Source organism: Impatiens glandulifera, chromosome 8 (genome assembly GCF_907164915.1).
Source record: "Impatiens glandulifera chromosome 8, dImpGla2.1, whole genome shotgun sequence".
NCBI classification, from domain to species: Eukaryota; Viridiplantae; Streptophyta; class Magnoliopsida; order Ericales; family Balsaminaceae; genus Impatiens; species Impatiens glandulifera.
In genome coordinates this window covers 9,424,820-9,713,177 of record NC_061869.1, presented here as the reverse complement: position 1 = coordinate 9,713,177, position 288,358 = coordinate 9,424,820, and the positions used below count along the sequence as shown (strand labels likewise).

Here is a 288,358-nt window from a genome sequence, read left to right as displayed (position 1 = left end):
TTATTACATAGTATCTTGCAAAAAATAATTTATTTCAAAAAAATTTCATAATTAAATTGTAGATATTACTCTTAAAATTATAATAACAAAATTAAGAATCAACTAAAATTAGATTAAAAACTTTTGGAGTGAAATTTGATGTTTACCATAATAATAATAATAATAATTGTTATTATTTTTAATTTTATAGTTTATATCATATTTATTAATATCAGAATGGTTCATAAGGGATTAGTTAGAACTCATATTTATTTATTTTTAATTCCTTTTTATTTTGTTTATTATCTAATAAAATAGTTAAAAGAGTTACAATAAAAAAGTATTGACCAAGGAGATAGGTAGGTTCAATAATAATATGATAGCCATTATTAATGAGTATTGAAACTTGTTTATATAAACACCTATCATGTGAAAAATTTGAAACCCTAATCATGGTATATTTCGACCCACCAGCCAGGACCTACCCTTTAGGACAGCTTAATATATAAAAAAAAATGAAAAACAAATTATCTCACTAGTCTCCTCTTTCCTGACATGTCAGATAAAAGCATTTAAAGTTCTTACGCATGTCGATGTCGGATATAATTTAAAAATTACAAATATATTGATTCTGCATTTTTACCAATTTTCTATGCAGTGAAGATGACAAAAGTATATATTTTTTGGTTGCATGTTCACAAATGTTCTGAACGGTTGATTATGTAGGGACTAGGAGGAGTAATTAAAGTGAATTTGAATTTACTTTAATTTAGAAAATGATAGAAGAGAAAACATGGAACTAGATATAATTAGGTATGTTTATCCAAAAAAAAAAAAAATTACGAATTTGAGTTTATTTTAATGTCTCGTAAAAAAAACGTGTAAGTCAATATTAATTATTTAATATGTATGTTCAACTATTTTTTTAGTCGTTGATAGACTGAGGGATGATTTATGGGGATTTGAGATATTTTAATTTAAAAATTACAGTTTGAAGAGTTGGAAGAGAAAATGTGTCAGTGATATATTGACCAATTTTTTGAACCGTTGATGTATTGTAGGATGATTTATATCGATTTGAGTTTATTTGAATTTAAAAATGTCAGGTAAAAAAGAAAACGTTATATGTTCAACCATTTTCTGAGTAGTTTATGTATTGAGAGATGTTCAACCATTTTTGTAGTCGTTATATGCTAAGGGATGATTTATGGGGATTTGAGTTATTTTAATTTACATATGACAGGTGGAAGAGAAAATGTGTCAGTCGATATATTGACCAAATTTTTGAACCGTTGATGTACTGTAGGATGGTTTATGTGGATTTGAGTTTATTTGAATTTAAAATTGTCAGGTAAAAGAGAAAACATTATATGTTCAACCATTTTCTGAGTCGTTGATGTACTGATAGATGTTCAACCATTTTCTGAGCCGTTGATGTACTGAGAGATGTTCAACCATTTTTTTAGTCGTTGATATGTTAATGGATGATTTATGGGGATTTGAGTTATTTTAATTTACAAATGACAGGTGAGAGAGAAAATGTGTAAGTTGATTATTGACCAATTTTTTGAACCGTTGATGTACTGTAGGATGGTTTATGTGGATTTGAGTTTATTTGAATTTAAAAATGTCAGGTAAAAGAGAAAACGTTATATGCTCAACCATTTTCTGAGCCGTTGATGTACTGAGAGATGTTCAACCATTTTTTTAGCCGTTGATGTACTGAGAGTTAATTTATGTGGATTCGAGATAATTTAATTTACAGATGACAGGTTGTACATATTAATTATGTATCTTCACCAATTTTCTGAGCCGTTGATGTAGTGAGGATAAATGTTTTATAAAATTGAAATATTTTTATGGAAAAAGATGTAAGAGTAATAAGAATTTAAATATAATATGTCTATTTAAACTATTTTGTTAAATAATATAAAAGTTGATATAGGATTCCATGATTAATGTGGATTTGAGTTTATTTTAATTTAAAAATGATGGTAGAAGAAAATACGTATAATAAGATATAATTAGGTATGTTTTTCAATTTTTTGAGTTGTTTATGTACTGAATGATGATGTATGTGATTTTGTTTACTTCAATTTAAAAATGTTATGTAAAAAAAGGTGTAAATCGATAATAATTATATATGCTCAACAATGTTTTGAGTCGTTGATGTACTGAGCAATGATTTATGTGGATTTGAGTTACTTTAATTTGTAATTACAGTGATACAGATAGAAAAGTAAATGTGTAAATCGATATAATTAGGTATGCCGACCAGTTTTTTGAACCATTGATGTATCGTAGGATGATTTATGTTGTATCGTAGGATGATTTATGTGAATTTGAGTTTATTTTAATTTTAAAATGTTAAGTAAAAGAGAAAATGTGTAAGTAGATATTAATTATGTATGTTCAGCAATTTTCTCAGCCGTTGATGTACCTAGGAAAGATTTATGTGGATTTGAGTTACTGATGACAGCTAGTCCATATTAATTATGTAGGTTCACAAATTTTCAGAACCGTAGATGTAGTGATGAATAGTTTATATGGATACGAGTTATTTTGTTTTAGCGTTAATAACAAGAATATGTGCATCCAAACTCCACTATAGAAAACATTGATGGTTATAAATTTAAAATGTTTTTATGGAAAAAATATAAGAGTAATAAGAAATTAAATATAATACCTCTATTTAAATTATTTTTGTTAAATAATATAATAAACATATTTACAAACAATGAAATTGAAGTGTAATTAAGTTTTTAAAAAAAATATAAATTGAAATAAGATATATTTACAAAAATCAAGTTTTTAAACATTCAAATAAAAAAAAGTGATTCAAACTGAGATCCAATTTCATAATTTAGGTATCTCAAGACAATGCCATATTTTATAAATTAAAAAACACAAATTTTCATATAATTAATATTACTCATCAAATGATTTGTAATAAAGTAGATTGTACTTGTTTGTGGGTACTTTATATTAGAATTATATATTAATAAGTTCCATACAAATACAACTATAAGAAACTTTAAAATTATTTTATTATATTAAAAGTTATTTTAATTAAAATAATTTACAATATTAATAAGACAATAATGTATATTATTATATAATCTCTAATATTTTTGTTTTAATAATGTATATTTTAAAAAGTTTATTTAAATATATATATAATTTTGACATATGACGGCCGTGCAAATGTGAGATGTTATTTGATTGGCCCGTTTATGGAACCTGTGAGGGGACATTCATTAGTCTTCTTGAACAATACAATACAATATATAAATAAATAATTAATTAATTAATTAAATATAAATACAGGCTTTTATTGTTCAACAAACATCTAACATTATTTCCATATAAAATACTCATTTATTTATAATTTTATCTATTTATAATTTAAACTCTGAAGATATCTTATTTGAAATAGTATATTTTAATATATTATTTGTGTATAATTTGATTTTTTTATTAATCTATAATTTTCAATAGATAAAGTTCTCTATACACTTTTTTTTTTTTATCGATTTTTATTTAGAATTAATTATTTTATTATATTATTATTAATTTGATATAGTCAATTTTAAATTGTCATTTATGTATTAATATTTTGAATTAATATTGGAGACATATGTTTGGCATAATCTAAATGAAAATTAAAATTAAGATGACAATAATTTGAAATAATCAATCTTAAATATATTATTTATTTATTTATAATTCATAATATTTCAGATAGTTTAAAATAATATTCAGACATTTTTGTCAGTAGAATTACCCTAAGTTAAGATTAAATTAATTGAAATAGCCAATTTTAAACATCTCATATATATATATATATATATATATATATATATATATATATATATATATATATATATATATATATATATATATATATATATATATATATATATATATATATATATATATATATATATATAATTATATTTATTTGTATTTCTCAAGAAAGATATTATTGCGGTCCTACTTTAAAATGATATCGAAATAATAATATTGTCCGACATTTTTGTCAGTATAAAATGAGTGTTTCAGAAAGAAATACCTTAAATTAAGATGACGTTAAATTTTAAAATAGTCACTCTTAAATATATCATTTATATATAATTTTATTTATTTGTATTTATTAGATTAAAATGATATTGAAATAATAATATTATCCGACATTTTGTCAATATAAACTGAGTGAAGAAATGTCCTAAATTCAAAAATACCTTAAATTAAAATGACATTCAATTTTGAAATAGTCAATCTTAAATATATTATTTATATCTATAAAAAAAAGTATTTGTATTTACTATGTTAAAATACCTTAAAATAAGATAATGATAATTTAAAATAGTCAATTTTAAATATATAATTTATTTAAATTTTTATAATTTTCAATGTTCGAAATATATACGATTGGGCACATGGGTTATAATGTTATTTAAATATAATTCTATTTATTTATATTTTATATATTATTCAAAATAGATGTTTAATAAATATCTTAAATTAAAAAGACATCAATTTAAAATAAACTAATTCTAAATAACTCATTTATATATAATTAAATTTATCTATAATTCTCAATGTAATTAGTATACTATTAATTCCCGCCTAAACCTAGGTTAAATGGATATTCAAATAATAGATTTGTAAGAATAAACTGTATCTTCCAAACAGTACCCTAAGTTCAAATGACATTAATTTGAAATATATCATTTACATATAATTTTTTTTATTTATGTATTATCGAAATAATATATTTGTCAGTAGTATCTTTTTTAAAATAATAAAATTTAAAAAAAAAAAAAAAAAAAAGAGAGAAGTTTTTGTCTTTATAAATTCGAACAATTTCCAGACATGAAAATGAAACAAACCCTTCTTTAACTCTCGGCTGTCATAAGTAGTATCTTTTAACCCTCTTCCTCCTCCTCCTCCACCGCCACCGCTCTACCGCCGGCGTTTCCATCTCTCCACCGCCGGAGAAATCTGCAACAATCAAGTTTAGAAGGTAATTAACTTAAACTTCTCCATATCGTTCGATTTTGAATTAGGAATGTGTAGTTTCTTTCATTAATCATGTTTTCCCTAATCTGATATAATTAGTAGTTCTGTCCCTGTAAGCATGCATTGCATAGGAAACTAATCAATGTCTTTTCCTTTCCTTTCCTTTCCTGCAGAAGATTCATTTGGTTTTTTTGCATTTGATCTTAAAAAGGTACTTTAATTACTCTCTTAAATTACATTTCATTTCATTGATGTGGGTTATCTTTAATCTTCATATATCTCTAATGGGTAATGAGTAGTACTCTTTAATCTTAACTATTCGAAATGAATGCATTGTTCTTACTTATTTCTTTGGTATAGAAAGATTACCCTTAAAACTGTTTTGATCGCCTACTTTATAATAAAATACATTTCATTGATGTGATTAATTACTTATAATCTTCATACTGATGGGTAGTTAGTTGGGTACTGTTTTGATTTGTTCCCTTTTATGAACATAGAGATTTTCATAATGGATTGCAATAAGGACGAAGCTCATAGAGCTAAGGAAATCGCAGAAAGAATGTTTTCAGAAAGTGACTTGACGGGTGCGAGGAGATTTGCTAAGAAAGCAAATTCTCTTTTCCCGGATCTGGACGGGGTTCAGAGTTTGATTTCGATTCTGGATGTTTATCTTTGTGCCGAAAGAAAAGTAAACGGGGAAACGGATTGGTATGGAATACTGGGTGTTGATCCAAGAGCAGACCATGACACGATTAAGAAGAAATATAAGAATATGGTTCTAATACTTCATCCAGATAAGAACAAGAGGGTCGAGGCTAATCATGCTTTCGGTTACATTCGTGAATCCTGGAAGATCTTATCTGATGAAAAAAGTCGTGAATCTTATGATCGTAAGAGGAGGGGAACAAATCAACAACAAGAGGTTCTGGTACCATCAAATGGACCTGATAATGGATTCTCTGATGTCAAAGTCACGATTGCTAATCAACGCAGAGCAGGAGGGTCCGACTTTACTCCTACGTTTTGGACTGTATGCGACCATTGCAAGAAAAAGATTGAATATTTTAGAATCTATGTCAACCGTAACATTCGATGCAGTAATTGTAGACAACTTTTTCTCGCAATTGAAACTGCAGAGCCTCTTGATCCTTCGGAAGTGGTGGGCATCAAGAATGAACATTCTGGTCATCAATATCAAGAATTCACTCCTATTGTTGTTCAAGGTGATTCCAAATTTCAATGGAATCCGCCATCTTCTTCTGAACCAGCTGCTGCTGATATTGTTGCAACATCTGATGAAGCTGCAGCAGCAGCAGTTATCATTCATAAAGATGATGAACATGAGGTTAATGAGGAGGAATTTACTTTGCCAAATCCAAAAAGAAGAAAGGGAGAAGATGAGGCTGAATGAATAAACTTTTAGGTTTGAAACATTTCTTTCTTTGTTTCTTTGTTTGTTTGTTTGTTGTTGTTAGGATTGAATTCGAATTCTGTTTTGTTGTTTTGTTAAGAACTAGTTTGATCATTGGATTTTGGTTATGGGTTTTTTCTCTTAAAAAAATTGTTTGATTCAGTTTTCTAAAAGATCAGTTTTTTATTATTTCAATTCAAAAATAATTTTTAATAATTAAATAAAGAATAATTTTGGTATTTTAATTGATAAAAATGTGATTAAATGGATAAATTAATGATTGAGTTTTAGATACAAATCCCTTACAAAATTTAATAACCCATAAATCAAACAAGGCATAAATGTCAAATTTGTAATCTAAATTTGTCTCAATTTTTCTAAGATTCAAATGATTTAAGAAAGTTAGTATTTTCCGCATTAGGGTTTTTTTTGTTTATGCTAATATGAAATCAATATTTTTTTATTTCATCTTTGTAATCTCTAATCTATACTTAAATATTAAGTTGGATTTGTTACTTCAAAACTAATATTATATTTAAAACAATAATTATGAAATAAAATAAATTGACACAATAATAAGTAAATTACTTAATAGATGGAGTAATAGGATTAAATGTCAATCATCATTTTTTTTTTATAAATAGTTTATAGTATATATGTATTTATAATATTATATTATATATATATTTAATTTATTTATAAAAAAAATATTTCTCATATAATTGAAATTTAATCTAAATTTTATAATTTGTTCAAACCTAAAAATTAAACTATAATTCAATATTTTTTTATTAAACTAAAATTTGAAATATAATATTAATTCCAATTCAATTTTTTTACTCCAAACATATTTTAAAGGTTAATGGCTTAGCGAACTCAATCTAAAATTATTTGTTTCTTTTTCTTTAAATTTTTATTATTTAATATTTTAATTAAAAAATATCCCTTTTAAATATTTATTCTCTTTTTTTAATTTTTTATTATTAAATTGTCTCAATATTTTAATTATATATATAATTAACTTATAAATGTATATCTTAAAATTTATATATAACTAAATATATTTTAATATATTAAATATTATTTTATTATTTTAAAATTACATATATTATCATGTTTTATAATAGCGTGATTTGTATTTTTTTTTCATTAATTATGCACTGAATCTGATTACTTATATTATTTTTTAAAAATTAAGTAGAGTAATTTTTATTGATAAAAAGTGTGAATAGATGGAAGAAGTAATTGTTGAGTTTAGGTAAAATCCCTTAAAAAAACCAAAGATCAAACAAGGCCTAAATGTCTAAATTTATATGAAATTATGAATAGTATTTGGTTAATATTTGAAATTTTATAAAATAAGTGAATTATAATTCAATTTTTTTAATCATTCACATTCACATTCAAATTCAAATTCTTTCTCTTCCCCTTCTATTAAATTAGGGGATAAATGACAAATTTAGAACTCTAGTATAAATGTTTTGTACAAGATTTTTATCATTTAAAGAACTCAAGTTACATGTATTGTTATATTTAAAACTCTCTTTTAACTATGTTAAATTACAAGTTAAATATGTTAAATAAATTACCATATCATTTTATTTATTTATTTATTTAATTAATATAATTTTAATTCATATAACTATCTCCTCATCTTCCTCCGTTGATTTACTGATGAATCATTTATGTGAATTTGAAATACTTTTAATGTACAAACGACAGATAAAAGAGAAAATAGGTAAGTCAATATTAATTATGTAAGTTTACAGTCAATTTTTTGAACCATTGATGTACTGATAAATCATTCATGTGGATGCGAGTTATTTTGTTTTATTCATAGTTAATAACAAGAATAAGTGTATCCAATTCAACTAGCATTTAGCTTGTGCATTTGCACGATGCTTAATGTAAAAAACTATGAAAAAAAATTACGTATAATATTTTTAATTTTATTTTTAATCGTTTTAAGTTTATGGGTGGGTTAACCCACAATCCGACCCAAGTATCCATTTACTCAACATCATTATATATATATATATATATATATATATATATATATATATATATATATTAGTTAGTTAAAAAATTGAATTTATATTAATGTTAAAACGTCCCGCGTTCATCAAATTTGGTGTTGAATTTAAAATATAAAGTCTTAGTAGCCTAGTTGGTAAAAGGTTGTACTTGTTTTTGTTAGGTTGCAAGTTCGAAACATACCTCTAGCATTTTTTATTTTATTCCATTTTAAATTTAAGGCGGGTCAACCAACAATCCGACCCAAGTATCCAAATTAACCACAACTCTCGACCCGACAATCCGGACACTTTAAAAAGTAAACATCATTATATATATATATATATATATATATATATATATATAGATTAATTAGTTAAAAAGTTGAACTTATATTAATATTAAAACGTCCCGCGTTTATCAAATTTGGTGTTGAATTTAAAATATAAAGTCTTTGTAGCCTAATTGGTTAAAGAGTTGTACTTGTTTTGTTAGATGCAAGTTCGAAACATACCTCTAGCATTTTTTTATTTTTAACCGTTTTAAATTTAAAGGCGGGTCAACCCACAATCCGACCCAAGTATCCAAATTAACCACAACTCTCGACCCGGCAATCCGGATACTTTAAAAATTAAGCATCATTATATATAGATTAGTTAGTTAAAAAATTGAACTATATTAATATTAAAACGTCCCGCGTTTATAAAATTTGGTGTTGAATTTAAAATATAAAGTCTTTGTAACCTTGTTGGTTAAAAAGTTGTACTTGTTTTGTTAGGTTGCAAGTTCAAAACATAACTCTAGCATTTTTAATTTTATTTTTAACCGTTTTAAATTTTAAGGCAGGTCAACCCACAATCCGACCCAAGTACCCAAATTAACCACAGTTCTCGACCCGGCAATCCGGACACTTTAAAAATTAAGCATCATTATATATATATATATATAGATTAGTTAGTTAAAAAGTTTAACTTATATTAATATTAAAAGGTCCCGCGTTTATCAAATTTGGTGTTGAATTTAAAATATAAAGTCTTTGTAGCCTAGTTGGTTAAAGAGTTATTTTTGTTTTGTTAGGTTGCAAGTTCGAAACATACCTCTAGCATTTTTAATTTTATTTTTAACCGTTTTAAATTTAAAGGCGGGTAAACCCACAATCCGACCCAAGTATCCAAATTAACCACAGCTTTCGACCCGGTGATCCGGACACTTTAAAAATTAAGCATCATTATATATATATATATATATATATATATATATATATAGATTAGTTAGTTAAAAAATTGAATTTATATTAATGTTAAAACGTCCCGCGTTCATCAAATTTGGTGTTGAATTTAAAATATAAAGTCTTTGTAACCTAGTTGGTTAAAAAGTTGTACTTGTTTTGTTAGGTTGCAAGTTCAAAACATAACTCTAGCATTTTTAATTTTATTTTTAACCGTTTTAAATTTTAAGGCAGGTCAACCCACAATCCGACCCAAGTACCCAAATTAACCACAGTTCTCGACCCGGCAATCCGGACACTTTAAAAATTAAGCATCATTATATATATATAGAGATTAGTTAGTTAAAAAGTTTAACTTATATTAATATTAAAACGTCCCGCGTTTATCAAATTTGGTGTTGAATTTAAAATATAAAGTCTTTGTAGCCTAGTTGGTTAAAGAGTTATTTTTGTTTTGTTAGGTTGCAAGTTCGAAACATACCTCTAGCATTTTTAATTTTATTTTTAACCGTTTTAAATTTAAAGGCGGGTAAACCCACAATCCGACCCAAGTATCCAAATTAACCACAGCTCTCGACCCGGTGATCCGGACACTTTAAAAATTAAGCATCATTATATATATATATATATATAAATTAGTTAGTTAAAAAAATTGAATTTATATTAATGTTAAAACGTCACGCGTTCATCAAATTTGGTGTTGAATTTAAAATATAAAGTTTTAGTAGCCTAGTTGGTAAAAGGTTGTACTTGTTTTTGTTAGGTTGCAAGTTCGAAACATACCTCTAGCATTTTTTATTTTATTTCATTTTAAATTTAAGGCGGGTCAACCCACAATCCGACCCAAGTATCCAAATTAACCACAACTCTCGACCCGACAATCCGGACACTTTAAAAATTAAACATCATTATATATATATATAGATTAATTAGTTAAAAAGTTGAACTTATATTAATATTAAAACGTCCTACGTTTATCAAATTTGGTGTTGAATTTAAAATATAAAGTCTTAGTAGCTTAATTGGTTAAAGAGTTGTACTTGTTTTGTTAGATGCAAGTTCGAAACATACCTCTAGCATTTTTTTTTATTTTTAACCGTTTTAAATTTAAAGGCGGGTCAACCCACAATCCGACCCAAGTATCCAAATTAACCACAGCTCTCGACCCGGCAATCCGGACACTTTAAAAATTAAGCATCGTTATATATAGATTAGTTAGTTAAAAAATTGAACTTATATTAATATTAAAACGTCCCGCGTTTATAAAATTTGGTGTTGAATTTAAAATATAAATTCTTTGTAGCCTAATTGGTTAAAGAGTTGCACTTGTTTTGTTAGGTTGCAAGTTCGAAACATACCTCTAGAATTTATTTATTTTTAACCGTTTTAAATTTAAAGGCGGGTCAACCCACAATCCGACCCAAGTATCCAAATTAACCACAGCTCTCGACCCGGCAATCCGGACACTTTAAAAATTAAGCATCATTATATATAGATTAGTTAGTTAAAAAATTGAACTTATATTAATAATAAAACGTCCCGCGTTTATAAAATTTGGTGTTGAATTTAAAATATAAAGTCTTTGTAACCTAGTTGGTTAAAGAGTTGTACTTGTTTTGTTAGGTTGCAAGTTCAAAACATAACTCTAGCATTTTTAATTTTATTTTTAACCGTTTTAAATTTTAAGGCAGGTCAACCCGCAATCCGACCCAAGTACCCAAATTAACCACAGCTCTCGACCTGGCAATCCGGACACTTTAAAAATTAAGCATCATTATATATATATATAGATTAGTTAGTTAAAAAGTTTAACTTATATTAATATTAAAACGTCCCGCGTTTATCAAATTTGGTGTTGAATTTAAAATATAAAGTCTTTGTGGCCTAGTTGGTTAAAGAGTTGTTCTTGTTTTGTTAGGTTGCAAGTTCGAAACATACCTCTAGCATTTTTAATTTTATTTTTAACCGTTTTAAATTTAAAGGCTGGTAAACCCACAATCCGACCCAAGTATCCAAATTAACCACAGCTCTCGACCCGGTGATCCGAACACTTTAAAAATTAAGCATCATTATATATATATATATATAGATTGTAGAAAACATTTATGATTATAAAATTGAAATTTTTTATGAGAAAAAATGTAAAAATAATAAAAATTTGAATAAAATACCTTTATTTAAATTATTTTATTAAATAATATAATGAACATATTTACAAACACATGAAATTAGAGTACAACTGATTTTAAGTTTAGGGTGAAATTTTTTATTAAAATTATTAATATATATAATTAAGGTATATTCTATAATTCATATAATCTAAATCAATATTGAAATAAGATATTTGAAAACAAATTAAAATAAATTGATTGAAATCTAAATCAAAATTGAAATAAGATATTTCATAATTGAGGTGATTTAAGACAATGCCATATTTTATAAATAAATAAAAAAACACAAATTTTCATATATTACTCATCAAATGATTTGTTATAAAGTAGATCATACTTGTTTGTGGGTACTTTATATATAACTTTATTTATTTATAAGTTATAGTCTTAAAAGATATCATATTTGAAATAGTCCAATTTAATATATTATTTGTATATAATTTTATTTATTTATCTATTTATAATTTTCAATAGATAAAATTCTCTACACATTTTTTTTATCGGCTTTTATTTACAATTTATAATTAATTTTTATTGTTATTATTAATTTGATGTTTGACACGTAGCATAACTTAAACTGACATTTATTTGTAATAGTCAATTTTAAATTATCTTTTATATATTTATAATTTGAATTAATATTTGACTAATATGCTTCACAGTTAAAATTAAAATTAAATTAAAATGATAATAATTTGAAATAGTCAATTTGAAATATATCATTTATTTATTTATAATTCATAATATTTCAGATAGATATAGTTTAAAATAAAATTGTCAAATATTTTTGTCAGCATAAACTGAGTGTTCGAGATAGAAGCGTGACCTACCCTAAATTAAGATGAAATTAATTGAAATAGCCAATTTTAAATATCATTTATATATAATTTGTTTTTCTCAAGAAAGATATGATGGGGGCACCTTCCTTAAAATGATATCGAAATAATAATATTGTCAGACATTTTTGTCAATATAAACTGAGTGTTCCAGAAAGAAATACTCTAAATTAAAAAATATCATAAATTAAATTTTGAAATAGTCAATCTTAATTATATCATTTATATATAATTTTATTTATTTGTATTATTAGGTTAAAATTATATCGAAATAATAATATAGTCCAATATTTTTTCAGTATAAAAATGAGTGTTTCAAACATAAGTATCACAAATTAAAATGATGTTAATTAGAAATAATCAATCTTACATGTATCATATATATATATATATATATATAATTTTTAATGTTCGAGATATATACGATTTGGGCATATATATGTTAAAATGTTATCAAAAAAATAAAATTGTCACACATTTTTTTAATTTTAATTTTTTATATAAACTTGAGTGTTGAGACATAAAAAACCGTGGCTTGCTCTAAGTTAATATAATATAAATTTCATATAGTCAATTTTAAATATATTATTTATATATAATTTTATTTATTCAAAATAGATGTTTAATAAGTATGTTAAATTAAAAAGACATCCATTTAAAATAACTCATTCTAAATATATCATTTAAATATAATTAAATTTATCTATAATTCTCAATGCTGGTGTTCCTTATAGATTCGATTCCCGCCTAACTAGATTAAATAGATATTCAAATAATATAATTGTAAAACCTTTTTGTTTGAATAAACTGAATCTTCCAAACAGTACCTAAGTTCAAATGACATTAATTTGAAATAATCAATTTGAAATATATCATTTATATATAATTTTTTATTTATTATCGAAATAATAAATTTGTCAGTATCTTTTTTACAAATATTTTTTTTTTCAAAATAATAAAATTAAAAAAATTGAACTTTTTGTCTTTAAAAAAAAAAAATTTTAGTCTATTACTTTGCTAAGTCTACTGCATTACATTTCTCTACTCTCTTAGGAGTAGTCTCGTCTTAAATTGAGATAAAGAACTGAAATAGAATTTAGCAATAGTTAAACATATTTTTTTCTCTTTTTAAGAGTCGCCGCTTAATTAGCTTCTTGAGAAATTAAGAAAAAAAATTAGAAATTCTTTTGGGCTCGGTGCTTGGTTACGTGTCGAAAAAGACCTTTCGGCATTATGGCCTACATGCCCGTCCGAAAGGACAGTCTCTACAACGAAACAAATTTGGCCAAGTTACACAAATTTTGTTGAATTTAAATAAATAACATAATCTCGTTCATTTCCCTGCCTATGCCCTAGCCTATGATCTAAAGGAGACATACTATTTTTAATTCTAACATGCATCTAGACTAAAACATTAAGTAAGTAAAATAGGTTTAGCAAAGATACTTGTAGGTGACACAATATGGACCAAAAATCGATAAATTATTCAGGTCAAAAATTGCTTAAACCTGCAACGTGTCTTAAAAAAAATGTTAGTACATCAAAAATTCAAAATAATTCAAAAAATCATCATAGAATTTTCCTCATATTTCGGACACCTTATATAGTCAATCTGACGCTTATATGATCAAAATAGAGCAGAATAATATCATATAATCGAATCTAAGAAGATGCTTTCATTGTGAATTAGTAAGAATGAATATGTCAATTTAATTAAAAATATAAGTTACACATAAATATAGGAATGAGTATTATGTGGATTAATCTAAAATCCAATCTAATATGAATTCGAAATACTAATTCGGATTAGATTGAAATCGAATCAGATTTAGTTCAGATAATTAAGATTATCAAAATTATCACAACTATCTAACAAAAATATATATTTTTCAATTTGTTTTTTTTTTAATTATATTTTATCTCAATAAAATATATTTTTTATTTATATCTTATCTTTTATTTTTTTAGATTCAAATTATAAATAAACAAATTAATTTTAATATTAAAAATTTAATATTTTTTATAATTAAACATATTAAACATTAAATAATATAGTAAAATAAATAATTATATTTTCTCAAGAGGTGATTATTTGACGTACTACTTTCGACCGGATCCAAATTACAAAATTGAATTAAATTTGGATTGAGTTTGATTCAGATTGGATTTGAATAATCCAATTAATTTAAAATTAATATTAGATAATTAAAGTTGATATTTATAAATATATAAATATTTTTTAATTTGGATTGTCCAAACCATATTTTATCTAATTCGTATTCCATCTGTATTAATTAGTAAAATAGTTTGAATTACAGATTGGATAAATTTAATTTGAATTTAATACGAATTAGACAAAATAAATTAATTTTACACATTTGTTCACCTTTACGAAAGTAGGGTTGGATCCAACTATTTCATCAAATTGCTAATTTGTAATTAGAACTCAATGCACATTTAGAAATAATCATCTCGTCATCATTATTGTTAGAATATGAGAGAATGAGAGAAATTGTATTAGAATAATATATTGAATTACATAAGTTATCTATATTATATAGAAATTATATTAATCTTATAAAGAAATTAATATAATATAATATAATATAATATAATATAATGATATAATATAATATCCTAATGATAATATCACAATTTATATAATATTATGATAATCTCTTACATATATTTTATCTTATATTCTAACCATTATGAAACTCTAATAACTCACATTATTGTTCATAAAATTCATATACTAATCCTAATTCACAAGCATAGCTTTTCATAACATTACAAATGCATTGGATTTAATTTCTAATGCATAATTCTTATTTGAATCATTATATGGAAATGGCTAGCATAATGCCAAAGATGACTAAACGATTTCAATTGAATACATGCAATCATTCAATCACATAAGAGGAACTACAATGACAACCCAATGCTAACATTTTAAAAGAAAAGACCACACAAACTTTTATAAATTCGATCTTTATCATTTGACATTATTTTCCCTTTATTTTTTTAGAAATCCTCACAAATGTTAAATAACTATCTATGATTGATTTTTAAATTTATCAATAGAACATATAATACCATAACGAGGTAATTGTTCTTAGTAGAAACTATTAATCAAACTTTCGGCTACATCTTCAATCGGCCAATTTATCACACAATTCAATTGCACACGAGAGTACATGTGATAATTGGAAAATATGAACAATCAGATAGAAGACGATTAAGAGATAATTGAAACGATCAGTAAAATATGAAGTTGAATTTGAAATTCAGTTTCGTGACTTACAACTGTTTAGACGAAGCTTACAAGGACTCAATGTATATTCTTGCAACTAAAATACAATGAGGACGCTTAATTGAAACTCTTTCTTCTCCGACGAGATACCTCTGGTCACAATGGTGTATCCTCCCTAGATCGATCAAATAGCTAGGATTTCTTTCCAAGGTTCTCTCTGTAACCCCCGATAATTTCCCCTCTCTCATTTATCTATTTCTTTTTTTTAAAATGAGTGATTAGAGGAGGGAATTTGGGAGAGAATGAGGTATCACCACATCATTGACTGGAAAAGCAAAGAAAAAAACGAGAAAAAAAATTTGTTATTTTTTTTTATTGAATCATCTATTGGCTAATGTAATTTCTCTCAAATTTCCTCTAAAAATCATTTCTCTTTCTTAAATACTCTAGCAAACTCAAAACCACCCTTTTATCTTTTCCAAAAACTAAAATAATCCTTCAGATTTTCCTTCTTTTCCAATCAGAACATCTACTCTTAGACCGGATTCAACCTGCCAAAAAAAAATTAAATAAAGCAGTTATCTATTATATTTATTTGTTATTTATCTTTTAATTTATTATTATTTTTTATTATTATCACGTCGATTTATTTTATTTATTCGGGACATTTATTTATTTTCTCTAGTTATAAATTAGTGTCTACAACCCCATTAAAACAGTAATTAAAATTATTTTCAAACAAAGCCCGTACAAGTAGTTGGGCCTTAAAGAATAAATTACGATTATATATATCTAACCTTAAAATTACACCTATTATTTTCTCTCTTTTATTTTTTATTTTTTATTTTTTATTTTTTATTATTTAATTATTTAATATTTTAATTAAAATTACCAACTTAAAAAATTTGTTCTCTTTTTTTCAGCTTTTTATTATTAAAATATTTTAATTATATATTTAATTAAATTTAAAATGTATATCTTTTTTAAATTATAAAAATATTATATATATATATATATAACAAACTAATATATATTCAATATATATATTAATCGTAATAAAAATATATTATTTAAAAAATAAAATAAATTTTTTTAAAAGTTTAATTTCTTCTCTCTAAATCAAATTAACAAAAGCCTATTGAAGTAAACTCATTTGATGTTGGTTTTTTTAGATAAAAGTTCATTAAAAAAAATCTAATTTGATATAATTTAGTGTGGAAATAATTATTTAAGTATATGTATTACTTAATTTCTTTAATTTCTTTAATAATAAAATTATAAAAATATTTAAACAAGGGTGTAATTTCACTAATTTGATATTTTATTTAATAAATTATAATCATTTGATTGATAAATAAAAAGTACATATTCAAATTTTGGGTAAAATCTTCAAATAACCTCTAAAGAAGTCCTAAATTATAATTTTATTAGAATTGAATATAGTGTAATTTTAAAATCCTCAATTTTATCCTTGAATTGTAATTCTAAAATTTATTTTTTCAATATTTTTTTAAACAAAATTATTTATTATTTTATCATTTAAAACATAATTAACGTTTTCAATTGATATTTATTTTTTGAATTTAGTATGTTAAAATAAATAAATCAATATCTTTTCTAATCTTTTAATTTGCTAAGTTATCATGTTAAATTTATATATTTTTGCATAAAAAAGAAATTATTTCAATTTTTTCCAATAATTAAATTGTAATATTTATTTGATTAATTAGGTAATAATGACTAAATTAAAGTCAATTAGGATCCAGTGTTAGGTCTCTCATTTAAAAGTAATTATAACTTCGTTTTTAAATTGTTGCAATCCTAATTCAAAATTTTATTTCATAATATTTTGTATAAAAATGAAATTATTTTTATTTATTTCGATAATTAAATTGTGATATTTATTTGATTAATTATGTCATAATGACTAAATTAAAGTCAATTATGATCTAGGTATGTGTTAGTTTAAAAGTAATTATAACTTCGTTTTGATCCTAAATTTTTATTTTAATTTCGAAATTTATTACATAGTATTTTGCATAAAATAATTTATTTCAAATTTTTTTTATAATTAAATTGTAGATATTGCTCTTAAAATTATAATAACAAAATTAAGAATCAACTAAAATTAGATTAAAAACTTTTGGAGTGAAATTTGATGTTTACCATAATAATAATAATAATTGTTATTATTTTTAATTTTATAGTTTATATCATATTTATTAATATCATAATGGTTCATAAGGGATTAGTTAGAACTCATATTTATTTATTTTTAATTCCTTTTTATTTTGTTTATTATCTAATAAAATAGTTAAAAGAGTTACAATAAAAAAAGTATTGACCAAGGAGATAGGTAGGTTCAATAATAATATGATAGCCATTATTAATGAGTATTGAAACTTGTTTATATAAACACCTATCATGTGAAAAATTTGAAACCCTAATCATGGTATATTTCGACCCACCAGCCAGGACCTACCCTTTAGGACAGCTTAATATATAAAAAAAAATGAAAAACAAATTATCTCACTAGTCTCCTCTTTCCTGACATGTCAGATAAAAGCATTTAAAGTTCTTACGCATGTCGATGTCGGATATAATTTAAAAATTACAAATATATTGATTCTGCATTTTTACCAATTTTCTATGCAGTGAAGATGACAAAAGTATATATTTTTTGGTTGCATGTTCACAAATGTTCTGAACGGTTGATTATGTAGGGACTAGGAGGAGTAATTAAAGTGAATTTGAATTTACTTTAATTTAGAAAATGATAGAAGAGAAAACATGGAACTAGATATAATTAGGTATGTTTATCACAAAAAAAAAAAAATTACGGATTTGAGTTTATTTTAATGTCTCGTAAAAAAAACGTGTAAGTCAATATTAATTATGTATGTTCAACTATTTTTTTAGTCGTTGATATACTGAGGGATGATTTATGGGGATTTGAGATATTTTAATTTAAAAATGACAGTTGGAAGAGTTGGAAGAGAAAATGTGTCAGTGATATATTGACCAATTTTTTGAACCGTTGATGTATTGTAGGATGATTTATATCGATTTGAGTTTATTTGAATTTAAAAATGTCAGGTAAAAAAGAAAACGTTATATGTTCAACCATTTTCTGAGTAGTTTATGTATTGAGAGATGTTCAACCATTTTTGTAGTCGTTATATGCTAAGGGATGATTTATGGGGATTTGAGTTATTTTAATTTACATATGACAGGTGGAAGAGAAAATGTGTCAGTCGATATATTGACCAAATTTTTGAACCGTTGATGTACTGTAGGATGGTTTATGTGGATTTGAGTTTATTTGAATTTAAAATTGTCAGGTAAAAGAGAAAACATTATGTGTTCAACCATTTTCTGAGTTTGATGTACTGAGAGATGTTCAACTATTTTCTGAGTCGTTGATGTACTGATAGATGTTCAACCATTTTCTGAGCCGTTGATGTACTGAGAGATGTTCAACCATTTTTTTTGTCGTTGATATGTTAATGGATGATTTATGGGGATTTGAGTTATTTTAATTTACAAATGACAGGTGAGAGAGAAAATGTGTAAGTTGATTATTGACCAATTTTTTGAACCGTTGATGTACTGTAGGATGGTTTATGTGGATTTGAGTTTATTTGAATTTAAAAATGTCAGGTAAAAGAGAAAACGTTATATGCTCAACCATTTTCTGAGCCGTTGATGTACTGAGAGATGTTCAACCATTTTTTTAGCCGTTGATGTATTGAGAGTTAATTTATGTGGATTCGAGATAATTTAATTTACAGATGACAGGTTGTACATATTAATTATGTATCTTCACCAATTTTCTGAGCCGTTGATGTAGTGAGGATAAATGTTTTATAAAATTGAAATATTTTTATGGAAAAAGATGTAAGAGTAATAAGAATTTAAATATAATATGTCTATTTAAACTATTTTGTTAAATAATATAAAAGTTGATATAGGATTCCATGATTAACGTGGATTTGAGTTTATTTTAATTTAAAAATGATGGTAGAAGAAAATACGTATAATAAGATATAATTAGGTATGTTTTTCAATTTTTTGAGTTGTTTATGTACTGAATGATGATGTATGTGATTTTGTTTACTTCAATTTAAAAATGTTATGTAAAAAAAGGTGTAAATCGATAATAATTATATATGCTCAACAATGTTTTGAGTCGTTGATGTACTGAGCAATGATTTATGTGGATTTGAGTTACTTTAATTTGTAATTACAGTGATACAGATAGAAAAGTAAATGTGTAAATCGATATAATTAGGTATGCCGACCAGTTTTTTGAACCATTGATGTATCGTAGGATGATTTATGTGAATTTGAGTTTATTTTAATTTTAAAATGTTAAGTAAAAGAGAAAATGTGTAAGTAGATATTAATTATGTATGTTCAGCAATTTTCTCAGCCGTTGATGTACCTAGGGAAGATTTATGTGGATTTGAGTTACTGATGACAGCTAGTCCATATTAATTATGTAGGTTCACAAATTTTCAGAACCGTAGATGTAGTGATGAATAGTTTATATGGATACGAGTTATTTTGTTTTAGCGTTAATAACAAGAATATGTGCATCCAAACTCCACCATAGAAAACATTGATGGTTATAAATTTAAAATGTTTTTATGGAAAAAATATAAGAGTAATAAGAAATTAAATATAATACCTCTATTTAAATTATTTTTGTTAAATAATATAATAAACATATTTACAAACAATGAAATTGAAGTGTAATTAAGTTTTTAAAAAAAATATAAATTGAAATAAGATATATTTACAAAAATCAAGTTTTTAAACATTCAAATAAAAAAAAGTGATTCAAACTGAGATCCAATTTCATAATTTAGGTATCTCAAGACAATGCCATATTTTATAAATTAAAAAACACAAATTTTCATATAATTAATATTACTCATCAAATGATTTGTAATAAAGTAGATTGTACTTGTTTGTGGGTACTTTATATTAGAATTATATATTAATAAGTTCCATACAAATATAACTATAAGAAACTTTAAAATTATTTTATTATATTAAAAGTTATTTTAATTAAAATAATTTACAATATTAATAAGACAATAATGTATATTATTATATAATCTCTAATATTTTTGTTTTAATAATGTATATTTTAAAAAGTTTATTTAAATATATATATAATTTTGACATAAGACGGCCGTGCAAATGTGAGATGTTATTTGATTGGCCCGTTTATGGAACCTGTGAGGGGACATTCATTAGTCTTCTTGAACAATACAATATATAAATATATAAATAAATAATTAATTAATTAATTAAATATAAATACAGGCTTTTATTGTTCAACAAACATCTAACATTATTTCCATATAAAATACTCATTTATTTATAATTTTATCTATTTATAATTTAAACTCTGAAGATATCTTATTTGAAATAGTTTATTTTAATATATTATTTGTGTATAATTTGATTTTTTTATTTATCTATAATTTTCAATAGATAAAGTTCTCTATACACTTTTTTTTTATCGATTTTTATTTAGAATTAATTATTTTATTATATTATTATTAATTTGATATAGTCAATTTTAAATTGTCATTTATGTATTAATATTTTGAATTAATATTGGAGACATATGTTTGGCATAATCTAAATGAAAATTAAAATTAAGATGACAATAATTTGAAATAATCAATCTTAAATATATTATTTATTTATTTATAATTCATAATATTTCAGATAGTTTAAAATAATATTCAGACATTTTTGTCAGTAGAATTACCCTAAGTTAAGATTAAATTAATTGAAATAGCCAATTTTAAACATCTCATATATATATATATAATTATATTTATTTGTATTTCTCAAGAAATATATTATTGCGGCCCTACTTTAAAATGATATCGAAATAATAATATTGTCCGACATTTTTGTCAGTATAAACTGAGTGTTTCAGAAAGAAATACCTTAAATTAAGATGACGTTAAATTTTAAAATAGTCAATCTTAAATATATCATTTATATATAATTTTATTTATTTGTATTTATTAGATTAAAATGATATTGAAATAATAATATTATCCGTCATTTTGTCAATATAAACTAAGCGAAGAAATGCCCTAAATTCAAAAATACCTTAAATTAAAATGACGTTCAATTTTGAAATAGTCAATCTTAAATATATTATTTATATATATAAAAAAAAGTATTTCTATTTACTATGTTAAAATACCTTAAAATATGATAATGATAATTCAAAATAGTCAATTTTAAATATATAATTTATTTAAATTTTTATAATTTTCAATGTTATACGATTGGACACATAGTTTATAATGTTATTTAAATATAATTCTATTTATTTATATTTTATATATTATTCAAAATAGATGTTTAATAAGTATCTTAAATTAAAAAGACATTAATTTAAAATAAACTAATTCATTCTAAATAACTCATTTATCTATAATTCTCAATGTTAGTATACTATTCCCGCCTAAGTTAGGTTAAATGTATATTCAAATAACAGATTTGTAAGACCTTTTTGTCTGAATAAACTGTATCTTCCAAACAGTACCTAGGTTCAAATAATCAATTTGAAATATATCATTTACATATAATTTTTTTTATTTATGTATTATCGAAATAATATATTTGTCAGTATCTTTTTTACAATAATAAAAAAAAAAGAGAAGTTTTTGTCTTTATAAATTCGAGCAATTTCCAGACATGAAAATGAAACAAACCCTTCTTTAACTCTCGGCTGTCATAAGTAGTATCTTTTAACCCTCTTCCTCCTCCTCCTCCTCCTCCTCCACCGCCACCGCTCTACCGCCGGCGTTTCCATCTCTCCACCGCCGGAGAAATCTGCAACAATCAAGTTTAGAAGGTAATTAACTTAAACTTCTCCATATCGTTCGATTTTGAATTAGGAATGTGTAGTTTCTTTCATTAATCATGTTTTCCCTAATCTGATATAATTAGTAGTTCTGTCCCTGTAAGCATGCATTGCATAGGAAACTAATCAATGTCTTTTCCTTTCCTTTCCTTTCCTGCAGAAGATTCATTTGGTTTTTTTGCATTTGATCTTAAAAGGTACTTTAATTACTCTCTTAAATTACATTTCATTTCATTTCATTTCATTGATGTGGGTTATCTTTAATCTTCATATATCTCTAATGGGTAGTTAGTTGGGTACTGTTTTGATTTGTTCCCTTTTATGAACATAGAGATTTTCATAATGGATTGCAATAAGGACGAAGCTCATAGAGCTAAGGAAATCGCAGAAAGAATGTTTTCAGAAAGTGACTTGACGGGTGCGAGGAGATTTGCTAAGAAAGCAAATTCTCTTTTCCCGGATCTGGACGGGGTTCAGAGTTTGATTTCGATTCTGGATGTTTATCTTTGTGCCGAAAGAAAAGTAAACGGGGAAACGGATTGGTATGGAATACTGGGTGTTGATCCAAGAGCAGACCATGACACGATTAAGAGAAAATATAAGAATATGGTTCTAATACTTCATCCAGATAAGAACAAGAGGGTCGAGGCTAATCATGCTTTCGGTTACATTCGTGAATCCTGGAAGATCTTATCTGATGAAAAAAGTCGTGAATCTTATGATCGTAAGAGGAGGGGAACAAATCAACAACAAGAGGTTCTGGTACCATCAAATGGACCTGATAATGGATTCTCTGATGTCAAAGTCACGATTGCTAATCAACGCAGAGCAGGAAGCTCCGACTTTACTCCTACGTTTTGGACTGTATGCGACCATTGCAAGAAAAAGATTGAATATTTTAGAATCTATGTCAACCGTAACATTCGATGCAGTAATTGTAGACAACTTTTTCTCGCAATTGAAACTGCAGAGCCTCTTGATCCTTCGGAAGCGGTGGACATCAAGAATGAACATTCTGGTCATCAATATCAAGAATTCACTCCTATTGTTGTTCAAGGTGATTCCAAATTTCAATGGAATCCGTCTTCTTCTTCTGAACCAGCTGCTGCTGATATTGTTGCAACATCTGATGAAGCTGCAGCAGCAGTTATCATTCATAAAGATGATGAACATGAGGTTAATGAGGAGGAATTTACTTTGCCAAATCCAAAAAGAAGAAAGGGAGAAGAAGAAGAGGCTGAATGAATAAACTTTTAGGTTTGAAACATTTCTTTGTTTGTTTGTTTGTTTGTTTGTTGTTGAGGATTGAATTCGATTTTCTGTTTTGTTGTTTTGTTAAGAACTAGTTTGATCGTTGGATTTTGGTTATGGGTTTTTTTTTTCTTAAAAAAAGTTGTTTGATTCAATTTTCTAAAAGATCAGTTTTTTATTATTTAATTACAAAAATAATTTTTAATAATTAAATAAAGAATAATTTTGGTATTTTAATTGATAAAAATGTGATTAAATGGATGAATTAATGATTGTGTTTTAGATACAATTCCATTAAAAAATTCAATAACCCATAAATCAAAAAAGGCATAAATGTCAAATTTGTAATCTAAATTTATATAAAATTATGAATAGTATTTAGTTAATATTTGAAATTTTATAAAATAAGTGAATTATAATTCAATTTTTTTAATCATTCACATCCTTTACTTTATTCTTTCTCTTCCCCTTCTATATTAAATAAGTTCATACTCTCTCTTTCTCAAATTCTCTTTGCTATTTATATTTTTCCAATAGCTTCCTCCATTAATACGTTAATTAAAAAAAAATACTGTTAACCTCCTTGGTTTTCTAAATTCCGAGAATATGGTTTTGGGAAGTTAACGTTTTATTTTTTGTCTCAATTTTTCTAAGATTTGATATAATGATTTAAGAAAGTTAGTATTTTCCGCATTAGGGTTTTTTTTTTATGCTCATATGAAATTAATATTTTTTTATTTCATCTTCGTAATCTCTAATCTATACTTAAATATTAAGTTGGGTTTGTTACTTCAAAACTAATATTATATTTAAAATAATAATTATGAAATAAAATAAATTGACACAATAATAAGAAAATTACTTAATAGATGGAGTAATAGGATTAAATGTCAATCATAAATTTTTTTATAAATAGTTTATAGTATATATGTATTTATAATATTATATTATATATATATTTAATTTATTTATAAAAAAAATATTTCTCATATAATTGAAATTTAATCAAAATTTTATAATTTGTTCAAACATAAAAATTAAACTATAATTCAATGTTTTTTATTAAACTAAAATTTGAATTATAATATTAATTCCAATTCAATTTTATTACTTCAAACATATTTTAACCGTTAATGGCTTAGTGAACTCAATCTAAAATTATTTGTTTCTTTTTCTTTAAATTTTTATTATTTAATATTTTAATTAAAAAATATCCCTTTTAAATATTTATTCTCTTTTTTTATTATTATTATTAAATTGTCTCAATATTTTAATTATATATATAATTAACTTAAAAATGTATATCTTAAAAAATTTATATATATATAAACTAAATATATTTTAATATATTAAATATTATTTTATTATTTTAAAATTATATATATTATCATGTTTTTTAATAGCGTGATTTGTATTTTTCCATTAATTTTGCAGTAAATCTGATTGCTTATTAAATTATAGTGTTGTAGTTTAGTAATCAAATTTATTATTTAAAAAAAGTAATTATATTATTTAAAATAAAAAGGATGAAATATAAAAAAGAAAATATTTAATGAAAATAAATTATAATGTAAAAAAAAGTTGATAAATAAAATAATAAAAAATATTTAAATTAAAAAATACATATTTACTAATTGTGTTAATTTTAAAGTTAGTGTAAGATGTATTCTTATTTATTTAATAGTAAGTATAAAAAAATAATATGAGAATTTGTGAAAAAGTTAAAAAAAAAAATACTAATTACCTATTTTTAAAATTATATATATTTATTATAGATTTAAATTTATTATGTTTGTTATTAATACATTTATATATTTTTAAAATTAATAATAATAGAGAAATTAAGAGAATAAATCAAGTTTTTTATTAATATTAAAAACTTTCATCTCTCATCGACATTCTTTTAAATCACTATTAACTTTACATAGAGGCTAACTTCCTTATTCCCAATAAAACTTAAACGGTAATATTTTATTTATTATTATTATTTTTTTTTTTTAAGAAACTTTTTTTTATAACAAGGTTCCTTTACCCGCGGTTTTGACCCATGGACTCTTTTTATGTTTAAAATTCACCTTGAAATCTAATATAAATTTAGTCAATGTTTATGAATTTAAAAACAAATTTTTAGGTTTTTAAAAAAAAATCCAAATCCGAACAAGTAGTTAGTATAGTTAAATAAAATTGGGTGAAAAAGCCTAATATTTTGGGTCTAAATATGCATAGGAGTTTTTGGCACAAAATAATTTCTAATTAGTAATGCAAAATTTAAAGAATTGAGTGGAAAGAATAAAATGATGAAGATGAGAAATGGATAAAACAAATGCATTAGGCTCGACAAATTTGAAAAATAAAAAATTAGGTTACGTGAACGTTTTGAAAAAATATATTAGATAAATAAATTTGTCGTATTAAAAATAATGAGAAAACGACAAATGAGATATGGAAATTAATGAGACTCGAAAACATCCAAAGTTTTATGAATGTTAGCTATGATTTAAAATTGGAAATATAAGAAACACTTGGAGGTGATACTGATTATTTATGTTTACCAATTTTAGACGAGGAGCCTTTCAGTTTTTTACTAGATGTCAGTTATAATAAAGAACAGGTGTGAAAGAAGCATATGTAAGTTGATATTCATTCTCCATTTCACAATTTTCTGAGTTTTTGATGTAATAAAGAAAATTTTATTTGAATGTTAGTTAATTAGTTATAATTTAAAAATAAGAGGTAAAAGAAAAACGTGTTAATTTATAATGATTAAACATATTCACCATCCGAAAAGTCCAATTAGGATGTTCAATATTTGGTCTGAAACAAATATTTGACAGAATTCGAATTTCATTTTTGGTTTTCAAATTAAAATTGACACCAATTCAAATTTAAATAAGTTATTCGGTTTGTTTTTTGAGTTGGGATTTCACCTCAAAATCAAACTAAAAATTGAATTCATTTTTTATTATTTATTTCTACTTATAAAATTTATTAGATATAACTAAATAATTATACATTAAATTAGGTAGCATATAACCTCTTGTAATCTCTAAAACACTAATCGTTTTCTCTAATCACCACCATCGAGCCTTCATTTATCTCTCATTTTTTTTTGGAAAAATCACTTTAAGATTCTAATTCATTTATCTAGCTGTCCACTCTTTAGTCTTAAACCAATTTTTAATTCTTTCTCGTCGAAAACACTCACTATCGTCACTAACACCTCTTCACCGCCAAATCTGGTAATCCTCAACACCTCTTACTTGTAAATCTATAATGATTTTGCATTTTCCCCTAAGTAATCCAATGCATAATAGATCCCTCTTTCAAAAATATATTCTTTTTTTCTTTCTCCCTCTCTCCTATCAACCTTTTAAGAGATAATACAAAATGTTAAACATGAAAAATAGATATATAAAAAAAAAATGGACGAGGCTAGATGAATTTGTATAATAAAATTTTAGTTCATGTGAACATTTTGAAAAAAATTATCAGATGAATAAGTTATTTGTATTAAAAAAATGAGAAAAAGACAATAATGTGAGAAAATCAATGATAGACTTGAAAACATTCAAAGTTCTCGTGAATGCTAGCTATAATTTAAAAATGAGAAACGTGGAAGTCACAATTTTAGACAAGTAAGCATTTCAAATGACAGGTAAGAAAGAAACGTGTAAGTGGATATTGATTAGAAAAATTTATGTGTATGTGAGTTAATTTTAATTTAAAAATAAGAAGTTAAAAGGGAAATTTATTATGATTTTAAATGTTCACCCCTTGAATAAATAATCAATACATAATGGAGCCCTCTTTTAAAAGAAGTTAATTTTTATCTCCTATAGTTCAAAAATAAAAAATAGGTTGGGGCAGCCTAATTATCTGGGTCAGTCCTATTCGAGATCAACCATGTTTTGAATTAGTCATGTAATTACATGAATAAGTTATTTGTATTAAACATAATAAATAAAATGAAAAATAAGGTAAGAAAATCATTGATAGACTCAAAATTAAAACAATTAAATTTTCTATGGAAAATGACAATAGACGATAAACATGAAAGTCGGTAATGTTTATCCATGTTCATCAATTTTGGATAGAAAAACATTCAAAATCCTTATGAATGTCTAGCTATAATTTAAAAACGACAAATTCTGTGAGAATGAGTTTATTTTAATTTTAAAATAAGAGGTAAAAGAGAAACGACAAAAACAACGTGTAAGTCTTTATCGGGAGTGGGACCAACCAAATTTTGATAAAGACAGGGAGCGGTGGAGACAAATCTCGATTCAGCGATACAATTAAATGAATAAGTTATTCGCATTAAAAATAATAAGAAAAAGACAAATAAAGTAAGAAAATCATTGATAAACTCGAAAACATTCAAATTTGTTATATAGGTTAACTATAATTTAAGTCTCCATAATTCACCTATTTTCAGAGTCGATGATGTAGTAAAAAAAATTGATGTTAAAGTGAGTTTATTTTAATTTAAAAATAATATGTAAAAGAGAAACTACAAACGATTGAAACGTGTAATTATGCATGTACACCTATTTTGTGAGCCGTTGATGCCAGTGAAGGGTGATTTATTGGGATGTGAGTTATTTTGTTTGTTTTTCTTGGAACTGACAAAAAAAAAATAATAAAATAATAAAAAAAAATGTACCAAAGATTTTATTATTGGATAAAAATGTAAAAGTGATTTACTTTGAATTTAAATATAATACTTTAACGTAAATTGTTTTATGAAATAATAGTTATTTAAAAAAAAAAAAAATCAAATCTTCATATACTACTCATCAAATGAGTCATAATTATGTGTGGGTTGGTAGTAGGTACTATGTATTATCATTTTCACTATTGGGAATTTTATATTAAATCCCTACAAGTACAACTATTATACTAAAATAATTTATAATATCAATAAGTCAATAATAATATAATAAATTAAATATTATTATAATCTCTAATATTTTTGTTTTAATAATGTATATTATAAAAATTTATTTAAATATATATAATTTTGACCTATGATGGCCATGCAAATGTGAGATATTATTTGATTGGCCATGCATATTGCCGTTTATGTATCCTATGAGGAGACATGCATTAGTCTTGAACAATACAAAATTTAAATAATTAAATATATATATACAGGCTTTTATTGTTCAACTGACATCTAACATTAATTTCATTATAAAATAGTCATTTATTTATAATTTAAAGTTAAGATATATATCTTATTTTAAATAGTTCATTTTAATATATTATATGTATATTATTTTATTTATTTATTTATCTATAATTTTCAATATTTAATATAGATAAAACTCATTATATACTTTTTTTTATCGGTAAAATTTTTATATATAATTTATAATTTTATTATTAATAATAATTTAATGTTTGACACGTATCCTAACTTAAACTGACATGTGTTTTTAATAGTTAATTTTAAATTATTTTTTATATATATTTTTATTTATTTATAATTTGAATTAATATTTATATGCTCCACGTAGTCTAAACTAAAATTAAATTAAAATGATAATTATTTGAAATAGTCAATATTAAATATATCATTTATTTATTTATAATTCATAATATTCGGGATATATACTAATGCTCAGACATTTTTGTCAGTATAAACTGATATTCCAGATAGAAGTGTTAACACGAGTCAATTCGGGATAGTTCTCAAGATAGATACAATTGCGGGATAGTTCTCAAGATAGATACAATTGCGGCGTTGAAATAGTCAAATTTTAATATATAATTTTTATTTATTTGTATTTCTCAAGATAAATACAATTGTGGTGACTAGGTTTAAGGATATTGTCGGCCATTAAGTTTAAAGATATTGTCCGACATTTTTGTCAGAGTGTTTCAGAATGAAATACCCTAGACGTCAATTTGATTATTTGTATTTCCCAATATTGATACGATTGCGGCGCATAGGTTAAAATGATATTGTTCGACAATTTTGTCAGAGTGTTTCAGAAATCCCCAAAATTAAGATGACGTCAATTTGAAATATATAATTATAAATTTTATTAATTTGTATTTCCCAATATTGATACGAGGGCGGCGCCTAGGTTAAAATTTGAGATAGGAGCGTCTAACCCTAAATTAAGAGAGGTAAATTTGAAATAGTCAATATTAAATATATATTTTTTATTTATTTATAAATTTTCAATATTCTAGAAAGTTCCTTTCTTAAGTTAAAATGATATTAAAATATATATTTTTTTGTTTTTATATAATAAAATTGTAAATAGACCTATTTTTTCATTATAAATTCCAACATTTTACAGACACTAAGTACACAAAAAAGAATTAGAACAAACCCTCCTCCTCCCCCTTCACTTCATATTTTTCTTGAGCCCTCCTCCTCCACGGCTAACGCTCCACCGCCGGCGCTTTCACCGAGAAAAAAGAGCCGTTTTCTTCTCCGGCCTTCTCCGATCAACGTTTGACGCTCTACAAGCAAGTTTCGAAGCTTTCCCGTGGCAATTTTGCACTCTTTTTGATACAGACAGATCCGTTTCTGCAAACGAACTTCATCTAGAAGGTAACTTAAACTTATCCTCTTGTTCGATTTTGAAGAAATGGGTAGTTTCAATCCTGTCTTTTTAGAATGTTGAAGTTATCGAGCATAAGAAGGATTAGTTTCTGATCTGATAAGCTCTACTTATTTATCTAAGCATGCATAAGCAGCTCTGTGTTTTAATGACTTTTAGTGATGATATCTTCTTAAATGGTGCTGTTTTCACGATAGATAAGGTGTAAAACAAGACTAATCTATTCATATATTAGTCTTTTTTTGATTATATACACTTACTTACCATCTCCTAATCTTGGATCTTGTATTCATAGCTAAATAGAAGCTTACATTTGTGAGAAAATGACCACTTGGGTATAATCGATTTCTTAGCTTCTATGCATGTTATCTTACACCTTGTAACTCATTTGTTTTATGTTTGTTACAATTTTAATCTGTCAGATTCATTTGGTATAAAAAGATACACTTGAAATCTGTTTTGCATTTGATTTGAAAGGTATTTTATAAAAATACTCACTTAGATTAGATTTCATTGATATGGTTACCATTAATCTTGACAAATCTCCAATGGGTACTCTTTTGATTTGTTTCCTTTTCTATGAATCTAGAGCGTTAACATGGAGTGTAACAAAGACGAAGCCAGTCGGGCAAAGGAGATTGCAGAAAATAAATTTCAAGCGATGGATTTAGTTGGTGCTAAAAGATTTGCTTTAAAAGCAAAATCTCTTTACCCGAATCTCGCCGGGATTGAGAAGATGGTGTCGACTCTGGATGTTTATATTTCTGCAGAAAGGAAAATAAACGGGGTAACAGATTGGTATGGAGTATTGGGTGTTGATCCAAGTGCAGACCTTGTTACATTGAAGAAGCATTATAGGATGATGGCTCTGATGCTTCATCCGGACAAGAACAACACAATTGGGGCTGATGGAGCTTTTAAGCTCATTTCTGCATCCTGGAATGTTTTATCCGATAAAGACAGTCGGTCATCATATGACCTCAAGAGGGGAACAACTCTACAGAAGTATCCGATACCATCAAAAGTTCCAACAAATGGATTCAGCCCCCAAAAGAATGTTCCAACAACTGCACAAAGGACCCCTAAAGCTAATAGTCCGAAGACTGCACAAAGGACCCCGCAAGAAAATATCCCCAAGAAGACTACACAAAGGACCCCTAAAAAGAGTGTTCCTAAGGCACCACAAACATCAAGGAAGAGAAAGTACAACAATGTTGTCCCTCCAGCTCCAGCCCCAGCCCCAGCCCCAGCCCCAGCCCCAGCCCCAGCCCCAGCCCCAGCTCCAGTTCCAGATCCAGATCCAGCTCCAGCTCCAGCTCCAGCTCGGCATCCACGTCCTCCACCTCCATCATCTCTAAAGAAGATAAGTTCGTTTTGGACCCTCTGTCGGAGCTGCAAGACCATGCATCAGTACACTCTAAATTACCGGAACTATTACATTCCATGTATTATTTGTCAACAATTATTTCCGGCAATTGAAATTACAGCACCCCCTAATCATCATCGAGGATACATTTGTACCCTTCGAGGTAAATCGAACCAAGAACAGGTTCCGGTTTCTGGACCAGCAGCTGGTGGAAGTTCGACATCTTTCGAGACTGGTTCGACATCTAAGGAGGCTGCCAATGGGTATGAAGAAATGAAAAGAGAATCAAGTATGCCGCCACCCAAAACAAGAAAATTCAGCTTATTTGGTGTTAAAATTATTGACAATTAGTTGTTATTGTGGTTGTTGTTGTTTATTTTTCTTTAATTTTGTACTATTAAATTATTTGAACCTTTTTAATTTAAAACTATCCCTTTTCAATATTTGTTTGTTCTCTCTTTTCAATTTTATTAAAATGTTTTCAAAACCTTCTATGTGATTGTGTTTGTGTTTGGAATTATCATAATGATTAAATATAAGTCAAATACTATATGATATGTGTTTTTCAGAATTGAATAAGCAAAAAGTGACCAAGTAGAGTTGTAGGTATCATGAATAGGGTTAGGGTTAGTTCATAGAATGGGGATTCAAATGCAAAAAAAGAAAAAGAAAATTGTAAGGAATTTTTTCATTGGACCTATATATATAGTGGGTGGGTGGCTATATGCTGTAGATAGCTGGCTGGCATGACCTTGTAACCGAGCATGCTAATGGAGACATCTGGTTTGGCCAATCAGGCTTTTAATGACACAATAGACCTGACGAGCATTGAAACTTGTCTAGCCACCTGTTTGAAAAAAAAAGGATTTACTTCTAGGGTTAGCAACGGTTACATTTCGGGACTATGGTTGGGCTAACTCGAGCCTAGGGTAAACCCAACAAACTCATGGGTGAGGTAGCTAGTTAGGGTAGACCCATCATCACTTGGATAGTCCAATGCAAAATGTAACAATTTCAATTTTAAGAGTTTAATAATTTCAATTTTATGATTTTATATCATTTTATAATAAAAATAAATAATTTATATTTATAAATAATTATTATTTATTTAAATTAATTAATTAGTTTTATAATATAATATTTTTATAGTGCTATTTATTTATTATTATTTTTTAATTAATTTTATATTTAAATATATAAAATTTAAAAATAGTTAAAGAATAAAATAGATAATTATATATATAAATAATAATAAAATATATAACTAATATTTTTCGAATTAAATTTTTACAATTCGAAAAAACTCTCGATTTTACGAGTTACAACTGAACAATAATTTTAAGTTAATTATCGATTTTGACTATCTTTTTCTCTATACAAATTTTTTTCTCTCCTCTTCTCCCATTCTTTTCTTTCTCTTCCTTTCCTCTCTTTTTAGGTAGCTTTAAAAAAAATTTGGCCTAACCAACCTAATATTCCAGGAACGGTTTCCCAAAGTAACCTTGTTTGGCGTTCACTTTCCCAAACTAACCTAGTTTGTTCATTCATTCCCAAACTAACCTAGTTTACTATTCAAACTCAGTTTTATTTATTTATTTTATTTTTTTACATTTAAAATTTATTATATATAAAGTTTATATTTTAATATATATTTTAAATTATTATTTATATAAACTAAATTATTTATATTTTGATATATAATTTAAATATAATTATTTTTTATAAATTTGATTATTTGTATTTTAATATATATATATTTACATTTCAATTATTATTTATATAGTGTAATAAATATTAAATAATTTTAATAAATAATTGTTGGATACTAATAAATTTAAAATATTTTAACCATAACAATATAATAATTAAATATTCACGTTTTTAAATTTATCAATTATTTATTAAATATAATAAAAAGATTACCATATTTCTAGGGTTAAAATATTAATTAAAAATGTTATTATATTTAATAAATAATTGATAAATTTAAAAACGTTTTTATGAATATATAATTATTATATTATTATAGTTAAAATATTTTAAATTTATTAGTATTTATCAATTATTTATTATAATGTTAAAGGGAATATTTATTATATATATAGATAATAATTAAAATGTAAATATATATATATATTAAAATATAAATAATCAAATTTATAAAAAATAATCAAATTTAAATTATATATCAAAATATAAATAATTAAATTTATAAAAATAATAATTTAAAATATATATCAAAATATAAATAATTTAATTTATAAAAATAATAATTTAAATTATATATTAAAATATAAATAATTTAGTTTTCTATATAATGAATTTTAAATGTAAAAAGAAATAAATAAATAAATAAAATTGAGTTTGAATAGTAAACTAGGTTAGTTTGGGAATGAATGAACAAACTAGGTTAGTTTGGGAAAGTGAACGCCAAACAAGGTTAATTTGGGAAACTGTTCAATATTCCAGGTCCACCCTATTCAGAATCATCTAAGCATGGAAGAGGGTATGAAGGGGAAAGATAAATTTCTTGGTAGTGATGCAATATTTAAGAGATTAATGGAAGAGTACAAAATGAAGAAGATGTTTAAAATCAGAAATGGATTAAACAAATACACAAAATCAATTCATTTGTATAATAAAAAATGATTTCACGTGAGCGTGAACGCTACGAAAAAGTATAATTGAGAAATAAATATTGAGAAAAAGATAGACAATATGAAAAAATCAATGACAAATTTAAAATATTCAACGAAAAATGACGAGTAAATGAGACTTTCGAAAGTCAATATTGATTAACTATGTTTACTAATTTTAGATAAGGGTTCAAAATTCTTAAGAATATGAGTTAGAATAAAAAAAATATGAGGTAGAAGAAAAACGTGTAAGTCAAGGTAGAAGAGAAACGTATAAATCAATACTAATTTGGTATGCTCATCAATTTTCTTTATCAAATTAATTTGTACAATGCAAAATTTTGTCACGTGAATTATTAGGAATAGTACCTTAGATGAATTAGTTATTCGCATCAAACATATAGAAAAGTAATCAATGGTAAATATGGAATCATTTAAAGTTTTTGACGAATATGAACTATAATTAATTATAAATAATTGATAAAGACAAACGACAATTCAAAATTATTATATACGTAATTAGTTATAATTTCAAAATGTCAAATTTAAATGAAACATGTAAGAAGTTATTATGTATGTAAGTTAAAATAATATGTATGTCAATATTAATTTTTCATGTTCATCAATTTTCTGAGCAAGATGAATTTGTACAATTAAAAATTTAGTCACGTAAACGTTTAGGTTAGGAAAAGTATATTAGATGAATAAGATATTCGCATCAAACATATATAGAAGAAAAAAGGCGAGAAAATCAATAATAAACAAGGAAGCATTTAAAGTTTTGACAAATATGAACTATAATTTAAAAATAAAGGTAAAAATATGAAAACATTCAAAGTTATTATGTATGTAAGTTATAATTTCAAAATAAAGAGAGACATGTAAGAAGTTATTATATATGCAAGTTAAACAATTTCAAAATTTAATATTAAAGAAAAATGTGTAAGTCATATTAATTTTCTATGTACATCAATTTTCTGAGTTAGATAAATTTGTACAACAAAATATTTGATCACGTGAGCGCTTACAAAAAAAGTACATTAGAGGAATAAGTTACTTGCATCAAATATATAGAGAAAAAATGGTAAGAAAATCAATGATTTCTAGAGAAATATTTAAAGTTTTGATAAACGTGAACTAAAAAGATAAAAGACAAAGAAACATTCAAAATTTGTATGTAGGTTATAATTTCAAAATGTCAAATTAAAAAGAGATATGTATGTAAGAAGTTATTATGTATGTAAGTTAAATAATTTTAAAATGTCAAACTAAATAAACATGTAAGTTAGTATTAATTTTTCATGTTCATTAAGTTTTTAAGTCAGATTATTTGTATGAAAATTTTGGTCACGTGAATGCTTAAGAAATGTATACTAGATGAATAAGTTACTCGCTTCAAACACAGAAAAAACTAAAACAAAATGAGAAAATTGACGATAAACAAGGAATCATTTAAAATATGAAAATATATGAATTATAATTTAAAAATAAAAAGATAAACATGTATATTAAAGAGAAATGTGTAAGTGAGTGTTAATTTTCCATGTTCATAAATTTGTACAATGAAAAATTTAGTGAACTTTTAAAAAAAGTACATTAGATGAATAGTTACTAGCATCAAACATATAAAAAGAAAAAAAATGTGAAAAAATCAATAATAAGAAGGAAAAGCATTATACATTTTAAAAGATATGAACTATAATTTAAAAATAACAGACAATGACATAAAATTATTCAAAGTTATTATTTATGCAAGTTATAATTTCAAATGTCAAATTAAAAAGAGATTAAGAAATAATATGTAAGTTGAATAATTTCAAAATGTTTGATTAAAGATAAACAAGCAAGTTAATAATAATTTTAAATGATCATCAATTTTATGGTCAAATGAATTTGTATAATGAAAAATTTAGTCATGTGTGAAGGTTAAAAAAAAGTAAATTAGACGAATCATAGAAAAAATACATCAGATGAAAAAGTTATTCGCATCGAATAATCTATAGAGAAAAAGACAAATAAAATAATAATTAATAATATTATAAGAAAATTAATGATAAACAGGGACCATTCAAAGTTTTGACAAATGTAAATTGTAATTTAAAAATCTCATATAAAGACATGGAAGCATCCAAAGTTATTAACTTGCAGGAAGTATCCAAAGTTATTAACAATGTTTCAAAATGTCAAATTAAAAATAATCTATGTAAAAAGTTATTAATTATGTAAACTATAAGAAAAATACTATTATACAATCTGATTAGATTAGAGCTCGTTTGATGAAAGAGTTTTGAAATAAAATCTAGTTTTTATCTCAAAATCTAAACATCTTATCAATCATCAAATCAAAATAATTTTATCATTTAAATATCAAAACTACCCTCTAATTTTATGTTCTCTCCAAACCATCATTCTCTCACTTACACCATATCCTCTAAAATCAAAGGGTAAATTAGTCTTAAAATTTTAAAAACCAATTTTTTCTTAGTTTGTACGCAATAAGAATTTTTAGAGTAAAACCCAAATAAAACCAAAAAAACTCTTTCTTCTATCTTTCTCTTTTTCCTTCCAATTTTTTTTTTTCTAAGTATTGAATCTCCCCAAATTACTTCTCTTTATCCATTCTCAATTTTAAAATATCAGAATAAAAATAAAAATGCCTGTCAAGATTCTTCATAATCATCAATTTCCTAAGCGGTTGATATATAGAAAGATGTGGAACTGGGTTTTTTTGTTTTTTGTTTACTTAGTAATGACAATAATAAATGTACCAATATTCAATTGTAGAAAATGTATCCGTTATAAATTTGTTTTTTATATTGAAAAAAAAAATGTAAAAGTAATTTACTTGGAATTTAATTATAATACCTTTATTTAAATATTTTTATTAAATAATAATTATTTATAAAAAAATATTTTTTCATAGTAAACCATACCGTACTTGTGTGTGGGTACTGGGTATTACAATTTCCACCTCTGGAATTTTATCTTAATATATAAGATTCATACTAGTACAGCTATTAGATTGAGAATCTTAAATAAAACTTTAAAAAATACAATTTTTATTATTGTCAAATTTAATTTAATTAAAATATCATTAAGACAATAATATATATATAAAATTTTAACAATTGACGGTCATGATTTTATTTTAACATAGGAGAGGACATGCATATGTATTGAACATTGCAAAATATAATGTTAAAATGACATCTAAAATTACATCCATATATAAAATAGTCATTCCTAAATATATTATTTGTATAATTTTATTTATAATTTAAAGTTTTAGAGATAGATGAGTAACTTAGTTTAAATTAAAATGAAATCTATTTGAAATAGTACCTTCTAATTAAATATATTATTTATATATAATTTTATTTATTTATTTATTTATTATTCAGAGTTCAAGATAAATGTGTGACAATTCCTAATGTTAAAATAATATGGAAATAATGAAATTCTCTATGCACCTTCTTCATTGTATACTTTTTTTTTTTTTGATAAGTTATCATTTATTAATAATTTTATATATTTATAAGTTAATGTTTGAAATAGTTAATATTAAATAATATATATATATATATATATATATAATTTGATGTAACATTTAAAATAATGTTAAATAATTAGCTAAATGAAAATGATATATATTTGAATTAGTAAATCTTAAATACATCATTTTATTTATTTATAATTCTTAATGTTTTAGATCAATTCGATTACTGTTGGGTCTACTGCCCATATGTTAAAGTTGATATCAATTAAATTCGATTACTGTTGGGTCTACTGTCCATATGTTAAAGTTGATATCAATTTGAAATATATAATTTTATTTATTTATAATTCTCAATATTTAAAAAAAAAAAATACAAATTCTAAGGATAACAATTAGAAGACTCTATAAAAATAGATCAGTAGCATTCATATATTTTAAAAAAATAAATAGAAAAATTACACCTTACATTTTCACGTGTCATCCGTTTTCATTAAGAAACATTATCCCCATTCCTTTGACGATGAAAATGAGGTTGTATTGAAAATGATGATGAGTATTGTTGTTTCTCATTTTTATAGTACAAGGCCGTTCCAATTTGATATAAAAAATTGTTTTTAAGAATTCCAGGACTTTTACCTTTATTATTTTCAACTTGAAATTATTTGTTCTTGTCTTTCTTATCTTCGACTTCAAACTCCATATTAGTTTTAGAATCTTATTTATCGGCTTTATTTTTTTTGGGGGGGAAACAGCTTAGTGCCATTTCATTAAAAAAAACCCAAAAGAGGGAAAAAAAAAATACAAAAGTTTAAGATCAGATCTAGACAATTTCTAGATTTGACAATGAAACAATAATTGAATTACAGACAATAACAATAATCAATTAGCGCCTACAGCGTTTTTACTTTTATTCTACTTGTGATATTCTCAAACGAAATATCCCATATATGACAGAGTTTTCTATTCTCTTCATCCTTTCGATTCCTCTCCAGGATTGAATGAGTGCATTTCCATCTGAAGTTATATCTCTCCAAATATCTTCAGCGGTTCTACTTCTTCCACCGTGAGTTCTTGAATTTCTTTCTTTCCAGATATTGTAGATTACTGCTCCAAAGTAGCATTTCAACATACTTACATAGAAGGATCTTTCTTTTGCTTTATTCTTCATCCACTCTTGGATTTCTTCCCATATTCTTGGAAAGTTGATGATGTTCATTTTGCAGCATACATCCTCCAGATTTGTATTACAAAAGAGCATTCCCCAAATAAATGGTTTATGCTTTCCTTAACTCCCGAACATAGGACACAGTTGATATCATGAATGTTTATATATTTTCGAATTCTGTCTTTTGTTGTCAACCTTTTCCTGTATACCAGCCAGAGAATAAATTGGTGACGAGGAATAATCTTTGGAGACCATACCACATTATGTCAATCTACCTCCTGTCCTCTTGTTCTAACCATTTCCCATGCCTTTCCTGTAATAAACTTCTCATTGCTTTCTGTTTTCCAGTTTATTTCATCATTATTTTTATTGAGTTGCTTCTGCCTCATTAGGTTTAGGATTCTATCACCTTCTGGAATACGCCTCAAAAGTGAATCACATCTACCTTCATATACGTCTCTAAATGAGTACTTGATGTATTCTTTTCTAACTCTGTTTCCTTGCATTTCTTTTTTGAATATAATGGGAATATTATCCAGCCAAGGATCATGCCAGAATAGTACCCCTCTTCCATTTCCAATTGTGGTTTTCACCATTTGAAAGGCATCTTTTCTTGTTTTTAGGATTTTCTTCAATAACCATGCCATTCTTTCGTTGATGCTTAGTTTTATCGGCTTTAGAATTCCCTATTATAACTTTGAAATTTTGGGTATCTTCCTGTTGAGTTTCCTTAACAACAACTTGAAGTTCATCTTTCATTTACATCCAGATCCTTCGCATTATAACTAATATTATTTTCCTCTTCACTTTGATTCCCTTCACTTTTTTTCCTTCACTACTTTCCTTTTTCCCAAAATTTTCTTACATTCTTCTACAATTTGATCTTTGAGTTTAGCCTCTTCTGTTTATTTCTTTTTCTTTTCTACTTCCTAGTTTTTCTGGTTTCTTTACTCTTCCTCTTTAGCTTTATCACATTTATTGTGCAAGAAAGTGTTACAAAAATCATATTTCTTTGATTTACATTCATAAAAGACATCCATGACATCATGCTTTCCTTTTCTTTCTTTTCAACAACTGTCATTTTCATTGGTAGAACACTCCTATGATGTACTTCAATGCTAATTCTAGCAAAAGTTAAGTGACATTCTCCTTTAGTTATTCGGTCCATATATAATGGTTTTCCAATTATACTTATAAAATGACTAATTATTTCAGCATTGTACATGTGGACTGCAATTATCCAGATCTTAAACTAAATATGAGCCATTTCCTTTGATCTGCTATATAAATTCACCTCTTTTGACCACTTTTCCAGCTTCATGCAATTTGATCCTATGTAAGTATGCCTTTTTTCCATGATTTTTAAGATTTGAGCCATTTTTTAACTGCAGAAAGTAGATGTCATGTATGTTTGAAGAAATTTTTTCAAGCCTTTTCTCCCCACGGTTTATTTAGAGCCTCTTTGGTTGGGAATGATACTCTGTTTTCCCAATGAAGTTTCCAACCACCACAAACTCCTAGTATTTAATACATTTCCCTTATACTTTAGAAGTAGTTTAAACTCAAAAGGAGAGTTGAGTACCTCTACCTTTGTTTAGATATCCCTAAGTAGACTTTTCTTTTATATGTCATTTCAAACTTCTTCTACTGTCTTGCATTCCAATGCCGTCGATGGACAACGATTGATAAGATAAATTGTAGTGTTAACCGCCTCACCCTAAAACCGCTTCTGTAGACTAGCCTCAAACAACATACACCGGACACGCTTAAGTAACGTTCTATTCATTCGCTCAGCCAAGCCATTTTGTTGCGGTGTCTGTCAAACGTTTTTTTTTCGAACCATCCCTTCTTCCTTGATGAACTAATCAAACTCCTCGCCTAGGTACTTTAACCCATTATCTGTTCGGAGCTTTTTAACCTTCTTTTCAGTCTGAGTCTTCACCATATTCTTCCACTCCTTGAATTTAGAAAATGCCTCATCCTTGTGTTTCAAGATGTATACCAAAACCTTGCGCGAACAATCATCAATGAAAGTGATAAAATACTGGACCTCCACCTGGAGTTGCAGTCCTTGCTGCCCCCCATAAGTCTGAGTGAACATAACTGAGCGTCTTCTGTGTCACCTCAACTGATCGCCCAAACTTTACCCTTGTAGATTTACCGTATATGCAGTTCTCGTAAAACTTCAAATCATCAAGTCTCTCTTTCCCAAAATAGCATTTTTTATTCAACTCCTTCAAACCCCTCTCACTCACATCCCCAATCTTTTATGTCATAGCCTTGTGGACGATACATCTCGAGGATCAACCATTGCCGCTATATCACTAACTAAGGTGCTACCTTGAAAGACGTAAAGACTCTTCTCTCGCACATCCCTCATTACCACTAGCGACCCCTTTGTGATCCTCAATACGTTCTTCTCGTCTTTTCATGCAAAACCAAGTTGGTCTAGTAAGCCAAGAGAGATTAAATTCCTCCGAAGATTCGGGATGTGTCGTAGTTTTGTCAATACCCTCTCAATTCCATCATGCGTCTTCAAACACACTGTTTTGATCCCCATCATCCTACAAGACTAGTTGTTACATAACAAAACTTTGTCCACCGAAGTCTTCTTATAGGTCTCGAACCAACTCTCGTTAGGTGTCATATGGAACGAACACCTAAAATCCATAATTCAACGCTTGTCGGACTGATTAGTGGAGACAACGAGAACATCCGCACTATCGTATCCATTCTCGACCTCTTGAACAACCGCTGGACAATCTCGTTTAAAATGCCCCTCATTGTCACAATTTTAACACTTAGTAGATTTCTTATCGAGAGACTTCGAACGCCTCTTCTTCTTGTTTTTATTGTCTCTTTTTTTATTCTCCCTCGAACCAAGAGTCCATCTCCACTCACATTTCTCTTCATTTTTCTTCTTTTGATCATTCGATCTCAACGCACTAATTACACCATCGATAGTAAGCTCCTCCCTCCCATGCCCGAGTTTATCTACGAACGTCTCATACGACTTCTATAAAGAATTCAAAAGAATTAGCGAATTATCCTCATCCTTGTACTTCTCCCCAATATTTTCTAAATCAAGGAGAATCTTGACATAATCGTCGAGATGCGTTTGCAAATCTTTCTCCTCAGTCATTATAAATTTAAAGAATCTCTACTTGATGTAGATACGAGACAACAATGTCTTAGTCATATACAGAGATTCCAATTGAATCCACACGTCTGGTGTCGTCGTGGCACTAGCAACCTCTCACAGTACCTTTTCACTAAGACTACGAATCAATGTGTTGTAGGCCTTTTCCAACACCTCCACCTTTTTTTTCTGCGTAAATCGAGGTTGGTAATTTCGATTCTCTCTTGAGTGCTTTAACGACTCCCATGTTTCCTAGGTGTTCCCTCATCTTCATATTTCATAACCCAAAATCCTTCGTCCCATCGAACTTCTCGATATCCACCGTAGAAGTCGACCCCATCTCAAGTCAAAGAAATCGAACCACGACTGCCTTAAACCAACCTGACTTTGATACCAATTTGTTGTGAAAACTATCACCCAAAAAATGAAAAAAAGAAATATAGTAATCGTAATGGATGTAAAACAATAACGTAAAAACAAAGAATAAACAGAATAACGACACAAGAGTTTTACCTAGGTTCGGACCAACAATGTTCTATGTCCTGCTTTCGGAGAATCAATTCAATAGAGTTATAATTATAAATTCTAACTTTCGCATGTTCTAAGTTTTAGTCTCACCACACTCTACAACTCGTTTATAATGTAAATATATATAGGCTTTTAGAATTTATAATTAGAAAAGAATCCTTCCCTCTCTCTATATCTCTATATATATATTCTTTCCCTTTTAGAATATATCATTCTTTATATATGGATTTTTTTCTTTATTTTGTATTTATTATTGAGACACACTAAATTGGGTCTCAAAATACTAGGCCCAATTTTACCTTGAAATAATAAAATGATTGGATTCTTGAATTAGAAAAAGTATGACATCTAAGTTGATATCAAAATAATAAAATTATTAGACCTTTTTGTTATAAAATAATTGTTGAAGTAAAAAAAGTGTGACACTTAGTCTAAATTAAAATGATATATATTTAAAATAGTCAATCTTAAATATATCATTTTATTTATTTATAATTTTCCATGTTCAATATAGATATTGTTTCTCATAGGTTAAGTTGATATCGAAATAATAAAATTGTCAGATTTTTTTTTTCTGTATAAAATGATTGTTGAATCAGAAAAAGTGTGACACTTAACCTAAACTAAAACGATATATATTTGAAATAATCAATCTTAAATATATCATTTTATTTATTTATAATTTTCAATATTTCAAGAGAGATTGTTGTGCATATGTTAAGTTGATATCGAAATAATAAAATTATCAGACCTTTTTGTCTGTATAAAATGATGCACTTAATCTATATTAAAATGATATATATTTGAAATAGTCAATTTAAATAGACTATTTTATTTATTTATAATTCTCAATGTTCAAGATAGATAGAATTGATGCACTTATGTTAAGTTGATATTTAAAGAGATAAAATAATTTTTGAGTAGAATAAATGTGACACTTAACCTATATTAAAATGATATATATTTAAAATAGTCAATTTAAATAGATTATTTTATTTATTTATAATTGCCCATATGTTAAGTTGATATCGAAATAATAAAATTGTTGGAGATAAAATAATTGTTGAGTACGAAGAAATGTGCCACTTAACTTAAATTAAAATGATATATATTTAAAATAGTAAATTTAAATATATTATTTTATTTATTTATAATTCTCTATGTTCATTTTATTTATTTATAATTATCAATGTTCAATATAGATACGATTGTTGCCCATAGGTTAAGTTGATATCGAAATAATAAAATTGTCATACTTTTTGTCTGTATAAAATGATTGTTGAGTCAGAAGAATTGAGACACTAAACTTATATTTAAAATGATATATATTTGAAATAGTCAATTTAAATAGATCATTTTATTTATTTATAATTCTCAATGTTCATTTTATTTATTTATAATTATCAATGTTCAAGATATACGATTGATGCCCATATGTTAAGTTGATATCGAAATAATAAAATTGTCAGAGATAAAAATGATTGTTGAGTCAAGAAGAAATTAATGATATATATTTGAAATAGTCAATTTAAATATATTATTTTATTTTTTTTATAAATCTCAATATTCATTTTATTTATTATAATTATTAATGTTCGAGATAGATACGATTGCTTGCTGATTGCTGCAGTTAAGTTCATATCGAAATAATAAAATTGTCAGACGTTTTTGTCTGTATAAAATGATTGTTGAGTAAGAAGAATTGAGACACTGAACTTATATTTAAAATGATATATATTTAAAATAGTCAATTTAAATAGATTATTTTATTTATTTATAATTGCCCATAATAAAAGTGTTGGAGATAAAATGATTGTTGAGTACGAAGAAATGTGCCACTTAACTTAAATTAAAATGATATATATTTAAAATAGTAAATTTAAATATATTATTTTATTTATTTATAATTCTCTATGTTCATTTTATTTATTTATAATTATCAATGTTCAATATAGATACGATTGTTGCCCATAGGTTAAGTTGATATCGAAATAATAAAATTGTCATACTTTTTGTCTGTATAAAATGATTGTTGAGTCAGAAGAATTGGGACACTTAACTTATATTTAAAATGATATATATTTGAAATAGTCAATTTAAATAGATCATTTTATTTATTTATAATTCTCAATGTTCATTTTATTTATTCATAATTCTCAATGTTCAAGATATACAATTGCTGCCCATATGTTAAGTTGATATCGAAATAATAAAATTTATTAGAGATAAAAATGATTGTTGAGTCAAAAAGAAATTAATGATATATATTTGAAATAGTCAATTTAAATATATTATTTTATTTTTTTATAAATCTCAATATTCATTTTATTTATTATAATTATCAATGTTCGAGATATATACGATTGATGATTGCTGAAGTTAAGTTCATATCGAAATAATAAAATTGTCAGACCTTTTTGTCTGTATAAAATGATTGTTGAGTAAGAAGAATTGGGACACTGAACTTATATTTAAAATGATATATATTTGAAATAGTCAATTTAAATAGATCATTTTATTTATTTATAATTCTCAATGTTCATTTTATTTATTTATAATTCTCAATGTTCAAGATGGATACGATTGCTGCCCATATGTTAAGTTGATATCGAAATAATAAAATTGTGAGAGATAAAAATGATTGTTGAGTAGAAGAAATGTGACACTTAATGATATATATTTGAAATAGTCAATTTAAATATATTATTTTATTTTTTTATAATTCTCAATATTCATTTAATTTATTATAATTATCAATGTTCAAGATAGATACGATTGCTGCAGTTAAGTTGATATCGAAATAATAAAATTGTCAGACCTTTTTGTCTGTATAAAATGATTATTGAGTCAGAAAATTTTGAGACACTTAACTTATATTTAAAATGATATATATTTGAAATAGTCAATTTAAATAGATCATTTTGTTTATTTATAATTCTCAATGTTCATTTTATTTATTTATAATTCTCAATGTTCAAGATATACTATTGCTGCCCATATGTTAAGTTGATATCGAAATAATAAAATTGTCATAAAAATGATTGTTGAGTCAAGAAGAAATTAATGATATATATTTGAAATAGTCAATTTAAATATATTATTTTATTTTATTTTTATAAATCTCAATATTCATTTTATTTATTATAATTATCAATGTTCAAGATAGATACGATTACTATTGCTGCAGTTAAGTTTATATCGAAATAATAAAATTGTCAGACATTTTTGTCTGTATAAAATGATTATTGAGTAAGAAGAATTGGGACACTAACTTATATTTAAAATGATATATATTTGAAATAGTCAATTTAAATAGATCATTTTATTTATTTATAATTCTCAATGTTCATTTTATGTATTTATAATTCTCAATGTTCAAGATAGATACGATTGCTGCCCATATGTTAAGTTGATATCGAAATAATAAAATTGTGAGAGATAAAAATGATTGTTGAGTAGAAGAAATGTGACACTTAATGATATATATTTGAAATAGTCAATTTAAATATATTATTTTTTTTTTTATAATTCTCAATATTCATTTTATTTATTATAATTATCAATGTTCAAGATAGATACGATTGCTGCAGATATCGAAATAATAAAATTGTCAGACTTTTTTGTCTGTATAAAATGATTATTGAGTCAGAAGAATTGAGACACTTAACTTATATTTAAAATGATATATATTTGAAATAGTCAATTTAAATAGATCATTTTATTTATTTATAATTGTCAATGTTCATTTTATTTATTTATAATTCTCAATGTTCAAGATAGATACGATTACTGCCCATATGTTAAGTTGATATCGAAATAATAAAATTGTGAGAGATAAAAATGATTGTTGAGTAGAAGAAATGTGACACTTAATGATATATATTTGAAATAGTCAATTTAAATATATTTTTTTTTTTTTTTTATAATTCTCAATATTCATTTTATTTATTATAATTATCAATGTTCAAGATAGATACGATTGCTTCAGTTAAGTTGATATCGAAATAATAAAATTGTCAGACTTTTTTGTCTGTATAAAATGATTATTGAGTTAGAAGAATTGAGACACTTAACTTATATTTAAAATGATATATATTTGAAATAGTCAATTTAAATAGATCATTTTATTTATTTATAATTCTCAATGTTCATTTTATTTATTTATAATTCTCAATGTTCAAGATATACTATTGCTGCCCATATGTTAAGTTGATATCGAAATAATAAAATTGTCAGAGATAAAAATGATTGTTGAGTCAAGAAGAAATTAATGATATATATTTGAAATAGTCAATTTAAATATATTATTTTTTTTTTTTTTATAAATCTCAATATTCATTTTATTTATTATAATTATCAATGTTCGAGATAGATACGATTGCTGATTGCTGCAGTTAAGTTCATATCGAAATAATAAAATTGTCAGACCTTTTTGTCTGTATAAAATGATTGTTGAGTAAGAAGAATTGGGACACTGAACTTATATTTAAAATGATATATATTTGAAATAGTCAATTTAAATAAATCATTTTATTTATTTATAATTCTCCATGTTCATTTTATTTATTTATAATTCTCAATGTTCAAGATAGATACGATTGCTGCCCATATGTTAAGTTGATATCCGAAATAATAAAATTGTGAGAGATAAAAATGATTGTTGAGTAGAAGAAATGTGACACTTAATGATATATATTTGTAATAGTCAATTTAAATATATTATTTTATTTTTTTTATAAATCTCAATATTCATTTTATTTATTATAATTATCAATGTTCGAGATAGATACGATTGCTGATTGCTGCAGTTAAGTTCATATAGAAATAATAAAATTGTCAGACCTTTTTGTCTGTATAAAATGATTGTTGAGTAAGAAGAATTGGGACACTGAACTTATTTTTAAAATGATATATATTTGAAATAGTCAATTTAAATAGATCATTTTATTTATTTATAATTCTCAATGTTCATTTTATTTATTTATAATTCTCAATGTTCAAGATAGATACGATTGCTGCCCATATGTTAAGTTGATATCGAAATAATAAAATTGTGAGAGATAAAAATGATTGTTGAGTAGAAGAAATGTGACACTTAATGATATATATTTGAAATAGTCAATTTAAATATATTATTTTATTTTTTTATAATTCTCAATATTCATTTTATTTATTATAATTATCAATGTTCAAGATAGATACGATTGCTGCAGTTAAGTTGATATCGAAATAATAAAATTGTCAGACCTTTTTGTCTTTATAAAATAATTATTGAGTCAGAAGAATTGAGACACTTAACTTATATTTAAAATGATATATATTTGAAATAGTCAATTTAAATAGATCATTTTATTTATTTATAATTCTCAATGTTCATTTTATTTATTTATAATTCTCAATGTTCAAGATAGATACGATTGTTGCCCATAGATATCGATATAATAAAATTGTCAGAGATAAAAATGATTGTTGAGTCAGAAGAAATTAATGATATATATTTGAAATAGTCAATTTAAATATATTATTTTATTTTTTTTATAATGCTCAATATTCATTTTATTTATTATAATTATCAATGTTCGAGATAGATACGATTGCTCCAATAGGTTAAGTTGATATCGAAATAATAAAATTGTCAGACCTTTTTGTCTGTATAAAATGATTGTTGAGTCAGAAGAATTAGGACACTTAATGATATATATTTAAAATAGTCAATTTAAATATATATATTTTTTTTATAATTCTCAATATTTATTTTATTTATTTTATTTATTATAATTATCAATGTTCAAGATAGATACGATTGTTGTCATAGGTTAAGTTGATATCGAAATAATAAAATTGTCAGACCTTTTTGTCTGTATAGATTGTTGAGTTAGTAGAAGTGGAACAACTAACTATATTTAAAATGATATATATTTGAAATAATCAATTTAAATAAATTATTTTATTTATTTATAATTCTCAATGTTTATTTTATTTATTTATATTCTCAATGTTTAAGATAGATACGATTGCTGCTCATATGTTAAGTTGATATCGAAATAATAAAATTGTTAGACCTTTTTGTTTATATAAAATGATTATTGAGTCAGAAGAAATGTGATACTTAACCTATATTAAAATGATATATATTTGCAATAATCAATTTAAATATATTATTTTATTTTTTTTATAATTCTCAATATTCATTTTATTTATTATAATTATCAATGTTCGAGGTGGATACGATTGCTGCCCATAGGTTAAGTTGATATCGAAATAATAAAATTGTCAGACCTTTTTGTCGGTATAAAATGATTGTTGAGTCAGAAGAATTGGGACACTTAATGATATATATTTGGAATAGTTAATTTAAATATATTATTTTATTTTTTTATAATTCTCAATATTCATTTTATTTATTATAATTATCAATGTTCGAGGTAGATACGATTGCTGCCCATAGGTTAAGTTGATATCGAAATAATAAAATTGTCAGACATTTTTCTCTGTATAAAATGATTGTTGAGTCAGAAATGGAACAACTAACTTATATTTTAAAATAATCAATTTAAATAAATTATTTTATTTATGTTCATTTTATTTATTTATATTCTCAATTTTAAGATAGATACGATTGCTGCTCATATGTTAAGTTGATATCGAAATACCATAGGTTAAGTGGATATCGAAATAATAAAATTGTCAGACCTTTTTGTTTATATAAAATGATTATTGAGTAAGAAGAAATGTAATACTTAACCTATATTAAAATGATATATAATTGAAATAGTCAATTTAAATATATTATTTTATTTATTTATAATTCATTTAAATATATTATTTTATTTATTTATAATTCATTTAAACATATTATTTTATTTATTTATAATTCTCAATGTTCATTTTATTTATTATAATTATCAATGTGACACTTAATCTAAATTAAAATGATATATATTTGAAATAGTCAATCTTAAATATATTATTTTATTTATTTATAAATTTTAATAGTTGGGCTTATAAATGAGTGTTTGAGTTAACCTAAATTAAATGACGACATCAATTTAAAATCATCAATCTTAAATATATTAATTATATATAATTTTATTTAATTGTAAATTTTAGTGTTCAAAATAAATTAGATTCACACCTAGATTAAAATAATAAAATAATTTATTTTAATACAATTTTATACAAATATTAAAATTATAAATTGACCCTTTTTTTTTGTTTGTATAAATTTCAACCATTTGTAGACATCAAATAAGTCTGTAAAAAAATTTAGAACAAACCCTCCTCTATATTCTTAACTCTGCGTCATATGTACCTTTAGCCCTCTTCTCCACGGCCACCGCTCCATCGCCGGCGCTTTCACCGATCAAGAGGGCCAATTTCTTCTCCGGCCTTCTCTGACGTGCTGATCAACGTTCGACGCCCTATTCTCCGGACAACTCTACTAGCAAGTTTAGAAGCTTGCCGGTGCCAAATTTGCAATCTTTCTGATTGCAGGCAGATCCATTTCCGTAACAAAACTTCATCTAGAAGGTAACTTAAACTTACCCACCTGGTCGATTTTGAAGAAATGTGTAGTTTCATTCCTTCTTTGATAAAATGTTGAAGGTATCGAGCATAAGTAGACCAAGTTGCTGTGTTTTAGCACGATAGTTATATGGGTTGAAGCCCTCTTTCAAAATTTCTAATCTGATAAGCTCTACTCGTCCTTTAAACATGCATAGGAAGCTCTGTATTAGATTCTCAGGTCACAATTTTCATTACTTTTATCTAATGGAATACTGATATCTTCTTAAATGGTGTTATTGTCATGATAGATAAGGTGTAAAACAAGACTAATCTATTCATTTATAGCCCTTTTCATTACATGTATGTATTTGAACATATCCTAATACTTGGATCTTGCCTTCATAGCTAAATAGAAGCTTGTATTTGTTAGGCCACTTGGGTATAATCATGTCTTAGCTGATGCATGCTACTTTTATATGGCTGAAAGATAAGTTGTTCATCTAGCGTTATGTAGGATTAGATTAGCCTCTTCTCTCTGTCAAAATAAATGAAATTCTCGCGAATCTATTAATATAATTAACCATGAAAGGAGATTCTTGGATTTTGTTGATCCTGCTAAACTTGAGTTTCTTTTTCAATAGGCTAATTTAGCAGCTTTTTCTTCATTTTCTTGTGGATTCAAGGGAATGACTGTTTGGGTATTAATATCCTCTTTAGCTTTTAATCTTTACCATCTTTTCATCTTTTAAACAGGTTGAACATTGTAACTCCTCAGTCTTCGTTTTAATTATCTTAACCTTGTCAAACAACTTCCCCTTAAACAATTTTTCTTGTGGAGTAAAATTCTATCTCAACCAAATTCTATGTACCATTTTGATCGCATCTTTCATGTTCCCTTCTATAGGTAAAATTAGTGTGAGTCATCTGAACTTCCACTGCCTATTTATTAACAAAAGAGAAAAAGGGCTTTGAATAGTTGCAGGGTATCAAGCAACTATTCGAAATGAATGCGTTGTTCTTATGTCCTTATTCGGATTGTTAATTATGACAAATTTGTTTACCTTTGTTAAATAATCAATGTCTTTCCTGCAGATTCATTTGGTATAAAAAGTTTGTCCTGAAATCTGTTTTGCACTTGATCTTAAAGGTACTTTATAAAAACACTCTCTTAAATTACATTTAATTAGTTATCAGTTATTAGCATTAATCTTGATATATCTCCGATGTGAACTCTTTTGATTTGTTTCCTTTTTTATGAATCTAGAGAGTGCAAAATGGAATGCAATCGAGATGAGGCAACTAGAGCCAAGGAAATTGCAGAAAAGAAATTTGCAGCTAAGGATATAACTGGTGCAAAGAAATTTGCTATGAAAGCGAATGCACTTTTCCCGGAGCTTGAAGGACTTCAGAAGATGGTATCTACTCTCGATGTTTATATTTCTGCAGAAAGAAAAATAAACGGGGAAACAGATTGGTATGCAGTACTCGATGTTGATCCAAAAGCAGACGATGAAACTGTGAGGAAACATTATAGGAAGCTGGCTCTCATGCTTCATCCGGACAAGAATAAGTCTATCGGGGCCGAAGGAGCATTTAAACTTATTTCTGAATCCTGGAGTATGTTGTCGGATAAAGCCAGACGTTCACTATACGACCACAAGAGGAGGACTAGAATAACTCCAACAAAAGTTCCATCATCAAATGTGCAGAAAAATGGATTCCCTGATATAAGTGTTCCCAAGACTCATAACAGCAAGGGAAACTCAAACAATGTCCCTCCTTCATCATCTCCAAAGGAAAAAAGTTCTTTTTGGACTGTCTGTCAGCGCTGCAAGATGCAGTATGAATATCTTAGAATCTACCTTAACCACAATCTTCTATGTCCTAAATGTCAACAACCTTTTATCGCAATAGAAACTCCAGCTCCCTCTAAACGTTCAAAAGTGCACAACCAAAATAAACACTCTTATCATCAAGGATCCACTTCTACGGTTGGAGGTGAATCAAATACTGGAACAAACTTCCAATGGGTTCCTTTTACTGGACCAGCTCCTGGCGCTTCGACATCCGCAGAGGCTGCTGCATCTATGGTTCATAACGCTTATGAACAAGTTAAGAGACAGCGTAAAGAGGCACAAGCAGCTAAAAGAAAGAAGAGTCAATCCAAGTTGCCGACTGCGAAAAGAAGAAAGGGAGCAGAGGCTGCAGGAGCTGGTACATCTGGTGTTAAAAAAGGAATTTCGGAACTGTCTAATGTTGAATGCCAAAGCCTGTTGATGGAGAAAGGAAAGAAATTAATTAAAAAAAAGTTAAAGGACATGACCCAAGCTAAGACCTCTGAATCTGTGGAGAAGATGAGCAAGAAAAGGGATGACGTTAAAGGTAAAAGGAAAGTTCTTGAGAAGAAAGAGCCACGGGAAGAGATAACAATGGAAATTTCTGATCCAGATTTTTACTTTTTCGACAAAGACCGAGTAGAAAAGTGCTTCATGGAGAACCAGGTCTGGGCTGTTTATGGTGATGATGATTATATGCCCCGTCACTATGCGATGATTAACAGTGTGATCTCATTGAATCCATTCAAGGTGAATCTCACTTGGCTTAAGCCCAATTTGAACAATGAAAAGAGTATATGGCACTTTGCAACTTCGGGTTTAAGAAAGACTTGTGGAGATTTTAGACTCGGTAAGTTTGAAGATTATAGTGCCCTCAATTCTTTCTCACATAAGGTTAGCTCGACAAAGAGTGATGAAGATGAAAGGATTATTCAAATATTTCCGCGAAAAGGGGATATTTGGGCTACTTATAGAAACTGGTCTCCTCAATGGAACGATATGACATCAACCGAGGTAATCAAGACATTCGACGTGGTAGAGTTGCTTGAAGACTACAATGATAATATTGGTGTGATTGTTATTCCATTGGTTAAAGTTGCTGGTTTCAAGACAGTTTTTCGTCGTCATTTGGACCCTGACAAAGAAATTGTGATACCAAAGGAAGAAATGGCTCGATTATCTCATCAGGTACCTGCACACTTGCTTAATAGTCATGATGCCCCTTTCGTTTTCAGAGGCTGCTGGGAGCTTGACCCGGCTGGGACACCTTTACAGCTTCAGACAATTATCGGTAAAGTTGAAGAACTTAATGTGGAGAATGAAGAATGAAAGACGAGAAAAATAACCCTACTTTTGCCTAATTAGGGTAGTTCATGCTGTATCCGAAGTAAAATGTTGACTGTGAAATGTTGTTTAGGTATCTGAAGAAAAACCCTTGTCCAAAATAAAGGATTGGGTAATGAATAGGTTGGGGCTGAAAACCCTGATAAACAACTATACATAAATGACCTTTCTTTCTTAGCAAAAAAGAAAAAATAGGTAAGTGAGATTCAGTCAGTCAGTCATATTTGTTTTTTGTCAAATGGATGGTTTATAACTGCAGGTCAGTTAAAGAAGAAGACATTTTAAGATTTCTTACCTATTGTTTTTCTTTCATGTTTGATTGATTAATTCACCTATTATTTATCTTATAGTTTATTTACAGTTTGATATTTTTATACTTCAAATTTCCTATATAAATGTTAAAATTCTCAAATTCGTTTCCTCCTCGAATGGAACTACGAAAATCGCCTACAGGTAGAATTTGTTTGAGCAATCTTTACATTAGTTGCCTCTTAATGAAGAAGAGCAGAGTTTTGCAATGAATAAGCTGTTGTTATTATCCTTCTTTGGATGGTAAATATGCCAAATTTATTTTATCTTTGTTACAGTAATTAATAATGTCTTTTATGCAGATAATTTAGTATAAATAATTGCCCTGAAATTTGGTAAGCTCTTTAAGGTACTTGTTCATAAATAAAATCATGCATGTTATGATTAAATTAGGGTTTTAATATAAGTAATTGGTTATGAGTAGGTCTTGTATTAATGGGATCCTGCTGCAGCAATCTTTCTTTCAACAATTTTTTTTATAAATTTATTTGTCATTGTTAAAATTAATAAATGTAATTTGTGATTTGGGATGCTCATCCCCAGATTTAGATGAAAAAAAAAGTTTATTTTTATATTTTACCCAATTATCCTAACTTAATTATAAATAAATTCTATTTTTTTTTTCAATAATTTACTTTTAACAAAAAAAAAAAAGTAACCCTAAGCTTTAATAAGATAAGAGATTTATTTTAAAAACTCTAATGAGTTGCTTTGCTTTGGTGATGGGTCTGTCCAAGCCCAAGGCTTAACTGGGCTTACCCAAAGTAGGCCCATCAACCCAAAAATTCTATCAATTAATTATACATATATAAATTATTTATTAAGTGATGTAATAAGATAAAATGATACAACTCGAAATTGTTTTTATTTTGTTGTTTTCCCTAATACCATACTTTTTTAGTTGTACCAAGTAATGACAACTTAAATTTATTATAATTTCTTTAACATAGAAAAATAAAAATGGTTAAAGCCTTATAATTCACACTAAATTTTAATGTTACAAAATGTCTAAGATGAGGGTGGAAAGATAATTAGATAAATTAATATTTGATTTGTGTACAATAAAATATTTAAATTGAATTCTATAATTTTAAGACAAAATTTATATTTAAAAATTTAAGTTTATATCAATATTCTTATTTTTATCTAAACGATATTGATATGACAATTATAGTGACATATTTAAGTTAATTATTTGTGTTAACTTATTTAAAAATATTATTGTTTATTTTATTATGTGAACTCATTTATAGATTATAATATATGATAATTATTAATTTATATATTATGTTTTAATATGATTTTTGAAATATCATAATAAGTTTGGCATAATTTTGGTTTTGATTGTATATTATTAATTTATTTTTATCTTAATTATAGTTTTATTATTTGTTTAAGTATCTTAATTTTAAATAACTTAGTTATACTGAATTAACTTTACATTATTAAAATTAAAGTATGATATTCAAATTTGAAATTTGGAACATTATTTTTAGTTTAATATTAATATTATGTGTGGAAATCAAACTTTGTACAACTGATAATAGTTTAGTATATTATATTTAGAGTCTTATACTCAAATTTTATATACATTTTTTCTATATTAAAATTAAATGATTATTTGTTATTGATTTTATAAGTTATTACATATTTATCTATTACTTATCTCAATTTTTATATTATCAAATCAAGCATTGTGTAGATTTTTGTGAAAATATTATTATTTTTACTGTGGGACTTTTGGTTGAATGGAAATCAAGCATACACTACTCTAATTGATTGGAATTGATCAATTCTATCCTAATGTTATAAACGTTATAAACCAAAAGGGTTGAAACATTCATTTCAGTAAATAAATAGCCAACTATATAAATTTCGTATATAAGCAAATTTGTTGTTTGATGTACTTTTATCTTCGACCGGGCCGAGACTTTTTGGTTCATCGTGCTATTGCTCTAGGTAGGGGTGAGCATTGAGTGGTTTAATCCGAAATTCAATCCAATCCGATTCCTAAATACTGATTCAGATTGGATATTTCAAATTGGACTGAGATCGGATCGGATTGAATTAAATCGGATTAGATTAGGATTATCCAAATTATCCAAATTATCTAAATAAAAATATATTTTTTAATTAATTTTCTTTAAATTAAATTTCATCTCAATATAATATATATTTTACTTATCATCACCAACGATATTTATTTTAATTTTAATTTTTTTTATTATTTTTTCAGATTCAAATTTAATAATAATAAAAAATTTTGAATTTAAAAAAAAAATTAAAAAAAAGTTAAAAAATAAATAAAATTGTTGACTAATTTCAAGCTGATATATATAAATATTTTTTAGTTTGGATTATCCAAACCATTTTCAATCAAATCCGTATTAATTAGTAAAATTGTTTGGATTAAGGATTAGATAAACTTAGTTTGGATTTAATACGGATCGGACAAAACGGATTAGTTTTACCCATTTGCTCATCCCTAGTTCTAGGTTGTAATTGGACAATTTTATTTCATTTCAGCGAAATAAATTGACCTAAAGTTGTTCAGATTTTTGTTCAGATTTTTTTTTTAAATACTGTTATTTGTCAAGGTTGTTTGGTTGACGGATTTGAAAATGAAATATAGAAATAACAAACTTTTGGTTAATGAGTTTGAGAATAATTTTTTTAAAATATTTAGTTTTTTTAAATATAAAAAATGTTAGCATAGTGTATGATAATGAAAACTAAAAATTTAGACAAACATTTTCACCTTTTACTAGTTGCTCGGACCGACACTGTCTATAGTCTATACCCAAACTTGGTATTTATGATTTATCATATTTGTATTTTTAAATTTTAACAAATCAAACATCAACATATATAGCTTAATCATAAATAAGTTCAACATATCAATTAACAACAATATTAGAATGGTTAAACTCATTTTCATTCAAGTAAATAAACCAAACTCCCCTACTGTAATAATAAGGTTAGTAATCTTGAAAATTTCTACTTAGGATTTTAGACAGAGTGTTTACATAGAAAATCAACACAGATAATTGTTGATATTTTTGTTTTATTCTCACTTAAACATAAAACCTTAGCTTTACATTCATTCTATGCATTAACCTTGAATGAGAGCATTGCAATAAGTGTACAATGACCCTCAAACTATATTCCATACTCAATTTAATGCACTAAACTAAATGTGCTAACAATTAACTCTTATTATCTAGAGACACATTTATAGACATAGCTTGTTGCAGGCTTGCAGCCAAAGATAAATACCTATATATCTCTCTTAATAATATTTTTTTTTTATAATTGAACTAAAATAAAGACAAATAATGTAGGAAGCTAGAATCACAACCAACCGAAATGACTACATTCTAAAAAGTTTAAAAAATTTCAAACTAAAATCAATGATTTGGTTGTGCATTTCGATGTACAAACCGATCGAATCAAACCAAAATCAACGGTTTGATTGTACATTTCGATGTAAAACCCGATCAAATCAACAGAATCACATTTTTTTATCATTCTTTACATGGTAGTAACCTATGAGCTCTTTACTAACTCCTCATCTGGACTGAGGCTTGGAGATTGCGAAAAAAAACCCAATCCGGAAAGAGACAATGCACAGTTTTGTCAAACAATATAACATGTGGCCTATACCAAAAACAAGGGAGGTAAAAGGTTTTTGCAACTAAAGTGAGGATACCAACTAATACAAGTCATAAATTAACATTTTCCAAATCCACTATATGGAAACAGTCAAATAAAGCAAGAAATTTGACATTGGGATTTAAAGATATTGAAACAGGACATGGAAACATACTAGCATTTCAACCTGGTGCAAATTCTACATAAGTTTTCCATCAAAAAACACTTTAATCTTATGGAGTAAATTTCATCAGTTCAGTTGCTGCTAGGCAATACTACATTTCTTATATAATTGTTCTATCTAAAAGATATCCAGTTTCATAATATTGCACAAACAAGAAGAGAAAGAAAAACATACATTAGCCTTAGCCCTTGGTTTCTGGATTCACCGCCTTTTCCCAACAGAACCGTTATGAAGTTCAAGCAACCTATCGAGATTCGTCAATACCCAACTCTCATCCTTCTGAGCATACAACCTCTGATTAATCGAATCAACATATATACTAATATTCCCATAACCATATATCTGATTCCCATCGTGCATCCTCCCCGGTTTCAGCTTAAACAACAAACCATGATGCTGTGCATGGGCTTCCACAACTTCCTTCAACGACATCTCAACTCCATTACCGTTGTCCATTTCAACTCTCTGTAATAATTCTGCCTGTCTTTCCTCTTTCGCACGATTATTATTATAACTGAGGTTATCTCTCATAACCGGCTGAACAACTTCCATACCTTCGATTGAACGATCGATCATGTTCAATCCGACGGTGAATTGATATCGAATGTTCTCATGCGATTGTAGTTCCACCGGTATGAGACCTTTCCAACCTATGTACCATTGATGAACCTCCTGTAAATTAGGTTTCGAACTTAACCAATGATATAGAACTTGTAGCCATTTCGAAAAGAAGAACCTCTCCAGCAAATCGACCATCAGATGAACAGGGATCGCGGAAACCCACGAAACGACCCAATAGAAATGATCGAGTTTCTGATTCGCCGGGTTTATTTGAAATTCTTGAAGTGCGATCTGCAGTTTCGGGACAATGAATCGACGCATCATATTCTCCCAGTTGGCGGAATCGAACACTGATTTCCACGGGGATAAGATCGTGTAGGCGGAGGCGTCGCTCGGATGCCAAGCATCAAGAACCATGCTTAGTTTCATCCTTATCATGTGGTATAAACCGTCCAATTTCGATCCGAGGAATGTCAGCCATGGATGAACCCAAACGTGGATTGGAACGGTTTCGCGACGCGGGTCCCATGAATCAACAGCTGCAGATAGTTTCGGCATGACGATGCTGTGCAATACATTTTGAATAATCGAAGAAGGCAATAACTTTTCCCACGTCTCCATTAGTCTAAGCATTGGCTCGGGATCTCTTGGTTCCCATGTGTTTATGCCCGATATTCTTATAGCGGGCAAAACTACTTGTTCAATTAGATTTGTATAAGGCGTAGCCACATCAAATATGTCGTTACTTTCCTCGCCTTGTAACACATTTTTCCATAGTTGTGCCAATTCGAGCCCGTGCAGAGGGTTTCTAAGTGGATCCCATCCTTGAAATACTCGAATGAACAGGGGAAGAGCGAAATTGCAAGCTATAGATGATAAGTTACAGAGCTTATAATCTTCTGGGTATTTTCTCCTTAGGTCGATAAAATGATTTGCTAGCGAATTTAGGGTTAGAGTTCCTAATGAATTCTGTTCTTCGATGTAGTTTATAACACTTTCGATCTCCTCCATGTTGTTTAGTTGTTGTTTCTGATGAGTAGACTCCTGTTCGAGCCTTGATTTCTCCTTCTGCAAACTGATAGCTGTTTCTCTCTCGTTCCTCAAATCTCTGTCGATTTTAAGTATATCGAGTTCAGCTAATTCAACTATCAATCTTAGATTGTGTTGAAGTTCGGGCATTGGCACATCATTCTCTCTTGCTTTTTCTTCTGCGTTTAGATTGTCAAAATTGGTCAAAACTCTTACTTGTGGTCCTCGCATGTCGATCACCTTTTGAAGGACCTCAAATCCTTGATCTTCCTTCTTTGCTAATAACTCGTCTGCTGTAATGTAAGAATCCTTCTTCTTCTTCTTTCCTTTAATCCACTGTTTCTCTCTTGTCCTCTTCACCTCTATCTGTGCTTGACCGACGGTTTGTTCCTCTAATTGAGGCAATGTAGGTGCGACCTCTTTGTAATCGTTGAATCCCATTCCCATATTCTTAGGTCTTAACTTAGCTTCAATTGGAGCTACAATTCCCTGCTCGTTCTTCCCAAGTCCACCTCCCTTATACCCCATTTTCTCCAACAGTTTCATTCCAATTCCTTTTGTATATTTCTCAAATCCTCCAACATCCTTCGTTATTCCCACATCTGATTTTCTCACTACGTTGGTTTCCTTCTTCTCAATCCTCTCCTTTTCCCTTCTCTGCACACCTTCCTTTATCCTTCTCCCGAATTCAGTTGGAAGAAAACTATAATCATCCTCACCATCATCACCGCTATAAGCTACATTCTTTAATTCTTTAACACTATCCTTAACCTTTGAATTGTTGTACCCCAAACCAGATGCTCCAGATCCCAATCCAGGCCTACCATTATCTTCAGAAAACATGTCATCAATAGCTTCCTTTGAATTCTGATCAATTTCTTTGTCAGGCATCACAGTACCTAAGGTCATGAGAATGAATAAGAGAATGCAAAAACTAGACCTAGAAAATGTTTTCTAAAGTCATTGATTATATTATTAGGTTAAGGGTTTCAACAATGTACCTGTGGAGATGAAACTGACGGGTTTAGTGAGGTCAGCTTTGCGGCCGTCGCGATCCTTTCTACGTTTTCGTGAGGATGAATCATCATCGTCAGAGTCGGAATAATCAGCAAAAACACCGTATAGAACATCTTCTTTGGTTTGTTTCTGCTTATCTTTGCGTTTTCGGTAGTAAAATTCGCCGCCTATCCATTCGCCTCCGTCGTAGTCGTTTTCCACGCCAAATCTATCCATATCCTGGTACTCGTTATCGTTCATCTCGTCCTCTGCTTTCTTTTTCAATCAAAAGCAAAATCACGAAATAAGAATCATAATAATAACATGAACTAAGAAGATCCTTTCGTGAAAGAGAATCCATACCTGAAAATTCTTCGGTTTGACAATCGTCGTCCCTTCTTCGCTATCTTCCTTGTTCTAGATTCGTCCCCTTTCTCTTGTAGGTCGATTTGCTTCCAGAAACGGTCGGGTCGGGTCGGGCCGGTCCTGATTCGGGTCACTTAGTCCTGGTTGGTATGAATTATTTGATTAACTCATTCTATCCTACTCTGAATTATCTCTTCAAAATATCAAATTAATTAATTTATAAAAATATTAAAATATTTTTTTCATTAAATAGTAATATTTTTTTTATTTTTTACCAAAATTAATCAACTTTTCATAATATAATACAAAACCAAATTATTAAATATAAAATAATATTTTAATAATTTATCTGAACCAAATTTCAAATAATTTATTTTTTATCAAATAATATAAAAAAAGGTTAAATGAGCTTTACACAACACATGCGGGCAATTCATTTACCATCCCCGCCCAGTTTTTATTTCGATTTTTTTTTTAATACAATTCCGTTCCGTTTGATTTCGGAAAATCCAGCGAGGCACATTTATAATATATTTAAGAAAAAACTAAAAATATATGGGAAGAATGCCAATTTTACACACAAAGTTGTAAGAAGGTGTCAAATTTACTTATTAAGTATCAAAATTCCATTTATATGTATGAACTTGTCAAAAAGTGTCAAATATATTTAAAATAACAGAAATGTTAGATGGCGTTAAAATTTTTGTCACATGTAATATTCATATATTTTTTGTTTTTTTAAATTGACATTACTTTAATTATTTTTTATTCAAACAAAACATTAAAATCTTTTTTTATTTATTTTCTCTTTCTTTACCCTCACAACTTACCATTTTCTTTAAATATTTCTCTCTTCATTTCTCCATCTATGAGTAATTTTATTATTAATAATAATATTTAATTGATTAATTATAAAAATTGTTCTAAAAAGTAACTAGTTATTAAGACTTCGCCATAACACTAGCAATTTAGGATTCAACCAATGAATGTTTCAACCAATGATGATGATAGTGTAAGGTTTAATTGAGAAAGACTTGGATTTGGGGGTTACGTTTTAACAGGGTGAGTATTATGAAAACTAAAATTAAAACAAGTCGGTTTAGGGAGATTTTACCTTGATTCGACATTGTCCGCTAATGGCGACAATGATTTAGGGTTCGACTACTGAAGATTTTGGCCACAACATTTATGATTTAGGAATCGACCAACAAAAACTTTCACCAACGATGATGACTATTTAAAGTTCAGTTAGGGAGCACTTGGAGGTTAGAAGAAGGTAAAAATCCAAAAGAACTTGAGTTAATCAAAGAGAGAAAAGTTAGAAAAAAAATGGAGAGTTATGGAGGGACGAGAGAGAAAATAAAAATAAGTTTTGTTTAAATTAAAAAATAATGGAAAAATAATTAAAATAATGTCAATTTAAAAAAATAAAAAAATATATGGATATTACATGTGGCAAAAATTTTAACACCGTTTAACATTTCTGTTATTTTAAATATATTTGACACTTTTTGACAAATTCATATATATAAATAGAATTTTGATACTTAATAAGTAAATTTGACACCTTCCTACAACTTAGTGTGTAAAATTGACATTCTTCCCAAAAATATATACAATAGAATTATATAAACAAGTTTAAATGAGTTTTGCACCACACAAATTTAAGCAATATAAACACTTGGCCTCGTGACCAGGATGGAGGCGTCGATTCATTTACCGTCTCCGTCCCATTTTTATTTCGGAATTTTTTTTAATACGATCACCGCCCTTTTTGGTTTCGAAAAATCCCTGCGGGACACCTTTTATAAAATAATTTAAAAAAATAAAAAAATATACAATAGAATTATATAAATGGGTTTTTTAATATAATATATATGGTAATATATTGAAATTTTATATTATTATAAAAAAATAAACTTACCATTTTTATAAAATATAATGAATAGATTAATAAATTAATATATTAGTGATTTTATATATTTAAAAATGTTTTATAGTGTTCGGGACATAATTGTGGTGAAATCGGAGCGGGAGACACAAATATATTTCCCGTCCATCTCCGTTCGGTTTCGAAGAAAAATCATCCCAAACAAGACAATTTAATTCGATTACCACATGGTGGTTTCAAATTGTCATCTTTATGCTTGAATATTGAGAAAACATCGAAGTTGGATGTTTTTATCTAACCTCATGTCCCTTTTCGATTGATGGACATGAAGCTAACTTTGGTTGATAACCGTATGTTCATTTCATTGAGATAACTTAGATAGAAATCCTTTTTCGAGTGATGTACATGAACTTGAGCTAACTTTGGTTGATAATCGTATGTTCATTTCATTGAGATAACTTAGATAGAAATGAATTTAAAAGTTCCACAAATATAATTTTTTTTTTCTTTTTTCTATTTTCCATGTTTGTAAATAAATGAGCCTAGCTCAATGTTTGTTGCTTTTTGTCCAGTATAGCTAGGTTGGGCAAAATGCCAGGTTTTGGGGGAAAGAAAAATAGGTATATCGATTGACTTGAATTTGGCCGGTCCGATACCTGATCCATATTCGTTTTTCTTTTAAATCGTTTTTCTTTTAAATATTTTTTATCCGATTAATATTTATTTTAATTTTTAAAATATTTTTTCTACCCATTAAATGTAATTTTTTAATTTAAAATAAATTATCATTTAAAATTATATACCTTAAAATCAACCAACAAATAAAATGACCAATTATATATAAAATAGATATAACAATTAATTTTTATTAAATCATCAACTCATACAAATTTAAGTAAATTAAAAAATTTAACAGGCTAAAAAGGATTATATATAAAAATTAGCTTAATATCTAAAATATAAGCTAAAAAGGAATATACATTTCAAAATTTGCTAGAGAAATTAACCATTGAGCTCGACCAAATGAAAAATTCACGACAAATTCATTTAACAAATAATTATATAAATACTCAAAAATATATAAAATTCCTTAAAATTTAATTATTTCTTTCTCTACTCACAAATAATCATTATATAAATTTAAAATACATTTTCTCAAAAAATATCAATATAGAAATTTTCATTATTCAATCCTTTCTTAAAGGTCATTAATATAGGTAAAAAATCAAAAATAATTAACTAAAATCATTTACGAATTCTTATTTTAAATGATAAAATTATACAAAAATCTTCACCGCAGTCTAAGGCGTCCATGAATGTGTTTAATTTGGAGGTTCACATACACATTAATAATAATAATAAAAAAATAATAATAAGAATATTTTTAAAATATTATTATAATAACCAACTTTTTGCACATAAGAGCCTCCACCATATCCACATTAAACTTACTCGGAATGAGGATCAACAATTCTACCACTCTAAAACAACGGTTAACATTAGAATTGTAAAAAAAAAAGTCTATTGTAATTGCTCGTAACATGAGATGTTTAAAGTTAATATTCATGGTTGTTTGGAGCAAATTTTCTTTTAATTAGCTTAGATTTCATTTGTGTTCTAATATATTCTCTCCGCTCTTACAAAAGCAAGTAAAGTCTGCAAGAAAGATAATACTCATCTACCAGATAATATTTGTGTTATTTGTGATCACTGCGACATTTGAAATATTTATTAAATAAATAATAAAAAAATTGACGCACTTCATTTAGTTATTTTTCATTCATTTGGGTAAAAACATACAAAATAATATTGGACCAACTTCAATTTCCTACTCTAATCCAAAATACAATAAACAACCATCAAAATATGTGTAATACATAAAAATTTGTTAAACTTTAACATTAGTAAAATTGTCATATATCTTAAAAAAACATATATTGAATGTTGAATATTTTGATAAAGAGAATAACTTAGTCGTTTAAAAAAAATAGTTATAGTTTTCACATATTTCTTAAAAAATATCTCACTCATCGTTTGACTCGTGTTTGTGTTAATTATTCCGTAAATATCATCAACATGAAAAATCAACTCATATTGCAAAATAATTTTTAAAATAAAAAATTTGAATCTCATAAAGTCGGACAATATAAAGACAATTTATTATTTATGGCATTTCAAGTGTCCTAACATTATCTTCAAATTCTTCGATCCTTCTAGACGAAGTCAATCAATACACAACAATATCACATTTTCTCAATTGATGACTTAATGACATTTAATCTGTCTTTCACAATTAAGTTCAAAATATACACAACATCATATATAAACATATTCATCGTAAGCAACATAAGCACAACATCTTGAACTATTACATCATTTTTAGAGCAATTGTCAACGTTGACAATTTGAAATTCATATTCCTATTATAACAATATATTCATTAATCCATAGTCAAAGTTTTGCTTTTATGTGGACATGATACCATAAACTCTTTGAGCAAAACTTTGGTAATGTGTTAACAAATACATTGTTAGAATGAAATCTGACAAATTGTCAACTATCACCATTAAAAATTACTTTATAAATGATGTAATGATTAAAGATGTGGTGCGTAAATTGCACAAAAGTTATTTATTATCTAACGATTAATATGTTCATATGCAATGTTATGCACATATTTTGAACTTGATTGTGAAAGACGGGTTAAATGTTATTAAGTCGTCAATTGAGAAAGTACATGATAGTATCGAGTATTGGTCAACTTCGTCTAGAAGAATTGAGAAATTTAAAGATCATTTAAGGACATTGAAATGTTCCTGAGTAATAAATTGTCTCTAGATTGACTAACTCGATGAAATTCATTTTTTTTCATTCTAAAATTGGTTTACAATATAAGTTGATTTTTCATCGATGTTCTATTCAGAATAATCAATAAAACACGAGTCAAACGATAATGAGTGAGATTTTATCCAAAAAATATGTGAAATGCTAAAACTATTTTCAATGCGTCTAAATTATTTTTTTCAACAAAATGTTCCACGTCCAATATATGTTTTGCTAAAATATGTAGATTAAATTGATTTTCGATACTTGGATAGTGTCCCAATCAAAAGATTCAAGACATAACAATTTTAATGATGACAATGTTAGACAAATTTTGGTTTGATACACATATTTTAGTTGTTGATGCTTGTATTTTGGATATGAGTACTAAACTGAAGTTGATTTAATATTGGTTTATCATTTGTTGAATGAATATACAAATGATATTTCCAATGACCACAAATATTCTCTGGTTAAGTCCTTTCTATTCGGTAGACTTTACCAACTTTTGTGAGAGCAACAAACTATATTTCAAAGCTATAAATGATTTTTTTTCATTAATTTTAACATAAGTTGCATCTGATAATGTTTACAAAATGAAATGTTTTCATTTACACTTCATAGACTTACATCCATGAAAAAAATTTGTCCAAAGTTTTTTTTTTTCTAAAATACTCACATTGTCATTTTCAGAAAAGGATAAGTTCTACACTCTAATTCCTCTAGCTAAGATATTTTTCCTTAAGGTTAAGTAAAGATGGTATTTAGAAGAAAAAAAACACTGTTAAAATCAAGCTCTTAAAGTTTTAAGAACTCTTCCAGAATGAAAGGAAAAAATATATAGACCCACTTATGGAAGGCCATGTATATATTAAACACTAACCAAAGTTATAAAATCATGTCAATTTCTATTTTTTTGTGACAGCCTAGATGCTAGATGCCAGAGGAGATCAAACATTTGTGAAAACCCTACACAAATAAGTATTGATCATACCATCTATCTATTCCAACATTCACCTATACAGTTTTCTGATTTGTCTGCAATAAAATCAATGAGAGAAAGATCATTTTTCTCCTTATCTTTTGTGATTAATTGCAAACGGAAGAGGATAAGAAGATATTGAACAAAGGATTAGACTTCATTGGAACCGACAACTACACAAGCTACTATACTATATCAAAGACTGCATATATTTACAGTTTACTATATATACTTTTGATTATAGACTAAAGTCACCTGGCTAAAGGTTTACCCACAAGGAATGAAGAAAATGGTGAAAGATAGATATAATCCATCAATGAATGAGACCCTTTAATTGACACCTTTTAGATTAAATGAAGATACTGTATATACAATACAATGAAGATGCTTATGTTCGAATATCGATCAGTAAATTATGAATAAGGAAGGAGATGAGACAATTTAGATCTTTTTCTCAAATAATCTTTATCTTTATTGTAATGTTTGTGATGGTCACTCAACTAAGGTCTGAAAAAGGGAACTAATGTAATATAACTTGATCAAGATAACTTCTCATTTTTCTTCAAGGCAGTAAAGATCATCTGGTCTTAAAGTAAGGGTTGTTTGAACTTAGGAATCATCAATCAAAATGTCACAATATAATTAGATTAAACATATAAATGGTTTTATTTTTTTTTTACTAAATTTAGTTTCCAAACATAAAATGGGTTATCTTAGTGAATCATGATAATGATTTTAGTGTTGTTGTGGTTTTTCGTTTGAACCGACATAAGAAAGCAGTCATGACAAGCCGCAAGACTAGTTATAATGCTCAATGTAATACTTTCATGACAAAAGATTGAACCCTTCAGACAATTTTCTCTTCCACATCCTCCTATTTCTCGACTATTCTCTTTTTATGGGCAGGTAATTGTGTAACTGTCATAATCCTTATTTGAAAAGCCATCTATTTCGATTTCTGAAGGTTAGTGAAACAATGTCCCTTATGTGTAGAGTAATAACTATAGGTTCCAATTGAGTTCCACTCAAAAAGTATGAATTAGCCCTAAATTTATCATAAAACATGATTTTCCTAAAGGCTAGTCAGGAATCCACAAATTCAGCAAATGAAAGACACTAATAATTTTCTTAATCAGCCTAGCATTTTATGAGTTCCATTTAACATCAAGATTCAACTTTAAGACAAAGAAAAACTAATGCAACAAATTAGCTTACTTTGAGGGTAAATTGCATCCTGCAGATCAGCCACAGACCCACAGTAGTCTGTGAAATATAAGGAAGCAAGTCAATCAAACATAGAAAGTGACAAAATGATGAAAGGCAGTTGAGAATGCAAAAATGAGTGTACCGAATCAGCGAAAAGGAACGCATTTTGTGCGCAGGGAGGAGGACGGCCAAAATCTGAGACAGAGAGAAGGAGATTGACATTTTGTACCCAATTAGGTTTATTTATTGGGTACCTGAACAGCAGTTCCGACCCCATCTCGCCTTGGACCCGAAACTCACAATAACTACCCAAACCGTCGAGCCACACTGCCATCCTATGTATAGTCCTTATTGTGGACTTGAGATGGATTGAAGAAAATAATAACTTGGTTCAACACTTCCATGACTTGAGATGGATTTTGATTTATGTAATTGTCTTGAACAGAAAGTTTTTCAAATAACCCTTCTCCCCTTATGTTCAGAAGTTCATGTCTGAATGAAAGAGACAATACACAGTTTTATCAAACAATATTGCATCATTTTGCCCACATAAAACATATGTGGGCTATACCAAAAACAACAAGGCAGGGAAAAGGTTTTTGCAACTAAATTGAGAATACCAACTAATAGAAGTCACAAAATAACATTTCCAAATCCACTCATATATATGGAAACAGTCAAATAAAGCAAGAAATTTGACATTGGGAAAGAAAAAATCATTCAAATATATTGAAGCCTTAAAGGAGACAAGTTTGATCACAAGCCATGAAAACATATTAGCATTCCAACCAGGTGCAAATTCTACATAGGTTTTCCATCAAAATGCACTCTAATCTTATGAAGCAAATTTCATCAGTTCAGCTGCTGCTAGGCATTACTACATTTCTTATATAATTGTTCTATCTAAAAGATATCCAGTTTCATAATATTGCACAAACAAGAAGAGAAAGGAAAACATACATTAGCCTTAGCCCTTAGCCTTTGGTTTCTGGATTCACTGCTTTTTCCCAACAGAACTGTTATGAAGTTCAAGCAACCTATCGAGATTCGTCAAAACCCAACTCTCATCCTTCCGAGCATACAGTCTCTGGTTGATTGAATCAATGTATATACTAATATTCCCATAACCATATATCTGATTCCCATCATGCATCCTCCCCTGTTTCAGCTTAAACAACAAACCATGATGCTGTGCATGAGCTTCTACCACTTCCTTCAACGTCATCTCAACTCCATTACAGTTATCCATTTCAACTCTCTGTAATAATTCCGCCTGTCTTTCCTCTCTCATAACCGGCTGAACAACTTCCATACCCTCGATTGAACGATCGATCATATTCAATCCGATAGTGAATTGATATCGAATGTTCTCGTGCGATTGTAGTTCCGCCGGTATGAGACCTTTCCAACCTATATACCATCGATGAACCTCCTGTAAATTAGGATTCAAACTTAACCAATGATATAGAACTTGTAACCATTTTGAAAAGAAGAACCTCTCCAGCAAATCGACCATCAGATGAACAGGGATTGCAGAAACCCACAAAACGACCCAATAGAATTGATCGAGTTTCTGATTCGCCGGGTTTATTTCAAATTCTTGAAGCACGATCTGCAGTTTCGGGACGATGAATCGACGCAACAGATTCTCCCAAGCTGGCGGAATCGAACACCGATTTCCAAGGGGATAAGTTAGTATAGGCGGAGGCGTCGCTCGGATGCCAATCATCCAGAACCATGCTTAGTTTCATCCTTATCATGTGGTATAAACTGTTCAATTTCGATCCGAGGAATGTCAGCCATGGATGAACCCAAACGTGGATTGGAACAGTTTCGCGACGTGGGTCCAACGAATCAACAGCTGCTGATAGTTTCGGCATGACGATGCTGTCCAATATATGTTGAATAACCGAAAAAGACAATAACTTTTCCCATGTCTCCATTAGTCTAAGCATTGGCTCGGGATCTCTTGGTTCCCATGTGTTTATACCCGATATTCTTATAGCAGACAAAACCACTTGTTCAAAAATATTGCTACTTTCCTCGTCTTGTAACACATTTTTCCATAGTTGTGCCAATTCGAACCCATGAAGAGGGTTTCTAAGTGGATCCCACCCTTGAAATACTCGAATGAACAGGGGAAGAGCGAAATCACAAGCTATGGATGATAAGTTACAGAGCTTATAATCTTCTGGGTATTTTCTCCTTAGGTCGTTAAAATGATTTGCTAGCGAATTTAGTGTTAGAATTCCTAATGAATTCTGTTCTTCTATATAGCTTAATACACTTTCGATCTCCTCCATGTTGTTTAGATGTAGTTTCTGATGAGTAAACTCGTGTTCGAGCCTCGATTTCTCCTTCTTCAAGCTGATAGCCGTTTCCTTATCGTTCCTCAAATCACTGTCGATTTTTAGAATATCGAGTTCAGCTAATTCAACTATCAACCTTAGATTGTGTTGCAGTTCAGGCATTGGCACATTTACTTGTGGCCCACGCATGTCGATTACCTTTTGAAGGACCTCAAATCCTTGATCTTCCTTCTTTGCTAATAACTCGTCTGCTGTAATGTAAAAGTCCTTCTTCTTCCTCTTTCCCTTAATCCATTGTTTATCACTTGTCATCTTCACCTCTAACTGAGGCAATACAGGTGCGAATTCTTTGTAATTATTGAAACCCATTCCCATATTCTTAGGTCTTAACTTAGCTTCAATTGGAGCTACAATTCCCTGCTCGTTCTTCCCAAGTCCACCTCCCTTATACCCCATTTTCTCCAACAGTTTCATTCCAATTCCTTTTGTATATTTCTCAAATCCTCCAACATCCTTCGTTGTTCTTATATCTGATTTTCTAACTAAGGGTTTCAGCAATGTACCTGTGGAGATGAAACTGACGGGGTTAGTGAGGTCATCTTTCCGTCCGTCGCGATCCTTTCTACGTTTTCGTGAGGATGAATCATCATCGGCAGAGTCGGAATAGTCTGCAATTACATCGTATAGATTCTCATCTTCTTTGGTTTGTTTGTAGTGGTTGTTATCGTTCATCTCGTAGATTTCTTTTTCAATCTGTAGACAATCAAAAGCAAAATCGCGAAATAAGAATCATAATAATCACATCAACTAACAAGATACTTTTTTGAAGAACAGAAAGAGAATCTTCGTCCTTTCTTCTTCTGAATCTTCGTCCCTTCTTCTTCGGTATCTTCCTTTTCCCCTTTCTCCTCTTGTAGGTGTATTTGCTTCTAGAAGAAGGTCGGCCGGTCGTTATTAGACCTCTATTTTTATATCCCATTTTATATTCTTCTCAATTATCCTTTTAATAATCAATTTATCAACTTTAAAAAAATATTTAAAATACATTTCTTTAAAAAATTTAAAATTAATATCGGATCAAGTAAACCGATGAGAGAGAGTGCCGATCAAGTAAACCTCCAGTGTGAGAGAGAGTGCCGATCAAGTATAATTGATTTGAAATAATAATATATATTTTAATTAAAAATATTATTTTATTAACGTTATTAAATATAATAATAAATGAATGTCATACATATGATATGATATTTGTTCTTTCATATTTCATCGTTAATAAAAAAATATTATTTCATATTTTACATTTATTATTTTTTATTTTTAGTCCTATAAATAGGATAGGTATGGTATGTTGTATCATTCGATGAATAATAAGAATCTCTCTCCCTTGACTCTCTCTTATTCTTTGTATTATTCGTTTATATATAACACGTTATCAGCACGAGTCTTTCGTTTTCGAAGCAAAGGTCAATGCTCCCTCCTCGTCTGTGGTAGCCAAATTTCGCACCTCATTTGTAAAAACCAAATCGATCAAGGTTGACAAAAGTTATCTTCGAAACCTTTCAAACTAATTTATTTTATCACAAATTTCATGTCGAACCTCACGAAATTGGAGTTCACGGCTCTTGACATCACCGGAAAGAATTACCCTTCATTGATTAAGATGTTGAAATTCATTTTACCTCCAATGGTCTTGGAAATACTATCAAAGATGAACACATCACATCTGACCATGATAAGGCCAAAACAATGATTTTCCTTTGTCGTCATCTTCACGAAGGTTTAAAAATTGAGTATTTCACACTGTGAAAGATTCATTGGTCCTATGGAACAATCTGAAAGAAATGTACGATCATTTGAAAACGATCATTCTTCCAAAAGCTCAATTTGAGAAGTATTCTAAATTGATATCATGTCTATTATTGGTCGAACAAAATAATGAGCTTTTGATGAAATATCATGAGGCCCGTCCAACTAGATCGACTTCATTCCCTGAAGTGAATGTGACATCATATAATTATAGAGTGCAACATCGTGGTCGTGGCCATAGTCATTTTTCAGGTCATTCCCGCATAAATGGTCGTGGACGTGGTGGTGGTCATATGATAAAAGGGAAAACAATAAAGAAATACATTATAATAAAATGGATCAAATCAATAAGACTATGAAAAACAAATGCTATCGTTGCGGTATGAATAGTCATAGGTCGCGTACTTGTTGTACACCAAAATATTTTATCGATCTTTATCAAGCATCGCTAAAGGAAAAGGGTCCATCGAGACCGACTTTATTTTCAATGATGAAAAAATGATAATGGAGACCAACTTGGCTTTGGCTTCGGCTTCCGGTGATGATAAAATAACTTTTGGTCTCAATGATTTCTCAGTTTGATGTAGCCGACTTTCTTGTCGAGAATAAAAATTAGAATGAAATCATTGGATATTTGTGTTTCTTTTATAATGTTTAATACAATTTTCTATCTATATATATATATATATAATAATAAATAAAACTTATATTTTATCAAGACTATATTTAGTTTGATGTTGCGTTTGAATTATTATTATCAGTTCATGTATCGTTTATTATTAATATTTATTTTATTTAATGAAGAAAATGAAGATTCTTGGAAGCGAATACTTGATGAATGAAAAATGCAGTTGTCTTGTATACAGTGCATCAACACATATTATTTTAAAAAGTAAGAGATTTTTTACTTTCTTGGTGATGAATGAGACATGCGTGAATACAATATCGGATAGTTCAAAATTGTTGAAGGCTCCGAAAAAGTAATATTATATTACCTAGAGGAACAATATTTGTGTTGATAATGCTTTATATTCGTCCAAGTCTCAAGGAAACTTGTTGAGTTTTAAAGATATCCGCAGAAATGGATATCACATTGAGACATCAAATGAAAGTAATAAAGAATATGTATATATCACAAGTATTATCTCGGGTAAAAAATTACCCGCAATTTCTTCTGGATTATATCTCACAAACATAAGTGTTGACGAAGTACATGTGGTTACAAATTAGAAGTTTGTTAATTAAAATAATTTTATTATGATACCAAGAATAATTAATCATTCAGGTGGCTGAAAAACTAAAAGATTTTTCTACCCAATGAATTTTGGGTAGTGCGTTCATTTTCTTCATTAAATAAAATAAATATTAAATATCAACCCTAAAATCAGGGTTGAACCCTTAAAATTGCTTGAAAAAATACAAGGTGATATATATGAGCATATTCACCCACCATGTGGACCATTCAGATATTTTATGGTATTAATTAATGCATCCACAAGATGGTCACATGTGTGTTTATTATCAACTCGTAATCAAGCATTTGCAAGATTACTTGCTCAAATTATCAAATTACGAGCTCACTTCCTAGACTATTTAATTAAATTTATTCGTCTTGATAATGCTAGAGAATTCACCTCCCAAGCTTTTAATAATTATTGTATGTCAATTGGGATAAATATTGAACATCCAGTATCACATGTTCACACACAAAATGACCTTACAGAGTCATTGATAAAACTTCTTCAATTAATTGCAAGACCATTGCTTATGAAAACGAAACTTCCAATACAAGTTTGGGGATATGGTATTTTACATGCGGCGACAAATTATAACGAGGTCTCCCCTTTAGAAATGGTTTATGGTCGGGAACCAAATATTTTTCATCTAAGAATTTTCGGATGTGTAGTATATGTGCTAAAAAGGAGATTGGGGATATATGTTGGATATGAATCACCGTCTATAATTAAATTTCTTGAGCCATTGACGGATGATTTATTCACGGCACGATTTGCCGACTGTTATTTCGATGAAATGATATTTCCAACATTAAAAGGGGAAAATAAGCAGTTGGAAAAGAAAATAATCTGGCATGAGTTATCATTAGCTCATTATGATCCTCGTACAAAACAATTTAAACTTGAAGTTCAGAAAATTATTCGCTTGCAAAATTTAGCAAATCAATTGCCAGATGCTTTTACTGACCCTAAGAAAGTTACCAAGTCCTATATTCCAACTCTAAATGCTCCAATTAGGATTGATGTCCCTGAAGGACAACCCATTACTGTTAACGAGCCTAAAATGTAAGTGCAGCGTGGTAGACTAGTCGGTTCCAAAGATAAAAATTCTCGAAAAAGAAAAGAAGCTCAAATTGAGGAAACAATTACTCTAAAAGAGTACACAGTCATCGAAAAAATGATTCCGGATGAATCACAAGTACCTGAAAATGAAGAGATCTCTATAAACTATGTTTTGACTGAAAAAAGATGGAATCGAGACGAAATTGACATCAATGAAAATTTTTCATATGCTATAGCATGCGATATTGTTAATGAAGATGAGATCTTCAACCAAAGTCTGTTGAATAATGCAGACTGAGAAATGATTAGCCGAAATGGAAAGATGCGATTGAAGCTGAATTAAAATCGCTCGCAAAACACAAAGTTTTTGGACCTATCGTCTGTACTTCTGAATGTATTAAACCGATTGGTTATAAATGGGTATTTATAAGAAAAAGAAATGAGAAAAATGAAATTATCAAATATAAAGCACGACTTGTAGCCTAGGGATTCTCGCAAAGACCTGGTATTGATTATGAGAAGACATATTCTCCTGTGGTAGGTGCAACAATATTTAGATATTTGATAAGTTTTTAATACACGAGAAATTGTAGGTGAGATTATTGGATGTTGTTACGGCATATTTATATGGCTCCCTTGAGAACAACATATACATGAAACTCCCAGAAAGATTTAAAATGCCTGAAGCATGTAGTTCAGATCGTCAAGACCTTTACTCAGTTAAATTATCCAGATCTCTATATGGATTGAAACAATCTGGACGTATGTGGTATAAACGTCTTTGTGAATATTTGTTAAAGAATGGATTTCAAAATGATCCAATATGTTCATGTGTATTTATCATGAGATCTGGATCACAATTTCTAATAATTGTAATTTATGTGGACGATCTGAATATTATTGGAACAACATATGAACTATCTGAAACAATTGATTATCTCAAGAAAGAATTTGAGATGAAAGATCTCGAGAAAACAAAGTTATGTATTGGCTTGCAACTTCATCATTTAGAGAATGTAATTTTTGTCCATCAATCTTCTTATACATCAAAAAAACTAAAAAGATTTTTTATGGATAAAGCACATCTCTTGAGTAGTCCAATAATCGTGAGATCGCTTGATGTGAATTAAGACTCATTTCGACCTCGTATAAGTGATGAAGAATTAATTGGTCCTGAAGTACCATATCTTAGTGCTATTGGAGCGTTAATGTATCTAGTTAGTCATATTAGAACCGGTATATCATTTGTAGTAAATTTACTAGCGAGATATAGTTCTTCACCGATAAAGAGACACTGGAATGGAGTTAAACATATTTTTCGGTACTTTCAAGGAACTATGGACATGGGATTATATTATCTATATGTATGTGAAGCTGAATTGATTGGGTACGCAGATGTATGGTATTTATCTGATCCTTATAATGGTAGGTCTCAAACGGGTTATGTATTCACATATGGTGGTACAGCTATATCATGGAGATTTATGAAACAAACAATTATCGCTACATCTACCAATCATTCACGGATCATAGCTATTCATGAAGCAAGTCGAGAATGTGTGTGGTTGAAATCAATTATGCATCACATTCGAGAATCATGTGGTTTATTAGTAAATAAGAATTCTTCAACAATTTTATACGAGGATAATGCTGCTTGTAATGCACAATTATAGGAATGATATATTAAAGGCGATAGAACGAAACATATATATCATCAAAATTCTTTTTCACTCATGATCTCTAGAAGAAAGGTGATATTGATGTTTCATCAAATTCGTTCATCAGATAATCTAGCAGATCTATTTACAAAGGCATTGCCTACTACGACCTTTGAAAAGTTAGTGTATAAAATTGGCACGCAGAGATTCAAAAGTATAAAGTGATGTTACAAAGAGATTCAACTAAGCATACTGTACTCTTTTTCCCTTTACCATTGTTGTATCCCACTTTTTAATTAGGAGAGTATTATAAATATAATAATAAATGGATATCATTATGTATGACTTTTGATCTTTCATATTTCATCATTAATAAATACTATCAGCAATAAAATGTGGATACTAACCCTAAGTTTCTGAATTTGAGTGCGATAAGTTCTGCGTCTAAGTTTCTGGATTCGAGCCCCCGTCAGGCGCAGAACTAGTAAGTTTCGCGCCTAGTTAAATGGTTAAGTGTGTTTGTTGGTTACATACTTAATCCGTTATTTATTTATTTTTATAATAGTTGTGTATTATTTATTATTCTTTAATGGTTAGAGTGGATGAATAAATAAATAAAAAAAAGATAATAATCTAAAAATAAAAATATATATTAAAAAATAATAAAATATGCCGTTTAAGACTTAATTTTTTTTTTCTTTGGATAAATATGAACTTCGTGAATATAAACAAACATATTTTTATATTATGAATATATTTAAGAAATTACACATACTCAAAAGACAAATTTAATGAATAACGTGTTTTTATAATTTATTTAATTTTATAAAAATTCAATCCATGATATTACACTATTATTTTAACTATAAATTTTAAATATAAAAATTATTTTTATAATTAAATCAATTAAAAACTTAAATAACTTAATTTTTTTTATCAAACATTTTTTTTTACAAAATAAGAAAAAAACCCTCAAATATCTGAGATATTTGATCCAAGTGCTTTTTATTTATTTTTTTAATTTGTTTACCCTAAATATCAAAGTGCTTTTTATTTATTTATTTTACCCTAGAATCCAAGATTACTTCATAATACATCATTATACATCATTTTTTCATTTCTCTCTCCAAATTAAGGTCATGTATTTTTTATTTTGAATCAAAATCAGGTTAAATTGGGTTTGTCAACATGAAACTTACCCCTACAATGATTTTTACCACAGCCATACTGAGCTACCTTGATTTCTCTCCATATTAAGATATTTTGTTTTTACCACATCCATGGGTGTGATTTTTTTTCATCCAAGTAATTACAGCAATTTCAGGAGATTTAAGCTTAGTCTAATGGAGATAACAATATAGATGATTAAATTTTGAGAAAGATATTTCTATCACTTTTCTTAATCATTAATATCTGATTTAACAACTAAATAAGTAAACACAATTTTATTATTAAACCAGTAACATTTCATAGAAGTGGAAAACAAAAAAAAAAACAAGTGATGAAACTGGCATACACTTTATACAAACATAGATAGATAATGAATGATCTAATCATTCATCTAATTACAACATTATGCATATTTCATCAAACTTGTGCATATCGCAGATATTTCTTATTAGAAGGAAGATCAACAGTTTGAAACCCTTGTGGAAACATCTTCCTAGCATCTTCATCAGTAACACTAGGAGCTATAACCACTTTCTCACCTGGATTCCAATTAACCGGTGTAGCCACCTTATTATTATACTTTCTAGCCTTCTGTAAAGACTCAACCACCCTCAAAACCTCATCCATGTTCCTACCAGTTGTAGCTGGATACAAGAAACTCAGTTTTATCTTCTTATCTGGTCCAATTATATGAAGAGCACGAGATGGCATGTTATTTCCTTTACCATCTTTCTCATCTGGATCAACCATGTTAAGTTGTTTGATTATTTCTCTTTTTGAATCACCTATGATTGGATAATCAACTTTATGTCCTCCATTGTTTGATTCTATGTCTTTGATCCATTCCATATGGGATGTTAAGTCATCACAGGATAGACCTAGAAGTTTTACTCCCTTTTCAATGAATTGTTTGGAGTATTTGGCCATCATTCCTAGTTCGGTTGTGCAAACTGGGGTGAAATCACCTGTTATAAATTCATGATCAGTTAATGTTTATTGAGAAAAAATGTCAGTAATTAGTTGGTTAATTACCTGGGTGAGAAAAGAGAAGGATCCAATTTTCTCCGATGAAGTCATGGATCTTGAATTTGCCTTTGGTTGTTTCTACTTCCAAGTTGGGTATGATATCACCGATTGTTAGTCCAGGCATGTTTGATTTTTTAAGTGATTGATCAAGAACAAAGATGAAGATATGATGATACTTTGATATTGTTGGTGTTATATATATGTGAATTCATTAATGGAGGTTTACATGTGTAATGGTGCATGAAGAGAACGTAAGTAGTTACGTGGAATGACAGGATTCCAACACATGCCACGTTTATGTTTTCTCCACATGACTAGACCTAGGCATGACAGATCATGCATGAATCTTGATGTTGTGGCAAACAGTAAACATAGACAGCTGGTTATTCATGATTTCTTTTATAACAAACGTATGTAAGTAAAAGACTAGTCATAATCACAGGACATGTTTGAAAATGCGAAGTTGAACTACATTTTTTTTAAACTAAGGGAGAACTAGTATGATAATATACCGTCATAACCTCATTTAAACTCAAAGCGCTTCCTAGGTTCGAGTCCGTTCGGAAGCAAGTTCTACGTCGGTTAAATAGTTAAGTGTGATTGTGGGTTATATACTTAATCTATTTTTATATAATATATCCCTAATTAGAGTGTATTTCAAAATATTATTTTATCTAAATTAAAGAATAGGAGAAGGAAGATACAAGGCTAAGAAATTCAGAATTAAAGGTTGGGAATGAAGAGGTAACAAAGAAACTTGAACTAGAAGTAAGAATCAATACCGAAGAGGAAAGGGAAAGTGAGTGAAGGAAATGAAAAAAACAAAGAAGAGACAGAGGTTTTAAGTTGTGGAAAGGGAAAACGTGGAAGAAATCAAGAAAGGGGAAGTGAGTGAAGGAAATGAAAAAAACAAAGAAAAGGCAGCTGAATCGAGAAAATGTACAATACATCAGTAACTCTAAAAATATGCTCTCATATGAATTATATATATGTTGTATATATATTATTACAATTTTTTACTTTAACATTTTTTCGAGTTATTTTTAATTATATATTTACCATAAGAAACAAATATTTATAGTACACTCTATATTGTCCTAATTTCAATGTTTAAAAACTTATAAATATAAACATTTTGTTTATCCTCTTTAAGTAACATTATCTCTTAATTTGATGATAATAATTTAAATATTGTGATAGAGAATTGTTATCATACTATATATAGGATTTTTTTTATTCTTTTTTATGAATAAAATTTAGTTAAAAAAATTAAGTAAACATCTATATTTAAATATAGTTTGATTTAAATTGACAAAATTTGTTTTAAATTGTTTAAAAATAATTTATAATCTCATTTTATATATTTTTTTTTCATTTATAACTCTTAAAGTCTTAACCATAGTTAATTATTCAAATTATAGTTGAAAACATTCTATGAGTTTTCTCAATTATAAAACATTATTATTAATAGCAACTGAATACATATAAAAAGAAAAAAATGAAAAAAGACATTGACCAATTGGCCTATACAAAATAATGAACCATAACCATGTTCTTTTTGCATTCATGCATACTCATCTTCTTTATTATGTCAAACTCTTGATCACACATGAAACACACTCCTTTAGATAGATCTTACTCCGAGTTCTTGTTGGCAATGGCTTGTGCAAGAGAAACAACTACGTTAGCAGTCAATGGCTTGATGTAGCAGTTGTCGAGGCCAGCCTCCATGAATGATTGTTGTTCCGAATCTCTATCGCGAGAAGTCATTCCCACTATCATGTTGTTTACTCCCATAGCCCTAAGCTCCCTTGTTGCCTATTGTTCAATTTAATTTTTCATAAATAAAAGAATTGAGTATACTTAAGAGATTCTTCAATGTGATTTTTCCTATAATATTGATCTTTTTCCCACTCATATCATGAGATGGTTAATAAAGAAGTTGTTCAACTATATTTAAAATGATAAACACTCAAATTTATTGTACAAAATACTTGTGTAAATATCTTCAAAAGGCATTGTTTAATAGATGCAATTTTATGCTAAAATCTAGCAATTAAAAAAAAATCACATTTTACTATAAGAATAGAACATAAGAAATATCTAGAGAAATAGGAAGAGAAAACTAACCTCGGGTCCATCCATAACAGGCATTTCCTTGTCCATGAGAACTAGATGAAACCACGAACCGGAGCGATACAAATTGATAGCCTCTTGTCCATTTTCAACCGCAGTAGTCTCAAATCCATGCTTTTTGAAGAACATAGTGTGTATTCTTCGCAGAATCGCGTCATCATCTACGATAAGCACAGACAACTTAGGAGCATTGTCCCCCTTCATACCATTGCCCATAAGATCCTTTGAGCTAGAGCTACCCATTTTACAGGCCATATCTGCTTTGCTTATCCTGAAATTTCATTAAGGGAGATAGATCATTCATTAAGTTGATATAATTTTCATTCATTATAAGCATTAAATGATACACATCTAAATGTTGCACATCATGAGATTTTCTTCTTATTCATGGTTTCTAAGGTATATTTGAAATTTATTCAAGACTTAGTATTTTTTACATCTAATCAAAATAGCAAGAGAAAGGTATCTATTTTAGAGTTATATGCATAATATAATCTATTTACATTCGCATTAATAACTCGACATTAAAGTAAACTCTTATAATTCAACACTCATTAGTATGGTAGAATTTCAGTTCTTAATCAACATATCTGACCGAAGAGTTTGATGAGAGTATAAATTAAAATTTGTTTGTATTTGAAAGTATTTCACATCTTTTAAAAGTAAGTTAAACAAAATATTGTATAGAAATCAAATTTCCGAGTTTAAATCAAAAGGTTTGGACAACAATATTGAAACAAATTTAACTAATAAAACACTTGAGCTGCATTTTGTAGATATATCAAAAGATTCAAAAACTTCTATACCTGTTAATAATCTTTAGGAAAGGAATGGAGTGAGTGTTTCTGTTTTTCAACACGACGATATATAAGCACCGAATTTTTAACGTAAGATCTAGAAAACATAGTAACCATGACAAAGAGAAAGAGATAGAATGAGATTTTCATGGGTAAAGTCAGATCATGGAGAGATGAGGATGCTTTCATTTGGAAAGGGGGAGATGGTTAGAAGTTGTTCTCAAAGAATTAATGTAAAAGTTGATAATTTCACCCAAAAACATTTCTACTCTATCTTAAGCTATATCAGCCTCTAACACAGCTCATCATGTAGTGTTTTATTTATTTTTTCTAAGAAATTTTATGCAACATTTATTTAAAAAGTGAAAGAATGGATTTAGATATGGTGTTTGATCGATGCTTGGCTGGCACACAATATGGTGTTTGATCGATGCTTAACTGTCGCATCTAACACGAAAAAGATACATTAGATTTTGTTTAACATCGATCATTCAAGATTTTTCTATTTAAAACAATTTAACTTGGTGAAATCAATAAGGAAATTTGATTAACTCCCTCAATACATTTTTTTTATGGATTAACTATCTCCTTTCAAAACATATAATTATTGATGGCTTACTGAATCCACTTGGTGGATTTGCAATTTCTACAAAAGGGATTTTATTTTATTTTTATGTAGAAAATTAATTAGATCTAAAAAGTTTATCGTCTTTTCGAAAAAGAATACGTTAAATGTGTATGATCGTTATCTTTTCCGGAAACAGATTTAACCTTATCGTAAGTGTCAAAAAGATATTTTTCATTAATTTTATTTCAGGGTAGATTGTAATTTGAAATTATCTCTTTTTTTTTGGAATATCTATTGTTGTATGAGATTTATTATAAATTTTCAAAAATTATTTCTTAGTTATTTTATAATTAAGATTAGTTGTGATTGATTAATTCATGAGGGTTAGATCCATGTTACTTCAAGAGAGCTTAATTGATATTATTTGTTTTATTTTATGCAAACAAATATTATTCGCAAGTGTAAAAATAGAAATATTTAATACAAGTACAGGGAATAGATCTTTTATGGCAGGGTTTATATTGAATGTAATTTGAATTTGAATTAGAATTAGAGTAAATTTTAGATTGAAATTGGGATGTTAGTTTTAAATTTGGTAGACTGTTAGAATTTCAATAAAATTAGAATTAACATAAATTGTAATTCTCAATAATTATTTTTTCTATTTTTTTTTAAATAAAAATATCATATTGTTTTATCATTTACAATTATTGATCTAATAATTTTTTTTGAATTTATGAATTTAAAATATGAAAAATAATTAAAAAATTAACTTTTCGAATTATAATATATATATATATATATTTTTTAATTTAGAATATTTAAAAAAAAATGTCCAATGTATATTAAAATGATAAAAAATCGTTTAAACACAACTAAAAAACGTTACTCAATAGGTATCGATCTCTTAAGTCTTCGAGAAGAATGATTAAATCCCCGACCGACTCAACCGACTTTCCGAAACGAATCTCATAAAGTGTCATAATAATATCATTATGAATTATACGCATCGAATGAATACGTTAATTAAAATTTCGACGATTTCTCTCAAACTAGATAGTCCATCAAAAAATAATTGGGATGATAACCTAAATATGTAGGCATGTCATATCACCCAATGAATCTCAATAATACTGCACAAAAAACTTCGGATACTAGTCACCTCTCGACAATGTAAAAATAAAGAGGATTGATAGAGAAAGAGAATGGAGGAGAGAATGATGTGTCACTATATCACTGATTGGAAAAATGATAAAAGGTGAAGAGAGAAAGAAAAGAGATAAATTTTGTTATTTTTCTGTCAATCAGATTACACCACGTCATTCCCTCCCCAATTCCCTATTGAAAAATAAGCATTTGTCACAAATAAAACTCAAGTATGAGACAACTCTCCCTAATGTGTAATCTCTTTTTATACCTAGTCGGCTAGAGAAACCACTAGACCGATGATTAAGCATATCCTTAATTGTGACATTTTTACATACCAATATAGGTTCACGGAAGACCACCATTTTTGAATCACAACACATTTGTCATCCTCGTCCTACTTTTTTCGAAATAGAATATGAGAAAAAGATGTATGCCTTATTAAGATTAACTCGAAACCTAAACATGCACCGCATAACCATAAAATATATTGAAAGTGTTTAAAATTTATGTATGTAGCATAAAAATTGCAGAGCGTGTCATCAACGAAAAACAAATGTGATATGACAAATTGATTTCTTCTTAACCCACAACTCACTCCACGAATGAGTCTCGAGTTTTTGGCGAAAACCAATATTTTTTAGAAAGCTTCCATAATAATGACAAACATGAAATGAGAGGGTGAATCACTTTGTCTAATCCCTCGAGAGCTCTCGAAAAATGCCTGAGAACTCTCATTAACAATGACAAAAAACTTAACCGTCGAAAATAATATATAATCCAACCAATTCATTTCGCATTCATTCTCATTTTGTCTATTATTCTAGGAAGTTAAAATATCGAACCGATATTTTGTTTTATTTATTTAGGAAGGCAACATGTCGAACCAATATATATTTTTTTTAATTAGTAAATTAGTATGGTGAACCGGTATTTTTTTCTTAATGATAATCGACATTTAGACAATAATTATTGACATTTGACATATTTTAATAGATTGTGTCAAATCAATATCTTAATAATATAGATAATATATTTTTAAATTATTATATATTTTTTCAAATATAAGAATTATAATTAAATTATAATTTTATCATTTTTCTAAATATATTAATTAAATTGTAAAATCCCAATTAGACTGAAATTGAAATTAGAATATTAATATCAATGTCAATTCGAATTCTACTTAGTACTTAGTGTTTTTTATTAAACTAAAATTTATTTAAAATAAATTTATTGAATTATTAAAACAAAAAAATGATGTGCATTCAAGCTAAAAGTATTAAGACTTAGTTTTCTAGGTAACCTTTTTATACTTTAGATTTCCTAATAGTTTTTTTCTAAATAATTTTCAAATACAATAATAAACTCTTTAAAACTAAAATAACATCAGTTACTTATCATTTACAACTAAAAATAATATGGTTAAAACTAAAAAAAAATGTGGCTCTAAACAGAAGAAGAAAACAAAAAAAGGTAATTTAATATTTTTTAACAAATGTGCAATGATTTAAATGATAATCATTTAATTATAACAACAAAAATAATACAAAAATAGAGTGTTCACCTTACACAAAACACATCCGAAATACAACGAGAAACCATTTGAGAGCAACAATAAAAAAATAACCCAAAAATATTCACTAACGAACAGACATAACATAAAATCTAGCGTTAACGAGATTGCAAATCCGTAAAAGATCAATGAATTTATTGTCCATCTCTACCAGTTTTTTAGAAAAAAATTCTTCTATCATCGTAATAATAACGTTGTGAAGTAAATGCATCGGTCGAACTTGATCGTTAAACGTCATACAGTTCATTTGTAGCCAAATAATTCACTAGAAAATAATTGGAAAATGAACCGATTGATTCACTCCAACCAAGTTTGCGGTTTCAATTTCAAACACCTCAACAACCAACTATTAATTTTTGCAATTTTTTTAAAGAAAAATAGGTTAAAGACTTTTTTTGTTCCTCTCAGTTCCACTCTTATTGAGATAAGGAGTCATTTGATATTGAGAAATCTCTTACATAATTATCATATTTTGTATATAATTTATTTTTAGGTGAATAATACATTAAATTGATGCTTAATTTGGTTCATTTTTCACACCATATGAAAAAGTCTCTTTTCAAATATTTTAGAAGCATCAAATTACATTGCTATGGTCAAAATATGAAGATGAGAATAAGGATTATACCCAACTAGTTAATGATTTTGATAGATTTACTGTGTTTACTCACCTTGAAAAATCAAGCTAATGTGTTACTTCATCAAGCAAATAACCAAGTTGTGTCTTGTAAAACCATATTTTTGTCACAAAAGTTTAATTTGATTATATATATTTTTTTAAATAAATTTTACTAAATATCCAATTAGTACAACTCAAAATGAGATCTGAAAAGGGTAAGAAATAAATTACAAAACATTTGAAAATTTCTTCAATAACAAAATGTCTCAAATGATTGAAAATCAGTATAAACATACAAGAGCAAAAATTGAATTCAATTAACTTACAAAATAGGATGAAATTATAGCAAGTTACCTATGAGATCCAAATTGAAAGCATATAAGTTTCCTAACCAAAAATAATTTAAACCAAATCTATCTATCCTGTGAGGGGTCTAATTTTGCAACCAGCAATAGAGTTCAAAACCCATGAATTGCTTACCACAATGGATCCAGTAGAATTTGCAATGGCTTCTGCATCTGTCTTTCTTCTGTTAAATATCATGTTTTTCTTTATAGGATTGCACTTTTCAGGAAGCTCAAGGCTGTAAACAATGAATGTTGATGAAAAACTAGTAGAACTCGAAATGGGCTTCCTTTGCAAAACCACACCTCCAGCTGCAGCAACAAGATCTTGAAGATACCCTTTGTAAGATGTTGTGTATTCTCCAGCCAAGAAGAACTTGCATCCCTCAAATGGCTTTGATTGCTGCAAAAGGAAAAATGAAAGTGATAAATCTTCCTTTTCTTTTCTAAAGAAGGCTATAGCACAAAGCTGCACAAAACTAAGAGGCTAAGAGTGAAAGATAATCCCTTAGCTGTTAGGATAACAAATCCAAGTAAGTTTTCTTTTAATTATAAACAGCTTAGATTCCTGATAGTAAGCTGTTATGCCAGGTCATATATACGAGAAGAGAACCTAGGAAGTAAAGAAAGAAATCTACTGAAATTTGATGATTCAAAATAGAATGTAGAAGTAAGAGTTGGTTTAAGAGACCAAAAGGTCACAGGTTCGATTTCATCTGAAAACGCTTTAAGTTTAAGCGGGAAACCATTGTTGTAGGGTGTTATGCTAACTCTCCTTTAATTCCAAATAAAATATAGAGCGTAGAAGCAGAGCTTGAACAACCTCACAAATTTAACATTATGCTAAAAATAGGGATTGGATCATGATCAGATGTTATTCACTGACTCATGGTGTTAGCAATGTAGCTAATTAGGCTTGTTTGAAGGATGGAAGAAGAATATTACATTGGTTGAGACTCGCAATCTTCCAAGTTGAGGACCATCCTTGATTCCATGAACATCACAGTTAATTTCATAAAGATGTTCATCAACAGGTTGCATTGCTTCCAAACAAGCTTTAATCCCTGAAAATACCACAAGATTGCCAAGAACAGGTAAAGTCAAAGCCTAAAGATTAAGAATAATAAGTCCTCAAACAAGAAGGAAAAAAGCACACTAACATTCTGCTTTTAAAATCCACTTTCCCTCCAAAATACCCATCAAAATTTTGAGTGTCCTTTTGCAAGCTCCATTTTCATCAGCAGATGCAATGATATGGGTAACAGTGGGATCCCAATTCTTCATTATTTGTATGCCTGATATCCTCTCAAACTCAGAAACAAGTTGCTGCATTTTCAGGGATAAACTTAGTTAACCAATGAAAATTTTCATTTGCTATTTCAGAAAAATGAGGCTCAGAGAATCAAATGCTCACTTTATCCACATTGGTTAAAGCTGAACTACAGATAACGTATCTCTTAGATGATCCCCAATGCCAATTACTGTCACTATTCTCAACCACAGGTTCTTGATGACGAACTTCACATATTCTGCAAAAAAATAAAATATATTTACCATCATAAATGAAGCTTTGAAGGGAAAAACTTTATATGAATATTTTTGTATAAATCTTAGACTAAACCTTATTGGTGTTTATTGCTGACATTAAAAGGGATTTGGAGCTTGTTTGATGTGTTTTTCTTAAATGAATTTTGGAAGGAAAAACAATCTTAGTTTGAAAAAAAAAAAGTGGATTATTTGGGTCAAATGTTGATTGAATTAATTTAACTGATAAAGTGATTGATGATGGGACAAAGGGTTATTTGTACCTTCATCAAACAAGGCCCCAGGGTGATTTCATAAGGCCAGCAAATTAACTCACAATTAAAATAATCAACTTTTAAGCAAGCAAGAAGAAAATCATGAAAATCTACTAATAAAGTCATTAAGATGTGTTAAAAAAGGAAAGTAGCAAATATCCAAGAAAATCAAACTAGTTTAGTACTACAAGTCTACTAAAGTACCTTTTGGGAGTACTTTTGCTTATTTTCTTTACTTGAGAGTCAGATAATTCACAGGGAAGTTTGGCAGAGGCATGAAGAGGACAAAGCATCACAAAGTTATTCTGTGAGAACAGCAGCAAAATCAGAAGAAAACAAAATTAATAATAACAATAATAAAAATCTCAAAATTTCATGTTCCAAATTAAGTGCAACTGATATTACTTACACTATCCCATCGACATTGCGTGGTCAGTTTTGCACAAGGAACATGAAAGCTCTTGCGACAACTCTTGTCATAACAACCAAGAGCAGCTCCTCGAATACCACAGAAAGAACATTTGATTCTTCGGCTCCTAGCTAATTCAGCCACTAAATTAATAGCTTTATCATCCTCAAAGTAGACATTTGGGGCCCTGCAATATTCATTAAGTAGTCAAACTTGTCACTTAAACAAGAGAATAAATAAACCAGATAGAATATTCAAAGTTCCAACATCCATTAATAAATAATAAAATGTGTTTCAAGAAAAGAAATGGAGTCCACAAACAATTCACAGTTGCAACTTTTCCAACCATTGTAATCAACAGACATGTCACTGTGATCTAACAATCAGGGAAATAGTTCATATGTGATTCACATGATATTTGAAGGAATAAAAAATAATGATTCTCAATTTTGACACTGGTTCTTACCATTCTGTGCAGTTTCTGTGTGCATGTATGGCTTTTGATCCACTATTATGGTCTACATCAACAGGCTTCCCGTCTAAGTAATGAACCATCACTCCTGAAAACTGCAATTCATTTTCATTCTAAGAAATCAAGAATGTGATGAAAAACGTAGAAAGAAAAACATTGTTGAATGTAAAGAAGTATTTACCTCAGTCTCCTCAGCAGAATGACAAAAACCACACTCAACTTTGGGTGGAACATTGTCACATTTAAGTATAGCAGCTGTATTAGATATGTTGGTGGCAATCTCCTTGTCTGATGAATTTTGCAGAACTTTTATTTCAGTATCATTTTGCACTTTTCCCATAGTTTGGTTTAATTTTGCAGAATTGTCAGCATCAGTTAGAGCATCTTTAGCCAACCCCACTTTTGGGTTACTACAGTCAGAAGTCCTGCGTTTTTTTGAACATCTTGAACCATGACCATGTTCTGGATGGGTCGCATTACCTTCAATATTTTCTGAGACAAGAACCAAAAATCTTGTATTCATGAAGTATAAAGGAACAAACATTGAATATAAATTAAATAGTAAATACTACTCATAATGAACCTACCTGAGTTTTTCATCAACAAATTCTTCTTTTTTGATATCCTGGTGAAATTTTCAGGCAAAGTAGAGTTCTCTGTTGTGTTTTGATTCCCACCTAATGAAAGCAGTCAATCAAGTGAATACTTCCACATGATATTAAGATTTTTGAACATTTAGAAGAAAAACAGTTTTCTTGGTTTTAAATTCCTTACCATTGATGTCACACTCGAAGCTGTTTCTCATGCATGTCCTTTCCTTCAAATGGATAGAACTACCCTTGTTATTATCACTATGAAGAGGATTTTCAGTTTTATCTGATAAATCAACATGAACTTCAAAACCTTGAACCTTTGTCCCCTTCACTTGCTTCTTGGAAGGTCTTCCACGTCTCCCCTTCCCACTCTTAGAAGATTCAATAGCTTCATTGATCCTATTTTTAGTTCCAGTTCTTTGGGTTGATAGAGTGGGTACACTTATCTTCTCATTTTCTTTTTCAACAGAAGTAGCCAATGTCTGAGAGGATGATTTGATCTGAAAGTAACTCAATAATTAGTAAGACAGTTAGCAAGAAGAAACAGATATGAAGATTTTAGGGAGACCAAATTGGACTTTTATTGATTTGATATATTTAACTATATTCTAGTATACAAACACACCTGTGTTTTCAGTGGACTGGAACCCAGTTCAGGTGAACAAGGTCTTTGTGTCCATTCAAACATCTCACTGTCTACATAATTTTCATTATTTACTTCACAATCAGCTTCATCCTGCATGAAATGTAAATAAACAGTTGATTAGCAAAGTTCAAACTTTCTTCAAGAGAATAAAATAATGAGATTAGAAGATTCTGAAAAGAAGTGTTTCAATATGATATAATTTACCTGTAGAGCCAAATCATCAGGAACGTCGTCATCTGAGTCCTTAATATCACTGAAACAAGGGGCACATGGTGGTGTTCCAAAGATGGTATCATCATCTGTCTGTTGAGTTAACTTTTCAACATCCTCTTCTTCTCTCAACCAAAAAAATGGTGCTAATCCTGTTTCTCCCTCGCCATCAAGGACAGACTTTCCCCTCAATCCATTAGAACTTTCAGCTACCACCTTGGGAGTTTCTGGAATATGATGTTTTGTAACCTGAATTCTTTTCTTGGTGGGAAATGATGGTCTATTCATTAAAGATTTTGAAATTTTTGGACTAGCACTCATAGACCATTTAGCACTTTTTCCTTTTGCTTTCCTTTGTTTTATTGGTTCAGTCTGGCAACTTTTCCCATTCTGTGGTTCTTGTTCTGTAGTAAGAAAATTTGACAAACTGGTCAAATAACAACCATACCCAAATGAAAGGGAAATTAACCTTATAAAACCAGACTAGTGAACATACCCAACTCTTTGGAGGAAGGCGCAATTTGTGTGCTGAATATGTTAACTCCAGAAGAAACTTCCATGCTCTTGTAAATGCTGACCAGGGTATCCATATGAGGAGCAGGACGAATCTCTGCATCAGAAAACACTTAGATGCATGCCTGCTAAACTAATTGTGTTCTTGATATCAATCTCTTTCATCCTCGCAATCTACTTTCTTCTTTCTTTAGGTTCTTTAACAGTATTTGAAGCTGATTTCTTTAGGTTCTTTAACATTATAAGAACAAACTAAATGGAAACTATGAATATACCTCTGCGATGAAATGGGAGTTTACAGATTGGACAATCTGAAGCTGATTTCATGGATTTCTGAATACATGTACTACAAAATTGGTAAAAGTAATATAGATTCAGTCTTTCTTCATTACCCATGAAAGAATCAGAAAAATGGAGACTTTAATTGAAGAACTTACTTGCAAAAGACATGGTTGCATACAAGTGAAACAGACGACGTCAAGAGACTTAAACTGAAAACAAAGAAGATCAAAAAAGAGAATGTCAAATTCATATAATGGTATTGATAAATTCAAGATTTTGAGAGATTACCAGATAGGGCATTTCAGTTCTCTGCCCATTTTCTCCAAGTTTGAGAAATCTTCCATCTTTACACTGCGTTTTCGATTCTTTTTGCTGGGTACAAAGAAAATGGATAGTTTAGAGAGAGAGTGAAAGAGTAAAAAGAGATGGGTAGGGTTTGAAATAGGAGTGAGAGTAGAAGAAAAGGGCGGCAAACATTTTCATCAGCTTTGAAAATTTTAATGGAGTTTCGCGGGAAGAAGACGAAGTTTTTTTTTGTTTTTTTTGAAAAATCATGTTTTAAAACAAAAAAAATGTTTTATTTGTTATAAAAAAATCTTTTTAACATTATAATTTAGATTTGGTTTTAAATATTAAAAAATATTTTTTTTTATAATATGTATTTGTATCTAGATTCTAGGTGAATATTTTATTAATTTTTGTATAAAAAATATTTTTTAAAATTATAATCCAGTTTGTCTAAATTATTAAATTTTTACTAGCATAACAAATATAATAATTTAAATTATGGGTCAATAATAAAATTTAATTTCACAGGCTCTTTGTATTCTCAATGTCATTTTTTCCTCATTTTTACTTTCTATGTTGATTATGTTCATATTGTAGACAAGTTACCTTTATTGTAATTTTAATAAAGATTTTTCCTTACAAATGGAGAAAAAATCACTTATAGTTACATTATTAGTAAGAATAAAATGGGATTTACTTTACCTTCACAATAAAGTGCATTGATATATAAAAAATAATATATATATTTTATAAATACAAATTATTTTAATTAACAAAGAAATATGTTATACGGTAACTTATTTAAAAATGAAAAATGATACCGGAAACGAACGTATAACGAAAACAAAGACATAAATCTGACTTTTACCTATGTCACGTCGAATTCGTGGTCTTACCTCTTCCGTTGTTCCATTCGTTATTCGTATTATTTATCTTTAAAAAAATATTCAAACGAACTTGTAAATATTATATTTACAATTAAGAAAAATATATTGTGATATTTATTTGTGAGATTGACAATTAAGGAAAATATATTGTCCATATTAATGAACTTGTAAATTATGTTCATATTTGTACAAACGAATCATGAATTCGGACAACAGAGTTTTAAGTCATCGATAAATTGAAAAAATATCTCAACCTTAAAATAAATTTAATATTCTTCAACAAAAAAAAAGATTGTTGATAAACAATAAGTTATTTGAAGTTTGTTTAAAATAAATTACTAAAATATTATTTTTATTCAAAATTTAATTGTACCAATGTAATATAAAGAGAGTTTTTGTAAAAGCTTTTAAAAAACTCAAAATAACCAATATCAAATGAGCTCTTAAGGGGCAATAAACAAGAAACTGTATATCAACCTTACATTAATTCAATAATGCACAATGTGACAAATCAAATCTTCTAAACATATAACAATTTACACCAATATATGGCTTAACAAAGCCAATAAATGTTTGCCCCGATATCTGAATCTAGATCTAGAAATGCTCGAGAAGAAGACAACTACTTCACCGCAACATAACTATCTTTCGCAAGCATGAATGGGCAAATTACCTCGAGGAAAAAGGAAGTCAAACTTGTACAATATAGTTAAACCGGGCAGAATTTTTCCGGGGTCATCTAAAGTTGCAACAATGGGGCAGCCCCTTTGAAAGGTTGTCCCACAAACAAATCATCTGTCTAGGGGATTGATAATGGGCAGTATAGTAATCTTCCATGCATCCATATTGACAGAACTTCCAATTATGCGAGTATTGAACCGGTCTTGTAGTATTGAACTGCTCAACCCACATTCCCACGCTTACATCCTCCATCTTGAATAGCTGCAGCCGCGAGAAAACAAAAAATACAAAAAAAATGTATGTTTATTAATGGAGGAGTCCTAAGAATAACTGATCAGAGAATTGTTTGTGTTAGGACAGGACAAACAAACCCTTAATTGTGTTTTCGTGTGTTGAGAAACAATATACTTGGCGATATCACTTGAAATAATATACCCCGGCCCATTTGCATAAGGAGGATAAACTTCTTCTGGCCACTCCTGTAATTAGTAGTTTGAAAAAAATAATTAAAAGATTTGGAACTTGTTTTGATTTTGAGACAGGTTGATTCCAAACAAGGCCGTACCTCATATGTCACTGCCCATTTCCCATACCGAAGTGGTCTATGCTGGAGATTGAGATTGCCCATATAAAGGGGTCGTATGGGAGAAACCCCATCAATTTCTTTCAAGACAGTATCAACCCTCACAAAGGTGTCGTCGTCACATTTCATGATGTATGCAGCAGTTACATTTTGAACCTAGAAACCACATGTTTCTTTAAAATTAGTATAATGCGAGAAGAAAAAGATGAGGAAAAAGCAACGTACTTACCCCATACTCGCAGATTGCAACAGTTTTAAGAACTACCAGTTCGTAGCGATCCATAAATGGCAAGATCACAATGTCTCCAAAATAATCAGCCTCTTTTTTCAGAACTGCATTCACCTCTTTTCTTGGACTCTGTAAGTCAATCACCCTAGGGAATAAGCATTTTCGAAAACATAACTCATAGTTGCAGAATGTTTTCCATTTTGAGAAAGACCTAGAGCTAGATTGATCTTGGGTTATTTGAAAAAAAATGGGCTTTGAATTCAAAATCTTGTTGGTTGAAAAAATGGATTAGTTGAGTTAAATTACTAAAATACTCTTTTATATTGTACAAATTAAGTGATCTGAAAGGAGATTATTTGGAAATAATCCAAATAACCCAAGATCAAACAAGCCCACCTTCAAATCAACTCAAGGAAACAAATTAAGATTAGTTTGGTTATCAGAAAATCTTCCATTCTAAGGTTTAAGACAAAGAAGACGAGTTTATGTTTCATATCACTTTCTCCATTCTTTGCAAAAAATAATGAGGAGTTCTTACCAATGCAACAAAGAAACGAACTACTACATTTGAGGACTTGATAACCGAGGCCTGCATCCAAGTTTTTCTAACAGTCATTCTCTCAGCAAAGTGATTCGTTGCAGAAATGATTCCAACGAAAAGTCTAATGGGAATTTTGGGCAAAGGATCGGCTTTCCATTGTTCAGACATTTCTAACACCCTTTGGACTGAGAAGCTAGAATGAGATGTTGGCAAAGAAGTGGCATGAACTGAATGAATATCCACATCACCTTTAATAGCTAATCCAGTTGCATCCTCAAGGGTAAACCCCTGAATCAATTTCGAAAATAGAATCATAATACAATCCATGATGATGAGCGTTAAAAAGAGAAAAGAAAAATCGAAGAATCATGAGGTTATATACATACATACAAACATACCGTTCTATATGGAAATGAACTGACATGCCGACCCCCAATATTAATGTGGAAACCATCCATGCCTGCACGGATCGTGAGGACAAAAAGTCTTCCTTCTGACAAAGGATACGACCATGTCACTTCAGGCCTCTGTGCACGCCCAATAAACCTCTTTAACCACGATGATGTTGTTTTTGACTCTCTTGAATCAGAATTATCACTGTTCATCCATTTTTCACATCTCATATACCCATCAACTGTACAAAGCAACAAAAAGATGATTTTATTTTATTAACCAGCAGCAAACAGAGACATACAAAAGGGAATACATGAAGGGGTAAAGGAAAAAACAAGGGAGTACCCCAAAAACCTAGATACTTGAGCATGAAAATCAGTTACAAATGAAATTTGGAAACAAAACGGCATACAATACTACTTGTAATAGATAGAACTGGCATAAGCATAGATGAGATGATAGAAGAATGGGCGTGAGAGAGGCTCAGAAGAACGTTTCCAAAGGCCTAGATGATAAGAGAACCTGAATTATTCAAGTTCATTCGATAACAATTCAACATATTCAAAGCAATTACATCCTACTATTAAAATTGAGAATACATAACTATTTTAACTACTAACATAACTACTTTTAACCACCTATAAACTATTGAGTCGAAGAGCATTGTTACTTTTTTCCTTGCAGTTTTAACCACCTCTCGAAAAAAGTTCATTTTGCTTTCTAAACTTGCATTAATGTTTGATTTAGCTTCCTCAACTTATAAAAAATGCTCAAACTACATATTGCTGTCACTTTTCTGTTAACTTCTTAATATGCAATTTAGGAAGAGAATGATATTTAAACCAAAGATCGGGAAGCATGAAATATTGTGTAGAGATCATTTACGAACTTAACGGATTTAACAAAAGAAATGACAACATGCACTAATTTGAGCAATTTCTAAGAGTTCATAACGAACATTTAATGCATGTTTAGAAAACGAACTTATTTCTTCGCATCTTTATCAGCCAAATGATGTATCAAAGCAAATGAGCAAGCTTTTAGTAAAAATATTACATACAAAGGAAATTTTAGTCATTAAACCTAAATAATTCACATTTTCATCAAACAAGATACTTTTTTTTTGTTCAAAAAATTAAAACTTACAATAGCACTTGCTAGTTTTGAAGTTCAATCGATATAGATACTTCACATGTATTATCATGATTACAAACAGTTGTCAAGCTTGCATATAAATACCTAGAAAAATAATACATATTCTAAAACATATTGACAATGAGAAGCAAAATTTGGAAAATAACATCATTACCAAGCATGTCATCTTCAGTTTTAGATGGTAAACCGTCGCACCTTTGAGCTGTACCCCACTGCATCCTATAACAGGTGTTGTGCTCAATGACAGATCGGTTGCTCCAATCACCTCTAATTCGAGGATTCAGATGAAGAATCTTTGGCGGATCTTCCCCAACCACTGATTTCAAACCTTGCAATTCAACCATAAATTGTGAAACCGGGACCATACCATTCATATTACTTCTTATCCTTTTCATCTGAGGCACATACTCATCGTGAGCATAATGAGGTGTTCCCACAATTGTAATGGAAGAACCCGCAGAAAGACCACAAGGAAGGAACATAATAAGATCTCCCTGCTGTGATTCTTCAACACTCATAGATACCCATGATGGACATGATTCAGGCTTCCCTTCAGGTATAATAGCCTTTTGGCTTATATTTCTTCCATTAATTGTATCCACTTCTTCCCATGCCTTCAAACCTAAAGCCCAGGCCTCATCAGCCATTCGATCAAATACAGATTGACCGTTCGTCCTGTTCCATCTCCTCATTATCTCACCCGTGATTCTCCCATAGTTAAATTGAATAGGTTTCGCCTGTGGCGTCGACGGTGCTGCTTGGTTGATCGTATCTTTGTAAACAGAAACATGGGGTTTTCTCAAATCATCATGTCTGGGATTCTCATCAAACCTCTCACGAGTAACCAAATATGTATCATCACCACTCAGCGTGGTAGCAATCTCGAGAAAACGAGGGAACTTGAAGGAGATGAAAAGCAAGTAAAACACAGCAATACCCAACAAAATTGAAGGCAATTTCAGCCTCCTTAAACTAGAAATATCAGATTTTGGCCTCTTCATCCTCTGAGAACTCCCACCCAGATGCACTAATTTAGTCAAGTTTCGTTAAAGCAACAGAAGAAAAAAGAAACACCCGATTTCAACAAATCGAAACGCCCGATTTGAACAAATTCAATCGACAATAAATGTTCTGGACTGAAGTCCGAAATCATTAGATATCGTCGTCCATAATGACGTCTCTTATCAACGGTTAATAAACAATGTATGAAATTAGTCAAGAATAAGAAACTGAAGAAGAGAAAACCTAGTTCATAAACTCGTTGGGTTCAATAGAGTTACTCCGATGGCATCGATGAAATCTTAAAAGCAACAAATCTTGGTACCCAGAAGAGAAATGTTTGCGGCTGCAAGGAAACATGAAATCAATCCGTCAATGGGAAAGAAACGAAGAATACCTTCTTCTGGGCAGCGAATTCAAGCTTTAATCTTTAACCCAAAAGCAGCGAAAAAAGAAAGATGAAGAAATGACTTGTCTTGACTGTTAAGCCGTAAGCGGGAAGTAGAAGAAGTTGCTCTTACTCGTGCTTGACCACAATCTTCAATTAGGCTTGTTTGGTTCGAAATCCTTTTTCTTAAATGTTTTTCTTTTCCATACCTCCAATTACTTTTTTTTTTTACATTTGGAGGGTGTCTTTTTTTTTTTTTTTTTAATTTAACATTTTGTTTAGACAAATCGTTTCATTTCAAATTTTTATATTTAGAATAATAGTCTTCGCGGTTAATGGGTAGTTTGTTGTTCATACTCTTTTATTACTCTTTTATCGTATTTCTCAAGTATATGTTTGTCCAGTAAAGGAGATTAAATTATTGAATCTGAAATTATTTTTTATTTTTTTAATAAAGAGTCACTAAAATAATTTTTTTGGTTATGGGGTATAATTTTTTTTATATTGTTATATTGATTTGTTTGACTTACTCTACTTAATCATTCAATTACATATATTTTGAGGCATCTTAATTATAAGATTTTCAATCATTTTCATTAAAATTTTAATTATTACAAATATGTCATATTATTTAACATATATTATGATTTAGTTGTTTTGATTTTGTTTATATTAATTTAAGAGATCTCTTAATTTAATTTTAATATTTATTTTTTTATTTGAATGAATGAAACTATTTTTTTTTTAATGAATAAATAAATAACAAATGTCATGACTTTTTAAATTAAAAAAAAATATATATATAGAGTTCATTTATTCCTAACTTATTAAATTAAATTTCAACTTTTATTAATATTTATAAAAAGACAATTTAATAATTTATTAAATTAAATATAATTCAAGTAGCTAGTTGAGAGATTTACTATCTCTATTCTTATTTGCCTAATAATATTAATTTTCATCATGAAAATAATATTAAATTAAAAAATATAATTTAATTTGTTTTGTAAATTAATTTGGATGGAATTTAAATAATTTAAATAATAATAATTATTAAACTAATTTAATTTAAATAAATAATTTTATAGATTGATAAGTGAAACAGACGTCTAACCCCTCCTTAATTACTTTGCCATCTGTAATAACAATAGTGGCGTTGTTTTGATATTTGATAATCAAAAATAAATTATTAATTTATGATTGGATGAAACAAAAAAAACTGAAAAACTGACCAATTATATTATTTGTTTCTTCCCCCTAACCAGCCAATCTTCTCCTTAAATTTAAATAATTTATTAATTTTTAATATATTTTATATTAATTAAATTATCAACTAAAATACTAATATATATATATATATATATTTTTAATATTTTATTATTTATTAAAAAAATTACCAATAATACTTTTTCAATTAAACAGAACAAAATTGAAATAAATGTATTTTTTCCCAATTAAATATTAATATTATATTTTTTTGATCAAATGTAATTTATTTGTTTTTTTGGGAAAAGAATAGTGCAATTTCTTTTCCAATATTTATTAAGCTATGTTTGATTATGATATAATTGAGATTATAGTTTAGTTCTATGGTTTGTTAGAATTTCAAACACTCAAAATAAAGAATTAGAATTTATGTACTTTTTTAATTTCCAATTCTCCCATTTTTACAATTTCTTGATATTTTAATATAAGTTATGTAGAGAGTATCTTAAATTTTAGCATTTTATGTATATTTTTATTTATTAAAAATGTTAATATATAAGAGTTAATTATTGTTTGTTAACAATATAATCAATGTGTAATATAATATATATTTAATAAACTCATATACATTGAATTGTAGCTTGTGCATTTGTCTAACATTAATCAACAAGCAAAATAATTATAAAAATATTTAAAAAAAGTATCTCTTTACTAAGTAAGTAAATAAATAAATTTGTTCAATACTAACACATTATAAAAATTAAAACATCTACTTTTAAACATTCAAATAACCATTAAGCACGTAATACCAAGAAAACCCCAAGACATTAGCACTCAAATTCAAAAAAATAAAATAAAAATACAAATATGCCCAACCCACTATTTGACAAATCAAAGTTAAACATTTTAATTTCATTAGTTTAAATGATCATTAAATAAACAATAAAATTAAAATCGGATTCTTCAATTTTAATTTTGCTTTCATTTCAAAACTAAATGAGGCCACCTTGTTTGACATCATTAATTATTTTATCAATCAAAATCACTCCCATCATCATTAATTAAAATATTAATTACACTTCTTTATTATTTGTAACATTTATAAAAGGAAAGAATGCCAATTTTACACACCAAGTTAAAGGAATGTGTCAAATTTACTTATTAAGTATCAAAATTCCATTTATATGTATGAACTTGTCAACGAGTGCCAAATATATTTAAAATAACAGAAATGTTAAACGACGTTAAAATTTTTGCCACATGTAATATCCACATATTTTTTATTTTTTTAAATTGACATTACTTTAATTATTTTTTATTCCAACAAAACATTAAAATTTTTTCTTATTTATTTTTTCTCTCTCTTTACCCTCACAACTTACCATTTTCTTTAAATATTTCTCTCTTCATTTCTCCATCTATGAGTAATTTTATTATTAATAAGAATATTTAATTGATTAATTATAAAATTTTTTATAAAAAGTAACGAGTTACTAAGACTTCGCCACAACGCTGACAATTTAGGATTCGACCAACAAAGACTTCACCACAACATTGACAATTTAGGATTCGATCAATGAATGTTTCAACCAATGACGATGATAGTTTAAGGTTTAACTGAGAAAGACTTGGATTTGGGGGTTATGTTTGGGAGCTAGTAAAGTTTAACAGGGTGAGTATTATGAAAACTAAAATTAAAACATGTCGGTTAAGAGAGATTTTACCTTGATTCGGCATTGTCCGCTAATGACGACAATGATTTAGGGTTCGACTAATGAAGATTTTGGCCACAACGTCTATGATTTAGGAATTGGCCAACAAAAACTTCCACCAACGACAATGAATGTTTAAAGTTCAGTTATAGAGCACTTGGAGGTTAGAAGAAGGTAAAAATCAGAAAGAACTTGGGTTAATCAAAGAGAGAAAAGTTAGAAAAAAATGGAGAGTTGTGGAGGGATGAGAAAGAAGGTAAAAATAAGTTTTGTTTGAATGAAAAATAATTAAAAGTAATGTTAATTTAAAAAATAAAATAGGTGTATATTAAATGTGGCCAATTTTTGGACGCGGTTTAATATTCCTGTTATTTTAAACATATTTGACATTTTTTGACAAGTTGATACATATAAATTGAATTTTGATACTTAATAAATAAATTTGACACATTCTTATAATTTGATGTGTAAAATTAACATTCTTCCCATTTATAAGATGTTGTGTTCTCCAAATAATTATGATAACCCTCTTTACACATTTTGTTCTTTCTTCTTTAAATAACTAATCTCCAAATAACCATACATAAAACAAGGCCTAAATATATAGCTTAAAATACAATTCTTTGTTCCAATAATAGAGCACTCTTTCAAGTCAATATTGTCTTTTTGTTTTCTTCTTTGTAGGACCGTGTTTCTTTAAATAAAATTTGTGATTTTATGTTCAAGGGTTCTTGAATTTTCTTATATTTTTTTACATTGCATAAAACTTATTTTATATTTATTACTAGAAAATACACCTTTTCCACACTAATTACGGAGCCCACATTTAGTTAAATTGCATATTCGTAAAAGTTGTATATAATTTATTTGTTTATTTTTTGTAAATAGTTTAGGTATAAAATCTTAAACCATACAAAAATTTTTAAACATAAATTCTTACCCCTTTAAGGTCTTATAAAACTTATTGAAAAATTTCTATACTTCCCTGCCGTTGTACCCAGGCCCGAGAATTATGGCCCAATCAATAAAGAATAGTATGTATATATATTACTCATAATTTTAAAAATTAAAAAATACGTATAAATTTAAATTTACTGTATAAAAATATTCTTAATATATTATAAAAAAATATTTATACAATTGAGAGAAAACTATATTAATTAATTAAATAACTAACAGTAATATTTTTGGAAAATTTGGGTCCTTACAAATGGAACGTGGCGATAGTTTTGTACTCGACATGAAATCAAGATATGAACTGAAGACAAAAAATTAAGTTATGGTTATGTATTTTTTTTTGTTACCTACTTAACTTGATTAATAAACATGTTAAAATTGGGTCAACCTAAAATGATTCAAACTAGACCCGATAATAGATTTATCAGTTTCATTTGTTGATTTTTGTGTTATTATTTTCTACTCACTCACTCATTTTTTTTTGTAAAATTTTTTATAAACGGATTTGTGATTTAACTTTATTTCTTTTTTGTCTTGATGTCATTTTAATTTAAAACAAAGAGATATATATGAATTAATTATATCGGGTTTAGTTCGAGTTGCGTTAGATAATCAGGCTGGTTCGGGTTAATCACAAATAAACAATTAGGTTCGGGTTAGAGATTTTGACCAAAATTAATAAATAGGTCATGTTCAAATTCATATCGCTCAAACACATTAGCTTGTTTGATATTTGAGTTTTTAGGTTTTTGGAAAGACTGTTTCTGTAAACTTATATCACTCTATTTATTTATTAAAATATTAAAATTATCTTTTATTAAAAAATAAACAGAGAAGAAAATATATATATATATATATATATATATATATATATATATATATATATAATATGTGTTTTGGTACCCCAAAACTGTTTTTATTTCTATAAAAGAAACCAAAAAAAACCACTTTCTCAAAAGAAGAGCTAGTTATTTGCTTATCTAGTTTTTATGGTAGTGCTTATTTTCTTTGTATCTTTAAGGCATGTATTTTGCTAGACAATTTTATATGGACTTTACACTAATTCATCATATATAATTATGTAGAATTCATTTCTTAAAAAAAACATTTGTTTGAGACAAGTGACTGGCTACTATTAAACATTAATTACATAGTCTCTTCAATAACTAATAAATTAAGCCATCATCAAACCACTACTCAAAAGATGTAGCTACTAGTGGTTTTCAAAAGTAGAAGCTTGACTAGCCGAAAATTGAAATGATGTTTGAATATCCTTGAAGCGATAGGAGCTAGACTTGATGTTGGAGGTCGAAGTAGGGGAGAATGCTGATTTCAATTTTAGGCTAGACTTGATGTTGGAGGTTGAAGTAAGGGATAAGGGTGATTTCAATTTTAGGCCATTGGTAAATTGAGACAAAGTATCAAATGTTTTCATATCTATGTCTTCTTCATGGATGGTGTCTAACATTTTTGGTGCTCTGTATCTCATGACAGCTACAAACTGAGGTGGTGCAACCTCCATAGCAAATCTTGCCAACCGAGAGTTCGCCATTTCTTTTGTGTTCAATGATGACGGTGAAGAGGAGATGAAGTTCATGATATGAATAGAAGTGGATGAATATATATATGAAAAATAGGATTGGGAAGAGATAAAATGGGCAATGGCAATGGATGATTTGATGGTCTTAATCAAGTGTTTTGACATCATTTTTAGCTTTAGTGTCAACCTTACCCTTTTAGAATTAATTTCACATTTTAAATTTTAGTGCAACCTTTCCTTTTGGAATTAATTGCATTTTAATTTATTAAATTTACACATTTATATGGTCCCTCGTGCCCATGCGATAAGCGGACCAATCGCAAAGGAAGCAAATATGGCTAAATCATTTAAAGTTACCCAATTCACACGACAATTTAAATTGGTGAGAAAGACATGGTGATTGGCAAAATATTAAATGTCTTTAATGTCGTATCAAACCAAATTAATAGATCATTTGTTGGTATCGAAAGCATCTCATTTTACGCTTTTATAGGTTGTCAAATTTAAAATTCCACCTATGTGTGTAAATAACTTATACACTTTCTCGAGGAATATGATTTCAGATATTGTATTGTCACTATTTAGTCAGTAATAGTCATATATATTATGAAATTAATAAGAAGGATCAAATTACAATAATATTGTATTGTCTCTATTTCAATAATACTTTAATAACTATCAAATTAATAAGGATGAGAAACAAATCTCATTGTTAGCCCAATATTAATACTGGTTGGCTTTGTATTGAGGGTAAGGAGATCATATCTCATAATCTTATTGATTATTGCAGAGCTATTTGAATATGGTTAGATTAAGCATTTAGACAGAAGTTGTTCATAATCTTTTCACTATCTTGTGTACTATTTGACTCGATTAAAGCACCAGGTCTTTTAATAACAAACCTTGTTTCACAAGGTTAATCATAAGTTTTAATTTTTGTGACTTAGACCTAGCTAGTTACCATATAAATATTTGATTTCTTCAAATGATCACTTGCACGGCGAACTTTATTGAGTACATTAGACTCAATACATGTATTTTTGGATACGATTGTAAATGCTTTTTTAGCCTTGTTTTTTGAGAGATTCGAAAGTGTTTAGTAAGAGGCTGAAATTTGAGTTTCGAGTTAGCATGATCTTCGAGTTGTGGAGAAGCGTCCAATAGTTGCCTAAGCACGTAAAGAAGCTTAACCGACTTGTGGTACCCTTTTGGAGTTTACTCTTCGCCCACATATATTTCAATACTTCTCTCGTTCATTTTTATAGACTATATATTATATAACCTATACACTTGACATAAGAACATATTGTTATGAGCCTAGATGCATGAGTATGTTTAGATTATATTCAATACTTTTATCTCGTTATTTTTTTATGCACTATTATATAACCTAGACACATAGCATAAGAATATGCTTATACACATTTATTAGGATTTGATTGCTACAATATAATCTTTTGGGTCAGCATGAATAAACACACTTATTGTTATAAGTGATGTCGTGTCTCATGAAAGTAATGTACTGAAGTGCTTTGCAAAATTCCTATAGAGAGATGGATCTGTAAATCCGAGCTTCGGTTTAGTATCAACTGGAGTTAGTGACGGCATAACTGAACGATATATTGTCAATTTCATTCTATCGGTTAATCGATTTTACCGGTTCCAATTAACTAATTTTTTATCAATTAAATGGTTCAATTTTCAGTTAAAACTATTTTTCAAGTAAATTAGTAATAATTTAATTATATATTTGTATTTTATAATTTATATTAGTTATTTTTTTAAATATAAGATATATTATAATATTAAATAATTTATACATATTAGTTATTTTTAAATTTGAAATTATAATTTGTATAGAATTATTTTTAGAAAATAAATTATAATTTATATAAAATTATAAAAAAATAAATTAAAAAACAACCGAAATAGTTTCATTCAAATGTGTATTTTTTTTTTTAATATTACAATAATTTCAAATTATAAATTATAATTATGATAAAAATATGATAAAATTCCTTAAAAACTTGTATTACAGGATTAAACCGGTTAACTGACCGGAACCAGTAAAACAAGAACCGATAAAACCAATACTAATACTCGTCGATTAACCGATTTGTAAAATAAATAATAAAATCGAACTTAACCAAAACCGATTAACCGACCCGTTGAACACCCTTAATCATGATCAACAATCTCTAAGGCATAAGCACAATGATACTTCTTTTGTGACAAAAATAAACCATCCACATGATACCCAAACAAATAGTTTAGTCTTAGAAAATTCCAAGTTAAAAAGGATTATAATAACTTTACTAATTTATTATGAAGACATAGCCTATATAATGTCATCCACACGTACAAATGTACAATATAGAAGATAAGCTACAGATGCATCTTTTCCATAAACATACATTTATTTGAGCCAAGTTACTGGCTACTATTAAATATAGATTACATAGTGTCTTAAATAACTAAATTTAAAAAAGTCATGATCAAACCACTACTCAAAAAGATATATATAGCTACTAATAGTTTTCAAAAGCAGAAGCTTTACTTGCCGAAAATTGAAATGATGTTTGAATATCCTTGAAGCGATAGGAGCTAGACTTGATGTTGGAGGTCGAAGTAGAAGAGAATGGTAATTTTAATTTAAGGCTAGACTTGATGTTGGAAGTTGAAGTAAGGGATAAAGGTGATTTCAATTTAAGGCCATTGGTGGATTGAGACAAAGCATCAAATGTTTTCATATCTATGTCTTCTTCATGGATGGTGTCTAACATTTTCGGTGCTCTGTGTCTCATGACAGCTGCAAACTTAGGTGGTGCAACCTCCATAGAAAATTTTGCCAACCGAGAGCTCGCCATTTCTTTTGTGTTCAATGATGATGGTGAAGAGGAGATGAAGTTGATGATATGAATAGAAGTGGATGAATATATATATAGGAAAAATAGGATTGGGAACAGATAAAATGGGCAATGGAAATGGCAATGGATGAGTTGATGGTCTTAATCAAGTAGTTGTTACATCATTTTTAGCTTTTAGTGCCAACCTTACCTTTTAGAATTAATTTCACATTTTAAAATTTAGTGCCAACCCTTTCTTTTGAAATTAATTGCATTTTAATTCATTAAATTTACACATTTATATGGTCCACCCACGTGCCATGCGTTAAGGCGGACCAATTGTAAATGAAGCATATATAGTTACCCAACACACACGGCAATCTAGATTTGTGAGCAAGACATGACGATTTGTAAAATGTTAAATTTTCTTCAATGTCGTATCAAACCAGATAAGTATACATTTCTTGGTATCGAAAACATCTCGTTTTACACTTTTAAAGGTTGTCAAATTTTAAAGTTCCACATATTTATGTGGATAACTTGTACACTTTTTCAAGGAATATGATGCCTGTACTGTCTCTATTTAGTGACTAATAATAGTATATATTATGGAAATGAAGATTTAATTGACTTCATATATTAATGAACTCATCATCCAAATTGAATTAATTATAAAGTAATGAACTAGTGCCTTTAAAATTTGGCTATAATTTTTCAAAATATAAGCTATTAAAAGATATATTGTATATTTACCTGGCTATATAAGTAACAAAAGGGATTGAACTTATGGAATTAGAACCCACTAATATAATTGATTCTCATTAAAACATGTAATTGAAGTAGCAAGCTAGTAAAAGTATTTTTTTTTTATCTATTCATAGTGGTATATATTTTAATAACAATTAAATTAATAAGAAGAATGAGAATCAAATTTCATTGTTAATCCATTATTAATACTTGATGGATTTGTATTGAGGGTAAGGAGATCATATATCATCATCTTATTGATTATTGCAGAGCTATTTTAATATGGTTCCATCAAGCATTTAGACAAGAGTGGTTCATAATCATTTCCTTTCTCGTGTACTATTTGACTCGACTAAAACACTAGGTCTTCTAATAACAAACCTTGTTTCTCAAGGTTAATCATAAGTTGTATTTTTTGTGACTTAGACATAATTACCTTATAAATATTTAATTTCTTCACATGACTTTCACAGTGATCCTTGATTATTACATTAGACTCAATAGGTGTACGTTTTTTTGATACACTTGTAAATGTTTTTTTCTTGAGCCTCTGAAATTTGAATTCGAGCTAGGACGATCTCTGAGTTGTGGAGAAGCGTCCAACAGTTGACTAAGTACATAAAGAAGTATATTTAATACTTGTCTCGTTCCTTTTTATGCACTATTATATAACTTAGTCACATGGAATAAGAACATATTGTTATAGCCTAAACACATGAGTATGTTTGGATTATCGCCTGACGCATTTATTAGGACTTGATACTTAACTCTTTCCTTTTTATGCACTATTATATAACCTTGACACATGGCATAAGAACATATATTGTTTGGATTATCCTTAGACGTATTTATTAGATCGATTGCTAGAATATATTAATGAATGCATGTGCACATATTTCGGGTAACACATGAATAAACACATTTTTTGCACAAAATCAATGATTGTAGGGTCTTGTAAAATTAAGATACTGAAGTGCATGTGAGTCATATACAAATGGAGTGCTAGATATAGTATCGAGTTTCGGTTTCATATCAACAGGATCGAGTTAGTGACGGTTTACAGGAACACATGCCAACACGATCAACAATCTTTGTTGCATACTATTTGTGACAAAAATAAACCTTCGGCATGATGATAAGTTGATAACTAACATGGATACCCAAAAAATATCTTAGTCTGCCCAAGTCTTTCATATCAATTTCGAGTTAAAAAGGATAATAATAACTTTACTAATTTAATCTGAAGACAACTAAGGCGTTTCAGGTTATTTAAATAACCTAGAGGGTGGAAATAATGATTATGAGTGATGATTTTAAGAAAATAATAATGTTTTTTTTTTTAAAAAGACTTAAAGGGTATTCATATATATAAATAAAATAAATAATAATAATTTAAAATAGAGGTTATTTTAGTATTTTGGTTAATGAATTGATTGATTTGATAGATAAGAGAGAGTGATGTGATAATTGATTTTGTTGGGTTATTTGAAAAACCTGAATAAGAACAAGGCCTAATATGATGTAATCCATTTACATTAGAAGATAACTCGATAAGTCACAGATGTACCTTTTTGATAAACATACATTTGTTTGAGCCAAGTAAGTCATTGCCTACTATTAAACATAGATTACATAGTGTCTTCAATAGCTAATATTTAAAAAAGCCATGATCAAACAACTACTCAAAATATATATAGTTACTAGTGGTTTTCGAAAGCAGAAGCTTTACTTGCCGAAAAATGAAATGATGTTTGAATATCCTTGAAGGGATAGGAGCTAGACTTCATGTTGGAGGTCAATGTAGGGGAGAATGGTGATTTCAATTTTAGGCTAGACTTGATGTTGGAGGTTGAAGTAAGGGATAAGGGTGATTTCAATTTTAGGCCATTGGTGGATTGCGACAAAGCATCAAATGTTTTCATATCTATGTCTTCTTCATGGATGGTGTCTAACATTTTTGGTGCTCTGTATCTCATGACAGCTACAAATGAGGTGGTGCAACCTCCATAGCAAATCTCGCCAACCGAGAGTTCTCCATTTCTTTTGTGTTCAATGATGATGGTGAAGAAGAGATGAAGTTTATGATATGAATAGAAGTGGAAGAATATACATATATGAAAAATAGTATTGGGAACAAATAAAATGGGCAGTGACAATGGATGATTTAATGGTCTTAATCAAGTGTTTTACATCATTTTTAGCTTTAGTACATGTCAACCTTACCTTTTAGATTTAATTTCACGTTTCAAATTTTAATGCCAACCCTTCCTTTTGAAATTAATTGCATTTTAATTCATTAAATTTACATATTTATATAGTCCCCTCGTGCCTATGCGAGGATCAATTGCAAAGGAAACAAATATGGCTAAATCATAAATAGTTACCCAATTCACACGACAATCTAAATTTGTGAGAAAAGACATGACGATCTGCAAAATATTAGATGTCTTTGATGTCGTATCAAACCAATAAGTAGACATTTGTTGGTATCGAAAGTTTCTCGTTTTACGCTTTTATAGGTTATCAAATTTTAAAGTTCCACATGTGTGGATAACTTATATACTTTCTCGAGGAATATGATTCCAGATATTGTATTGTCTCTATTTAGCGAGTAATAGTAATATATATTATGAAAATGAAGATTTAATTGACTTTTCATATAGTAATGAACACATCATCTAAATTTTGAATTAATTGGAAAGTATAGTGCCTTACAAATTTAGCTATAAATTTTCATAATATATATATGCTATTATAAGATAATATTGTATACTTACCTGGCTATAAAAGTAACAAAAATAAATTGAACTTAAAGAATTTAGAACCCTCTAATATAATTGATTCTCATTAAAAACGTGTAATTAAAGTAGCTAGCTAGTAGAAGTATTTTTTTTAACTATCCATTGTGGTGTATATTTTAATAACTAACAAATTAATAAGAAGGATTAGAATCAAAATTGTTAGCCCATTATTAATACTTGTTGGTATTGAGGGTAAAGAGACCATATCTCATAATCTTATTGATTATTAATTGCTGAGCTATTTGAATATGATTAGATTAAACATTTAGACAAGAGTGGTTCATAATCCTTTCACTTTCTTGTGTACTATTTGACTCGATTAAAGCACCATGTCTTTTAATAACAAACCTTGTTTCACAAGGTTAATCATAAGTTTTAATTATTGTGACTTACACATAGTTACCTTTATAAATATTTGATTTCTTTAAATGACTTGCACGATGAACCTTGTTGAGTACATTAGACTCAATTGGTGTATTTTTTGATACGCTTGTAAAATGCTTTTTTTATTTAGCCTTGTTTTTTGAGAGAATCGAAAGGGGTTAACAAGAGCCTGAAATTTGAGTTTCGAATTAGGATGATCTCCGAGTTGTGGAGATGCATCCAGTAGTTGCCTAAGCGCATAAGGAAGCTTAACCGACTTGTGGTACCCTTCTGGAGTTTGCTTTTGCCCACATATATTTCAATACTTATTTCGTTCATTTTTATAGACTATTATATAACTTATACACGTGACATAAGAACATATGGTTAGCCCACAGAAATGAGTATAATCAAAACCGGTAAAACTGATTATAATGTCGGTCGGTTAACCAATTTGTAATACAAATGACAAAATCGGACTTAATCAGAACCGGTTAACCGACCCGTTGAACACCACTAAACACGAACAACAATCTCTGTTACATATTTCTTTTTGACAAAAATAAACGACGATACCCAAAAAAATCGTTTATTCTGCCTATGTCCTTCCTAGCAAATTACGAGCTAAAAAAGGATAATAATAACTTTACGAATTTAATTTGAAGACACAATCAATATGATGTCATCATGTATAATAGAAGATAAGCCACATAGCTACATTTTCAATAAACATACATTTCTTTGATTGAGCCAAGTCACTAGCTACTATTAAACATAGATTACATAGTGTCTTCAATAACTAATATTTAAAAAAGCCATGATCAAACCACTACTCAAAAAGTGATATATATCTACTAGTGGTTTTCAAAAGCAGAAGCTTTACTTGCGGAAAATCGAAATGATGTTTGAATATCCTTGAAGCGATATGAGCTAGACTGGATGTTGGAGGTCGAAGTAGGGAAGAATGGTGAATTCAATTTTAGGCTAGACTTGATGTTGGAGGTTGAAGTAAGGGATAAGGGTGATTTCAATTTTAGGCCATTGGTGGATTGAGACAAAGCATCAAATGTTTTCATATCTATGTCTTCTTCATGGATGGTGTCTAGCATTTTTGGTGCTCTGTATTTCATGACAGCTACAAACTGAGGTGGTGCAACCTCCATAGAAAATCTTGCCAATCGAGAGCTCGCCATTTTTTTGTGTGTTCAATGATGATGGTGGAGAGGAGATGAAGTTGATGATATGAATATAAGTGGAGGAATATGTATATATAGGAAAATTGGGATTGGGAACAGATAAAATTGGCAATGAGCCAATGGCAATGGATGAGTTGATGGTCTTAATCAAGTGGTTGTTACATCATTTTTAGCTTTTAGTGTCAACCTTACCTAGAATTAATTTCACATTTTAAATTTTAGTGCCAACCATTTCTTTAGGAAGTAATTGCATTTTAATTCATTAAATTTACATATTTATATGGTCCATCCTGCCCATGAGATAAGGCAGGCCAATTTTAAAGGAAGCAAATATGGCTAAATCATGTATAGTTACCCAATTCACACGACAATCTAATTTTGTGAGCAATTAGACATGGATCTTCAAAATATTAAATGTCTTCAATGTCGTATCAAACCAAGTAAGTAGACATTTGTTGGTATCGAAAACATCTCGTTTTACACTTTTATAGGTTGTCAAATTTTAAAATTCCACATATGTGGATAATTTGTACACTTTCTCGAGGAATATGATGTTAGATAATGTATTGTCTTTTTTTTAGAGACTAATAGTAATATATATTATGAAAATGAAGATTTAAATTACTTCATATAGTAATGACCAATATAGTAATGAACACATCATCTAAATTTTGAATTAATTATAAAGTATATATAGTGCCTTTAAAATTTCACAATATATGCTATTATAAGATATATTGTATGCTTACCTGGCTATAAAAGTAACAAAAAAGATTGAACTTATAGAATTTAGAACTCACTAATATATTTGATTCTCATTAAAAACATGTAATTAAAGTAGGTAGCTAGTAGTATTTTTTTTTTTATCTATCCATAGTGGTATGTATTTTTATAACTATCAAATTAATAAGAAGAATGAGAATCAAATCTCATTGTTAGCCCATTATTAATACTTGATGGCTTTGTATTGAGGGTAAGGAGACCATATCTCATAATCTTATTGATTATTGCAGAGCTATTTTAATATGGTTCCATCAAGCATTTTAGACAAGAGTGGTTCATAATCCTTTCCCGTTCTTGTGTACTATTTGACTCGACTAAAATGCTAGGTCTAATAACAAACCTTGTTTCTCAAGGTTAATCATAAGTTTTAATTTTTGTGACTTCCACAACGAACCTTGTTGAGTACATTAGACTTAATAGGTGTGTTTTTTGATACGTTTATAAATGTTTTTTTTCATGAGCCTTATTTTTTTAGAGAAACGAAAGGGTTAGTGAGAGGCTGAAATTTGAGTTTCGAGTTAGGACGATCTCTGAGTTATGGAGAAGCGTCCAATAGTTGCTTCTTCGCCCACATGTATATTCTGTACCTATCTCATTCCTTTTTATGCACTATTATATAACTTAGACACATGCCATAGAAACATATTGTTATGAGCCTAGACACATGAGTATGTTTGTATTATCGTTAGACACATTTATTAGGACTTGATTGTTATATATTATATTAATACTTGTTTTTTTTATGCACTATTATATAAACTAGACAAATGGCATAAGAACATATTATTAACACATTTATTAGGACGGATTGTTAGAATATAGTAATGCATGAATGTGCGCATATTCCGAGTCATGCATGAATAAACACACTTGTTGCACAAAATAAGTGATGTCGGGTCTCGTAAAAATAAGATACTGAAGTGCCCGTGCAAGGCTCCTATAAGATGGATATACAAATGGAATGCTAGATGTAGCACTGAGTTTCGATTTAATATCAAAATGAGTTAGTGACAGTTTACAGGAACAGATGCCAGTACGATCAACAATCTCTACTACATACTTTATTGTGACAAAAATAAACCATCGGCATGATGTAACGGGGACACTCAAAAAATATCATAGTTTGCCCAAGTTTTTTTATATCAATTTCCGAGTTAAAAAGGAAAATAATAACTTTACGAATCCACAGATGTACCTTTTCGATAAACATGCATTTATTTGAGCTAAGTCACTTGCTACCATTAAACATTGATTACATAGTGTGATCTTCAATAATTAATATTTAAAAAAGCCATAATCAACCCACTACTCAAAAGATGTATAGCTACTAGTGGTTTTCAAAAGCAGAAGCTTTACTTGCCGAAAAATGAAATGACTTTTGAATATCCTTGAAGCGATAGGAGCTAGACTTCGAATTCATGTTGGAGGTCGAAGTAGGGGAGAATGGTGATTTCAATTTTAGGCTAGACTTGATGTTGGAGGTTGAAGTAAGGGATGAGGGTGATTTCAATTTTAGGCCATTGGTGGATTGAGACAAAGCATCAAATGTTTTCATATCTATGTCTTCTTCATGGATGGTGTCTAACATTTTTGGTGCTCTGTATCTCATGACAGCTACAAACTGAGGTGGTGCAACCTCCATAGCAAATCTTGCCAACCGAGAGTTCGCCATTTCTTTTGTGTTCAATGATGATGGTGAAGAGGAGATGAAGTTTATGATATGAATAGAAGTGGATGAATATATATATAGGAAAAATAGGATTGGGAACAGATAAAATGGGCAATGGCAATGGATGATTTGATGGTCTTAATCAAGTGTTTTGACATCATTTTTAGCTTTAGTGTCAACCTTACCCTTTTAGAATTAATTTCACATTTTAAATTTTAGTGCAACCCTTCCTTTTGGAATTAATTGCACTTTAATTTATTAAATTTACACATTTATATGGTCCCCTCGTGCCCATGCGATAAGCAGACCAATCGCAACATATGGCTAAATCATTTAAAGTTACCCAATTCACACGACAATTTAAATTGGTGAGAAAGACACGATCATTGGCAAAATGTTAAATGTCTTTGATGTCATATCAAACCAAATAAATAGATCATTTGTTGGTATCGAAAGCATCTCATTTTACGCTTTTATAGGTTGTCAAAATTTAAAATTCCATGTATGTGTATAAATAACTTATACACTTTTTCGAGGAATATGATTTCAGATATTGTATTGTCTCTATATAGTGAGTAATAGTAATATATTATGAAAATGAAGATTTAAATATTGACTCAATCTAGTAATGATCAGATCATATAAATTTTGAATTAATTATAAAGTATAGTGCCTTTAAAATTTAGCTATAAATTTTCATAATACATGTTATTAATTAATAAGATATATTATCCTTACCTGGCTATATATGTAACAAAAAAAATAGAACTTAAAAGAATTTAGTTACCAATAATATAACCGATTCTCATGAAAAACATGTAATTAAAGTAGCTAGCTAGTAGAAGTATTTTTTATCTATCCATTGTGGTGTATATTTTAATAACATCAAATTAATAAGAAGGATAAGAATCAAATCTCATTGTTAGCTCATTATTAATACTTGTTGATTATTGCTGTGCTATTTGAATTTGGTTAGATTAAGAATTTAGACAAGAGTGGTTCATAATCCTTTCACTTTCTTGTGTACTATTTGACTCGATTATAACACCAAGTCTTTTAATAACAAACCTTGTTTCTCAAGGTTAATCATAAGTTTTAATTTTTGTGACTTAGACATTGTTACCTTATAAATATTTGATTTCTTCAAATGACTTTCATGACGAACCTTTTTTGAGTACATTAGACTCGAGATGTATTTTTGGATACACATGTAAATGCTTTTTTTAGCCTTGTTTTTTTAGAGAATCGGTTAGTAAGAGGCTGAAATTTGAGTATCGTGTTAGGCCGATCTCCGAGTTGTGGAGAAGCGTTCAATAGTTTCCTAAGCGCATAAAGAAGCTTAAGTAACTTGTGGTACCCTTTTGGAGTTTGCTATTCGCCCACATATATTTCAATACTTATCTCGTTCATTTTCATAGACTATTATATAACATATATTGAGTTTGGGGTTCATATTTTATTAGAGTTTATATATTATAATGAATTTTAAGTCTTGAGTATTAGTTTTGTCTTTTGGGTTTTGATGTACTCTTATAAATAGAGACATTGTAACATAGGTTACTCGGACCATTATTCCATGGAAAATTAATAGAATTAACGACTCCCCGAGGATGTAGGCATTATTGGTCGAACCTCGTTATATCTTGTGTTCCTTATTATTTTTTACCACTATATCTCTATATCTTCTTTTATCGTGTGTTTAAAGATTAAATTTTTTCTCAATACTGTACACATGACATAAGAACATGTTGTTATGAACCTAGATGCAGAGTATGTTTGCATTATCTTTAGACGTATTTATTAAGATTTGATTGTTATAATATATTATATTCAATACTTATCACATTCTTTTTTATGCACTTTTATATAACCTAGACACCTGCATAAGAACAGATTGCTTTGAGCTTTGACGCATGAATATGTTTGGATTCTGACGCATTTATTAGAATTTTATTGCTAGAATATAATCTTTCGGGTCATGCATGAATAAACACACTTGTTGCACATCATAAGTGATATCGTTTCTCGTAAAAGTAAGATCATGAAGTGCTCCTGCAAAGTTCCTATAAAGAGACGGATCTGTAAATGGAGTGCTCGATATAGCACTTTAGTATCAACAAAAGTTAGTGACGGTTTGCATGAAGATATGCCAACATGATTATGATTGTGCAAAAACCAGAAAAATTGATAACCGAACCGAACCGATAGATTACCAGTTTCATTTTACTGGTTTATTAGTTATCCGACTCTAGCAGTTCCAGTTAACCTTTTTTTACAAGTTAAATGGTTTAATTTTAATTTAAGTCTCTTGATGTTGGAAGTTGAAGTAAAGGATAAGGGTGATTTCAATTTTAGGCCATTGGTGGATTGAGACAAAGCATCAAATGTTTTCATATCTATGTCTTCTTCATGAATGGTGTCTAGCATTTTCGGTTCTCTGTATCTCATGAAAGCTACAAACTGAGGTGGTGCAACCTCCATAGCAATTAGCAAATCTTGCCAACTGAGAGCTCGCCATTTTTTTGTGTGTTCAATGATGATGGCTGAGAGGAGATGAAGTCGATGATATGAATAAAAGTGGAGGAATATATCTATAGGAAAATTAGGATTGGGAACAGATAAAATGGGCCAATGGCAATGGATGAGTTGATAGTCTTAATCAGGTGGTTGTTACATCATTTTTATCTTTTAGTGCCAACCTTACCTTTTAGAATTAATTTCACATTTTAAACTTTACTGTCAATCCTTTCTTTTGAAATTAATAGCATTTCAATTCATTAAGTTTACACATTTTATGGTCCACCCACTTGCCCATGCAGTCCAATCGCAAAGAAAACAAATATGACTAAATCATATAGTTACCAAATTCACACGACAATTTAAATTTGTGATCAAGACACGACGATCTGCAAAATATTAGACATTTATTGGTATCAAAAGTATCTTGTTTTACGCTTTTATAGGAATTTGCCAAATTTTCAAGTTCAGTATGTGTAGATAACTTGTATGATGCAAAATATTGTAGTTTAGTGAGTAATAGTTATATTATGAAGATTAAAATTTTTTAATGTAGGAATGAACACATCATCTAAATTTTGAATTAATTATAAAATAGTGCCTTAATTTGTAATTTAGCTATAAATTTTCATAATATATGCTATTATGAATATTGTATACTTATCTGGCTATACAAGTAACAAAAACATTGAAATTAAAAGAAATTAGAACCTAGTAATATAATTGATTCTCAATAAAAACATGTGATTAAATAGCTAGTAGAAGTATTTTTTTATTTATCCATAGTGGTAAATATTTTAATAACCATAAAATTAATAAGAAGAATTAGAATCAAATCTCATTGTTAGTCCACTATTTATAGCATGATGGTGAACCGTTATGGCCTTCCGCTTAAACTTAAAACGCTTTTAGATGTAATTAAATTCGTGACTTTTTAGTCTCTTAATTGCCGACTCTTACATTGGACTACCTTGGTTGATTATTGAAAGGCTATTTGAATATGGTTCCTTCAAGCATTTAGACAAGAGTGGTTCATAATCCTTTCACTTTCTGGTGTACTATTTAACTCGGAGAGAAAATTACTCGTTTTATTGAGTATGACTGAAACGTGAGGTCTTCTAATAAAAAAGCATAGTTTCACAAGGTTAATCATAAGTTTTAATTTTTGTGACTTAGACATAATTAGTATATTAGACATAATAGGTGTTTTTGGATACGCTTGTAAATGTTGATTCTTTTTCTTGAGCCTTATTTTTTTTTTGGAGAATTGAAAGAGGGTTAGATAGAGGCCAGAGCAAAAGTCGCAACTAACAAAGACAAAAAGCTCCGACTGAAATTTAAGTTTGTTGAGTTATGGAGCCTACACTTATAATAAACTCTACATTGTTAATTAGAGTTTATTGGGTTTTTTTTTTTGGTTTTGGGCTTGGGCCTGACCAAAGTTATTTAGGTTTATTACCTGAATGTTACCCTATAAATATGTGATTATTAAGGATTAAATTGAGAAAGACAGAATTCTAGAGAGATAAAGTGTGAGGTAAAAACTCTGTATTCCTTCTTCTTCTTCATAGTAAATCTGGTGGTGGCTGAAGTGGATGTAGCTCAATTTGAGTGAACCACTATAAATCTGTGTGTTCTTGTGTTCTTCTTTCTTGTGTTTTTACAGATTGTTTTCAAGCTGGTAGGATTTGGGAGATACAAATTCTAACAAAGTTTCGAGCTAGGACGATCTCCGAGTTGTGGAGAAGCATCCAATAGTTTCCTAAGCGCATAAGGAAGCTTAACCGACTAGTGGTACCCTTTTATAGTTAATTTGTTCTTCGCGCACGAGTATATTCAATATTTATCTCGTCCATTATTCAATATATAACCTAGACAAATGTCATGAGAATAGATTGTTATGAGCCTATATGAGCCTAGACGTACCAGTAAATTCAGATTATCCTAAACGCATTTATTAGAATTGATGAATAAACAAGGATGTTGGTTTCTTTGCCTAGAATATTCTTTTTGGATGATTGTCCCACATCGGAAGATGATGGGAGTTGGGGAAGTTTCTTAGTGTATAAAAGAAACTCTCCCCTCTTTGGTTTATTGCACCCAATATTTGTTAGTTCTCTTTTAAACTATTCTGAGTATCTGTAATCCGTGTTAACGATTATAGTGAAATATTTTTCAGTGGCTCTGCCCGTGGATTAGTCAGCAATTTTGCTGGATACCACGTTAAATCGGGTGTCGTTTTCATTCTGTCTTTTACTATTATTATCATTGTTCTTGCATCCGTTATAACAAACTAGTATCAGAGCAGGGTTGTTCAGATCCGCTCAGGCAAGAACGATGGTTAAATGTAAAAGTTTTGAAAGACGACAAGTTTACTGGGAGGAATAGTTTCAGTTTATGGCAGATCAAGGTCCGGGCATTGTTGAAACAACACGGCCTATGGGCTCCCTTGATGAAGCCTGCACCTGTCCCGCCACCTGCTGATATGAAGTCTTTGGAAGAAAAGGCACACTCAACATTGGTCTTGGCTTTGGCAGACGATATCATTACTGAGGTGGCTGAGGAGGAAACCGCTGCTGGTTTGTGATTTAAGCTGGAGACTTTATAGATGAAGAAGAGCTTAACCAACAAGTTTCTTTTGAAGCAACGTCTGTTCAGTCTGCGTATGCAAGAAGGTACACCTCTTAGAGACCATCTAGATCAATTAAATGCAATATTATTAGATCTGCGTAATATTGATATTAAGATAGATGATGAGGATGCTGCCTTGATTCTGTTAGTTTGTTTACCAATATCATATGAAAACTTTAGGGAGTCTTTCATTAGTGGTAAAGATTAATTGGTTTTAGAAGGATATAGGATCTGGTCCCCTTCTGAAAGGAGGGTTATTCTGAGTAGGAATGTTGTCTTTGATGAAAATTTCATTCTTAACCCAACTGTGAAGTTCACCATTCCGGTAGATTGTGGTGTCGAGAAACAGGTGGAGCAAGAAATGACTGAGGCTAGTTGTGAAGTAGAGGAGAGTTTTTCTTAACCACTTTCAGTGGTAGATTTTCCAGTTGCTCCATCATCATCTGTAGAACATCAAAATCTAGCTCTTAATCGCCCTAGAAGAGCTAATTTTGGTGTACCTCCTTCAATGTATGGCTATGAGGACATGGTTGCCTATGCTTTACAGGTTGCAGAGGAAGTGGATCCTCATGAGCCATCCACCTACAAGGAAACTGTTACGGGTACTGAGTCTGCCCAATGGCTTGCTACCATGGGAGATGAGATGGCGTCACTTCAAAAGAATCAGACTTGGGAATTAGCTAGAATACCACTAGGGAGAAAGGTTGTCACTTGTAAATGGTTGTTCAAGAAAAAGAAAGGGTTGTCACCAGCTGAGGGGGTCAAGTATAAAGCCAGGTTAGTTGTTAGAGGGTTCAGTCAGAAAGAGGGAGTGGACTATAATGAGATATTCTCACCAGTAGTCAGACATACTTCCATCAGGGTGCTACTTGCTATAGTTGCACATCAGGACCTGAAACTCGAACAGCTAGACGTGAAGACAGCTTTCTTACATGGAGAGTTGGAATAAGAGATATACATGACTCAGTCAGATGGTTTTCAAGAACCTGGAAAAGAGGAATATGTTTGCAAGTTGAAGAAGTCCTTATATAGACTGAAACAGTCACCGAGGCAGTGGTATAAGCGGTTCGATAGCTACATGTTTAAGATTGGCTATTCAAGGAGTCCGTATGACAATTGTGTCTACTACAACAAGCTTAAAGATGGTTCCTTCATCTATTTGGTATTGTATGTAGATGATATGTTTCTAGCTGCTGAAAAGAAGTCTGACATTCAAAAGTTGAAGGGACTACTCAGTATAGAATTCGAAATGAAGGATTTAGGTGCTGCTAAGAAAAGTCTGGGAATGGAGATCTACAGAGATAGAAGTCATAAGAAGTTATTCTTGTCACAGAAGGGGTATATTCAGAAAGTTCTATCAATGTTTGAAATGGCTATTGCTAAGCCCATTGATACTCCCAGTGCTTCAAATGCACATTTGTCTGTAGCATTTGCACATAAATCATCTCAGGAAAAAGAATACATGTCACATGTTCCTTATGCTAGTGCAGTGGGAAGCTTGATGTATGCTATGGTCTGCACTAGACTGAATCTTGCACATGATGTTAGTGTTGTCAGTAGGTTCATGGGAGACCCTGGTAAGGAACACTGGCAAGCAGTGAAGAGGATTTTCCGCTATCTCAGGGGTACATCTGATATTGGTCTCAGTTATGGTGGTGATAGTCAGTGTCTAGTATCTGGTTACTCAAATTCTGACTATGCTGGAGATGTAGACAGTAGAAGATCGATGACCGGTTATGTATTCACGCTTGGTGGTTCTGTTGTGAGTTAGAAGGCTACACTGCAGCCGACAGTAACCTTGTCTACTACAGAGGCAGAATATATGGCCTTGACAGAAGCTGCTAAGGAGGGAATCTGGTTGAAAGGATTGGTTATTGAGTTGGGTCTACATCACGATCAGGCTTCAATGTACTGCGACAGTCTGAGTGCAATATGCTTAACCAAGGATCAAGTTCACCATGAAAGAACAAAACACATTGATGCGAGGTACCATTTTCTGAGAAGTGAGAAGAGGATCAAGGTAAACAAAGTGGGGACTGCAGACAATCCAGCTGATATGTTTACCAAGCCGGTTCCGCAGAGCAAGTTTCAACACTGTTTGAACTTGCTCAATGTTAGAAGTTGTTGATTGCCCTTGAAGGGGCAAGGCCTGAGGCAGAGCAGGTTACATCTGAGCATTCAATGTAATGCATCTGTTTTGTTTATCTGGGCATTCAGTGTAATGCATCTGTTTTGTTTATCTGGGCATTCAGTGTAATGCATCTGTTTTGTTTATCTGGGCATTCAGTGTAATGCATCTGTTTTGTTTATCTGGGCATTCACTGTAATGCATCTGTTCTGTTTATCTGGGCATTCAGTGTAATGCATCTGGCACATCTGGTATTTAAAGTACATCTGGTGCATCTGACTATCTGGGAAAATATTCAAGTCAAGGTGGAGATTTGTTGGTTTCTTTGCCTAGAATATTCTTTTTGGATGATTGTCCCACATCGGAAGATGATGGGAGTTGGGGAAGTTTCTTAGTGTATAAAAGAAACTCTCCCCTCTTTGGTTTATTGCACCCAATATTTGTTAGTTCTCTTTTGAACTATTCTGAGTATCTGTAATCCGTGTTAACGATTATAGTGAAATATTTTTCAGTGGCTCTGCCCGTGGATTAGTCAGCAATTTTGCTGGATACCACGTTAAATCGGGTGTCGTTTTCATTCTGTCTTTTACTATTATTATCATTGTTCTTGCATCCGTTATAACAAAGGAGTAATAATATTATTTTTTTGAAAATGTTTAAAGTAGAAACCGTAATTTGACGGGCAATTGAGACATAACATTGATGTCATTTCTCACGTGTAACCGAGTACCGAACCAAGAACGTAACCTTTTGAGAGCGTTTTTACACGCCATATTTTCTTTCTTTCTTTCTCACGGAGAGAAATTAGTGGCGATTCAAAAAGTCAAAACTAATCTTAGTCGATAATTTTAAATTCACTCTAGTCAAAGCCTACCATTTTGGTACCTTATCTCAATTCGAGATTTGAGAGAAATGTGCGTTATGAGATGTCGATTATCGGGTTTAAAACGTTATAAAAATTAAGTCAATTTTTTCTGGACTTTACACCAACCATCGTTATTTTTTAAATATTTCACAATTATTTAAAAGAAACAACTTAGTACTTGCAAAATTCATTCAACAAGTTCAAGATGCACTCCATCACTAGTGTTTTTATATCTCTCTCAAGATAGTGAGGATGATAAGACTCCAAAAACAAGTATAACCGGAGTTGGGGAATTGGGTTTACTCGATTATTATTTATTGAGGTGTTGATTTAAATAAAATAATGTTCTGAAATAATTTTAAATAATAAATTTAATAATATTTATTCGTTCAAATTCAACTTCACCCTAGCTTCTATAATATAATTTTTTTCTTCTTTCAAAACTCTATATTTTGTCTATTATAATAAGAAAGAAACATATATCAAAAGTTTCGATTTCAGTTTTTTTTAGTGTGTTTGAATAAGACTAGTTTTACTTCATGAATTATTACTCAAATTAGAAAAAAGAAGAATATGTTTTAGATAAGAAATGAAATGATGGGAACACTTATTCCAAGCCAAAATATAAGATGATGTTTATGCCTCTAGGAATTATCAACCATACCATCATATATAATTATTTATGTAGGATACATTTATTTTAAAAAATAAAATACATGGTTACAAAATCTTAAGCAATCAAGCTCAGCCAACACACTAGCCACTATCAATTATCAAACATAGATTACATCAATTAAACAAATGACTATATATACTTATCAAGAACTAGTTACTAGCTAGCGGTTTTCAAAATCGTTACTTGACGAAAATTAAAACGACGTTGTTTGAATCTCTTTGAAGCGATGGTAGCTAGACTTGGTATTGGAAGTTGAAGTAGTAGTGGAGAAATGAGATGAAAACGGTGATTTAAACCTTAGGCCATTGGTGGATTGACACAAAGTATCGGAAGTTCCCATTTCCCTGTCTTCTTCGTGAATGGTGTCTAGCATTTTCGGTGCTCGATATCTCATGACGGCCACAACCTGAGGCGGTGCAACTTCCATAGCAAATCTTGCCAACCGAGAACTTGCCATTTGAGTGATGATGAAAATTAAAGGAGATGAAGAAGTTGTTGATGATATGAATAACAATATTGTAAACATATATATAGGAAGAATAAGCCTTGAATGGATAAAATAAGCAATGGCAATAGATGAGTTGATTGTCCCAATCAGGTGGTTGTTACTTGTTACATCACTTTTAGCTTTTATTGCCAACCTTTCCTTTATGAATTAATTATATTTATATGGTCCACCCATGTGCGGGGCGGGTGAACCAATCGCGATGGCTAATACTAAGTTACCCAAATCACACGACGATGGCTTGTGAGTACGATAAGACCTACAAAATGAACTTTTGAAATTAGTAGACATTTGTTTGCATCTAAAGTCTTTCTTTTTGCGCTTTTATAATGGATCTGTCAAATTCTTATTCTTGCGCATTTAAGTGTTGATTATGGTGTCAAATGTTACTGTCTATGTTTCTAATGAGGAAATATTATAAAAATAATGATTTAATTTACTGGCTTATTATCTAAATTTGAAATAACATCTTCGTAAATTATTAAATCAACTAGCTAATTTGACGTGAGTCCCTGCTCGAATAAATTCTTCTATGTGTTCTTCAAATATGTCATAATTTGTTTACTTAATTATCATTAGTGTCATTAGGTAACATTTAGTGTCATTAATTTTTGATCTAATAAATTTTATGAATGAATTTTGTCTGAGTAACTCTTAATTGTTGGTGAAATTTTCTTTTATGAGAAAAATGAACATTTTAGTTTAAAACAAGGTGAATCATTATTTATTATTATTTTTGTAGTTTAGCATGTATTGATTCTGTGTCTATCATTTCTAATCAACAAAGTAAATATACTTGTTTGATTTATAATTATATCTCATTCAACAAATAAATATATATGAGATGACTCTGTTTTAATAAGAACATTTTCGAATTTGATCATCAATTTTCTACTAAAGAAGATTTGTATATTTGTATTGTTATTAATTTGAATATTAGTGTGATTATTCTAACTTTTAAAATAATATATTTAGTTTCATTTAGGTAAGATACCATATCTCTTGTAATTCTCAAACTTAAATTTAGCCTTATTCTAATTAATTATTTGAATAATCCTCAAAATAATAATAATTTTAAAAAATAAATCTACATAGCTCATAATATTTTCTTTCATATTACCATTAATCAAATCATTCAAATCAACATCTAAAAATATTAAAATAATATATCAACATCCTTTAAAAAAATTCAAGTATTTTTATCTGAAAAATCTCAAAATTAATTCACATTTTTGTAACCTCAACATATATAAACAAAATTATTTAAAATTCTTCAAATAATTCAAAAAAAAATCGACCCTCTTTAGAGCAAATCCTTAAACAATCACAAACATGTTTTAATTTTAAAATTTGTTGAAATCCTATGATTTTTTATTTGATTGCTTAAATTCTTTAAAAATTATTTGGAATATCAATTTTCAGGCGTCATTCCTTATCATGGGTTACTTTTATTTTAAAAGAAAATTAATAATTAAAAACATTATTATTATTATTAATGATTATGTAAAATGCAACAACAAATAAGGTAAATAACATCCCCTGTTTTATTTTTCTTGTTAAAAATAAAATCCGTAGTTCAAACTGAAAAAACCTCCTTAGGCCTTGTTTGAAAATCCATTTTTTCTTAAAAGATAGATGTATCTATCTTTTTATAGACCTGGTTTTAATTCAACCAGCAAGGTAGATCTATGTAGGGCCATCCTAAAAAACATTTATTTTCCGATATAAATTTGATATTAACCCTTAATTTCTTAAAAAAATTAATTTAATACATTAATTTTTTTTTATCTAATTTAAAAAAACAACAAAACTTAACTTTATCCATTCTTGTTTTATCCATAATTTTCTCGTTATTTCTTAAGTCCACCACCAAATTATTTTCAAGCCTACCCCAACTTGGATTCTTCGATATCCCTGCAATTAGCTCCGAACAATCTCCGAATAAGAAACAGATACAATGAAGCTCCAAGATGGTTTATGCATAGTGAAAGCTTTCTCTTGAGTTTTCTTATCAAGTTATACTTTTGGAAATTTATGTTAGTTCTCTTAATCTTGACTTTAGTAATTATATATGAGGTGGAAAATGAGAAGAACTCACTATTTATGTATTTTTTGTTTCTCTGAAGTGATTGGTATTATCATAAGGAAAGCCTTGATCAAAGATTTGTCAGCTGTATATCATGCAGATTGCAGAAGAATGTCTTTCAATCTGTCAAGAACTTTTGGAAATTCAGAGAGAAATCAAAGGAATCTTTTGTTTGATCTTATTAGAGATCATGAGTACTGTTTTAACATATTCTGCTCATGTATAGTTCAAACATAAAGAAAATATGGTTGGTTTGATCTGCTCATGTTATAACAGATGTATGATTTTTGTTTTCTTGGGAGTTAGTATTGAGCTATGAATGGATCTTTGCTCTCAACTTTGAGAGACAATCTTTTAAACTACTTAAGTTGTTAATTGTGTTTAGGGGCTTGTTTGATCTTTGATTTATTTCAAAATAAACTGATCTGTTTTTTATTTTTAATGAAAAAGTGAATTATTTGGTCATATGAACAAATTTTATAGTATTTAATATTTTAAATGTTATAAAAATAAAATAAATGTATTCTAGTTGATAGATTAATATAAAAGGAGTGATGGATAGTGAGAATCCAGATAAATTAATCTTTCATCAATCTATAAGTTTCTTCACTAAATTATCAATTAAAATATCAAATTATCTATGTTTATCGTAAAAGTAGATTATTTCGATAAAGCGATCCAAATATTCTTACTTTTAAATATTTTAAAATGTTATGAAAAAAATATTGGTATTTTAGCAAATGACATGATTGTTTGGATTGAAATAAATAATGTTTGATGGGGATCCCAAATAACCCATCATCAAACAAGTTCTAAGGTATTTTGGTTATTTGATAACCCTACATCAAACAAGCCCTAGCAGTCCTATTTTTATTTTTGATAATGTATTTGGTTTGAAAGCTTGATAATGCATTTCCCCATTTATGCAAATCTCAATTTGTTGCATATGCTTATTAACAATTTTATTATTTGGGGGTAGAACTTGGAGAGTATCCTGGCTAGAACTTTGAAATGCATCGATTAAAGCTCAAAATTTCATAGATAAGGTTATATTGGGGGAAATTTGACGAAATGACCTAAAAGAGTCTTAAATGAGCGGTTGACCAGCATAAATTTAATTGTGCAAATAACCACTTCAAAATATTCTGACGAAATTACTTCGTCGCGTAATACGGAGGGCAGGATCGTCACGCGAAGGGAAAGCCTGTGAAATTACGCGAAGGGCACAATTATTCTGGACTTTTTACAGTCTCTTCCTTCACGAGGTGATCCTATCCTTTGCGTTACGCGACAGGATAATTTCATCAAAATATTTTAAAGTGGTCATTTGCACAATTAAATTTATGCGCCGGTCATCAACGCAATTAAGAGAATTTCTATGATCATTTCGTCAAATTTCCCTTATATTTGTGTATAATTTTTATTCTTTTCGCGGTTTAGTCTCTTTTTTTTCGTTTTTACTTATAGTAAATGGTTGCTTTTAGGGAGAGTTTTAATAATATAATTGATGAAAACATGTGAATTATTGTTAGTTATTTAAAAACAATCTCAACTAATCCAACAAAAACCAGGTCTATGTGAAGACATAAAGCAGTCAAAAGGGATCACAAGACCGGTCAAGAAGCATGCCAATGATTAAATCAAAATCTCTTATAAAACGTTTCATAGGAAAAAAAAATCACCTTTTAAAATTTATATTATATTATAATTAAAAAATGTAAAAACAAAAAATTAATAAATATGTGACTGAACTTTTTTAAATATTAAATATGTGAAAAGTTGTAATAATTGTCTATAAAAAAATTATTCTAATAACACTTTATTTAATATTATTTTTTCACAACAAATAATTAATCATAATATTAGCTTGTTTGATGTTGGGTTATTAAAAAATAAATGACCATATGACCTATATATATTAAATCAAATTTTTTAAATGAATGAAACCAAATATGATGGAAAACTAAGTCATAATCTTTGTTTTTTTTTCTTAAATTTTTTATTTTAATTTTAGAATTAAGCATTTTTCCACTACAAACCCTTAAATTTGGTTGAATTGTGCGTTTTGTTTCTTGTTTATTCAACTATATATTTTGTTTAACTTATCTTTTATTTTTTCTTACTTCTAAACTAAGTTATGACAATTCTATTTGTGACTATATTTTTGTACAGACATGTTCAGTTTTTATTATATTTTCTAACATTAATACACAAAAAAAAAAAATCAATGAAACATTTTAATTTTTAAAAATATATTAAAGTATTTTCTTACTTTTTATTTCCTTTTAGTATGTAATTGTGCACAATTAACAACAATTTAATTTGAGTTCAATTTACTCGAAAAAAAAAACACACCAAACAAGCTTATATTATTAATTTGAGGTGGCAGTTAGTTGTTGCATATGAGAAAATCATTTGGTCAAAAAGTACCATATGTCACGTATCATTTTGCCAATATTAATTCGTTATTCCCCACGTCACGTTAATAATAATTATGATAATGGATTTTTTTTTTCATTTTCATTTTCTTTTAAATTTAAAATAAAATACAATTTTATATATTTAACTATGTTCAACTTCAAATTCAAATTAAAAAGAGATTAAGCTAATGTTCACTTATATATTATTACTATATATCTTGTAGACTATAATTTTGTTCCAATACATTATATTTTTATATTTTCAAATGAAAGATCATATTTTAAAAGTAGTTCAAACTTGCAAAAACTAATCAAACAATTAGATGGGTTGAAAGAAACAAAATTTTCACTCTATTTAATATAATTTTGTCAAAATTAATTAGCATATATATTACTTCACTCAAAATATGACCACCACTGTTTCGTATAGTTAACTTTTTATTTTTTATTTTAGAAAGTTGTAATTAAACAACTTTTATATCTTATTTAGTTCGATAATCTTATAGTATTAACTAGGAGTGAAAGCGAACTGAATAGTCTCACAAGTTTCTCGGGATGACTATTGTATATTTGATTTGAGTTTAAAATTATCGAATTCAGCCGAATTCGAATATATTCGATAATATTTCAAGTCGAACTCAAACCCAAAATATTTTGTTCGATTGTTCACGAGCATAATTTTTAATTTTTATTATGTTACACATTATATTATATATATATATATATATATATTCAAGATTCGAACAATTCAAATTAAACTCGAGCCAATATTTTTTTAATTTTCGAGCTTCAAATCGAATTTGAATAACGTTTATATTTTTCAACATCGAACTCAAATATCATTTTTTTTTCTATTTTGCACCTCTAGTATTAACACCCTACCCTAGCTATAATATGGTTTTCTTGAAATGAGTTTTTAATTCCTATGAAAATGGTAGAAATATATACGCCCATGCATGATTACTTTATATATATATATATATATATATATATATATATATATATATATATATATATATATATATATATATATATATATATAAAAGTGATCTATTAATTAATAAACTAATTTATATATAATACCAATTTAATATTAAGATGCATTAATAATAATAATAATAATACCAATAATATCAAGCCTTTCCTTCTTGGTTCACTAAAACATAAAAAGTAAATAAAAAACATGTTATGTCAACCAAGTTATAATACCGGCCGGCGTAACATATTCTCCGTCCGCCGGCGAGACTAATAATAGTTATTCAGAGCCATAAACCACCGGCTTCCTTAAGGAGTGGAACTAGGGTTCCGTTAATGTGACAAGTCATAACAGCTTCAATTCCTCCGAGAAACTTTCCTCCGACGAATACCGCCGGAACAGTCTGCTGTCCATCGCCTGAGAGTCGTCGGAGAACTGCATGCATCTCCAGGCCGGCTTCTCCGTGGCGGTCTAGTTCGACCACTGTGGGACCCACTCCCAGACCTAACAAGAGCTGTTTGACGACGTGGCACATACAGCAGCCGCTGATGACGAAGATCACGACGGCGTTTCCGGCAGCCAGGTGTCGGAGCCTCTCGAGTACCGAACCCATCTGCTGATCGTTGATGATCCGGGTTACTTGTGGTTTATTATGAGTAGGGTTTAGTATTTGCATGTTCATCATCGATCTTCTTGGTTTTTCTTTCACTTTCAAGACTGGTTTTTTTAGAGAGTGAGAGAGAGAAAGTGATGTCTTATGTTTTCAGGTTGAGTTTTTAAGGAGGAGGGTTTATGCTTTATATAGGGAGGATTGGAAGTGGACCATATATTTTCATAAAATAAAATAAAATAAAAAATACCCACAAAATCATGACATATATATATATTTTTATGAAAAGTAAAGCATGTCTTGTATATATATTTGAAATCTTCATTTTGTTATTTTCTACTATTGTTGGGAAGAAAAATCAATATAATATAAATAATAGTTTTGAGTTGAAACTTGATGAGTTATTATACTAATTCTCCTTATTCAATATATATATATATATATATATATATATATATATATATATATATATATATATATATTGGACTACCTTGGTGAGGTTATTTTTTTTATATATATATAATGTTATAAGTTATAAATGTGGGTGATGTTTTCATTTTATTTGGTTGTAACTCAAAATAACTCTTTCATCAATGAATTTGTGAAATATGTAGCCTAAAATTAAATATTTCATGGTTTTTTAAATGGATAATTTTTTTAAACTTAACTATACATAATGTATATATCAAACAAAAAAAATAAATTCAACTCAATTAATTTGTCCAATATCTAGCCTAAAATTAACTTGTAAGGTAGCAAGTTCAATTATATATATATATTTTGAATTGGATGAATTTTTAAAAATCAACTATACTTTTTGTATAGTTGAGTTTTAAACATATATATATAAGTGAGCTACTTTAAAATAATTCAAATAACTCTAGAGCTAGTTGGATGTTGGATTTTATAAAACAATATCTTTTATCATATGATATTTTTCTCAAACGTAAATTATCAAATTTATCAACTAAAATACTAATACATTATTTTTATAAATTTAAATACAAAAATATATTATATTAATTCAAATAATTTACAAAACTCAAATAAATATATATATTTTTTTAAACCCAATAATAACCCCAAACAATCTAACATGAAACAAGCTGATCAAACAAGGCAATAAGTCTATATATGGCTAATGGCATTAAATTGATAGTATATTTTTTTCACTAATTCTAAGTTCTAATTAACCTATTCATTCCATCATGCATGTAGTACATATACTAATTACCTAAAAAAATGAGAAAAAATAAATACATATAATTAATTAGATAAAGCCAAGTTGAAAAGACAATATTCGACAGTGTTCTCCTAGCCGTATTTCAAATGCATAAAAAAGGAAATTCATAAAAAGGTGTTACAAATTAACCATTTTTTTTTGTTATAATGAGAAAGAATCAGGGTTTCAGGTTTAGGAGGTGGCTCATGGTCGGGTCATTCTGTACGATCATGCTTTCATCAGCTATATATATAATAATATTATATAATATATGCATGCATCTTTAAAGAAAAAAAGACCTATATATGGCCGGGCATGCTTTCATTCTTTACATGCTTTATACTTATAATACTTTATAAGCAATACATGATACTTATCTCTATTTTAAATATATACAAACATTCAAATTCTAGATAATTCTAAAAATAATCTTTCAATTACTCGCATGTGATTGCACACAACAATTCACAAGGCTTCTTGTAAACCATATATATATTATCCCATTTGATTATTATTCTTGAACTTTCTATTTATAGATTTGGATATCAAGTTTCTTGTTCTTGTATTTCTTTAACTAGCTAGGGGTGAGCAAAAAAATAAGTTTACTTCAATCCCAACCCAAACATGAACTAAATAGCTAGTTTGAATAGAATATTTTAGTTTGGATGGTTTCGGAACGGAATTATTTTTCTTGTCTCATTCTCCTCGATCGCATATATATTTCATGAATGTGTCTTCCCTCTCTCGAAATTTGAGTCGGTCTCCCGGAATGTTAATACATATTAAAATCATAATAATACTGAGAATTGAGTTCGTTCACACCATAAAATTGGAGATGTTTGTTTAAAAAGAAAGAAAAAAAAAATGGTCTAAGAGTAATCTTCTGATTTTTGAATTAAATGAAACTCAAATAAAAAAAATAATTAAAAAACAATATGTAGCTTAGTGTTTTTTTCTTAAATCACTTTCTCTACTAGCTACTAGCTAGCTATATAGGTCAAGAGTTGGAATAATTTGTTGAATTATATCTTGTTTTTTCTTCCCTTTTTCAAGTTTTAGTTTGAAAAATAATTATAAAAGAAAGATGAACTTTGTTATAAAAAATAATAATTTAAAAATAATGAGGTATCAAACAAGCACAAAAAATAAAACCCTAGGTAAAGAGGGAGAGAGAGGGTAAGACCTGAAAAGAGAAAGAAGGACGGTGGAGACGACACGTAGGTCTGAATACTGATGGATCAGACAGACATTGCCTCAGAGAAGTACTTTTAAGGCGTGAGCATCGTACGGCTATTTCAACGGCCGTTTAACAGAGGTCGTGAGAAACCGACAACCCGACAACCAACGGCTACCACGCCGACGGCTGACGGTCGGGCTGTTCAGAGTAATTCATCACTCTCTTATGTTTCTTTTAATTGCTTATTCATGACCTAACGAAGAAGAAAGAAGATAAAACAGTTCAAATATATTTATAACTTTTTTATTATTAATAATTTAATATTACTTTTATTTGTTTTTAAATATTTGTTTTATTATGATTTTTATAACAAATTTAAGTTTTTAAGTTTTTTTTTCTTCTTTGAACTATGGACTGGAAATGAGGTGACTATGCTAAACTCATCCTAATCAATTAGGGTTAGGGTTAGAGTGAAGAATTAACAAGATTACTCAAGTGATGGTCATGGTTGTGCAGATATACAATTTCATATTAGGTAGTCAAGAATCAAGATATCAGGGTTGGATAACCTTGGGAGACCTTATTCAATTTTTAAATTTATTTAGTTATTATTTTTTATAGAACTTTTTGAAAATAGTATAGAAATATATAATTTTTTTAACATTATAATTAATAAAAGTAATTTAACTTTATACCCTTTCTAGTTTCATTGTGACTTCCTTTATATATTTGTGTTCATGTTGATTTATTCCTTATTTGTTTGTCTTTGTTTGAGTACTTGTTTGTCCAAATTTGGTTTATTGTCCATGTTTGTTCTGGTTTGTTTTTGAGTTATGTTCCTTATGATATAAAATATCTTGTTCTAGCAAAAAATAATAATTAATTACATCTTACAAAAAGTTGTCTAGATTGTTCTTTTATAAATAACAATTGTTTTGATAACCCTAATGCATGTGTTAATTTCCAGCATATATTTAGAATAGAAATGAGATTCAATGGATTTAATGCAATAATGTAGTCACCATATCATAACTAATGTCCTTAATTAATACAACAAACAAGTTAGAAAAAGAAAAAAAAAATGTAAGAATTATTAAAGTTGGTACATTAAAGAAAACAAAAACTTTTTAGGCTATCACCAACCTTTCTTGCCACTGCCTAGATAAATAATGAAGAAAATGAATTATCCGTTGGAAGCAAATCCTCAATGGCCTTTGGAAACAAATCATCCAACACGAATTCGATACTGTCACACCATCCTCAACCCTATCCCAACACCGCTCAAAGAAATTTTGGTTCCTTGCTACGAGTATTGTCGCTGATTGAACGTACATCGATGCCACGTGTTTCACTAGCTCATTCTTGATGGAGATTGTCGACGAGTTAATGAAGCTGTTGCGATCATGGGCCATCAAGCCAAGCTGACTCCTTCTTGGTGAATTATTCATAATGTCCTTCAAGCTTGTGTAAGCAGGATCATCAATATAATCAGATTCCTCTAAAAGTGATGATCGACTTCTAGTTAGGTCGGTTTTTCTAAAGTTTAGAGAACCTATCTTTTCAAGTCTGTGGGTGCTTGTCCCCATGTTGGAACAATCTTGTTTATTCTAAATTGATAGCATTTACGTGTAGATAAACTCGACTCAATTGATAGTTTGGCGCAATTAATTAGAGACTAGAAAAAAAAAATTAGGGTTGTCATTGTGGATGCAAATTTTAACCAGTAATTTAATTTTTCTTGATGTTATTTTGTTGGTTTTGCTTCTTAAAGATAGGGAGAAAATGTCAATGCCTAACTAGGAGTTTCAATGTTCTATGGCCATCCTTAGATGAAGGATATTGAGTGGACATGCTAAGAATCAATAGTAGAAACATCCAAAATTTTGCTTATGTTATATATATGTGCCTATTTTGGTGGTTGATAAAAGTTTGAGATTCATTTTCTTTGCCCTCTATTTATTTTTCATTAAAAAAATATAACATAGTCATCAAATATTAATACTAATATTATTTTAACTAAAATTTTAAAGTCTTTTCAGCCCAACATAAAATAAATTAATTCATCTATATAGTTATCTATTATTTGACGGTGCATAAAATGATAACATAAAGAGACTCAATCTTAAAGATCTCAACGAAGAATCACCGACCGAATTGAGTGAGAGCACTCGCGATGACCTTCAAGGTCATTGGTAATTAATGGAGGTTGCTATAATATCATGAATGATAAAAAAAGAACACAACATACTTTTGTTAAGAATATTATATATGTTTCTACTTTTTGTCTTTCTTCCCAAAACTCTCTTACTTAATTTTTTCTTAACTTATTTCAAGGTTATTCTAGAACTTAGCATCCATAACTTTAACCTAATTATCTCTGGTTAATGATCTCTACTTCATTATCTACTTTATGAACTTCGACTTCAAGTCCTCTATTAAAATTAATATTGTGTAACCTCCACCATATTATTAGAAAATCTTAATAATCAATTACATTACTTTCTTATCTTTTATTTTAAATCAATTATGAGCGATGCAAGATTTTCAGATATTTTCTAGCATAAATATTAATTCTTTGTAATTCAAGTCTAATCATCAAAACAATAATAAAATATTATTCTTTCTCAAAGTCTCTCTTCAAAATATTTTAACACCCTCAAAGTGAAAGAAAAAACTACTCATTATCAAATTTGATTTGGTTTCATTTCAAATTATTGATTTATAATTTACGTCTACGAAGTTTTCATATATATATATATATATATATAGATAGATAAACTCAAACTTTCCCAACACTTAGTCTGTAATTAGAGATTTCATGATTGAGAAGACAATGACAAGTAATTTCTATTCTAATATGTTGAATTGTTTTTTTTAATCATTATCTATGAAGGTTTGGAGGAAAATAAATGCAATACAATACAATACTTTATAGTTAGAAAAACAGAAAATAAGATTTGGAACTTATTCACAATTGGAGAAGGGTCAATATCTTCAACAATTGGATCATTTGTCATTAGTGGGTATTGATGTCAATCTTATCACCCCCAAGTTACACTGCATACAAAATAATGTTCTTTGAGTTTTTTCCTTTTTTTTTACCACATCTCATTGTTTGAAAAATTGCTGTCATCTTTGATTAAATCTTTCTTTATTTTACTCATGTAGAAGCAATTATTTGTTTTCTTTTTTTGGACTTATTTATATTAGTCATTTCCTAAATAAATAAATAAAGTTTTCATATATCACAACTTTTGATTTGGGGATTCTGGAATCTGGATTACATTTTTTTCATTTGTTTTCTAGTTATTTGTTATTGGGTAGCCCAATCCCAATGGACAGATTCAAGAAGGCTCTAGGGTTCTCTTTTGGGCCTTGCCCACCTGTGAAATAGTTTTCTTTAATATTTATATATAAGTTTGTTTGGCAGGGAAAAAGCAGCCCATGTTCAAATCTGGCAACCATACAAGCCTTTCTAAATAAATAGAACATGGACTGAATCTGATTTTTTTTTCTTTCTAAATTTAGAGTTTCAATATTTTTTTAAAAAGCAATCAGATTTAGAGTTGAATCTGAAAAAAAAAATTAATTATTGTTTGATCTTCAGTTTTTTTATAATTTCTATGGTTTTAAAAGAAAATTCTTTATTTGATAATAAAAATAGGTTATTTGAGATTTTTATAAGATGAAATAGTAAATATTTTTGTATTTTAAATTTAAATTTAATAAAATTAAATAAAAATATTTTGATATTTTAGTGAATAAATTAAATAATTTGATAATTAAAAATAGTGTAATATTATAAAAAAATTATTTTTATTTTTAAATTCAAAAAAACCTAAAAAAATGAAATATCAAATGTGCTCCAAGAAGGTAGGATAAGTGTCACGGCCCATGGGTATGGGATGCACATGGCAAACCCACAAGGTGCATTTTTCAGAATATTTCAGGTTTTGTGATCATTTTTGGAACTTTCTAGAATCCTCTAGGAGTTCTTGGGTTTTGTTTGGTCATGGAACTCTCTAGACTTCTTTAGGAGTTCCCTTTTTGTAAGTGAGGTCATTGAACTCTCTAAAATTCTCTAAGAGTTTCTCTTTTTGAAAGTAGAGTTATAGAACTTTATAGAATTCTCTATAAGTTCCTTTTTGTATGTAAGGTAGGAGAACCCTCTAAAATTCTAGAGAAGTTCTCAAGTATATGTGTTTCTAGAATTCTCTAGAAGTCTCTAGGAATTTTTATGTCTAGATTAGTAATCGAAAAGTCTAGAAATCTCTAGGACAAGGAAGATGTAGAAGTATCTTCTCACTTGTATATAAACAAGTCTTGGCCATAAACTAACATACTCAACAAATGTTCAAAAACACTCCATACTTATAATACCTCACTCTTTTAAGTAATAAACAAGATATTCTCCAAGCTCTTTCTCTCTCAAATTATTCCATATTTTTGCATCTTTTAAGAGGCTGACTAGCTAGGATTGAAGCAATCTAGACTAGTGTCGCACGGGACGAGGTGATATTCGGCGACCGAGTTTCTGTCCGTGACAGTAAGACTATATATAGACCAGCATAGAACTTTATTTTTTTTCTTGGAGTACGACTAATTACCGCAGATTAAGTTCATATCCCACGAACACAATTAACAAATTAACCAAGCGATTGTAATTTATCGTGTGACGAGCTTGAACCAAAGACCTAAAAGACCATGAATATTACTATTTAAAAACGTTAATGGTAACTTTTCCCTCAATTGAACGTGTTTTAATAAGTGTGAATTGAATTGTAACCCTTTAATCTCATCTAAAAGATCATGTACCTATTTCAATCATAAACATTATTAGTTGATATAAAAATATTAAACAACTTCTAAATCAAAATTGGGAAAAGAAAACTATAAATACTTTTTAACTAATAAGTTTGAAGAAATATTGCATTGTATTTAAAGAAGAACAATTTTGTCTCTTCTTCATGGAGGTCCTGCAAAGCTGATCTTGGCATGTCGATATCAACTGAGAAAGCAAACTTATGGCTTAGAACTTAAGATAGAGAATCCGAAACCAAGACTAAGTCCCATCAACATTCTTCAAAATAAAAAAGTTAACATTGTTTCACCAATTTTTGAATTTCTGATATCTCTGTTTATGAGTAGTAACAGTTGCTCTTTCCATTCTCTTCCTCTTCTTCGCATGCCATCTCTACTTTCTCTTTCACTGTCTCTTTCCCTGGCTCACTCACAAAAACAACAAGTAAGAATCCAAGATTTCTCATTTCTCTAACTTCCTCACTTCATTTCATCTCTGTAATGGCTTCTCTGTTTCTTCTCATTCTAGGACTTCTTCTCACAACCTCGGATGGTTTCGAAGAAGTAGAACCACCATTAATGGAGATGGAACAACAAGAGCTTTCTGGGCTTTACGAAGTATTAAACTCTCTCCTAGATGATCAAGATTGGGCTCAAATGCATCCACAGCCATGTTCAGAAACTCCATGGCCAGGACTTCAATGTGAGGTTGGACAAGAAAACCTACCACTCTTCCATGTCACTAAAATCCACATTGGACTTGATATTACAAACCCACCATGTAAACCATTTGCCAAGATTCCAACAAAAGCTCTACTCAAATTACCATATCTGAAAACCCTATCAATCTTTAACTGTTTCATTTCACCAGTCTATTTACCTTCATCTCTTTTCACTTCATCTTCTTCCTTGGAACACTTAACCCTCAAATCAAATCCAGGCCTTCAAGGGACAATCCCACCAACATTGGGTCAAATCACCAGTTTAAGAGTTCTATCTCTTTCACAAAACGGTTTACAAGGTCAAATCCCAAAAGAGCTAAATGGGTTAGTCAGTTTGGAGCAGCTAGACTTGAGTTACAATAACCTCACCGGTCAAATCCCTCAACATCTTCAAGGGTTGAGAAATTTGCTCATTTTGGACCTCAGCTACAATTTCTTTAAAGGGAAGATCCCTTCTTTTCTGGGTCAGATTCCTTTTCTTCAAAAGATTGATCTGAGTTACAACATGCTTGAAGGGATCATACCTAAAAGTTTAGGGAAACTAAAAAGGTTAGTCCTTCTTGATCTAAGTCATAATCTTATAAATGGTCCAATCCCGGAAGCCCTTTCAGGTTTAGAGGAATTAGAATGTCTTATGATTGAAGGAAACCCAATTCAAACTGAACTGCCCATTTTCATAACTGCCTTAAACAAGCTTACTGTGATTAGATTCTCAGGCTGTGAACTATTTGGACCAATACCCACTAAATCTTGGTCAAATTTGAAAAATTTGAAATCTTTGTATTTAGATGGAAACAATCTAAATGGAACAATCCCTTCAGAATTAGGGACAATGCCGAATTTGTGTCAAATGAATTTGAGCCAAAACAGGCTGAGTGGGGAGGTGATTTTGAAAGAAGAATTCATAAATAGGATTGGAAATAGGCTGGATGTGTCTGGAAATGATGGGTTATGTATAAAGAAAAGTGTTTCGATTTCAATTTCCATATCTTTAGAAATTCCATATTGTGTGGAGACAAATGCAGAGGTATTAAAGAATAAAGGGAATAATGGGTCTGGTTCATTGGTTGATCAAACAGGGGAGGATTCCAGCACTTTGAAGAAGACTCCTTCTTCTTCATCATCTAGGGTTTACCATCTTCATCAGAATCTCATTATTAGTCTTACTACTTTTCTCTTCATTTCTGTCATGTTCTTAGTAGTATGATTCTCTCATTCTGTTAAGTTTGATTATGTAAAATGAAATTGTGTTACTTTTATAAGAGCTGGTTGGATGTTGGGTTATTTGGGTTTCTTTTATTAGATTATTTGAGTTTTAAATAGATTATTTTCCTATAATATTATTATATATTTATTTTTTTAATTAAAATTTTATAAAAATATATAATATTTTATTAATAAATTTAATGATTAAATGATTAAAAAATGTAATAAATAAGTTTTTGATTAAAAAAAACATCAAATTATCTTAGTTGAAAATATTAATTAAAAGTTTACAAATTTAATTATTATAATATATATGTATATTAAAAGAAAAATAATTTATCTAATTTAAATTTTATAAAAATAAAATAAGAATGTTTTAATATTTAATTAATAAATTAAATAATTGATATTTTTTAGAAATAAGATATAATAAAAACAAAATTCTAATATAAACTCTAAATTTCAGCTTTTAGAAATGATTTTCAGACAGCAGTTAGAACAGTAGCTTTTTACAGTTTGTCATACAAAGATTCTTTTTCATATTTTTAGGGTTCGTTTGATTTGTGAGTATTTGACTTCAAAGTAGTAATAGAGATAAAAACAAATTAGATAAAAAAAAAAGAGTAATTATTTTTAATTGGTTAAATTATTATAATAATCTTATAAAATAAAGTGAATATATTTTAATATTTTAATTAATAAAATTAATGATTTAATTGTTACGAATAAAAGTGATATAATAGGGAGTGAATATTAAAAAAATAAAATAAAATCCAAAATAAATATATTAAATGAACATGTACATGGTTTTAAATTTTTCTTAGAGTTTGTTTTTTTAAAATTATTATTATATTATAATTATTTTAATATTAAATCATATAATTTATCTATTAAAATATTTTAATTTTAAATATAAAGTGACATTTAGTATTTTCTTATAAAAATCTCAAGTAACTCATTTTTTTATTAAAAGTTTTTTTTTTTTAAAAAAACTCATAAGATTAAAAAATATACAAGATCAAACAAGTTCTAAGTTTTTAATAGAATCCATTAAATCATGAACATAAGATAATTCCAAAGCTAATATTTATATAAAATTAATTTATCTTTCAAAATTAAAATATATTTTTGACTTTTAATCATAAAAATTAGTCTTTATAATTAAAACAAATTCATTCTCTCCTATTAAATTTTTAATCGATTTAGAAAGTGACACCTCATTCCCTATATATTCCTGTCAACTTTTTTCTCGTTCCCTATCATTACTCGATATTTAATAAGCCGTTTGAAGTGAGTAGGTTTAAAAAAAATTCTAAATTTTTTAATTTAGTATTTTAAAATTTATAATGAATAAAATAAGCTGCTTTGATATTTAAAATGACCATTTAATGTATGAAGTGATTACTAACAGAGTTATTTGGATTTAAAATAATCCAAATACCCAAAACATAAAAGACTAAAATCAATTTTATTTGATTTATTTACACAAAGATACCAAGTTCTTTATTAAAATAGTTTCCTTTTAATTATGATTGAATCAACTTTTATTATTATTATTTAAAAAGCACAACTATTAATAAAATAAGAATCAAGGAATCATCTCAAGTATATTCCCAATTTTGTGGTTGTTATGATAATAATTATTGATGGAAAAAAGTTGACTAAGTAAAAATTTGTCTAACAAAGTAAAAAATATAGATTTAATTTTTTACTCACAAAAATAAAAACAATAAAAATCTTAAATTGAGTTAGAACGTCAAACGGTAGGAAACGTATTAGGTTCTATTAAAAAAAAACAAAAAATTTGGCATTACATCAACAATTTGAAAAAAGTGTAATTTTTCAACCCAATGAGATTAATGGGACACATTAAACTCACTCAGAAACTAATTAAAACAACTCTTAAAGAATCAAAAACATTAAATATTCATGATTGAATTATCATTAAATATTGATTGAACATTAAAACAAAAAAAATAAGACTCAATGCAATGCCTAGAACACAACAATCATTTTTTTAATTATTAAAAATAAGCTAAAATGAAGTAAATTTGGGTAATAATTTCGGTTGAAATTTTAAACTAATTTCATTAATTAAATAAAAATTTGAATAAATAAATTAAATATAATTTAATCTAAATAAATATAAATTTATATCAAATTCAAATGTAATTTTTTTTTTGAAATTTAATGCTAATGGATAAAATCGAATGTCAATGGATAAAATCGAATGCCAAGAGTCTTAAAATGTCATGAAAAGTCTAGGAATGACAGCAGTTAAATGAATTATAACCGTTGGATTGATAAATGAATTTATTGTAATGGTTTAATTTCTACCTTTAAATATCCTCTTCATGTTGGAAGTTTGAAAAATATGTCATATCTCTTTTTCAATCATTTCATAATCTCTTTAGAATTCGAAATGTTTTTCTTTATTTTTCTTGAGTGTTCTTCGAGTTCTTCGCTCAATCGAGTGTTCTTCGAATTTTTCACTCAGTCAAGTGTTTTTTAGTTTTTGACTCGTCATATTTTCGTTGAAACCCGGTGATTGATTCAGGTACTTTATTAAATTCATTGCGTAGTGATTCTAGTGCTGAATCATTAATAAATTCGTTGTACATTGGGAGACAGTCATCTACAATAAGCTCCAACACAAGGGAAAACGGTATAACTATTTTAAGGAAAATGTGTTAAGCAGATACCTCGAATCAACATTTTATTCTGGTGATTTCATTCTTTGTAATATTATATTTAATTAATTTCTTTGTATCATCATTTATATATATATTTCTATTTTTTAAGACAAGATTTCTCTTAAAACAGTTTTTGTGTGCTAAGTTATTTAGTAGTTTTGCCATAAAAAATCTTTGTCTTTGGTGTTTCAGAAATACGAGTTGCGATGTTACAAAAAAGATGATGAATTATTACTAATAATAAAAAAAAGTAACTAAATAGTTAAAGTAATAGTTATCTTTAAATTTATAGCGAATTAATTATAATTGAAACATATGGTTTCAATTTTAAAATAATGAATTATAATATATATATACATTTTTTTAATTAAAGAAAACAGAAGGTCGTAATAGTGGTAAAGCTAGAGACCAAGAAGTTGAAGAGTTGTGTAGCTTAGATCTGAAGAGCCAAAAAATAATAATGCGGCATTAATAGAGATGGCGTACTTGGTTTCATACTTAATTGATTTGAGAAACGACTTTAGCTTATGATGATGAGTATTTATATGATTAAATATTCTAATTTCTTTTATAGAAATAATACGTTGAAATGAATATTTTTAATTGATTCGACATTATAGTTTCTTTTATAGAGATTGTGTGAAAATGATTTATATATGAATTAGCATTCTAATCTTTTATATAGAAATTATATATTAATGATTTATTCAATTAAATATTCACAATAATAGTTATCTTATTAATTTAATGATAAGTATAACACAAGAATTAAAAAAAAAACTTTGGATTTAATTCACATAGATGTGTTTTAAAAGGTACCAAAAGAAATATGTTTTTTATTAAAGATAAAGTTGCGCAACTTAACATAACAAGAAAATGTCTTGTTTAAATTTGCTTAGTTAGTGCTTAATTTGATTTTCTGAGTGTTTGAAATCAAGAGACGCGTTTTTCTTTAATATTATTATCATACAAATTTGAAGAACAAATATTTCAAAATAGATTTTATGAAAATAAATTAATAAAGAAAATTTAACTTGTAAAGTTTTGTATAATTTATAACAATGTTTACAATAATGGTATGGAATTTTTAATCATATTTTAATTTTAACTGAAAAGTTAATAAATGTGACAATTGTGTATATCATAAAGACAATGAAAGTGGTTATTTAATTACGTGTGTCTTTATACGATATTTTTATCATTGGAAATTACGATAAAAATGATTAAATTCATTAAGATGTGAGTTGTACTAAACAAGGTATCATGTTGTTATCAAATGATAAATTGATATGAAAGATTTTACGTCTACAAATGAATATGTTACACTTGAAAGTGCAACTATATGGGTGAAAATCTTCTAACGAAAAATATATTTTTTGTGATATATATAATCGTTTACACGAAGATATAATAGTTCAAAGACATTTTGTCTACTAGTTAGCCAAATAATAATTTTTTTCACAAAAGAATATTTAAATGATAAGTATGTATGAATTACTATGCTTATTGAAAGATATTCCAAGATTATATAAAAAGAAATTTCTAATTATTGTGATAGTTATATGAAATTGGACAATCTTATAGTAAATGATAAATCTAGACATAAATGTCTTAGACATAATTTCATTAAACCATACTTTCTAATAGAGTTATCACATTTGACTATGTTAATCAAAGATAACATTGTGGACCTAATCAAATTATTGAATAGAGAGTTAGTTTGAAGTCTTTAAAAACATTAGTCTACTATAAGTTGGTATGAAGGAAAACCCAACTTATGCAGACTGGAGATCCCAAGAACTAAGTTCAATGGGACAACCTAATCGTACTGACCTTGAAGATTATTGTTTAGGATTAATCCTATAACAAAACAATATAAATTTTGACGAGGATAAACATATCGTTTTTAATGATTTCTTTGTGAGCAAAAAGATAACTTATGCGAGTGAGAAGTAGGGAAGCTTCGAAAAAATTGCACGGCTCAATTTTAGACCTCTCACAGAACCAGGTGAGTGTTCTATGGCCAAAACGGACAACCCCATGAGAGCTGACATGTATCAAGAAGAATTTTATGTGAAAATGTGTAATCGTTTACACAAATGACAGAATATTTCAAAGACATCGAGTCTACTAATCAGCTATTAAAGTTATATATTTTCATAAGAAAATGTTCAAAGGGAATCTTTTACCGTAAATCAGCTAGTAAAGTTAAACCTACCTATCTTATATAGGATTCAACTGTTGAATCTTTTACCGGGTTAATCTTTCAATTTCTATTAATGTTGGAGATTGTTGGAATTTTAAACTAATTTCATTAATTAAATGGAAATGAGAATTTTGATAAATAAATTAAATGTAATATAATTTAAATAAATATAAATTCATATCAAATTCAAATGTAAATTTTTTGTGAAATTTAATGCCAGTGGATATGTCAATGGATAAGATCAAATGCCAAGAATCTTAAAATGTCAAGGGGGTATGACAACTGTTGAATGAATTATCAAAACTGTTGATTGATAAATTAATTTATTTATCCCCTTCATGTTGAAACTTTGAAAAATATCTCATATCTCTTTTTCACTCATTCCATAATCTCTTTAGAACTCGAAAGGTTTTTTCTTTATTTTTCTTGAATTTTCTTCAAGTTCTTTACTCAATTGAGTGTTCTTCGAATTTTCTTACTCAGTCGAGTGTTCTTCGAATTTTTTTACTCAGTCGAGTGTTCTTCGAGTTTTGACTCGTCATATTTCCATTGAAACACAGTGATTGATTCATGTATTTTGTCAAGCTCATTGTGTAGTGATTATAGTGCTAAATCATTACTAGATTCATTGTACCATGGGAGACAGTCATCTATGATAAACTCCATCACAAAGGGAAACGGTGAAACTGTTTTAAAGGAAATATGCTAGGCACATGACTCGAATCAACATTTTATTATGGTGATTTCATTCTTTGTAACATTATATTTAATTTTTTTTTTGTAGCATCATTTATATATATATATATATATTTCTGTTTTTTAAGACAAGATTTCTAACCGTTTCTAAATTAAATACTAATTGAAAACGTGTATGATGATATTTGCATTAAAAGTGTTGTAATATGGATAATCATTATCGTATGTATAAAAAAAAATAATCGATAACTCACTTACTTTTGCATTGTCGATGGATGATTAGTATTACTGAGATTTATTGGATGATGTCCGAGTTTTTGGGTAGTTACTGAAATGTTTGAATTAATGTAACTGATATAACATACCTACATATTTGAGTTAAAATCCCAAATTTCAATTATCATAATCGTCCAATTCGTATCATTCATAAAGTTATTATTTTAACGTTTTCTTATATTTATTCTGAAAACCAATAAAATCAATTAATATAATATATTGAATAACGTTTTTTTATTTATAATGTCATCTGGTTTTACTTAAACGATTCTTTATCATTTTTTAATATACATTTAACAAAAAAAAAAAAAAAAATTATTAAAATCATATATGATTAAAAGAATAAAAAATATATATTACCATTTTCGGTCAATAATTGCTTCACATTAATTGCAGGCTCATCTCAGCCAGTTCTTCTTCTTCCTTTGAGAGAAGAGAAACAGAGAAAGGGTATAATGGCGGCATTAACAGCAGCACTGATATCAATTGCAGGGTTAGTTCTTGGATGGATCGCCATTGAGATGGCGTGCAAACCCTGCCTCGAGAAGGGTCGTGAAGCAATTGATCGGAGTCTCAATCCCGATTACGATCCCGACGAAGAAGACAACAACAACATCCGCGCCCCTCTCAATCCCAATCCCAATCCTCAACCGGCAGATGAAGATCCTGATGGATCCAGCGTTATCAAACCCATCTGATCTTCCCCAAACGGTGATCTATCATTAATTCTTCTTCTCAACTCATTCGTCTTTTCCTTCCTTGTATCCTTTTTCCTGCCCTTTCATTGTTTTGCTTCACTGGATCTTGATTTCTATAATATTTCTTGATTTCGTTTATGTCTATGTATTAATTTTAGATTTTTTCAGTTTAGATTTGATTTGGGCATCTCTGTAGCTAAAGAATTCTCAAATTCATGGAAAAATAAGCTGATTTGGAAAAGACAGATGATGAATTTCATCATGGGTCTTTCTTGTTCATCTTTGATGGATGAACTGAACCTCTTATGGATTGAATGTTCCATTTTTCTTGTTCTTGGGAAGAAAAAGAAATGAGTTTTTAATTGAGTGTATGAATTTGGATCAGGCAAAGTTGGAATTTGGATCAGGCAAAGTTGGAATTTGGATTGGTTTTCAATTGGATTACTCCTTTTGTAAGTATTTAGAGAAGAAGTCTTTATGATTGGTTTCATACCCAATAATGAAAAAGGAAAATTGAAGAATGGAAAAGGGGAATCAAATTGAAGATTGAAGAAGTTATTGAAGAAGAATTAGGTTTGTTTGTTTATTGGTTACATGGCAAGATCTTCTTTATCTTGTTCCATTTGAAATCTGAAGAAAAATGTGATCTTTATATAGTTTGGGGGATTTGATCTAAATGGACTGCTTTATTTTACTTGGAGCTAGTTTGATCTTTGTTATTTGGGTTAATTTGAGTTTTGTTTGTTGATGGTAATGTGATCTTTAGTTGTTTTTTTTGTTATCAAAGTTCTGGCTAGAACATCAATAATTTAACTCGATTCCAAATCAGATATTCACCTCTCACCAACTGAGTACATGTTTCTAATACAAGGTTAGATTATAAACCTCTAATAAAACAATTTATTGGTCTATTGTCTTAGACAATATCACAAGTTTAAGTATCACTTGTTTTTGTATTTTAACTTCATTTATAACCATATCTATTTTACACGTTTTGAGCATCGCATTAAATGAATATTTTAAATTTCACTAAAATCTGCAATTTTAAAAATTGCGTTCACCACTTAAATGCGACCAATTTAACTAGACGCATAACTTGTCGTCTGACGGGTTCGAACTTAGAACCTTAGTGAGACCTGGGTCTAAAATGCTTGTAGAGTTGTAGGCTCAATTGTACAAATAACTCTTTAAATTTAATTAACTAGCATATATTAGGATATTATTTAAATAATTATATACTTTAATATTAAGTTAATTATTTTCTTTCTTTCAATTTTAAAAATCATACTTTATTTTTAATAATATATATATAATTAACTTAAGAATAACTGCAATTTGATGTTTTAAATTTAATGTTTTTAGATAAATAACAAGATTATAATATAAAAAATATTAATACAAACCTAACAAAAATATCTTAACTTTTTGTTCAGATTTGAGTTTTTTATTTATAAAACTTCTAAAGAAAATAAATTGTAATGATTAGTGATAATTATAAAGAGGTAAAAATTATTTTAGTAAAAAATTTACAAGTTAATATATTATAATAAAATAAAAAATAACAATTTAAAATATAGGATATTTAATATTTTTATTAATAAATTAAGTGATGGATGAATAAGAGAGTCTAAAAATATGTTTTTAATTAATTTGAGTTATTTTTATTTAAAATTTTAACCAAACGAATTTAGTGTATAAAATTAAGAACAAAAGCAAATATATTAGTATTGTTAAAAGTAAAAAAAATAATAATTTTATGCCATTTAAGAGACAAGAGATCATAGTTTCAATTTTATTCGTAAGCGTTTTGAGTTTAAACGAGATTATGACTATGAGATGTCTTTCTAGTTCTTTTTTAATTAAAAAAAATTCAACCAACTTATGAATGATATATATTTTTTAAATATCATTAGAGTTAAGATATATTTTTTAAATATCATTAGAGTTAAGATATTTTTTTTTAAAAAAATATGCAAAATCAATTTGGGTCCTAAAATCGGAAGTCCTGTTAAAATATTTTAACAATAGGTTTAATGGGAAGAAGTTATATATCTGGAGGATGTAAAAGTTATAATGGGCTTTGGCCCTTTATACAAAAAATGCCCATATTAGAATATCCTCATTTGCTAATGAAAGTTAGACAGGTAGTGCATGAATAAAAAGAAGATAGAGAAAAGATTAAATTTGAATTATCTCTATATATTTATTCATTCAATTAAGTATGCTTATTTTTATGTTAATCAATTTAAATTTTAGAATATTTGTTTTGTAAGAGATGTCTTGGTTTGTTTTTACTTTAAAACAACATTTTTATATTAATCAAATAAGATTTTAGAATCTATTTTTTTCTCGAAGATAATGCAATAAGATATAAATTGGAGTCGTCTAATTTTAAGGCAAAAATACAAAAATACTTATGCCCAAAATATTATCAAACATACTTTAAACACAACGTGATTAATTATTTAAAAAATAATAATAAAATATAAAATAAAACGTTCATTAACGAACAAACATGAAAAACTAACGTTAACGAGACTGAAGATTATAAAAAAAAAAAAAAAGGTTAGACATCTTCTCTCATCATAATAAGAGTGTAGTGAAATAAATGAATCAGTGTATCGCGATCACTAATCGTCTTACTTACCAGTGAAATAGTTTACTATAAGATAACAATAATAGAGACGCATTGATTCAATCCAACCAAACTTGCAATTTTTTTCTAAACTTTTAGAACCAACGATTGACTCAGACATTAACCATTCAATACCAATTATATTCAAAACTAGGCTCCCAATCGCAACCATTTTTTTGCAAACAAAAGCAAATGATGTCTCCTCTAACCTTTCTCGTAAAAAATTATTTAGCGACTAATCATAATATATAATTTAGTTTTTATGTATGACATTCTATTAAAAAAAAAGACTTAAAATAGAATATGTAATCTCTTAATTTTTTCATTGAAAATCATACTTGCACAAAAAAAATATATATAATAACTACACATAATTTTAGGTGAAGGAGTTACAACCCTTTAAGATATTTTATTTTCTAAGAAAGAAATTGTTTATTCATTCAAATCAAATTTATTCTAAAATGATATTTCAACTTATAATATATGGTTTTGCTTTTCAACTCTATATTGTCTATTTTAAGTGTTATCTTTGTATTTGATTACTTTAGATTGGCTTAATTTCTTTACCTTGATTAGTTATATTATTTTATTTTTATATTATGGCACACCCTAGTCCATCCATACCTTTGACTAGAAGCTGGATATTATCTAAATTAGACGCGAAAAAAATGCATTACATATAAATTTAATTAGTCTTATAACTAATGATGTTGAATTTTCTATATTTTATTTTCAAACAAATCCACCGAATATTAGAAAGAGACTCCTAATGTCCCAAAAGTCTTGTTATCTTTATGCTCGATTCACGCCTCCGTGCAATAAACGATAGATTTGAGCATATTTCAATCGAGCTAATTGGTTGTTGTGAGTTTGGGTGTGAATAAATATATGTCAATTTAGAACAATTTGTAAACACGAAAAAGTCAATAATCTATCATGAATGAACAAATTAAAACATATAAATATATATATATATAATTAAAATTTGAGCATGTTTAATGAATACTAAATCAAAATAACCATTAATAAGGCTCAAATTTTCATGTCATATTTTTCCTATTTTTTAATTCTATTATTTTTGACCATTTTTTTATTTTTCAAAACATAATCTTAAGGTTTCTTTTGCATAACAATAACAATATCTAAATGTTTAAATTTTATTAATTAATATTATTAAACAAAAGAAATCTGAAACACCCTCCCTTCCTCTTCTTCATACTTCATGCCAAATGTGCTCCACATGAGCAATATATGTTAAACAAACGTTATAAAATTTAAATGAAATATGTAACCTTTCCACTTTTCCTCTTTTACATGTATCATGCTAAATGTGTTGACACCCAAATGAGAATTATATTCTTATTAAAAAATATATAAAATATAATAAACATTTCACCTTCATTTTCTTAGTATATCACACCAAATGTGTTTCTTCTCCACTAGAGCAAAATGGTTCTGTTTTGAAACATATATAACGATAGCAGCCTAGTAGTTGAACGAAACGAATAAATATTAATTAATTTATTTATATATATAATTAAAATATATTTTAAAATATTATTTCATCTAAACAAACATATTTTATATTAACATTTTATATTGAGTTTATTATCTTGAATCAAGTTAACAAAGTCTAATAAGCAGGACCGGCCTGAAGTACGCTTGAGCGGAAACCTATTTATTTTAAATAGTCATATGTTTAATTAAATCTATTATATTTTTAAACATAAAAGATTATATTTAGTGGTCCAAAATAAAATTTTAAATTTTTATCTAATTATGAGTTCAAATCTTAAAAAAAAAAATCATTTTTATCAGCATTTTAAACTAGACTTAGGGCAAAAAAAATAATATCAACATTTATTTTTCTACCGGGATGGGGCAGCCCAAAACTCGGGACCGACTCTTCTAATAGTCGAGATTATTTTCACTTGAACTACACTAGAAGCTACATATTTTCTTTTTTTAATTTTTATCCAAACCTACTTCTAAGTCTTATTCTTTTTTTCAACAATCCAATCACTCAATTATTAACCAAACTATTAATATATATATATATATATATATATTATTTTAAATAATAATTCATGTCAATCCAATAATCAATATTTTTATTATATAATAAAATAATCACTTAATTATTATCTAAAATATTAAAAAAAAATTAATTTCATGTATATATTGACATATATTTACATGTTTTGGACCGGAGTTTCAACTCAATCAAAATGAGAAAGTAAAAACTTTTGTGACCATGAAGTTGATGGCTAGCACAATAAAATCAAAATTTAGAGTTGAATATTGTTTTCAAAGACACTAAATTCCTCCTCAAGGTGCATAGATATTTGTTGACATCCTTTGAGGAAGAGATTCCTTAGCCTTTCATAGAAATTGCATTTCATTTTTTTTAATAAATTTTGTTTTCCATTCTTTTTTTCTATGCTGAGTTTGTTAATTTTCATCCTAGAATAGAAAAGATACCAAAATTAATCATTAGTGTTGCCAATTATGAGGGTGCAACAAAGCTGGTAATCATGGATATATATACAAAGTTTCTCATTAACAAAAGCAAGGGCATGCATCATGCATGTCCATATAGAATCATTGATGAAGGTGGCCTAAATTGATCACCCCATTAAAGGGTTAGGTAAAAATAATAAAAAATAAATAAGCTCTCCTAAAGTTTGAATTATTAGTCTATATTCAATAACTTATAAAATGATAACTTTATTGTGTTAAATTTAACCTTTTATACATCTCTATCTTTTGAAAAAGGGTTAGAAAAAGTTAAAATTAAAAATTGTATAACCCATCGATATCCAACCTTCAAGATTGGCCTCGATACATAAACCTTGCTACATGAAGAATATGATCAATTAATGTTGGAAAAATATCATGAATTATTTCTTTTGAGTCATCCTTTGTGATCTTGGTAATTAGACAGTTAGAAGTAATAATAATAATAATAATAATAATAATAATAATAATAATAATAATAATAATAATAATTAATGTTTCTTTTTGTTATTATTCAAAATCTTATCTCTAATAAATGAGACTCTTCATGTCTCCTAGTTTAATGTCAAATTTTTCGTAATCATGTTCTTATTTCAACAAGTTCAATAAACAAAATTTCATTCAAGTTTGTTTCATCCTCTAAAGTTTCTATTCACTTTCTAATAATTGTGACTTCGGGGTATCAGAGCTTTGGTAACATTGGTGAAGAAGGTATCGTTGTTATTCGATATGGAAAGTGGTGGTCGTGTAGCTGGACTCGGTTTGGAGCTGTTAAACCAGTCAAACTATCGGATATGGAAGACCTGTATGGAATCGTACTTGGTCGAAGAAGACTTGTGGGACATCGTCGTAGACGACGATGATGTAGCTCCTGAGGATGTTGCTAAAAATGCGGAAGCATCGAAGAAGCAAAAGAGACTCAACGCGAAGGCAGAATTTGTGTTGAAGAGGTCAATCTCCCACAATCTGTTCGAACACATCATCGGTTGTGGATCTACTCGGGAGATCTAGGAAACACTTGATCGTCTTTTCAACAAGAAGAACGAGGTTCGTCTCCAGATGCTTGAAAACGAGTTGGCAGCCGTAAAGCAAATCGTATTTGTCTCGGAGTTCTTTCTTAAGGTAAAGAGCATATGCTCATAAACTTCATTATTGAACCCAAATGATAAAATCTTAGAGGCTCTAACAAAGAGGCATATTGTTCGAGGACTTCGACCCGAGTATACACCATTCATCACCTCTATTCAAGGTTGGGCTCAACAACCTTCACTCGAGGAGTTTGAAAATCTTTTGTCATCTCAAGAGTCGTTGGCCGCACAAGTGACTGGAACGAGTATAAAAGAGGAGTCAAACAATGCATTGCTCGTGAAGAAATCGAGTTGGAAAAAGGGAAAGTTAAAGAAGGAAAAAACATGTCAGGATTCTTCAAATATTCCTAAAAAGCCCCTTAAGTGTTTCAGGTGCGGCAAGATTGGACACTTCAAGAGAGATTGTCGAGTAAATTTGAATGGAAATTTTGCTAGTTCAAATCTCAGAGAAAAGTATAACTAGCGTGTTGAGGAGGACTGGGACAAAGCTTTTCATGTCGATGTGACGACTTCGAAGGAAAAGAAAATAGAGGCGTCTCATGGTAAACAGGAAATCGATCAAAGGTGGATCGTCGATTTAGGGTGCGGACATCACGTTACTAGAGATGATTATGTGTTCTCATCGAGTCGAGTTCGTAATATGGGCGGTGACATTGTCATGACAGATAACTCGGTTCATGAAGTTAAAAATGAATGATCGGTTGTCATTAATAATGACAAATGAGAATCTATTACTCTAAAGAATGTCTACAATGTTCTAGGAATTCGGAAGAATCTCTTCTCGGTAGTAAATATTGCAGACGCTGGAAGCCTTGTGTTGTTCGATCCACACTATGTGAAGTTCTTAAGGAACGTTAGAGAAATCAAGGCGGATGTGATTCACACTGGAACTCAGGTAAATGATTTTTTGTCCTTTTAGTATCAAATTCGTACATAGAAAAGGTGAACGACAAAAGCACCTCCATTCTATGACATGCAAGGCTTGGGCATGTAAATATGACTAAGCTCAGTGTTATATCTCGAAAGAAACTTGTCGAAGGTCTACTTGAAGATCCGAGAATTGAGGAGGGCAGTGTGTGTGAAGGATGTCAATATGGGAAAGCTCATTAACATCCATTCTACAACTCTATATCGAGAAGTAAGAATTCTTTGGATCGAGTTTATAGTGACTTGATGAGACCAACTCGAACTGCCTCATACTCGGAAAGTAAATATATGTTGCTGTTTGTGGATGATTTTTCCCGGTTCACTTGGGTGTATTTTGTGAAAGAGAAGTCCAAAGTTTTCTATAAATTTCTCTAGTTCAAGGAGACGGTAGAAGAAGAACAAGAAAGAAAAATTCGAGTATTGCGGATAAACAATAGTAGGGAATTTTGCTCAAAAGAGTTTGAATTGTTTTGTAGGCAAAATGGACTAAAAAGAGAACTCTCCTGTCATGAGACCCCACATTAGAATGGGATAGCCGAAAGGAAGATTCGACATCTTACATAGACTTGTAAGTTGTGGCTGCATATAAAGAATATACCAAAACAGTTATGGGCAGAAGGCATGAGTTGTGTTGCCCATGTCATCAATCGAGTTCCTCTTAGCCCAAATGAGTTCAAATCTCCATTCGAGATATTTTTTGGTTTTAAGCCAAGTGTTAAACATTTTCGAGTTTTTAGATCTACTTGTTATGTCCACATTCCAGACTCGAAAAAAAGCAAATTGGATGCAAAGGAAGTCAAATGTGTGTTCGTCGGCTATGACCAAAGAAGGAAAGGGTGGCGGTGTATGGATCCATAAACCCACAAATGCACTGTGTTGAGAGATATTGTTTTTGACGAAATTTATTCTTACTACATGAAGGATGTTGAGGAAACTGTCAGACTAATCTTCTCATACCCACGTATACGGGAAGCTCTTGTAGTAGTGATAATAGTGACAAGGGGATCCTTGACTTAGCTCAAGATACTTCAGTCGATGAAGAAGCAGAAAGTGAAAAGTTATCAAGAAGTCCACATCAGGAAGGATCTAGTCAACAATAGAATGGGGAATCTCGACCAAAAAGGAACATTGTAAGGCCCTGTCGATTCAGGGATGATAATTTTGTAACAACCTTCTCTTGTTTCTTAACAAACGCAATAGACGACGAGGAACTCACTTCTTATAATGAAGCAAAGATTGTAAAGGAATGGGTGACAACAATGGAAGAGGGAAATGCATGCTCTCAAGAAGTATGAGACATGAGACGTTGTTCTAAAGTCTCCTGATACTCAAAAAGTTACATGTAAGTGGGTGTATCGAATCAAACGAAAGGTTGATGAAAGCATAGATCAATATAATGTTAGATTGGTCGCTCGGGGATTCTCGTAGAAGTATGGAGAAGATTACGAGGAGACATTTAGCTTTGTTTATTCAGCAAGTTCAATTAACAGAATTTCATTCAAGTTTGTTTCATCCTCTAAAGTTTCTATTCACTTTCTAAACAATTTCTTCACAGTTCGATCATCAAAGTCTCTTTACACATACCTCTTTTAAATCAAGCATTATTGTGGCTCATCATTGAAATCTAAGTTCTCTATAATCCTTCCTTATCTTATAATAAGTGTTTCAACTTTAAAATAATTTCTTAAACTATAAACAAAACATAATTACTCACTAAGATAATTCAGTGTCATAATAATTCTTAAAACATTAAGTCTCGGTTTGATTCATATTTAAAACACCTTAAATTTAAGTGGAGCTCACGACATCTTTATCAACATATTAAACATGAATTTAAAAAGAAACAAATTTAAAGTGATTTATGTGATTATATAAGATTTATTTATACTTAACCATATTTTTATTTTATTATTAAATAAATAGATATATAATAATAAAATAAGTAGAATCAATGTTAAGCATTATTTAATTATAAATCATATTTGAGTAGTCAATTTCAAATAGTTGTTTTTATTTTATTTTTCTAATTTAATTATAATAGTTACTAGTAACCACACTTTTTAATCATCCAATCCTAGCCGGCATTGAATTGGGAGATAATTTAAAAGGACCAACTATAAATATAAATAAACCCAAATAAGCATATATTAATATATAACTAGCTATAGTTCCTACAAAAAAGGAAGGAGAAAGAAAGAAAGTTGTATCAATGTTGGCTATTAGCTTTGGTATTGTGGTAGCTTTGGCTACAATATTTACATGCCATTGGATTAAAAAATGGAGGAATCCAAAGTGTCCGAACAATGGAACCCTTCCTCCCGGCTCCATGGGCTTCCCTATTATCGGGGAAACCCTTAATTTGCTCGTCCCGAGTCACTCCATTGACGTCCACTCCTTTGTAAAAAAGAGAATCAACAAATATGGTTCGATTTTCAAGACAAACTTGGCTAACCGGCCCATTGTGGTTTCGTCTGACCCTGAGGTCAACCAATTCATCCTCCAACAAGAGGGTGGCTCGGTCGAGCTCTACTACATGGACAACTTCTCTAAGTTGTTCGGACAATCCGATGATCCTAGGGCTAGGATTAACCCTGTTGGTTCGATTCATAGATATGTAAGGAGTTTAAATCTTTCCAACTTTGGTATTGAAGTCCTAAAAAACGGTCTAGTTCCCCAACTCCATCGCAATATTCATAGGAGACTTCGTGATTGGACACTTTCTCCATCTCTCGAAATCAAAAAGTCTATCTCATCGGTAAAATCTCTAAGACATATATAACAAAATGAAATAATAAATAGTTTTTAGCAATATGTACTAACATTATTTTATTAATTTGGATAATAATTAAATATTGCAGATGATATTTGACATTGTAGCCAATCATATGTTTGGATATGACTATGATAATTCCTCCAATGATATAAGTGACAAATTGACTTGCATAATTAAGGCTATAGCCTCCTTCCCTTTGAACTTCCCTGGCACAACCCTCTACAAATCCTTAAAGGTATTACTTTTTAATTAACCATCTTACAAAATTAATCACAAAATTAATCAGGCTACTAGTAGTTTATTTATTTATAATATTCTTGCAGGCGAAAAATAACCTGAAAGACATGATAAAAGACGAGATAAATCGTAGGTGTCGAAATCAAACTTCCCCACGAGGAGACCTTCTCGATCAAGCCATAAAAGACAGCAAGGAAAAGAACGATCTTATGTTCTTAACGGATGATTTCATTTCGCATACCGTATTCGGATCACTATTTGCGAGCTTCGAGTCAATTTCAACGTTGTTGACTCTTTGTTTTAAAATACTCTCCGATTATCCTTTAGTGTATGATCAACTCGCGGTAAGCCAACCAATTTTTAGAATTTTTTTTATATATTTAAAAGTTTAGGAACTGGATTATAGCTAATTGAATTAATTAATGTTTTAAAAACATTTGATGTTTTATCAGATAGAGCATGAGGAAATTGTTGAAAGAAGAGAGGAAGGTCATAAAGAGGATCCACTCTCTTGGGATGAATACAAATCATTGACATACACAATTTGGGTGGGCAATTTTAAAATTATTGTTCAAATAAATTCATATAATATAAACCATGTTTATACAACATCTTCAACAACTAATTCATCACATCATGCTAATTAAATTGATACAAAAACAATAAAAAAAATTATGGCTCAATTTTATTTTCAAAAAAAAATTAATATAAACTATCATAAACCTGGTCAATCAATTGAATGAAAATGGATTAAACTAGTCTAATGATTGATATTGATAACTATTGCATAACATCTAAATATAAACCAAGGATAAAGCTTTACCTATGGTTTTTATTATCGTCGTTGAAAAAACCTTTATCCATGATAATAGAAAATTGTTGTTAAAGTGTTAATATCATTATTAATTTATTGATCTGACGAGATATAATGACATTGACGACGAATTTTCTTGATGTTAACTATTATTTTTTTTAATTTGAATCGATACAGTTAAGTAGATTTATTTTTATAGTCTACAAAATTTTCATTAAATACTTGTTCAATTTGTAAATTTAGTCATTGTCATGAAAATTTAATGAAATTTGGATGACATAAAGAACACTTGCTTTTGGTAGGTGGGGAGAATGACTATTTTGATGGGTTAGATATTTAGCCACTTTTTTAGGAAATAAAATATTTAATTTATTATGTTAAATTATGAGCATGAGTAACACTTTGAAAATCATATTGATTGAGGGGTAATCTCCACACATACTTTATCAATGCATTTTATGTAAAATTATTATGTTGTTATTCTCTTTTATATATTTTATGATTTAATCAATTAAACAATTACAGGTTATTAATGAAACTTTAAGACTGTCAAGTGTTTCCCCTGGCCTACTAAGAAGGACTACTAAAGATATTCAAGTAAAAGGTACCCTTTTTATATGTAAAATAAAATTGTAACTTTACATATTAAAGAAAATTAACAAACAAAATAGAATTATAAATAATAACTTGTTAACATTTTAACTCTTAATTAATTATAGGTTATACAATTCCAGCAAATTGGATTGTCGTGATAGCTGTTGCGTCACAACATCTAAATCCCGACACATTTGATGATCCACTCGCATTCAATCCCTATCGATGGAAGGTTCGTAAGCTGTTTTCTTTTCTTTCTCGTATGGATCGATCTATGTAAACAAAAATAAGGTTGGATTGTTGGAAATGGATTACAGAACATTGATGGAAATGTTGTGTCAAAGAATTTCATGCCTTTTGGAAGAGGAATAAGACAATGTGCTGGTGCAGAGTTTAGCAAAGCATTCATGGCTACTTTCCTTCATGTTTTAGTCACCAACTTTAAGTAAGGATTTTTAGGTTTGTTTATTTTAAGCAATTTCTGTTTATTAATATTGATTGATTATCCAATTGTGACCAATTGCAGGTGGACAAAGACCAAGGGTGGTGAGAATGTCAAGAGAACACCATTACTCAACTTTGGAGATGGCATTCATATCAAGATTTCTGAGAAAAATATATAGATGAACTTGTTTAATATTGAAAAAGGTTTTATAAAAATAAAATTTTATATATTTTGAATGATTTGATTGAGTTTTAATTATTTGGATTCAATTTCAAATAACTCAATTCAAACACAAACATCTTTGTTGTTTGCAAGTTATATGTTAAATATATAATGTAATATATTTTTGTGGCTAAATTCTAGTGACATTTGCAAAAAATCAATAATTAAGAATTTATATTAATAATTTATAAACATGTAAAATCGAAAATCTATATATTATTATAATCAAAAAATAATACTAATAATAAATTATAATTATAAAATAATTAAATGAGTTAATTTATATAAATAAATAAATTCATTTTAAATTATAAACATAAATTTATTATATTTTTGTGAAATCTAAATAATATATAAACTAATGAAATCTTAATATTATAAATAAATTGTATCATATTAATAAGCTTTAAAATTGTATCATATTATTTATTCATTACTTTCCACAAACAAATGTATTCGTCCTCTTCTTCTAACTCATTCAAAAATTTTAAAGCATATTTGACAAAAATAAAAATAAAAAATATATATATTTATTTATTTTAAAACACAACAACATCTCAATTGATAAATCTAACACAAATTTATACTGTTTTAAAATTTTGTAAAAATTAAATACCAAATCAAATACTTATTATAATTTTGTAAAAAACAAATATCAATTCAATATTTATTCATATTTTCTCAAATCTTTTCTTAAATAATACATTTTTTATACACTCAACCCACCTTAAACAAACATTTATAACTTATTTTATTTATAAATAATAAATAAATTATTTCATTTAAAAACATGACAAATTAGTGTTAAAATTTTATATTTGTAAATTCATATAAAATTAAAAGTTAACTTCAAATAATAAAATTTGTTTGAAAAGAATATTAATTATATAATATTATTACTTTTATAATTAAATATTAAAATATTTTAAAAACAAATATAAACAAATAATATTAAAAAGTTAATAAAATAAAATAAGTATTTTTTTAAAATTTATTAATATAAATTCATTTTATTTCTATAAAATCATATAAATCAAAATAATTTATATTTGCACTGTGTGACATGGATTACAGAAAAATGATAACAATGTTGGCAACAAAGAACTTCCTCCTCCATATCTTTAGATGATTGGAATTGGATAAGATTCATGTATTTTTCATATAGCAAAATACCAATCTTATATAGTTTTAACAAAACCACAATTAAAGCATCATTTTTTTTTTGACACTTCTGATCATTCCTGATGTGATAGTGAATGATCAACAAAACATAAACCACATACTTTAGACTTCATATTCTAAAACCAGATTGCTGAAAAAGCATGCCAAAATTGAGTTCTATTGCTTTCATTTAGAACTTCCCGTATCCTTTCAAAGGATCAGCAGTTTTCCCCGATCGAGCATCAGTCCATGCTTTAGCAATAGTTCGTTTCATTTCTTCATCACCACCTTCGTACATGTTCTGCATATGTCAAAAACAACATATTCCATATCATAAGAGTGAGCAAGAAACTCGGGATACTATTCATTTCTTACCTTCATCATGTCCATAATTCCAGCCATAGGATCACGGTTCTTGTCCAGATTTGGTGTAAGCTGCAAAAGTGTCCATAATTAAAAAGAGGGTATTGAATATTGATTGATTGTTCATCAATAAATACTATTATTACATTCACCTTGTCCTCCTTGAAGTGCAAATCTAACCAATTACCCTTTGAAGCTTTCCACAAGCTGATAACAATCCTATTGGGCTTAACTATCAGCTTACACTTTTCAGGAACAATTTCTTTGTTCAATTTCAAAATAACACATCTATAGTCCTTCCCTTTGACATCATGTAATTTGATATCAATTGACATGGTATTGAAAACCTTCTCCACTTTCTCTTGGTCAACACCCTCCAAAGAGACATATATCTGGAAAATATAACTCTTTTTTCATAATCATAGTAATCTTTTGGATACAACCCATATCATAGTTTAATTTGTGTTGCCAAAACATATATAACAATGATCAACATGAAAAGAATTGGTAACAAAACAGGGCAATATGAGATCAGACAACCCTACCTTAACTTTGTCACTATCTTGATCCCAGCTGAAAGTGTCAATTGAAACATACTTCAGTGCAGGGACAGATACTGCTTTAACAGATGAAATGGGAATTGGTGTGGGAATAGGAGTTGAAGCTGGAACCGGAACTTGGGTTTCTACAGAGGAAGCATTTTCTTCTTTTGATTTCTACACAATCGAAAACCCAGCTGAAATAAGCAATCTTTGATACACAAAACAGACATATTTCCAATTTCAAATGAAGCCCACTACTATTAAAAGCAAAATATTCACATTCAACAACCATTTCCCTTCTATTCTCAGTTCTAATGTTTCAAGATTAAAGGAAAGAACCAATACCTCTTCCAAGTTACGGATTTCAGAGGAAATTAGAGAGGCGACGCGGGGCCTCTTAGCGATGCTTAGAAGGGTACGAAGCTCCTGCAAATCGAGTTGCAAATCGTCCGCCATTTTCAAAGCTTGAAGATGAGAATTAATCGAAATGGGATGACGAAGAGACAATCGCTATTAAGAATGATAATTAGGATAACCTGGAAAGTGCTAGAATCTATTTCTAGGGTTTTTTTTCTTTTACCCGGATAAGATGGTCGAAGGTTCTAGACAAATGGACAGCAAATTGCTCTTTGGCCCTTAGACTTTATATTGGATGAATTAGTTGCTGAAAGTTTATCATTAATAACACTTATTAGATAATTAGTGAAAATATTCAAAAAAAAAAAAAAATGGAAACCAATTTTAATATTTAATATATCATTAGTGTTTGTTATCCATCTGTATTTGTTTTTAATTTATCATAGAATTTTTCTAATTATAAAAAATCACAATGATTCAAGTACAAAATAATTTTAATCATAAATTCAAATAATTATCTATAGATAAACTTCTACCAAACAAAACATTTAATCTCAATTTTGATTTTAACTTATTTATTTTTAAACAAGTCATTTTTTAATTAAGCTCTAATTCGAATATTTTAAAATACTTAATTGTTAGATAATTAGGTGGTTTTGATGAGAAATATTTATGGTTCTTATCAGAAAATTGTGATTGGTAAAAGAATAATTTTTTCTTTTAAAAATAATTCAAAATAAAAGTGAAAAGTGTTTAATTGAAACATGAAAACGTGATTAAATTGGTTTTAATTACTCTTCGAGATGGAGTGGAGGAAGTGAGGATATTTTCGAACAAAGAAAATGATCCAATGACTTTGAAAGAATTGAACGAGAAACCGTATGAAGTGAAAATCTCATGTACGGTTCTGAAAAGAATGAAAATTTAATTGTGATCTTATTGTCTCAAATTTTATATTTAATTTATAATTTAACTACAATTTTATAAAAAAAAAATTGCAAAATTTAGAACATAATTTTTTTGAATAAAATATTAAAAATGATATAAAATTTGAAAAATGGTTGAGGGATGAAATTTGGGAGAAAGAATTTGAGAGGAATGACGTGGCGTAATCTGATTCGCTAAAAGAATAACAAATTTTCTCACTTTTCTCTCTTATCCTTTATTATTTTTTCAACAATGTGGTGACACATCATTCTTTCGAAACAAATTCCCTCCATATCTCTACTCATCAAATAACTAATAAATCATACTTCTTGTAAATAAGTTTTTTGTTTAAAAAATTATTTAGTAATTCATTCAAGTCATTTTTTCATCAATAATAATGTGATGGTAAGCATTCTCTTCAATACTTCCTTAGATTTCCTCCTTTATCACTCATATTTTTGTATGCTTTGCAAAATAATAAAATTTTAAAATTAAATGGTAAAATTATTTCACTTAATAATTCATATACATAATTGAAACTTATTAAATATTTAGAGGAGCATTTTTATAAAAAAAAAAAAAAAAACATACAATTCTTTTATATTTGAGTTACTCTATTTCAAAAATAAAAAAGAAGTATAATTTAAAATTTAGATGGTAAGAATTAACTAAAAAATTGTGAATAAAATAAGAAAATAAACTATTTTCTCCCAAACCAAACAAACATGGCAAAGTCAGGAATTACTATTATCATCAATCTTGCATCACTTTTAACTCATTTGACTGTTCTTAATTTTGAATATTTAGCATAATTTGAGTAATTATAATATGCAACTTCCAATCACTATTACCTAAATGCCACTAAAAATAAATTAGGAAATTAGTCATATTCAAAACTTATTTATAATTTCTCTCTCATAGAATTATCTATTAATACATTTTTATCACATTCTATAATTTTATGTGATCCTTATTTGAAAACATGTGTTTTGTAAGTCTATTCTTTCATTTGAAGATTGCTTTAAATTAATCATATTTGAAATATGTTTAAATATTAGTATTTTTCTTATTTGAATTTAAAATTCTAGATACAGAATTAAAAGTATTTAGAATTTTATTGACATCTATATTTTTGTCTTTTTGTATAAATACTTTTATTAATTTTTTTCTTCTTTTTTCTGGTCTTGTTTGAAGGCCAATATTCTTCTCCAGGCAATATATATTTTTGAATCCTTAAGAGAAGTTTTTTTTAGCTATATTTTACTTTAAATTAAAATACATTACAAATTAGAAAGTTAAAAAAAAAATCTTTATATTACATTTATGAGAATGTTTTTTAGTAAAAAATACTTTTTATAATTGTAATGATAGATTAGTATAAGGTTGATATATAGGTAAATAAATAAGTTTTATGTTAAAATATGAAAACATAATTTAATGATTTGTTAAATAATGCATAATTAATTGATTAAAATTATCAAATAATTTATTTTTTTATTTTTTTAAATTTTCACAATTTTTGTGACATATATAACATTTAGTAGTTAAACTTGTAATGTTTATGCATTTAAATTTTGATATGAACAATATAATGTATTATCTATATATTTAGAAATGATCCTAACTAGCGGTGCCAACCAACCGAATCTAACCGAATAATATCAAAAGCATTGATATTCGAGTTCGAATTCGAAAAATATGAATGTTATTCTATTCCAATTCGAAACTCGAAATTTAATAAAATTTGGATTTGAGTTTGATTCGAAGTGAAGTTTGAACTCGAGCTCGATTCGAATTGTTTGAACAATATCGAGCCATATATATATAGTATAATATAATATAATGTGTAAATATTAGATAAAAATTCGTGAGTGACTCATGAAAAACCGAACAAAATATTTTGGTTTTGAGTTCGAGTCGAAATATTATTGAATATATTCGAATTCGGCTCAAATTCGATAATTTCAACCTCGAATAAAAAATTATATAGAGTCGGGTCGATAAACATGTGAGCGCTCTTGATTCATTTGCACCAACAACAATATTTTAGTATAATATAGTATTATAGGTAAGTCAAAACTATATATATATTATATATAATTCCTGAAGAAAATTGAGGAAAGACATTTGTTAGTTATATATATTAAAGTAATATAAAAAAATGATAATGTCATTATAAAAAAAGAAAATTTTATCTTAGGATCAAATGTATGTTAGGGTTGGGACGGACTTAAACTCATCCAAAAAAATCATTCATTTTTGAACTTTACAGACAAATAAGACAAATCAAAAAATATTATTGTAAGAGCTAAGAGGAAATTAAAAAATAATTTGATCTAATTAATCTAGCTAATTAAATATCTTATCTAACTACTTATTATTATATACTAGAAATACACAATTATAATATTCTAAATCTTTTAATCTACTTATAAGTTTCAACTTCCAAACTCATAAATATCTATTTTGTATCATATCACAATGGTTTTTTTCTATATAAAAAATAAGTATTATAATTATGATGCATATATAAATTTTATATTAAAAAAAGTAACAATTAAAATAATATAGATGCCCGTAAAAGACATTCATATGAAAAATCGACCCGATCTAAAGAATATCGTGTTTTTTACACCAACAAGAATTTCTATGAAGTTTCACGACGACATTTATTATGAATAATTAATAGTAGACAATATTTATTAATAATAATGGTACTAATAAACTAAACTTTCAGCTTTGAAGCTGAATTAGAAGATTATTCTAGCTAGCTGCATTTCTAATTTTGTGAGTCTCATATAAGTTTATTTGAATAAATAAATTGTTACTTTTAGTTACTTTTTATTTGATTTACTAGTGAGTTATTTAGATAAATAATAAAATTAATTTAATATTTTAAAATAAAATAGAGATAATTTCTCACACATGTTTAAACTTCTAATAGAAACTATTTAAAACTATCATTAAATTTGCATTTAATTATAAACTACAACAATATTGATGAAATGACAATATAATTTGTTTTCAAAGCGTAATCATGTTCTATTATTGAACACTAACATGTATTCCGTGTATTTGCACGAGTAATAATATAAAAAACTGTGAAAAAAATATTACGGTAAATTTTTTATGGGCGGGTCAACCCACAATCCGACCCAAATATCCATTTACTCTCACATATATCCAAATTAACCACAGCTCTCGACCCAGCAATCCGGACACTTTAAAAATTAAGCATCAATATATATATATATAGATAAGTTAGTTAATTAAAAAGTTGAACTTATATTGTTAAAATGTCACGCGTTTATCAAATTTTGGGTTGAATTTAAGATATAAAGTGTTATTAGCCTAGTTGGTTAAAAAGTTGTACTTGTTTTGTTAGGTTGCAAGTTCGAACCATACCTATAGCATTTTTAATTTTATTTTTAACCGTTTTAAGTTTATGGGCGAGTCAACCCACAATCCGACCCAAGTATCCATTTACTCTCACATATATTCAAATTAACCACAACTCTCGACCCGGCAATCTGGACACTTTAAAAATTAAGCATCATTATATATATATAGATTAGTTAGTTAAAAAGTTGAACTTATATTGTTAAAATGTCACGCGTTTATCAAATTTTGGGTTGAATTTAAAATATAAAGTGTTATTAGTCTAGTTGGTTAAAAGGTTGTACTTGTTTTGTTATGTTGCAAGTTCGAATCATACCTATAGCATTTTTAATTTTATTTTTAACCGTTTTAATTTTATGGACGGGTCAACCCACAATCCGACTCAAGTATCAATTTACTCTCACATATATTCAAATTAACCACAACTCTCGACCCGGCAATCCGGACACTTTAAAAATTAAGCATTATATATATATATATTATAGATATATAATACAAAAATGTTACTTAATTATATATATTGTTGCTCAAATATACTTCTCCTTCAATACTATACATATTTTTTTTAAGCATGCTACGACTTTTACAATAATGTATGTATCGAAATAATCTCTAATTGAAACATATTAATGTCAATCAAATTTTACATTTATTTATTCTCATCTATTAATATTATATTATATATATATATATATATACTTAGACAAAAATACGGTCAAAGTGAAAGCATTCACTAGAGATGGCAATGAGTACCCGTATGCCAATACCCGTGGGTACACGATAGTCGGGTTCAGGTATTTTAAATCGGGTTCGAGGTCGGGGTCAGATATGGGGAGGGAGAGAAGATACCCGTTCGGGTACGGGGTCGGGGATGAAAAGTGTGCGAAATCCAAACCCGATACCTGATTATATTAATATTAAAATTATTTTTTTATTAAAATTTAATTATGTGTGACTTTTTAAATGGTTAATCATTACAATTATATCATAAATATATCATTTAATTTGATCTTATTATATTCCCCAAAAGAATATTTCTTTATATTAGTCTTCAACATCAACTTTTGTTTTAATAATAAAATATTACTTCTATCTCATGTTCTTCATTTTCAATCTCTAATTTTTTTTTAAAATTTTTATTCTCATTTCTCTCCATATCTTCTTAAAGATCTACAAAAATAAGTATATTGGTAAGTAATGTTTTTATTTGTACTTTTAACATTTTCTATATTATTAATTTTAAAATTATTTATTAAAATTTTGTTTTTTTCTTTCCTATATTTATAATTTTTAATCGAGTAATGGGGTACCCGTCGGGGATCGGGTACCCAACAAATCGGGGATGGGGATAGAAGTAGAAATACCCGTCGGGTAGGGTACCCGTTGCCATCCCTAGCATTCACAATTGAATTTGTATTGACTTCATTATGTAAGTTGTTATCAAATGTGTCGTAAAATTGTAGAATCGAAAATCATTTATTTTTGCATTGACAATGTGTGATTAATATCTATAGTCTTTTATGGAGTATAACCGAGATTCACTTGGTGATACCCAAATCTTTGTCTTTTGAGTAGTTGCTGAGAATTTTGGTCTAATATAACTCTTGTGGTAGGACTACGTATTTGAGTTATTATCCCAATTATTTTTTAATGTATTTTTTAAAGGTTATGGTGGTAGAAAAATCAACTAACATTCAAAAATTGTAATTGTTTGATTCGTATCATTCATAATTATATTATTACGACGCTTTTTAAGATTCGTTCTCAAAAAATGGTGGAGTTGGTCAGAGAATTAATCTTTTTTATTGAGTATCTACGAGCTCGATAATATAACGTGATTGTATTTCTTTCATATTTTCATGTTTTTGTAATTTTTATTTTATTTTATTGTCTCAAATAATGTATTGTTTTTTTTTTTAATAAAATTAACCATTTAAAAAATATAAAATGAAAGTTAATGTTTTGATTCGGTTTATTTTCATAAATGTAAAGTTTTTAATTAGTATATACTTAAATTTAACTTTTACTATCAACTTTATAAATAAATATATTATTTATAAAAAAAAAAACTATGACATATGCATTGCTAGTTCCATTTATGTTGAAAATAAGAATACAACAATTTCGAATTTTAGACTTAAGAATTAATTCAAAATTATGACTAAATAAGAAAAAGAAAGAATTTGCTATGAATTATTATTTTTGAACACCATCTATCTTACATCACTTTTGACTCATTTGACTGTTCACTCATATAATAATAATATAATAATCAATTTCTTTAACAATCTCAACTCCCAAATACACAACATAAATGACCAACTAAACAACATAAATGACAATACAACATCGTGCAATAATAATATAAAAAAGCGTGAAATAAATATTATAATAATAATAATAATAATAATAATAATAATAATAATAATAATGTGATATCATTTTTTATTTTAGTTTTAACCGTTTTTAATTTATGGGTGAATCAACTCACAATCCGGCACAAATATTCATTTACTCTCACATTTATATCCAAATTAACCACAACTCTCGACACTAATCCGGACATTTTAAAAATTAAGCATCATTATTTTTATATATATATATATATAAATTAGTTAGTTAAAAAGTTAAACTTATACTGTTAAAATATTCCGCGTTCATCAAGTTTAGTGTTAAATTTAAAACATAAAAGTGTTATTAGCCTATTTGGTTAAGGGGTTGTATTTGTTTTGTTAGGTTGCAAGTTTGAACCATACTTATAGCGTTTTTAATTTTATTTTTAACCATTTTAAGTTTTGGGCGGGTCAACCCACAATCCGGCTCAAGTATCAATTTATTCTCATATATATATATCCAAATTAATCACAGCTCTCGACCCGGCAATCCGAACACTTTAAGAATTAAGTATCTTTATATATAAAGAGATTAAAAAATAAATTTATTTATTGCATCTATTCCTTAAAATTATCTACTAATAACTTTTTTAATAGATTTAGGAATTTTATTTATTTTTTTATTCGAATATTGATCCAAATTAATCATATATATTTTAAAATTAAACTTAATTGGTGTTTATAATTCTTATCTGAACTAAAAATAAGAAGTATTTATAAATTTTATTGGCATTTAGTTTTGTCTTTTTCCATAAATACTTGTTCTTTAATATTTTTTTCTTTCTGATTTTGCATCCTTGGTCTTTATTGGAGGCCAATATTCTTCTTCAAGCAAGATATTCTTGAATTTTCCATACAAAATCAAGCCTTAAGAAAAATGTGAAAAGAATTTTCATTTGAGGATGAAACAAAACTAAATTAACACATGTTATGACAAAAGGTTATCATAGACAATATTCAAATTCAAATTTTTAGTTTGTTGAGACAAAAATAATAATTTGTATATTAAAACTGACAATAAATATCCTTTCTTTTAATTATCATACATTTATTAATATATATATATATATATATTAAAACTTTAAAAATCAACTTTTCAAATACCTTTAAAATCATTAGATATTAATCCCCAAATGTTAAATTAGTAGATAAAACCGAAAAAAGATTATTGTAAATGCAACGAGAAATGAAGAGGAGATTAAAGAATAAATTGATCTAACTAATTATTAATTATCTTATTTAACTGCTTACTATTATGTATAGAAATACATAATTATACTATTCTAAATCTTCTAATTTATATGTATACCTTTCAAACCCTTGAGATCTATTTTATATCATATCACAAATATATTTTTCTATAAAATAAATAAATATTAAAAATATGACAGCATTTAAAAAATTTATATTAAGAAAAGTAACAATAAAAATAATAGTCTTGACCTGACCCAATGACCATTGACAAATTCAAAATATTACAGAAGTAGGGTATTCTCGTAATTTAATCGTATACTTGTATACACCTTCCCGCCACCTCTATAAATTAAGAAACTCTCCTACCATTTTTCATCACAAAAAAACATTCAATCAAATACACAACATTTTTAGAAACTTAAAAAAATGTCGAGAAATCTAATGATAACAAAACATCGAGAAAACGCTGTGATCTATAGTGGAGATTCAATTGAGCTGAAGCAGAAATCGGAGGAGTTCCTCAAGAGACTACATTTGCCAATTGGTTTACTCCCATTGGACAATATGGAAGAATTGGGATTCAACGAAGCCACTAGTTTCATTTGGATGAGGCAGAAACGGTCAATGGACCACAAGTTCAAGAAGATTGGACAACTCGTTCGATTCGACATCGAAATCACCGCCTTCGTGGAGGAGCGACGAATGTGGGCAGTAACCGGAGTTAAGGGAAGGGAGCTAATGATATGGATTCCCGTAAACGAGATACATATGGAAAATCGACCCGATCCGAAGAAGATTGTTTTTTGTACACCTACGGGAATATCAAAGACGTTTCCAATATCTGCCTTTCAAGATGATCGTATCCACCCTAATGAATAATTAATAGTCGATGAGGTTAATTAATAATAATAATAATAATAGTGATAATAATAAATTAAACTTTCATTATGCAATGAAGGTGAATTAGAAGATTACACAGCTAGTTGTATGTTCTAACTTTTTGAGACTTGTCTTAAATAAGTTTATTTGACTCAAAATAAAGAAGTGGTTACCTTTACTTAATTTGATTTGATTTATTTTGTGAGTTATTTAGATTTAGTATTTAATATTTTAAAATAAAGGTAAGGATGATTTGATGATAAAAATCATTTAATATTAAATAATCTCTTATTCCCCTAATTCTCCTTATATTTTTTTTTCACTATGGATAAGTAAAATCGAAAAATTCAAACTGAATCGTCCAAAAAATCGACCGAATCGAATTTTAATCGGTTTATAATTTTCTATACCGACCATGGTTGGTTTAGTTAGCGGTTTAAATATTAAATAATTGATAAATAAATCAACCGACCGTATATATACGTATTTTTATATTTTTTTTAATTATATGTATTTCTAGTCTAGTTGTACAAAATAATATCCATAATTTTTTATAAATTTTTCATTCTTTTAGTTTATTATATTATATATAATTTTTTTATTTACTACTTTATTATATATATATATTATTATTATTATTATTTTAACGATTAAACTGATAAATTGACTGAACTGATTTTATAACCAAATATCAAACTGAACCGATATTTAACTGTTAACCGACGGATGAAGATTTTAGAAATCGACATGAACTGTTGGAATTATTTTTCGATAAAAAATTAACGGAACCGAACAATTTTTTAACCCAAAAGCTTTTTTATACATTGGAACAGGGTGAGGATCTTGTTTAATTATATGGTTTATTTATTTAATATATCAATTTTTAATTACAATATTAGTTACCTTTTTCAATATATATATATATATATATATATATATATATATATATATATATATATATAACATGTTAAAAAAGGATAATTGTGTAAAACAAACTATTTGAATCTTCTTCTGATCAGAGTAAATATATAGAATTGACTGGTGGATAATTACACATCAAATAAAATTATAAATATAAATCAAAATTTAAATTAGTTCAATTGTTTAAATCTTCATAGTAAGGATCAATGTTTGAATCTCACGGTTTGATTTGTCATCATGTGTTAGTTTGAATGGATATTTGTCATATTTAAATAAATGGGTTAATTCTGAATTATTTTAATTTATATATTGATACACAAAATTATAAATATAATTTAACAATTATAAGTTATCTAATAGTTAAAATATTCATATTCTATAATAGAGTTAAATATGAATAATGATATGTCATGATTTTTTTTTTTGAATAATTATATTTTATTTTTTCCAATTCAAATTTATGAAAAAATATTTTTTTACTTAAAATTTAGTTCTATTGAGCTAATATTAAATGTTTTATATAAATAAATTGATTAGTCTAAATTCAAAAATAAAAATAGATACGCTGGTTGATATATATATATATATATATATATATATATATATATATATATATATATATATATATATATATATATATATATATATATATATATATATATATATATATATAACTTATGTTATAAATAATAAATTTTCAATTTATATATATTTGTGATATTGAGAGACTTAACTAAAAAAAAGTAATATGTATAATATTTTATATATATTTAATTAAGTTTTAAATACATTTATATAAAAAGTTTTGTTTGAAGACATTTTTATATATTTATTATTGTTTAGAATTAACCATTTTATATTTATTTTTGTTTGATATAATTAAACTCTTTCAATGAATAACCTAAATTTAAATATGATTCATTTTTATTTTAGGGTTAAAATGTATTCATCTTGATAACTATTTTAAAATTATCAATCGATTAAAATTTAAGCAAGTTGTTTTTATTATATTTGAATTGTTTTTATTATATTTGAATTATTGATAATTTTGACTAATAAAATAATTTTATCTTCAAATCAAATTACATTCATTATCACGCTCAATTTATTCTCAATAAAATGATAGTCACTATTTTGATGTAAATTTTGTCTAATTGATCGATTCAAACATATTATGGGTTTTATATTATGTTATAGAGTTGTGCAAAAAAATCGTAAAACTAATAATCGAATCGGTAGTTTACCGATTTATCGGTTAACTAGTTTTAGCAGTTCTAGTTAACTAGTTTTTTTATCAGTTAAATGGTTCGATTTTTGGTTGAATTATTTTTTCTGACGGTTTAACCGGTAAACTTGTAATGATTTAATTATATATTTATGTTTTATAATTTATATTAGTTATTTTTGTAAATATTAAATATATTATAATATTTAATAATGTATATATATTTTATAATTTATATTTAATAGCATAATATAAACAAGAGGAAAGCTTAAAGTTTTGAAAACAAAATTGAGAGTTTGTTCTCTAAGGTTTTTATTTTAATTTAACTTAAGTCTTCATCTAATTTTTATTTTACCATTTACAATAAATGTGGACTCATCCAATTATTTAAGTTCATTTAATAAATTTAATACTTAATTTAAAATTTAGTGTTACCAGTTCTCGGTTAACCAACCGGAACGGATAGAACCAAAACCGATAAAATTGATACCAATACCGAACGCTTAATCGGTTTGTAAAATAAGATTTAAACTATTTAACTGGTTAACCGATTGGTTGAACACCTCTATTATGATATAATATTTTATATTTCATAATCTCTATTATGATATTACATTTTAATTATATGACTATGGGACATATTATCTAATTCAACATCAATATTCTTTAATTTTTAAATATGATTTTGGGGGTACAATACAAACTCACAATATTTAAATACGATAACACCCGTCGTCACCTTAGTTTGTAACACCGTTGTCTATAAATGAAACATGACACAGTTGCATCGTTGTTTAATAATGAAGTTGAAGAAGTTATCTTAAAATTAATATAAAAAAGTTGTGTAAGATTTAAAAAATAAAAATAGATATATCACGTATAAGAGGAATTTATGATTATTTTCAATACAAATTAACGATTTTATAACATTTTAAATGATTTTAGATATTTATGGTATAATTCATACAAAAATAAATATATAAAAATTAATTTCAAACAAAAATAAATATATAAGAAACAATTTAAAATAAATAAATATAAAATAAACAATTTCAAACAAAATTAAATGTAAAAATACATTTTACAACAAAATTGAAAGATATTTCAAATTTAGTGAATAGAACTCTTAACATTGGTCTTATCATGACAATTTTTTACTTTGTTTGTTTCATATCATTGTGTTATTCAGAAATAAGCATACCCTGAATTGTATTTGTTTTATATAGCATAAGCCCCCCCAAAATTAAATATTTTAGATTATGTTTAATATAATAGTTTTGTATTAGGATAATAATATATATTTTAGTTATTAAATGTTATCTACAAAATTCAAACCTTATTACTTTAGCCGATCATATAGGTGAATTAAGTATATATCCCTTTCACTGATTTCCTTTGTTACAAGTCTCACAATCCCATATATTAGTCACATGCGCGCATGCATGATTCCATAAATAATTTTTTCAAATAATCTTATCCAATCCAATCTTGTAAACAAGACCAAAACGACCTATTCCAATCTTATTTATGAATGACCTGCATGAAATTAAATCCACATCTTTTTCATGTGCTTTTAATGCAAACGAGGTCTTCAGCTACCCGACAGTGCATGTTCTTTCTCACTGGAGGGACATAAAAATTCAGAAGAAAAATATTTTGGAGTGAATTTAAAAAAAATAAGGAGACAAATTAAGTAAATATTTCATCGAGAGTGAATTACATTAAAAAAACAATTATGAAATTATGAAGTAATTTCTCCTTATTTTATTTATTAGTGTAGTAGATCAGTTCATGTATGTTATACTTAAAAAAAATAGAATGGATAGATGTAATGAATATAATTGATAAAAAGTGTAGTTTAGGTAAGGCCATGTAATTGATAGTGTTTAATTTGGTGAGAGATTATTATTATGGTATTTTATTTGCACGATTTAATTAATTTTTATATTTAATTTATATATAAATTAATATAAATTAATTTTTTTCACACTTTCTATTATTATTTATTAATTAAAAAATACATCTAATTTATATATAAAAAAGAAATAATTAGTTGGAATAAAAAAATTAATTAATAAGTTTTATATTTAATTTTTTATTCCTATTTGATCTAAAACTGTATTTTTAATTAATTATTATGGCCGAATTTTCTAATATAATTCAAAATGATGCGCTAATAGATATACATATGCTAATTATTATCTTTTATCTTGTGACGAAATTAACCAATTACAAATTTATGTATAACATTATTTTAAGAATAGAAGGCAACAAAAATAAATATTATTAAGTATAGATGAGTGCAAACACTATAAATAAAAATTGAAAAAGTGAAAAAATAAATAGATAGAGAGAAAAGGGGAGGGGAAGTGAATGAGGAAAAATAAATATGTGAAGAGATTGGATGAATAGAATCAATTTATTGAATTAAATTCTCCAACCAAACATTTTTATATTCAATCAATGTATAAACCAGTACCAAGTCTTTACTTTTGGTTGACTTGTGAAATAATATTTTAAATTATGAAGTAAAATATATATATATATATGAAAGTTAAAACATAATAAAAAAGACTAATTTATTATAGAGAATTTACTTATAAATATATATGAGTAATGATATATATATATATCTGTAAATATATATATCTTAAAAAAATACAAGAGAGAGAAAAATATTTTTTTTTTCTTGTTAAATGAGGTAAGTGCTGTACAAAGGTGCTATACAAGGATGTTGTATATATCATTACTCAATATATATATTAGATATGAGTAATGATATATACAACACTCTTATACAGCACCTTCGCATAACACTTACTTCATTTGAAAAGAAAAAGAAAATATATCTTAAAAAAAACACAAAAGAGAGAAAAATATTTTTTTTTTCTTTCCAAATGAGGTAGGTGTTATGCGAAGTTGCTGTATAAGGGTGCTGTATATCATTACTCATTAGATATATTATGTTTGATTTGATTTGATTTAGAATAATAAAATATAATTTTTAATATAATTATTTTTAATTAAATTATTTTTTTATTAATAAATCTTCATTTGGTTGAATATACAGAAACTGAATTCAATTTCGTATGTCTTAGGTAGCCAATATTAATGTGGTTAGGCGTTTGAGGGGACACATGATGGGGCAGAAGTTGAACTCAGTTTTTTTAAAAATAAATAAATATATGATTTGTTTTTTTAATTGAATTATTATATGAGACTCAAATTGATTTTATTTTCATTAAATATGTTTTGAACTTTCAATTATGTTGTTCAAATTATTACAATTTTAGACATATATATAAGAGAGTTTATCCTAAACATATATTTCACCTTTAAATAAAAATAGTGCTTTTATTCTTTTGAGTACATTAATTATGGTTTCTCCATTTTATTTTTATTTAAAAGAAAAAAAATTAACTTCTAATGAAGCCTAAAATGTAAGGTGAATAAACTAAACAAATCTTAATAGTTTTAATTGTAAGAATAAATAAACAATCCAAAAATTTCTAAATGGTAACGGTCAAATCACACTATAATCACATATTACAATAAACAACACTACAATTTATCTATCACAACTTGTGTTATCTTTATGTTCGCTTTTTTTTTTACCATAGTTCTCCCACATTTTTTTATTATTTAAAATGTTTTTAAGTTTAAAATAAATGAAACATTTGTCATTTTAGAGAATAAATAGAATAAATATGTATTTTACTAGGTAACTAGTTTTGGTTTTGCAATTTATTGGAGATGCTCATGTTCAAGATTCTTTTACATTTATAAATGGAGAATGAGTATGAAGTTGATAAAAACAGTTCAAATGTTTAAATATAATTAATCCATAGTTCTTACTCCAAACTTAATACTATTAAACACTATTAATGATTTTAGAATTATTAAATGATTTTAGAATTTCTACTGAAAATGTAAACTAAAGAAAAATGTGAATTTATTATTAAGCAAATTTAATATATAATATTAAATTACATTAATTATTAATTTATGGTTTTTTTGTGACTGAAAATTATAAAAGTATCTCCCGAAAAAATATTATCTTATTATTTTATCTAGTTTTTCAATTTTTTACATTAGTTAAGTCGGGACCGGATAAATTTATTGTTTTAGAGAGTATATAATTTACCGAATATTAGTTTAAAGAGTTTTTACTATAGTTAAATTGTTTAAAACTCAGTTATTAGAAAATATTGTTTAGGTGGTCAATTTTACGATTTGTCAGTCACTAAATCGAGTATCTAAATTGTTGGGTTAGGTTTTGCCATTTCATAAAATGTCTTTTTTGATTTTCGATTCAATTTACTGGGTTGAGTTTAATTTAAACGGTTGTTTGATATATATATATATATATATATATATATATATATATATATATATATATATATATATATATATATATATATATATATATATATATATATATATATATATATATATATATATATATATATTATTATTATTATGATTACCAACCAACCTAGTACATAAATAAAGGAAGGCGCATTAAATGATTGGTCAAGAATGTTGGGCTCATTAATTTTAATTTTATGACTTATATTAAAAGAAAAAAAATATGTATTACTCAATTATTATATAGATATATTATAACTAGTATGTTAAATCATCTTTCTATTTCTATATAAAGACTAGTTTAGAAATTAGAGTCTGATTTGAAAAAAAATGAAAAAAAAAAATTATGAATAAAGAGATGGAAAGAAAATTTTAAAATTAAATTTAAAAAGATAATAAAATAGGGTAGCTTCATTTTCTTACAATAAAAATAAAAACAAGTTAAAAAAATAAATAAAAAAATTGTGAGTGGGTTTATGCCCACAACATCCCTAATTAATCCTTTTAATAGGGGCTAATAAATAGATTTATTCTCACGACTTTTTTCATTTCATTATGAGATTTTAATGTACTTGAATATGAATATAATACTTTTTTAGCTCAAAGACTTTTATCAACTAAATGAGAGGATTAGATTCTCATAGATTAATATTATATTAATTTTTTCAACCATTTTATTAAACAACAATTTGTAAAGATTGTGTAATTATAAAAAAAAGACACCCAACAAATACAATGATATTGTTTATCATAAAACTAATGAAAGATACCAAATCAAGAAAATTACATTAAAAAAATACAGCTCAAAAATTTCTCTTTCAACATGGAAATTATTGCTCGTGGTCGGAGAAGTTAAGATCAAAACTATCGCAACTCATCGTGGTGTGCCTGCCAAGTCCAACTCCCTTCAAAGTTCAAATCATTGTAGTTAATCTCACGGTGTAATTTGGTAAGCTTCTGGCTCGAAATTAGGCGTTGCTTTATTTATTATTATTATTATTTCAAATTGGCTTCTAGCATTTTCAAAGATGTAACTTTCTTTTGATGTGGTTGGTCTATTCTCTTTGAAGTAGGGGAAGTTTGTCCTGGTCCGACAAATTAAAATTATATTATTGTAATTAACTAATAAATATTGTTTATAAATGTATTGTTTTAATAAATATTTTTTTAAATAGTTTATGCAAATGATATAAATGAGAGTCGTTTAAGCTTAACGACAAAAGCATTATAAAATCGAAAGAAAAACATTTTAAAAAAAGAAAGCACAATACAAAATATTTCACCAATGATAAAAAAAAATAAAAATTAACGAGCATGGAGATCTTAAAATGGAGATCTTAAAGAAGATCAATGAGTTTCACAACCTAAAGAGTTGTAATAACATTATCAAAACTCTTATTATAGAGCATTATTAGATAAATCAAAAAATATATATGTAATTAGAATTCTTACATGGGTAAATGTTAATAATGTAATTGAAAATTAAAATTAATATAAAATTTAATTAGAATGGTTGTAGTTCCAATTCTTAATTTAAATGATAGGACTATTTCCAATTTCAACTATAATATTAACTCCCAACCAACCAATAGATCGATCATGACTAATAATAGAGAATGCATAGAAAGAAGGAAATGTTTTTTTTTCCTAATATATAAAATAAAACATAGTACAAGCTGTCTATATCATATAAGAGGAGTGATATTTATGTAACTTAACCTAATTTGTTACATCTTATCCTTCTTCTAGAGTGTCCCGCCACCTCTATATAAACAAGAATAACAATCCTTTCATTTGCAAATTACCAAAGTAGTTTTAATTTATACATTGAGGTATATAAGAATGACCAAGGAGCAGTTGATAGCAATGCAAAGGCAGAACGCAGAGGTCTATGATGGGGACTCGATGGAGTTAAGGCGAAAATCAAGGGAGTTCCTTGAGCGGTTGCAAATGCCGATAGGGCTTCTCCCAATGGACAACATGGAAGAGTTGGGGTTCAATGAGTCCACGGGTTTCATTTGGATGCGACAAAAGAAGCCCACCTACTACAAGTTTCGTCAAATCGGACAACTCGTCCGGTTCGACACTGAGATCACTGCCTTTTTGGAGGATCGACGAATGCGGGCAATTACTGGGGTCAAGGGAAGAGAATTCTTGGTGTGGATCCCCGTTAATGAGATCCAGATGGAAAACATACCCGACCCAAAGAATATCACGTTTTGTACCCCTGTTGGAATATAAAAAACATTTCCGGTATCTGCCTTTCAAGATTAAGACCAACTTGGTGATTAAATCATTATGCCATGATGAATAATTTCGGCCTAAGGAGAATAAGTTACTTTTTATTTATGCATGCAATTTTAAGATTTCGCTAAAACTCTAACTAGCAAAATGTACCTTTTGTTTAGTTTATTATTGTTATGCTAATAATACTATACTATAATTAATTAATATTATGGTTTCAAGTTTATCATTTATTGAAACATATGAAATCAAGTTATTTAAGGTTACATAGTGAATTGATGTTCAATGGTGTCATCATGTCCTATATATATGTGTCTTTTTAGACCAAGCCAAGATGTCTTTTAGGAAGCAGTCAAAGAAGGATACTTAGAGAAACCTAAATCTTATTTGAAGAAAAAGTCATATCTTCTAAATATATATCATGTATTTTTATTTTTATTTTTATTTTAATGAAATGTATCACATAGTTCATTGAAAATAAATAAAGACTTAGAACGCGTTAAATGTAATGGTTGTGGCTTCGTCACTTGCCGTGAACCCTAGTGTCTACCCGGACTCTCATTCAATCCAAGGCATGGGAAGGTGAATCAAAACACACAACCAAATATTTATTGCATTCAATTACAACCGTGTAAGCTTCAATTTTTATTTTTTTGCAGGACATTGGCGCCGACACTCGAACAAAGAACTTCATGCCTTTTGGGGGAGGTCCGAGACAGAGTTGGCAAAAACATTCTTAGCCACATTCCGCCATGTCTTAGTTAGAGATTACGAGGAAGAAGCTGGAAACAAAACATTTTCTTCTTTCTTTTTTATTTCGAATTTTGAGTTGGTTGACAAATGTCGATTATCATGGTGCGACTATTTGTCGACGAAAGTAAGGGAGGCAATGTGTCTTGGATGCCCCTGTTACATTTTGATGATGGAACTTTCATCAAATTAAAGAAGAAGAAGAAGAATTATAAGGCTTAGAAGAGAAAGAAGATATATCATCTCTTGTCTTGTGCCTTGTGCCTGAATTTACTTTTTTGTATGTTGTCTTGGTCTATTTTGTTATGTAAATATATATATGCATGATATTTCTTTGGGTTTTAAGTCTTTCTTTGGATATGAAAACTATTTGGATTTAGGTTTTGTTGTTTTGGATTCAACATCTTCTATGTTTATGTTTTGAGCTTTCTTTAGAGTGTTTTATGGGTTACAATGTTTTTGTAGTTAGGTTTTAAATCACACTAAAAATACAAATTATCTTTTGTGTTTTTATATTATATACTTGTATATTTATCAACATTTTGATGTCATTTGGATATTAATTCATCATGTTTTTTTCATTCTTCTTTTTTTAATTGTAATTTAGTGTTCTTGGTCACTGAAGACATTGTATATAATATAGTTTGTAATATAATATAATATTATTAAAAATATTTGTAATATATCTAAAATATAATATATTAACTATTTAAGATATATTTAGGCATAAAGATAAATAGTTTTAACTATTAAGATATATTTAGGCATCAAGTAACTAAATTATGTATTTTTTAAAATTTTAACTATTATGGGAACAAATTTATTTAGGTTAATCTGTACTATGTTTAAACTCAACCAAATCAAAATATATCACTTGCCAAATCGGTATATATTTCATTTTATTTTTCAAATAATAGTCTTACATTAATTGTCCACCAACTAATAATATAAACTCTATATATTTTGTCCGCATTTATTATAGGTGTATATTTTTTTAAACAATTTCAACTAAACCATAACTTTAATTTTTGGTTCGGACTTTCGTTCTACAATTTTAAAAAATTTCAATCATCTAGTTTGATAAATTATACTGATTTTGAAAGATGTAGATCCCATAAAACTTTGTTATGCACTCAATTTTACTACATTTTAAATTTTAAAAATATTAATTTATTAATATTGTTCTTTGTCTTGAATTTGCATTTATAAAATATTGAGTTATACCTAAAAATTCTTAATAATTTCTTAACATTTTGAAAAAATATATTAAGTTCCTAAAATTTTGAATTAATCAACCCAAAAGTCTAATAGTTATTTTATTGGAAAGAGTTAAAAACGAAAAAATTATAAACAAAATAAGATTATAATACTATTGTTTTGGCATTTCTTGGCTCATTGAATTTTTATCCTATTATTCTCGTTTATTTTGCGATCATTACGAATTTAAGATACTTTTATGTTTAAACTAATAAGATTTCGTCTTTATTTTTTCTTTTATAATATCTTTTATATCAATTTTGTCTTGTTTTTTTTTATTTTTTTATAAAGAGTATTTGACGTTATATTCAGAGGCGTAGCCAGAAATAAAAATCATAAAGAACTGACCTGTTAAAAAAAAGTTATAAAAGAAATAATATATGTAGTTATAAATGAAAAAAATCATCTAGGAGAACCTTAAAATACAAGAAAAATGGAAAAAACAATGAATAGATATTAGATATTGTAAATTTGTAACATATTAGTAGGCAGACAGTATCCACAAATATAATATTCGTTTATGGTCTGAAACTCTGAATTATAGCAAAACAATTAGGCAACTAGGCAAGACAACTATAAAATTAGGGCAAAATTAAGACTGATGAGAATTCTAATTTACGAAGGAAAAAAAAAGAAAGAAAAGAAGTTGGGAACTAGGGAAGGAACAGAGAAGAAATAGAAGAATTGAACTGAGTTTGGGCTCCTCAATTTGGTCATTATAGTAAAAAAAAAAAAAATTGAACTGAGTTTGGACTCCATAATCTAGGCCACCCAGAGTTATAGTCCACCATAGCTTTTGGTATAGCTACGCTCCTAGTTATAGTTTATTATTGATATGGTGTACCATGGTTATATTTTGTTTTTATAAAATGGATTGGGAGATTTTTGGATCTAGGAGAACCTTAAAATACAAGAAAAATGAAAAAAAAAAAATGAATAGATATTAAATATTGTAAATTTGTAACATATTAGTAGGCAGACAGTATCCACAAATACAATCTTCGTTTAGTCTGAAACTCTGAATTATAGCAAGACAATTAGGCAACTAGGCAAGACAACTATAAAATTAGGGCAAAATTAAGACCGATGAGAATTCTAATTTACGAAGGAAAAAAGAAAGAAAAGAAGTTGGGAACTAGGGAAGAAACAGAGAAGAAATAGAAGAATTGAACTGAGTTTGGGCTCCTCAATTTGGGTCATTATAATAAAAAAAAAAAAAAATTGAACTGAGTTTGGACTCCTTAATCTGGGCCACCCAGAGTTATAGTCCACCATAGTTTTTGGTGTAGCTACGCTCCTATAATAATTTATTATTGATATGGTGTACCATGGTTATATTTTGTTTTTATAAAATGGATTGGGAGATTTTTGGTGGTCATATCTTTTGTTGTCATTTTTTTAGATTTTTTGTGCCCATGTGTAGAAGGGAGAAAAAAAAATTATTTTTTTATTTGAAAAATGGTCATGTTAGTAGATTTTTTTAGGTAGATTTTTGTCGTAAAATGATCGAAGATTTTTGTATCCATGTATAAGAGAGAAAAAAATATTATTTATAATTTTTTTTTAGAAAATGGGTACGGAAGATTTATAATTTTTTTTTAATGACCATGTTTAAGATATTTTTGTGGTCATGTTCACCTAGATAAAGAGAAAAAAAATTAAGTTTTTTTTTTTTTTTATACAAATAAAAGAGATTTTTATGGCTCTGTGCGTATAGAGAGAAAAAATCAAAAAATAATAGGTCATATTTAAAGTTTTTTATTTTTCACCCTGTATAAGTGGCAACCAAAATATTAGTAACATTGTTTTCTTTCTAAAATTGGTTACTTTCACATCTATTTTTTTTTTTTTATATTTTATCATATTGTTATGTATGAAGTTTGATGGTGATTGAAGTATATATATATAAAAGAAAAAATCATATCCAATTTTGAATTTTATTATTTCTAGTAATTTGTCAATACTATCTTAATTATGTCATAAATTATGACAAAATACAAGTTTCATTGCAGGACATCTTGATTTTAAAACATTTGTGAATTATTACTTGTCCTTTTGTCTTAAAATTTATAATTTAAAATATAAAAAAAATTGAGGCAATAATTAAAATACTTTATAATATTCAAGGGCATTTCATTCATCTATTATTATATAGTGTAATCCATTTCCATAGTCGTCACTTTGTAGATTGGGTCACTCTGAAATCCAGCAGACCAGATTCAATTCAATGGCTTCTCAGGATCATAATCACGGCCATGACCATGATCACGAACATCATCACCATGACCACGAACATCCGTATGAGTTGTCTTTCTTTATTCTTGGATTTTTGTTGTTTCAGATCTGAATTCATAGAATCTTAATTGTGTTCATCTTGTTCACAGTCACAACCATGGGGAGGACTCTTCGTGGGTTGGGCCGGACGGGAAAGTGTACCATAGCCATGATGGTTTGGCGCCGCATTCACATGAACCTATCTATTCCCCTGGCTACTTTAGCAGAAGAGCCCCTCCTCTTACTAATAGAGATTTTAAGGAAAGATCATTCACAATTGGGATTGGTGGGCCTGTTGGAACTGGGTATCTATCTATTTATCTATCTATCAATCAATTAAGCATATTTCTTATGTTTGATTCCTTTGAAATTTGTTTGACAGGAAAACAGCTTTGATGTTGGCTTTGTGTAGATACCTGAGGGATAAATACAGTCTTGCTGCTGTATGTATAATCTATTACTCTGTCTTTTGTAATCTTTCATCTCATTTGAAACCATTACATTACAAGTTTGCATATTGAAGGAATTGTTGTCTTCCACCTTTTAATTAGAGCTTTTTTGGTGTTCATATATGTATTCTTCAACTGTTATTGAAATTTTTTCTTAATGAAGGACTGAAAGTCTGAAACTGTCCAGCTTGGTGAAAGATGAGACATTTTTCTACTTGGAAAATATGGGTCTTCATTTTCAACATATTTCAAGTTCTTGTAGTAGAATGCACTGTTTGATGCTTAATAGAATTGTTAAAATTTGATTTCAGGTGACGAATGATATATTCACAAAGGAAGATGGTGAATTTCTAGTAAAGAATGGGGCACTTCCTGAGGAAAGAATTCGAGCTGTTGAAACAGGGGGTTGTCCACACGCAGCAATTCGCGAAGATATCAGTATAAATCTAGGCCCTCTTGAAGAGCTTTCCAACTTGTTTAAAACAGACATATTGCTATGCGAATCTGGTGGAGGTAATTAATAAATATTCAAAATTTGATAATAAAATGTTTTTGGATAATCTTGGTTCTTGATTTTGGACAAACCGCGCAGATAATTTGGCTGCAAACTTCAGCAGGGAACTTGCCGATTATATTGTTTACATAATCGATGTTTCTGCTGGGGATAAAATACCCAGGAAAGGTGGTCCTGGCATTACACAAGCTGATCTCCTAGTATGTTTTTGCTTTGGTTTTGTATTTGACAAAGAGTTAAATAATAGAATTGGAATGTTTGATTTTTTTTTTTCTTTTGTTTTGATCATAGGTGATAAACAAGACTGATCTTGCACATGCAGTCGGAGCTGACCTGACAGTTATGGAGCGCGATGCGCTTAGAATGCGAGATGGAGGTCCATTCGTGTTTGCGCAGGTTTGTGTCTGTCTTCTTCTTCTTCATTTATTTTGTGCAATTTAGGTTTTGGATCTTTTCTGATGATCTTGATATGATTAGGTGAAACATGGTGTTGGTGTGGAGGAAATAGTAAACCATATAATCCCGGCTTGGGAAGCTGCAACTGGAAATGTGAAACATTGATTGATCTCAATTCTCTTTATCATCTGTTTGTTTGTAGCTTAAATATAATAATAAATCCATGACAGTTACTTTTCAGTCAGTCTATTGTTGGATTTTGTATCTTAAATAGGATGTTTGCCTATGTTTTGACTAAATAAATGGATAAACTTAACTCTTCTTATTAATTCAATTCAAATACTATGGTTTTTTATATGAGTTTAGTAATTCAAACTAAAAAATTGTTTAGACAAACTAAATTTTATTCAATTCATTTTTCGTGTTTATAGTCTTAATACGTTTATAATATGTCTAAACGTATTAATGCACAATTCAGGTTTGATGATTGATGGTTCTAATATTTTTGCTAAGAAACTATAATTTCATTAAGAAATAAGTGATTACATGATAGTGCACAATTCATGAAAATTTTCTTAACAAACATGGATCTCAAACAATTATAACTTAATTATAGACAGTGCACAATAGAAGATGTTAGTGTTAACAAACCATCTAAGTTGAAAAACAACATTTAAATGGAACTGCGAACTTAAAAAGATAGAAAACCAAAATTTTAGCAGTCTCAAAGTTGTGTGATCTTCTTCTCTACTGAGCTTCTTCCTGTTGGAATTGAAAGATTCATCGAGTCAGCAATGCTTCTAACCTCGGCTATCATAGCCACAACATCATTCAACTTGTTAATTGCCGAGCCCACTCCCTGAAATTCAACAACAAATCTGTCATTATTCATCCCCACAAGATTTTGAAACTAGAATTTATCTTTATTTCACATACCACACCAGCAGCTCCGGCAGCAATGGCCATTGGAGCAGTAACTGCACTTAAACCAGATGAACACATAACGGGTATCTTCACTGCCCTGGAAATCGAATATGCAGCTGATAGCGTCGGTGATGCCTAAGTTGCAAAAAGCAAAAAAACAAAAATCAATAAAGAATGAAGAAAGAAGCAACTTCTATATAATCTTTATTATGATTAGATATAACTAACCTTCTCAATCAAACCAAGAACACCAGCTTTAGAAGGATTAGAGCATTTCCCTCCTTCAGTTTGGATAATATCAACTCCTTCTTCTTCCAACTGCTCAGCCAACTTAACCTGTTCATATCATTCAAATAAGAATCTTGAACTTATTTTTAATCTATTGACAAACTGAAAACCAAGTCCATTGATTACTTGATCCGGGAGGCTAAGCGTGTGAGGCACAGTCACGGATAAAGTCACCGAAGGAAGAATTCTCCTTGTTTCTCTCGTTAGTTCAATTATCTATACAAACAAACATAAGCTAAGCCAAATTCAACATAAACAATGAATAAATATCGTAAAAGTAGTCAAGAATGCAAGCCTTGTTCCACAATCATTAGCAAAATCTTCATCTATACAAAACAAACAAGACCTGTTCAGGAGAGAAAAGAATTCCCATTTCATAGAATGAATCATAGTTTCCAATTTCAACCATCAATGCTCCTGCTTCAACCGCAGCTAAGAAAGCAGAAGGGTCAACAGATGACACACAAATCTGCAAAGAAAATGCACCCATGTTTAGGAATTCAATTCAATTCACTAGTTTAAACGCAAAATTGGTTTTCATAGAAAGAAATTAGTACAGGAAGTGAAGTCAAGGTAGTGGCAAGCTTCACTAAATCTGGGTCACAAGCAATATCCACATGAGTTGCTCCACCCTGCATCAAAATTTTCAAAGACCCAGTTCTAAAATGATATCTATTATCATTGTTATTGATTTCATTCGCTAACCTTATCAGCTGCGGTAACAACAGAAGCGACATTCTCTCTGTTCAGATTCTGTAAACCGGAAATTATCTGCAAACAAACGGATAAAAGCGTTAGAAATGTAGAAAATAGTGAAATGTTGATGCAGAGAGAAAGAAAGAGAGACCTTGAGAGCTCTTCTTTCATGGAAATCCTTAAGGACTAATTGTTTGGTGTCTGAGAGGACGGCATCTATACGGAAAGAAACTCTTTTTGAAGAAAAAGAGGGGCGATTTGGATTAAATGAACGGTTAGTTAAAAGATGATTTAGTTTGGGTTTCATCAATAGGGTTGTGGAGCTTGATGCCATGGAAATGGAGATTGGAGAGCTCATCTTTCTCAATGAACAGGGTTTGGGAGTTTAACGAAGGAGATGGCCGATATTGCAGATGATAAGGTCTTGAGAATTGAAAATGTTTTTTTCTTTTAATTAAAAAAAAAGATATTTTGTAATTTTTTTGTTGTAAAAAGGAACTCATTAAAACATTACTAAATTTTCCTTTATTCTTATTTTCTTTAAATAATAATTGTATATAAGGAGACTAAAAAAAAATTAAGATTTATTTAAATTAAAATAATTTTTTTTAGTGAAAATTAAAATAGTTATTTTTTTTATTAAAATCAGTACTTATTATTATCAGTTCCGCCTTACTGGGAGGGGCAAAATGGTCATATTAAAAAATAAAATAATTATTTTTACCATTTTGTCCATATTGTGAAGTGAAACATAGGGAATCTCGTAAGAAGGAATTCCTTAGAAATATTGAATTAACTTTTTGTGTTATCTTGATGATAAGTACATTATACAATTATATATATAACCCATAAATTTTACTTTAAATATATAGAATAAGAAAATTTTTAATTATGTTGAAAAAAGAGTAGATTATATTAGAGATTATATTGAACGAGAAAAATTATATTTTTTAGGTAGTTTAAAGGATAATAGTCGGTATTTAAGACATAAAAAATTACGGACTCAATTTTTATTTAAAACGGTTTAACTTGAAACGATTATTATATCATAAAAAAGAATTGTAAGTATTAAAAAAAAAAATTTGTTTATAACCATAGTTTTATTGCATTCCATCTAAAAACTATATTTTAAATGAATAGCCAAGAAATATATATATGTTCAACATCTTTATTTAATAATGTTTAAGAATGATTTATCCATATCCCCTCCATATGTACATATAATACCATATGAATGAATGAAAAAATTATAAAGAATACAAAGAAAAACCCTAATTTTGCAATATTATGATCCCTAGCTAGTTAGGTAGGGAGCAAACATTGCAAGGTAACTGATTTTTAAAACAAGCTCTAAATTTCAATGAAACCAAAAAATGATGGCTCATTAACCTTGTAACCAATATTGATTTTTCCTCCTTCACCTTCCACGATCCATCGGCTAGTTGAACCATTGCGGCTCTATTCCGCTCATCCCACCAATTTTCGGGCACGCCAAATATGTCCTTCAAATTGTCACCATACTTGTTAAGCAAAGTAATATCCCTCTCGACCACTTCCTTAAACTTATTCCTCAACCCTTGTGTTCCCGCAACTCCATGCAAATAAACCTCAAGATTATGGGATTGGAAAAGTTGGTATTTCATGTGACGCGATTTACTAGTATCGAATAGTAGTTCTTGACCAGCATCCGTGAAGCCAACAAAATTAGGAGGGAGGTCGGGGACAAGGTCGGGGCGATTCTCAATTCTTAGGATTCTTAGATTGGGAAGGGCGGCGGCTGTGGCGGCGAAGGTCGAGTCTCCGACACGTGGACTTGCAAAAGCAAAGGCGGTTACGAGTGTGTTTGGTCGATTGGAGATGTTTTGTGCAATATCGACTGCGCTTAACGTTGTTAATGCTGCTCCTAGACTGTGTCCCGTAACGGTGACACTAATTTCTTCATTCTCGTACTTGTTCATTAGTCTTGTGACCTCGTCTAGAACTTGTTCCCTTGCACTCTTATTGCAGAAATTGGATTTGTTATTACACAATGTATATATAGAGTAAAACCCTGAATGAACCTCGGGTTTTTCATCATGATCAATATTCTTTCCAAATATTAAAGGGGCCGGTTTAAGCCAAAACTCTAAATCGTCCATCCATTCCAACGCATCGTGCGATCCTCTCCAAGAAACAACGATATCCCTTCTTTCATGGTCGGATGATTTGGCTGCTTCATCTGTGGAGACCGCGACATAACCCATCCAATTCGTGTCCTTTTCAAATGGCCAAGTAGATGCGGAGGCATAGATGTATTTGGTTACTATATACTTCTTCTTGGCTCGGCCTTTGTGAAGTCCGACTCGAGAGAACAACTCATCCATTGCGAACTTACAATTACCTCCTGTTCTTGAATTATCATCAGAATCGTAGGAATCGTAAGTTGCTTGCGCCATCTCACCGTAGTGAATTATGTGTTGTCGGAGATGATCATCCAACGGCTGCAGCATACCCTTCCAGTTATTCTCTCCACTCATCTCCCTCCAAGATGGCTTCATCAACATTGTAAGTAGTTTCATTATTCTATCTACTTCTTTTGTGTATAATTTTTTTTTGTTATAGTTATTTTTGTTGTTGTTCAAATAAATGCAAGTCTTGGATATATATAGAGATTGAAAAAGAGACCAAGTCAGTCATTAAACGCGGATATAGTTAATAAGATGATGATTCCAATGAGGTGGGCTGGTCAGGACCACTGTAGGGTACAAATTGACTATTTCTATTTTATTTTCTCAAATACTCTACAGTCTATTACCATTCTTATGCGTATAAATAAAATTTCATTTATTAGGTTTTACTTTTTCTAAATTATTTGTTTTTTATTTCAAATATAATTACACAAAGACATAGCTAGGCGCTTAGGCCTTATTTGAATTTTGATTTTTTTAAACGTAAATAGAGAAAAATGATAACAATTGGTGATGATTATGGAGAGATGAAAAATTATTTTTTGTAAATAGAAAGTAAGTACTTGGTTTATAAATCGGCTAACACTAGTTTGAGAAAATCTAAAATTACATCACGATTTCGGTTTCTAATATAATATAATATTATTAAAAATATTTGTAATATATCTAAAATATAATAAGTGAATTAAAAAAAATAACATTTTTACCGTTACTAATGAACCATATAATAACATGTTGAAAAGTTACAAACACATTATATTTATTAATGAAAAGTTGACCACATATCATCAGTTGAATTTTCATATATAATTGGAAATCAAAATATACCAATCCTTTTATATAAATATATATAAACAAAATCAAATTAAACAAGATATATATTATACTTTCAACCTTTACTATTAATATTAATAATATAAATACATTATTTATAAGAAAACAAGACTTTTAATTAATTAATCACGCAACAGCGATCGATCTATCAAAATATATGCAACTTGACATTATTATTTTAATTAGTGTTGTTTTTTATTTGGATGGTTATAATATATAAAAAGTTGTGGAATATATTTATATTCAATCATTTATATCACTAATAAGTCTATAAAAACAATATTATAAATAATTATGTTAATATTAAAATATTATATATCTCTATTTTTTAAAAATAATACCTATTATTTTCATATTTTCTATAGTTTTTACATTGTTTTATTTCTTACTTAAATAATTTATTTGAATAAAATAAATAAAACACAAATTTGCTGAATGAATGACATCAGACAAGTTCATTATAATTGAATACGACAGATGATCTAACCTTCTAAGAAACTCATAATGCAATATTGTAATTAATCCGTCCAGGACCTACTATTTGGCTTCAGTCCATGAATAATTTAATGTATATAATAATAATAATAATAAAAGTCAATGAAATTAATTTGACGTACTTACGTAGTCTTAAGTTTGAAGGGTTTTAATTTTCAAATAATTTGTGGCTGAATTAACCAATAAATGAGGAGGAGTAATTTGGGTTGATCCAACTTCTAGAAACTCTTTGCATTAATTATTATTATTATTATTAGTGTGAAGATTAAGAATGAATTAGGTTTAGGGTTTAAGTCTTAATTAGAGGTGGCTAATTATGAAGGTAGAGACAAAAGAGGATAACGCGACCAAGTCTTGTTGGAGGTGACGTGGCACGTGCTCAACAGTGAACTAGTGTACTATATTGACCAATTGGGGATCAATATCAAGATTAAGGTTTCCTATTTTTCTTTCAAAACGGCTATGTTTTAGTATTAAAATTTGGACTCATAACCGGATTGATCTCTAAATTGATCAATCTCTTATAAGTAGACAAAGGAAATCGATAAAAATTGATTTATAGCTTCGAAAAATGATTGACTCTAGGGCTAACACGAGAGTCACAAATCTCATCTCGTCGACAGGTGTTCATTTATGAGTTTGGAAAACCTAGAAGGTCATCCAAAGGGATATGAACTAAACAAGCCCCACAACTATCTGATATATAGATAGAGACTAGTATACCACGCCCACGGTAGTTTAGTGGAAAAAGTTGATATAAGAGATAAATAAAATTATGTTTCATTCCGCGGTGACTATTGGGGTGTCATACTATTTATTCTTAATTAAAAAAAAAAAGTTTATTTTACAAATCTATTTTACAAACATGTTCATTAATTGTTTAATAGGTAAAGAAACAAGGAGCACAATCATTGTCACCAACATCATTAACACAATTTTTATTTTGGTCGAATTAATGGTGTCAATTTCTCATATTAGTGAAGAGTTGGAAACTTATTAATATAATGAATGGTACTTTCCCTATTATTTATAAATCTTGGAACTTTTGCCCACTAATTTGCAATCTCCCCAATGATTTTATTTTCCATATTACCGCAACCCTTATTAATGAAACTTTAACTATTAAAAAAACAATTATATTCATTAATTTTGTAAAGGGTGTTTACATACCTAATTAATTTATCTACAAATATTATACCCATAGCTAGCTAGCTAACAATAAGCATAGCAAGGTAGTTGATTTTTGAAACAAGATCTAGATTTAAGAGCAACAAAAAAATGATGGCTAATTAATCTTGTAACCAATATTACTTTCTCCTCCTTCACCTTCCAAGACCCATCCGCTAGTTGAACCATGGCCGCTCTATTCCGATCATCCCACCAATTTTCCGGCACCCCAAACGCATCCTTCAAATTATCACCATACTTGTTAAGCAACTTGATATCCCTATCGATAACTTCCTTAAACTTTGCCCGCAACCCTTGTGTTCCCGCAACTCCATGCAAATACACCTCAAGATTATGGGATTGGAAAGGTTGGTATTTCATGTATTGGGATTTTCCCGTGTCGAATACTAGTTCTTGACCTACATCCGTGAACCCTATCAAACAAGGAGGTAGGTCGGGGACAAGGTCTGGGCGATTCTCAATTCTTAGGATTCTTAGGTTTGGGAGGGCGGCGGCTAAATGATGAGTCTCCAACACGGGGACTTGCGAAAGCAAAGGCGGTTACGAGCGTGTTTGGTCGGTTGGAGATGTTTTTGGCAATATCGACTGCGCTTAAAGTTGTTAACGCTGCTCCTAGACTGTGGCCGGTAATGGTCAAACTTATTTCTTCATTCTCGTACTTGTTCATTAGTCTTTTGACCTCGTCTAGAACCTGTTCCCTTGCACACTTCTTGCAGAAGTTGGATTTGTAATTACACAGTGTATATATGGAGTAAAACCCGGAATGAACCTCAAGTTCTTCTTCGAATATTAATGGTGCGGGTTTGAGCCAGAATTCTAGGTCATCCATCCATTCCAAGGCATCATTTGATCCTCTCCAAGAAACAACAATATCCCTTCTTCCATGGTCGGATTTTCCTTCATCTGTTGAAACTGCAACATAACCCATCCAGTTCGTGTCCTTTTCGAATGGCCAAGAACATGCGGAGGCATAGATGTATTTGGTTACTGTGTACTTCTTCTTGGCCCGACCTTTGTGAAGACCCACCCGAGAAAAGAGCTCATCCACGGCGTACTTACAGTTTCCTCCGGTTCGTGAATTGTCATCAGAATCGTAGGAATCGTAAGTTGCTTGTGCCATTTCTCCGTAGTGGATTATGTAACTTCTGAGATCTTCGTCCAACGGCTCTAACATGCCCTTCCAGTTCTTCTCTCCACTCATCTCCTTCCAATATTGATTCATATTGGTTTTCTTTTTAATAATTCTCGATCTTTGTTATCAATATGAAAAGTTGGATGTCTTATTAATGTTGAAATGATCAAGTGATTGTAAGAAGAAGAAGCTTGGCTGCAGTGAATGTATATACAAGGCCAAAATATATATATTTATTATACATTGTAATTAATAAATGTGTTGACAAAGTCTAGTAATCATAGAAAAAATATAAAAATTAAAGCGCATATAATAAAATGATTCCAATGAGTTGGGCTGGTGGGGTATATAATAACATAGACTATTATTATTTATTTATTTTTATAATATTTTTGTGTTAAACTATTATGGACATGTTTAGAAATGAAACTAAATTTGATAGAAAAATGTTATTAAACTTATTAATATATATTTTTAAATTATTATTTTATTTACATCAATATTAAAATAAGATTTTTTAAAAAAAATAAAGTTTTTAAATATTTTTTATAAAAGGTATAGGTTCAAAACCAAATCTTTCGGATATAGTGTTTCCAAACAAGGCAGTACTTACTTACACTCATCGTTCATTCCATTTTTATATGTATGCTAATTAATTTGGTGAAAGCTAGGTAGGGTAGATGAATAAAAATATGACAATTAAAATTTTGTTACTTTTGTTATTTTATTTATAATTTTTTTCTTTTTATTTTATGTTTGTATACAATTTTATAAAAATAAATTAAAATTTATTATTTATATAATTAATTATATTTTTGAGGTCAATGTATATTGAAAATGATAGAATTTTTTAAGTCAAACAATAAAACATAACATGAGAAAATAGAATAAGAAACTCGAAAAAAACATGAGAAAAAAAGAATATAATAATGTTACCAATAGACGTAGATTTTCAAGAAAAACGATTAATTTCTCGATAGATCCTACCGATTTTTCGAAACGAATATCAGAAAAATTTGGTAATTTTTCTCAAATCTGATAATTTATCGTAAAATAATTGAGATAGTAATTCAAACATGTAAACTTATCATATTATTCGTCTCAATCCAATTTTTTTAACAAATTTCAAATAATTGAGTATCAGCTAGTAAATCTTAATCCTACTTTACTACATACAGCGGATTTCATCTTTTGTTATACATATTTTCTTCATAATATAAATCAATCTTAAATAAAAAAAAATTGATTTTGTTTACTATAAGAATATAATTTCATAAATTATTTTAATAATTTAAATGCGTGACCATGTGATCTGTTTATAAAAAATAAGTTTTGTTTTTTTACAAAAAAAAATAAAATTAATTAATATTTAATGTTTTTTTTTAAATAATAATAAACTGATAATTAAAAATGTAAGAAAAAAAAAGATTAATTTTAAGGATGAGTTGGTCTGATCTGAAAATAAATGCATTTGATCCGCGGGGTCCCGTGGACCCGTTGAGTAATGTATAGATTACTAAGTCAAAAGACAAAAGTCTTTATCATAATAAAATTGAATAAGACAACAATTAGATAATATCAAATTCATAATTTCATAAATATTATAAATTATTCTTATCCTAATTCATTTCTAAGAAACTCCATATTCTAACCGTGGGACCTACCTCGATCATAGGATTCGGCTTATGAATAATTAAAGTATAATAATAAAGTTATATGACTTTTACAAAGAAAAGGTTAGAAAATAAAGTCATATAAATAATTAATTTTTATTGTGTGCATCATATATTAATGTCAGAGTGGATAATTTTTCGGATTAGGTTTATAATTTTTTAAATCTAATATAAATCAATATATGAATATTTGGGGTTGAACTTTGCAATAAATAAGTGGGAAGATTAACAAATAATTTTAGGCTTAATTAAGGCTAGATAATTAGTACTCTATTGAATAATGGGGAATTTGGACTTATTTCATAAATCTCCTATTTTGTTTGTTTGTCATAAATATAAGTTAACTAAATTTTCATTGGTCTAACACTAACAGCTACTTCAGTATAAGAACTTTGATTCAAATTTTGTGAACTCAAATAAACACATACACAACTAACCATGCACATATTTTTTTTTGTGCCATAGACTCTAAATAGATTCTCTAAAGCTACAAATGTTTCGATATTCGAAAGGTTAAATGATAACGACAACATCTCTTGTTGCGCTTGTGTCTGGCCGAAGATGATGTGTCTCTTCTGTTGGAAGTCCTTGTATTTTTTGTTGGGTGAAAGATCGATAGTATTATCTTTGTTATTTTGGAGATGGAATTCACATAACATATCTTTCCACAAAACTTTGCTCTTTTATGTTTTGATCCAAACATTTCAAAAAAAAATTATGACTTGGAATTGAGTACTATAAGATGATCTTGTATGGCTTTTATCTATATTTTCCTCTCATGCTTGTGTTATATATGTACTAAGGCCTATTCCAGAGGATTTTGTTAACCTATGCCATTTCATTATGTGGTTTTAAAAAAAAGAACTTGTGATATATAATATTTTGGATTTTTTTTCTTTTCTAAAATGAATATTTTAGCATTTAAAATTAAGAAAATAGGTTAGGATAGTTATTTAATTAGAAGTATATTGTCTATTTATCTTGCGCCCCTCCTTCAAAATAGTTTTTTTTTTTCTTAAGGGGTGGGCGCCCCAGGCTAGGGTATGACCTTATTATTCATCCTTTAATCAACAACTATTATAATTTAATGAATATTTTATGTTAAAAAATGGATTTAATAAAGGACTTGAACTAATTAACAATTTTATGATCGTTATCATATCATAATCTGACGTTGATGTAAGAAAAAAAAAGTATATAGAAATTAGAAGAGTTGGAAGATGATCAATTAATATAATTAATTAAGTTTATTTTTATAATTAAGGAAGGTTCCTAGATACATGTGTTGATGATAAGTATGCACATTGATAGCTTGTAAAACAATTTTATTTGAAAAAACAAGTTGACCATTCTGATCAATTATATTTTTCATACTCTAGCTCAATATCTTATAAATTCGATTTTCACTAAAATTACATAAACTGAAATAGAAGTATCACAGTAGGGTTTGTTATTGAGAAATCTAATTAAATAGTCAAGTTAATTAATTAATTAGGAGTGATAGATAGAGGGAATTATGAGAAAATGACATGTCACTATATCACTGTTTGGAAAAATGATAAAGTGTGAGGAGAGAGAATAGAGAGAAAATTTGTTATTTTTTCAAAAAATCAGATAACGCCACGTCATTCCCTTTAAACTTCCCACCCCAATTTCCCTTTCCCAATCCTTTCTCTTAATTAACCCTATAAAATGATGTTAAAATGACTATAAGATTAGTTGTAGCTTTATCAGAGATAAAGCTGAATGTAAAAATAAAAGTAAGAAGATAATGTTGACAAATAATCTTCTAATATTATCATATGTTTTGACTCATCCTAGTTTTTAAATTGTTTTCAAATAAGTAACACTTGAAAATAGAGTATATTTTGTAACTCAATTAATCAAATTCAAAATCAAATTAAGCTTAGTTGAGTCCAAGTTTGTATACTGTTGTAGCCGTTAACATTAGACCACTTAAAAAGGAAAGTAGAATTGTATTTCTAGCTAGCTAACAAAATAAAGAAGACCTAGATCTTGATTTTTATCCCCAATTGGTCAATATAGTTCAAATTCACTATTGAGCACGTGGCCCACCTCCAGCTAGCAGACTTCCATATTTAGTCTCTAATTAAGAGTTAATCCTAAACCTAAACTTAAACCTAATTAATTAGTTCTTAATCTTCACGCTAATAATTAATGCAAAGAGTTTCTAGATGTTCAGCCTAATAACCGTTTTTTTATGACTCTTGATTAGGGATGAAAATACGGTGGATGTGTTTTTCCCGTAACATTCTATTTTAAGATATTTTCATATAAATCTCGTCCCGTTCGATTTCACAAATTAAAATAAAAAAAAATATTTCATAAAATTAAATAAACAAATCTTTTAATATTATATATATTGTAATATATCATAAATTTATATTATAAAGAAAAATAAACTTAAATTTTTTATAAAATATAAATAAATAAATTTATTGGTAATATTATATATTTAATAAATATGTTTAAGGCAGAATCATAGTAAAATCTGAATAGGAATACAAATATCATCTTCGTTCCATTCCATTCGATTTCGGAAAAAAACGTCTCTAACATGGTTCGAATATAAAACGAGGGACAATCTATAATTGTCATATCTACTCTTGATCAATATTTGATGAGGAGACTAATTAATAAGTTTTACAAAATTATATTTTCTTTTTATTAAAAAACTAAAAACATGTTTGATCTTTTGTCCTATTTTTGAATATTCATATGCTTAATATGTTTAATGAAGAAAATGGATTATTCAGATGGCTGTGTGGTCAAGTGATGAAAACATAATTAGTATTTAATATTTTGAAATATTATAGAATAAAGTGTTAATTAGATACACTGATATTTGATTATTATCTAATTATCTAATTAGTTGATGAAAGAGTGATTGATGATGGGTTAAAGATACCCAGATCAAGTTGCGTCTATTTTAAGAGAGCATCTAAATAATTAAATAAAGTCATCTTTCTTTCTTTATTATTATTATTAGAAATGGTTGAAATTATAATCTTGTTTGGTATATCAAGTTATCAACCTCACTTTCTTTGACCTTTTATATATATATATATATATATATATATATATATATATATATATATATATATATATATATATATATATATATATATATATATATATATATATATATATATTTAATAACATTTTTCATATAAATACAAATATGATATTATTGATGAGACTTTTAATTGAATTTTGCTTAGTACAACATATTCATGAAATTGTTCATAAATTATGTTATATATTGACCTTATTTATATATTATTATTTGTTTTTATATATTACACAACAATATATGATATGTTTGAAAATAATTGGAGTAGAACGAACAAATATTATTAAATTTATTAATATATAAATAATAATAAAAAATGTAAAATATTATTTCATCTAAATCAATATGTTAATAAAATGTTAAAAATATAGTTTTCCAATACATTAAAAAATAATATTTGTCCAAACCTAATTCCGAAAAAGTTTTAAACAAGGATTTATTATTTTTAATTATTCTATATATTTTGACAAATATGTTAATGAATCAATCCATTATACCACGTATCAAAACAAACATTTTAATTATATCTCTAGTACCCCATATTTAAATATATATTTTTATTTGTTCTCGAGGTTCATAGGCGCGCATGAAAAAAAATTACGGTACAAATGTGAAATAATTTTTTAATTTAATTCACTAGCTATTTGCTTCTTTAATACATAGAAAATTGGATTAAAATTTGTGTTTATTCGCTCATTTTATTCATAATTTTCTTGTTATTTTGTTTAACCATTTTAATTATTTGTTTTAAGCACCCTCTTTATTGATATTTAAGCTACAAAATCTAAGTGTTTTGTATTTAATTTTGTATTTATGTAATTAAAAAATAATAGTCCAAAAAGCTGCCCACCTAAATGGAATCATCTTATTATATGCGTGTCTAATTATTTTATGATTATAAGACTTGGTCCACTCATTTATTAATCACATAATTCTCAATCTCTAGATCTAGATCTATATAAACCTAACAATCCTTTCCATTCATTGCAACCAAGCTTCTTCTTCTTTCTTACAAAGTTACAATCACTTCATTTCAACAAGACATCAAACTTTTCATATTCATAACAAAGATCGAGAATTATTAATACACCAAAAAGGAGATAGAATAATGAAACTACTTACAATATTGATGAAGCCATCTTGGAGGGAGATGAGTGGAGAGAATAACTGGAAGGGCATGCTGCAACCGTTGGATGACGATCTCCGACAGCACATAATCCACTACGGTGAGATGGCACAAGCAACTTACGACTCCTACGATTCTGATGACAACTCAAGAACCGGGGGAAACTGCAAGCACGCCATGGACGAGCTCTTCTCTCGAGTGGGCCTTCACAAAGGCCGAGCGAAAAAGAAATACATAGTAACAAAGTACATCTATGCCTCCGCATGTTCTTGGCCATTCGAAAAGGACACAAACTGGATGGGTTATGTCGCGGTCTCCACAGATGAAGCAGCCAAATCATCCGACCATGAAAGAAGGGATATCGTTGTTTCTTGGAGAGGATCGCACGATGCCTTGGAATGGATGGATGATTTAGAGTTTTGGCTCAAACCCGCACCCTTAATATTTGACAAGAATATTGATCATGTTGAAAAACCCGAGGTTCATTCAGGGTTTTACTCTATATATACATTGTGTAATAACAAATCCAACTTTTGCAAGAGGAGTGCAAGGGAACAAGTTCTAGACGAGATCACAAGACTAATGAACAAGTACGAGGACGAAGAAATCAGTGTGACCGTTACCGGACACAGTTTGGGAGCAGCATTAACAACCTTAAGCGCAGTCGATATTGCACAAAACATCTCCAACCGACCAAACACACTCGTAACCGCCTTTGCTTTCGCAAGTCCACGTGTCGGAGACTCAGCCTTCGCAACCACTGCTGCCGCCCTCCCCAATCTTCGAATCCTGCGAATTGAGAATCGCCCCGACCTTGTCCCCGATCTACCTCCTTGTTTCGTGGGGTTCACGGATGCTGGGCAAGAACTACTGTTTGACACTAGTAAATCGTGTCACATGAAATACAACCTTTTACAAACCCATAATCTTGAGGTTTATTTGCATGGAGTTGCGGGAACACAAGGGTTGAGGAACAAGTTCAAGGAAGTGGTTGACAGAGATATCACGTTGCTTAATAAGTATGGTGACAATTTGAAGGATGCATTTGGCGTGCCCGAAAATTGGTGGGAAGATCATAATAGAGCGGGTATGGTTCAACTAGCGGATGGGTCGTGGAAGGTGAAGGAGGAGAAACCAATAATGGTTACGAGGCTAATGAGCCATCATATTTTTGTTTCATTAAGATTTAAATCTTGTTTCAAAAATCAGCTCCCATGCATTGCTTGCTAAGTAGCTAATATTAAACCAACACATTAATAGAAGTGTTAGGGATTATTTCATTCATTCATTAATTGATTATTAATTATAATTCTGGTTTTCAATTAGATTAATTATAACTTCATGGTGAGATGGGTATGAATATTGAGTTCACGACCTCTTAGTTATTTGGAAGGTCAAAAACCTTTCAAACTTAACCCTAGTCAAATTAATTAGGCATGAACTAAAATAAAATTAAGAGGTATGTCCAGTGTAAGAATATGAGTTTATGATCTAGTTTGGTTTGATGATCTAGTTTGGTTTGATTTGATATGGTTGTCGGATTATTAGATTATCTAGCTAGTAAATTCTCAAAATAACGATAAACTCATTATTCTCTATCGATTTTTCAAAACGAAACTTAGAAAACATTGTAATAATATAATTAAATATTACGGTCTTTCGGAGATTTCTCTTAAACTAGAGAATCCATCAATAAACAATCGAGATAGTAAACTCAAATATGTAAGTCTACTATAAGTCTATATCACTCGCCTCAATTCAAAGTTTTCAACAACTACCCAATAACTTGAATATCATTTAGTTAATCTCAATCATGCATTTTTTATAAAAGACTCGAATATCAATTAACGAACTTTGAAATACTCCAAAATAAAATAAAATAATAATAACAGTCCCTCTTTATGATGCAAAATTAATTCAGTCTCAATTACTCCTCCTTGTGACATGTTTTTATTTATTATTTTATTTATAATATTAATTGATTTTAAATAAGTTATTGATTTTATTTCCTATAAAATATAATTTATTTTACTGTTTTTAAAAATAATTTATTTTTGGATAAAATAGATTTACAAAAATTAATATATAATGATTTTTTTTATATATAATAATAGTAATAAACTGATAATTAAAGAAAAGTTAATTAATTAAGGATTAATTGGTCTGATCTGATCCGCGGGATCTTGTGGACCCGCTGAGTAATGTATACATTATTTCTGGTAAAATTGAATAAGACAACTCTTAGATAATAATATCAATTTCATAATTTCATAAATATTCATGATTCTTATCCCTAAGCAGTCATAATTAATTTCTGAGAAACTCATGTTCTAACTGTGGGACCTTTTTCAAAATTATTTAAAATGATAATTAGTCTTAAGTTATGGTTTATATTTTTCAAATCTTATATAAATTAATATGAACCGGAATAGATTTAAGAATTCGAGTTGAAGAATTAGAATTGAGATGGATTTAAAAAATAAAAATAAAAATTATGAATAAAACAAGGGATAAACATAGATTTTATCTCCATTTTTATGGATTAAAGATGTAAATATTGAATTAAATTTAAAAAATAAAGAATTATATCATATTTCTACCGTATTTATTTATTTATTTTTTTCCTTTTGGATGCATGATAGAGCCTTAACATAGATCTGCCTGAATATCGCAAATATTTTTGGTTAGACTTTGTATTAAATAAGTGTGGAGATTAGCTAGTCTTGTATATATAGATAATTAGTACTCTATTGACCAATGGGAAATTTGGACTTCTTATCTATATATATATATATAAGGTTTCCAAATTTTGTATTTTGTTTGTTATCCATAAATACAAGTTGTTATCTATTTTCATTGGTCTAACATTAACAGCTACTTTAGTAAAAGAAATTAAACTCAAATAAACACATACACACAACTAACAAAATACATTTTATTTGACAATTTTACAAATATATCGTATCTGATAATAAAATACATAAAGATTTATTTAAGTATTTATAACGGTTTGAATTTATGTTATTAGTATTATAAACCATTGTGTAAATATCATCTTTTATGTAGGATAAAATATGAAATCAAGTGTATAGCTTATAAGTTATTTATCACTAATATAAAGAGAAAGTATTTTGAATATTAGTTTTAATTTTATGAAAGAACTATATTAACCAAATCATATTAACTGACATTATGTTTTGTAACGTTAATAATCTATAGGCTTCCATAACTGAAAGACCGTCAATTTACTTATTAATCAATTGAAATAACCATTTCAATTTTAAGAAAAAGACGATTCAGAGATTATATATGAATTCAGATACGCTTTCGTATTCATATATATTTTTTTCACAATTTAGATTATGATCTAATTTAAAAATATTTTAACAATAACCTCTCCAAGACTCTCCATCGACTAAAAATAATTAGCTCAATATAAGATTGAGATCTTTGCTTTATTGTACCTAACTTTATAAAATGAGCTTGTATGCAAAACTAAATTTGGAAATAACAACTAACTTGGCTACTGAAAACAAATCGAATTAGATGGTGAAATATTGTATAAGAAGAGGCACGCAATTAAAACGTGTTCTCATGTGTTGCTCAACATTTTATGCAAATTTTGAGAACCCCCTTAACAAGAAATTCCAACTAGATTCTGTAAAGTTAAAAATGTTTCGAATATTTGAAACTGAAATGTCAAATAATAATGGAAACATCTATTGTTGTGATTATGCCTCGCTAAGGATGATGTGTTTCTTACGTTGGGAGCCCTTATAAAATCGTTGGAGGTAATTTCAAAATGTATTTATTTATTTTGGTGAAAGATCCGATAATATTATTATTGGCGATAATCTTTAATAGAAAATTTTCTCAATATCTTTGTTACTTTGGAAATGGAATTCACATATCATACATATCTTTTTACAAAAACTATGGAAGATGTAATTATGATATATTCTTAATATCCATTGGTTGATCCAAATTATTCAAGATTTTCTTATGACTAGGATTGGAATTGAGTAATGTAATTAAAGTGATCGAGTCTAGTGATTTTTTTTTTTAATTATTTTCTAAAATGAATATCTTAGCATTTAAAATTAAGAAAATAGGTTATAAGCACAGTTATTTAATTAATATCTATTTATTTTGCACCCCTCCTTCAAATAGGTTAGCACACCTTTTATGATATGCTGACCTTCAAATTCAAAATTTTTTTCTTTAGGGGCGGGCGCCCTAGGGCATGGACCTACCTAGGGTCTGTCCTTATTATTCATCCTTTAATCAACAACTATTATAATTCAATGAATATTTTATAATAATAAAAATGCATTTAAAAATAAAGGACTTGAACAAATTAACAATATTATGATCGTCATCATATCATAATCTGACGTTGATGTTAAAAGTTCCATTAGAAAGATAAGTGTATAGAAGAGTTAGAAGATGATCAATTAATATAATTAATTAAGTTTTTTTTTTTGTTAATTAAGGAATCTTCCTAGCTACATGTGTTGATGATAAGTATGAACATTTATAATAAGACAATTTTATTTTGAAAAGCAAGTTGACAACTCTATTCAATTATATTATTAAGAAAATTAGAGGGTTAATTAATTAATCTATATGGTACAATCAAAAAAAGATGAAAAAAGAAATGTGACATAATCTTTCAATGATCTTCAAGATAAGAGATCTATGGCAACATACAAATTAACCTAAATCCACCAACGTAATGGTTAAGAGATTAAATGTCTTCAATTCTCATTCAAATAACATAAATTAAAATAAAACTTGTAATTATCCCAAAAGAACTAATCAAATATGGAGACAATTACTCAATGTTCAAACCTAATTTTAGGGTAAGAACATATTGACATTAAGATAAGATCGGCACATATAGTTGAAAAAAAAACTGTTCTTATTTTTTTTTAATTTAATATATTTTATGTTATTGAAAAATTAATAATTTTATATTATATTTAAAATAATAAATTTAGTTTAATTGGTTAAATATTATAAATATTAAATTTAAAATTTGATATGGAAGTTTTTTAGGGAGATTAGGTGATTTAGGCGGCTGGCTAACTTGACTCACATTAGGGCCGGCCGTGGCATAACAAAAATATACTTGTTCTGTGGTCCATTTGATTTTTTTTTATTCTTGATTTGTTTCATTATTTTATTTTTTATTTTTTTTTTATTTTTTTTTTCATCATTCTGATAATGCTTACAAATAAATCATTATTATATTCTAAAATTATCATCATCAATATCACATATAAGTAAATTCCATGTTTTGACTCATCCTAGTTTTTAAATTGATTTCAAATGGGTAGCACTTGAAAATTGAGTATATTTTGAAACTCAATTAATCGAATCAAATTAAACTAGTTCAACGCGAGAAAAAATGATTATTAGTGATGATTTTGAATAGATAATAATTAAAAGATATATATATATATAAATTATAATAATTTAAAATAAAATATATATTTTAGTATTTTGATTAATGAATTAATAAATTTGATATAAGAGAGAGTAAAGTGATATTTAATTTTATTGAATTATTTAAAAAAACCCACCAAATCAGAATAAAACCCGAGTTTGTATACTGTTGTAGCCGTTAACATTAGACCACTTACAAAAGAAAAGTAGAATTGTATTTTTAGCTAGCTAACAAAATAAACAAGACCTAGATCTTGATCTTCATCCCCAATTGGTCAATATAGTTCCAATTCACTGTTGTGCACGTGGCCCACCTCCAGCTAGCAGACTTCCATAATTAGCCAAACCTAAACCTAAACCTAATTAATTAATTCTTAATCTTCACACTAATAATTAATTCAAAGTGTTTCTAGAAGTTCAGCTTAATAACTGTTTCTGTTTTTGTTTTTCTTTATGACTCTTGAGTCTTGATTAGGGATTCTTGAGTCTTGATTAGGGTGGTGGATGTGTTTATATTCCCGTTCCATTATATTTCAATATTTTTTACTACGGGTTCAGAAAGAATCTCAGTAAGCACCTTAGCATATTATCTAAAAATAAAATAAAAATAGTTATTTCATAAAATTATATAAACGAATATTTTAATATTATATATATTTTTTTAATATATTACAAATTTATATTATTATTTTTTAATTAAGGAAGACTAGTATAACACATAACACTCCACAATTATGGTCCACCGCTTCAACTCAAAACGCTTCCAGATGGAATCGAACCGGTACATTTTGGTCTCTTAAGCCGACTCTTATCACTGAACTACCTTAATAGGTTACAAATTTATATTATTATAAAACAATAAACTTCAAAATTTTATAAAATATAAAAAATAAATAAATTTATTAGTAATGTTATATATTCAATTTTATTTATTAGTGTTTAGAAGAAAAAGTAGGATAAAACTCGAACGAGAACACAAATATAATTTGGTTCGATTTATAAAAAAAACACATCTAACAGGTAGTTCGAATAAAAAACGATGACAAATTATAATTGTCATGTCGACTCTACTCTTAATCAATATTTGATTAGGAGACTAATTATTAGTGTTTTAAAAAATTATATATTTTTTTTATTAAAAATCTAAAAGATTGATTGATCTTCTGTCCTATTTTTGCAAATTCACATGTTTAATGAAGAAAATGGATTATCCAGATGGCTGTTTGGTCAAGTGATGAAAATATAATTAGTATTTAATATTATAGAATAAATTTTTAATTAGATACATTGATATTTAATTATCATCTAATTATCTAATTAATTAGTGAAAGAGTGATTGATGATGGGTTAAAGATACCCAGTTCAAGTTGAGTCTATTTTAAGAGAGCAGTTAAACAATTAAATAAAGTCTTCTTTCCTTTATATATATATATATATATATATATATATATATATATTACATTTATATATTAGTATTATTAACCCCTGTTTGGTTTGGGTTATAATACTATAGATATAATATACAATAAATTTGTAAGGTGTTTGGTTTTAAAATTTTGTATATACAGAAAATAAACAAATTATACTTTATATTAGGTATAAAATAATAACTAGTGAAATCAGTTATAAGTCCTTAGTTAAGTTTTTATTTCATTAATATCTCTTTCTTCATCTTCTTATTATCCTTTTCTTTTATTCTCCTATATCTTCATCTTTCATTCATTTTCCTGAGTTATCAGCAACACAAGCTAGTTTTATATCAAACCAGACATACTATTCTATCATCCGTAAGTATGAGATCAATGATCTAATTCAAAAAGAGGATCGGAAGGAATAATGCATAACTCCATGTTTACCTGGTAGATGAAATTATTTCAATGACATATCTTGTATCTTGCAAGTAGAAAACTTATGGTTTCAACTGTTTCATTGAAAAGCCTTCAAAGCCATTTTGGATGTTTGTTTAGAAGACTCTACATGTTTAACTCTCATAATCCTCATGGTTTGTGTTGCATTTAATGGTTTTTGTTGCATTTATCAAAATTGAAATCGCCACGACCCAACTAGTGACTATAGACCATCTTTACAATTCATTGATTTGAATAAGGAAAATAAGAATATAAGAAATTAGTGACTATAAACAATTATTTACAATTTATTCACCACATACAATTAAACAAAATAAAACAATAAGCTTCATCAAATAAATATTAAAATAATAATTAAAAATAATTTATATAAAAGGGTAAAATAGTCTTTTTATATATTTTTTTTACTTTTTTATATAACCAACCAAACACAAAATAATAAAAATTATATAATTTATACTTTTTTTATACTTTCAACCAAACACATATAACATATATAATTTATACCTCTCAATACCCCTACACAATTAATACCCTTTATATAATTTCTACTATATACATAATACTCTTAATCAAATCGAAAGCTTAGAAAAGGTTGAAACTTGAAAGTATTATAATCTTGTTTTGGTCTATCAACATGACTTTCCTAGACCTTGCATATATATATTTAATAACATTCTTCATATAAATACATATATGACATTATTGATGAGATTTTTAATTGAGTTTAATTTGCTTAATACAACGTATTAGTAATGAAACTGTTCATAAATTATGTTATCTGTTGAACTCTAATCAAGAAATTGAAACAAGAAGAAAGAAAGACGAAGAACGATCGGTGTATATTGATAGATCAAAAACCCAAATGTGTTGGTTACATTGCAAATGTTAGAATTGGGGATCGGGACATATCCTGATCCCTCATATTGTAAAAATACAAATAGGTCCTTGAACTAATATTACAACATAAAAAAGATAAATAAACTTTATAAAGTCTTGTTTGAAATTGTAAGTGTTAAATCTGTAATTATAAGAAAATAAAGATCATTAGTATAAACTAATAATTAATTAAATAAATGTACTTATCTCAATACTCCTCCCTTAAGATGAATATCTTGAAGAAATAAATGTGATCGAAGTTCTTGAAATTGAGCAAAATCCAATGCTTTCGTGAAAATATCTGCAACTTGTTTCTTTGTTTGCACATGAAAAAGTTGAATAAAGCCAGCCAAATACTGATTTCTAACTACATGACAATCTATGTCAATATGTTTCGTTCTTTCGTGAAAAACTGGATTCTCAGATATGTGTATGGCAGCTTTATTATCACAATATAAAGATATTGGTAACTGTAATTTAAAATTCAAGTCATTAAGAATATAGGAAATCCATTGAAGTTCACAAACTGTAGCAGCAAGGCTACGATATTCAGATTCTGCAGAAGATCTAGAAATAGTTGCTTGTTTCTTGGCTTTCCAAGATATGACTGATTTACCAAAACATATACAATAACCTGTTATAGATTTTCTTGTTTCAACACAAGAACCCCAATCAGAATCAGAATATGCAATTATGGAAGAATCATTTTCATATGGATAAAAAAGACCCAATGATGTTGTACCTTTTAGATATTTAACTAAGTACAAAGCTGCATTCCAATGACATAAGAGAGGTTTTTGCATGAATTGAGATAATTGTTGAACAACATATGCAATATCTGGTCTAGTATAGTTTAAATATAGAAGTCTCCCAATTACCCTTCTATACTTAGAAGGATCACATAATATATCTTGATTTTCATCTTCAAACTTTATGCCTTTAATCATTGGCGTGTTTGTGGGTTTACAACCCATTAGACCCGAATCATGTAATAAATCTAGAATATATTTCCTTTGGTTTACATAAATACCAAGATCATTTTGTACAATTTCAAGACCCAAAAAAAACTTCGCATTTCCAAGATCTTTGATAGGAAATTTAGTATCAATCATATGTTTGATCTTTTTGATCTCTTCATAGTCATTCCCTGTTATTAACAAGTCATCAACATATATTACTAGACCAATCATATTCACACCATTTTGTTTAAAATATAAACAATGATCATGTTGTGATTTTGTGAAACCAATATCAATCAAAAAATTAGATATTTCATTATACCATTGTCTTGATGCTTGTTTCAAACCATAAAGACTTTTTCTTAATTTGCAGACCATGTTTATGTTATCAACATTGTTTAGACCTTATGGAAGTTTCATAAAAATATCTTCTTCTAAGTTTCCATGAAGAAATGCATTATTTATGTCAATGTGATTCAAGATCCATCTATTTGAGGCTGCTAAGGCAATTAACAATCTTACAGTTACACTCTTAGCCACTGGTGCAAAACAATGATGAAAATCGATACCATCCTTTTGATTAAAACCTTTTGCAACTAAACGCGCTTTGCATTTATTTAAAGTACCATCAGAATTAAGTTTGCTTTTATAGACCCATTTGCAACCAATAGCTTTCATGCCTTTTAGTAGTTTAGTTATTTCCCATGTTTGATTTAATTCAAGTGCATTTAGTTCATCATTCATTGCTTTTATCCACTTTGGATCTTGAGATGCCTGTTTAAAATCAAGTGGAGTTGTGGTTAGATCAAAGTTAGACAAAGAGTTTATATACTCTTGATCTTTGTATAAAGAATGAAAAGGATAAGTCTGTGGAGTGTAATCTAGATCAGATTTGTCTTTTGATTTAACATGAGTTGCAATAAAGTCTTGCATCCAATTTGGAGCATATTTAGTTCTTGTACTTTTCCTTTGATTTGTTTCAGATGAATCATTATTTTGATCATTTTTGTCAAGGTTAGTATATGTTCTTGTAATTTCTATAATATTATTGAGTTTTGGTTGATCATTGATATCTTCTTTGAAAGGTAGAATATTCTCAAAGAAGACAACATCTCTTGAAACAACAATTTCATTTGATTCAATCTGATAAAGAATATATCCTTTCTGATTTGAAGGATATCCAATAAAGACACATTTTATGCCTCTATCTTCAAATTTTGATTTTTGTGGAAAAATATTTGTCATGTAACATAAGCAACCAAAAACTTTCAAATCATCATATTTAGCTTCATGTTTATTAAGCATGAAGAATGGTGACTTCCAATTCAAAACTTTTGTTGGCATTCTATTTATTAGATATGTTGCAGTAAGAATAGAAAAAGGCCAAAATTTAATTGGTAGGTTGGAATGTTTTAAAAGAGATCTTGCTACTTCAATTAGATGTCTATGCTTTCTTTCTACAACTCCATTTTGTTGTGGAGAATATACACAAGTCTTTTGATGTATTATGCCCATTTCTTCAAAGAACATATTGCATTTTGAATTCACAAATTCAGTTCCATTATCACTTCTAATGGTTTTAATGTTCTTTGAATATTGAGTTTTGACCATTAAATAAAAATTTCGAATTTTGTCAAAAACAACAGTTTTATTAGAAATTAGATAAGTCCAAGTGCATCTAGAGTAGTCATCTACAATTGTAAGCATAAACGGCGTTTTAGTGTATGATTCTTCTTTACAAGGTCCCCAAATATCAATATGAACAAGATCAAATTTATCTTTAGAAGATGAAGTGCTATTATGAAAAGGTAAACGATGTGATTTACAAATCTGACAAGTTTCACAATGATCCATATTATTGATAATAGAAGGAAACAATATTCTAAGAACTTCATTGGAAGGGTGTCCACATCTATAATGCACAATTTTACAATCTAAGGTAGAAAATGAAGTTTCAGCATCACTATTAGAGTCTTTAAGAAAATCAGTAACTATGGAATAGAAATACAAGTTTCCTACACGTTTGCCAAGCTCAAGGATATCATCTAATTCAGGGCCCTGCATCAAACATCCATTTTCAGAAAATATGCATTTAACCTTTTCATCTGTAATTAATCTTGTAACTGATATTAGATTATACTTGAAATCTGGAGCAAATAACACATCCTTAAGAATCAATCTATCATTTAATTTGAGACTACCAGATTCATTTATTGTCTTCTTAGATCCATCAGCTAAAAATAAAGTAATCTCATGTTCTGTTTTCTTAATATCAAAAAGCAATTTTCTATTATTGCAAATATGTGTACTAGCCCCTGAATCTATTAACCATAATTGTTTTGAACTGTTTAAACTATTCATGCTCATTGTAAATTCAATATCAGTTATAAAATAAAGATTAAGTCTAGAAAACTTACCTGCTTCGAAGTTGATTTCTTTGTTTTTAGCATACATATTAGCTTCAGATCTAGTATTCCCTTCAATTAAGCTTTTCATCATGTCCTGCATCATCTTCATTTGATCTTGTAAAGAGACTGTTTTGTCATTGTTGTCAAATGATACTGAATTCACAGAATTCTTCCTTTTGTTGTTATCCCACCAATCTGGAAAACCAATTAGTCTATAGCAACCCTCTTTAGAATGACCCTTCATATTGCAGTGAGTACATGAGAGATTTCTTCTTTTGTCATTGTTGTAAGCCCTACCATCATTTCCTTTGAATCTCTTTGAACTACCTTCTTTGAAATCTCTTACTGTCATGGCAGATTGTAAGTTGGATTGTTGATTTTGTCGATTGATCTGATTCTTTGATTCAACATTCAAGAACATCGTGAAAGCCTTATATACACTCGGTAAAGGATCCATAACTAGAATGCTATCCTTTAGATTCTCATAGGAATCATCCAGACCCATCAAAAACAGCAGCAAATTATGTTTTTCATACCTAGTCAAAACTTGTTTTTCCAGTTTGCATCCCACACAATTTTCAATTTGGGATTTATCACAAGAGCATACCTGATGCGGTTCAAGATGTAACAATTCATCCCAGTTTAGACGTACCTTAGAATAATATTCTTCTAAATCAAGATTATCCTGTTTTGTTGTACATATATCCTTTTTGACTCGATACAAGGTTGGACCATTGTTACCTTCATACCTTGCTTTCACTTCATTCCATAGCTCTAAAGAGGTAGTTGTGCTCTGAAAGTGAATTCTCTTCTTTTTGTCGATTGTGTTCATTATCCAAGATCGGATCATTGCATCAATCATTTTCCAGCGAATAGCATCTTGAGGTGCAGTCGGAGCTTTGAATGATCCATCAATGTAACACATCTTCATCTTCGCAGTAAGTGCCAATTGCATGTTGGTAGACCATTCGAAGTAGTTCTGGCGGGTCAGAACTGTATGAGTCAATATTGCTCCTGGAATGTCGCCTGGATGAACATAAAGAGGATCTGTGCAATCTCGCTTCAATAGTGCCATTGGTGGAAAAACTTGGACAGGAACTTGAACTGGATCAATTGTGCGTTCTTGACGAGCTTTGAAATTAGGGTTCAGAGAATGTACTGGCTCATCAAGAAGATCGTCGTTGTCGAAATCAAATGGATCATCGTTAACTGGAGTTTCTTGAAGGTGCAAGATCGGCTCCTGCTCTGATACCATGTTGAACTCTAATCAAGAAATTGAAACAAGAAGAAAGAAAGACGAAGAACAATCGGTGTATATTGATAGATCAAAAACCCAAATGTGTTGGTTACATTGCAAATGTTAGAATTGGGGATCGGGACATATCCTGATCCCTCATATTGTAAAAATACAAATAGGTCCTTGAACTAATATTACAACATAAAAAAGATAAATAAACTTTATAAAGTCTTATTTGAAATTGTAAGTGTTAAATCTGTAATTATAAGAAAATAAAGATCATTAGTATAAACTAATAATTAATTAAATAAATGTACTTATCTCAATATTATCTGACCTTATTTATTACATTATTATTTGTTTTTATGTATTATTCACCACAATATATGCCGTTGCTATTTATTTTATTTATTCTTTTTTTGATATATTTTTGACAAACCCATTAATAATCAATTCGGTTAAATCGGTTAAATCGAATGTTCAAAAATTTTGAAGCTATAACTATTTATATATGTATTTAAATGAATAAACCAATAAACCGAATCTCTATTTAATACCCAATAATTAAATATACATTTTTCTTTGTTCTTGATGTTCATTGGTAATTAAGCCACAAATCTTTGTGTTTTTTTAATTTATTTGTTTTTTACATTTTAACAAGAGAGTAGACTGATGTAAATAAAAAAAGAAATAGTCACCACAGCCCACCTCAATGGAATCATCTTATTATATGCGTGTCTAATTATTTTATGATTATAAGACTTGGTCCACTCATTTATTAATTATATTATTCTCAATCTCTAGATCTATTTAAACCTAATAATCCTTTCCTCCATTCATTGCAACCAAGCTTCTTCTTCTTTCTTTCAATTACTTCATTTCAACAACAAGACATCAAACTTTTCATATTCATAACAAAGTTCGAGAATTATTAATACACCAAAAAAGAAGATAGAATAATGAAACTTCTTACAATATTGATGAAGCCATCTTGGAGGGAAATGAGTGGAGAGAATAACTGGAAGGGTATGTTGCGGCCGTTGAATGATGATCTCCGACAACACATAATCCACTACGGTGAGATGGCACAAGCAACTTATGATTCCTACGATTCTGATGACAATTCAAGAACAGGAGGAAACTGCAAGCACGCCATGGACGAGCTCTTCTCTCGAGTTGGCCTTCACAAAGGCCGAGCCAAGAAGAAGTACATAGTAACAAAGTACATCTACGCCTCCGCATGTTCTTGGCCATTCGAAAAGGACACAAACTGGATGGGTTATGTCGCGGTCTCCACAGATGAAGCAGCCAAATCATCCGACCATGAAAGAAGGGACATCGTCGTTTCATGGAGAGGATCGCACGATGCCTTGGAATGGATGGACGATTTAGAGTTTTGGCTCAAACCCGCACCCTTAATTTTTGACAAGAATATTGATCATGATGAAAAACCCGAGGTTCATTCTGGGTTTTACTCTATATATACATTATGTAATAACAAATCCAACTTTTGCAAGAGGAGTGCAAGGGAACAAGTTCTAGACGAGATCACAAGACTAATGAACAAGTACGAGGACGAAGAAATTAGTGTGACCGTTACAGGACACAGTCTAGGAGCAGCATTAACAACCTTAAGTGCAGTCGATATTGCCCAAAACATCTCCAACCGACCAAACACACTCGTAACCGCCTTTGCTTTCGCAAGTCCACGTGTCGGAAACTCAACCTTCGCAGCCACTGCCACCGCCCTCCCCAATCTTCGAATCCTACGAATTGAGAATCGCCCCGACCTTGTCCCCGATCTACCTCCTTGTTTCGTGGGGTTCACGGATGTTGGGCAAGAACTACTATTTGACACTAGTAAATCGTGTCACATGAAATACAACCTTTTACAAACCCATAATCTTGAGGTTTATTTGCATGGAATTGAGGGAACACAAGGGTTGAGGAACAAGTTCAAGGAAGTGGTCGAGAGGGATATCACGTTGCTTAATAAGTACGGTGACAATTTGAAGGACCTATTTGGCGTGCCCGAAAATTGGTGGGAAGATCGGAATAGAGTATGCATGGTTCAACTAGCGGATGGGTCGTGGAAGGTGAAGGAGGAGAAAACAATAATGGTTACTAGACTAATAAGCCATCATTTTTTTGTTTCATTGAGATCTAAATCTTGTTTCAAAAATCAGCTCCCATGCATTGCTTGCTAAGTAGCTAATAGTAATCCAACACATTAAGTGAAGTGTTAGGGGTTATTTCATTCATTCATTAATTATTAATTATAATTCTTATTTTCAATTAGATTATTTATAACTTCATGGTGAGATGGGTATGAATATTGAATACACGAACCCTTAATTATTTGGAAGGTCAAAAACCTTTCAAACTTAACCCTAGTCAATTTATTTAGGCATGAATTTTATGACTTTATTATTATTATATCTTAATAATTATTCATGATGAACTACAACCAAATTATGATGTAGGTCCACTGTGAGAATATTAGTTTATCAGAAGTTAAGTTTGGTTTGGTTTGGTATGGTTTGGTTGTAAGGATAATTAGATTATTAATATATATATATATATATATGAATATATCATATTATTGCTGTCTTATTTGATCATTATTATTTTATTTTTATAATAATAATAACCTTATCTGGAGTAATAATAATAATGTAGTACTCAAACGGTACCGCAAGACCGTATGCATTATTTTCAGAGAACAAGTTCTTAGACTAATATTTTGGTTTCATATAAGTATGATATAATGTATATAATGATGTATATTTTGGTTTCATATCCTAATTAATATGAACATGTATATAATGATGGGTAGTTTAGAGTGACTTATTGAATAAATTTAAATTTGATCACAAATGTTACTTCTATCAATAATCCGAGATTCCGATTATATAAAGATAATTGAATTATATAAAAGGAGTCAAAGTAATAGATGCGTTAAAGTCACTTCTTCGATGGTCGTCCGCAGGCGCCCATTCAATTTGAAGAGCGGTCCAACGGCGAGACAGAATGTGTGGGCACTTCGAACCAAGCTAAGCCCAGTTCTCACCGATAGGCGAAACTTAGAGAAAAGTTCGTCTGCTAAGATACTAAATCCTTACCGAAAAAGGGGAATTGCGTTCATAGCGAAAGCATTTTTTGCCATGGAACTCCGACATTGCTAAGATAATACAAAACTATTATAACTCAACAGCAAATCTTTGACAAAAGAAAATAGTAAAATTCTCTCATAATATAAATATATTCCTGAAAAGGCATATTGATCCTTTCATTATTAACATGATTATTGATTCTCATGAGCAATAACTACAGAAATGATTACCAAAACTAATTAAAAATTTGTTGTTGCTCCCAACTTATGCAAATTAATAATATATAATCACATAATTATCTAAATAATTTCCCAGTCTGAATCCGTCGACGGACTCCTAACCCCGCTCTTCCTAACTGCGAACATCGTCGCATCCTTAGGTTTGTCTCTGCGAGATTTTTCCTGCCAAAATAAAATCATATACATATCATAACTGTTCAATATGGATATATGGTCGTTTAACCAATTTTGAGACCATGCAGGAATACCTTAAAAGTTCGGTGTTTAGCAATTCGATGACGAACAACAACTGGCTCATCTTTCTCCAACAAGACACAACTCCCACTGAGGTTCAATTCACTCGTTAAGTTTAAATCGTCGTCATAGTTGAAAATAATACGATTCTCAGTTGCTTCTCCATCCGCATTGAAAGAACATTCTTCTAGAATTTCATTGTTGAATAAACCAAATGAAGATGTCAAATATGTAAGTTGATTTAATAAAATATGGAACTAATATCGAAAAAGTACTTAAAAGAGACTATTTTATCCTCATAGGAATGTAAATTAATTAATTTGCTTTACTAGATTATTGAGTTAAGTTGTTCATTGATTACCAAATAAAGTCAGATTTTATATCTTAATCTTTATAGCTTAATTTGAGCTGAATCGAAATCATTAAGTAAATTTAGATATAAGTTATCAAATGAAATGAATTTATTTCAAATAAACACTCTGTTTTCAACTCAAGTTTGTACAGAGAATTGCATAGAAGAACCAAATAGTCTTGTTTTACCATTATAAACATCATCTCAAATAAGCCAAATCTGATGTAAAAACAAAAACAAAAACAAATAAACATAACAGAAGAAGAAATAGGAAATTTACCCCAATCAGATGTAAAATAGTTGTCCCATACAGTAACTTCCTTTGCGAGCCCGATGTTCTCCATGTAACTGTCTGCTGCAGATGCATTCACGAAAGCACAATTATATCAACCACCAAGCAGATTCAGAATCAATAAAAGAGATTTAAGAAACTAACAATCGGTTAAGGACAGTAAATTACTTCTAGATTTCAATACATCATCTTGTATAGAAAGTTCATCAGCTGCACCATATACAGAAACAGTGGCTTCTTCCTTATCCTGCAACAAAGAAGTTAATTACTTAATAACCCAAGTTTCTGAAAATGTTAAGATTATCATTTCCATACTCGACAATCCTTGCACTTTTCAGCTAACGACGATTTCAAACACAAATCCTTCCCAGCTGCTGCGTGTTTTACATTCTGATCAATCACTTTATCAACCAATTCAATCCTGTCAGGCAACAAAATCTTCTCATTTTTATTTAAGAACGACGATAGATGGGCCGAATTTCCTTTCCCTGGGATTATATCTTCGTTTTCACGACAAGCCTCATTCAAAATCGACGAAGAGGGCGAAAGAACATCATGAGCTAATTCAGAACAAAATTGAGTAAAGTTGGTACTAATGGCATATAATTGAGTTTGAATATTGGAACCAACTGTCTGAAACTGATCTTCAACATATTTCAATCTCTCCTGTCCAATTAATCAATACAATATAATAAATTTGATGAACAGAAACAGAAACAGAAACATATCCATTGAACTGGATTAAGGGTTTAGACAAACATACATCGCTCAATACATCATCAACATCTGGTAACAAAGATTCAAACTTGTGTTGCATATTTGTTAACCAACTAAAATCCCCAAATTCAGAATCCATTCTGAAACCAAACCAAACCAAACCAAACGTTATAGAAATCAAATAAACCAACCAAACTTGTAACAGTAGTTAGAATTTGACTATGCATACCTTTTCTAATCCAGACAAACGAGACCAAAGGAAGAACTGCAGAAAAAACCCAATTCTGGGAATTATGGAAACACAAACACAAACACAAACATGATAAAATTAAGATCGTTTAGGGTGATTATTACATCAATAGAAAGCATGGATGAAGATGAAAACGAAAAAGAAAACAAAGGATAGAGATTATTACGAAAAGATGATAAATTCTTGGGATGATCGGCAAAAACTCAGGTTTTCACGCAGACGCAGTAGTAAGAGAAGTAAGGCGTCAACAGAACAGTAAAAGTGTTTAATATATATATATTTATATAATAAGACAATTTCTAAAGTACGATGAATGATTTTTTCTTGCTAAAAATACGTTATAACTTCTCAAATTATACGAAATATTCAAAATGAGATCTCAACTTACTTAATCTACGAAATTTAACAAAAATAAAATAAAATAAAATATATGCACTCTCTAGATTACTTGTACTTATATTTTAAATATATTATTAAACAATATAGTTATTTAAAATAAAGTTTTGTACTAAATAAATATAATAATAATTAAAAATAAAATCATTCAATTTTCTTTTATTACTATCACTTCATTTTAACAACAAGACATCAAACTTTTCATATACATAACAAAATGAAAATAACATAATGAAACTGCTTACAATATTGATGAAGTCATCTTAAAGGGAGATGAGTGGAGAAAATAATTGGAAGGGCATTGGCAACTTACGATTTCGACGATTCAGGGGGAAACTGCAAGCACGCCATGGACGAGCTCTTCTCTCGAGTTAGTCTTCACAAAGGCCGAGCCAAGAAGAAGTACATAGTAACAAAGTATATCTACGCCTCCGCATGTTCTTGGCCATTCGAAAAGGACATAAATTAGATGGGTTATGTCACGGTCTCCACCGATGAAGCAGCCAAATCATTCGACCATAAAAGAAGGGACATCGTCGTTTCATGGAGAGGATCACACGATGCCTTAGAATGGATGAACAATTTAGAGTTTTGGCTCAAACTCGCACCTTTAATATTTGAAAAGAATATTGATCATGATGAAAAACCCGGGGTTCATTTAGGGTTTTACTCTATATATACATTGTGTAATAACAAATCCAACTTTTACAAGAAGAGTGCAAGGGAACAAGTTCTAGACGAAAACATCTACAACTGACCAAACACACTCGTAACCGCCTTTGCTTTTTTTTGCAAGTCCACGTGTCCGAGACTCAGCCTTCATAGTCACTGCCACAACCCTCCCCAATCTTCGAATCCTACAAATTGAGATTCGCCCCGACCTTGTCCCCGATCTACCTTCCTGTTTTGTGGGGTTTACGGATGCTGGCCAAGAACTACTATTTGACACTAACAAATCATGTCACATGAAATATCAACTTTTACAATCCTATAATCTTGATATTTATTTACATGAAATTGCGGGAGCACAAGGGTTGAGGAACAAGTTCAAGGAAGTGGTCGAGAGGGATATTACGTTGCTTAATAAGTATGGTGACAATTTGAAGAACGCGTTTTGCGTGCCCGAAAATTGGTGGAATGATCGGAATAGAGCGGGCATGGTTCAACTAGCGGATGGGTCGTGAAAGGTGAATGGGGAGAAACAAAAAATGATGGCTCATTAGCCTGCGTAAACATTATTGCTTTCTCCTCTTTACCTTCCACGACCCATCCGCTAGTTGAACCATTCTCACTCTATTCCGATTATCCCACCAATTTTCGGGCACGCTAAATGCGTCCTTCAAATTGTCACTGTACTTCTTATTAAACAATGTGATATCCCTCTTCACCACTTCCTTGAACTTGTTTCTCAACCCTTGTGTTCCCGCAATTTCATGCAAATAAACCTCAAGATTATGGGATTGTGAAAGGTTGTATTTCATGTGACACGATTTACTAGTGTTAAATAGTAGTTCTTGACCAGCATCCGTGAACCCCATGAAACAAGGAGTTAGATTGGGGACAAGGTTGGGGTGATTCTCAATTCGTAGGATTCAAAGATTGGGGAGGGAGGCGGGGCTGCAAAGGCCGAGTCTCTGACACGTGGACTTGTGAAAGACGGTTACGAGTTTGTTTGGTCAGCTGGAGATTTTTTGGGCAATATCAACTGCACTTAATGTTGTTAATGTTGCTCCTAGACTATGTCCGGAAACGGTCACACTGATTTGTCTGTCCTCGTACTTGTTCATTAGTCTTGTAATCTCGTCTATAACTTGTTCTCTTGTAAGTTGGATTTTTATAACACAATGTATATATAAAGTAAAACCTTGAATGAACCTCAGATTTTTCATCATACTCAATATTCTTTCCAAATAAAGGTGCGGTTTGAGCCAAAACTCTAAATCGTCCATCCATTCTCGAGCATTGTGTGACCCTCTCCATAAAACGACGACGTCCCTTCTTTAATGGTCGGATGAGTTGCCTGCTTCATCTGTGGGGACTGCGACATAACCCATCCAGTTTGTGTCCTTTTCGAATGGTCGGGTACATGCGGATGTGTAAATGTACTTTGTTAATATGTATTTCTTCTTGGCTCGGCCTTTATGAAAGCCGACTCGAGAGAAGAGCTCGTCCATGGCGTGCTTCCAGTTTCCTCCGGTTCTTAAATTGTTATCAGAATTGTATGAATCGTGAATTGCTTGTGCCATCTCACCGTAGTGGATTATGTGTTGTTGGAAATCATCCTCCAAGGCAGCAACATACCCTTCCAGTTATTCTTTCTACTCATCTCCCTCCAATATGGCTTCATCAATTGTAAGTAGTTTTATTATTCTATCTCCTTTTTTGTATTAATAATTCTTGAAATATAAAAAGTTTGATGATGGTGTTGAAATGAAGTGATGGTAAGAAAGAAGAAGCTTGGTTGCAATGAACCTAAGGATTAGGTTTATATATAGAGATTGGGAATTATGTAATTAATAAATGAGTGGAACAAATCTTATAATAATTAAATAATTAAACATGCATATAATAATTATATGCAGTGTTTATGATTATTTTTTTATGATAGGAATCTATCATATTTATTATATGTGTGTCTAAATATTTTATTATTAAAATTTTCTGCTTAATTTATGCAAATTAAAATTATTGAATTGTTTAAATATTTTCATTATATTCATTTTAAACAATGAGAAATATTTTTTTTGTAACAAGAGACATATAAACAATTTCATATATTAAAAATAAAATAAAATAAAAATAAAAATAATAGATGATGTAATTGAAAAGAAATAAAAAGAAGAATTGTGGGTTCAAGTCATTTGGTATATAATTTTAAATTAATTACTAAAAATATAGTTTTAATTTTTTTTAAAAATATAGTCAATTTTTAAATTATTAAAATAACAAAATCTTATTTATATCAAATATAAAACCTTAATATTATTCTAATAAAATATGATCACAAATTAAATTTTATATATCTTATTCATATATCCAATGATTTATATGTGATATTATTATAAATTAATAAGATGTAATAGTTATAAATACTAACATGGTAATAAAATTTTATACTAAATAAAATCTTTTTTTTAAAAATAATACTAGTGTTTTTGAGTTATGTGAAAATAGACCTCAATGAGAGAGAGATAAATTTTTTATGTTTTCGGCCCAATCAGATTGTGTGGTGCCTCCTTATTTTTTCTTTTTTTGAATAATGAACTTTATATATTTAATAATTTATAAATAAATGATAAATAGAGAAAATTTTGAGAAAATAACTAGTCATTCATTCTCTTATTCTCTCTTTTAATTTATAATTTATTTTAAAATAATTAAATATTAAAAATATAAATGAGCGGAGACTAGTAATTTAATTTAATAAGTTTAATAATTTATATTTTCTAATTTTTTATACAATAAATTATTAATATATATATATATATAAATATAAATAAAGTTTATAAGTAATCCTAACCAATAATATTTATTTGAAATAAAATTTTGTACTAAATAAATATAATAATAATTAAAAATAAAATCAATCAATTTTCTTTTATTAATTGATACTATTATTTTTTTCTCTATCATACTAATAATATATATAATCTCTAACCTTAAAATTTTAAAAGTTCAATTTTTTTTCAAGAAACTGGAATTTTCAATCGGCGCAGAATTAGCTTCGGTAAGTGAAAATCGCTTAATCCTTTCAATGTGCCGTCATTATCTTCTTCTACAGCGATTCAGATTTCTCTATTTGTAATTTTGTAATTAGGGTTTGATATTTGCGATTGCGATCTAACCCTTATCTGTATCTCATTCATCTTCGTTCTCTCCTGCACAAAGCATTGTTATTCTAGGTCTTTAATTCCAATAAAAATATGAGCTTTTCTTCTTGAATTGAGAAATTAGGAATTTTCTTCTTTACCAAGCTAGTACTGAAGAAGATCAGAGAAAAATAACATACTATGAGGATTTCTTACAATAGTTATTTTGATTATGATTTTTGCTTGTGTTCTTCAACTGTTGATCATCTGTATTGATGTACATTTATGTTTCATATTGTGTAAACCCTAACACACTTCTTGTATTATGTGTTCCATATAGTGTAAAACAAACCTGATAAAATGTCAGAACTGGAACTGGATGATTCAATGATGGAAGAATCTGAATCAAAGGAGGTTCAAGTAGTAATCTATAGGTGTAGGAAATGCAGAAGAATGGTTGCTTCTGATGATCTTGTTGTCCCCCATGAGCGTGGAGGTGGTCAGAGTAGCTTTAAGTGGAAGAAGAGGAGCCACAATGGTCAGGGAGAAGCTATTGAATGTAATTCCTTATTTGTAGAGCCTATGAAGTGGATGGAAGCTGGTGAGACCTTGTTCAAACTCTAATTCTAATTCATGTTCATAATCAAACTTTATGATCTTATTCATGACTGACTGACTAATTGCAGTTGAAGATGGTTGTGTGGGAGATAAACTTCAGTGCATAGGTTGCAAGACAAAGTTAGGTTCGTTCAATTGGGCGGGCATGCAATGCAATTGTGGAGCTTGGGTTACGCCTGCTTTTCAGATTCATAAAAGTCGTGTAGACATTTGTTAAGTATGAGACATTCTTCTTATTCTCTTCTTTGTTTAGCTGTTGTTTGAGATTACTTTCATCAGAGAACTAATAGTTTTTTATGGATCAAGTTGTTTCTAAACAATAATGTTGATGTTTTTTAATGTTTTAGAAACAAATATATGTCAAGTTTAACAAAAACAAAACAAAAATTCTCTACCAATGCATAAACAGTAAAATCCACTTAGTATTTTAAGTGACAAATATTATATAAGAATCAAAAGGTTTCAAAGTTCAATTCCCACTTAAAAACGCTCTAATTTAAAAGGGGTGTCGTGACTATGGGGTAATGGTACCCACTCCGGGAATAACCATGGGTAAAAAAATATAGTAGTAGAATGACACAAGACTTTTTGATCGAAAACTTTTCAATTGTGAATAGAAAAAATCATGAGATCTTGACATAGAAATAGGAAAATTATTGCGATTCTCACCTAGTGTATTGGATGTTTTAGCTCTTTACTATTCATTGGTAAGTAAGCTACAAATCTATTTGTTTTTGTATTTATTTTTTTCTGTAAGATGTTCTTTTATTTGTTTTTTACATTTTAACAAAAGAGAGTATAGTGATGTAAATAATAAAAAAAAAATAGTCCACACATCCCACCTCATATATAAACCTAATAATCTTACAACCACTTCATTTCAACAAGACATCAAACTTTTCATATGCATAACAAATAACAAAGTTCAAAAATTATTAATACACTAAAAAAGGAGATAACATGATGAAACTACTTAGAAGCCATCTTGGAGGGAGATGAGTGGAGAGAATAACTGAAAGGGCATGCTGTAGCTGTTGGATGATCATCTTCGACAATACATAATCCACTACGGTGAGATGGCACAAGTAACTTACAATTCCAACGATTCTGGTGACAACTCAAGAACCGTGGAAAACTACAACCACGCCATGGACGAGATCTTCTCTCGAGGTTGGCCTTCACACAGACCGAGCCAAGAAGAAGTACATAGTAACAAAGTACATCTACGTCTCTGCATGTTCATGGTCATTCGAAAAGGACACAAACTGGATGGGTTATGTCGCGGTCACTACAGATGAATCAGCCAAATCATCCGACCATAAAAGAAGGGACATTGTCGTTTCATTGGAATGGATGGACAATTTAGAGTTTTGGCTCAAACCCACACCCTTAATATTTGGCAAAAATATTGATCATGATGAAAAACCCGAGGTTCATTCAGAGTTTTATTCTATATATACATTGTGTAATAACAAATCCAACTTTTGCAAAAGAGTGCAAGAGAACAAGTTCTAGACGAGATTACAAGACTAATGAACAAGTACGAGGACGAAGAAATCAGTGTGACCATTACCAAACACAGTCTAGGAGCAACATTAACAACCTTAAGTGTAGTCGATATTGCCCAAAACATCTCCAACCGACCAAACACGCTCGTAACTGCCTTTGCTTTCGCAAGTCCTCATGTCGGAGACTCAGCCTTCGCAGACACTCCCGCAGCCCTCACCAATCTTCGAATCCTACAAATTGAGAATCACCCCGACCTTGTCCCTGATCTACCTAGCTCTTTATTTTGTGGGGTTCACGATGCTGGCCAAGAACTACTATTTGACACTAGTAAATCGTGTCACATGAAATACAACATTTTACAATCCCATAATCTTGAGGTTTATTTGCATGGAATTGCGGGAACACAAGGGTTGAGGAGTTCAAGGAAGTTGTCGAGAGGGTATTCACGTTGCTTAATAAGTATATATGGTGATAATTTGAAGGACGCGTTTCACATGCCCAAAAATTGGTGGGATGATTGGAATAGAGCGGGCATGGTTCAACTAGCGAATGGGTTGTGGAAGGTGAGAGAGAAGAAAACAATAATGGATTGGAGTAGCTAATATTAATTGTTTTCTCCTCTTTACCTTCCACGACCCTTCCGCTAGTTGAACCATGTCCGCTTTATTCCGATCATCCCACCAATTTTTGGGCACGCCAACGCGTCCTTCAAATTATCACCGTACTTATTAAGCAACGTGATATCCCTCTCGGCCACTTTCTTGAACTTGTTTCTCAACCCTTGTGTTCTCGTAATTCCATGCAAATAAATCAAGATTATGGATTGTAAAATTTCATGTGACACGATTTACTAGTGTCAAATAGTATTTCTTGGCCAGCATCTGTGAGCCCCTCAAAACAAGGAGGTAGATCGGGAACAAGGTTGGGGCGATTCTCAATTCGTAGGATTCGAAGATTGGGGAGGGCGGTGGCGGTGGCTGCGAAGGCTAAGTCTCTGACACGTGGACTTGCGAAATCAAAGGCGGTTACGAGTGTGTATGGTCGGTTGGAGATGTTTTGGGTAATATCGATTTCATTTAATGGTTTTAATGCTGCTCCTAGGCTGTGTCCAGTAACGGTCACACTAATTTCTTCGTCATCGTACTTGTTCATTAGTCTTGTAATATTGAACCTTGAATTTTTCATAATGCTCAATATTTTTGCCAAATATTAAAGGTGCGGGTTTGAGGCAAAACTCTAAATCGTCCATCCATTCTAAGGCATTGTGTGATCCTCTCCATGAAAGGACGATGTCCCTTCTTTAAGATGAGTTGGTGTTCATCTGTGGAGACCGCGGCATAACCCATCCATTTTGTGTCCTTTTCGAATGGTCAAGTACATGTGGAGACATAGATGTACTTCTTCTTGGTTCGGCCTTTGTGAAGGCTGACTCGAAAGAAGAGCTCGTCCATGGCATGCTTGCAGTTTCCTCCGATTCTTGTCGTAAGTTGCTCGTGCCATCTCACCGCAGTGGATTATGTGTTGTATCTCCATTTTGTTGGTGTATTAATAATTCTCCAAACTTTATTAAGAATATGAAAAATTTGATGTCTTGTCATTGAAATAAAGTGAATGTAAGAAAGTAGAAACTTGATTTAGGTTTATATATATATATATATATATATATATATATATATATATATATATATATATATATATATATATTTAGAGATTGAGAACTATCTAATTAATAAATGAGTGGACATATCTTATAATAATAAAATAATTACACATGCATATAATTATTATGTATGTTTAATTATTTTATTATTATAGAATATAAATGTTTATTTATTTTATTATTAAAATTTTCTACTTTTACTCATTCAAATTAAAATTAAATATATATATATATATAAATTAAATTAAATATATATATATATATATAAGACTATGTTCAATTATTATTATATTGTTAAAAATGGTAATAAGAAATGATATTATTATAAAAAGTTTATTTCGATCATGATTATAAAAATTCAAATAAGAGTAAAAATCAATATTTTTTTTATCAATGTATTGAAAATTAACTTTATAATATATTTTATAAACAATTAATCTTTCTATTAAAGTTTAATATAAAAAAAATAATTTCTATTATGTTTGTAATATGACACAATAATTTAAATATATTTTTATAAAAAGATAATTAATAATACATTTTATAATAATTATAAAATAAATGTATTCAATAAAAATAAGTGATAAAAATAATCCAACAAAATAGTAAAATAAATATTCTAGACTTTATAATGTATAATTATTATTTTTATAATTAGACTTAAAAGATATTTGTTTTCAAATAATATTTATTTATATATATTGACTATTGCCATGAAATCATAATCAAAATAATTCATGATTCCATATTTTTTTATTACCAAATTAGTTAGAACCATAACAAAATTAAATTAAATAATTTTGCAATGCAATGTATAATATAAGACACCTCTAATTAAAATTTTCATCACATATATTTTATTTATTTTTAATTATTTAATTCATTAATAAAAATATTCTTATTTCTTTTAATAAAATTTAAAATAAAAATATTAAAATTTTAAATATTAAAAAAAAATGAAAATAAAAAATAACTCCACATCAAACCATTGAGTTAAAAAACTCTTGCCAATGACCTGATAAGTTGAAAATGGGATTATTATTATTTTCTTTTTTAAAATTTAGAACAATGAATTTATGACATTCTTAATGGGAATTTCTAACCGTGTTAATCAATCAATTTAAATATGATCATAACATTAATAAATTTAAAAATGCCTATTCAATAAAAATGGAAATGTAGAGTAGTTATATACAACAAAATACAGTCATGTCTAATCTAGAACTAAAACTTTTAAGTTTCATAGTAATAATAATAGATATATCTAAGTTAAAAAGATCAAAATGGGTAATAATAACATCTATTTATCTATCTACCAAAAGAGTTGATCAATCTTCTTCAGTTGTTGATTCTATCTTCATCTTGCCAAGCTAGCTACAAATTATCTACCAAAACAACATGCACAAAAACAAACAGTTTCAGACAACTAACTCCAAATACACCAACAAAGCAATGTAATTTCAATCATTACAATCTTTTCATTCCCCTACAAGAACTAAAGGCAAAAACATTACCACAAGTTAAGTTGATATGAACAATTGAGAGGAGATTAAAGAAATGGGTATGAAACAGAAGTTATGTTGATTATAAAAAGTCCAACTCTTCACCCAATTTCACATGAACTAGGAAACATGTTTGTGTTTTGTCACCCTTCAAATAGTAAGAATTGTAAAGAGTTATCAAGAATCAAAACACACTTGTCTTTGCCAAAGCTTTCTTCTTTTTTGAAAATCATGGTAATCCAAGAACAGGGTAATCAAGGTAATAAGCAGAAGGCAGCAAGCAGCACTAAACTAGAGAGATCTAGTATAAATAGCAAGTACTATTCATTCCATATGAAAGAAACACACCAGAGCGTTTGGATTGCTGTTTGACTTTCTCCAAATACACCACAAAGCAATGTAATTTCAATCATTACAATCTTTTCATTCCCCTACAAACCAAACAGACTTGTAAACCCAATACTGTATCTCTAATACCCAAGAATTAAAGGCAAAAACAATACTATGGTATGAACAATTGAGAGGAGATTAAAGAAATGGGTATGAACCAGAAGTTAAGTTGATTATAAAAAGTCCAACTCTTCACCCAATTTCACATGAACTAGGAAACATGTTTGTGTTTTATCACCCTTCAAATAGTAAGAATCAACTAAACTGTAAAGAGTTATATATATTCAAGAATCAAAACACACTTGTCTTTGCCAAAGCTTCCTTTTTTGAAAATCATGGTAATCCAAGAACAGGGTAATCAAGGTAATAAGCAGAAGGCAGCAAGCAGCACTAAACTAGAGAGATCTAGTATAAATAGCAAGTACTATTCATTCCATATGAAAGAAACACACCAGAGCGTTTGGATTGCTGTTTGACTTTCTCAAGCTTAACTTGGATATCCATGAAAACCTGCATTCTCTCAAATTCTAAATCCTTCATCAACTGCATCCTCTGTTTCTCTAATTCAATCATCTGTCTTTGTTTCTCTTTCTCAATCCTCTCATAAATCTCCCCAAACCTTACAATCGCCTTAGCCATACACCTCATCCCATCACCATCACCATCATTGCTTCGATCGCTAGATCCTAAATCCTCAGACCCATCATCCGATTCTTCATAATTCTTCCGAAAGTATGAATCTTCAAGGGCAGAAGAAGGCCTCTTCTGAGGAATCACAACCGCACGCAAAGGAACAGCCGCTAGAGGTGAAACTGGACGATGGGTAGTAGTCTTCTTATTAGCAACGGTGGATCCAATTAAAGAATCAAGGGTGGAAAAGAATGACCAAGAACTTGAAACAACGCCGTTAGATGCGGAAACCCTAGCTTTCTCGGCTTTATATTTCTTCTTAAGAGTATCGATCCGATTCTTACATTGAACATCTGTACGACGAGTCTTTTTGGTATGGCCGTGGAGAGAATTGACCATATTTGCGACTTCTTGCCAGTCTTTTTGACGTAGATTTCCACGATTAAGCTCTAGGAAACGACGGCCCCAGGTGTCGACCAACGTCGATGTAGCTTCTTCGCTCCAGCAATCTTCCCGGAAAGGAAGGTGACGCGCCGGCGGAGGCAGAGCCATGGGAAGGAAGAGAAAATGGGTTTGAAGGGAATAAGGAAAGATAGATAAAAAGGAACGGCGATGAAGATGATACGCCGGTTGTCAACAGAAGAAACGTGAAGGAGGGTCATGATGCGTTGTAAATACGGTGAAAGAAAAGAGAAGACCGGCGAGCGCGTGTATCAAACGACGATCACGCGAGTGGGAATCGATGACTTTATTATTTATTTTATTTTGTTTTTTCTTTTTGTTTATCTCCGATTAGCCGTGTTTGGAGAATCGGAAGGAACAGAACGGAATGGGTAAAAGTTAAACCTAAAATGGGGAAGGAGAAGTTTTATTACCATATTTACACAACAAATTGAGGTTTTTTTATTTTCTTTAGTCACATTTCTTTCCTTTTTAATTATCATTTCATTAAAAAAAGAAATTAAAAAATTATTAAAATTTAAAAATATTTGAGTAAAATAACTTATAATTTCATTTTTTATAAAAATATTTAACTTAAGTCTTATCTTTAAAAAAAACGGCTAATTTGGATGGCTACACTTCAAAGAGAGAGAGTTTTATGTATTTAATTACTATTTAATTAATGTATATAGGACTCACTCAATCCTCTAAAGAGGCAAGTTGTTTAATCTTCTTTTTTCTTCTTGTAAAATTTTGATTAAAAAAAAAACTATATAAAAATAAAAATATATGATAATATTAATAAAAATCTTTTTTTAAATGTATAAAAATAGAATATATAGATTTTTCACCTTATACAAAAACAAGAATTTTTTGTACTTCTAAAAAAAATAAAATTGGGTCCCTACTTTTTTAACCAAATTTTGTTTCATATTTTTTAACCTTAAAATTGTGGTTCCTAGTTTACCCGACGGATAAACTATACAAATTGTCTTGGGCCTCATGGCTAATTGTACATCATATTTTTAAGTAACACAATTCTCAAAATTATATTAATAATATTGTTTTAAAAGTTTAAAGAAAAAAAAATTTGATAAACTCATTGAAATGGTAAAGAAAGTAAATTCAGGAATTCAAACGTGGAATGTCGTATGGGTAGAAAAGAGAAAAATTAAAATGGTCACATTTCGAGTTCCGTTGAATATTTCAGAAAAAAAAAATTGAATGGGACATGGAGCAACATGGTAGGCCATATCTGATTCGTGCCCTTATTTCCGCTGCCCCACTCGATGAGTTTATCATTTTCGATAAAAAAAAATTTGCACAAAATTGATAATACATAAATTTAGTTTTAGTTGTTCCTCAATTTTTTATTGAAAGAAAATGTATGATTCTCATCTAAGGCGACGGTTATAAGCGAGATGAGAATTTCGTTAATTAAATACGTATTACTTTTTATTTATTCTTTAATTAATTACATTAATTAAATATTTAAATATTTTATATTTCATTTAAAAATATATTTTTCATTATATATTAATATATTTTTTTTAATTTGAACAAATGTTTCAATTTTTCATATTTTCATTTTGAACAAATTTTATTGAAATAGCTCAATGTATTATTTAGATAACTCTCAATGAGAATAGAATGCCTATGAATTTGACCATTACCTTCACTTTAAATTAATCATGATTTTTGATCCTTTAAATAAATTTTTTCACTTGTGTTAAAAGAGCATAATTTATATCTGAAAAGCAATAAAAAAAAATACTATAATGTGAATGATAGTTAAAATTGTATATATGTATTAGTGTGGTTAGTAGTGGTCAATGTTGGATTGTGATGGAATTAGGGCCACAAATCATGACAATGGAAATAGGGCCACAAATCATCACACCTGCAACTTGTGAAATAAAGTTGATGAAAGTGATGTGAAGCAATAATCACAATCATGAATAAGACATGCCTTTTTGGAAGAAAAAAAAAAGAACCAAACCTAATGGAGGAGGAATTTGTTGAATATTTTATAATCTTGAAATTCACTTTTAAAAAGTTACACCTCCCAAATTAGTGGTCATGAGAATAATTTAATAATCTCTTGCAATGTAACATAATAGATAAATGTAGATTAAAATAGAAAAATATTGTCTAATAATTTAATTTATTAGGTTCAATTTTAGCATTGTTAAATTGTGGTGGAGTTATGATCTTAGAGTCATGATATTAATTAGATAAACTTAGTTTTAAAAAATAAATAAAATAATCCCTCTCAAGATTATATATTAGCCTAATTCGGTTTGTTTATTTTTTAAAATTTAATTATAATTTTTATTCATCTTCTAATTAATTATGTCATTTAATTTATTATCTATAATATTAAAATATCTTCTATTTTTTTAAAATAAATTATTATTATATAGTAATGCTTTTAAAATATAAAAAAAAATAACAATCTTTTCAAAATTCTTTTTTTAAATAAATTAAAAAATTAAATAACCCAAAAAAACCAGCTCTTATTAATAATTAAGTATAACAAATAAATATCCCTCTCCAACAAGATATTTTCTTGGATTTATCTTGTCTTTTTTCTCTTTGGTATTATTTATTTAAATTTATCCACTATCATTCAAATAATTGATGGATTAAAATATTCATAATTTTAGACAATTTTAAAATATTATATATAAAAAAAAAAAAAAAAAAAGTAGTTTCATCACTTTGATCATTTAACTAAGGTCTGGTTCGTTTTAGTTATTTAAATAACTTAGAGAAAAAAAATAATGATTATGGATGATGATTTTGAGAAAATAATAATATTTTTTTGGTAAAAAGACCTAAAAAGGTATTCATATATATATATAAATAAAATAAATAATAATTTAAAATAAAAGATATTTTAGTATTTTGGTTAATGAATTAATTGATTTAATGAATGAAAGAGTGAATGATGTGATAATTGATTTTATTGGGTTGAAAAACCTGAATAAAAACAAGGCCTAAGATAATAAACATTTTTTATTAAATAAGTTTTGTTTTAAAAAAAAACAATTTATTTATAAAAACAAAGACAAAAGTATAGAAATGTAAAAGTATTTTTCATGAAATTAAAAGTTAAATTTCCACTAAAAAAAATTAAATTAAGTAAAGATTATGATTATTAGAAAAATAAATTAATTAATAAATGAACTTAATTTTCTTAAAAAAAAATCAAATATAAAATCTTCTCCATTTCTAAATACCTAATCATCCAAACAAACATAAGCAGGGCCTACTATCACTACCCAACTCTAGCAACAAGTCACAAATTTGTTCGTTTTTCACCAAATTAGTATTATTTTATTATATAATATAAAGTATGTTATTTACTTAAATAAAATATCTAAGCAATCATTATTAAATTTTATTAATCTGTTTGAAAATAATTTGAGAATTGAACCCTATTTGAGAATCGAGCCAACGAATCGAACCCTAATTTTAGAAGAAAACCCTAGTTGGGAATCGAACTCGTAATCTATATCATTTGAGAAGAGAACCTTAGTTGGAATCGAACCGAATTCCAACCAACGATCTGTATGATTTGAGAAAGGAACTCAAGTTGGGAATCGAACCCGAGATCTTTATCATTTGAGAAGAAAGTGGTTTTATACGATTGTATTTTTAACCCCAAATACATTATTTTCATTAATCAAAACCTAAATCAAACAATAGATCCCCATGATTTTCATTAATCAAAACCTAAATCAAACAATAGATCCAAGAACAGCCCAGAATGGAGAAACAGCTCAAGCAATGATCATTTAGCATTTAAACATCTTACAACATGAATGGGTACATATGCAAACATTCTCCAAGAACATAAACTATCTGGTACAAAGTTACACTATACTATACACAAAGGCCAAAGCTAAATTATTGTATGTGGGTTACCTTTTTTTGATCTTTACTCAACATCAGATTATCAAATGGGATGATCCTCCATCATCATCATCATCATCATCCAAAACCCGGAAATTTGGAGAAGAATAGACATGACGAATAGAAGAAGAATTCAATTCATGTTCTTCATGATCATCCTTAAGGTTAAGCAAACCAGGCTTCAATTCTCTATTACAGAAATCATCATACTCTCCTTTATCTCCTCCTTTCTTCTTCACCTCCACAACTCTCAATTCAGGCGTTAACTCAAATATCTCAGCAGCAATTGTCAATGGACCATTCCCTTTCCTTCCTTGTCTAGACCCTTCCAAACTCACTCTACAATCCTTTGTTCTAACTGCAAAACTCACCACCTTCGCAATCTCTTCCAATTTCGATATAATCTTAGCAACCGGTGCGCCAGATATAAACCTCTCCCCTTCCCCTCCACCTTCCTCGAACAATCCAGACAAATCAAAACCAGGGGAGAAAGATATAAGATCAAACGCGTTCAAGCTTGCCGGCCTTGGCAAATTGCCAACCCTTCTCCTTGGTTCCATTTCAGTATCTGATTCTGAAACCGATTGATCAGATAATGATTCAGACTCACCTTCATTAACATTACACAATTTATCATCTTCTATATAGAATTTGATATGCTTGAATCCTTTCTTGAACCACTTATTGTTCATAATCTCCGGAATTGTGATTCTAGTTACAGGGTTTATATCAAGTAATCTCCTAAGAAATCGAGTTAATTCAGGTGAAAACCATCTAGGGCAACGAAATTCCCCTCTGTAAATCTTCTTATACATGACCATAATATTCATATCATGAAAAGGTAAATAACCAGCCATAAGAACAAACAAAACAACCCCACAAGACCAAATATCTACCTTAGCAGGATCATATCCTTTTCTAGCAAGAACTTCCGGTGCAACATAAGCCGGAGTACCACAAAACGTATGAAACAATCCATCCTGTCTATTCTGATCAGAAACACAGCTTAAACCGAAATCAGATACCTTCAAATCGCCTTCCTCATCGAGAAGAAGATTCTCCGGTTTCAGATCGCGATGATAAACGCCGCGATTATGACAGAACCCAACTGCGGAAATCAACTGCTGGAAATACTTACGAGCAACATCTTCCTTCAATCTACCTTTAGCTACTTTTTTGAAAAGTTCACCGCCTTTAACATACTCCATTACAAAGTAAATCTTAGTTTTTGTTGCCATAACTTCGAATAATTGAACAATGTTTGGATGACGTACGAGACGGAGAATTGAGATCTCGCGTTTGATATGAGCGATTAAACCGGATTTGAGGATCATTTCTTTGTCGATTACTTTAATAGCGACACTTTCGTTGTTGATTACGTTTTTAGCATAGTAAACTTTGGAAAAGGTTCCATGGCCGAGAAGTTTGCCGATCTCGTATCGACCGAGGAGTAATCCTTGAGATGTTTCCTTCTTCATCATCGTCTTTGGTACGTTGTTATTCGCCATTTTCGTTGATGAAAACCTAAATCAGAAGCGATGAAAACCTAAATCAGAAGCTTGGCGGTGTGACGGTTGAGAGTCTCTTTCATTGGAGTTTTCTAGATATGTGTATCAATGGCGGCAGCAAGTGTACACTGCCATTAATAAGAAAGAAGAATCCAAATTCTGGGTTTTATAAGAGCAGGGGAAGATAGTAACGGAAAAGTTAACGCCTTTATATTGGAAAATTTGATGAAATGACCTAATAAAGTCTTTATTTGGAGAAATGATCCACGCCCAATAAAAAATTCATTTGGGTGGAAATTCATTTCCCCGTGTTACAACGAAAATATCTCTTTGTATCACGCGACGAATTCTAATTCGTCGCGATAATGGTCGGGTCTCGCGACGACACACTCAACGAATTGAAGAGTAATTTTTTATTCAAAAACTAGGAAGGATCGTTTACTCAATTTTTATTATGCGTATCATTTCTCCCATTATTAGGGTTATTTCATCTAGTCATTTATATTCATATTTTCATTTATTATTTTATATAGTTTGGAATTATTATATTTTAAGCAATTAGAGTTATTAAAGTAATTAAAGTGTATGGTTTGACTTAATATATGAATTCTTATTTGCTAAGCAACTTAATTTAGTCTATATAGTTTAATTTAATGTACAAAACGATCATGCATTATGTTGATTATATTATATTAAGACACTAACATCCAAACAATAAGTTTGATAATTATTTGAATATAGATTATACATATACATCCCAGTCATTCATATTATACATGTTTCAAATAAACAATTAATAATTCAAATTAAATATCAAATAATAGCAATTTTTTATTAAATAAAGATGTAAAAATCAAATTAATATATTTATAAAATTATTTGACTCACATATAATTATATATTTTGAGTGTCTAATGTTGATTATTTCCTTAAAAATTATAAAAATCGTTTAAATAGAAAAGAATAAAAATAGAATATAACCAAAATACCAAATAAGTTATCGAACTCATAAATACTCGAGAAGAACGATTAACTATTCGACGGACTTCACCGATTTTTCGAAACGAATATTAGAAAGCGTCGTAATACTAGTTTTTATGAATGATTAGTATTAGACGACTACGCTAATTGAATGTTCGACGATTTCTTTCTAACGAGATAGTCTATTATAAAGTAATTGAGATGGTAACCAAAATATGTAAGTTATCAATATTAACGGTTTCAATTCAAACTTTTCAACAACTATCAAAGATTATGACATAATCTAATGAATCCTAGTATTACTCTATAAAAAACTTAATATACTAACAATTTCTCGATAATGCAAAAATAAGTGAGTTGTCGATTTAACATGTCCATGATACACTGACAACAACTTACTATAATACAACATTTTTTTATATACATATTATCCGTAGAATTTGACCGTGAATATCCGTGAATATTCATTTTGACTCTCAAAATTCTGGAAGACAAAAATTAATCAATTAATTTGAATGGATCATATATTCTATCATATTATATTATTATTTTATAATTTTATATTTGATTTTATAGTGGATAAATTGAATATTTGTGTGGTTTGAATTAAATTGATATATCCATAAAATAGAATAGTCAATCAAATTTTCAACCTAATTAATTGAAGAAATGAATAATAACCTTATTTTACTAATTTTATTATATAAAAAAATGACCACAAAATAAAAATCTAAATAATATAGGTGTAGATAATAATTATTTTTATCTAACTTATTTCATATACTAATTAATACTGTGGCACGTGTGATAGTTGTAAAAAAAGTCTTAACACGTGTGTGGTGAATAAGGAGAGTGATCGTATGTAGCCAGCTGCACTTTCATGCATGATGACGTGGCGTCTGATAATTTTTATTCTGAATGATCTGACGGTAGAGATTTGAAGGTCGGTGGAGAAACGTGATCCGTTAGATAAGGCACAAAGTCAACATGATGGTCGGTACAAATAAGAAGGGGATGTAGGCATGGAAATACCTAATTATTCAACCAAAATTAACTTCTACAAGTTTCTTAACTAGAAAAATAAAATAAATTTATAATTTAAATTAATTTTAAATAATTAATAAAAAAAAATAAAACATGAGTTCTTCCATTTTACTATTCAGCTAATAGTTTTCATTGTATATATAAAATATAAATTAGATTATGCATAAATTGGAAATTTTTATTTTGATATAGGGTATAAATTATAAGTGTAATTATTATTTTATTTTAAATATATATTTTTTTTAATTTTTCATTTTTAATTAAAGTGATTATAATTTTTTTATTATTGATATTTAAATATATTAGTATTTTTCAATTTAATTTATATTTTTTTAAATATGAGTAAATAATAAGGTAGTCAATTTTTTTTGTTAACTAATAATATTATTTACTATTTTTCTTCCATTTTTATTATTAAAAGAAGTAATATTTTCTTAATTTTTTATATTTTAATTAAATTATATATTATGTAACAAATTTAAATATATTATATAATTTAAAAAATATTTATTACAATTTAAAAACATTATCTAATATATATATATGTGATTTATTAATATAATGTTTTCTAAAATTATAAATTAATAAATAATTTTAAATATATATACTAAAATATAAATATAATAACACATAAAGAATTTATACACTATTATTTTTAATTTATATTTATAATTACATACTAAAAATATATTTAAATTTATTATATAATATATTATTTAATTAAAATATCAAAAAAGTAAAAATTTGGAAAATATATTTTTTTAATAAAAAATAATTAAAGTAACTGCCAAAAGAAATTTGAAAAGTGATATTAATTTATTAATAAAATTGTCTAAGAGATGGAGGTGAAAATTATGATTTAGAAAATAATTTGATTTTCCCTATAACACAATAACACATACATATCTACTAAATAACATTTTTAACTACCATTCCACTAATAACTCTAATTAATCCCCTTTTTGTTGTGTTGTTTTCTTGGCTGAATATTTTGCAAATGCAGCAGAAAGAGCAGATTTAACACTTCCTTCTGCTGGTTTTAGTCTTTCTTCCTTCTTATTTTTGCTTCCTTTTTTTGTTTCTTCGACTTCTCCTTCTTTACGATCCTGACTCACCAAACATGACTCACCAGCACTGCTCCGTGTTGAATCTTCTGCAACAATATTGTGCCTGGGAACGGAATGCTTGAATGGTTCATGGAAAGTATCGTATAATCGTTTTACCTGTCATTCATCAAAACATTCATACTTTATGTTTCTGTCCTCGGGTTATTTGATTATTGAAATAACACTAGATAAAAAAAAAAGGCCCAAGATTGCAGAGTGAATAATATACTGCATCCTTTGAAGTTTAAGAACACAATTATATACCTTACGCTCTCCTATGCCAGGGCAACGAGCTAGATCTTCCATAGATGCATCCATAACATGCGACAAAGACTGAAACTAATATAATTTAAGGACCCAAAAGTGACAAAAACAAGATTCATTAAACTAACCACTTCAATCTCATGTAGACTTACTCCAAATGTAGAACCAAGGGTAACAACATCAGTCTTGTTAACATGTCGGACTCCTGTGAGAGCATGGTTTAGCTGTGTATAAAAGAGAAAGAAAAAAAAAATCAATTTTGGAAAGCGTTTGCAGTTGTTGTGTTACTCAAAAGTCTATCAATGATAGGTAAAAAAGGATACAAACCCGCGATAAGTAATCTGTATCTGTTTGACCTTGAATTAAGTCTGCCGGTTTGTTCTCATACACTTTAATCGTCTCAAGATATCTACCACACTCTTCCAAACTAGGAGCAAATAATAACTTAATGCGGTTGTTCAATCAATGTAACAAATGCTTTTAAAGATATGTTTTTTATTTAAGATATTAATACCTCCAGCCACAGAGAAGTGTACAATCATGAAGTAATGCTGTTTTCGTGACTTCAAGTAATGGTTTAAGTACATCCTCCTAAATTTCAACAAAAAACCAGATAATCGATTGGAGAAGATAATTTTCCGCTAAGAAATATAGAAATTTCTATGGGCAAAAGAAAGCTTACGACATCTACATGACATAAAACAACACGTAGCCTGAAATTCTTCTGCAATTCCCTTATTCGAAAATAGAGATAATCGGGATGAAGCAAATGATAACGAAGACTGCACCAACAAATCATAATTGATCTGAGTTTCGTTTCGTTTCCATAACATGCTCAAGCAGAATTCTAATTGGAAAAAGTAGAAACCTGAGATAAAGGGCACATGCATTTTGACCCAACATATAATCACAAACAACATCATCAGCAAATGCCCACCTTACATTCCTTATGTATTTCAACAAAGGATTTCCCTTCTGGTAAACAGAAATTGAACTAGAATTACTTTGATATCAATAGTTTCACTACTTCTGATGAATGAATGATGTGCAATTTACAAACTGACCTGCCGATTATTAACGAGAATTGCATTTCGATTTTGAACAGATTGTGAGAACGAAGATGAACTCGGTCCAACAGATGAAGAAGACGGAAAATTAGGTTTACCAACATCTCTAAACAACAAAACAAAACGTTAAGTTACGAGATTCAACTAATAATCAACACAAATCTATCAAACCTGGAGTCGGAACCAATGTCAGTCTGCGGGTGGAGAGTGGACGACGGAGGAGGAGGAGGAGTGTAAAATTCAGATTGTTTTATGAAATTGAAGGCTTGAGAAAACGAAGGAGAAGGATTGAAGAGCGAATCAGATTGGGGTCGAGATTGAGAAGTCTGGAAGACCTCTTGATAGGAAGGTATCCTTATGATAAACTCCGATTTGTTCTTCTCATTCTCGCTATTACGTCTGGAATAATCCTCATCTTCGTCCGCCATGAATGAGTTTGAACCCTAGACCTTGTTTGGAATTTGGGTTCTGGTCTGAATCTTATAATTTGCAGGTTTTAGTTTTAGGGTTTGAAGTTTGAACGATGACTTTATTTATCATTGAGTAAGAACAAAATGTTTTATTATTATTAGACATCATTTTAAAGGAAATTTTTTATAAAATGATATCGATAAGAGGCGAAATTGTGAAATGTCCATATTATTGACGTTAATGATATAGTTCGTGACGCGTAGCGTAAAGTGCGTAAATGAATTGTATAACAGGTACATGTTCGTGTGTAAACGAATTGTATAACATATACATATTCGCGTGACGTACATGCCAATATTGACCTACTCAAAATTTCATTTCGTCAAATTTCCCTTTCATTTCGTCAAATTTCCCTATAAAAGTATATTTCTTAATTTACTATGATGAATGTAAAAATATTTCATAAAAATAAGTAATAACAATCATTCAATTAGTACAACTTTTTAATGAAAAATAAGTAATAACAATCATGCAATTAGTACAACTTTTTAATAGGATTTTAGATAAAGAAATCATAAGCTAATAACATATACTATATAGATAGGCACTATTACAATTATAACACTAATGTTCTTTATACATATTTACATGGAATCAACATTATGCAATAAATCTAGACTTGATCTCATGCAAAGTTGTGCAAACATCTTTAATGTTTATTCTCTCGTCCGCCAATTCGGCCGAGCAATTCAAAGCCAACTCCATCAACGATGTAGCACAATCGATCTTATTTTCCACGAGCCCTTTCTCTATCTTTAACAAGTTGGAGTCTATGATCTCGACTATCCCACGAGGGAATGAATCATTCACCCACTTTCTTAAGCTCATCTCCCCCGAGAAAATATCATCGGTTGGCTTCCTCATCGTGAAAACTTCCATTAATACGATTCCAAAACTATAAACATCGCATCGGATAGACACCAATCCATCCAAACCATATTCTACAACAAAAGAACTATTAAAACTAGTGATCAATTGAAAATGATATTATAAGACTCAAGAAAAAAAATAGATCACCTGGCGCAATATATCCAAATGTACCAAGTGTCCTAGTTTGAGCAACACTTTCTTCCATTCCAAGTAGCCTTGAGATTCCAAAATCGCATACGTGTGCCACCATATCTTCATCAAGAAGCACGTTGCTAGGCTTCAAATCGCAGTGAGCCACCGGTACTGAATAACCGCGATGTAGATACTCCAATGCACATGCGACATCTATCATTATGTCTAACCTTTGTAAGAAACTAAGGTAATTTGTGTCATTGTGCAACCAATTCTCGAGGCTTCCATTAGGCATGTACTCAAGAACCAAAGCCTTGAAATCTTGATTGGAACAACTAGTGATAACTTTTGTAAGATTACGATGACGAAGTTGGCTCAATATTTCGCATTCCTTTTCAAAACTCTTGAAACCGCCTTCGGCTTGTAAGTTGAATACCTTGATGGCTACAGTCGTCCCATCTATTAGAGTCCCCTTATACACTGCCCCATAACTCCCAACTCCAAGTAAGTTGGACTCATTAAACAAATTTGTTGCATTGGAGAGTTCATTATAAGTAATTCTCCTATGAGTCACATTGGTGGAAGGCGCATCCTCTTTTGATATTACGTCAATCCTCCTTCCACGACGTATCAAGAAGACAACTATGAAGGTTGTAGCTATGATTAATGAAGTTATCGATACCAAAACATACAAAAGAATACGCGATGTTTTCCTTCTCGACCGATGGGAGCTAATTGGGCATGGTTGGACTTGGAATTGTGGTAATCCACACAATTTTGAATTCGACATGAAAGATTGACCGGTGAAGTTACTAAAAGGACCTCCATTTGGGATTTCTCCGGTTAACTGATTGAACGAGACATTGAAGTAAATGAGTTGAGTAAGCGCTTCCAACGATTTTGGAATTTCGCCAATGAGGTTATTATGAGACAAATCCAAGTATTGTAAGTCTATTAACTCGCCAAGGAACTCGGGAATAGACCCTTGAAAATCATTTTGTGCCAATGAAAGTGTAATCAAGTTTTTCAGGGCTCTCAAGTTGCTTGGGATTTCCCCTGAGAATGAATTACTAGAGAAGTTGAGATTCAACAAATTGCTCAAACTCGACAAACTCGTTGGTATGCTAGAATTCAACTTATTGGAATCCAAAGAAAGTTGCCTTAGAGAGGTAAGTTGTCCAAGACAAGTAGGTATTTGATCCGAGAATTCATTATCACCTAAATCTAATAGACCTAGTTGATCACCTAAGCTACATAATTCTTCCGAAATAGGCCCTTGTAACCTATTACTACGAATACTAAATCGTTGGAGCCTTTTCAATGTGTTTATCGTCTTTGGAATGGATCCTGTAAGATGATTGTTATTAAGACCCAAGTCATGCAAATTGATCAAATTTCCAATTTCATGTGGAATGCTTCCACTAATACCACAATTACTCAACTCCAAACGTGAGAGAGACTTGGAGAGATTCCCAATGGACGGAGGAAGAACACCATTTAGAGGATTTGAAGGTACCCATAACGTCGATAAGTATTTGCAATTGGCCAAGGATGTGATGAAGCTCAATCCCGTCAAATCATTCATCAACAAGTTTAGGACTTGGAGATACCTCAAATTTCCTAAGGTGTTAGGAATTGGACCACTCAATGAATTGTTGGCAAAATCTATGTTATAAAGATTTGAAGCATTGGAAATGGACTCGGGAATTCTTCCACTTAGATTATTCACTCCAATGAAAAGTAACCCAATATTTGGCAAGTTAAGCCCCAAATCTGACGGCAAATTTCCCGAAAGCTTATTAAAAGAAAGTGAAAGAGCTTGTAAACTCGATATGTTGAAAATGGACGAAGGAATGGAACCAGTAAGTTGATTGTCTTGAAAGTTTAATAACTTCAATTTTCTTAACTCACCAACTTCTTTCGGAATTACTCCTGCAATATTAATGTCGAAATTAGAACTCATCCTCAAAGATGCTTGCATGCATCACTAGGTATAAAAAAGGGTTAATAGCCAAGAAATTTAGCAATGTTTTGTTACCTTGTACCAAAAAAGTATTATTAACAAAAAAAAATTACTATAGACATAAAATACTGTCGCTATTGATCTATTTTTCTATTTGTGATGCATTTTGATGATAATGAACTTAAACTAGTTTTACCTGTAAATTTGTTCTGGGATAGATCAATCTGATTGAGAGAAGAACAATTTTGTATCGAGATTGCAATAGATCCCATTAAGTTATTGTTGGAAAGAGAGAGTATTTCAAGAATAGGAAGATGAGAACATAAGTCTCTTGGTAGAACTCCGTTATAACCATTTCCATTCAGGTATAACCATTTTAAAGAAGACATATTAAAGACGAAAGATGGCAAAAGAGTGTTGACATTGGTGTATTGAAAAACCAAAATCTCCAAGTTGACAAGATTAACCAATTCATATGGAACATCACCTGCCACAAACAAATGTTTTCAAGAAAACATAATGGATGCCAATTCAAAATTTTCAATAAAAAATTCAAAAGTGCCTTACCTCGCCAATTATTGCTGCCAAGGTACAGTTCCTTGAGCATAGTTAAGTTCCCTACTTCTATCGGTATAAGCCCTTCAAATTTGTTGTCTCCAAGAGACAAAATCTCGAGTTTCGAACATCCTTGGAAACTTGTAGAAGAGATTTCGCCGGACAACTCATTGGTAGACAAATATAATTGTGTAAGGTTAGGAAGGTTGGAGCACATGTCCACCGGTAGCCCTCCCGATAGCCTATTTGTGGTAAAAGCAATGAGATTTAGCGACGAAATATTAAAAAGTGACGACGGTATCTCCCCAACAAGGAGATTATTCTCCACGTCGAAAACCTTAAGTTTCTTTAAGTTCCCAATCTCACGCGGAATCTTGCCGTCTATGAAATTATACGACATTCTCAACGTCTCCAAGATCGACCCGTTACGAAATAGACCATTTGGAAGGCTGCCAATGTAACTATTATTTCCAACATCCAAATATTGAAGTTGAGGCAAGTCTCCCAACCATGAGGGGACATATCCGGTGAAGTTATTCAAATAGAGGCTAACAAATCTTAGCCGTCGCAAGCGGGAGAGTTCTAATGGAAGGTCCCCGTAAAAGCTGTTGTTTTGAATGTTGAGTCGGATTAGGAACGAAAGATTACCGAGTTGAGGCGGGAGAATACCAAGAAGGGACCTATTGGGAAGGTCCAAAGCTGTGACCCTATTATGACGGGGGCTGCATGTGACGCCGATCCAGTTACAAATCGACGTGTTATCTGTCCAATTCGTCGTTAAAACTCCATTTGGTTCGGGAATTATAGCCGCTTTGAGGGCGATAAGAGCAGATTGATCCGAATCGATCGTCAAACCGAGCGATGACTGAGCTGAGCAAGGTCCAAGAAGTAAACAAAATGAAGAAATTATCAAAATAATTGAAGTGCCTGGGAAAATCATGGCTACAAAGTGTTAAGATCATCATAAGATTTTGATTAGGCATTTATATGAGGTGAATATTTAACCAATAATTTTAATGCCCACTATTTTAGTGCCCACTATTTTAATGCGACTTTGACATATATATATATATTCTTATTTTAAGCAATCATTTCAGTTTTTATTTCTTGTTGACAAATCCGTCAGTTTCCCATTACAATAAACAAATTTAAGAGCATTGTTATTTGTTAATTAGTCAAATTATTTGTTTAATTTCTTCACTTGCTTTCACATTTTGGGTTGATTTGGTCATTTTTTTTATTATTAAAAATAAAACGAGATCTTTTGTTCTAAATATATCTTTTGTATCTATTCTATGCTCAATAATAAATATATATGAATAAATAAATATAACAGAAACATATCAAATAAAGGTCAAGGAAATGATTGAATTCCCAACTAAGAGAAGAACATAAAGAAATACTAAAAAAAAAAACAATTTATTATCAAACAAGTCTAAATATATTCTAATTTTTTAAAAACAATAATAAGTATATTAGTTTAGAACGACGTTTTCTGAAATTCGATCATAATAGTTAGTATAGTTTGTCTGGAACTTAATCGTTTTCTCGAGAATTTACGAGCTCGATACCTTATTGAATACCATTTTTTTTTCATGGCATGCTTTGACGTTACGTTTAAACATATGAACATTAGAAAAATAATAATAACGATTCTTTGTGGAGGAAAGATGGTCAATCATCTCCTGTGAGTCTCGAAAGATATCATTTTTGAAAACCAACTTTTAAAAAACGAGCTCTTAGAGAAAACATTTGTTGTGAGATAATTCCGAGAGATGATGTCAAGGGAACTTTTAGCAAGGTAAATCAATCCTCTCAACCTATAACTCTTATAATGTAACTATTCTTCATGCACTTGTCTCCAACCAAAGAAAAATAATTTTGGCGGGATTTTCTTGCTCAATAACTTTCTCCATCAACTAATCGATGTTCATCGTGATCAGTGAAAGTTAAATAACAAAGTTGCATACTATAATAATTGTTATTCATTCATCTAAGAATGTCTCAAACCTTCATATTGACCAAATTTTTACCCAATACGACACAAGTGAGTGGCGAGTAATTTACAATGGTAGAGAACCTTCTTTCTTATCTTATAATCCAACATTTTTTCAACCTTAACTTTCTTACAAATAAAAATATATGCTAAATTGGGAAATTCTTAAGCAACACTAGTTTCCCACGCCATTATCCTCTTAAAATCTTGTCAATGAACAATCCCTCACCATAGACTAGGAATAAAAACAAAATTCTTCCAAAAAAAACATAAATGATGCCCTATACTAATTCACAACCAATGAAACGGCTAGGCTAGATCTTTAGTTGGTCATGTACTTACATTTAATGAGGCGCATATATAATCATTGTTAACGAAATACTTGAAATAATTGTGACAACATTTAGACATGAAAACTATAATGAAATGTATCAAATTTTCCGTCAAACTAGATGAGTGAAGAATGACTCTAGAAGAACCCTAGAACTAGTTATTAACAAAAGCCAATATCCATTTTAATTAATGATTTACTCTTTCAAATAAAAAAAAAATCTTTCATTTTAGTAATAGAAATCACATAACCCCTTTATGGCTAAGCCTAGCATAAAGATTTCTATCATATATTATATTAGAGAAAAAAATATTAAACTTATGAATTAGTGAAACAATTTTTTCCTTACAAAATAAAACAATTTAATAGAACATTATTAAGAACTATTAAAGTCATTATATAAGACCTGGTAGTTTTTTTTTTTGTCATCTATTTGTTTATTAATTTTATACATTAAAATATTTTAAGATTCAACTAAAAATATTAATTAATATTTCCACTTATTGACCTACTACTGCTGGCCCGGCCGGCAGTAAGATTTATTTGAAAAATTTATGACTATTTTTTTATTTATTTCTCCAATATTTAAATTTATTTTATAAACCTGAAACATGTGAATAAGAATTGATTACGTGCCCGGACAGCTCAGGAAAGCTGGTTGAATTAAATGAAACAGAATAAACAAATTTAATAATAATAATAATAATATATAGTTGCTTTCATTTTATTAAATATTTAATAAAATGTTCATGCATTTAAAAATAGTAAGACTGGAACCAGATGGGCTAAATAAAAATAATTGTTCTTCGGTGAAAATTATTTGAATTATGTAAATAATTCATCGTTTTCACTAAATTTTTTAATCAATCAAATTAATCAATTTATCAACTAATCTAAAATATTATCTATTTATTTTTTAATAATATTTTTCATTAAATATTAATACAATTTTATTAATAACCACATACAAAACAAAATTATTTAAATAAAATAATTCAAATCCAAACAAAACACTTATTTAAAAAAGAAATCACAAAATAAGTCACTATCTGCAACATTATCTGTACTAATCAACAACGAAAACAACCAAACTTTATTTTCAAAATATCCATTCAATTTTAGAAGGATTTACAATGTTCGTGACAACAGTCTTTGTGTTCATGTCACTTAGCGGTATTTAAATTTGTTCATGGGATTACAAAAACATTCTAAGAATAACTCTCTTTATACTATTCATCGACTATAATCATGTTATGATTGTAGTTTTTAAAATACAGTAAGGGTGTGTTTGATAGCCCTGGAATTGGCATTGGAATTGGAATTGGAGGGTCCAATTCCAATTCTTATGTTTGTTGGACACTTTAATATTAAGAATTGGAATTGGAATTAGAATTCCAATGGAATTCAATATAGTGTAATTTGATAGTTCTCAATTCCTATCTTTTTAGGTCGGAATTGTAATTCCAAATTAACACGTTTTTCATGTTTTTGACATGTTTAACACGTTTTTCACACATTAAACACGTTTTTAACACGTTTAACATATTTTCATATTTTGACACGTTTAACACGTTTTTGGCACGTTTAATACGTTTTTGGCACGTTTAACACGTTTTTGACACATTTAACACGTTTTTCACGTTCTTGACACGTCTAACACGTTTTTGACATGTTTAACATGATTTTCACGTTTTTAACACGTTTAACACGTTTTTGGCACGTTTAACACGTTTTTGTCACGTTTAACACGTTTTGACACAGTTAACACGTTTTTCACGTCCTTGACATGTTTAACACGTTTTTGACACATTTAACACGTTTTTCACGTCTTTGACACATTTAACACGTTTTTGACACGTTTAACATGATTTTCACGTTTTTAACACGTTTAACACGTTTTTGACACGTTTGACACGTTTTTTATGTTTTGGCACATTTTGCACGTTTTGGCACGTTTAACAAGTTTTTCACATATTAAACACGTTTTTGACGCGTTTAACACGTTTTCACGTTTTTGACACATGTAACACGTTTTTTTACGTTTTTGACATGTTTAACGCGTTTTCACGTTTTTGACACATTTAACACGTTTTTTTTACGTTTTTGACACGTTTACCACAATTTTGACACGTTTTACACGTTTTTCACGTTTTGGCACGTTTAACAAGTTTTTCACATATTTAACACGTTTTTGACACGTTTAACACGTTTTTGACACGTTTAACACATTTTTTTACGTTTTTGACACGTTTACCACATTTTTGACACGTTTTGGCACGTTTAACAAGTTTTTTACATGTTTAACACGTTTTTGACACGTTTAACACGTTTTCACGTTTTTGACACATTTAACACATTTTTTACGTTTTTGACACGTTTAACATGTTTTCACGTTTTAAACACATTTAACACTTTTTTTACGTTTTTGACACGTTTACCACATTTTTGACACGTTTAACACGTTTTTCACGTTTTGGCATGTTTAACACATTTTTCACATATTTGGAATGTTTAACACGTTTTCATGTTTTTAACACGTTTAAAACGTTTTTAACACGTTGACACGTTTCACATGTTTTTTTACATTTTTGACACGTTTGACACATTTTTAACACATTTAACACGTTTAACACGTTTTAACACGTGAAAAATGTGAAAAACGTGAAAAACGTGTTAAAACGTGTTAAATGTGTTAAAACGTGAAAAACGTGTGAAAACTTGTGAAAAACGTGTGAATAACGAGTGAAAACGTGTTAAAACGTGTAGAAAACGTGAAAACATTTGAAAACGTGGAAAACGTGTGAAAAACGTGAAAAACATGTAAAACGTGTTAAAACGTGTGAATAATGTGTGAAAAACGTGAAAAACGTGTGAAAAACGTGAAAACGTATTAAAACGTGTAAAAAACGTGAAAACGTGTAAAAACGTGTGAAAACGTGAAAAACATGTGAAAAACGTTTAAAAAACGTGAAAAACGTGTTAAAACGTGTGAAAACGTGAAAAACATGTGAAAATGTGTGAAAAACGTGAAAAACGTGTGAAAAACGTGAAAAACGTGTGAAAAACGTGAAAAACGTGTGAAAAAACGTGTTAAAACGTTTGAAAACGTGTTAAAACGTGTGAAAAACGTGAAAAACATGAAAAACGTGAAAAACGTGTAAAACGTGAAAAACGTGTAAAACGTGAAAAACGTGTTAAAACGTGTGAAAAACGTGAAAACGTGAAAAATGTGTGAATAATGTGTGAAAACGTGTGAAAAACGTGAAAAACGTGTTGTAATGTGTGAAAAACGTGAAAACGTATTAAAACGTGTAAAAAACGTGAAAACGTGAAAACGTGTGAAAACGTGTAAAAACGTGTAAAAAACGTGTGAAAACGTGAAAAACGTGAAAAATATGTGAAAAACGTGAAAAACGTTTGAAAAACGTGAAAAACGTGTGAAAACGTGAAAAATGTGTGAAGAATATGAAAAACGTGTTAAAACGTGTGAAAAACGTGAAAAACGTGTGAAAATGTGAAAAAATGTCAAAAACGTATTAAACGTGCCAAAACGTCAAAACATATTTTAAAAGTTAACATTTTTAACCGATATTTTATTTTACAAACATTGGAATTAGAATTGAATTACAATTCTATCATTTTCCCAAACATAGGAATTGGAATTGAATTACAATTCTATCATTTTACCAAACATAGGAATTGAATTGTAATTCAATGTCAATTCTCATGGAATTGGAATTAGAATTCCAATGCCAATTCCAATTCCAATTCCCCATCATCAAACACACCCTAATAAAGCGCAAAAACTTATATCTATAATATTATGAGTTCGAATATTTATGAAGTTTAATATTTTTACTCAGAATATTCAATTTGGGCCTTTTTGTGTTCATTGCAGACAAATTTTTTTTTGTCACAAAAAAGAAACTAAAAAAATGTTAATTGACATATTTCTTCACCCACTTTCATTTCAATATTTTCTAGTGTTTGTTACATCTGCTCTTAAAAGAGTTTTTGCTTCTTTTTCAAACATTTGACATTTTGTGATTATTTAGAGTTACTTTTGGGTTTAGGATAGTATGTCTAACATTTTTTTTCTAATGTTGTCTCGGAATGAGAAGAATATATTAGGAAAGGGGCTCATATCATCTGTCCCAAGTTTTATTCCAAAATCATCGTTTTAATTAATTTTTAATTTAACTTTAATTTTTACTTTACCTTTTACTTTTTCTTTTCATTTTATTTCTGTCTCTCACTTCTTGATTTATCAGTCCATCAGTCTCGATTAACATCTTTTGTTCTTGATCTATCAGCCCGATTATCATCTCTTATTCTTGATCTATTAGCCCCAACAGAGATATCAAAAGACCACGATTCAATCTTCAAAATTGATTACGGCTTTGTTAGAGATAAGGCTTTGTTAGAGATTTTGAAGATTGGATCTTGGTCTTTTGATATCTCTTGTTGAGGCTAATAGATCAAGAACAAGAGATGCTAATCGGGACTGATGGACTGATAAATCAAGAATAAAGTTAAAAGAAACAGAGTTAAAACTTTCACGTTAATTAAAATATTGTCGTTTTGGGATTTTGAAACAGATTGAAACAAAACTTGGGACAGATGATCTGAGCCCTTAAGAAAGATCCTTACTATCAACAACAAATAAACCAATATTCATCGTCTCAAAAACCTCATAAATTTGAAGTAACTTTGTAAGGTACAAGAGGACTTAGAATCCGTTTGAACATAGTTAAGAGACCCTTATCAAGATTGATAAAAGAAATCAAGGGTGCAAATATGGGAGGTTGAAAGGAAGGCCTACAAATTACTCAACAGGTTAACTACGCCCGAATAAGTAGTCAGGCCAAATCAGCTAGGGACATCGACATTTGTATCGATCTTGATGACAACGAGTCTTAATATTTATTGTATTAACTTTTGTATTGTTGATTGATAATTTGGTTTGCTTGGATGGTAAAAAGTTTCTTTAACATGTTATAAATTGGTTTTTATTTAGGTTTTATCATTTTTTTTGCACTCTTCAACAAAAGTGTTGTTTAATGAAATTGTTTTATCCGTAAAAAAAAAAAAAAACAATCTTCTAAACTTTTGTAAATTTTGTTTATATATATGTGTGTGTTTGATGTTGGGTGGTGGTTCTATTTTTTCCACATATTGTTGGTATTTATGTTTTAGATTTAGATTTTGTTTATATAATTGTTTACATCCTTATTATTTTATTTTTGTATTACAAATTAAGATCTCTTAATTTTAATTTTATTTATAGATTTTGTAGGTTCTAAGTAATTTTTTAGACTGGTTTTTGTTTGATGCTACGGGATTATATCATTATATAGTTATGGTTTTTGTTTAATGTTACGGGATTATATGGTTATGACCATAACTTTAACACAATTCATTCTTAGTGAAAATCAAACTATATTTGATTCATACTTAAATATGTTAGTTTTATTTTTAAATAAAATAAATCCGAACAATAACTTAAAAATAATATCCAATTTTGTTTTCCTGTAATGTATAGGTCATTTATAAATTTAATATTTTTTATTTATCAAAAAAAATCTAAAAGTATAATAAAAAAATATTTTTTTATTATTTTTCACGTTAAAATATTTTATCTAATTTAATAATGATCATTTGATCTAATATTTTTTTTACAATTTTAGGTACAAGTACCTTTTTTTTTTTTTGTTGAAGGTGATTGAGCTTTTCTTAAGAGTATAACATTAGTTACTTCAGCGCCAGGTACTCGAACATTAGGTAGATACATTTTCTCTACCCTTTTTATCTTGAAAAAATAGGGTCACGCTCTTAAACTAATAACCATCTTTCGGCTAACCTAGCCTCCGAGGGACCAACAAGGGTAGTAAATGAATATTCACATGTTGTCCATCAATTATGCCTTTAGGTCTGATCTTAGGCCTCAACTCACCTTCTATAGACGAACATTGCGGAGGACCCCTTAGGTTTTCGGGGCATTGAATTCTCACCAATGTTTGCGTTACTTAAGTCAACATTTTCGCTTTCATTTAATTTACCACTGATCGTGAGAGTGTTTCCTACTAAGGCGGAACACTCTCCTACCAATATATTTTTACATCTACAGCGTCAGGAGATCGCTTAACTCGTTCATCTTAGGTGTAAGAGCAAATCAATCTATAGGCCATTTAATAATATAAACAAATCACTTCTAAATTTTTTTTTTCTATATTTTTTCAATTTGTAAAATGTCAATATACAGTCACAAAATATTAATTTTTAAATATAATAATATTAAAAAATAAATAAGATTTGTAAAATAAAAAATTTTGGACTAATGGCAAATGGGGACCATCTCTGTGATTGCCCAATCTCGAGGCAATTTTCCCTCGCTTCCAATTTGTCTCGTTCTCATTAAAAAAATATAAACACTTACTACTGCTATCATCAAATTGCGCCGATTCTACATTTTTTTTCAGATTTTCCATGCTTTCTCTCGAGCTTCCCAAGACCCTGTAACTCTCATTCTACAGCCAAACCCATAAATGGCGACCGCATTCTTCTCACTCAATCGCCTCAAAATGGACCGTATGAACTGGGTTTTTCTCCTTCTCTCGTGTTATGCTGTTGCTGCTCGAGCTTCTGACTATCTCCTCTCACCTAAAGGGGTTAACTTTGAAGGTAAATGTTCAAATTGCAACTTCATTTTCATTTTTGGGCTCATTTCTCACTGTAATATGGGTATGTCAGTGGCTGCATTAATGTCGATAAAGAGCAAACTAATGTACGAGAATCATGTTCTTGATGGTTGGGACATAAATTCGGTTGATCCTTGTACATGGAACATGATTGGTTGTTCTCCTGAAGGGTTTGTGATATCTCTGTAAGTTAGTTAGACTTGTATGAATGTGTCTTCTTTTAGTTGAATTGGGAAGCTGCTGTTCTTTACTTACTCAAGTTCATTTGCAGTGAAATGGCAAGTGCAGGATTGTACGGGATACTCTCTCCAAGTATTGAGAATTTGACTCATCTTGAGACAATGTCAGTTACATTCAATTTGCTTTTGTTTTTAATCTTTTGAACTATTCTGATTGTTACTTTTGCGACGAAACAGGCTATTCCAGAACAACAAATTATCTGGTTCAATCCCATCAGAAATCGGGAAGCTCTCAGAGCTTCAAACTCTAGATCTTTCGGGTAATCAATTCGAAGGTCACATTCCAAGTTCTTTGGGTTTCTTAACTCATCTCAGTTACTTGTGAGTCTAACTTGATAACTGAATTCTCATTTGTTTACTTCTGCATTTTCATACCATTGCCTTCATTTTAGAACTCGACCTTTTACTTTCACATTTCAGACGGCTCAGTAGAAACAAACTGAATGGACAAATTCCCGAACCTGTTGCAAATCTCACTGCTCTATTGTTCTTGTATGTTTTATGTTCTATGTTTCTGGTACTTTAGTTTGATCTTGTTTAAGCCATGAAGAGATTATAAGCATCAGTTTCCAATATTATGTTTTAACAGAGATCTTTCGTATAATAACCTCAGTGGTCCTACTCCCAAAATTCTAGCTAAAGGCTACAGGTACTGTTTTCGTGTCGATTAAGATCCCATTTTGAAACATTAGTTTCCATTTTCATCTGTTTCCTGACAATTCTTCATCTGGTTGTAGTATTACAGGAAACAGCTACCTTTGTTCTTCCCTGTCGTCTCAAATTTGCAACGATGTCCCAAAACCTGATGTTAATGGTAAGATTTGTAGAAAACTTAAAGAGATGTTTTATTATTACATAATAGAGATTGTCTATTTATAGGATACAATGTCTCTAATGTAAAGTAATGTTATTATCCTAATCAAATATTATTATTCTCAATCATATTTATATTGTATTATGAAATATTACTTTTTTAAATAGTATTATGAGATAGTATTATAATCTCAAAATATAATATACTATATCAATATAGTTTGAATAGTTCTTTATAAGGGCTGAAGATTGAAACTTTGAATCTTTATTTTGTAACCAATATTATAAATACTCAAACAAAGAACAATTTTTTTTTTTGAAACCAGAGTTTTTTCTCTGTAGGAAGCTAATTAGTGGGAGTAGAATCAACCAACTTTATAATAAATTGACCAATTTTAGATTGTAAACAATAAAGTGAATGTTGGTTTATGTACTCGTAACGTAATCCTTAAATTGCAGAGACGAGTTCATATACAAAAACCAATTATCACCATGAACGGGTAATTTCAGTTGCAGTTGGTGTAAGTTGCACGTTTATTGCTTCTATGATGGTTCTCGTTTGTTGGGTGCATTGGTACAGATCTCGTCTTCTTTTAGCCTCCTATGGTATTCTCTCGCAACGATTTCTTTTCAATTTTCATGTTTTTTAATGGAGAGTTTCTCTTATAATAATCCAAACATGCAGTGCAGCAAGATTATGATTTTGACATCGGCCATCTAAGGAGATTTACTTTCCGTGAACTGCAAACTTCAACTAGCAGTTTTAGCCCGAAGAACATCATAGGACAGGGCGGATATGGAGTTGTTTACAAAGGTTGTCTTCCAAATGGGAATTCGATTGCAGTTAAAAGATTGAAGGATCCGAATTTCACAGGGGAAAGGCAGTTTCAAACTGAAGTTGAAATGATTGGTTTGGCTTTGCATCGGAATCTTCTACAGCTATATGGTTTTTGTATGTCTTCTAATGAGAGGTTGCTTGTTTATCCTTATATGCCTAATGGGAGTGTTGCAGATCGATTAAGAGGTAAGAGTTTTTTTATTTTTTGTTTTCATCTTGTGATTAAACAAAAAGAAATTTGCTCTTTATATTTTCAACAGACACTCGCCAGGAAACTCCATCATTGGATTGGAGCAAACGAATGCATATCGCCATCGGAGCTGCTCGTGGACTTGTATACTTGCATGAACAATGCAATCCGAAAATAATCCACAGGGATGTAAAAGCTGCAAATATTTTGCTTGATGAAAGTTTTGAAGCGGTTGTTGGGGATTTTGGCCTTGCTAAGCTATTGGATTGTCGCGATTCTCATGTCACAACTGCTGTTCGGGGAACTGTTGGACATATTGCCCCTGAGTATCTCTCAACTGGACAGTCTTCTGAGAAAACCGATGTTTTTGGATTTGGCATACTTTTGTTAGAACTCATCACAGGTCAGAAGGCTTTGGATGCTGGAAATGGTCAGGTTCAAAAGGGAATGATCCTTGATTGGGTAATTTTATTTTACTTTTTTCCAGAATTCATGTTGTCTTAAAAATTAAGTGGGAATGGAGCTTTGGTCACCTTCAGTTATTTGAATGATATGATTGACAATGAGAGTCGATTATTTGAAATTAAATCCATACATCATTTTTCTTTTGCAGGTGAGGACCTTGTTTGAGGAGAAAAGACTAGAAGTGATTGTCGATAGGGATCTAAGAGGATGTTTCAGCACGGAAGAGCTTGAAAAAACAGTACAAGTTGCTCTTCTTTGCACCAAATCAAGTCCCAATCTCCGTCCAAAGATGTCTGAAGTCCTTAGAATACTATTGAGCACAGTTGGGCAACAATCAGAACATATGGATGAACCACAAAACACAAGTGACAACACTGAGGTGCGAAATTTCAGTTTCTCGAGAAACTATAGTGGTGATGGCAATGGCGAGTCTTCCTTCGTCATTGAACCGATAGAACTTTCTGGACCCAGGTGAATCAGCGCATTCAATACACAAAAATATTGCCCCTAGTTTGAATATGTTGTTGATAATGAGATTATAATGTCCCCATTGTTGAAGGCTGGCAAAGGAAGAAATGGATATAGTTTTTTGTAAGAACATATACAACACATTATTTTTTCTTAACATTATAAATATTATTACTATATCCTTTTTTAAATTTGTTTATATTTATAATAGTAAAGATAAACTAGGGTAAAAGAAAGGCATATTTGAGGCAAAACTATTTGATTGTGGCTGCAACAGTATGAGCCCATTTCTTGAGATTACTCTTCATCCCAATTTCATTAGTGAAACCAGGCATCCTCCATTGAAGTAACAAATTTTCACTTTTCCTTCTTTCAAGATCCTCCCATGCTTCAGAAAGGTAAGGCCTTTGAACTCCATCTTCTTCATCCTTCTTCTCCATTCTCTGCAACCCTGGTATTATCTCAACCAACTTTGAATTCCTATCTTCTTCAGAGAAAACAAACCCTAAGTCCATAAACCCTTTAACCTCCTCAAATTCAAGCTCAGACAAGCTCTTTGACGTCCGAATCTTCTTCAAACTATTAATTCTGGGGTTTTTCACCTTTTCATGTTCTACCTCTGTAATCTCTCTTTGAGATGAGAATAGGACTGAATCAGGAGAGACAGAGTGGTTGTTCATCATGGGAGCTGAAAGATATGATCTTGGTTTGTTTTGATGAATTTTGATTTGTGGGTTATCTTCAGATGCTGATGATCTTTGTGGGTTTGATTCTGTTTTTATAGATGAAAACCAAATAGAATCGAAAAGTGAGATGATTTCTTCTGCCTCCTCCATTAATGGCGGTCGAGTTTGCTTTCTTTTGCGCGCGGATAACTATAAAACAAATATTTATACAAAATCCAAGATGATGGTTATCTTTATAATTTATTATTATTATTTTATATAAGATAAATAAGAAAAAGGGGAATAATATTAGAAAAGAAAGTTGAAATGTATCATTTTACAACTAGATTAAAATATAAATATTATTTCTCATATTAATTTTTTAATTCTCTTACAAAAAAATGACATCGTTTTTCAACTTTCTTTTGTTAATATTATTCTCATCATATTGTACGTTTAATTATTATTAATGGAATTCAACACGATTTAAATTAATTTTTTTGGTCATACCAATTTTATACATAATATAGATGAAAGAGAAATATTAGACTAAATAGGGGTTTTGACTAGTGAGTATAAGTTAGGCAAGGAATAATTCTTTGGGTTAATCTTATTCAAATTCTACTAATTAAAATATAAAAATTTAAACTATTGAGTTAAAATAATTAAAAAGTATTAATATATTATAAACTTTTTAAAAATATTACAAATAATTTATTTATATGAAAGAATAATAGAAAATATAGTAAGTTATTTAAAAATTTAAATTTAACTAGTCTAACATATTTCAACAAAAATACACTACAAATAGAAATATTTTACAGAATATATAATAAAAAATTATTTCATTAAAAAAATTAAAATATATTTAAATTTCTTGCACCAAATAAACTCGTTTCTTTATCAAATTTAAAACGGTCAAATTGAAATATATTATTTTGTAGGACTAATATTAAAAATGGCATAAAAACTATAAAAAACAACGTATACAAAATTTAAATATCCAACTTTTATTTGTTATTAGTAACACCCTAATCCATAAAGTTAAATATTTTAAATTCTAACAAGTTTAATTAATATATTTTATAAGAAAATATTTTAAATGATTTGAGTTTATTTAAAAGTTATCCAAAATTCCATTTGAAATACTTAGATTAAGGAGAAAATATTTTTATGAGAAGAAATTGATCAAAATACCCCACAGTCATATTTAAAATTAATTAAAATAAACTGATTTTTTTAATATTTAAAATGTATAAAAAATTGCATTTTTATGATTTAAAATATATATGAAAGTTGTCAAATCTCGAAAACTGTGATGATTCCTTCTTACTCCATAAATGGTTAGATAATTATAAGACTAGTTTGATTCAAATTTATATACATATTATTATTTTAATTTTTTTTTATAAAATATGAGTATTCACGTTGTCTGCAAACACACTCGAAACACAAATAAATTTACTTGAGTCCAATAATAAAAACATAAGTTAGAAATACTCACCAACAAATAAACATGCATAACAAAAAATTTAACGTTAACAGGGTCAGATATTTTCAAAAAATCGAGGAGTTGACCGACTAACTCCCACTAGTAAAAAAGTGGGTATCAATAAAGGAAAATGTCGTTACAGAAAGCCCCTAAAACCGTTACTAATATCCTTCCGTAACGGTACATAACGCTGTTACAATTCTTTACAGAAACGAATGAGTATCAGTAACGACTTTATAATGTCGTTACTGATCCTAACATCAGTAACGGTTATGATGCCGTTACTGATATTAGTATCAGTAAGGGCGTTATCAAAAAGAAAACCGTTACGGTTAGATATATTTGTAACGGCGTTGTCATTACCATAACCGTTACTGATATATCTGTAACGGTTTTATAATTACCGTAACGGTTTTATAATTACCATAAATGCTACTGATATATTTATCTGTAACAGTATTATATTATCATAACCATTACTGATACATATATCTGTAATTTGTAACAGTTTTCTCTTTGTTAATTCCGTTGCAGAAGTATATATTAGTAATAGTTATTCATTTGACAACGCCCGTTACAGATATTTTAATATATTTCACTTTTATTTAAATTATTAATACATATTACGTACTTGTAAACAAATTTAAATATTAAATATTTATATAATCCAAATTCAAATATTATAATCCAAAAATACCTAAATATCATAACCCAAAAACACTTAATCCAAAAATCAAATTATCAATTCAATACACAAATCAAGTAGGAGGGGAGGACCGAGAGGAAGGCCATCGAGAAACATAGATAATATCATTGCTATCTGATTCTTCATTTAAACCATTTTTTCCCTCATTTGGTCACGCTCCTCAGAGCGCAGTCTCTCAGTCTCACAAAGCTGTCTCTTAGCTTCAATCTCTTCACATGACAATTGTCTCTAAGCCTCATTCTCCTCTCGCAGCTCTATCATCTCTGCTTCACGCTCCTTTCGAAACTTCTTTATCTCCAATTCACGGTCCTCTCGCATTTTGCGCATTTCTTCCTGTAGAATCAGGTTCTCCTTGCGTAATTGTTGAGTGTATGTGCGATGACTACTCGAAGAACCCCGAGCATCTGCTCTAAACGATGTAGGTCGTACGCCTGCCCCCATACCTACAACTCTACCATGTCCTTGAGACCCGAAGGCGTACTCCGTCAACTGTAGTTCATTCTTACTCGGGTCTTCTTCTATAGCAGTGCGCAACGCAGACTACAAACACAATTAATTTTGGATTAGTACAAAAACATAAACAAACACAAATTAAACCTATAAATAAACCACACTTACCACTTTCTCAACAACAATAAGAGGGACCTCCGAATTTGGATCTTGTAGAGTTGGTTTCGAATCATCCAACAATTTGTAAAATGTCGTAGCATCATCAACGGGATGATCATTTTCACTAGGATGATCATTGTCATTAGGGTACAAATCAACAATAATATCTTTTATTAGGTGATCCTCACAAACGTCAACAGGTTTGTCGATGATATTAGTCTCGTTATTCTGTTGTACATTCATCGGTTCTTTTACAAGTTCATCATCTGATTCATCTTCCCCACTCTCACTAGCAGCAATTACACTCTCATATTTAATTTTCCTTTCCCCGTGAAAATACCAAAAACCATAGTTTTGTCTGATGCCGAATACAATCAGATGAGTTCTAACGACAATTTTATTCTCATATACTCGATTTGCACACTTTACACAAGGACATGCAATTGAAGATCTACCCGTGGATCTTTCAGCAAATTCTATGAACTTGTCAACCCCCTCGCTATATTTTGGATCAGTACGAAGTATAGTCATCCATGTTTTGTCAGGAACTTCCATTGAGACTAGACAAAATATTACTATGTCAAATAAAGTTTATCCTTCCTAAATCATTCATATACCTAGCTAGTATAATAATCTTAAACACAATCCAAAAATATACCATATAAAAATAATCTAACATATATACAATTCAACAATCTATCATAATCTAATTAACATACAATCAAATAATCTAATATAATCTAAATAACATACAATCAAATAAGCTAATATAATCAAACATGTCTAGCCTACAATCCAATTATCTAACATACAATTCAATAATCTAACATATGTAATATACAATTCAATAATATAATCCACCTACAATCCAATAATCTAATTAACATACAATTCAATAATCTAACCTACAATCATATTATCTATCGTTTATATAATCTAACATCATATAATCTAACATATTATGAAGTTACTTTAAAAACTAACCTGATGAATGGAAGAAGAATCGGACGGCAGCGCAGAAGAACCTGCAAAAAAAACAAGATAAATCTTTGTTGAATTGAAAATTTGAGAACAATTATTTCAATTCCTAATAAGTAGTGTTAGTCAAAATATTTCATTCAATTCCTAATAAGAAGGGTTAGTCAAAATATTTCATTCAATTCCTAATAAGTAGGGTTAGTCAAAAATTTCATTCAAAACAGCCCAGACCACAGCAAAAGCTATGCAAAATGGAGATATACCAAGCGTCAAAATGTGAGACTGCTCCAAAGAAAGGTACTTTCACAAGAGATCCAGAAGCATTCAATTGGTTTAATGTATCAATAAAATAAGTGAAATCTATAATCACACATCAATTCTCAAGTGAACCAATGTTACAGTTTCAGAAGTAAGAGGATAATTGGGTTCTCTTTAGGAATTTTCCCATTGAAATCACACAGGCAGTAGTAAGTATAATCCATAATCACACATCGATGAAGGTTGTGAATTGTGATCATCAGAAATATTATTAACCCATTTTTAACTTATGATGAGAACACACTAACTATTATGTTCTGAATCATGGAATTACAATCATATGACTTGTTAAAAACAAATACCTTGACACAATATATAAAAATCTGTTAATTTTAAAGGTTGATACAAAATACATCATGAAGTTTGTTTGGTATAAGCTTAATCAAGGTTCATTGAACTAATCATAGGAGACCAAAGAAAGTACATAGAACCCTTAAGTGTAAGATGTCCATGTCCTTTCATCCTATGCAATTAAAGTTTCAGTTGACAATTTCAACATAGGATTATAAGATTGATATAAATAACTCATTTATTGGTCCTCAACAATCAGAGTAGCTAAAACTGACCCTAGTAAAGCAAGAAATGTGTGTATTTATCTGTCTCTTGACCTAAAAAATAGCATGTATATATGGAAAAGGATCTATTATGAGATATACCGGCTTTCAAAAAACGAGCAATTCGACCTACTGGAAACTGTAAACCGGCTTTGCTACTTCTTGATGCCTTGATGTTGTTTCCTTCTTGACTTCTTTGGGATTACCTTAAGAAGAACTACAGATCGAAGAAAGAAAGGAATTAAGGGGGCGGCGGCGAGTCGTCAACTGCGAAGAACAATTACCTTTCGTCAACGGGCGACGGCGAATAACTGGCGGCAGCGGTGAAGAATTGCCGAACGGAAAGAAAGAATAAAAGAAGAAACTTACGGGAATGGAACGGTTGAGGGAGGAGAGAAAGAAAAAATTCAGCGGAACTTGGATATTATAACTGAGTATCTGTAACGGCTCCTTACAGTTTCCTTAAGTTCATTACAGATACTCTTTTCAGAAAACAACTGCCGACCGACATACGGATATCTGTAACGGTTATCCCTACCTACCAATAAAATATCGTTACAGATATTCTAAGTTTATGTAACTACATACTCATAGAATCTTTACCAATACCTTAATTAAAAAATGAAAAAAAAATGGGATTGCAACCAGTAAAGACTATTGTAACATGTGTCAAGACACATATTTAAATTTAATTGAAGTAACTAGAATATAAGTCAATGTGAAAATTAATTTAATTGATCCATTAACAATTTGTTTGAGTTTTGAAAATTTATTTACCCTTTACAATTTACAATTTACAATTTACAATTTACAATTTACAATTTACAATTTACAATTTACAATTTACAAAGTGGAATAAATGATCATGTTTGATTCTGAAGAAGTCAAGATCCTTAATAGTAACAATAAGAGCAACTAAAATAGGTTTAAAAAAAATATATATTAAAAGAAAAGATGCTATATGATTAATTAATTTGGTCAATAAAATAGGTTATTGTTTGCAAGATGAATATGTAATAGGACTTTATCAAATATAAGAAGATAAATTTGTGTTACTTCCACGCAAATTACAACGTGTTGTACCTTAATTAGCTTTTTATTTTGTTATATAATAGGGTTATTAGAAAGTTAGTCATTTTGTTAGGTCAGGGGTATATCAGTAATTTTTCCCTAATATATTTATAAGTTTTTTTGAAGTTAGCTTACTTTCCAGGTAAGTGGTGTGGTGAATATTCCTCCAATAGAGCATGATTCTTCACACCTATGTTATTTAATTTTTGCTAATTTATTTATTTATTTGATCATTGGTGAATTGGATATGGTCGTGAACAATATGCCATATGATCAACAATTAAAGGAATGAATTAAAGCTCGATTGGAAGGCATATTGCAATATGGCAATTCATATATCGACTAAATGAAAAGAAACCGAAAAGGTTACCTTATTAACTAAAACCGTGACCAACAATGTGTACACAATATTTCGCAGGATAAACATTGCCGGGCAAATCCCCTTTGGCAAATAAATCGTATATATCATCGCGAAAGTTAAATTATCGGATGAATTAATATTGATTATGCCAAAAGGTAGTTGCCCGGTAATACAACCGAGCATGCATTTATGCGTTTAGTTTGGACACCGTCTACTTTTGGTGAACTTGTTTTAGGTTTCTTGTAATGGAAAAGTACTTATAGGTAGTGGTGGGTGGTATTAGGATGGTGTTTTCCATGTAAATAGGATATTCTAGGCACAATAAAATGCTAGTACACAAATTTATTACCTATGTAAATTGGAAAACAAAAGATGGCACATGGAGAAGATCCAATGGCATGTTCTCTTGGAAACTTTTCAGGTCTTATATTCCATTTTTCTATTCAATTTTGTTGATATTTTTATTTTTTCGCTTTTATTTGCAATGTAATTTATTATCGTGTATAAGCTGACATGTCACGATGAAAATATTAAATTAAATAAATATAGTTGAAAAGAATCCATTTTTCCTTGAGGGTAGTTCTTATTTCATATAGATCTTGAGATAAATTATTAGAGAACTTTGGAATGTTCATCAAATCTTCACATGGAGGATAATTTATGTTGTATCCACAAAGATGGTAGAGATATTGAGAAAATGTAAGAAAAATAGGAATGAAGCTCAATCTAGAAGGAATCAAAGAAAGCTAAATTGCAAAAAAAAGGGAAACATGGAAGTTAAATATCGACGCCAAATATTTGAACAAGGTGGGAGGAGTGAAATCGGCCTATCAAGAGGAGCGCATCCAGATTCATATTGAGTTGAGCTCTTTCGAGAATCTTAATTTTCTCAATTAGTCCTAATTAACTCTTTTTGAGGTATTGTTGTCGTCTTTTTGCTTGTTTTACTTATTTGTGTTTCTTTTATTCAATTCTTAATATTTTATTGTTTTGTTCCGGAATTAAGTATTTGTAACAATTCATGTCAAAACGTGTCCCTTATTTAATATTATTTTCACACAAATCATGTTTTTTTACGTCAGTTGTGAACGAATAAAAAAAATTATTACGACCCATCTATATAATTACAAACAACCGTGTAACAAATTTTACATCAAAAATATGAAACAGAATTAGAAATCTTTCTTCTTATTTGTCATACTAATATTTAAACTCGGTTACAATTCACAAATTTGCAATGATTTTTCAACCTAGTAATTGCAAGTTGCAACAGATTTACCAACCTAATCATTGAAAAATTAGCAAGAAAAACTAAATACTCTATCAATGCAGGCCCCTCATGTTTAAGTTAGTTGTCAAATGCTCACAATATATTGTTTGTATTTTTTGTAATATTTTTTCACAACAAGTATATCAATACAAACTTTAACTGATAAAAACTTTTTTACTATTTAACTAATGTTTTAGTTTTGGAAAAAAATTGTTACAATTAGACATAAATTCTTCTTCTTATATTTTAATGTAGTGACCTAGTTGACTTTTCATCATGTTTTCCTTAAAGATACCAATTGACACAACTCACAAGACATCCTTTTAGGCTTTGTTTGTTTTAAGTTATCTAAAAACAATTTCAAATATATAATTCATCTAATTGTCTTTTTATTAATTATATTATTTAAATCATTAGTTAAAATAAAATTTATTTTTATAAAAAAATTATTATATATTTATGCTCCTACATCTTTTCATTCAAATAACTCAATTTTGTTTTATATAATCCTCAAATAATCCATAAACTAACAAGTACTTAAGTTTATTTGTTGAATATGATAAAGAAAGAAGATGAAAAGAAAAGAACCTTTCCTTTTTGTTGTGGGAGATCGAGAATCAGGTCCATCACCATGCATGACCATTTCAAATATGGACGACAAATTGAAAAGAGAGATAGGGAGAGATCTAGAGAGATTGAGGGAATTTCAAGAGGAATTATCCAAGCATATGCTAGCTAGCTTCTCCAAACTTAACAAGGCATATCCAAATTGGATGCCCTAACCCTAGCATTATATATACATGAATAAGAAAGTCTTGAAACTATTGGAGTTATAAATCAACCTCAATGAATTCAAGTTCACAATGCGGGTAAGGAGTAACAGTGTGATCCTCCTTTGGCAAGGATTCCAATGTCATTTATCGATAACTATTAATGCATATATCATTTCTTTGCCAAAGGAGAATTGCCCTGCCATCCTCGCCCACAACATTACCAATATATGTACTCGATCTTTATTTACTCCTAAGGATTTTATTTATAATCTTTCTCAATCCATTGAAGATTGTATTCATGGTAAGATTTAGATGCTTAATTATATCTTGAGCACTATACTAAATGATCATGTAAATATGTGTAATTATTGATGCATATGAAATTATTAGCATATTTAGGAATAATAGTTGAACAATACTAGAACTAGGAGATAATCAAAAATAACCAAGCATCATAAATTGGTCACCCCTATACAAGGCAAGATATATTCACTTCCTTTTCATGTGAATGATCTTGCGCCATAATCGAATCCATGTAGACTTATCCGTGAAGGGTGCGCTACTTTAACGGTGTTGGTAGCAGGCTAGCAGCTCGAGACAAACATGGTGTCCTTGTTATCCCGCCAACAAAAAGTATATATCTTTGTTGTTCATGATGAATTGAATCCCATAGATGAGATTCTTGAGTAGGGAACAAAAGTTATTCATGTCAAAGGTCGCTTATTAAGACAACGGATCAAGAAAATAATTCATAATAGTCTTAAATTTATTTACCGCCTCAAAGAAAAGTGAAAATAGTTTGTTTGTATTTCACTTAAAATATCTTGATCGGTTTGTATTAATGTAAATTATGAATTAATTGAAACTTATATTAGGTAGACTTCGAGTTTTTATAATTTAATTATAATTAATACATTTTTTAAATGTTACAATTGTTTCTATTTCATTTTTATTTGAAATAGTTTAAAATCATTTAAAATAAATTTCAGTCTGGGTCTGGGAGGACAAACTTTAGGATTAGGTGCATTCTTTAGTGAACATGTATCATGACATGTTCAAAAAAAAAAAATTAAAAAAAAAGTATATACATGTATGATTAATCATTATGATGGCTTCTATTTACGCCAAGCTGTCTATACTCCAAACTAATCACACTCTATGCTTTGAAGCCAAGAAATGTTAAATACCAGCTCTTAATTAATTAAAATTTAATTATTCAATAACCCATATCATAAAGAAGCCAAATAATTTGTTTTTAATATAATTATGTTAATAATTATGAAGAGCTTGTTGGGAGTGGTTCATTAATTGAGATTAAATTCACTCATCCCCATGTTATTATTATTTAATTACAAATTAATACACCTTAGTTTAAAGTTAACACTTACTTTTAAATTTTAAAACTAAACTAAAAAATGTAAATAATGACCTATAAAATCACAATATATGAAAGAGTAATGATAGGGGGAGCGAAATATTTGTAGCGAAAGTGCAGCGATGTGGAAGGCTGACTAGGCATGATGACTCAACATTTCAAATTTTTTATTTATCTCTCCTCCGTTCATTAATAATTTCTCTCTCTTCTCTTTATTAATTATTTATTTTTTATCTTTACTCCAATTTTTATTAATAATTTATTTTATAGTTAATTTGTAAATATATATTTATAAATTTTATTATTTAACTTATTTATAAAATTTAAAATAATAATAGAGACAATAATAAATTAAATAAAAAATAACAAAATATATATATTCAAATATATATTTAAGAGAATAAATAATTAAATATAAAATTCTTAATTTTTTAATTAATTATTTATATATATATATATATATTAATAATTTATTTATTAATTTTTAAAATGAGTTATAATAAAAAATAAAAATTTGTCAAGATAAATTAACTCAAATCAAATCATACTAATATTCAAAATAAATATAACTCATGATATATTAATATTCAATCGTAAATAAAAATGTTTTTGATAAAAGTTAACCCGATATGATAATATAAGAAGAGAGAATATATAACATTTTGAGTTAATTAATTAAGTTTATAATACAATTCACAAGAAAATAAAATATAAAAAAAATTAAAGAGAAAAAAAAAAGAAAAACGTTTAAGTAAAAAAATATATATAATTTTAAAAATTATATATTTAATTTATTTATTTTCCCTATTATAACTCATTTTAAAATTAAATAAATATATAAATTATATACAGGGAGAGGAGAAATAATTAATTTAAAAAAATTAAGAATTTTTATATTTAATTTTTTATTATCTTAATTTATCAAATATAATATATATTTTTTATTAATAAATTATCAATATATAAATAATAAAATATATAAATATATATTTACAAATTAACTATAAAATAAATTATTAATAAAAATTGAAGAAAAGATAAAAAATAAATGATTAATAAAGAGAAGAGAGAGAAATTATTAATGAACGGAGGAGAGATAAATAAAAAATTTGAAATGTTGAGTCATCATGCTAGTCAGCCTTCCACCTTCGCTGCACTTTCGCTACAAATATTTCGCTCCCCTATCATTACTCTATATGAAAATAGAGCTTTTGGATAACAGTTATGGGTTATTAATTAAACAGTCAAAGACAATAATATCTTAAAAAAATATTAATTAAATTTATTCAACTTAGCAACAAGCCTACTCATTAGTTTCCACTTGATGAATATTATTAAGTTTTGTTCTCCCCAATTAGAATAGATACAAAAACTAGAATTTAATTAAATCAAAATGATATACTTTGTTCAAAATGATAACAATTTTAAAAATTAGTATATTGATAAATAATTTAAATTATGATTATGTTCTCTTATTTTGGACTCATGTGTAACATTTTATTTTTAAGAATGAGACTTTTTTTATAATGTTAACTTGTTTAAATATTATTAATTATTACAATTTTTTTAATATATAAAAGTTAACTTGAATTTAAATATAAGCTACATCATATAGTATTTTATCAGCTAGATTGTTTTTTATGTTTGAAATTTGAATGTTCTTCTAAAGCTTGTTTGATATCTGATTTAGGATTTTTATTGAGTTATTTGGATATATATATATATATATATATATATATATATATATATATATATATATATATATATATATAAAAAGGTAAGTTATATAAGTTTTAAAGAAATATTACAAATATAGACAATTTAAAATTAATAATTTGGTAAAAACATAATCTATAAATTTGAATAAATGGCTTTAGGAAAAAAGAAAAGACAAGACAAATTAATAATCTAATTTGTTTATTTTATTACTAAATGTTGTACATAATAATAAACTCAATATTAAATAAGTAAATTTTATATTCTCTCTCTACAGCTATTCTTCAAACTACAATCCAAGATCCAGTTCAGTATGTGGGTCCAAACGGCTACTTTTTCTATCCCTGGATTCTCTCTCTGTCTTTCTGTCTTTCCATACCAAAAAAAAAAAACATTATAAAAAACAAAACTTTACTATTTATTACTCCTTCCCACGCGCCACCATTTTTTCCGGCACCCCGGTTTTTGATTTTCATTCATCAAGATTCATCATTTAATCGAAGATGCTGTCCGGGAAACATAAACTTGGCTCTGAATAACCGTCATTCCAACCTTAAACCCAGGGACCACCATGAAACCTACTCGGAAAACACTGCCGCCGTCGTCTCCGGCGGTGAATACCTCGTCCGTCACACTTTCCATGTATATTTCCGAGTATTTGGTTTCTTTTTTTACCTGAAAGATGCTAACTTCTTGATTTAAGGCGAATGAAAAACAATGTAGTAACCAGATTCGTCTAGCCATTTCAGCAAACGCAGTAAAGAAAGACGTTTCTGGGTACTCGCCGGAGTTAATCATTTTCCTTTGATTAAGGTTGCCGGAAAATGATGTCTCCATTTTAGGATGAACCAATCGAAGATATTTCGCCCTTGTAAACTTAGCAAAGAAAGATTTAGGATTCTGTTTCAAATACTGAATTGGGTTTCCTGATTTCAATCTTCTAAACTGATCGCAACAGTTTTCACGCCATTGCCGGCCTCCGCCGTCGTCGTTTAAGAGAGAAAAACAAATCGAATTGAACCCATCTAGCATTTCACGACAGACGAATGATTCAAATGCAAAACACCGATGATTCGGTTTCTGGAAATGAACTCCGGTAGCCACGATTGATTTCACCGCAGCATCGATATCCCAGTTTGCAGATTCCATATCTTTCACCATTTGTTTGACAAAACTCCTTACAGATCTTACTGCATAATGAAGAACTATACCGAAATCGTTTGGATTTGAATTGGGTAAATTAATCCCATCCAAAACTGAAAACTGCCCACTTGAATTCAGCTTCTTTTCTAAAAACCTGTTATTAGAAACAATTTCAGATAACTCATTGTTTAGTGAAGAGATTTCACCGTCTTTGTTTTCCGTCTCTAACTGCAGTTTCTTCAAAGTCAGTTCATACATCTTCATCATACTCTGCTGTTCCTGAATCTCCGCCAACAGAATAGTAAGATGAGGTGGAGTAGAATCAATCTGTTTTTTCAAATAAGACTGTTTTAATTCAGAAATGGTTTTCAGTTCTTGAACAACAGCTTCATCTGCGGTCTGAATAGCGTTATAGTTATAAGGAAACTGAGCAGCTTGAAGCTCAGCGTAAGCAGCTTTAACGGCGGAAATTGCAGCGAAAAGCTTGGCGACGAAGGCTTCTTTGTTTCCATCAGAACTGTGGCGATTGATCTTGTTGTTGTTGGGTTGATTGTGAGGATTGATGAGGAGACAGAATCCATTGTTGGATAGAGAGTTTTTAGTGGAGGATTTGAAATGGAGGACTTTGTGGATGGTTTTTGTAAACTTGTTGGGTTTTGAAGAAGGGGTGGAACTGGGTTTCAGAGAATCCATTGGAGATGGGAAAGAAATTAAGAATTAGAAGATGGAGATTGTGATTGTGATCATGAAATTGATACGCATGAAGGGGAAGAGAAGTGTGAAATGAGAAAAAGAAAGAGACTAGAGAGAGAAAAGGCAGGATCAAGAGAGAGAAAGACTGACAGAGGTTGCAGGCTTAAAAGCAACGATAATGGAGGTGGAGGGTAAAAGCAGAAAGAGAGAGAGATAAAGCGCGGGAAAAGAGAAGATCAATGGCCACCATTGTAAACATGCATAAGTAGGGCCAGTGGTTTTTTCGCAATTACTTAGGGTTGCTGGTTTTCTATTTGAAAATGTAGGTAAACAAATATTATTAAATGAAGATCTAAATATTCAATAATTGTAAAAAAATTATAGGTTTTAAGTAAGTTTTTTTAAAAAATTGGGCTAAACCCAGCTCCAGAAACTGATCAAAACAAACAGGGTTGTCTTTTTTTTTTTTAAATTTATTTATTTTAATTCTTAAATTACTCCATTCATTAATTATATATCAAAATTAGGTATTTTTTTAACTTATTTTATAATTTTAAATTATTAAATTCTATCATTGTTGTTTTGAAATTTAGACATTTTAATTTAACTAAACAAACCAAGAAAAGATGTGAGAATAATTGAATGGAGATAAATATTTTTATTTATTTTAGAAAAAGTTTGTAACAAAAGATTTTTTTTTTTTACTATTTTGATTTTATAAATGTAATAAATTAATTAAGAAAAATAAAATATAAGGTTAAAACAAAGGTTATCTTTATTAAAATTTTGATAAAAATCCTATATAACACAAAAGTTCTTAATCGTCTAATAAAACAAGACATAGATTGGAACCAAATAGAAATTGGGTGAATCATTAATTTGGTTATTTAATTAAGATGGTTCATTTTAGTTTATATTTTGGAATATAAAATATAAATTATTTGAAATTATTTAGGTAAATTAATCTAGAGAGTATAAATATTTAATAAAAAATCATTTTTTTTTGTTAATGTTTATGTTATTTTATTTTTTTTTAACAACATATTTGTATTATTTAATCGTTATTTTTTCATTAACAAATAAAATCAATACATTAACTGATATTTTAATAGATCATAAATGAATCCATCAATAAATTAAAATGAAAAAAATTGAGATTAAAAAAAACAATTTCAATAATATAATTGCACTTACCAAACAATATGAACACATAATAATATAACTTGATTTTAAAATATTTCAAGAGGGTTGAGATTTGTTTCAACCAAGAAAGTTGTTTAAAATTATATTTATATATACAATTAAGGTATATTATCAAATATTGTCTAATTTAAATTAATATTTTAATAAAATATGTAAAAAAAAAATTGTAAATAAATTTATAAAAAATTGTTCAAATCTTAGATCTGATTGTTTTATATTCTAACTCTAGATCAATCTTGTCCTATAAATTTTGATTAAAGAATTTTAAGATTAAATGATCAATTTAATTGAAATATAAATTAGAATTATAAAATGACATACATGCCCTTACTAATCTAAAGATCAGTGCAGTTTCAAGAAATGAAGTTTAAAATTAAAATGGCTAAGGATATTTTTCTAATTTAAATTAAGTTTAAATGATTGATAATGTTATGTCATTTTATTTAATTTTATAGTACATTGAAACAAATTAACCTTAAATAAAAAAATAAAAAAATAAAGCATATTAACCTTTATGGATAAGAATAATACGATTATGTACATTTTACCAACAAGCTTACTCTTAGGATAAATTAAAAGACAGGCTTACTCTTCACTGCTTACACTTTTTCTATGCAAATAATGATAAGTTTTTTTGATTCATTCTTTAAAAAAAATTATTATATTTATAAAAAAATCATAATTTCAAAATATAATTTAGAATTTTTCTGTCACAAATATTTGTAATATTCAACTTTCTTATAGAAAATAAAATCAATGAGTCTTCGATAATGGATAGCCATATTATTTTAATGGAAAAAATTGCAACATGACCTATTTTGATATTAACTAATTTTAAATGAAAATTCCTACCTAAAATATTTTTCCAAACTATCATTAAATATATGACAAATTGTATGTTTTTTAAATATTCCTATTTTGTACCTGTGTCAAACAATTATTTCACTTATTGATGTTGTCTCAACTAAAATAAAATAATTTAAACTAGTAAAAATAAAAACCCTCTTGAGACAAGAAACAAATAATTTAAGAGAGAATTAAAAAAATGTAATTAAGTACTTTTGAGATTTATTTATGAGTACACATAAAATAAAATAGATGCTTCTAGTAGACATTTTATATTAATTATTTAAGCGTGTAAAATCTCAATCAATTATAACATATTGTAAGTATTACACTTGTAATAAATTTTAATATTAAAACTGTAACTTTAAATTTATTTAATTTTTATATAAAATAAAATTTGAAGGGGCAGGACAAGAGTGAGGAAGAGGCAACATGTGATGGTAGGCCCAATTTTCTTCCACTTGGGAATTGAGGTTTGTCTTTCTCTTGTGTTTTTATTCTTTATTTTATCTGAGTCGGTGTTATTTTATATTATTATATATATAATATTGGTTTTTTTAATTTTATATGAATGTGCCTTCTTCCTTTTTACATAATTTAGTTCATAATTGCATTAGTTAGGTCATATGATTATTATGATAAGTGAGTAACCTTAATTTTAAATTAATTCAATTAATCAAGTGAAAATGAAAAATTAGATATATAAATTAAATGTAATATAAATTAATATTAAATTCAAAAGTAATTTTTTTTTTTTTTTTGTAAAATTTAATGTCAATGGATAAGATCGAATGTTAGTGGATAAAATTGAATGTCAAAAGTATATGAATGATAGTCGTTGAATGAATTTCCAGTCGTTGAATTGATAAATGAATTTATTGTGATTGTTCAATTTACAGTTATATATATCCTCTCATGTTGGAACTATTCATATATCTCTTATTTCATTTATCTAATTAACCTTCTAGAAAACGAAAAATATTTTCTTTGTTTTTTAGTGTTCTTTGAGTTCTTCACTCAACCGAATGTTTTTCGAGTTCTTGACTTGTCGTATTTATGTTGAAACCTGATGATCGATTCAGGTACTTTGTCTAGTTCTCTGCGTAGTGATTTCAGTGTTAAATCACTACTAGATTCGTTGTACTCTATGAGACAACCATCTGAGATATGTTTCAGGCTTCCAGCACAAAGGAGACGATAAAACTATTTTAAGAGAAATATACAAAATGCATTACTCAAATCAACATTGTATTATAGTGATTTCGTTTTCTATATATTATAGTTCATTTTTGTTGTAACAATGTATTTATATATAATTTCTGTTATTTTCAAGACAAGGATACTAACAAGTAAATAGTCTCAACTTACTGTTAATAAACTTACCATTTTAAATAAGATGATGATAGATAATTGAGAACCAAATCAAAACAAAATAGTAATCAAAATTTCATCTATTTTTCGTCATTTAATTTGTAAATCATATATATGTATATAATGTAAAAAACTAGTATTATCCGTGGAATCATTATTTCCAAATTCAAAAATACACAAAATATTCTAGTTTCTCTATATAGAGAAATAATCTCTAGGGAAGTTGAAAAGTCAATGATGACTTTGTTAACATCAGCCAATGTCTTGTTTTTTCATACATCACTCACGTTTGTTTGTTCTGTCTAACATTTTATTTAGCAAAATTAGTTTTTTTCTCTCGAATTTTAATAATTTGAATAATACTTTCAATAGTTGGTGAATTGTTTGCTGCTCATACCTTCCGACTGTGTTGGTGATCATTTCTCAAGTCTTGTGTCAATCTCCTTCTTAACAAAAAAAAAAAGATGAAATAATAAGATTTTGAGTATTTTTTCATTTTATCAATAAAGAGTTACTCGATTTGATATTTCATATGCATTACCACTTATATGTTTCATCTCATATTTGTATAGATTTCTCACTATTTCGTCCATATATGTAGATGATATATGTAGATGTCCTTTTCGGTGTTTCTTACCAACCCTTGGTTAAGAATAATTTCAACTGACGCTTAAAATATTTGTCAGAGAATTTTTTGACACTGTTTCATTGGTTCGTTCGGCTTATTCTATTTTAACGCTCATCGTTTAGAAACTCAAATGAATTGTATTTAGAGAAACCCTCAACAAATTACATGATTATTATATTTTTTCATTGAAAGTTTTATTTTTTTTAAAAATTGCTAAATAATTTGATATATAAATTATCAATTATTTATTTTGATTTTGTAAATGTTTTATTCTATTATTTTTTAATTAATTTCTTATATGTAACTCTTATTTAAATTTAATAAGAACTAATTACTTATAAAAAATACTAAAAAAATATATATTTGTAAATAATTTATTTTTTTTGAAAATTGTCCATGTATATTAAAAATGAAAAAAAGTGTTTAAGCATAACATGAAAATAATAATAATAAAACAATACTTAAAAAGTTATCGAGTTCGTAAATCATCAAGAAGAACGATTAACTTCTCGACAAACTCTACTGGTTTTTCTAAACGAATCTTAGAAAGTATCATAATAATAGTATTATGAATGATACGCAATGGACGACCACGATCATTGAAAGTTCGACGATTTCTCTCCAACCAGATAGTCCATCAAAGAATAATTGGGATGGTAACCCAGATATGTAGGTCTGTCATATCAGCTTGTATCAATATAAACTTCCTAACAACTACCTAAAGATTCGGGCATCACCCAATGAATCTCAGTAATATTCCACAAAAGGCTTCAAATACTAGTCACCATCGATAAAACAAAAGTAAGTGAGTTATCGATTCAACATCTTCTTGACACATACGACTAGCCAAAGTATAACTCTTTTCATGCACATATCATCTGTTAGAATTTTACAATGAATAACGCTCTATCCAAAGAACGAGATCTTGGATGGAATCTTTGACTCCCAAAATTTTTCTCAATAAAAACTATATGGGATCATCTTAGCGAACAACTTATAGCAATGCCCCGTAGGGAAACTATCCATATCTTGTCAACGCATAATGTCTTGTTTAAACGGTAACCAGGGCCGACCCTAGGGTAAGCCCGACAAGCCCTCGGGCTAGGGCAGCCCATTTAGATAAATATATAAGATATATAGATAAATATATGATCTATTAAGCATATAATATTGTAGCACAATGGTTTAATATACAAATTTAGAATTTTCTTATGTTATGAGTTCAAATCCCACCAGAAACAATATTTTTTTATCAATTTTTATTACTAAACCTAGGGCAACAAAAAAAGAACTTTTTTATCGGGGTCGGCACTGACGGTGACACTTGTTCGCATTCTATCAAAAGTAAACTCTATTTTGGAACGAAGTTTTCATAATGTTTAATCTTCTTTTATATCTAATTTGAATAGCGAAACCACTAAACCGAAGTGACATTTCTACATATAGCAATGGAAATAAGCTCAGGATACGTCGTAGCTAGACTTTTGACACTACACCAAATGTCATCCCAAAATCTAATTGAAGAACCATCCCCCACAATGAATTTAAAATGTGACACTTGTTCGCATTCTATCAAAAGTAAACTCTATTTTGGAACGAAGTTTCCATAATGTTTAATCTTCTTTTATATCTAATTCGAATAGCGAAACCACTAAACCGAAGTGACATTTCTACATATAGCAATGGAAATAAGCTCAGGATACGTCGTAGCTAGACTTTTGACACTACACCAAATGTCATCCCAAAATCTAAATGAAGAACCATCCCCACAATGAATTTAGAATGTGACACTTGTTCGTATTCTATCAAAAGTAAAACTCTATTTTAGAACGAAGTTTCCATAATGTTTAATCTTCTTTTATATCTAATTCGAATAGCGAAACCACTAAACCGAAGTGACATTTCTACATATAGCAATGGAAATAAGCTCAGGATACGTCGTAGCTAGACTTTTGACACTACACCAAATGTCATCCCAAAATCTAATTGAAGAACCATCCCCACAATGAATTTAGACTACTCACGAAAACTTTTCCATATAGGATAAATTCTCCTCCAAATGTTACACCCCGCTGGATAATTAGAAATTTTTGTGAACCAACTAGACCAATCATTGTCATACTTACATCTGATTGTCGATGCCCAAAGACTATTCGACTCCATTGTAAATCTACTACATCATTTGGATATAAGAGATTTATTAAAAAAATAAGATCTCGAATATCTAGACCTCTTTGGTCTTTAAAATATTTAACTTTATCTCATCTAACTAGTGACAAAGCGATGAGTTAAAAGATCTCATAGAAATTTACACATTAGTCTCTCCATTTTCATTGTCACACTCTTGGGAAGAATTAATAACGACATCATATATGTGGGCATAAATGACAACACATTCTTAATGAAGATTAGTCGACCCCTTTTCGATATTATTTATTTTTTCATCTAGGCAATTTACATTCTATTGTAGTGATAATCATTATATATTAATATTCAATTTGTAAATAATTTATTATATCATTTTATATTAATATTCATTTAAAATTTTCTTTTCAAAATCAACCTCGGTCAATAATTTTTAAAATAATTTAAATTTATTCAAATAATTCCTAACCGAACAAGTCCAAAATGTTGATATATACGTGTTAGGATCTAGATCGCCGCTGGGGAACCGGGGGTTGGACCGGTTAGCGGTTCACACTCGAAGGGTGGTGGTCAATCTGGTTAGAGATTAACACCGGGGTTTCAATACTACACAACCTGTCACAAATCCTTGAACTAGGTTCAAGCGCGGAAGAGGTTTGCTTTCAGGTTGAAGCAGCACACTTGTTTGATAGACAAGGCCGGTTTCGGATGATGGAGATTTGGAAATGATGGGTCGGTTTCGATAATCTGGATATTTGGTATGGTTAGTATAGAGTCGGTTTAGAGCGGTGTGGTTAAGTTAGTCGGTTAGATAATGAAGCCGGCAGAAAGTAAATAACAAGACAGATTTTATGGATGTTCGGAGATAAAACTCCTACGTCACCCCTTCCTCTCGAAACCGCGAGAAGGATATTCACTAAGGAATACAAGTACAGGCCGATCGAGACTTATTTCCTGCTCGATAACACTCTTACAATTTACACCGAAATTGTAAAACACATTTTAACTTTCAACACTTAGGCTTTCTAAAATAACACACTCTTATCACTTGTAGTAAATGCTCTTAGCGCTTGTTATCTCAATAATGTGTCTCTTAATATCTCAATATCACACTGTTGTCCCACATTTACTCTTCTGCAACTGCCTCCTTTTATAGGTGAAATATGTCAACGGTCATATTTCACTTCCTTGAATCTGATTGGCTGAGCAGAGGTGCAGTGATTCAGTGTTTCAGAGGTTCAGACCTGCGGTCGCTTCCTCAGACCTGGTATTCTGTCTCAGACCTGCCGGTCTGTTCTTCCGGTTTGTAAGACGAACCTGCCGGGTTTGTCTTTTACTTGATGTAGGCACTATCTGTTGGACAGTTGTCTGTACTTGGAAGATTTCCTTTCTGGCTTATCCCAAAGTAGAAGGATCCGGTAGTACTGTTTTCTGCAGCCTACAGTCTTTCCTCAGACTTGCATGGATATGGAAGTATTCAGTCTGTTCCTTTGGTATCATTCTCAACAGATACCCAAATTGTCTTCTTGTACTGGTCGGCCGCTTGACTTAGCCGAAAGGCTTTTGGTATGAGTGATGTAACCGGACTTCTTCCGGTTGTTTCTCTGCCTTTTGGATGATCGGCTATTTGATGATTCCGGTTTTAAGCTTTGGCCGATCCTTTCTTTGTGCGGTCACGTTCCAAGTATTCTTGATCGGTTTGGTAGCTTGACCGGTTGGTTTTCTTTAGCTGGTTCCGGTTCGGTTCCTTGTTCCTGCATGGAAAGTTTATTTTAAGTTAGGTTTATTTGAATCGGTCTTATTTTATCTAACAATTTCTCCCTTTTTGATTATTTTATTTAAAATTATCAAAATAATGTAAGTTTGCAACCGTAGGCCGGTTGTTTTGTTTGGCCGGATTTTTGAAACTGACTTGGGAGAATTTTTCGAAAAATGTTTGAGAAAAATTTTGGAAGAGTCTTTATAAGAGTCTTTATCTTTTATCTTATCAATTTCTCCCTTTTTGATTATTTTATTTAAAATTATCAAAACTAAGTAGAAATGCAAAAGATGGCCGGTTTCAAAAAGTAACTTTATATATATAGGTAACCGAAAGAGACAAAATATATATAAAAGTACTAAGGCAATAAGAGGAAAGGTAGTCCCTATTCAGAGTCCGTGAAGTCATATATGCTCTTCTTCTTCGGTTGCTGTCGACCGGTCGGTTCGGAAGATCGTCGTCTTGTAGACCGAGACCGCAGTTGTTCTTCGACTTCATCTTCAATTTGGTCGTCCTGCTGCGATGTACTCGGGATGACCGGTTCAGAGACCTCTCTGAGCAGCTCGGCAATTTGAACCTTCTTAAGGGCCTCCTTCTTAGGAGCCTCCCTCTTCCGCTTTTTCGGCGCTGAGGCAGAGGCGGCCGCCTTCTTCTTCTTGTTTTCCTTTGCATAGCCTTCCAGCCTCCGTGCCTCCCTTTCCAACCGTTCAGCATCCTCTGCTGCTAGAGCGGCTGCTTTCTTAGCGAATCCTGGGAACAGGGCCTCTCCTCTTTTAATCCGTGCGGCTTCCTATTCCGCTTCGGTCAGCTGAGATGAGCGCGGTGCCTCTTTATCTTTTCCTGCTTCGGCATCCAGCGCATCCTGGACCCTCTTAGCTACTTGAGCATCAGCCGCTACAGCCGCGGCGTCCGCGTTCACCTTAGCCCTTAGAATTTCTGCCATTTGTTCGGAAAGTGCCTTCACTTCGGCCACGAGATTCCCATTTATCTTCTCGAGTTCAGAGACCCGGTTAAGTGTCGTGCCGATCAGATCCTCACTCATCGCAGTCAGCCGTTGATCGGTATCTCTCTCAAGCCGGTCGAGGTCATCCTTTAAATCGGAGGTCACATCCTCCAGAATTGCGGTTCGCTGAACACATTTATCTCGCTGAACCGTCTCTTCCCGCATATCATCGTCGATTTCTGAGATTCGGTCCCGATTGGAATTCAAAAGAAACCATGTGGCATCGGCGAAATTGAGTGTCGAGCTAGTGATTCTTTGGAATCTATCCTTGAATGGTTGAACCACTGTACCTTCGAACTCTTGAAGTCGGTCCTCAACCCATTCTTTAGTAAAGTCTGAAACGGGGACTTCCGGCTGTGGTGGAGGTGATTGCCCGGTGAGATTTGGATCGGCTCTGTCACTGGATTTTATCGATGCCGCATTCTCCTTTGGAGGAGTTGAACAGTTGACCGGAAACCTTTCGATCTCGGGAGCAGTATAGATCGGTACTTGCATTCGGCTGCATATGGCTTCCAGCCGCTCGACTTCTTGAATTAGTTCCCCTTTGGCTTTTTCAAGCCTTGCTAACACCCGCGGCGCTACGGTGTCCACCGATTCCATCTTGTTGAGCTCCTCCGTAATTTTCCGGATTTTTGTCGTTAGTTTCCAAAGTTGAACCTTCGGTAACAAGAGACAAGTTCGGTGTTGTACCTCTTGGAGTGTGTTGGAGTTCGTAATGTTCATCATCAGGTCCTCCACTTCCTCCAGTCTGTTTATGCATTGCTCATCTGTGTGGCCCGAATAGCGAAACCACTAAACCGAAGTGACATTTCTACATATAGCAATGGAAATAAGCTCAGGATACGTCGTAGTTAGACTTTTGACACTACACCAAATGTCATCCCAAAATCTAATTGAAGAACCATCCCCACAATGAATTTAAAATGTGACACTTGTTCGCATTCTATCAAAAGTAAACTCTATTTTGGAACAAAGTTTCCATAATGTTTAATCTTCTTTTATATCTAATTCGAATAGCGAAACCACTAAACCGAAGTGACATTTCTACATATAGCAATGGAAATAAGCTCAGGATACGTCGTAACTAGACTTTTGACACTACACCAAATGTCATCCCAAAATCTAATTGAAGAACCATCCCCACAATGAATTTAGAATGTGACACTTGTTCGTATTCTATCAAAAGTAAAACTCTATTTTAGAACGAAGTTTCCATAATGTTTAATCTTCTTTTATATCTAATTCGAATAGCGAAACCACTAAACCGAAGTGACATTTCTACATATAGCAATGGAAATAAGCTCAGGATACGTCGTAGCTAGACTTTTGACACTACACCAAATGTCATCCCAAAATCTAATTGAAGAACCATCCCCACAATGAATTTAGACTGCTCACGAAAACTTTTCCATATAGGATAAATTCTCCTCCAAATGTTACACCCCGCTGGATAATTAGACATTTTTGTGAACCAACTAGACCAATCATTGTCATACTTACATCTGATTATCGATGCCCAAAGACTATTCGACTCCATTGTAAATCTACTACATCATTTGGATATAAGAGATTTATTAAAAAAATAAGATCTCGAATATCTAGACCTCTTTGGTCTTTAAAATATTTAACTTTATCTCATCTAACTAGTGACAAAGCGATGAGTTAAAAGATCTCATAGAAATTTACACATTAGTCTCTCCATTTTCATTGTCACACTCTTGGGAAGAATTAATAACGACATCATATATGTGGGCATAAATGACAACACATTCTTAATGAAGATTAGTCGACCCCTTTTCGATATTATTTATTTTTTCATCTAGACAATTTACATTCTATTGTAGTGATAATCATTATATATTAATATTCAATTTGTAAATAATTTATTATATCATTTTATATTAATATTCATTTAAAATTTTCTTTTCAAAATCAACCTCGGTCAATAATTTTTAAAATAATTTAAATTTATTCAAATAATTCCTAACCGAACAAGTCCAAAATGTTGATATATACGGAAATAGTTTCAACAAAATATTTACGACAACAAAGTTAAATTCATTGGTAAAAACAAGTAAAATATAATCATATATTATAGGTCTACAATGATATCTATAAATGATGAAATCTAAAGCAAATTAAAAGAAATTACAAATGTCCTAAAAAAAATTAAATGTTTCAAGTTATGAAGGTATGAGATAGTACTTAGTAGTATCTTCTTAAAGTAAAAATATAAAAGAATGTGTCCTAGGACCAGAGTTGTTTGATGTCCAAATTAAAATAAACAAATCGATTATAAATTAATATCAGAAAACAATATTAGACTACTTTTTTTATCATCTCTTTTCCCTCCAATTAAGGATGTTAAAAAAAAAATAAGAATATTAATAATGAAAAGTAATGACAATGGTGTATTTGAAAAGCGAATGTCTAAACTTATGTCTAACTGAAAAAATAAAAAATAACATTTGAATGCCTTTAGTTAAATATAGAAATTGAAATGTTCTATTACTTAATAATTTTGTGTATCTAATACTCTATTGTGACTAAGTTTTGTTCCTTAATTTGATCATGTATTTTTTATTGGCTAAAAAGTGAATTTATGTATAAATTGAAGTTAAATAAATTATTAGACTTAATTATTACAAAATATAATTAGGATGTGACTGATTTTTAATATATATAAAAAGGTAACAAAAAATATGATAATATTAACATGAAGTACAGAAAAAGAAAATGAACCCTTTGTCCCCATGGGACGGGCAGGTCGAACAATTGAGGGACCCATTTGATTTAATGCCAGACCTTTATATTATTGACTACTCTTTGACTATAATTATCGAGGACTTTAATGATGAATACAATTAATAAAGAATATAATATTCTAGACATTTATTATTAATAATCCTAGCTAGCTATTTGCATTTATATATATTTGTTATTAGTCCCCATTACATTATTGTTAAAGATAATAAATTTTCAATTTTTCATAATTTATTTTTTATTTTAAAAAGTTACTAATATCATTGAGTCATGTTTTGTAGACAGTTTTAGGTGAGAATGAAACTAATTAACTCACATGATTAATTTAATGATCTATGTATATAAAACTTTTTGAAAGTTAATATTGAAGAATAGATATGATTAATATTGGTGATTCTTTTAACAAAATGAATTAAATGAGATTTTAGGATTTGTGGCTAGGAGCAAAGATATTTGGAACATGTTGATCTCAAAATTAAAAAAGATTTACAACTTTTGAAAAATAATCTTAAATGGAAAACTTATTATGGTCAAAAATTACAACAACTCAACTTGTAATGGTATCTTGTCTATGTCAATTTTAATGAACAATTTTCATTTTGATATATAATACTTTTTTTTTTAATATAAGAAGTTAGTATGACACCGATAATAATGACTTTCATTTTCATTTAAGAAGTTTTAATTGAAAATCAAACTCGATAATTTTTTACTTTTTAAAACCATTATTGTCACGACTCATTGTAATTTCTTTACGTTATAGATTGTGCAAAGTGATTTTCTTTGGTTTCCGACCTTTTTTTTTTTCTTTCTTGAGTCCTTTTTGTTATTTTGTCATGTTTAATTAATCTGGTTTATGATTAATTTTGTTGTGATTGTGAAAAAAATAATCCTTTAATATTTTTAATTGTGTATTCCTATATTTCCAGGTAATCCAATTTTTGCAACTATTTTTGTAAGAAGTAATGCATGCTTAATTATTTTTGAAAATAAAAGGAAGAAAAATATAGATGACAGGGTGAAGTGGATTTTGTTTTGAAAGGACATTCCTATCTTTCATATTTTATGTTATCCTTGCACATAGGGAATATTTATTGTTGCTAAAAATAAGAAACTGCTAAGGTTTTATTTGTTGACTTTCAATTCATTTGTTTTAAAGGGGGATGCATTTTTCTAATGTTCTGAATATAACATGTGCAAGGATCCATTTGTATATTATTGGGAGTTGAAAATGTTGAATGGGGCATGAATGTTGAATCATTTGGTGACATTGAATTGGTTTAGATTATGATATGAATTTCTGTAATTTTAACCTGTTATAATGTATGATTTGATTAGATTATGTCATGAATTCGTGTAATTAGGTTGTTATAACGTAGTATTTGATGTTTATTGAATATATTCTTATATTTGAAGATATATAAAGTAAAGTTGATAAAACATTGTGAAAAATGTTATATACAAATTAAGTTACGATAAAAATTATCGCAAGTTACAAATAAAAATACGTCAAAGATAGAAAATATATTTAAAAGTAAAAAAAGATTGAATTAACACATAAGAATGTTAAAAACATAAATATATATATATATATATATATATATATATATATATATATATATATATATATATATATATATAATATCAATGTTTTGAATAAAACCTAGCTCAATATGATTTTGGATTTCCTTATTCAATTAATGTTTATAGCATTACAATCAAATTATTTTATATCTCGCTTTTATGTTTAGAAATTTCCTTATTGTACTTTATCATTAATCATATCCTCGCGACTTAAACCATTATAGTAAATCTTACATAGGGTATTTATGTTGATAAACAATTAAAGAAAAAATCATTTATAATTTGCATAAAAGACATTTAAATATTTGAATACTCATAATTCAACAACAAAATATTATGTTTTTCAAAAAAGTATGTTCTTTTTTAGTTTAAACGAGTGTGAGTTGATCGTCAATTCTAATGAAATATTTTATATTTAGTTATTTTTGTTACTTTATTTAAATTAGTTTAATATAATTTTGTTGAACTTATTAATATTATATTATTCTAACCAGTTAAATGCATTGAATGAATATTGAAATAGTTAAAAATAATAATAACAATGAATGTGTGGGGAGCATAATAATCAATAGATAGGTTATAATTAAGGTGTTGAAAACCATAACATGTCTTCAAAGAGTTTATGAGTAGAATAATAAATTGATGGTAAATTAATTATATATTAGGAAAAAGAGAATTATCCAAATGCATGCCTTGCAAAATGATTTCACTCCTTAAAGTTTTGTCCTTACAAAATGTACACCATTAATCATTATGTTTCTCATCCTAACTCTTTGTTCATCCCATGATCAACCAAGAGGCTTGTTTGATATGGTTTAACTATTTTACCCTTAATAATAACTTCTATAAGATAATTCAAATCATTGATTAACACATCCTTACTTTATTTCATCATATTTAACTAACACCATCAAATCAATTTAACCTTTATAATATAAAAAAGTTGAAGGGTGATTTGAGTTCTTATTGGAGTGAATTGAGATTTTAGATATTTTTTTAAATTTTATAATTTATGACTTATTATTGTTAAAGTTAAAAAAAAAACGAGATTTTGTTTTAACGGTTTTATACACCGTTAACTTATTATTTATATAAAATTTATATATACATAAATAAAATATGAGTGTCACTAATTTAACTATCGAATTTCAGCGAATTAAGGATTTTGACTATTGATTCTTTGAATTTTTTTAGCTAAAATCTTCGATTCGTTGAAATTCGATAATTAAATTAGTGAAACGAATTTTTATTTATATATTTATAAATATAATGTAGATGATAAGTTTACGACGTTTAAAACCGTTAAAACAAAATATTATTTGGTATAACTTAAACAATGCGGAGTCTCAAATTGTGAGGTTCAAAAATAAATTTACAAAATAAAAAAAAAAAAAAAAAAATCAGGTGCATTTGTTTTTAAAACCATCCATAAGTTAGGATGAGTGATTATTTTCATAATTATTCTCACTCTTGACTAAGGCGGCAAATAGTCAAGCTGCTCGTGAGCCGCTCGCAAACTGAGCGGTCAAAGCTTAATTTGAGCTTGATTTTATCAAGTTCGAGCTGAGCTCGTTTATTATTCGAGTCGAACTCGAGCTCATATAAAACTTGCTTGATGATTTGTCGAGTTTTTTCGAACCTCATAATAATACTATATATATTATTTATTTAATATTAAAATTTTAAACAACAATTTTTTTTATTCTTATAGTCTTGACAAAGTTCAAGGAGGAATGGATGGATTGACCATTTCAACCTGATACATTCTCACTTGAATTCTCAGTCCTGACCATGCTTAAAATACTTTTTAAAATTAATTTGAGTCTAAATTTGAATTGAAGTCTAATTGAAAAATTATCAATGAAAAAATACTTTAATATCAATCAAGTCCCTTGAATATTCCTATGAAATTAGGCTTAGAATCATAAGTTAATTATTATATACAAATTTAAACAATTATGATCTAAATCCAGATTCATAAATTGTTTTTAAATTGGCACAATGTTTATACATTGTATCCGATATTGACAACTCGTAGCTCAAACATTTCGGTTAATTCCGGGTCTAGGAAAACATGTTCATATATGCTTCCAAGTTCCAAGAAAACATTGTTATAACTTACAGCATTTAAAATATATTATCAACTATTATACTTTCACATTGTTGTATGCTTTTAATCATTATGAAAAAAAATTAGAAATTGAATAGTATAATGTACAAACACGATGCAATATAAAGTTTATATTCGGTTCAACTGCGCAGTTGTTAAGGATGCAACCGAATTGAATTGCGCTGTTTTGAGCGTTTTTTCCTGGTTTGACTTCTAGTTGGTCGGGATGGAATGAAGATGGTATTTATATCACCGCCTCGATTTCACTCTGATTCTGTCCCGAACACTATATACATAATTAAATATATAAAATCATTAATATATTTACTTTTTTCATTATATTTTATAAGAGTTACGTTTATTTTTTATAATAATATAAATTTTCAATATATTATAATATATTATATTAGAAATTTGTTTATATATATTTTTAAAAATATAGTATAAACGGTGTCCCGCAGGGATTTTTTGAAACCGAATGGGTAGAGATGGTAGAAAAAAAATTGAAGTAAAACGAGGCGGAGATAGTAAATGCATTGGTCCAAACCGCATAATCGTCATATTTAAGTTTTTTTATTATTTTATTTTAGTATTCTCCATATTTTGGATATATATTTTTTTTTTAGTTTTGATGTTTTCTTCAAAGCAAACATATAATAAAAGGTGAAAGTACATATTAACTGTATTTTTTATATTTCAATTAATATAATAAAACTGTATACTTTTTGTTTAATATTTTACTCAAATTGAAGATCCTTTCACTTGGATAATGAACAAATTAATTAAAGGAATAAAGCATAGATCAATGTCACTTTAAAATAAGCATCCAATAATGTCATTAAAGGTTATGTCATGAAAATTCATTTGGTTACTTTTAACAAAGATGATAAAGACAAACCCTAAACTATGGGAAATTAATTGGGATTGCAGCTAAAGGAAAAGGCATTATTTCAAAAATAAATAATTAATCTTTAGCAAATAAATACTTTATTATTTATCCATTATAACACTCTTTTATCAACTTTTTTTTATTAAGCCAAATCACTTTTCTTTTTGGTAGAACTTGGACAATATTATATCTCAATTAAACCATCTCACACCTACAAATCAGTCACAATTTCATAACATGTAACACTTATATTTTTCACAATTACAAATTTATTAAAAAATAAGTTCAGTATTTCCAACTATAAGAACGATACGTTTTAAAGGGGTCATTTTAGACTCTAGTTACCACAAAATCACTAAGAAAACTATGATTTAAAGAGGTCATTCTAGTCACCACGAAATAAACTCGGGTAAAAGAAAAAAGCAATTGCTCGAGGAATATGCCTCGTATTGAAGTTCACCAAAACTCTAAAAAAAATATGTATTAAGAAAAGGGGCCATAAGATTGACACAATTAAAGACTTTCAAAATTTGAGATGTATATAGGATATACCATAAGCTCCACAGTAAAACAATCCAAAACTAAATTCAAGAAGTGGAATAGAAGATTACATATATAAATTTCTATTGTATTGGTTTCTTCTATCTATCTAAGTACACAACAAACTTACTACACAACACTATTCTTCAGAATTTAACAAAGATCGAATAATCGCGTGTTAAGTTGATATATAATTGAGCCAATTATCAACATCTAGAAACCGAAAAAACCCATTTCACTAGCTTTCTCCTTCTCAAAGGTCTCAAAGTACTGATAGATGATTGTAACCGCGAGCAATATCCCTGTTCCAGAGCCAACAGCTCCCATGAAATCGGCCAATACTGTCAAAGCTCCAATGCACATTCCGCCAAAGGCAGCTGCAGTTGGGATATAACGGTTAAGTTCCTTCTGTAAATTTGAATCTCTATGTCCAGGCATCACCATTTGTTGTTCCTGCAAGTATATCATAATAACTTTCTTTAAAAAAATGAAGAATTTTGGCAAGAAGATTTGTTTTTTTATTCTTTTTCTTACCTTAAGCTGCTTGGCAACATCTCTGGCAGAAGAACCAGAAACTTCAATCCAAGTTTTGGAGAACAATGCACAGGCAGTCAGCATGAATACCAAGTAGAATAGAGCATGGAATGGATTTGCAGCCATATCAGCCAAACTGTGAAAATTCAACCTTTTATTAGATCAGACATCTCAATTCTCGGTTTAACTCAATAATGACAACCTCAATTACCTCGATGGTGCAGTTACATAGTAAGCTAGACCTCCAACCGGAACAGATTGACCCGAATACTCAGATTCCTTCCACGTGCCCAACAGATTCACAAAGAAGTTTCCTCCATATTTTCTATACAGCAACTGAAGTCAAACAAGATTCATGTTACAGTTTGAATTTGAAGGGAAAAAATAAACTAATAACTCATGTTACAGTTTATTGTACCTGAGAGATGAAATAAAGATTGGTGACAAGTGCAGACTGAAGGATGATGGGCATGTTTGAAGTATAAAACAATTTAATCGGGTACGATCCTTGTTGTCCACGTGAATTCTTAGATCTTACAGGTAACACAACACGGAAGCCTTGGAAGTAGATAACAATGAGAAAAATCAAGACAGTAGCAAGTAAATTCGTCACGTTTGGAAGGTTCTGCCTGTAAAAAGCCTCCCTAAGAGCCCTCACTTTATCTGTTCTAGTTATTAACAGATGGAACAAGGCAATAACAGCACCCTCAAACTCAGCTCCACGACCACTGTTGATTGTCGTCGGGCTAAACGCTTTCCAGATAATAGTTTCGCTGAAATAACAACAATTCTGTAAGGCCTTACATGATTTAAGTTATTTCAAATTATTTTCAAATAACCCCACATATTGATGCTAGGATTTGTATCTCACCAGATATTAGTAGCAATGAACAGAGAGATCCCAGACCCTAAACCATAACCCTTCTGCAAGAGTTCATCCAAGCATATAACAATTATACCCGCAAAGCAAAGCTGAAGAATAATTAGAATAGCATTGCCGACTCCCAGTTGACCGACACTCCCATACATTCCAGATAGAACATAGGCAACAGCCTCACCAACAGCTATCAAGATTCCGAGCAATTTCTGAGCACCATTCCTGGTTTATTAGAATCGAAACATGTCAGCCACTACCTTAAAACTGAACAAATACATGTAAAAAGAAGGATAGAAATTCATTTTTCTTCCTCAACAGCATTTGATGCAATAACAGTAGATAGACTCACAGAAGTTCTCGGTCCTCTCGCACACTGTTGTCAACTTCAATGATCTTTGAACCAGCCAAGAGTTGTATTACAAGACCGGATGTGACAATGGGTGTAATACCAAGCTCCATTACAGTGCCACGACTCGAAGCAAGAATAACACGCATCCAATAGAAAGGATCTGCACCAGTTGTGGAATGTATGCCATACAAAGGAAGCTGACTGCAAACCAAAAAGATGAAAAGAGAAATGACAGTGTAGATTACTTTCTCTCTGAATGGAATCTTGCGGTCTGCAGTCTGAACTTCTGGCAAAAATGCTAAGAATGGCCTAACCAAATGAAGCAGCCTGAACCCTCCTCCCATCTTCTTCTACTAGTCAAAACAATCCAGCCTGCACCAACAAGACCATCTAACTCAATTGTTTCTTACATCTACACAAAATTCAAACCCTAGTCTTGCTTCTTTAGATATTACTCTCATAGATATGCAGAGCTTCTAAATTATGATCAAATGTTTTAACTATGAACAGAGTAATGAGTCTAAAACCAGAGAAAACGAAATAATAACCTAAACCAGTTTAAAGACTTCATTTTTTTAAATCAAGATGCAAATTTGTACAAGCAGGAGAGGAATAAGGTAAGAGAGATCATGGGTACTTACAAGAACTTCTGGGTTCGAATTGAATTGGGAAAATCTGAAGTTTGAAGTGTGTAAAGAACCCAGTTTTGAAAGAAGATTGTTGATCGAGTCAAAAGAAAACGCCTTCCAAACGAGAATATAAAGATAGAGAAACGCGTCCCATCCTTACAAATTGTAGGCGACTAGTAAAACCAGACAAAATGGACGTCAAAACGAACCAAAATAATGGAAATATTTTGACTTTTCTTTTCTCAAATGATATTTTATATATATGGCTAGTTTCATGAGGTTCTATACTTCTATATTGCTCAGTTTGAATTTGTTTCATACCGTTAATTTCAGTTTATCCTTTTCTTTTTTTTCTTTTTTTTACTTCATTTTCTTTTATAATGAAATGTTTTCGGAGAGATTAATGTTTTTATTATATGTATTCATGAATTCTTATAATTTTAAATTTATTACAATTTTGTTTTTACAATTATACGAATTTATAATTAATTTTGATTTTATACAATTTTATGTAAATTTGTTTTTATAAATTAAAAAACATATATTTACTCAAATAAATAAATTAATGTAATTTATTTTTTTAATATGACTAATTTATTATATTATTTTTAATAAATTTTATACTTAATTATATATAATTTTAATTAATGTTGTTAAAATTTTAAGTATACTATTAAATTTTATGATTTGAGAGAAGTCTTAAACTAATCAAATTCTTGTTATTATAAAAGTTATTATTTAAATTTACTATTTTTTGTACGATTATACAAATTTATAACAAAAATTTCATTTTATACGTGAATTTTTTTTGGTAAATTATAAAAAAAAAAATGTTTGTTCAAATAAATGAATTAATGTAATTAATTTTTTAAAATATAACTTCTTTATAATATTGTTTACTTATTATTATTTTTAATTAATTTTTTACTTAATTATATATAATTTTGAAATTATGAATGTATAAAAAAATATACTTAAATATATACAAAATAATAATAATATACAACTAATATTCTTTTAAAGCAAATTTTAAAGATATATTTATCAAATTTTATGGTTAAACAAGTTTGTAAAGATATATTTATCTAAAATACAGACTTTTAAACTACCTTTTTTTTTTATTAAAAAATGGCTGCTTGGAGCTTTGGATTGAATGAATCCTTATGTTAAAAAGATAATAACAAATCATATGGGCCTCAGCCTAATGGTTTCAGTTATCCAGCCCCAGATGGGCCTCAAACTCCAGCACCAGCTAGAGATTGAATACTTTGATATTTTTCCAAGTTATTAATTTATTGAGATTTTCTCTTAATTTTGTTACATGAATTAATTTACAAAAATAAATAAATTATAAATAACATGAAAAATTAGTTTTTGAAGCAATACATTTTAACTATAAATTTAGATATTGAGTTTCATTAAAATCAATCTATATATTTTTGCGATTAGAGTAACAGCGATCGGCGATAATTGAAAGATTAGTTAAAACAAAATGAGAAATAGTATTTGAGTCAAACTACTTGAGATGGTAGGAAAAACAAACATGAAACCAGGAGAAGTCTTATTTATAATGAAACATGATTCTTTGTGAAAGTGAGCCTTTGTTTAAGGAAATAAAACCAAATTTAATAGTGCATATTGTCCTCGTGGTCCAATATTTGTTACATACACCGATACACGTAATAAATAAAAAGAAAGTTATCCCCTCTTCTAGTCTAGCGGCAACAAGAAGTGGATATCAACCTAAAGTTCATGGGTTCAAGCCCGTCAGACGGCAAATTCTGCACCTGGTTAAGTGTGTTTGCGGGCTACATATTTAATCCGTTGTCTCATTTTCGTTCTAAAAAAATAAGAAAGAAAGAAGTAAAGATAATGAACCAAAAGGGAGTTAATAGTTGAAAGACTTTATTTTGATTCATTTGATTATAATTACAATGAGAAGTGAAAAAAGAAATGAAAGGTTTAGCAATTTCATATTTGGTGATACTTAGGTTTTGAAGTAAACAATTACTATGAGTCTCACAAATCTTCATCCAACCAGACTCAACATAAACAAGATAAAACATGCAGATGTAGAAGATAGATCTGATATTGTCCAAAAAAAATGTTTTTTTTAAGGAAAAGGTTATGGGTATGGAAAAAAAGATAAAAGACATTGGACAACATTATGAATTAAGAGTTGTCCCTTTGGAACTAGACATGAATGAGTAAATTAATATGATGAAACCATCCAAACCCTTCCCCTTTTGTTATCTACTTTTAACATCAAAAGGGTCAAAAAAAGATATTGCAAAGAGAATCTCATCTAAGCCGAAATCTGCTTCTTTCATCTAATTAATTTAAAACCAATTGTACTTTATATGTATATTTTATTTGAGTTTAGGTTTCTAACAGTACTTTATGTCATAAAAGAGTCCATTTAGAAAGTAGTACTTTTTCTTTTAATTTGATGAATGAATTTTAAGTTTAGAGGAGTTTCAACTAATAAACTTTTGAATAATTGAGCCGAAAAGTTTTCAAATAAATTGAAGATTAAGTGTGCCAAATAATTTTAGCTAGTTATCCAAATAATTTATACTCTATCAAACATATCATAGTGAATACCTACATTACCATAATGCTAGGTGTGTCCAAGGACAGGACTTTTGGTACCCTAACTATTAAACCATTTTATAAAAAAAATATAAATAGCGGGAATTTGGTGTTATGAATGATGTCGGGAATGATGTGGCAACACATGATTGGACTTAGAAAATTAATTTAAATCTACAATCGTGTTGACTCATCCTTCTCGACACTATTTATGACACCAAATTTTCACTTTCTATCGTTATTTTTTTTAAACAATTTAATATATTTTTGTATTTTTAATAACAGATTCCATTCAAACAAAGAACCTACTACCTTTCTAAATTAAAAAAAAAAATATATATAACTTTTAAAAACTATAAAAAAAAAATTAGTGCACGTTAATTGATTAACTAGTTTACTACAGAGTTGTAAACTTTATATTCAAATTTCTGTAGGAATTTATTTTTTGAAAATTATCTAAATTTGGGGGCGTTGGTAGCCCGGAGGGGTTGCCCTAGGCTAGTTGCATCGCCTTAGGGATGATACTTTAGGTGTTCATTAAATAAATAAATATTTTTTTCAATGAAAAATATACGTAACCTATTTCAAGAATTTGTTTTCCAAATATTAGATATTATATTAATAAAGTTATTATAGGAGCACATTTGTAATTATACAAATTATGTGTATATTATATCTTGAACACACAATATTACTTTGTATAATTAAACAATACTATTAAATTTGTATCAAATTTAAATCACATTACATTCTCTCCTCTCTTTTTAAATGGAACATGCTTTGGTAACGAAGACAAGGATTGGTTATATTGACAAAAGATTCCCATGCTTAAGAGGAAAGAAAAAAACAATCATATACAAGGAGATAAAATATACATGAACTCCACAAAAGTTAAACAAAGAGGTATTGAACTCGTAGTTAATCCTCTATTAATGGAGTAAAATAAGAGTTCATCAACATTTGAGTACGAACATAATTCAACGTCATAATAATGACATAATAAAATAAATGTAGTGGCAACCTATATTGTTGAAAGTTATACAGTGTTCACCTCAATTCAAGTTTTTCAATAATCGTGATTAATGGTCCTCAAAATAATCCATTGGATTTTGTTCAAATTCCACAATATGCTCCAAATATCGGGTACTTCCACACAATGCAATAGCAAATTAGTGGTTTTACTAAAGAAATTAAAGTTGTTATGTTTGATTTTTACTAGGAAGGGTTAAGGGTGTGTTAACTTTTCATATACAAAAAAAAATGTTTATATTTGACAATTTTCAAATTTGAACACTATCCAAAGTTACAATATTATGAAGCCAAGACAAAAGATCTTGGGAGGATCTCTATTGAAGTTCTTTTGAATGAACTACAATTAATGAAATAATATCACATGTATATATTAGTTAAGAGTCAATAAAGCTTAACTTCTTGGAAATGTAAGTTGAAATATAAAATTGGCATGCCACTTTAACCACATTGGTGTATGCATGCTCCTTTTTTATACAACTTTTTAAGTAAATGGTTTGTTTATATTGGCAAGATAAATAAAGCTATTATTTTACTTTTATTAAATTTAATTTTTAATAATGATTTATTAGTGGCAAAAAGTTATAATTGAAACTTAAACTTGCATAAGAGATATTTAAATTGTGCTTGAAAACTTTTTCATCACCTTTAAATTTGAGCAAAAGAGGAATTGAACTTGTACATACAATTTCAAATTTGGATATATCTAGCAGAATGACAACCAAACATGGCATTAAGGTCATGCCATTCTTCTATAGTTTGCTAGTACTAACTTGTTGTACATTATTTTTTAAAATTGTTTTGATAAAAAAAAATATTTTTTTTTAATTTTGTTGTAGGATGAAGTATTAAAACAAAATTTATTTAAATAATTTAATAAAATTAAATAAATGTGTTTTAATTAATTAATTAAGTTATTTGATACAGTTAAGTTATCTTAATTATTTTTTAAGAATAACCTAAAAATATCAAAATCAAAAGAGCTTGTATCATCTTTCCATAAAAATGTAGGTTATTTGCAATTTTGTGGGATAATTTTTTAAAAAAAATATTAAATATTTAATTATATAAATAATATAAGAGTATTTTAATTAATAATTTAATATAAAATAATAGTAATATTATAAAATTATAATAATAATAATAATAATAGTATGTATTAATGAGATTAAGTAGGTGATGTTTGAGTTTTTGGGTAGTTGTCAGAGAAGTTTAAATTGACGCGACTAACATAATATATATATATATTTGGGTTACAATTTTAATTATTTTTTGGTGGCATATCTAGTTGATGAGAAATCGTCGAATTTTTAACAATTGGAGTCGTCAAATGCGTATCATTTATAATATTTTTATTACTACGTTTATAAAGATTCGTTCCAGAAAGTAGAGTCCGACGGTGAATTAATCGTGTTTATCGAGAACTTAAGAGTTCAATATTTATTTATTTTATTTTTATTATAAATTGATTTTTGGTAATAATGTTATAATAAAACTCAATGTCATTACCTAGGTAAAATATTTTTGGTAAGATATAATTTGATTAAAAATATCTTAAGTTGAAGCGAGATTAAAATTGTGCAGCCTTTTTTTAATTAAAAAATAAAATAATAACATGATAAAGAATTATTAAAAACTTAAAAATAACCTAAAAGATTAAAAATTAAACCAGTTGTAGAGGCCAAAATTTGAGTTATTTAATTTTTTAACATAGTTTTATTATAATTGTTTTAAAGTATATATTATAATTAGGGTTATGTTTGATTAATTAAAAAATAAAATTAGGACAACCTAATCTATAGCTTAATAATAGCAGCAGCATGCAACTAAATTTATGGAGATTGAGATGTCTCGATATCAGTGCATTCATTACACGACAAACCACACATGCAACCTCAATTTTCTATTCTACATTTTGTTTTTTCAAATTAAATTCTCATCAAAATAGTTAAAAGACAAGATTTGAAATATTACATCCATAATTCAATTAAATAATATCATAAAAAAAACAAATATATATTCATCTTTTAAATATATAAAT

The 288,358-nt window shown here is 28.8% G+C and overlaps 35 protein-coding genes and 2 pseudogenes across 39 annotated transcripts; 16 read left to right on the top strand and 21 right to left on the bottom strand.

Annotated features, from left to right (window-relative positions):
• The first annotated feature begins 5,512 nt into the window (after window positions 1-5,512).
• LOC124912933 lies at window positions 5,513-6,415 on the top strand. The gene has a single exon (XM_047453567.1). The coding sequence runs from the start codon at window positions 5,513-5,515 to the stop codon at window positions 6,413-6,415; it is 903 nt and encodes a 300-aa protein (XP_047309523.1).
• A 16,747-nt stretch (window positions 6,416-23,162) lies between these two features.
• Window positions 23,163-24,065, top strand: LOC124912932 (dnaJ homolog subfamily B member 14-like). The gene has a single exon (XM_047453566.1). It carries the CDS (start codon window positions 23,163-23,165, stop codon window positions 24,063-24,065), a length of 903 nt encoding a protein of 300 aa, XP_047309522.1.
• Window positions 24,066-31,247: 7,182 nt separating this feature from the next.
• LOC124912930 (alpha carbonic anhydrase 8-like) lies at window positions 31,248-32,366 on the top strand. The gene has a single exon (XM_047453565.1). The coding sequence runs from the start codon at window positions 31,248-31,250 to the stop codon at window positions 32,364-32,366; it is 1,119 nt and encodes a 372-aa protein (XP_047309521.1).
• A 17,904-nt stretch (window positions 32,367-50,270) lies between these two features.
• LOC124911092 lies at window positions 50,271-53,985 on the top strand. Its single transcript, XM_047451538.1, has 3 exons — window positions 50,271-50,509; window positions 51,578-51,632; window positions 51,750-53,985. The coding sequence occupies exon 3, from the start codon at window positions 51,760-51,762 to the stop codon at window positions 53,647-53,649; it is 1,890 nt and encodes a 629-aa protein (XP_047307494.1). The 5' UTR covers window positions 50,271-50,509; window positions 51,578-51,632; window positions 51,750-51,759; the 3' UTR covers window positions 53,650-53,985.
• A 3,788-nt stretch (window positions 53,986-57,773) lies between these two features.
• LOC124912300 (septin and tuftelin-interacting protein 1 homolog 1-like) lies at window positions 57,774-60,898 on the bottom strand. Of its 2 annotated transcripts, XM_047452897.1 has the most exons (3): window positions 60,758-60,898; window positions 60,400-60,670; window positions 57,774-60,297 (listed from the first exon to the last, which is right to left on the bottom strand). In XM_047452897.1, the coding sequence occupies exons 2-3, from the start codon at window positions 60,653-60,655 to the stop codon at window positions 58,010-58,012; spliced, it is 2,544 nt and encodes an 847-aa protein (XP_047308853.1). In that variant the 5' UTR covers window positions 60,656-60,670; window positions 60,758-60,898; the 3' UTR covers window positions 57,774-58,009. The 2 variants fall into 2 exon arrangements, with proteins under 2 accessions (XP_047308853.1, XP_047308852.1); XM_047452896.1 differs by lacking the exon at window positions 60,758-60,898 and having other exon boundaries at window positions 60,400-60,680.
• A 6,656-nt stretch (window positions 60,899-67,554) lies between these two features.
• On the bottom strand, window positions 67,555-70,893 carry LOC124912301 (annotated as a pseudogene).
• A 6,426-nt stretch (window positions 70,894-77,319) lies between these two features.
• On the bottom strand, window positions 77,320-78,066 carry LOC124913435 (1-Cys peroxiredoxin). The gene is made up of 2 exons (XM_047454018.1): window positions 77,935-78,066; window positions 77,320-77,867 (listed from the first exon to the last, which is right to left on the bottom strand). Exons 1-2 carry the CDS (start codon window positions 78,050-78,052, stop codon window positions 77,320-77,322), a joined length of 666 nt encoding a protein of 221 aa, XP_047309974.1. The 5' UTR covers window positions 78,053-78,066.
• Window positions 78,067-79,563: 1,497 nt separating this feature from the next.
• LOC124912929 (two-component response regulator ARR22-like) lies at window positions 79,564-80,319 on the bottom strand. Its single transcript, XM_047453564.1, has 2 exons — window positions 80,059-80,319; window positions 79,564-79,746 (listed from the first exon to the last, which is right to left on the bottom strand). Exons 1-2 carry the CDS (start codon window positions 80,317-80,319, stop codon window positions 79,564-79,566), a joined length of 444 nt encoding a protein of 147 aa, XP_047309520.1.
• A 4,656-nt stretch (window positions 80,320-84,975) lies between these two features.
• Window positions 84,976-90,382, bottom strand: LOC124911977 (protein BREAST CANCER SUSCEPTIBILITY 1 homolog). The gene is made up of 16 exons (XM_047452525.1): window positions 90,327-90,382; window positions 90,194-90,247; window positions 90,032-90,102; window positions 89,740-89,853; window positions 89,238-89,647; window positions 89,013-89,123; window positions 88,569-88,887; window positions 88,382-88,471; window positions 87,976-88,286; window positions 87,789-87,889; window positions 87,323-87,509; window positions 87,118-87,218; window positions 86,529-86,643; window positions 86,275-86,440; window positions 86,060-86,178; window positions 84,976-85,517 (listed from the first exon to the last, which is right to left on the bottom strand). The coding sequence occupies exons 1-16, from the start codon at window positions 90,380-90,382 to the stop codon at window positions 85,188-85,190; spliced, it is 2,655 nt and encodes an 884-aa protein (XP_047308481.1). The 3' UTR covers window positions 84,976-85,187.
• A 1,281-nt stretch (window positions 90,383-91,663) lies between these two features.
• On the bottom strand, window positions 91,664-96,297 carry LOC124911338 (hydroxyproline O-galactosyltransferase GALT2-like). The gene is made up of 7 exons (XM_047451807.1): window positions 94,950-96,297; window positions 93,646-93,881; window positions 93,245-93,535; window positions 92,707-92,835; window positions 92,460-92,633; window positions 92,266-92,373; window positions 91,664-92,155 (listed from the first exon to the last, which is right to left on the bottom strand). Exons 1-7 carry the CDS (start codon window positions 95,794-95,796, stop codon window positions 91,949-91,951), a joined length of 1,992 nt encoding a protein of 663 aa, XP_047307763.1. The 5' UTR covers window positions 95,797-96,297; the 3' UTR covers window positions 91,664-91,948.
• A 30,792-nt stretch (window positions 96,298-127,089) lies between these two features.
• LOC124911101 (glutaredoxin-C9-like) lies at window positions 127,090-127,632 on the bottom strand. Its single transcript, XM_047451544.1, has one exon. The coding sequence runs from the start codon at window positions 127,489-127,491 to the stop codon at window positions 127,090-127,092; it is 402 nt and encodes a 133-aa protein (XP_047307500.1). The 5' UTR covers window positions 127,492-127,632.
• Window positions 127,633-134,703: 7,071 nt separating this feature from the next.
• LOC124912304 (receptor like protein 29-like) lies at window positions 134,704-136,593 on the top strand. Its single transcript, XM_047452901.1, has one exon. It carries the CDS (start codon window positions 135,117-135,119, stop codon window positions 136,542-136,544), a length of 1,428 nt encoding a protein of 475 aa, XP_047308857.1. The 5' UTR covers window positions 134,704-135,116; the 3' UTR covers window positions 136,545-136,593.
• A 6,204-nt stretch (window positions 136,594-142,797) lies between these two features.
• LOC124912282 lies at window positions 142,798-143,250 on the top strand. Its single transcript, XM_047452873.1, has one exon. It carries the CDS (start codon window positions 142,870-142,872, stop codon window positions 143,110-143,112), a length of 243 nt encoding a protein of 80 aa, XP_047308829.1. The 5' UTR covers window positions 142,798-142,869; the 3' UTR covers window positions 143,113-143,250.
• Window positions 143,251-152,488: 9,238 nt separating this feature from the next.
• Window positions 152,489-155,339, top strand: LOC124912928 (cucurbitadienol 11-hydroxylase-like). The gene is made up of 8 exons (XM_047453563.1): window positions 152,489-153,034; window positions 153,138-153,287; window positions 153,376-153,633; window positions 153,742-153,837; window positions 154,629-154,707; window positions 154,823-154,929; window positions 155,015-155,142; window positions 155,224-155,339. Exons 1-8 carry the CDS (start codon window positions 152,489-152,491, stop codon window positions 155,318-155,320), a joined length of 1,461 nt encoding a protein of 486 aa, XP_047309519.1. The 3' UTR covers window positions 155,321-155,339.
• Window positions 155,340-156,525: 1,186 nt separating this feature from the next.
• On the bottom strand, window positions 156,526-157,935 carry LOC124911827 (calcyclin-binding protein-like). The gene is made up of 5 exons (XM_047452350.1): window positions 157,776-157,935; window positions 157,434-157,604; window positions 157,041-157,280; window positions 156,901-156,960; window positions 156,526-156,826 (listed from the first exon to the last, which is right to left on the bottom strand). Exons 1-5 carry the CDS (start codon window positions 157,884-157,886, stop codon window positions 156,716-156,718), a joined length of 693 nt encoding a protein of 230 aa, XP_047308306.1. The 5' UTR covers window positions 157,887-157,935; the 3' UTR covers window positions 156,526-156,715.
• An 8,191-nt stretch (window positions 157,936-166,126) lies between these two features.
• Window positions 166,127-166,579, top strand: LOC124912927. The gene has a single exon (XM_047453562.1). It carries the CDS (start codon window positions 166,127-166,129, stop codon window positions 166,577-166,579), a length of 453 nt encoding a protein of 150 aa, XP_047309518.1.
• An 8,356-nt stretch (window positions 166,580-174,935) lies between these two features.
• LOC124912926 lies at window positions 174,936-175,334 on the top strand. The gene has a single exon (XM_047453561.1). It carries the CDS (start codon window positions 174,936-174,938, stop codon window positions 175,332-175,334), a length of 399 nt encoding a protein of 132 aa, XP_047309517.1.
• Window positions 175,335-179,503: 4,169 nt separating this feature from the next.
• On the top strand, window positions 179,504-181,306 carry LOC124911770 (urease accessory protein G). Its single transcript, XM_047452283.1, has 7 exons — window positions 179,504-179,642; window positions 179,729-179,923; window positions 180,001-180,061; window positions 180,379-180,580; window positions 180,660-180,781; window positions 180,873-180,977; window positions 181,059-181,306. The coding sequence occupies exons 1-7, from the start codon at window positions 179,572-179,574 to the stop codon at window positions 181,140-181,142; spliced, it is 840 nt and encodes a 279-aa protein (XP_047308239.1). The 5' UTR covers window positions 179,504-179,571; the 3' UTR covers window positions 181,143-181,306.
• A 258-nt stretch (window positions 181,307-181,564) lies between these two features.
• LOC124911481 (uncharacterized protein ycf23-like) lies at window positions 181,565-183,304 on the bottom strand. The gene is made up of 8 exons (XM_047451976.1): window positions 183,037-183,304; window positions 182,895-182,960; window positions 182,747-182,821; window positions 182,536-182,658; window positions 182,316-182,405; window positions 182,130-182,237; window positions 181,914-182,036; window positions 181,565-181,836 (listed from the first exon to the last, which is right to left on the bottom strand). Exons 1-8 carry the CDS (start codon window positions 183,241-183,243, stop codon window positions 181,702-181,704), a joined length of 927 nt encoding a protein of 308 aa, XP_047307932.1. The 5' UTR covers window positions 183,244-183,304; the 3' UTR covers window positions 181,565-181,701.
• An 875-nt stretch (window positions 183,305-184,179) lies between these two features.
• LOC124912925 (phospholipase A1-II 1-like) lies at window positions 184,180-188,209 on the bottom strand. Its single transcript, XM_047453560.1, has 3 exons — window positions 187,973-188,209; window positions 184,275-185,416; window positions 184,180-184,216 (listed from the first exon to the last, which is right to left on the bottom strand). Exons 1-3 carry the CDS (start codon window positions 188,207-188,209, stop codon window positions 184,180-184,182), a joined length of 1,416 nt encoding a protein of 471 aa, XP_047309516.1.
• A 97-nt stretch (window positions 188,210-188,306) lies between these two features.
• Window positions 188,307-189,071, bottom strand: LOC124912924 (phospholipase A1-IIgamma-like). The gene has a single exon (XM_047453558.1). It carries the CDS (start codon window positions 189,069-189,071, stop codon window positions 188,307-188,309), a length of 765 nt encoding a protein of 254 aa, XP_047309514.1.
• Window positions 189,072-194,856: 5,785 nt separating this feature from the next.
• On the top strand, window positions 194,857-196,104 carry LOC124912923 (phospholipase A1-II 1-like). Its single transcript, XM_047453557.1, has one exon. The coding sequence runs from the start codon at window positions 194,857-194,859 to the stop codon at window positions 196,102-196,104; it is 1,248 nt and encodes a 415-aa protein (XP_047309513.1).
• A 7,168-nt stretch (window positions 196,105-203,272) lies between these two features.
• On the bottom strand, window positions 203,273-204,259 carry LOC124912922 (uncharacterized mitochondrial protein AtMg00810-like). Its single transcript, XM_047453556.1, has one exon. The coding sequence runs from the start codon at window positions 204,257-204,259 to the stop codon at window positions 203,273-203,275; it is 987 nt and encodes a 328-aa protein (XP_047309512.1).
• Window positions 204,260-208,632: 4,373 nt separating this feature from the next.
• Window positions 208,633-210,858, top strand: LOC124912920 (phospholipase A1-II 1-like). The gene is made up of 3 exons (XM_047453555.1): window positions 208,633-209,769; window positions 210,157-210,206; window positions 210,663-210,858. The coding sequence occupies exons 1-3, from the start codon at window positions 208,633-208,635 to the stop codon at window positions 210,856-210,858; spliced, it is 1,383 nt and encodes a 460-aa protein (XP_047309511.1).
• A 50-nt stretch (window positions 210,859-210,908) lies between these two features.
• Window positions 210,909-211,682, bottom strand: LOC124912919. The gene is made up of 4 exons (XM_047453554.1): window positions 211,669-211,682; window positions 211,584-211,587; window positions 211,274-211,516; window positions 210,909-211,187 (listed from the first exon to the last, which is right to left on the bottom strand). The coding sequence occupies exons 1-4, from the start codon at window positions 211,680-211,682 to the stop codon at window positions 211,086-211,088; spliced, it is 363 nt and encodes a 120-aa protein (XP_047309510.1). The 3' UTR covers window positions 210,909-211,085.
• On the bottom strand, window positions 211,663-212,992 carry LOC124912534. 3 transcript variants are annotated; one of them, XM_047453172.1, is made up of 5 exons: window positions 212,850-212,992; window positions 212,667-212,760; window positions 212,219-212,569; window positions 212,072-212,150; window positions 211,663-211,963 (listed from the first exon to the last, which is right to left on the bottom strand). In XM_047453172.1, exons 2-5 carry the CDS (start codon window positions 212,757-212,759, stop codon window positions 211,692-211,694), a joined length of 795 nt encoding a protein of 264 aa, XP_047309128.1. In that variant the 5' UTR covers window position 212,760; window positions 212,850-212,992; the 3' UTR covers window positions 211,663-211,691. The 3 variants fall into 3 exon arrangements, with proteins under 3 accessions (XP_047309128.1, XP_047309127.1, XP_047309126.1); XM_047453171.1 differs by having other exon boundaries at window positions 211,665-211,966; window positions 212,850-212,991; XM_047453170.1 differs by having other exon boundaries at window positions 211,666-211,966; window positions 212,048-212,150; window positions 212,850-212,991.
• Window positions 212,993-213,615: 623 nt separating this feature from the next.
• LOC124912918 (phospholipase A1-II 1-like) lies at window positions 213,616-214,450 on the top strand. Its single transcript, XM_047453553.1, has 2 exons — window positions 213,616-213,703; window positions 214,083-214,450. Exons 1-2 carry the CDS (start codon window positions 213,616-213,618, stop codon window positions 214,448-214,450), a joined length of 456 nt encoding a protein of 151 aa, XP_047309509.1.
• Window positions 214,451-216,956: 2,506 nt separating this feature from the next.
• LOC124912526 (probable inactive dual specificity protein phosphatase-like At4g18593) lies at window positions 216,957-218,043 on the top strand. Its single transcript, XM_047453162.1, has 3 exons — window positions 216,957-216,993; window positions 217,414-217,676; window positions 217,762-218,043. Exons 2-3 carry the CDS (start codon window positions 217,436-217,438, stop codon window positions 217,908-217,910), a joined length of 390 nt encoding a protein of 129 aa, XP_047309118.1. The 5' UTR covers window positions 216,957-216,993; window positions 217,414-217,435; the 3' UTR covers window positions 217,911-218,043.
• Window positions 218,044-218,217: 174 nt separating this feature from the next.
• Window positions 218,218-219,804, top strand: LOC124912917 (annotated as a pseudogene).
• A 2,198-nt stretch (window positions 219,805-222,002) lies between these two features.
• LOC124911242 (trihelix transcription factor ASIL1-like) lies at window positions 222,003-224,176 on the bottom strand. Its single transcript, XM_047451697.1, has 2 exons — window positions 223,207-224,176; window positions 222,003-222,247 (listed from the first exon to the last, which is right to left on the bottom strand). Exons 1-2 carry the CDS (start codon window positions 223,934-223,936, stop codon window positions 222,237-222,239), a joined length of 741 nt encoding a protein of 246 aa, XP_047307653.1. The 5' UTR covers window positions 223,937-224,176; the 3' UTR covers window positions 222,003-222,236.
• A 3,434-nt stretch (window positions 224,177-227,610) lies between these two features.
• Window positions 227,611-229,337, bottom strand: LOC124911240 (CBL-interacting serine/threonine-protein kinase 12-like). The gene has a single exon (XM_047451695.1). The coding sequence runs from the start codon at window positions 229,249-229,251 to the stop codon at window positions 227,779-227,781; it is 1,473 nt and encodes a 490-aa protein (XP_047307651.1). The 5' UTR covers window positions 229,252-229,337; the 3' UTR covers window positions 227,611-227,778.
• A 2,782-nt stretch (window positions 229,338-232,119) lies between these two features.
• Window positions 232,120-234,219, bottom strand: LOC124911241 (DNA excision repair protein ERCC-1). The gene is made up of 9 exons (XM_047451696.1): window positions 233,885-234,219; window positions 233,711-233,819; window positions 233,515-233,621; window positions 233,329-233,428; window positions 233,161-233,237; window positions 232,974-233,073; window positions 232,799-232,870; window positions 232,647-232,715; window positions 232,120-232,499 (listed from the first exon to the last, which is right to left on the bottom strand). Exons 1-9 carry the CDS (start codon window positions 234,139-234,141, stop codon window positions 232,227-232,229), a joined length of 1,164 nt encoding a protein of 387 aa, XP_047307652.1. The 5' UTR covers window positions 234,142-234,219; the 3' UTR covers window positions 232,120-232,226.
• A 480-nt stretch (window positions 234,220-234,699) lies between these two features.
• LOC124912916 (probable LRR receptor-like serine/threonine-protein kinase At3g47570) lies at window positions 234,700-238,644 on the bottom strand. Its single transcript, XM_047453552.1, has 4 exons — window positions 237,717-238,644; window positions 237,337-237,636; window positions 235,202-237,118; window positions 234,700-235,125 (listed from the first exon to the last, which is right to left on the bottom strand). Exons 1-4 carry the CDS (start codon window positions 238,642-238,644, stop codon window positions 234,785-234,787), a joined length of 3,486 nt encoding a protein of 1,161 aa, XP_047309508.1. The 3' UTR covers window positions 234,700-234,784.
• Window positions 238,645-246,364: 7,720 nt separating this feature from the next.
• LOC124911537 (probable LRR receptor-like serine/threonine-protein kinase At5g45780) lies at window positions 246,365-249,872 on the top strand. The gene is made up of 11 exons (XM_047452037.1): window positions 246,365-246,712; window positions 246,782-246,914; window positions 247,001-247,072; window positions 247,146-247,289; window positions 247,389-247,460; window positions 247,558-247,617; window positions 247,706-247,782; window positions 248,241-248,387; window positions 248,467-248,805; window positions 248,880-249,271; window positions 249,423-249,872. Exons 1-11 carry the CDS (start codon window positions 246,577-246,579, stop codon window positions 249,747-249,749), a joined length of 1,899 nt encoding a protein of 632 aa, XP_047307993.1. The 5' UTR covers window positions 246,365-246,576; the 3' UTR covers window positions 249,750-249,872.
• A 2,845-nt stretch (window positions 249,873-252,717) lies between these two features.
• On the bottom strand, window positions 252,718-254,232 carry LOC124911116. Its single transcript, XM_047451560.1, has 3 exons — window positions 254,199-254,232; window positions 253,224-253,774; window positions 252,718-253,145 (listed from the first exon to the last, which is right to left on the bottom strand). The coding sequence occupies exons 2-3, from the start codon at window positions 253,767-253,769 to the stop codon at window positions 252,834-252,836; spliced, it is 858 nt and encodes a 285-aa protein (XP_047307516.1). The 5' UTR covers window positions 253,770-253,774; window positions 254,199-254,232; the 3' UTR covers window positions 252,718-252,833.
• Window positions 254,233-261,818: 7,586 nt separating this feature from the next.
• On the bottom strand, window positions 261,819-263,727 carry LOC124912189 (protein GRAVITROPIC IN THE LIGHT 1-like). Its single transcript, XM_047452753.1, has one exon. The coding sequence runs from the start codon at window positions 263,464-263,466 to the stop codon at window positions 262,120-262,122; it is 1,347 nt and encodes a 448-aa protein (XP_047308709.1). The 5' UTR covers window positions 263,467-263,727; the 3' UTR covers window positions 261,819-262,119.
• A 16,606-nt stretch (window positions 263,728-280,333) lies between these two features.
• Window positions 280,334-282,866, bottom strand: LOC124911698 (protein transport protein Sec61 subunit alpha-like). 2 transcript variants are annotated; one of them, XM_047452208.1, is made up of 7 exons: window positions 282,709-282,865; window positions 282,068-282,439; window positions 281,713-281,940; window positions 281,260-281,614; window positions 281,053-281,177; window positions 280,842-280,977; window positions 280,334-280,760 (listed from the first exon to the last, which is right to left on the bottom strand). In XM_047452208.1, the coding sequence occupies exons 2-7, from the start codon at window positions 282,409-282,411 to the stop codon at window positions 280,521-280,523; spliced, it is 1,428 nt and encodes a 475-aa protein (XP_047308164.1). In that variant the 5' UTR covers window positions 282,412-282,439; window positions 282,709-282,865; the 3' UTR covers window positions 280,334-280,520. The 2 variants fall into 2 exon arrangements, with proteins under 2 accessions (XP_047308164.1, XP_047308163.1); XM_047452207.1 differs by having other exon boundaries at window positions 280,334-280,977; window positions 282,709-282,866.
• Between the last annotated feature and the right edge of the window lie 5,492 nt (window positions 282,867-288,358).

Bases quoted from the DNA above. Each gene is read 5' to 3' on its own strand.
- LOC124912926 (XM_047453561.1), top strand. From the start codon at position 174,936: ATGACCAAGGAGCAGTTGATAGCAATGCAAAGGCAGAACGCAGAGGTC.
- LOC124911242 (XM_047451697.1), bottom strand. From the start codon at position 223,936: ATGGCTCTGCCTCCGCCGGCGCGTCACCTTCCTTTCCGGGAAGATTGC.
- LOC124911770 (XM_047452283.1), top strand. From the start codon at position 179,572: ATGGCTTCTCAGGATCATAATCACGGCCATGACCATGATCACGAACAT. The intron at 179,924-180,000 runs GTATCTATCTAT...TTTGTTTGACAG, and splicing joins GGTGGGCCTGTTGGAACTGG to GAAAACAGCTTTGATGTTGG. The intron at 180,062-180,378 runs GTATGTATAATC...ATTTGATTTCAG, and splicing joins ATAAATACAGTCTTGCTGCT to GTGACGAATGATATATTCAC.
- LOC124912924 (XM_047453558.1), bottom strand. From the start codon at position 189,071: ATGAATCAATATTGGAAGGAGATGAGTGGAGAGAAGAACTGGAAGGGC.
- LOC124912932 (XM_047453566.1), top strand. From the start codon at position 23,163: ATGGATTGCAATAAGGACGAAGCTCATAGAGCTAAGGAAATCGCAGAA.
- LOC124911338 (XM_047451807.1), bottom strand. From the start codon at position 95,796: ATGAAGAGGCCAAAATCTGATATTTCTAGTTTAAGGAGGCTGAAATTG. The intron at 93,882-94,949 runs GTAATGATGTTA...TGCTTTGTACAG, and splicing joins AACTGAAGATGACATGCTTG to TTGATGGGTATATGAGATGT. The intron at 92,634-92,706 runs GTAAGTACGTTG...TGTGGTTTCTAG, and splicing joins TTGCAATCTGCGAGTATGGG to GTTCAAAATGTAACTGCTGC.
- LOC124911537 (XM_047452037.1), top strand. From the start codon at position 246,577: ATGGCGACCGCATTCTTCTCACTCAATCGCCTCAAAATGGACCGTATG. The intron at 247,618-247,705 runs GTACTGTTTTCG...ATCTGGTTGTAG, and splicing joins ATTCTAGCTAAAGGCTACAG to TATTACAGGAAACAGCTACC. The intron at 248,806-248,879 runs GTAAGAGTTTTT...TATTTTCAACAG, and splicing joins TGTTGCAGATCGATTAAGAG to ACACTCGCCAGGAAACTCCA.
- LOC124912930 (XM_047453565.1), top strand. From the start codon at position 31,248: ATGGAGTGTAACAAAGACGAAGCCAGTCGGGCAAAGGAGATTGCAGAA.
- LOC124912304 (XM_047452901.1), top strand. From the start codon at position 135,117: ATGGCTTCTCTGTTTCTTCTCATTCTAGGACTTCTTCTCACAACCTCG.
- LOC124911241 (XM_047451696.1), bottom strand. From the start codon at position 234,141: ATGGCGGACGAAGATGAGGATTATTCCAGACGTAATAGCGAGAATGAG. The intron at 232,871-232,973 runs GTTTGTATCCTT...TTTTATACACAG, and splicing joins ATACAGATTACTTATCGCGG to CTAAACCATGCTCTCACAGG. The intron at 232,716-232,798 runs GTAAGTCTACAT...TATTAGTTTCAG, and splicing joins CCCTTGGTTCTACATTTGGA to TCTTTGTCGCATGTTATGGA.
- LOC124911240 (XM_047451695.1), bottom strand. From the start codon at position 229,251: ATGGCGAATAACAACGTACCAAAGACGATGATGAAGAAGGAAACATCT.
- LOC124912929 (XM_047453564.1), bottom strand. From the start codon at position 80,319: ATGGCCTGTAAAATGGGTAGCTCTAGCTCAAAGGATCTTATGGGCAAT. The intron at 79,747-80,058 runs GTTAGTTTTCTC...ATTGAACAATAG, and splicing joins CTGTTATGGATGGACCCGAG to GCAACAAGGGAGCTTAGGGC.
- LOC124912923 (XM_047453557.1), top strand. From the start codon at position 194,857: ATGAAACTACTTACAATATTGATGAAGCCATCTTGGAGGGAGATGAGT.
- LOC124912916 (XM_047453552.1), bottom strand. From the start codon at position 238,644: ATGATTTTCCCAGGCACTTCAATTATTTTGATAATTTCTTCATTTTGT. The intron at 237,637-237,716 runs GTAAGGCACTTT...TGTTTGTGGCAG, and splicing joins TGGCAGCAATAATTGGCGAG to GTGATGTTCCATATGAATTG. The intron at 235,126-235,201 runs GTGATCTATTTT...CTTTTGTTGTAG, and splicing joins ATTTGGATATATTGCGCCAG to AATATGGTTTGGATGGATTG.
- LOC124912282 (XM_047452873.1), top strand. From the start codon at position 142,870: ATGGCGGCATTAACAGCAGCACTGATATCAATTGCAGGGTTAGTTCTT.
- LOC124912526 (XM_047453162.1), top strand. From the start codon at position 217,436: ATGTCAGAACTGGAACTGGATGATTCAATGATGGAAGAATCTGAATCA. The intron at 217,677-217,761 runs GTGAGACCTTGT...GACTAATTGCAG, and splicing joins TATGAAGTGGATGGAAGCTG to TTGAAGATGGTTGTGTGGGA.
- LOC124912928 (XM_047453563.1), top strand. From the start codon at position 152,489: ATGTTGGCTATTAGCTTTGGTATTGTGGTAGCTTTGGCTACAATATTT. The intron at 153,634-153,741 runs GTAAGCCAACCA...ATGTTTTATCAG, and splicing joins TAGTGTATGATCAACTCGCG to ATAGAGCATGAGGAAATTGT. The intron at 153,838-154,628 runs GTGGGCAATTTT...AAACAATTACAG, and splicing joins CATTGACATACACAATTTGG to GTTATTAATGAAACTTTAAG.
- LOC124912933 (XM_047453567.1), top strand. From the start codon at position 5,513: ATGGATTGCAATAAGGACGAAGCTCATAGAGCTAAGGAAATCGCAGAA.
- LOC124912300 (XM_047452897.1), bottom strand. From the start codon at position 60,655: ATGAACGATAACGAGTACCAGGATATGGATAGATTTGGCGTGGAAAAC. The intron at 60,298-60,399 runs GTACATTGTTGA...TCATGACCTTAG, and splicing joins CGTCAGTTTCATCTCCACAG to GTACTGTGATGCCTGACAAA.
- LOC124912189 (XM_047452753.1), bottom strand. From the start codon at position 263,466: ATGGATTCTCTGAAACCCAGTTCCACCCCTTCTTCAAAACCCAACAAG.
- LOC124911116 (XM_047451560.1), bottom strand. From the start codon at position 253,769: ATGGAAGTTCCTGACAAAACATGGATGACTATACTTCGTACTGATCCA. The intron at 253,146-253,223 runs GTAAGTGTGGTT...TTGTGTTTGTAG, and splicing joins TTATTGTTGTTGAGAAAGTG to TCTGCGTTGCGCACTGCTAT.
- LOC124911827 (XM_047452350.1), bottom strand. From the start codon at position 157,886: ATGGCGGACGATTTGCAACTCGATTTGCAGGAGCTTCGTACCCTTCTA. The intron at 156,961-157,040 runs GTGAATGTAATA...ACACTTTTGCAG, and splicing joins TGCACTTCAAGGAGGACAAG to CTTACACCAAATCTGGACAA. The intron at 156,827-156,900 runs GTAAGAAATGAA...TGACATATGCAG, and splicing joins GAATTATGGACATGATGAAG to AACATGTACGAAGGTGGTGA.
- LOC124911977 (XM_047452525.1), bottom strand. From the start codon at position 90,382: ATGGAAGATTTCTCAAACTTGGAGAAAATGGGCAGAGAACTGAAATGC. The intron at 89,124-89,237 runs GTAAATTATATC...CATTTCATGCAG, and splicing joins CTGATGATTTGGCTCTACAG to GATGAAGCTGATTGTGAAGT. The intron at 86,644-87,117 runs GTACTTTAGTAG...ATTTTTTTGCAG, and splicing joins AGCAAAAGTACTCCCAAAAG to AATATGTGAAGTTCGTCATC.
- LOC124912920 (XM_047453555.1), top strand. From the start codon at position 208,633: ATGAAACTTCTTACAATATTGATGAAGCCATCTTGGAGGGAAATGAGT. The intron at 209,770-210,156 runs GTGAAGGAGGAG...ATTATGATGTAG, and splicing joins TAGCGGATGGGTCGTGGAAG to GTCCACTGTGAGAATATTAG. The intron at 210,207-210,662 runs GTATGGTTTGGT...GGTCGTCCGCAG, and splicing joins GTTAAGTTTGGTTTGGTTTG to GCGCCCATTCAATTTGAAGA.
- LOC124912534 (XM_047453170.1), bottom strand. From the start codon at position 212,759: ATGGATTCTGAATTTGGGGATTTTAGTTGGTTAACAAATATGCAACAC. The intron at 212,570-212,666 runs GTATGTTTGTCT...TTAATTGGACAG, and splicing joins TTGATGATGTATTGAGCGAT to GAGAGATTGAAATATGTTGA. The intron at 211,967-212,047 runs GTTAGTTTCTTA...ATGCATCTGCAG, and splicing joins TTTACTGTCCTTAACCGATT to CAGACAGTTACATGGAGAAC.
- LOC124912918 (XM_047453553.1), top strand. From the start codon at position 213,616: ATGGACGAGCTCTTCTCTCGAGTTAGTCTTCACAAAGGCCGAGCCAAG. The intron at 213,704-214,082 runs GTTCTTGGCCAT...TCCGAGACTCAG, and splicing joins GTATATCTACGCCTCCGCAT to CCTTCATAGTCACTGCCACA.
- LOC124911698 (XM_047452207.1), bottom strand. From the start codon at position 282,411: ATGGGAGGAGGGTTCAGGCTGCTTCATTTGGTTAGGCCATTCTTAGCA. The intron at 281,615-281,712 runs GTGAGATACAAA...TTGTTATTTCAG, and splicing joins TTCATTGCTACTAATATCTG to CGAAACTATTATCTGGAAAG. The intron at 280,978-281,052 runs GTAATTGAGGTT...GAATTTTCACAG, and splicing joins TATGTAACTGCACCATCGAG to TTTGGCTGATATGGCTGCAA.
- LOC124912922 (XM_047453556.1), bottom strand. From the start codon at position 204,259: ATGATTGGTCTAGTAATATATGTTGATGACTTGTTAATAACAGGGAAT.
- LOC124912927 (XM_047453562.1), top strand. From the start codon at position 166,127: ATGTCGAGAAATCTAATGATAACAAAACATCGAGAAAACGCTGTGATC.
- LOC124912919 (XM_047453554.1), bottom strand. The intron at 211,188-211,273 runs GTATTCCTGCAT...TTATTTTGGCAG, and splicing joins CTAAACACCGAACTTTTAAG to GAAAAATCTCGCAGAGACAA.
- LOC124911481 (XM_047451976.1), bottom strand. From the start codon at position 183,243: ATGAGCTCTCCAATCTCCATTTCCATGGCATCAAGCTCCACAACCCTA. The intron at 182,961-183,036 runs GTCTCTCTTTCT...GTTTGTTTGCAG, and splicing joins ATGAAAGAAGAGCTCTCAAG to ATAATTTCCGGTTTACAGAA. The intron at 181,837-181,913 runs GTATGTGAAATA...GTTGAATTTCAG, and splicing joins CTGCCGGAGCTGCTGGTGTG to GGAGTGGGCTCGGCAATTAA.
- LOC124911101 (XM_047451544.1), bottom strand. From the start codon at position 127,491: ATGATGAACATGCAAATACTAAACCCTACTCATAATAAACCACAAGTA.
- LOC124913435 (XM_047454018.1), bottom strand. From the start codon at position 78,052: ATGCCTGGACTAACAATCGGTGATATCATACCCAACTTGGAAGTAGAA. The intron at 77,868-77,934 runs GTAATTAACCAA...AATTTATAACAG, and splicing joins CCTTCTCTTTTCTCACCCAG to GTGATTTCACCCCAGTTTGC.
- LOC124911092 (XM_047451538.1), top strand. From the start codon at position 51,760: ATGGAATGCAATCGAGATGAGGCAACTAGAGCCAAGGAAATTGCAGAA.
- LOC124912925 (XM_047453560.1), bottom strand. From the start codon at position 188,209: ATGAAATACCAACCTTTCCAATCCCATAATCTTGAGGTGTATTTGCAT. The intron at 185,417-187,972 runs GTAATATTGGTT...ATGTTGATGAAG, and splicing joins GGAAGGTGAAGGAGGAGAAA to CCATCTTGGAGGGAGATGAG. The intron at 184,217-184,274 runs GTTAATGAGCCA...TTTAAAAATCAG, and splicing joins AAATCAATATTGGTTACAAG to TTACCTTGCAATGTTTGCTC.